This window comes from Saccoglossus kowalevskii, chromosome 15, assembly GCF_978046115.1.
Source record: "Saccoglossus kowalevskii chromosome 15, keSacKowa6.1, whole genome shotgun sequence".
Classification (NCBI taxonomy): Eukaryota; Metazoa; Hemichordata; class Enteropneusta; family Harrimaniidae; genus Saccoglossus; species Saccoglossus kowalevskii.
The window spans coordinates 32,383,948-32,672,305 of NC_140655.1; the positions used below are offsets into that span (position 1 = coordinate 32,383,948).

The following is a 288,358-nucleotide window of genomic DNA, read 5'->3' on the forward strand; positions in this document are numbered from 1 at the left end:
ACACACAAGAAATCCATCCAAACTGTACCACCAGAGGCAAGTACACACAAGAAATCCATCAAAACTGTACCACCAGAGGCACCTTTACACACAAGAAATCCATCCAAACTGTACTACCAGAGGCATGTACACACAAGAAATCTATCCAAACTGTATCACCAGAGGCACCTTTACACACAAGAAATCCATCAAAACTGTACCACCAGAGGCACCTGCACACACAAGAAATCCATCCAAACTGTACCACCAGAGGCACCTTTACACACAAGAAATCCATCAAAACTGTACCACCAGAGGCACCTTTACACACAAGAAATCCATCAAAACTGTACTACCAGAGGCATGTACACACAAGAAGTCCATCCAAACTGTATCACCAGAGGCACCTTTACACACAAGAAATCCATCCAAACTGTACCACCAGAGGCACCTGCACACACAAGATCCATCCAAACTGTACCACCAGAGGCACCTGCACTCACAAGAAATCCATCCAAACTGTACCACCAGAGTCACCTTTACACACAAGAAATCCATCAAAATTGTACCACCAGAGGCACCTTTACACACAAGAAATCCATCAAAACTGTACTACCAGAGGCATGTACACACAAGAAATCCATCCAAACTGTATCACCAGAGGCACCTTTACACACAAGAAATCCATCCAAACTGTACCACCAGAGGCATGTACACACAATAAATCCAACCAAACTGTACCACCAGAGGCACCTGCACACACAAGAAATCCATCAAAACTGTACCACCAGAGGCACCTTTACACACAAGAAATCCATCAAAACTGTACTACCAGAGGCATGTACACACAAGAAATTCATCCAAACTGTATCACCAGAGGCACCTTTACACACAAGAAATCCATCCAAACTGTACCACCAGAGGCACCTGCACACACAAGAAATCCATCCAAACTGTACCACCAGAGGCACCTGCACTCACAAGAAATCCATCAAAACTGTTTCACCAGAAGCACCTTTACACACAAGAAATCCATCCAAACTGTACCACCAGAGGCAGCTGCACACACAAGAAATCCATTCAAACTGCACCACCAGAGGCACGTACACACAAGAAATCCATCAAAACTGTACCACCAGAGGCACCTGCACGCACAAGACATCCATCGAAACTGTACCACCAGAGGCAGCTGCACACACAAGAAATCCATTCAAACTGCACCACCAGAGGCACGTACACACAAGAAATCCATCAAAACTGTACCACCAGAGGCACCTGCACGCACAAGACATCCATCGAAACTGTACCACCAGAGGCTCCTTTACACACAAGAAATCCATCAAAACCGTACCACCAGAGGCATGTACACACAAGAAATCCATCCGAACTGTACCACCAGAGGCACCTTTACACACAAGAAATCCATCCAAACTGTACCACCAGAGGCACCTGCACACACAAGAAATCCATCCAAACTGTACCACCAGAGGCACGTACACACAAGAAATCCATCAAAACTGTACCACCAGAGTCACCTTTACACACAAGAAATCCATCAAAATTGTACCACCAGAGGCACCTTTACACACAAGAAATCCATCAAAACTGTACTACCAGAGGCATGTACACACAAGAAATCCATCCAAACTGTATCACCAGAGGCACCTTTACACACAAGAAATCCATCCAAACTGTACCACCAGAGGCATGTACACACAATAAATCCAACCAAACTGTAATCCATCAAAACTGTACCACCAGAGGCACCTTTACACACAAGAAATCCATCAAAACTGTACTACCAGAGGCATGTACACACAAGAAATTCATCCAAACTGTATCACCAGAGGCACCTTTACGCACAAGAAATCCATCCAAACTGTACCACCAGAGGCACCTGCACACACAAGAAATCCATCCAAACTGTACCACCAGAGGCACCTGCACTCACAAGAAATCCATCAAAACTGTTTCACCAGAAGCACCTTTACACACAAGAAATCCATCCAAACTGTACCACCAGAGGCACCTGCACACACAAGAAATCCATTCAAACTGCACCACCAGAGGCACGTACACACAATAAATCCATCAAAACTGTACCACCAGAGGCACCTGCACGCACAAGACATCCATCGAAACTGTACCACCAGAGGCTCCTTTACACACAAGAAATCCATCAAAACCGTACCACCAGAGGCATGTACACACAAGAAATCCATCCGAACTGTACCACCAGAGGCACCTTTACACACAAGAAATCCATCCAAACTGTACCACCAGAGGCACCTGCACACACAAGAAATCCATCCAAACTGTACCACCAGAGGCACGTACACACAAGAAATCCATCAAAACTGTACCACCAGAGGCAACTTTACACACAAGAAATCCATCCAAACTGTACCACCAGAGGCATTACACACAAGAAATCCATCCAAACTGTACCACCAGAGGCACATACAAACAAGAAATCCATCCAAACTGTACCACCAGAGGCATGTACACACAAGAAATCCATCAAAACTGTACCACCAGAGGCACCCGCACACACAATAAATCCATCCAAACTGTACCACCAGAGGCACCTGCCCACACAAGAAATCCATCAAAACTGTACCACCAGAGGCACCTGTACACACATGAAATCCATCAAAACTGTACCACCAGAGGCACCTGTACACACAATAAATCCATCCAAACTGTACCACCAGAGGCATGTACACACAAGAAATCCATCATAACTGTACCACCAGAGGCACCTGTACACACAAGAAATCCGTCCAAACTGTACCACCAAAACGTACACACAAGAAATCCATCCAAACTTTACCACCAGAGGCACCTGCACACACAAGAAATCCATCCAAACTTTACCACCAGAGGCACGTACACACAAGAAATCGGGAATATTCATTAATGGTTTTGCTCTTGATCAGTGCATTGATGAAGTCCAGACATGAAGTGGATCATCAACTTTAAGAATTATGAAGATTGTAAACCCATATGTTGTGGGGTGCATCATAATTGCTCGCTATGACATAGTTCATTCACTAAAGCAGAGGACAAGGCCTAAGCAAGCACAGGTAAAGGAGATGGCATTTGTAGTTCATGATGATATGGTCATTGTCAAAGTTACTATCAAAGAGCTACTCTCTGCTTCCAAGCAAGATGCAACCTTTTCTAACAGCATTCGTGATGCTGTACTTGAGGCTTACAGAGGGTCAAAGAAGAAGATGGTGGTTGTACTATAGCTGATGTAAATCGGCCATTTATAAGTCTAAGTCTACACACAATCATAAGGAGGCGGATACTATGATTCCTCTGTATGTGATCCATGCTATTGCTCTGCTCCAAGAAAAATAGATATATTGTCTTATATCACTTATGTAATTATTTTGATTATGTACCTTGTGGCTCGTGGATGACATGGTACTTTAACAAAAGTCAAATTACTGACCTGAAACACCACAAAGTATTGTTCAATCAATATCTGTCAATGTGTCAGCACCAACAAAGTGTCAAGGAAGATTGGGTGAAAAATTTGTTGGCATCTTAAGAATTGGATCAATGCATACCTGTCCTTTCAGCTCCTGGCTGGGTTGCTCACAAGCAATTGATTGATGAATGCATGGTGAGCTGCCTGGAGAAGAACAATCAATAAAGATGTCCATGTGTGCAGTATACAGCTCTAGGTGCCCAACCAGCGAACCATCTTTTTGCTGGGAAATGTTCAGATCAAGAAATGTGGAAGTTGAAAAGCTTCCTTCTACCAGAGCAACATTCCCGTTATGAGAGACAGAAGTTACACAACTACCCATCCATCAACATACCTTTCATTGAAAAAGACTTTGAGCTTAGAGGGGAAAATTATATCCCAATATACCGGTATGTAAAATCCAGTACCAGTGGCTGGTCTGGGAATAATTAAATATGGTTGCAAGACAGCTTACAAAAGTCACTACTCTACACAGGAAACAAGATCCCATGCATTACATAATAGTGCCTGCAGCAACCATCCTAATTACGAAATGATGGACGAAGAAGTTAGTATGTGTTTGCTGTAGAATATTGAAAGTGATTATTGTACTACTGAACTATGATATTCAATAATAGATGGTTGATATCTAAGAAAATCAGAGTAAATGTAAGTACTATGATAACCAGACATTCCTTTGTAAATACTGTCTTAACCAGACAGTTCTTTTGCATCATGTTGTCTTTTTGAATGTGTGGATAATAGAGTGGATGTCTGATTCACCTCTAGCTGGCGCTCTTCCAACTCCCCTCAATCGATCATACTGACTTTCAATTTGTGCTCATTGTGAGAACGAATACTGCTACATGACCAACGTCATGATGAATCTCAATTCAACGTATTCATCAACATCCAGTATCAAACAACATTACGAATTACATATTCTCATTCATATCTATAGGTGGATGTGAACGTGTCGTAGTAGTAGAGATCCGGGGAGGCACTGGCTTTTTAGTTAGGTAGGGGTGTGCGGCCGGGAAGTAAAACCCCACAGCCCACCATAGACTATTTTCACCTCAAAAACCATACCCTTTTATAGACCAAATAGTGATTTTGTATATCCCATCAGAGACCAAATTGTCAATAAATTTATTCTGTCCCTGAAATTAATTCATCTCTTCAACACGATATAATTCCAGTTTCACATTGGGTAAGCAGCAATTCCATGGTCCTTAATGTTAATAAAACAAAGGCTTTGCTCGTTTGCACTCGTCAAAAAAAATTACAGGACTGCCACCAATAATGAAGTACTTAGCATTATTATGAATGGAAGGGAAATTTGTAATGTTAATTCTCAAAAAATGTTGGGTGTCTTCTTAGACAATTATCTTTCTTGGGGTGCACACAATTTGATGAACTTTGTGTCATCTTAAGTAAAAGGATTGGTCTTTTGTGTCGTATTTGTAAATATATCCCTCTTCAGTCACGTAAAGTATTGTACTTTGGATTAATACAGTCAGCTATGGATTATTGCTGTGTTGTATGGGGAAATACCACATCTCATGATGTAAGTAGAGTTTTTACATTACAAGAAAGAGCAATGCTCCTTTTGATACACTAACTAAATATCTGTTTAGCTCAATGAATGTGCTCACAGTTAGACAGCGTATTTATTATTTTATTGCTATCCTTGTTTTCAAATGTCTCAATAGTACTGCTCCACTGTATCTATGCAACAAATTTACTCAGATGAATCAAGTACTCGTGGTGCAGCACATCAGGATCTGCTTGTACCCAAATTTCGTTCAAGGAGTGGGCACAGAACCTTTAGTATGCGTGGTGTAAGGATGTGGAACACTCTGACAATATTAAGCAACATATCTGACAATATTAAGCAATTTACCAATTTTTAAGCGTCTTTTAGTTATTTTCATTAAGGAGAATGTTGATAGACAGTTTGTCTTATAATACCTGTGTGTGTACGTGTGACCCCATGGTAGATTACTTTCAGAGTTTTATGTAATCATTCATATTTCTTTGATGTAAATGAGTTATCATTAAATGTGTAAATAAAATAATAATACAGGTTGAATCTACTCGTCACCCGGACTCATCAATCTGAATGAATGATCAATCCAAGGGAAATAAAAACAAAACTAGAGTACTTACTTTTCAACAGCATTTATTTATTTATTTATTTATTTATTTATTTATTTATTTATTTATTTATTTATTTATTTATTTATTTATTTATTTATTTATTTATTTATTTATTTATTTATTTATTTATTTATTTAGTTAGTTATTTAGTTAGTTATTTATTTAGTTATTTAGTTAGTTATTTATTTAGTTATTTAGTTATTTAGTTATTTATTTATTTATTTATTTATTTATTTATTTATTTATTTATTTATTTATTTATTTATTTATTTATTTATTTATTTATTTATTTATTTATTGCTTCCCTTTTGTAACAGGGGCTCACTATGTAAATTAGAAGCTGCACCAAATAAAAAATACATTTCACTCAAAGACTAATGAAAAAACTTTTGATAGACAAAAAGAAACTAAGTTACATAAACTAAGATAACAAAATATAACAACAACAAAAACATCTAAAAGTAGCAACAACAAAAATATGAACTAACTAAAATATAAGAAGTACACTGGAAAAATATTAAATATTATCTGTATACTTCTTTCTACTCTCCATGGCATCAACTAAGAATTTTTTGTAACAGTATCGATTTTGTCACACAGGACTGAATTATACTGCCTTGTACTGTCACCCAGGATTAAACATAGCACTTCTTTGTTTGTCTTTATGTAAATTTATTTCGTTTTTGTTACATAGGAGCATTTCAATCCCTTCCATTAGGGTTTTTCTCAGTGCTGAGAAACATTCACAATGTAATATGAAATGCTCAAGTGTTTCAGGTTCCTTTTTGCAGCATGGACAGATGCAATCATTATTATCCAAGTTTGCCCATTTCCTTTTCTCAAATGCCAAACCAAGAGTGCCTTGAATTTTAATTGGGTGCCCTTGAAGTTGGATAAAGAATTTAAATATTTCTCACAATATTTTTAATTTGTTTTAAATTTTCTATAATGAACGAGACTTGATTTCTCTGCTATTTTTTGTTTCCATTGAATCTCGTCACTGTTTACAATCATATTTTTAATATTCTTTCAGACAGATTAGTGAATTGACTTTTGTTTATCTTTATATTTCTTGCTATATCTTCAATGCTATTTAGCCATGGCCAGGTCTTATTCAGATTATTCTCTTTAACTGCTGTTAGTTTATTAAAAATAACTTTTGACCGTTGATTCCATTAAACACAACCTCTTGTAATAATTCAGTTTTAATAAACTGACTCTACTTTTCATAGTTATCCACCCCAGGTCCCCTAGAACGGCTTCATTTGCTGTGTATCGACATGCTCCTAGAATAGACTTTCCCACTGTACGTTGCATTCTTTTTAATTTTTCCAGTGACACCCGCTTTTAAGAAAGAATTGCGTCCTCATTTTGCCCATTTGCCGTCGAATGTGAGGGCACAACTCGTAATTATCTTCATGATTGACTTCTCCATCCTCCAAGAAAATCTCTGACATGTGTGTTTAGTTTGGCGCTTTAAATTTGAATTCTATAATATCCCGTTTTATAAAAATTATAAGAGTAGTAAAATCTGTTTCAATAAAGACTGATTGCTTTTCAAGTCACATGGTCATTCTCGCCATAGAAAGAAAAACGTGTATGTGCACTAGAGGGCGCCCTTCTTTATCACCGTTCATTTACACGAAGCGATGCTGGGAAGAACATGGAGGTTACCTCCATGGGAAGGTAGAATGGATGTTTTGTTTTGCCGTTAGTGCATTGGTGCCAAATGCGTACACACAGTTTTCTTTTCCGCAATCATTGAACATGTTTAACATTTCCTACTCAAAATGAAGCATTCCACTCTAACATTTATTTTAACAAACTTGTATTATAAAATACAATGCATTTGTATAGCGTTAGGTTCAACTGCTGGCAAGAAAATTCTTTTGTGCAAAATATTTACCAGCTTGTTATCGGGACAGTGCCAATAAAGTTATTGTATATGATTGTATCAGACGTGTCCATTGTCCGGTCGTATCCGTTCAAAAATCCCTCTCGCCATGGAAGAAATGGGTCTAATTAATGATACAATTTATTCCGATTTTTTTAATTTAAGTTTTTGTTTTTAAATTGAGGGAAATTATGCTTTCACCTGCTCTAATTATCGGTATTATGTATGGTTCACAGGATATACCTGAATATAAAACATACCACGATTGGATGATTTCACATCTTGTACTTGGAATGAAGTAATATCGTTGCTTTCTTTTGGATTGTATACGTATATCACTTGTATCATTCCTTAATCTTGACAAACAAGTGGAAAATCCGGAACAAATCTTATAAATGAAACTCACGTGACATGCGTGGGTGAGAGTAATTTACTTGAAACATGGGTCCTCTATACGGATGGAGGATCATGTGACGTCATATATTCTCTATGGACCTTAGAATAAATCGACACTGAATGATCACGTGATTGGAAGATCACCTGTGAAATATAAAGAAACATCGTTGTGGGTTTGTTGTAGCACGTGCATGTAGCGAAAAATGCCATGTAATCGCGTCATTGGTATGCATACAACTACAGATAAAATCTGACGTGTGTCTTATTTATTAGTTCTCTACTTATCGGTTACAGCGGACTGTAAAAGTCTCGCTAGCGGGTTCTCAAGTCCCTCAAATTAGAATTAAATCACGTATCGCCTAAATTCTTTCCTGGCATCAAATCTTAAAAGTTGATTAATAATCTGGTTGCACACTATAAACCGTCAACGATGCAATGCGGACCAAAAATATATTTTACTATTCCTGTTGCACACGGCTTGTTGGGGACCAAATTCACTTTTTGATTTATCATAAACTACAAATTTTGCTTTTACATCACATTATATAATATTTAGTAGATTAACAAAATAATAATTAATACGTGTATTGTTATTGTATTTACAAAGAGAACTAATATACATGTGTATTGGAGAATGCTCTGCTATAGTTCATGATAAATCATAATGAAATGTACTTAAAATACAGTATTGAAAACAATACAGAATTACATATTTTCATCCATGTTGCATCATTTCATTGATACAGGATTTCAAGAAAACGACATTTTGTGGCTCATTGAGAAAATAAGAACGACAAGGTCATTTAGGTAATGGTCATTTAGGTAATGGTCATTTGGACGGAGTGATCAAGCTGAAAACAATTACGGATTAAATAGACCATTATTGTCGTAGGCAATAACAACCCGTCCCGTGATTGAATTCGTGCGATATTTAACGACGAAAACAGTGGGAAGTATAGTGATGGATTCAGCAGGTATATCACGAAAGAAAGTCACGTGGGCTTTTTCACCGTCTGGTTCTCATCTACATTTATTGGTTTACTATATTGTGTAGTGCATGGTGGATAACTTATATGTAAATTGACAAAAGTCCCACTTCTGATACGCTGTACAAAATATTCAACTGGTGAAATTATCAACATATTTTATGTTGCTGATGCTAAATGTATTGGTATGTGAACGATTAACTCTGTTTATTCACAGTCACTCTACTAGGAGAGTGACTGTGGTACAGGTTTGTATATTAAATAGTTTTCAATTGACCACTTTTAGCTATCAGCGAAAACAAATAGTATTGCCTTCCAGTTTATTTGTTTGGGACACACCCGGGCCTTATGTCCGGACACAAATAAATGGTTCGCTAACCGTGATTGAACTTAATTTCGTGTTTCACGTTTCTGTCGCGCCTGTTGTATTGAGATGTGTACAACATAATGGCCGTCGTGCGAGTTTTCCAAATAACCGTTAATTTCCCGAAAGCGTTGTTTCCGAGTTTAAATTTGTTAGCGAATTTTTTATTGTCGACTTTACCCTGTCGACACCATTTTGGAAAGAGTTAAACGCAAAGAAAGATTGGGCAAGTGCAATTATACATCAGGTGTTGTTTTGTTTACCCAATTATAATGATAAATCATAAACATATTTACGCTAAATGGAAGTTGAATATATTATATTTGTAATTGTCTATTTTAATATGATAAATGTATTAATCTAGGAGATTAGAAAGGATAGTGTTGTATCGATTAACGTCTGTGTTGTTGTTCTGAGTTGGCGATCATACGCCACAATCACAAATCGTGTAGAATCGTTTACTGACTGTTGTGCTTTTGGGATGACGCCGATATAGAAAGATGGCCGCCATACAGCCATGTTATGTAGCCCAAAACTGTGTCAAAACGAAACATCAATACCGCCAGCACTCAGTAGCCTACGAATGTGATTCTATCATGACAACTTTTTCAGAAAATAATTTTGCGAAATATTTACACCTGTACTTCTTTTAATGTTTACTGCTGAATTTAACGTTTCAATGGCTCGCACGATGCTTTAGCGATTTTTTTAGCTTTATATTTATATTTTCGGTAATGCTGAAATTGTACTCAAAACTGTTCTCAAAAGCACAGTTCCTCTATAATAAAAGGACTTTGCTCACATGATCCAAACACTTCGCCTCAAAAAAGGACCCCACAGTTTTACAATGGAAGTATTCCCGGTATAAAATGGTTCGTTTAATAGTGCGGTTATATAACAGCATTTGGAATCCAGTTCTTATTCGTCCGTCCTTCCTTCCACTTATGTGGCGCCCTCTGTCGGTGAACGGATGAATGATTCAAGATGTACACGCAGGGGAACTTGCTACTAAATGTGTTAAAATAGTGTGTATACTACCTAACCATGTGACGCCCTGTTTTTACCCAAAAACGTCGAACTTGGCGAAGATTTAACATGAGGCTAGCAGTGCGTAACAAATTTTCAGGATAGTTATGTATTGCATTTTATGAAACCGAAAAAAAAATCGGAAAATGACAGTTTAAGAGATTATGAAAATAGAGTAAAATAAATGTTATCATTATCAAGTTCCGTGTTGACCCTGTGATAACCCCAGTATACCGGCAAATAAAGACGACGACCACATGGATGATATGAGCTTCGAATTCTGTCAGTTGTCAGGGGAAATTCATCGCCCTCTTGTACGGTTTCGTATCTGTCACCTTGCTCTCCATGAATTGTGTGGTAGTAGTAAGCTGGAACATTTTTTCCTTGATAATTCAAAGTCATATTCTCAGAACTGTCGGGTTTATTTACAGGGCTCATCAACTTGCTTGGCTCGTTTTTTTTTCGTATGATGGGGGTGAACGCACTTCTGTACTTCGCCCTTCAGGACGGCGTTTGCTCCACATTAGTTGGCGTGTCCCTGTAGGTTTATTGACACGAAAGATTCAGTATGTCCTGGGCATAGGCAGCGGAAAACCATATTTTGAAAACGTGATCCGACGACTAAACATATGACGATTTTTCAAAACTGAAGTTGTTGACTCGATATTCCGAGCCGATAGCCGAAGGTGAACACGTGTTGGCTGAATGTTATCAGCTGATCTAAATTACGCTATGGAAATCAGACAATCATATCATATTTATTAAATATTACAACATACGTCGGTAAAACTCGCATTTTTTTTAAATATGTGCGAATATTCATGGACCGTGTTCTAATCCGCTATCTGACAATTTCTCCGGATCTAATTTAATCCTTGTTTCGTCTACTATGGCTTTCTGGAGCGGTATTTACCAAAGCCAATCCAATACCGCATAACTTGAAAATATTATGTCGGGTGTTACCATACTTGGACTGAATTACTGTAAAACATGTCATTTTAGCTAACCTGTAATTTCGCTAATTCAAGATGTCGCTAATTCAGAATAAAGTATATTCTCACAATGAGATTATTGGCATTTTAGCTAAATTAAAATTTTGTTCATTCATGTATTGAGTCAAATTCGCTAAAATGGCATGTAGCTATTTCAGTGTGTTTTACAGTATCTTACTTTCTGATATACAATATACAAATGTACGGATAAATAGAAACATTGGATGGACTGAAAAGACGTACACCTTCCCTGAACCCAAGGCTGTGATCACGGCTATGATATTTCTCGTGAAGGAATGTGTTTGTTATGATATCTGATTTCAATTTAATTCAAACCAATAACGGATATCGGATATGATTCAAGAAAGAAGTGTGCGCCCTGTAACGTTATACGCGTGTTTAAAAATATGTTATCGGTCTTTAACACAATTTTGACACAATCCGTCGAATTCCGAACCGTACAGCACCCTTTAAGGTCACGGGTGCCGACCTGCAGTTATCAGCTGTCGTTGTAGATATTATTAGTGATATGTCGGCAACAGATAGTATTCTCATCTGCCGCGACTGTTACAAATGTGTCGGTTAGAGGTTCCCAATTAAAAAAAATGGTCGAGGGGAGGGGTTGTCGTGAATGTTTAAAAAAAAATTGCCACGACGATTGGATAATGTGAATGATTTGAGAAAAAACGTTGTGTATATGTAAATGAAATATTTGAAAAAAAACTACTCGAGAAAAATAAGCATACAAAAGGCTTTCCGTCATGAAAAATACGCGCTATGACGAATTTCTGAAACTAACATAATTATCAGAATAGTTTTTGTCGGTCCCAATTTGGTTAAAGCGCGGTAGTCGTCGCGCTGCGCATGTGCGAGATATATGGGTCTCATATAAACAAAGATGGCGACCCTGACTGTTGCGCAGATCAACGAGGACGAACTGAGACGTTTCCAAGCTTTAATTAAGTAATTTTCATGTTATTGGAAGGTATCGAAGGAGTCACCGGCGGCAATCAGTGCAAGTCGCGCCCAGGTCAAACCTCATACTTGTGATTTTCATTTGAAGAGCGCATTCGATTTTGGGAAAGTCAATGTTTATCAACACAAATGTCGCACATGCGCAGCGCTACGACTACCGCGTTTTAAATTCCTTTGCCGCTGTGACGTGATAGCTTCTGCGGGACAGATTGTATGGATAATAGCGCCATCTAGTGACAATGATGTGACTTTATCTCGCATCACTACATAAGTAAATACATAAATTCATAAATACGAAATTCATAAAGGCATGATTTTTTGTGTGCAAATATATAAGATATTTATCAAACATTTATCCGGAATACCCTCGCGCTTCATTTAATTCAAATTCGTTTTACTACCGTTCGAGTGAAAGATAGTAAATACCAGCTATAACTCTGGTCAGCTTCATTCCAACCGTTATTTACTATTTATGTTTTTTGATATGCATTATTAAAATAAATATTAATGCCTTCGTGAAATTCACTGTACAATCTGATTAATTTATATACACTGTAACCTCAGTATAATGAATACCGTTATAATGAACTTCCTGATATAATGAACACATAGCGTGTCTACCTCTCACAACAAACCCAATGTATTATGTACTTCATTATAGTGAACATTTCACTATAACAAACTAATTGTATGTCTCCCAAAGAGTTCGTTATAGTGAGGCTACAGTGTACAAACTATTTTGCATCCAAACAAACAAGCAACACAGTCACATATATTTATTTCGCAAGAATACTCACTAAGTTTTAAACTGAGCGGTTTGTTAAGAAAACAATACATTATGTTGTTAATCACTTTGGTTTAATCACTTTGGAAATAAGCTAAAATAAAACTCAGTGAATAATTAAGCACTGTACATGTATTGTAATTCACAATAAATAGAGTGATTTTATTTAGTTACTACAAAGCGCCACGAGCTGTGTTTTTATGTCATTCATACCAAACCCACGTCTTAATTGAAATGCTCCAAATGCTGCTACAAAACACATTTTATTGAACCCTTGTCAAATTTCTGTAAGAATTACGTACATATTTTAATAAATTGACCACGTTTACATTATGTAGTCGTCGTCGTGATCAAAAAAACAACGCGTGCATCTGAAAGGAGTATAAAATAATCCGGACGTGCGTGTCGTACTAGCATGGTCGGGTAGACAGTTTGTTTTATTGAAAAAAATACACAATTTCACAGAGAGCGAGTTTCAGATATGTTCGCAATATATTTTTTCTATATTTGACACGTGATTAAAATAGACCAATTATATGCTGAAATGCGATATGAAATCAATGTTCTCCACTCTCGACATGGCCACATATTCAGTTGAAGTGTATGGGCAGTAAATATGGCGCCACCATATTACGCGGAATAGACACGTTACACAATGTACAGCATTCGCGTATTTTTCTTGAGGAAAAAAAACACGTCTAGCAAGGACAAAACATTTCAATTTAGTTGGGAGTAGACATAACATACATACATACATACGTATGTATGTAAGTATTATCTTAAAATATATGAATTCCCGTCCAAATTTAACCCGGATCGTTTTGTGATCAAATTAAAATGACTAGACGTCGCGACGAATCGTCGGCCAATCATGTCACGTCTAATAAGCAGAGTCAATATTAGAATAACGAACAACAATAATATTTGAGCAAATATGATCGGAGAGTTGTTCACCTGAAATGAACACGTTTGGCGCTGTGGGTATGAGTAGGAATGCGATAAAACATAGACTCTATAGTATATTGTAGCGTGGTATAAACACACAGTACACGGGGTGTATGCGAGGAATACCATAGCCATGTACGCTACAATGGCTTACACATATCTGGAGAGAAAATTAATACAGCACATACTTCGAAAAGGACGTTTTTAAAGAAAATGAAAGCATTTAGCGAAGAACGTTAATAAATAAAAAAAAAAAAAAAAACCGACGTAAAGACGACAGTTATTTTCTTCCTGGTGTTATTGACTGGTATGAAATTGCGTAGGCTCTCGATATAACTATGCATTTGGCAACAGGTGGGGGGTTTGTTTAATTTTTATTGAAAAAACAATCTAGCTCGAATTTCGAATTACACTTGGCAAGTTTCATGGGAACTTACAGTCATGTATTGTGGGTCTGCGTTGAGTGGCCCATTGTTCATCCCGCTAAATTGTAGAACGTGTCCCGATTTGAGTGTATTTCCCCACTCTCTGTCTGCGCCGGCTTGACAAGCAATGTAAAACATCTGCTGACATGACACAGGAATCACTCCAAGCGGCACAAGAGTATAAACAAACAACAAAGACGTTAATACAACGTAACAGAAAATAATAACGCAACCACTAATATGGCAACAAAGCGCTGAATAGGTTGGGAGCTTTCACTTAAAGGCATATTCCGACAACAAACTATCAACAAATGAATCGTAAAGCTTTCTAAAAGCACTTTTAAAAACGAGACACAAAAGACGGGATTGTAGTATCGTTATTTCAATCTGCTGTCAACGATGTTGTTTTCCACTGTTCTCCGGGTATCTGGCGATTTCCCGGTGGTCTGGTAGACTTTTTAGGGTTAAAGTTAATTTACAATGTATGCCCTCTATAGACAAGATAAGGAAAACGATTCCCTTGGGTATTCCCGAAAGCTGATACCGTCCATCGATACTGGAGCGACCATCCCTGTCATTGAATAGTTTCGCCCAGTGTGTGGAGTTTCAATCATTTTCATGAGAGTACGCGACATGGCGACCACGGGGTTTACACTTTCTCCAACTTCAACGTTGTTTTTAACAGTCTTTCTTGCCGTTTTAACTCTCACAGTCTGTCTACAAGGTAAGTGCATTGAGTTGCAATGCATTAGATTATACAGTTCCATGACCAGTGAAGTTTATGGAGTTCTTTGCCGCATGAAAACATACTTTCTATCCCGGCATTTTAAAATTGATTCGATCGCGTCGTCAGCTGTGTTGACCTCTCCTTCAGTACTATCAACTTCGTTGAATCGTTCGTCAGACTGTTTTTCCTGTCTTTCATTTGATTTCCATGCACACACTAACACAATTTCTCTGTACTCGTTACACTGTAATCATTTACTGTGGATATGTGCGTAGGTTAGCAAAACAAGTGAATGTTCCCGGCATTTGAATTTGAGTGCAGCGGTGTTTAATGTTTCACGTTTGATCAGTCGACTTCCGTTGTGAATTTTGGGAATAACCTCGAAATTACTAAAACTTACGTCATTTTGAATCAGAACAACCTCACAGAGTATGACCAGCTTAGAAACTTTGTGCGCAATTAAACTTGTATTTTGTTATTAGGACGATCTTGGTTTGTGTCTCATGACGACTTTACTCACATGAAATTTTAGGAAACATTATCTGCAGAAGAAAGACGAGACAAGCATGACGATTTTGCGGTCGTTCGCCTTGTTTTTCCCCGTTATCAGCGGTCCTGTCGTCTGCAATTAACCTTACCGTTGCTTTGCGGTAACTACATAAAGACACAGGCCCATAAAACTGACTCTTTCACATTAACAGTAAGCACGTAAAAACTAGTTACAGTACGCTAGGTCAATTGTAGTAGCGGAGACTTTATAATTGTCTCAAATCAGTAAAAAGTTTTTGACACATTCCGCCTGAACAATAGTCTGCGAAAGTCTCCTTTCACAACTCTTGTTGTTTCAGACAACATTTTAAGAGTGGCCGCTTCGGGGTGCTAATGATATACACCAGGAATCAATACCCAGCATAATAATTCTATCTATCGAAACTGTTATTTTCAGTGGAATCGACAATTGACCAAAGAGGTAAACAAAAAGTAAACAGTTGCAAACGTGCGCGTATGTAAATAAATAAACCGTCTTATTTTAATTTCCCTTTACGTTCACAGTTCCCCTGTATAATTCACAAGACCAGCGAAGTTTAGGATGGACGACCTACCATGAAACATCGTCAGTACAACCAGAGGTGAGTAAAGTCGACACAGTTAGTTTGATTATATTTCCACTATCGTACTTTAATTAAAGGCGTACACAAACGTATTATTTTCAGTGGTCCAGGTACTTGATGGTTTTAGGAAGCCAGACATATTTACACTTCACTTAAGCTTCCTGGTAACAACATTAACTGTTTGCTTGACACCCCACAACTGATAACCTAATCACATTTACTGGGGGTAGTTTATTTTTCAAAGAGTTGACAATGAGGCCATCTGTGTTCTGCCAATAAACATTTACAGCTTTCAATAGAAAATATTCTCATTTGTACAAGAAATCTGGTTGTAAAATTCTTTGCAGGTCAAAACATGAACATGAAAGTGATAATTTTGTTTCTGTCTTAACTTGATTTTAGTTAGTGTGTATTACATAATTTGAACCCCCATCACTTAGAGCTTTGAGTGGGATAAACAATAGACAACTAATAGTTTGTAGCAATTTTAATATTTTGTCTATTTATTCCTTAATTTAAAACAGTGGACAGAGACTGGTCCAAGTGGAGGAAGGCGTTATCAAATTTGCCGTTTTGCCAATGGTGGGAGGCAAAATAACTGGCTTCGGACTACGTGGATTGATGCGAAACAAGCCAACCGAGTGGCTGTTGAGATTGACTTTTCGATGCGAGAATGTGTTGATATTCCAGGTGCTGTGTCTTGCAAGGAAACATTTGACTTGTACTATTATGAGACTGATAGTGATAACGCTGACCAGAACTGGCCTCCATGGTCATCGCCCCCTTACAACAAAGTTGATCGTATTGCAGCTGATGGACGTTTTACACATGACACAGAAGTGATCAATACGAAAACCCGACATTTTGGACCAATAACACGCAATGGATTTTATTTAGCATTTCAAGACCAAGGATCATGTCTGGCTATTCTCAAGCTGAAAGTATATTATCTAGCCTGTCAAGAAATCACCATGAACTTTGCCTATTTCCCGAAGACTCCAGCTGGACCAAAATCCACAGCACTTGTGCAAGTTACAGGTGATTGCATTGACTTCTCACAACCGATTGGACCAGAGAATCCTGTGTACCAATGTCAAAGTGATGGCACATGGACTTTGATAGATGGGAGTTGTGCCTGCTCTCCTGGCTATGAAGCAACTAGTGACCGAGCTTGCCAAGGTAAATTTCTTTTTCTCTTTTTGTTAAACAAGTATAATTAACTTCCCAGTAAAAGATAAAACATTGCAAAGCAACAATAACCATGCATCACTGATTGAATATCCCCTTACAGTATTACTAAGCTTAGCAAGATTAGAGTTGGAGTCAGTTTTCAAACTAAGGGTGGTGTGTTTTTTTCATTTTTGGAGATTAGTCCTTTTGCAGTAGAGGCTGTTGGTTCAGCTTATCCCCCCTACAACCATGATTCCTGTCTTTGTTTATTCACTAAATAATCATTACATATTTAGTTGCTAAATGCATGTTATAAACACATACACTGAGCAGCTGTCATTCCTTGAAACTTTTTTAATAATAATATTTGCCAAAAAATGTCTTTGTGATTAAATTTCAAAAGTTGTATAATTTAAAATTGAATAAACAAATTGAAATACAGAGTGACGGAAAGGTCAACACTTCTCACTGGACACTAATATGCTAACAATTTATAAATCAGAGACGAGTGTCATGAGTAAGATAAGTATGTTGGTGGTATGCTGTGCACTGGATCAGCTAGTGTGGGTGTATTCTGATAAGATTGTGTGGGTTGCATGGTGAATGGCACATTGCAAATGACCATCAACAATTTTTTTTGTTTAATTCTCCAAAAGGACATCCTGTTGGTTAACTCAACGCAATTATTGCATCATATCATAACAGTAACTTCTGAAAAAAATAATAAATGTGATTTTGTGTGATAAAATGATAACATGCTGTTTATAAAATAATCATGTACCAAATTACTGTGCTGGCAGTGAGATTTAAATTGGCAGTGTGTATGTCTGATTGGTTGAGAAAGCACAGTGCCCATCAGGAATTTAATAAGCTTGTAATCAAGAGGGGGGGAGGGGGTGGTTCACATTCCAAGCCACCCTGCATGAACCAATGTTTTCTCTCAAGTTTGTCCTCGGGTTTCTGGTATCTTGTAAAATAATCACAGATGGAAGTCCCTAGTAACAATTTCGAAAGTGCTTCGGAATCTAAATATTTGTAAAAATTGGTCATAATTTGAAAGTTCTCATTATCACCATGGAGATTTCAAATCAGTCATAGAATGAATATTTTAGATCAACAACCCCAATTATGATAGGGTAGTTGTCAACCCTTTTGTACTTGGCCTCTACTCAGTTGAACACACAAAAGCACTTCAGTGATGAAATGTGTGAAATTCTCAAAAACCATGTTCACGAGTCTGTGTATATTCCAATCAGCGTGGATTGTATGCATGTGCATGTTCTCCATGTTTGAGCGGTATTCGCATGTAATTGGCTTCGAGTCCTACGCTTGTTTTTTATTGAATTCATTGAAATTCAGTATACATATATTCCATGAATGGAACTGACCCCGATATTTCACATTGAAACTGATCACGACAGAAAGCAGATTTCTTTGAAATAACGTAGTATTGAATACTATTCCTATTTTTTGTTCAGAATTTTTTTTTACTAAGTGGGCGGGGCAGTGCTGACAGAGGATTGGTATCTATAAATATTTACTAATGCATTTTTGTTACATATTTTAATGTGCTGGAATGCTTATTTTGAGTTTGTATAGACTGAAATATAATAAAAATTCCACACCCAGAACATGGAGTTCAATGGAGAGTATTTTTATACTGCGCAGTGTATCTAAAAATATAAAAGTGTCTTAGGATTAATAACATAAAATATTGGGTGAGATGCATTTGCTTGCTAGGGGAACATTTTCAAATTTTAAGAAGTAAAAACAGCTAATTCAATGTTGAGAAATTTGTTCTAGTGTAGTCTCGTTTGTATGGGTAAGCCATACTGGATAGAGTAAGATCTCTTGTCAGAATAAATTGATGAGCTGGAACTCAATGACTCATTCATAGCATTCAAAATGGAGGGATCTAAAATCGAAATAAAGACAAATTTTACATTGATTTTTGCCAATTTCAGCTGTGTAAAAAATATTACACATTTCTTAGCAATATTTATGGCATGTTATCATTTGAAATATTTTGTTTTGCTAAGAGTTGAAATGTGCAGAATTCAATTCACAGAATAAGTGAGATTAAAAAAGATATTCCTTGGCAATGTCTGTATAGAGCTATTACCGTGTAGGGGTTGTCTAATATATCACTTTTGAAAAGTAAAGCAGAGATGAAGGAATTCCGAGCTTATCATTCCGCTTTGTAAGAATCAGTCAAGGGAGTAGTAATGCAATGATGAATGCCATTGAGCTTGAGATATCTCTGTTCTCAATTTGACCCACCAAACCAGTGTCTCAAAATCTTACATTTCTGACGGGATACATATTTGAATTTTTAAGCAAGTCAACAAATGAAAATATAACTCTAGTTTGGCGGGAATTATTCCTTATTGAAAACTGAGTGAGTGCAGTGATGTGTATGCCAGTAAATGCAATTTAGCTTGTATGCTGTGTACAAGGAAACAACTAATGTGTTCTTGAGTGTATAAACATAGAATTCACTATTCACAACGTCAAAAGCTAATAAATGGCTAGCTACATTGTTGTCATAACATTCTCTCTCTTCAATGTTTAAAATCTTTGTAAATTGACCTTAATTAAAATATATCTCCATTTCACCCCAGAACAATTAATGTTTTTTTTTTTAACATGGTGTCAGTACTTAAAGTGAGAATAAAAAACAGCATGTGTTTTTTGTGTTGTCTAATTGGCCTTGTTGTTTAACTATAATTGGAGGTCTGAAATGCAAATTAAATAAAGCTTCAAATTCAGTTATGTGTGAATAACATTGATGTCACTTCAGGAGTGTGGCTCATCAGTATGGTATTGTTCAATTGTAATTGTGATACTGTTACAATGAAAAGACTAATTATATTGGCTGTTAGTCATACAAAACAAAATGTGGGTCATCTTCTTGGAGTTGAGATCAAGGTTTGTCTCAAAGAATGCAAATTAATAAAGAAAAAAAAACATATTGCTTGGGAGAAATTGAAATCAATCATTTGTTGAACACATGATGCCGTTAATACACTTGTGTATAACACCTGTGTATGTTTCTGATTAGGGTAGATACGTCAAAACGTACTAATTGTGACTACGATTTTGTTTCGCCGCTGGCAGAAGACAAAAATTCCTTCAAAGTTATACAAACCTAACAGCTCTATCAGCTGTGCACTGAAAGTTGGATAATTGCATTTTCTTTCTTTAAAACAATCGTAGGAACAGGCTAGGTCATGAGAAATGTTGACTGCCAAGAGAGGAGTAACAGACTGTTTTAACATTTTTTTTTTTTGCCAGACTATTTGATAGGGGAAATCATTGATTTAAGTTCACAGGATTTTCTTGTCACTAACCAAATCATGAAGTAACGTTATTATAGACTAAAAAATAACGGACCAATTCACTGATCAATTTTTTGTGTGAAGATTGAGTTACAAGTGGGATTTATTTTAGCATGAGAAGGAATCAAATTAGGAGTGCTAGAAATTTTACTGGCATTATCAGCAATGAGTTCTCTAAGTCTTTGATAGGTAGTGTTAGAGTGAAATGGGCATCTCTCTGTGTACTTTATAAATGGAACACATGGTAATCTAAACAGCATTGGGTTTCCCCTGAGTGCCAGATAGCGTTGATTTGCTGATTCTATAATTATGTTTGCGTTCTCTACATGCACTGTAGACAGTAATAAAAATAAAAATAAAACTATAGTTCTTTAATATATACAATGAGCGAAGAAATCTTAACATGATATGGCCGAGTGAGCCGCTCTCTGTGGATTGGCATTCAACTGTCCTTTGTGTTGACGTCCATTCAGTGCATTGTTTACAGACTCTACAGTTGTGCTATTGCTTTAGTGCAGTTCTAAACAACGCAAATGAATAGAGGCTGTCTCTTTTACTACTGTGCCTTATTCAAGGGCAGTTTTCCATGAGCCCATTTCATGCAGATGTAAACAAAATCCAACCCATGGGGCCGATGTCTATTCTGGGCATTTTGTGAGTAACGAAAATAGAAACGTTTGCTTGATTCCGGACATAAGTTTAGTTGAATATTTACTCACCCATCCTAGACGGAGACTATATAAGCTCACTGAATTGGAAACTTTTATAGTTCATATGTGTTTTGACATGATAGACATGTGCACACGTTTTCAACCGAATAGCGAGCAAAACTGAGAACTATGTCACATGGTGTTTACTTGTGTTGTTGTTGACCATATTTCAAGTTTCCGTGCATATATTTACAGAGTAAAAATTATAAACAATTATGCAAACACAGACTGTTACTGAACGCTGAGTCATCGCTGGTTGAGATCCGAATAATTATTATATTACAAATTCCGTTCCCCTTCCAGTTCATTTGATATTGTACAAGCTACAGTTGCATTGTTTGTTACATGCTTGTCTTGCACTGAATTGACGGCCGTAATCGAGTGTGTTTTCAGCATTGGAAGGGGAAGTCAGAAATGAGACCCTTCTGAGAAGCATTCCATAGAATTCCTCATCAAGTGTTTGATGCACGGAGGTAAAGATGCATGTTTAACCAGCGAGCTGAGTCGGTCACTAGTAGTAGACTGTGTACATTCATTGAGAATCTGTGATTGATCGACCGTTCCTTGTTAGTTCGCACTGTATGCTACATTGTGCCAAGTCTATAAATATAATTATAGGCAAGACCTGCTTGGAATCAATCAGTATGTTTGATATTATTTATATTCAGTTTTTTCAAGTGAAATAAATTATAGATCCCTTGGATACTTGCATATTTTTGACCGTTGAATTGATTCCAGCAGTTTATTTAGTTTTAATAGAAGTTTCTATGGATTCCAGCATTACTTTTATAATTTCTGAAATCAATAACTTGTACGTGCTGGGTGAAATAGTCTACCCTCCTATAATAATACAGTACAGACATATATTTGGTGGTTATATGCAATAATAGCAATGCCTGGTTTGAACTCTGACCCTACATGAGGTCAATATTTGCCTGGAATGTGCATGTTACCATTTGTTCAGTAGGTTTTGTGTGATTTTAATTGAAAGTTTCTAAAAAATTATGACCCTGTTTCTAGTAATAAAAAAAAAAACATTATGAAGATCTGTATGCTTATAATCGTCTTTTTTTTGTCTATGATTTTAAAGAGGGAACGTAAAATGGCACAGATGTGTTTATTACATTTTGAGCAAAAATAAAATATTGCAACATTTCTGACTCAAAATAATGTTTCTAATTGTTCTAGTTAATCGTTGAAGTGAACTTTGAAAACCGGATATAACAGTCATATAAATAGATGCGTGTTACATTGTACATGCAATTAATACATCGTCTCATAAATCACGACTTGTGTGTGTGTGTCTCGCTACCTGCACTCTTTGAAACAATTGCTTTTTTCAGAATTATTTGACCTTGGAATATCCAGGTTCTTGGTGGTAGAAAATAAAAACAAAGTTCATTTCATTAAAAAGTAAGGTTTTATAGTATTCCTGAACTTCAAGGCATTTTGTGATGTCTAAAGCGGTATTTTGTAATCCTCTTATACCCACATAGGAAGTTGCTGCAAGTTCTTTGAAATTATCAATCCACATAAAAGGAAGTTACGTCATTATTAATGATGTATTAAAGAGAATTTAACCTGGTAGAACCCACTGTGTATGCATGGCAGGTTTTGAAGTAGCTAAAAATAAAGAATCATCATTCAAGGACAAATTTGAATATAGGACATTATGTAGTTATGAAGATTAGTTTATTATTCAGTGAACTAGAAAATAGAGTAAACAATCTCAACACACCGTGCATTTCATGTTAAAATACTCATCAAACATTATTTGAAAACACATTATATTACCCTTTAAATATCATGACAGCAGCCTACATGTGACCCTTCCACCCCTATTTGCCTATTAATGGTATAACCTTATCTATTGAATAATTGGGTCATTCCAATACAATATATATTGTAAAATATGTTATTTTACGTTTTGGGTGTTTTGTATAAAATTTATTTTCGCTGTTTTTTGATGAGTTGATTGTAAAATAAGGTATTTTCACAGGATTTTATTTTCACTGATTTAGCCCTTTAGAAAAAACAGCGTAAACAAATTCTAGTGAAAATAAAGTAATTTACTGTAACACTAACAAACGGAAGAAAATATTTGCATATAATAATTTTAGAATATTTATGAAATGGGGGTACCATTTTGTTTCTTGTTTGGAATGGTAGACAAATATAAAAAAAAGCAAATACAAAAAATAGCTTCAGTGTAATGTATTTTTGTTCTTTGAATGGCTTTTCTGGTAATTCTACCCTGCATTATTGCTATTGGGGGAGATAAGTAAATATACTGATAAAGCATCAAATTCAATTTTTCAAAACACGCAAATGAGGGGACATTATCAGTCGCATCATGTAAACTATGGTTCGTATTTGCCAATGAGACAAGAGTAGGCATGACATTTGTACTATCTGGTTAGCAATCGGCTGAACAATTGTACTGGAGATGTATTGCATATATAATAAAAGTCGCCATACAGGTATATGTACAACAGTATGGTAGATGAACAAATGCATTACTTGTCTTAATTTTGATAATCATACAAAGTGTCATGACTTTTGTTGCTTTTCAGTGTGTATTAAGCCACACCCAGTGCTCTCATGACATCCAGATCAATTCTATTCTATGAATAATTGAACAACAGTGTCTTAAGAGAGCTTCTTGATGGCTTTGTTTGCTCATTAGAAAACGGAGCATTTTCTTACATCTAGGGGCCCTACATCATAACACATTGCAACCCATTCTGTAATAACTTCCCGCCCAAGCACATTACACTTTAAATACAGCATGCGGAAATGTTTGAATGAAATCAAATCGCACTTAAAAATAATCCTCTTCCCTGCAGGGTATGGCTTAGTTTGTTATAAGCCGTGTAGACCTTGCCTGCAATAGCCTTTCCTCATGCGTCCAACACTGTACATTCAATTTGGAATGCAGTGTGAGAGCAGTATACATTATGATATGCATACCAAATTGCATTATTTAGTAAGGCTTCAATTACCACACTTCAAATGCAGAAAACACTTCAAACTTTGTGTGTTTTTGATTTTCCCCATCTAGTGGGTTTCCTTCCCTCAGGCTATTATACATTGCATAGCGATTGACGGGATCTTTAAATCACATTTACTCCAATATTTGTGTTTCAAGGGGATTGCCACCCTACCCAGTGAGGTGGTTGAAGTGCAATCTCTGGTGGCTCTTGGCTGTATTCTCCGTGACTGTCTATGTATTTTTCCCTTTGGCACTTTGCTGTATTTGGTGACTGTCTTAAGATTGACAGGGGAGCAGAGGGAGGTTTTTCACTGGTTCATTTCACTGTCATTGCAACACAAGTGACAAGTCTATGCATCAAAAATTGAGTTTAGGTTGAAAAGTCTGGCAAATTATGAACCACAGAGTCGTTGCGTTCCTAGGAGAGATCTCTGAAGTCATCCATCGTACTTCATTCATCATCTACTGTAACTGATTTAATTTTAAACGCTCCATACTAAATCTAATATTTGTTTAAAATAGAATTGACAAAAAAATTAATCTACTGTGGATCTCTCAAAATACTACGTAGATAACATTTTGCTTTGAGTTGCCAAACAGTGTTTGATTAAATGTCGTCATCATAGAAACAAAGCCCTCATTACATTTTGTAATGCTATTTGACCTCACAATTTCAATCAAAATGAAGTTGTCAATTTTTTATTTTCTCTGTATTATGATGGCTGTTCTAGCCCATGTACCAGTACCCTTAAATGACTTGTATGTTACGTTTTACGCCATTTTAAAGGCTAATAAAATTATTATTATTATTATTATTATTATTATTGTTATTATTATTATTATTATTATTATTATTATTATTATTATTATTATTATTATTATTATTATTATATTAAATCATCAAGAATTTGTTTTACTCTTTAAATCCTTCAATATTTCAGAGATTGATAAAATATTACTCCAAAGACATAAGAAAAGTCATTTATATTTACTCTATAGTTTATCATTTGTTTTATATGTGTACTATGGTTTTATACGTAGACCAGTATGTACCTGCAATTCGTGGTGATATCTGTTGAAATCCAACAAACCATCACCCAGGGTTAGCTGTGTGAAACTATATTCAATTATCTATATATTATAGATGTTTGTGTGAAAAATGTGTTTATTCTAGTCTAAAAGTTTTATTAATAAACATATTTTTACATATTATCATGAAATTTTGTCTGGGGGGGATCTGCGATATCATATCTTGTCTGTTTGTCAAAATACTGAAAAATACTTTATTTTTGCTTGAAATTAATTTTCACTATTTTTGCTGAAGGAATATACCTTTTTTCCTATATTTTACATTCAACTTTTACATTCAAATCAGTGAAAATATATTCCATACACAATACCCAAAAAGTCTTTTCAGTGAAAATTTATTCCAGCTAAAATAAATTATTTTACAGTATTATACCAAATTTCTAGCATGTAGTATCATTATTTAGAGAATTTTATATTATTTGAAAATAATACAAATTTTTCTCATGAGCTCAGCTGATGTGTTTAATTATTTGGCTGGTTATATTATGCCAGTGATAATGATTTCCAAAACGGTTGAATTACTAGTTTAGGAAATACCACAAGCAGTTCACTTTGAAATTCAAAAGCAGTTGAACAGTCCTTGTAGGTGAAGTTTGGAAATTAGCGATGTCATAGTTCAATTATACCAATAGAAATTATCAGAATGTGTGACCTTTTTGAAATTGGTATTATAGTATATAGTACGTCTATACCGATAGAAAATACCAGGACCTGGTGGTTACCGTGAATACCATGGTAAATTATGCATACATTGCAACAGCTTTTAAATGCACCGAGCAGTATGCCTTCATTACAGAGAACCAATCAAATTGCCTGTACTTGTGGAAGCAAATGATCAGTGCCCTAAAACTAAAAGAAGCACTGATTGGTCATATGCTTTCATGACATTTACTCATGAATATTAAAATCATAGTTTTTAAATACAGGCTTTGTCATTTTAGTTTGCCAGAGTACAGTATGTTTGGATTGAAGCGAAAAAATACTGTGGCGGGTGAGAATATAGAGAAAAAAGTACATGCATTTAAGCAATTGTAATAGAAAATTGTATGGTATTTCACACTAAAATGAGTGTTAGTCAAACAGTATTTTTACTTCACTTGTACGGCCACTTGTAGACATGTTACTAACAGACCAGGTACTGATCTTTCTTAAGTATATTGAAAAAAGACGTGTTCATTGAAGATTCAGCAGAAGACAGGATTGACTGATGGCTGTGTTGTCTTGACATATGGAAATTCGGCAATGTGTTATCGTACACCGTACAGCGATTGAAATGTGGCTAATCAGGAAAAGTATGACCAAGTTGTGGAAAACTGGAGGTGACGTCTTAAACACGGTATCCATCTTTGGACTGTCAAATGCACAAAAAGCGGGACACAACTGAAAAGCATTTTAGCGTGTCTTAATTACATGCAATGACTATGTTCAGTCAAGTGAAGTCTTTGAGACCTGCCCTCTTCTATTGTACACCACACAGGCAAACGTTTCTATAAGATGCCTGTTGTATGAAATAAAAAAAAGTGCTCAATTCGCTAAATAACCAGTGTCCAATTTAGAAAAAAACTTGGCAAGATTGCAAGTTTGGTCACTGTGAGTGAAAACATAACACAATCTCCTATTGTGTCACATGATCACTGCAGCACTGGAAAACTTCTGGTCAGACGTTTGCGTCACATGATCACCACGGCACTAGACTTCTAGTCAGATGTTTGCGTCTTACCTGTACAACCTCTGTGTGAATAAAATCCTGTAAACAATAAAACCATCATAAGTACTGCACCTCGGGAGCTAACTGTTGTATTGAGGTGGTATCATTATGAAAGCAAAGTCTGAAATTGAGGTGATTCAGGTCATACCAATTAATAATGAACAATAATCACAAAACTTTCTAAATCTTTGCAACGTAACAAAACATGGCGGTTTACTTTTGTTTACTCTTGTTTACTCGTCTCAGACGCTATTAATTCCCTCCAAAAAATTGGGTTATTGCAATCCCATGTGGTTATGATGTGAAGGATGTAACCATGTAAATCACTGTGCGGGCAGGATGAGGATTCCTCGCTTTTATTTTAGGGTCACTTCACGTGCAATGATGGGTATCAGACAGTTTCATCTGTATGTCCACGGGGCAGATGTCACTTTTCAGCAGTCACACACTAGTGCAGGGCTCTTTATTCACTAGTGAATATTAAACATACGAAGACAGTACAGGCACGTTTTGCTGTCACAGTCGTAAGACAAACTGTCCGATCTGGTAAGAAATGCTCAGTCATGCGGATAGACACGCAGCTTAAGTCTAATCAAGACCTAATTTCTAATTTCAGCAAGACGAACTTATTTACACATGGATTGTATGCGATCAACATTTTTTTCCATCACAGAATACATAGTTGATTTTTTTGTCGTTTTCTTCAGCTTCAGCTTTGGCTGGACTACGCTGGACTGGACTATGCGGTTTCCTGCGCTTACATACCTATATCCCCTCTAAATTTCAAATGGTATGTCTGTAATGAGGTGAATCACTCTTTGAATGTTTGGACATTTTTAAGGACATGTGACCTGTGCATGGTCTAAGGCAAAGTGGTGGTAATTAGTTCGTATTAAACTTATAAATTCCACCAATAACAGTTAAACAAGGGGAACAATAATGTTTGTTTTTTCTCTCCTCCTCTAATGAAGATCTATAGCATTCTCTGCTAGTCTTGCTGTCTGTTGTCCTGGCAACCATGAAATATGGCTTTTCATTTCCACTTGCTGATCGATTACTCAATGGGAGAACAGAGGACGATATTTCAAGCCCAGCATTGTATGGTTCCTATCCTATAAATCAGTCCCCTTCAGTAGAAGTCAGCTCCAAAAATCTGCCTGTTGTTATGGCAACATTTATATTAATGCTTATCATGTTTCCCTATATCAGAATAGTTTTATAGAGAGAATTTACTACCATGGAGATGTTTTGAGTATTTTTTCGGAGTGTACGTGGAGTAATTGGTGCCCATTGCAGTGTTACTGATTACTGAATATCTTGCCAATTTTTCACTTGGACAAAGAATGAGCTAATCTAACCAGAACTTTTCAAATCTCTTAGTAACTGTTGCTTGGCAGAAAAAAACCTGAAAGCATGATAAAAAAAAATGAGAAAGAAAGGTATAGATTACAATGTGTGTTAAATAAATTTATTCTTTATGAAACAACATTTTTGGGGTGTGGGTGTAAATGTTTATGTTAGTATCAGTTCGCCACAGCTTATCTATAAAAGTATGCTGTTTGTAAATAAAGATTTTGGCAATAAATTAACACAATAATTACAGATTATTATTAACCTGCCAGCCCCATGTGCTTTTTACATTTACTTGATCAGATAAGGGTTAACTTGCAATGCTTACATCTTGGTATGTGTTATGTTGGCAGTTTTATCCTGCTGTGACAGGACTGCTGTGTTACAAGACAATTTGGGGAAATTGTTTTATTTACAATAATGATGGTTGAAGTCTGAATCACAAACACCCTGTGGAATTGTCTTTACTATAGAGACGCAGCGAAGCAAAAATAGAGGAAATCAAACCATTCTCACATTTCTACTTCAAAAAAAGGCAAATTATGAAATTGCATCTTGAGTGAAAAGTGGATAAAGCGTGAATGCTGGTGAGAATTAGTGCTGCGTTTTACTGTTTCAGATGCCTGTACATAGAGGGAGATCTCTTCATCTTTTATACCTTTTTGTAGCCTCGTAATGAGGTTGCAGCAGGAGAAAATACGTTTGGTACTTAATAAGTCTGGCATACAAACACTATTTCGTTAGTGTCTGCTTTCAGGCATTGTAGACTACTTTAATTTCACAAATTTGCTTTCATTTTGGCGAGTCACAGGAAACTGGAAACATTTATAGCAGTGAAAATTTTCTTAGAGTCCATTATAGGCAGGGAATCATAGTAACTTTGACAAACATGCCGAACATGCTCAAATCATCACATGCTCAAATCATCACATTAAATCTCGCAGTGCTGGTAAAATAACTTGCTGAACATGCTCAAATCATCGCATTAAATCTCACAGTGCTTGCAGAATAACATACCGAACATGTTCAAATCATAGCATTAAATCTCACAGTGCTTACAAAATAACATGTATAATGATTTAGGTTTTAACGACTCTTTATGAATATAATGATTGTCTCTTCACATGTTGCTGTGCTGGGCTGTCCCACTGCTTCCAACTTGTAGGCATGGTTTTTACACGTTTGCTCTTTTGAAAACAACATTCCAAGGTGTGAATGTCATAGTACTTTGACCTATCATTGACAAAGTGGCACTTTTGATAACACATAAGTTTTGTATTAAAAATAATAATTAAAGCATTATGTTCGATATGAGATACATACGATGTATACAATGCGTAAAAATATGTAGCAGCACCCCCCCCCCCCCCAAAGTGTTATTTTGACTTAACCATTATGAGTTTTACTGAAATATCTTATTCTTGATGTTAGGTATGGTATGTTGATGCCAGTGTTGCACTTTATTCTTTGAACTGTATTTTAGCAAATTATATTTTCAGACCACTATTAAAATGGAATTCTCAATTATCCACTCTGAGATGTGAAATCAGCAATGTGACAATTGTTCGAGTCGTTGTGCTTTTAGTGACTCTTTACTGATTGCTTGATCTAAAAGCAGAAGCGATGTGAATAGGAAAAAGTTGTGAGAGATCAAATATGTATTGTGCAACAGAGTCGTAGCTTGAATGACATTTTGTTAGAAAGGACTTACTTTATTTTGACAACTTGATGAGAGAAATGCATTAGATATAATAAGCAAAAAGATGAAAGAATCAAAATATTCGGTTCCTCACAAGACGTATTTTATTTCTGTTAATGTCATAATATGATTGCATGAAAGATTTTCAATACATGTAGCTTGCTTTTGGGGTAATGTAAGATTTGATAGTTCCAAAGATAAAGTATGAAAACATTGTACAGGTTTCTGATTAGGAGTGACAGCAAGTGGGTTTAATTTCAACGTTTCTTTATATTGTAAAATACAACTTTATTGCAGTCTAGTGTACACATATATTTTTTCTTATATGTTTTTTTTATTGCTTTGTGGATTGAACAAGACTCGTTAAACTTTGTGCATGTATTGCGTCAATTTTAGTAACAGCTATAAATTGATGAATGTCGCTTAATCACGGTTGTAATAGTTGTTGCCGTGTGAATGTAAAAAACTGTCAGTTTACTTCCTTCAAACTCTTGTGATATTTATGTGTTCATTGATCAAAATAATCTAGTTGTTGTCCACATTCTAATGTTTGAAACATTTTAATTATGAAAGTTTTCTTCAATATTGTTGTATCCAGGATATCAGTTTGAAATGTTGGAATTGTGTAGTGTAGTAGAAAATTAGTTGGAATGTCCTTTCTGACCCAGAACAATTTACTTGACCAAAACCGTAAATGTTGTTGGTTGTTCTGTGACAGATACAAGTATATGCTAAGGAAGCAATAGATTTATGTCGTAATAATGTTTTTATCACGCCTGTCTTTCAAAATCGTGCAATTCAAATCTACATGATCGGACTTCACTTGGTAATTTTTAGTATTTATTTTTAGCTGCAAATTCTGATTACATTCGTGCATAGACCCTCTAGCGGGTCTATGATTCGTGCTTGCTTTATGGGTCTTTACTTTATTTGACCACTGAAATTGGTGAAAACTTTTGTTTGTATGGTAAGAATGAAATGTAACACGTTGCTATCTACCATTTTACTGCATGTTGTTTTTTGACACCATTCACTAGTTTATTCGACTGGTTTTACATACATTGAAATGGACTGCTTCTAACCCGCTGACCTTGTTACTGATGAAGACATATAGCCAGTCAGCTGGAAGTAAAGGTATTTCAAAATGCCCAGGCAGCTGTGATGGTCCAGATTGTTGTGCTTGGCAAAAACTACTGAAATAACCATACTTTTAGTAAGCAACCCATTAAGTGGAATCGCTGAGGTGTCAGTTTCAAATTTTGTTTTGGATCACAATGTGCACTGCAAGTACAGAATACATCCGATGACATCCCTTACTAATTGGTTGAAAATGTACAAACACCTAAAATCTGACTGATTTGTCTCAAGATATTCTTACTATTCAATACTGCAGTATTTATAACATGAGTTTTTATGCATGGTTAGGCAAGAACAGACAACATGTTAAATTGTAATTGCGTAAGATGAAATTAATTAGCTCACAAGAATTTCAAACCTGCGTCTTTGTAGCTGATTACTGATTCCCCTTGGTAATTAACGAAGTCAAGGATTATCTGCAAAATTTGATAATTATCAAATTGTATTTAAAAGTTGTTTTAATCGTGCAATATGCAGATTTTATTGCAAGCAGCACATCTGATTGGTTCATCAATAGAAACCAGTTCAAACTGGATTATTACATAATGATTTATGTCTTATTTGGCACATTTTATAATTTAACCGCTGTTTGCGTTGTTGAGCCACATGATAGTATTAATTCAGCTTATTGAGAACAAAACCTCTGCATTCAGGCCGATATTTTCCCACGCACAAAGACTTGAATGTTTTTATCAACCGTTTATCTTGTTGTCCAATGATATAGACCGATTAGAGCAGTGATTCCCCCTCAGCAACAAGCAATGACAATCTGGTTTTATGCTGGTGCCGGAATCATGGTGTATTACCTCAAGCCATGATAATAACATACCCAATGTCTGTATGGTTGTGATAATTGCACTTCACTGCATCTTGATAGGGAGCAAAAACCCCCCTCCCTTTTTACCATGGCGATGAAATACAGCTTAGCACACTCTGTCTACTGAAGTGCAAGACAGAAAAATAGATTAAACCAAAAGACAAAAGATTTTGGTTGATAGGCGAAGTGTTCCTGATTTCCTGTGATCTCCCCGCTATTTTCCTACATACAGTATACACACATATCTATGTTTATGTTCATTGATTTTTGTAGGTGACAAGGGTGTTGGTAGGCTATACTTCGCAAAACATTATACTTGATTTGGCCGTTGGCTTCATTTTACCACCTGGTAATTCTCAGAGACAAAATGAAGTCTTGTTTTTATGCACATTGTACTGATACATCTTTAGGTTCTAAACAAAAAAGAAGTATTGTGTATTAGGAAAAAATAGGATATATCTGATAAAATCTTACAAATATTCAAAAAACTGTCTTTGGTTGCATAACATAAATGTCACATGGTATATCCAAGATATTCCATAACTCGTAAGCAAGTGTAAAAACCACCTACTTACTGATAATGGAATATTCCATGGCTTAGCAGACTGTGAGATCTTATCACTTCCACAAATTAATAGGGGGCAGCTGTTTTTTTTTTTAGAATCTCTGTACTTATTCAGGGATACAATTGCCATGGCAACCATCATTCATCTCATCAAGTTGGTCCGATTCTGTTTTTTTCTCCAGCCAGTTCATAGAAACAGCATCTGATGTGTTCTAAAAGCATTGCACACAATACGTAGTAATAAACTTACTCCATATAGTGACAGCCATAAAAGATATGAAATTTGGTGCATGCAATAAACCAGATAGTAGTAAATTAGTGGAAAATTTGTAGATGCTTCGTGGATACATGCAGTGATTGTTAGTTTTTTTTCTAAACAATATGTGGTCGGCTATAACAGTATATATATTTAATAAACTATTCACGTTTGGATGCAAGATTCTGACTGAATTTATTATGGAAATTCTGAGGAATATTCAATATTCTTGGAGAACAATGATATCGAGTATATTTATCATTATTAATTTGAACAAAAAACATGACATTTTATTCATATGTTCTTTAGGTATTGTTGTTTGAGGCATTTTGTTCAGAAGACGAAGATAACGACAAGATTTTCTTTTGAAACAACGCCCCAAGACAAAAATACATAAGATATATTGATGTATGAAATGCACATTTTTCTCGGTTTTGCATAATACCAAAATTAAAGGAAATTACAAATATAAATGAAATATGAATTGAGTAATCATCCTAATCAGTGTTTTAGGAAGATTCAGAAATCTAAAAATTCTAAAATTGATGAGATATTAATTGTATTATTTCAGTACCACATGTTACTTGATGATTTGCATTTATAGTGGTGAATTTAACTCTTTCAATTTTATCGGTAAATATAAACTATCCATATATTAAGTTTTTTTGTTTCGATCAAGAAATGTCCGCAAAGTTGAATACTATCAGTTTATATAAAGTCAACATAAAATTAAAATAAAATAAAACATAAAAAAACAAATTTATTTATTTGCAATTTTAGTTGAATGTTTGTGTTCAAAATGATTGTAAAGCTTATCTGCTCTTGTGTCAAGTGTTCATACATACTCAAAACTAGAGAAACATTAGACATTTAGCAACAAAACCCACCAATTTAATGCACATACTGATTTCTTTAAGTTGTGTCAGTAGACCAAGTGTTTGGTATGCAGCCGATAAGTGGACCCAGACACACCAGTCTATGTAAACACACCTCTAGATAACCCATTGGGCTGCTGTAAGGCAAGAAAATGTTAAGAAAAAAGCAACAATTTTAACCTCAGTGTTATTTTTAGGTTCTGTTTTTCCTTAGAGTACATTTACTGAAAATAAAAGAATGATTGGCCATGAGTAAACTAAGTTTTCACTTCGCGTAACTTGCATTTTATCGCTGTTTGCCTTCACTCTGGTTGTTTAATCGTCAAGGCAGTGCTGTGTTTCACCTATTGTGAAGGCTCGGCCGGGGGGACTACTGGGGAAAAAGGACTTTGCAAAGTGGGTAGTTAGGCCAAATAAAAGAAGGGAAAAGTTGTGTTTGTTTATTCTGAACTGTTTCAACAATTGACCACCTGTGTGAGCTGAAAGGTTCTTTTTAACACTGTCAAAAGTTTGTAGTGCTCACCAAGTCATCTACAAATTAGCTCTCTAGCTGTGTATGAGGAAATTGACTTATTGGGGTTGGAAAGTCATTTTGGGGTTGTATTTGAAGAACAACTTGTCGAACAACAGAACGGCAATAGCTGGCTGGTACCTTCGTACATCAGACCACCTGAGTTTTAATGAGACTAAACAAATGGTGGCAATCCCTGAAATAGGCTTAGCCTCTGGCAATGAGCTTGCATGTTCAGTATAGGGGTTGAAACAACAACACGAAGGTGAATTGTCACTCCTTCATAGTCACTCTTTTTATTAAATTAGCTTATTGTATCAAATTATTGTAGAGTGACTCTGAGGATTTCTGTTGGTTGGTAAAGTTGCCACTGGGGAGGACATCAGAGATATGAATGTGTGTGTATTCATTTGATGTTAACAGGTTGTATGTAGGCAACACAAGGGAAAAACAACAACTTGAATGCTGACTTGATGTTTATGGCATGGGTTTTTTTAATTAAAAATATGCACAATCCATCATAGCTGCTCATTACATGTTTACATATAAAATACAAAATACTGAAGGAATTATATACTTTGTATTTTGTGCTGTTGTATGTACATGTGTCGTACTTTATATAATTGAAACAGGTTTTGTAATTGTATTTTACACAGACATGCCTTGATTTGTTGTTGAAGAATCGATACAAGTATTAAAACATTTTAATATACATACCGAAAGTGGAAAAGTTAATTATTAAATGAAATCTGGAATATTGAGTGTACTCTACATGTTGTACCTATAACCTAATGAATGTTTTTGAAGTGGCAATAGAAATAAAAAATCACAAGTATATGTTGATTGTAACCCAGCTGCATAAGCAGCATACGTTAATGATAAAAACATGTACGTGGATTCAGACACTTAGTTCGTGCAAACACTGAATATACCAGTAACAATAGTGAAATATGCACCCTAGTATTAAACCATTTAAAACACCACCTCTTAAAAACACTTTGTTTATTTTCTCTTTATTCTTTGCTATTTTGAATCACTATTTTGATCTCCTCTATGTTGTCAAAACCTGGAGCATACCAGTGATTTTATGGTCACTGCTGAGGACACATTTTCTTGGCTTTTGTGTTTTTTCCAAAGCGTTTCCATCAAACAAAGACATCCTTGTAAATTTTTCTATTTAGAAAAGTGATCCCTTTCAACCAGTGTGTCAGTGTTGACAGGTTTGCAGGCTATGTGTTCAAGTTTTTCTGTGCATGGTTTTCCTTATTATTAGCAGCCTGGTTTGTTTTAACTCTATTTAAAAGATTGTAAGAAAAATTATCTTAGTTTTAGGTCATAGCTGACTTTTCAATTCATTTCATTCAACACATCAGGGTCATAGGAAAACCGAAGTCTTTTCAGCTCTTTGTTCCTATAGTCCACTGGGAGACCAGTCAGACTTAATTAAGCCCTAACAAGTTGAAAGAGTTGGACTCAAGGAAAAATGTCTTTGTGAACTTTACTGTACACATAAAATACGATTATGCACGGTGTTTTTCGTGTTTCAGTTTCCGCAGAAATCAACCAATGCATATGTTCATAATGATTCAAACGAATAAATCCTTATCCTAGGTTGCTGGGTGATAATTTCCAAGATTAAACTCAAATTTATGTCTAGCATCTATTTTTTCATTCTTTCTTATGACAGGAAATGAAACATTCTTTTATAGTGTTACAGGCTAGCAAATTAGATTCTTGTGAAACATATTGAGCTGCTATTGCCATCAAACTCTCTATTGAACTCAGTCTACTGATCCCATACTTCTTTAGAATATTATTTTTTTCATCAAAAAATAGTCTTCCCGCAGGCACTTTGTAATGCTATACTGTATCAACTTACTCATACTAGTAATTCATTTGAGGCTGGAATACAATTTTCACATGTATTACGTTATGTATGCATTTGCTGGCTACTCTGTTGGAGAGTATTTTTATATTTATGTGACAAAACAAAATTATATAAGCATGTCCAACATCTGTGGGATAATTATTTTTAAATACAAATTATTTTTGTGAAAAGAAAATTATTTGTGTTTCAAAAAAAAAAAAAAATGTTTGGTTGAAAAGTGTATTCAACAGGCTGCTTGTAATGTTAAACTACATGGTAACAAAATGTTTTTGAGTATCAGCTGAGTGTTTCCATTAATATGTGACATGCGTGACTAACTATCAAACTTATCAACAAAACTCAGCTAAAAGTTTCTTTCTTTGTATTATTGCAAGAGAATTGTCAGGCTTTTGCTGTCTTGTGCTATTAAGGTGATGAGTGTTAATTTAACGATAATATGTGTTACTTAATTACCATGGCAACACCAGTTTCTCTTGTGAAGTATGGCGAGTTGGTATGCATGTTTTTTTTTTTGAAGATGAATCCAGGCATGACGTGATTGGAGCACAGGAAAACATGCCGTAAAATGCACCTTTTTAAAATAAGAATGTTTTGATTTACAATTCCTGTGTAGGAAGGTGTTCTCCACTTTGTATTGCAAAGCAAAGCTATGACTAATTCACAGAGGAAAGGAATGACCGAGCGTGAGAACAATACACCCAACATTGAGGCTTCCAGTCAGTGTTGGGAAATGGTGTGCTATTGAAAATCATCCACCGTGCACAAGGGGGTGTGTTGGTATAGACAGGAACATCATTGTTTTCATTCCATACTAATAAACACAGGTACAATCACCTGTGAGGTATATACCACAAAATGCCAAAATTTATAAAGAAATTACAGAAATTACAAGAAGAATTCTGTTCAGAGGTTTTTAGCAAGTCATAGCTTTTTTTGCAGTAAAAAACTAAAATGTGTATGCGACTGAGAAAACCCTGTTTCAAACTTGTTTTCACAAATCGAGAATTTGTTTCTTTTTAATGTGAATGATTTACTGGCAAACTGAATTTGGGTTAAAAAAACAACAATTAGTAATTAAAATGATTTATAATGCTCATTAGAGGTGAGCTAGGTGGTCCGGAAGATGTTGTGTGTGTTGTAGGAAGATACCCAGCCCAGTAGAGAACCAGACTGTCATTTTCTTTGTCTCCCAGTTTTAATTAATTCTTTTCGTGGGAAATGATGTCTTCATCAACAATAAAGGGTGTTCTAGTTCTATTGTAAAATGAGTTTTATTGCAGACATTATTTCATCGTTGAGGTATTTTTATAAGAAAAAACCCAGATAATTATCTTTTTTTGTCTAGTCAGTAACCTTAGCATATATGGAACTGGTGTTTCAGGGTTACTTGAGTATTTTTAAAAGGGGGTCTAAAGAATTTTTTCTTTTTTTTTTTATAAAAATTTATATTTGGGGTAGAATTATTTAGACCCTCTCACATTGTTTTGGTCAGTCCCTCGTTTGGTGTAATGTTTCATAGCTTTTAATATGATGACTTGTTGTATGGAAATCTGCTGTCTTTGTGATCAAATGTCTAACTTTTTCATGTTCAGTGTGATGAGGCAGGATGGTGGTACAATAAAACTGCTCAGACAGGGTGAAAGGTTGTATTACCTATTGAAAATTTACCAAAGTGATCTGGACAACAGTAAATAAGAGGCTAAACAAAAAACTATTATCTCTCCAGGTATACTCAGTATGTTCAGACTCAACGAAACGGAAAACGACAGCTATTTGGGTTTTAAGATAATGGCAGCACTCCCCCTGCCGATCCGATCAGGTCATGGTTCTTGATGGTAAACATCATAGACAGCATTCTAGTCAGAAACCCACTTAGAGACTGCACACCTGTCATCTGATATAAAAGACTAGCAAAAGCCATTGGTATTGTCCGATCTCTGTGGTGATTGATCAACTTACATTATGGCATTACAGCAGACCTGGTTATGTGTATGACATTTGAAAAGCACCATGAGCAGATGTCTTAGCTACTGCCTATATGAACTGAACTATCGTTGCCAGTGTGCTTAAACAAGCGTTTTCACATTCTGTTCACAAACCCCATTCATTGAAACCTTATACAATGTTTCCTCCAATGTTTCCTGTCGTGCTATATTAAACATTTTCCCTGACAATGTTTATTATCTTAAACTGTCCTCACTAAATTATGTTTCCTCAAAAATAATTAATTTTTTTACGCTTTCTGATATATGCTATGCCCAATTAAAAGTGTACGTGACCACCCCCATAACATAATGGGCTCATCTAAGACAAAGGATTTGAATTTGACTAGTAAAGTGCGTTTGAGGTGCCTGCTCTGCTCGACATGCAAAATTTACAACTTTTATACTTGACCTATGACCTCACATTTGATACAAAGCTATTTAGTGGTAACCAGGGGTAACATCTGTTTAAGTACCAGCTCCAAAAAACAGTTAAATATGAAGGAGGGGTCTAGATTACTTGACCCCAATGAGGTCACACAACTCATAAATTGCGCTAACATTCATTATCAAGATCCATGGTAACCAATCCTGATATAAGAAAAAACCACCCATGTTGCAGTCTCTGCAGCTACCTATATTAATATATTGAATACACTCCCTCCTCCAGCCATTGTACTGATTTCAGAAAAAAACATGTATCAATATTAAACTTTCTGTAATCTATTTTAACGCTTAGCTTAAAGACAGCTCCTATGAAAGCTTTGGGGATGGTGTGGGGGTACTACCTAGCTTTCTAAGTACTTAATTACTAAGGTACCTCAATTTCTAGATATTTTCTCTGGAAAACGGTGGGTCTTCCACCCATCTGTTTTTGTCAGTAGAATAGAGCCTGTTTTTCTTACACTTATTTCTTACTGGAGAGTCTAGAAAGCTGTGAGTATTTTGAGAGCTATCATGTAATCAATAAATGGCCTAGAACAGTGTGAGAAATGAAACAAATTGAGATTGGCAGCCGGAAAATACAATGGTGAGGTAATCAAGTATTTCATTCCTCGCTTCATATCGTATGTGACTAGGACAATCATGGGTATTGACAGTGAATCATAGTCTACAGTGCATACTCACACAAATATAAAAGATATCCTGCTCTACGTGCAATTTATTATAATCTTAACGTATCACACAAATTTGTGAGCAATTTTGACTGCTGGGTACGACTGGTTAATGACTGTGGATATTGTGATGGAATACAGCAATTAGGCCATCTCTGTGCAAGATGTCATGTGAAGTGGTGTAAAATGACATCTAGTACCTTGTTTATTCCTCCATACTGCAATTATCTAATGAAATCTTATTACCTCTCTTTGCAACTTGATTAATTTGATGCCTGTCTCATGATTTCATTCAGCCAATCACAGACATGTTGATAGGCATGTAGCATTACGTATCATGTAATTGGATGCTTCTTGTCACATGATCTGAATCGGCCAATAGCACTCATTTTCAATGATGTAGGAAGCAGACATATTGAATTGCTCTGCCAGCTTTGTGTTTGGGTGTTTCTCATCAATGAATTTAAAATGAACTACTTTCTAAAAATAATTTGAGCACTACCCGGTACACTGTACAGCTTGTTGGTCGATTAATAATTGAAAAAAAAATGTCTTACAAGACATAAAAATGCAACACACGTTTTATATGTTATTATAACAAGAGAGTAACTTTGTTTGTAAGGCATTGTTGGTTAATTAATTACTCAAGGGATTTCTAAACCAACTGATATAATTACATGCTTTCAGCACCTGGCGTCTTGCTTTCAGCAGTTATTAAAAGATTCTTGTACTAATTACACATAATATCCTCTTCCATTTGCTCTGCTTGTGTGGTTTGTGAATTTGATACGATCTAGTATGGACACAACAAATCTATAGTCACTCATGCAGTCCCTGTCATATAGACAATATGTACAATTTACTCAACCAGCAGTTTGTAATTTAAAAAAAAAAAAAATTAATTATTTTTATTTAAACTTTTTTTTCATCCCATGCAAGATATGTCTAGCGTCTTTGTGGAAAAGAATGCAGTTTTAACTTTCTTAAACAACTTCTTAAATTTGTGACCAATCTTCAGGAACTACTGTTAAAATGTTTTCCAGACCAACTTTCAAAGTTGTATTTATTTAAGTAACATAAACTGTTCCCTGTATTATTAAGGAAACATTATCTGCCCACAAAACTTAAAAAGTTTTTTGTTCTTTCAACTAACCATATATGGACAGAGTAGTTGACCAACACTGTTGATTAGCAATGTAAACTAATTTCTTGTCAAGTTTACAAATATCTCCCCCTCCCTCCCAAAATGTGCAATATACCTTCCTGTTGCAGTTACTACAGGTGTTATCTTCCCAGTATGTTGTTCACTCTAATCATACATGTTTATACCATTGACACACCCAACAAAGACTGCTAGGGTTTTTGTTTCCTCCACTGTGGATACATTACCAAAAGTTTGTTTTTATTAGTAGCCGCAGCTGCCGCCAAGCTGCTTAAACTGCCCTAAAGGTGTTTCAAGTTTTCAGCTCAGTTTTCGGCTGTGATCCCCAGTTTACCCTGACTTATCTTTTCATTTTGCCGTAACAAAAACAACAACTTTGTCGCGATTGACAGGCGACATTCCTACCTTTTACAGGTGTAACTTCCATATAATTGGGTTTCATGTGTACAGGATGGTAAAAGGAAACCCGAACATAACTAGATGGAATTTTTCTAGTACAACAAAGATAATGATGATGATTTTACCTAATAAGACCCTAATAATATTTACACTGTAAATTCTAATGGCCAGTAAAAAATACTGTTACATAAAATATGTGTATGATTTATGAATATTTCTGTTTCCTCATTGTAAAAGTATTATAGAAATCACAATTTTATTTTCCCTAATTATATTTAATATTCCGTCTAACCTGGTACATGGTGAACAAAAATTGTTATTTGAATGATGCTCAACTAAGTACCTGCCCCCTGAAAAACATAATTTTTGGAGCCGACTACAATGGCCATTAAGTTGAACGAGTACAGTAATCATCAAATTGCACATAGCATGTATGTAACCCATGGTGTAAATCAAAATACTGTAAGTATTTTAACATAGGTGTCACATTTTGGAACTTTTAAAATTTTTCCTGGTACCTGAATTATTCAAATCCATGTTTTTTGTAGTCACTGATGCAAATTAAGAATACAGTTTTATTCTGAATGGGATTTAAAAATGAGCTGGTATCACAGGAGAAGTTATTTTTATCTTGTGGAAATCATGGTCATTTTGTTTTTGTTGACTATAAAATTTGACCTGTTTGTGAAGCTTATTCTAGAACCAAAACACCTATTAAAATTAGTATACATACGGTGGTAAAAATGTGTTGCAGACAGCGATATCGATAAGAACATGGCAGTGGAGACTGTTGGCAGTAAAATGATCACGTATGCATATCCAGTTGGTGCCGGACACTAAACAGCACCGGCGGCTTATAATAGTATTATAGAAAGTTCTTTTTTGCTTTCGCTTTAAGATGGTTGTTTTCACAAACAAACACCCTCTATGCTTTGCAGGCTTTCTTTAATTGTTCTGCGGAACTTTGTGTATATTACGCTCATGAAGTGGTTGGTGTGACTTTCCAGGGTTCTCTTCGTTAGAGTAAACACTCGCTTTGTGTAAAGTCGGTTTATTCAGTTGTTTACTGTTTGGTTTAGTGATACCAATAGTCATTCTCCCCAATTTTTTCTCAACTATTTATATTTTTATAACTATTTATTTTTTGGAATTCTTCTTGTGTATTGTTCCTCTTTGAGCATGGCGGTTTTACTATGCTCGAATTTTTAAGAAAACAATAGAAGTTATTATTATGCTAATGAAGGATATTGTTCTGAAATATATCTACTTAGTATCACATCAATTAGGTTTTATTGTTATGCAAATGAGCCACACTGTTCAAAATTCCCAGGGAGAACTAATTTAACAAAAAGATATAAGTACTTTATATGAGTTGAAACTAACTTCATGTGGTTAAAATGCAACAAACTGTTTTTGGAAACCAACATGATGCAGACATATTGTGTCGTTGCACATATTGATGACTGAATCAGGCTTTATGATATCAATGTTGCTATGGTGATGGAGAAGAAGTTAAATGTGACTAGATGTGACAATGTTGCATTGGCTAGTGATTTGTTCATTTCGTATTCCAGTCAGGTACATATGACATCTCATTTATAGCTTTATGTGCTCATTATACCCCCCATAACCATACATCTTGGTGCATCTCATGCTTTTTAATGCATAACGTACATTTGTACATCTCGCTAAACATCTACTTCCATTTGTAGCCCTGATTGGCACATTCAAAATTGGAAAATTCCATTATTTTGTAGGTTATAGCAGTTTTGGTATGAATATAGTTTGTTATTACTGGTATTTGAAAAATCGATGCTACATTTGTACCTAGTACCTAAGTTTGTGATTATAATAATTTTAGCTTAATTTTTGAAAACAATCAAGACAGTCTAGGGAAATTTATTTTGTTGTGTGCTTGTTGATTCTTGTTTACAATGCACGCTGGGATTTGCTGGTTGTATGTATTTGTGTATGTTTGTCTAGTCCACTGATATCTCAAGAACCATGCCTCAAATTACAATGAAATTTGGTATACAGGTGTTCTGGGATCATGTGTAGACCAGATTAGATTTTCATTGTTATCTCAAAAACCAGGTAACAGACTAGTACATAGGTTGTCTGGGACCACAAATGAAATCAAATTTATTTCTTTTGTTTTCTAGTTAAATTTCTGTTAGTATTATCAACTTCCATTTTGTGTATCAGATTCCTTTCATAGTGTATCTCAAAGGCAAAAGCTAATAGACTAGTTTTAATTTTGAATATTTGCTATATCTATTCCATGCCTGCAATATAACAGCCATTCTTTATAGGATTTCTTTGATTTATATTGTCAGGGACGTGAGCTTTTACGCAACGCATCTGTGTTTTCAATTCCGAAATTGCATATTCATTATCATCCCCAAATTATTGCTTCAGTGAGTGAATTGGACAGTGATTTATCACAACATGAGCTTATTCTGAGTCTTATAGTTATGCCAAACATATACACGCATGTACTTAATAGTTTATTCTTATGAAGTTCTGGACAAATTAAAGATTATCTTGTTCATGCTTTTATTACTAATACAGTTATGCCATAAGATACTGAAATGAGAAAAAAAATTAGGGTCACCCGATAATTTCCCAAGAAACTAGGGTTAGAAATGTCATGAAAAATGGTCAAAATTGGTTTCTATGGTGAAATTGTTTTATAATATGACTAATTTAGATTGGTGACGTGAAATGAAAAAGACGTATATTATCATTGATATGAATCCTAGTAATATTATAACATTTTAACAAATTTACATTTAATCTATTGAGTTTCCAATGTTTGCAATTTTATGGGGAGTTCTCTCCCATAATGCATTGCATATATGTGCAGTAACATGCTCAGTAGTGCAAAATTTTAATCTGCCTTAATTGGTATTAAAGGACACAAACATTTGCTTTTCATACTGTTTTAAAGACGTTAATTAATGCCCACAGTTGTGATCCCTAAAAGTTTATAAATTTTTGGCTAAATCTCATTCCAAGTAAACCTATCTGATAATGAACATTTTAATTTCTAAATGTGTCCATTTGCTATGACTTTATGAATATCCAGTATTAGCCTCGCATTTCACCTCCAACATTTTGAAATTGCAAAATTAAATCCCCGTAATTAATTGTAACCAGTGGTTTGACCTGTGCATGTGTACTGTACCTGACTTGTCATATTAATCTGTTCTCATACGCATGTTTACCAATCCTTTCAGTATAGGCATAAAAATCAATAACGACATGAACTTACGTGTGTTTCAATCTATTAATTCATTTTGAACCAGGTTCTATGTTTTTGGATAAAAAATATGAAGTACGGTATGATTAGATGAAAGGATTATTTATTGTAAATCTCATTACTTTTTATTTATGAAATTTATATTAATTTCCCATCTTACCTATGTAGCACGAGATCAACTCCTGTTAACTCTAAAATTAAATTGTTAAACCGGTTTTGATGAAAACGTTGGTAATGACTGATTAATTGAAATAATTTCTGTAGAAAAAACGATACCATGAATATCTACATCGGTAGGTCACATGATCTAACGTTTCAACACGCACAAAGGCGAGGTGAATATTTGATGAATCTGCTTTCTTTGTCAGTTCATTTGCGCATCTTGAATCAAAATTTCAGTGAATAATCAAAGCCAAAAAAAAAGTTGCTAAATGTTTCATCAATTTGCAAGCAGAGAAAGGGCATAGTAATGTTCTGTAGTAGACCTACTTCGTTTCCACGATCTGTGAGACTAAATTTGCCACTTTTAATGATTTCCTGTGTGAATGTTACTTGCATTAATGGTTTATGCCAGCATCATAAAAAAAGGCAGATGATGCAGAAACTGTTGACAAGGTACTAGCGAAATATGGTTCAGGGTACTCAGAGTGAATTAAGTGAATGAGTATAAAATCGTCAATTCAAAAATACAGGAGCGACGTTATTAGTAACTACTAATGTCAAAAAGTATTAAAATACATTCATCATATTCCCAACATTACTGTCATGTCTGCATCATTTAGTGGAGGAAATACATTTTGAACAAACCCCATGAAAATGTTCAAGAGGATATGAAAAAAAAAAACGGAAATAAAAGCTGGTATCATGTGGATATGGTGATTCACTATATTACTGGCAGTGATAGATGAGGAGGGATGAACAGGAAAATAGAAGCGCAATGAGAAATTTAGACATTAAGCTCAGTGAATATGGATATTCAGATTAAAATAGCCGTTAAAATGAAAGGGATTAGACACTGTCGAAGAGAAGGATGGATTTTACATCGCCGGGACATTGTAAACAATCTGTATAATATCCAAGAGCTTGCCGGAAAATAATCAATAAAAGTGGTTGAGTTGAATTACGGAAAATACAGAAAATTGGTGACTTGAAAAGACAGCCGCTTTAAAACGACATTAAGTTCACAGATAATGCAAAATGCATTGTGTTCAGATTAGCGTAATTACTGAAAAAAACAAAACTAGAAATCTATAAAATACCTGAATGATGATACTAATCAGAAGTTTCCGATCATAATGATGATTATTCTTGTCGTGCAATTGTTTCTCAAGTACATGAAGCTTATTTGGTTGTCAGTCAGATAAGGGGTGTTCTCAAATTGTTGAAGTTCACCAAAAAAAGGAATGGTATTTTCTAGGGGAGGGCGGGGGGCTGTTGGTGAAAAGGCTATTTCTTCTTGGTGATGAACATTGATTTTAAATTTCCATCGTTTGTTTTTTGTTGTGTTTCCAGAGTTTGTATGGTCAACTATATTGTAAACTTTGAGAACACCCCTAAATAAATAACTAGAATTGATTTATTTTGTTCTTATCACAGTTTCTCTTTACCTTGTCTTGCATTATAGCATAAATATATACTGTATAAATTTTTTTAAATTGTTCACATATTTATTTTTGCAGTGGTGAAGTTTTTTGCATCTTTAGTCATGGTGTCAAAATATTTTCACAAAAAAATATATTCGTGCAAAGTTTCCCTTTGCTTGAATGTAAGCGACAGCTTTGTCTTTGATTTGAAGAAAACTGCTCTTGGCTATAATAAAAATTTTGTAGTAGTTGGTTATTGTAGTGTTTAGTAGACCACACAATACTCCACTTTATTTTTGTTAAGTGACTTTTTACTGCCACCACTATGTTGGACACCAAGACTGCTTTGCCATGTGTGTCTGTGTCTTGAGATTGTTACAGGATTGCAACAAGCTGGATCAAACCAACATTAAATGGAAATATGAAACTACAAATGAATATAATAATACAAGATAAAGTTACTTTTCAATCTATTACATCCAATCATATAAATGTTTGACAAAGTTATACAGATAAATTAATACTGGCAAAGTCTTGCATGTTAGCAGACTGGTACACTCTTGTGATGGAAAGTTTGTTCTTAATACCAGCAACTTATTGAGAAATGTTGCCATTTGGATGTCTGAAACAATACAGTGGTGCAGTCAGTAACAAACCTATCAACAACTTACCTGCCAATCTTGCTGTTTTAGTGTCTGAAACAATATGGCGGTGACAGTGATCCGAAAATGTTTTCACATTTAATGTTTTCACACTGGACCACATCATAAATTTTTGGTCAAAATTTGTTTTTTTGGGGAAATTTAAAGCTGCCAATAGATATTTCAAGATTACTTTAAATCGTAATTTTCAATACAAATAATAGTCTCGCTACCTTAAGTGGCAGTCTGATATATTGTCCATCCTCTCTGAGTTAAGAAACATCTGAGCATATGAGAATGAGAAAACAATTTACTTTGATTATCCATTGAATTGTCCACGTTTCCCACTGCTTGACCTGAGAACCAGAAAATTAATTCTTGTAACATAAATAATGCTGTTGACACCCATCGGTAAGCGCTGCTGTTAACAATACTTCAATTGTTTTCCCGGTTTTTCTATAGTGTTTGTTTTTTCACTAATAGTTCTGGAAATAAGTGCCGGTAAACACTTGGTTGGTAGCGGCAGTTTTGGATCAGTCACTGAGTGATAGCTATGGTGTGCGTCTCCACGTTCTGATTCTCAAGTGCGCATACAACTGGACGTAGATCACGGATTGTTGACTTAGCGAGTTTTCTTTTTTAAATGTACAATAGAATGATTGATATTATTCCATCAGTCATGTGCAGTGTAATTTTTTTATTTCAGTTGAAAAACAACAACACCCAGCCGTTATCAAGTGCTTTGGAAAGTATGTTTTTTGTGTCAATAGCATTGGAGATAAAAGCAAAAAAAAAAATTGAGAGTAATTTCCGTTAATGGATGTGTCAATTTCGCCAAGAAATTGTTTGTCCAAGTGGCATATGCTGTCTGAAAAGTGTCTTATCATAGCTGTAGTCGTATAATTGTTGTCTGAAATCGGAACAAGTGATCAGACAGGATAGTGGTTTAAACTATATACCTTTATTTATCAAATATACTGACTAATTTTGTCATGCCTTCTTGGTCTCAGCACCTCATCAGACATCTTTTTGCAATTATTGTATGTAGAATATTCCAGGGTCACAAATGGTTATTTTCAAATCCTTGTGATCAACAGTTCAATTACCACTGTCAGTAATAATGGGGTTTCTTAAAAACATCCATTTACTACATCTACATTTGATCACATTCAAAGCATAGTGCTTCAGATGTAATTTGGAAATTAGTGCCACTGACTCTTCTAACGGTTATGTAAGTGCTACTAGTGGAGCAAATATGAAAACTTGTTTAAGGTATTTGTCTAAGAGACGTGGTTGGAGATAGTGAGATGTTTCATTGGATGGGGGGGGGGGGGGGGAGGGAGATGGGTGTGGTTTGTGATGATAGGGTCTTTCATTTTTTCCCCCATTTCATTACCTTCATTACTCAGTCCTAATCTGTGTAATTATTCCGATGTTTTAACAAATATTTGTATGCGGATGCTGCTTCTGTGTTGAACAAACGCAATATAGCTAATAACATTCTCCAGGGTTTTAAAATCTTCTATGAAATTATAAGAATATCCGGCTGCAAACATTTGATGTTTCAACAATATATGCTGTTAACGTTCTATAGGGTTTTAAAATCTTCTATGAAATTATAAGAATATCTAGTTGCAAACATTTGATGTACCAACAATATATGTTTCACAAGATGGTTGTTATTCATTTGTGGATAGTGAAATAGTGTAAACATGATTAATAATCATGTTTTACGAGAGTTTGATAGTTTTATTACTTGTTTATTAAAAATGCTTAATAAATTAAACCACTTTTAATTTGATACTGTTTTGGCAATAAAATTGAAATATTTTGTGCAATGATAACAGAAGTATTTATTACTTTACAGGAATTAATGCTTTTTAATTGAGTCTACGATGTTATGGCAGAGTAAATTAGTCAAATAAGAAAGGAAAATGTTGTAACAAACAAGATCTGTCTCAGCTTTGTGCAAAAATAATCAAACTCTAAACGTATAGCATTAATCCTTAATGTTAGCATAATCTTGGCAGTGTAACATGCAAAGCATAGCCCAGATTAGGATATCAGGATTAGATCCTGGTGTTACCATGTATCAGCTGTTATTAATGCCCACTACTACATGCCTAATTTGTAAGAGAGAACAATTTTAAATTCAGTTCCTGTGAAATTTTAACTTTTACCAGAATTAAAATGTACCCACAATCAAAGTGTACCAGTATATTGTACGTTGTCACATGAAACATTTTTTATGCTGGAGTCACTGGAGTGAATTAAGTTTTGTTTTATATTATGCAAACCTATACCCCCAGATTTAAATTGGTACGTTCCTTATTGGAACCTGTTCTTGTAAGTCTTAAAATTAAAACACGAATTTTAAAAATGCTGTTGTGGCATTGAACTACATCCATATCAATTTATATTATCTAAATCATATATTAATTTCAGAAGCATACAGTATGCCTAATTAGAATAAATTCAGCGCTTTTTTTTCCCTGACAATATTATCATCCAGTTAATGTCACAGAAAACTATATCCTGGGGTGCTGTGTTTTTAATGTGTCTTTATTACCAATGGAATAAAGAAAACGTGACCAGGTGGTCTTTTATAGCTCCAGAACTAATCACTATACCAAACATTACTTGTTGTTGTTATTGCCATAATTATGTAAGTTTGCATACCATACAATGTTTAATTGTTACTTTTTCTTGCTGTCTGGGTCTTTATTGCCTCTCGCTTTGTAACATTGAGTGTAGCATCTGTGTTTGGAAACCATGATGTGTCAGCACAAATAAAAACTTTTGCCACCATCACAAATTTTAAACCCACATAATTTTTTCATAATTTTTCAAAAAATTTGATAAAGACTTGTAACTATTAAAAATTCATGGCTATTAGGTTCAAAATGATGAAAAAAAAATGTAGAAAAATACATAAAAAACAGGTAAAATTTTCACCAAAAATTATAGCACTCAAGGGGTTAAAAAAGCCATAAAAATAATAAAGACTTATTATTCTGACATTTGCATAACAATTTGTTATTAACATAATCTTGCCTTGCTCAATCATCATAAGATGAATGGGAACATATATGAGGGGAGAAATGTCTGTATTCGTTGTTGTTGTGTTGGTGTGGTTCAATCTAGATTCTCATTACACATGATTGTAGTAGTTATAAAATGTTTTTTGTGTATGTGGTGTGCAGTTGGCTGCTTATGGGAAAAATGTAGAGTGAAACTAATGCTAGGTCATCGCTAAGGTTATTAGGTCATCACCAAGGACCGCCTGTGTTGTATAAGCTGTAGCTGTATGTGGGATATATTATAACTTCCTGCGAGTTTGTAGCAAAAGGATACATTAAAAAAAATGCACCCGAAACCTGCTACCGCCTGTGTCTTACATGACAGAAATGCACTCGAAACCTTCTGCCATCTGTGTCTGTTTAAAAAAGTATTAAATCTTATTTTATTTATCAAAGTTAAAATTTTGTTCATCTTAAAAAAAAGAAAGACAAACAATTCAATTTTGTTTTTACTACGGGACACTGTTAGGTAAAAGTTTTTGAAGCTAGAACAATTTCTTTTGGATTATTTGTAAATTTGAGTAAGGAATTTGTATTCAATATATGGATGTATGTATGTCTTATAACAAATCTGGTACATTGTTTGTTTGGTGAGAGAGAATTGACGATGTTGAAACCGGGTGTGTGCTGTTCATGTAATTGTGTTGACACATGGAAACTTTTGAATTTCACAAGGGACACATTTACCATATATTTTTAGGTTTTGGTGAGTAGGCGTAGTAATAGTAAAAGCTGGAAAGAGCCACAGCTGAATTAGATTTGATCTAATTGAACATCCCCTGAGCTAATGTACAGTAGCTATATGTTTCACTGCTCTGTTTTCTATACAACAATTTTAGTATTAGGAGCACTTTTTATTACAATATTTTATTTTCAACATCTTCTCGTGTTTATGGTGGACTCAGTGGAGCTATCTAACAAAAAAAAAAATCAATTGACAATAATGCATATAGCAGTTATCGCTGTCTTCTTAACACAATGCACTGCATAAATTAAACATTGCAGTGCATTTTGGGTAAAACTAACAGTTGAATTATGGGTGAAAAGACTCTTGCATCTATAGTTGGTAGTGGTTTGTATCTGTTCATGCTTTGATTAGACTGTTGGTTCCAACATCATTTCACCTATAAAGAAGTGTAAGTCTGTTTTGATGAGTAATATTTTTCTCTCTCTCATATTTGCAGCTTGTTTTGCCGGAGAGTACAAAGTAAACATTGGTAATTCAGCATGTAAAGCTTGTCCTGCACAGAGTTATTCTCTAAGCCAGGCCTCTGCACAATGTCTATGCACAGAAGGCTACTACAGAGCAAACAAAGACCCTGTTTCTGATCCATGTACAGGTAAGTCACTTTTGTTGGTATACATATTTATTTCTATCTACACTCATTCTCCATACAAAAAAAAAAAGTGTAAGTAAACATATCTCATTGGTGGATGCTCATCATGTGATCCAAATTATGGCTTGTTATTGGTTAAGGTATACTACCATATCCCTGCAAATGAAATTCTGCTTTCATCTTTTTATCCAACTTTCATACCTCATTTTCTGTAACATTTCAATAGCAACCACTAAACATGAAACAATTGGAAGGCATTGATCAACTATCTGCATTCAAGCCTGATCTTTGACCTTACCAGTCACATGATCAAATCACCCTGTTAGTGATTTGATATTGCTGGCCTTGCCAACTTTAGTAGAGACTGTAATCCCATCTTGAAGGACAAACCAGTAAATAGTAACAAACAGAAAATTGTGTTGAAACTCAGCAACTCAGCATATATACTCAGATTTGGCAGTTTTCATTATATTATTGATACAAGACAATATATAAAATAAGCATTCATTGCATTATTCTTTAAGTTTTAAATATCATCAACTTTGGCAGTTACTGAAGTTTGTTGATTTGAAATAACTTGAAATAAAAAAAAAATCCAATACTAATGGTGAATTAAATTAAAAACTGGTGAATTTTAAAACCTTTCATTTTAAAATCATACCAAGGCAGATAACAAATGGAATTTCACTGACCATCAAAAATTATATTCTTGGTTCTGCTGTTATATTTGACAGAACCAAGAATAATGACCCAAAGTGTTACTATTTAATGTGTTGGAGTTATTCGGTCAATATGTCTGTTCGGTCCTGGGAAAAGGAGGCGGGTTTATTGAACTGGTCTGCTAACCCATAATCAGGCTTCATCACATAACAAGAGAAACTGGTCTTTAAATTAAAGTATGGTATCCCAGCAACAATTTTATGACTAGAGTGGATTTAAAATGTTCCACTTTTATTACCTGTTCACTAAAATTGGTAATTGTTCTTTGTTTAGGACAAACACCTTGCACTTCCTAAAACATTTTATTTCTAATGTATACCCCCCACCCCCGAGTCCTGTTCATATTCCGATTTATTACTCCCCTGTCATCATTCTCATTGTTGATTTCCATTCTGATTATTATTCTTCCATAATGCTGCTATCTTTTTGCATCATTTCATATCAAAATTACCAAATAGAATAAATCATGTCTACATGTCATATATTGTTCTCATATATTAATTTTCATAAATTGTACAAAGAAAGTATTTCTACGTGTTTGCGAAGTAGTTAAGGGAATAGCTTGATTATTCAAAACTTGCAAAATAACACTTGCCTTTTAATAATAATCATTATAAGTCAAGTTTTTTGTTTGTTTGTGATCTTGCCCGATTTATTACTATGAATTGTTCTAACTAATGCATTTATTTCTTTTCTCAGCACCTCCATCTGAGCCAACTGGTGTACGAGCAACTGTCAGTGAGTCCTCGGTGGTTACGTTGTTTTGGAATCGACCACATAACACTGGTGGACGTATAGACATTTTCTATAGAATAGAATGTGAACTGTGTCATGGGGATCAATGTCAACCATGTTCTTACACAGTACAGTATTCACCAACACAGTACGGACTGACATCTTCGTCTGTTAACATCAGCAGACTCGACTCTTACACTGAGTACAGATTTAAAGTGTATGCAGAAAATGGCGTGTCCAGATTGAGTGGTATTGAAAGTTATGCAACAGTGAATGCTACTACCTCCTCAGCTGGTAAGTCACACCCCTATTTATAATGAATTGTTCCATTACGCATATATCTAAAATATTAACACCAACTTTCATAGTTATACCAATTATAAAATCTTGTCTTTAATATTTGTTGTTTGTATTTATATTTGTAATATATAAAAAAAGTGAATGGAATTGAGAAATTGGTTGCACATTTTGACACTGTAATTTTGCTTTTAAAGAACGATGGTTGTTGTGCAGTGAGGATTTGAATTCCATGTATTTTACATGTTTTGTGTTTCTTTAAGTCTCAAATTGAACACAACGCGGCATGACAACCACCGCCCTTTAATAAATTTTACATGGAACTGTTAGTTGCTGCTGAAGCTGTTTTAGGTCTGAATTAATAGACTTTAAAGATTTAATAGCGTTGAATTAATTCAAGCTTTAGGCGATCACATAAATTATGTTTAAATGATTTCCCATCTGTGATTTTAATAAATTTATGTTGTTTCTGCTTTTTGGTATGTTTTTTTGCTGACAGTCTTTACCCAAATTAAAGTAATTATGTGGCCATTTTATGTTGAAATTGCTGTGGTTATGGAATTGAATTTTGGGAGTTTGTTTAAAAAAAATTATTGAATGGATCCAGTAAGTGTAAAGTTGGAAAATTGTGAATTCTTAACAGCAAGGGATTGAAGAAGGATTTAGTTCTATGATGGATGTTGTTTCTACTAGTTGTCTTTAGGAGATTTAGTTGTATAATACTGAACCTGGTAAGTGGAGATCTGGATTTTTTGAGATTATAAAGAGCTGTATTGTATTACAATAGCACATGCAGTGTCTGCCCTATGGGTTTAAGAATACAATCTCTAGATAATCTACATTAGTTGGAGTTGATAAATAACAAACATATGTTTTATTCTGATGGAAGATTTGTCATTGTCATCTTCTGTCGCTTCCAATATTAGAATTTAAGAATTTTTTTTATTGATAATTACACACTGATGGTAAATAGTTTATGGAATTTGTAAAAAGCTCACGTTATGAATGAACATCAGCTATCATGCTTTCCTGAAAATATGCAGCAGTTTATTTTGTACAACCCCAATGCAGATTTATGAACCTAGTGGCCATACTATTATTGATTGGCTTAATGATTAGGATAGAGTGTTGGATACCCAATGAATTTCACTTTGAATGGATCATTGTAGATTGCCTAATGTCGCCATTAGCTCAAATATTATGACAGAGGTTCCATCAATTCAATACTTTCTTTGTTTCCTAATTGTTCACTGTTGAATAGTAACTTGTTGCCAGTTTTTTTCAAATCATTTGTGTAAGGTTTTTTGGACCACTGTAATGCAGCTGACACATTTTACTGGTGTGAGTCATTGGGGGTAAATCTGTGAAATAGTAATGTTTGGTTTTCCAATGTTTGTTGACCTTAAACTTTCCAACTCATTTACTGCTTTGTCTGGATAAAACAGCTGGTGCCACCAACCCTCTGTCCCCCCTCCAACTACCAGTTGATAAGATTTCCATGACAACTCCATCAGATGTATCAAGACACAGTGTCATCAAAACTGATTAAATAAATGAAAACTAACATCTTGTCAACAATTTATTTTGTGTCACAGATCAAAATAATTGTTGATTGTAATTTTTCCATAATTGTTGTTTTCTTCTAGTTAACAATTTTATTTATTTGATGCGAACTGAGGAGAATTGACCTCTTATTCATTCATGTTTAGAGTGTGAGAAATGTCTAGATTACTTTTTTAAGTGAACTATGGAGTATTCACCCCCTAGTCATGAATAAAATATCAATAATATCCAGAGAACATTTTTTAATGAACTATGTTCTATTTGCATTAGATGTTTTGGCTGAATGCAGTTCAAATTTTCACAGCAATTTGGTTTTCACATTAGTCATGCAACATTACCATTTTGACAAATTGAGAAATAAAATAAAATATATTTACTCATTATGAAAAGAACTTTTATGAGGGGTATTTGAAAAACGAAGGAAGCATATTAATTTAAAATATGTACTGTATAGAAGTTATTATTCGGAACTAAATAGAATTAGTTTGAAATGATTTATTACCTCCATATTTGACTTAAATATGTTTTTATTTCCAGAGAACTTTATATTTAATATATAAGTTAAACACATGTTTTCAGAAACCAGTTTTGCGTTCTTTCAATTTGAAAAAATATCAAATTTTTCCAATATTGTCTAGGTGATGCTCAATTAATAAACTTGAAGTATAAAATGTATATGTGCATTAGCCAAAAACCTTAATTGTTGTGAATAGTCACCAATATGCCATCTGGGATTGAATATTGCAATATGATATCCTAAAATAGTATTTAGTACCCGGTTCTCTACCATCTGCTGCTCTCTACCAATTCATCCGTCATTGTCACCAGAAATGAAATATGAAAATTCCATTATCATGAATAAAATTATAAGATTTCCCTAATGTCAGTATGATATCGCATGACTTCTGGTTTTTTTACAAAGCAAGTGTCAGTATGATATCACAAGTCCTTGTCATATGAAAATGGCTCTACTTAAAAGGTAACGGTCTTAAAATTTCTATGAATTGGGACAATTCAGTTCAGAATCCAATATGGCGGCCATATGAATTCACGCATGCTGCAACTTTTCCCAAAAAATTTAAACTGTTATTTTTCAAATTCTATACCAAAATGCCTAGAAATGTCCTTTTCCAGATCGTTATAAACAAACCTATATACCTCTCACTCCATCTATGTGAATGGTATAGTCCACTATGTGAAATGTGAATTTCTAAAGATGAATCATGTAAAAATGCCCTGAATAAATGGTTGTGCTTGCAAATTAATCAACATGCAACATGTGCAGGTGTTGGCTGGCACACTAAATATGTTTGAAAAAATGAAAATAAGTAAACCTGTCAGTACTTTTCTGATGTTTTAACTGAAGATATACTTGTATTGGTTTTGACAATTGGGAATATTTTTATTGCTTTCAAATACTTGTCAAATGTGTTAACAACTTCACACACTGTTACAAATAATAACACTACCAGATTCTCCACCATCAGGCCAGTTAACTGCAAGAAATAACAGTTTCACGGCTGTTGATTCTATTGTTCACCAAAACAAAGAGATTTACTGTTAAAAAGTCTTTGACATTGAGCATGATGGCTTCATGTAGACCAACAACTGGTTGTCCCACTACATGGCTTTCATGTATGGCTCCAACTCATTTAGCGGCTCTGGACTGATCTCATCTTTTGTACCAAGTATCCTAGCAACTGTATATATCACAAGAGAATATTGCTATTTTGTCTCAAGAATCTTTGCATCTTCATCACCAAACCACAGATTTACCATCATGCCATTGTAGGCGTGAAATATACCCCTCCCCAATTATCAAATGTTTCTTTTGATTTATTTGATATCGCTTTTTAAAAAATACAATTTATGACTTTATTGTTGTGAATACTAGTACTGTATGTTGTAAAACTAACACAGCATAAAAATGCAAGGGAGTAATACAGTATTGTTTATTGTGTGTGTGTAAAAAAACTGTATAGCTGCTGTTACAGTGTTATCACAAAGGGTATTACCTATAGTCTGCTGGTCTGTATTTTGAAATAAAAATTGTATGCACGAATAGAGAACCATAACACAAATGTGACACAGTTATTGCAAAGAGAGGTTAATCTTGTGAAATCTGTCTGCATTTTAGAAATGTAATTGCAAATGCTTGTATTTTTATTTCTGGTTTTGCCCATTGAAATGAATATACTGTAAAATCTGTATTAGAAACCGCGGCTTCTATTAAAATGGTACAATCCAATAGAGGGGGTGCGGCTTCTATTAGAGCATCTACACATATGAGAAATGATGATTTTTTGGTTCTCAATTGTTTAAAAAGAATGGGTGCGACTTCTATTAGGGATGCGGCTTCTAATACAGATTTTACGGTATATCCAAAAAATAAAGGCTTATTAAATGCAGATTATAAATTTTGAATGAGGCTTCATAGATTCATATTATTCGTATTCAACAGGTGCAATATGACATTAATAAAATAAATTAACAAAATGGTTTCATTTTAACTATTATAGTTCCGTCGACGGTTAGAGCTGTTAGAGTCACCGCTGAGACTGAAAACACAATTGAGCTACAATGGCTTGTACCAGAGTTTCCGAACGGTGAGATTCTAGAGTATGAAATACGTTATCATCCTCAAGCTGCCAGCGTCGAAGGAAGTAAATACCAAGTATCCAAGCCATCTAATACTGGTACCCAGAATGCAATTGTCAGCCAATTGGAGCCTGGTACGGACTATTCATTTGAGGTAAGTTGTGTTAAACAAAATTTTTAAAGTAAATAAATAAGCTGTATTTATGAAATTAGTGTGTCAGTGAGTTAGTAGTTGTTAGGCTGTTTTGGTTTATAAATATGGATGTCTGGATGCATACTTGGTGATGAATGTTATTTTACGTACATGTCCCATCAACTTATCAGATCGTGGGAGACTTTGGTGAAAATATTGTGAGTTACAGTGAATCAATACAAATAGTTGTGAGAAGAGAGTGGTATGTGTTCTTTAGGGTAATTGATTACATAGCGGTTCACATTGTTTGCTCATAAGACCCAGGTATACCATAAATTAGATAGATAATGTTGTGTTCTTGTTAGAGAAAATTATCTGAAGAAAACCGTAATTGATGAGCAGATGGGTACAGTAAGTAGCAGAGCTTGACCTATGTGTATGAATGATGTGGATGCAGTGGAACAGTCCGCCAAGAGCTAACAAAATAAGTGCCATAAAATAATAGCACTTTTACTTTTTGAAAAATTTCATTTTTATGAGCCATCTGTGTACTCTAGAAAAGTGCATGATTTTGATGCGTGTAAGTAGTAATTTATTTCTTTAGTTTTTAGACAATATATTCGACACTATGGTAATGTGGTGCTGTAAATCATTGTGATGTTTACGTGCACCCATGCCTGAAACGAACACTCTTCCAAAGTTTTTCATTCTCAAGGCTTTCTCTGTGACTGTAAAGTACCAGCATCATTTGTATCTTAACTATAATCTAATAGTACTTGGATTATTAAGATGACAGGCTTTCCGTTAATAATAGTCAAAACAATGAGCCTTATAGGAGTTAAAGTTAGAGAAAGGTTGAGAAGGCATGAAAAAAAAGAATACTTTTATTCATTCAAGATTTGTCATGACAGTGTGGGTAAGCCGAATTGAAAAGCAGCCATAATGAATGCTGAAAACACCCAGTCAAAAGTCAGCTATGTCTTTGTGTCGGTATGATACAAAGCCAGAACAGTTGGAGTGATCCAAATTACGAAGGACAGACCAAATTAGAAGTGATACTATTCAGACCACAGTTGTATAAGTCCATTTTCTATGTCCCTCTACTCCCAAAAGAGCACAATTTGATAAACAATACGTGATGGTCAAGTATCGGCACCAGTGAACTCCATCTTTAGGTTAGGTGTCAGGTTTTAATGTTGGATGGGTTCTTGTTTTTGCTACTCCATGCTTGGCTGCACTCCATGTAAAACTCAATGAGAAGTCTGACTTTTTAGTGTACACATTGCAGTCATTAGACCAGTGTGCCTTGTTGCATGTTTGTTGAAGGATTGCACAGTCAGGCCATGTCACTTTGCTAATATCTACTTTACTTGTAATGTTTGGTCACTGATGTATGACACCAAAGTTTTCGCTTTACAGTAAATGTTCAGCAAAAAAAAAAAATGTTTGTCACAATATGTTTATTGATTTTTAATAATACCTCAGTCTGTATTCAGATTCATAAACTGGAGATATTTTTGAAACTCCAGAATTATAAAAAAAAGTTCTTAACTCAAAAAAAAAAAAATAACATGTACAACTTTGTTTCCCTGCAGAAGTGTAATCTTGTTTTTAACCTTTTCACCACCAGTTCCCTTTTTTCATCACAAATTCACAAAATAGTACCGTTTATAGTCTGCACTTTCCTTCAGAAGATTGGGACACAAATTTTTTGAGTAAGAACCAAAAATTTACTCAAATTTTGTCTGTTGGCTCTAAAATTAGAGTTCATTTCCAGAAATACTGAAAAATACAAAAAAAAAGTGCAGACAAATTTGGACAAGAAAGTCTGGTGGTAAAAAGTGTAAATATAACTTGTGTTCAGAAAAGTTAGTACATTTGCACCACTTTGGGTCACAGTGACTAAAATATGTCTAAACACAGAGTTTTTGACGTTTCATCTGTCAGTGCATAAAATCTCACTGACCTTGATGGCTCCTTGTGAAGAAATACTGTGATATGTTGGCATCTATTGTACCAACTCTGTGTTCATCAATTAACACCTCTATTCAAATGGTCCTATACACTGATAAAATTTGGTGAACTACTTGCTAATTATTTGCATAGCTGTAAAAGCGGCCAATGCTTTTGTCTCTCCATTATAACATGCAATATAACAGAGACTTTTGAAAGACTCGATTAAAACAAGCTAATCTGTCCACAAAAACCTCTCAAACAATTTATCAAATACTTTACAAAGGTCACCTCTATATATTCATTCATCTATTGAAAATGAAGCCTTAAGTCAATCTCATCTTCTATTAAAGAAATGGTCTGGCACATAAAACTGTCAAAATACCCCATTAGGAGCAATCAGCAGTAAAAGTTTTAAAACATAAAAAATAAAATGCAAAATAAAAAAGTCAAGACTGGTCATTTTCCAAATTCTATCAAAAAGTAATATTTATTGAATACATTATTCGCAAAAGACATTTATGTCTATGATACAACTTTAAATAAAGCTATATTATGACAAGTCTATTATGCTGGATTGCTGTTTTCCCTCGTATATTGCTTTATTACGACTGTGTCCCTTTGTATGCAGGTATGCAAGTCTTTCACAGACGGACTAATGCATTTCTGTGTTTGTACTATCTCTATTGATGTGTAGTGTCACAATGCTTGTCCATTGGCACGAAAATATTGACCCTGTCCAACAATTCACTGTGTCACAGTGTTAAGTACATCTGACAAGACTAAAGTTGTGAGAGAAATATTGCCATGACAACCATAGGTCAGGGTACATGCATCTCTATACAGCCACACTGTGTATGGTGGCAGTGCAATGAAATTTTAGAATTAATGGATCATTCCATTTTGGTCTATATAAGGGGAGAGACTAACAACCTGAGGGGGTGATATTTACCCTTTAGGTCTTGTATGCTTGTGTTTGGTCTAGAGGTCATATTTGGGTAGTCCAAAGTGCCTATACAGAATATGAAATATTACTTTCTGAATTTATTACTATATAATGTGAAAAATATATCAGTTTTACCTTAAAATGAAATTAAGTTCCTAATTTCTTTTCTTATGAGAGATTACATATGACGCGCAAGAAAACTGCCCAAACACCATTAGACAACACAATTGAAATTCTTCAATAGGACAGGTTTAATTAGTTCCTTGTCTGTTGGACAAGAAAGACAAATCACAAACTTGTTTGTTCTGAGATTAACTTCTGCAGTAATAATTATCTTTTCACAGTTAGATACACCTGTAGAAATAAGACATTTCAATATAATGTCCTTGGGGTGTCTTTAGACTAGTTGCCGATTTCCATACATTTGATAGTCCCAGTGAGCATTCACACTGATGTACTATTATTACTGCACTTAGAGCCATTGAATTCAAGCCCTTGAATTCAACTTTCAAACGTCGCCTAACCATTGGGAAATTATGTCACTTTGGTTAAAAAAAATGGCAATGTTTTTTTTGAAGATACCAAAAATATCACATCAACATTATTAGGAGAAATGAAATGTTATTCAAGAGGTTACTGAAAGTATGTTGATTACTTCAATGTATCTGAAAGTGGTTGAAAATTGTAGTTCAGTTTTGATGCCTTAGATCCATACAAACCAACAAGTTTTTAGCATTACGGTGGAAAGTTTATAGTGGACCAAGATTATCTCAGAATTCATTTGGATAAACATTTTGCAATTTGCCAATATAAAATTATTTTCTGCCCAGAAACCTATAGAAATCTATTCCTTAGTAATCATGCGAATGTGAAAAAGCAATTTTTATTACTTTGATTATATGCGTATGTTTACAGTTATTGTTATAATTCTACATTTTATTTTCCCCTTACTTTCAATTCTTTATAAAGTTTAATGTTTTTACCATTACCGATTACCGTTCTCTGATGTCTAGCTATATGTAATCATAGTGCTTGATAATATTCAATATAACTAGAAGTTTCAGACAAAGAATTCCTTTTCAGTGATAAATAAGAATTATCTATCATTGAGAAAGGTTACTTACTTTGCCCAAACGGCTGCTTATATTGAATAATCCCCAAGGAATAGGATTACCAACTACATGTACAACTATTTTCTATAATGTATTTATCAGTCTTGCCAGCATTCACCAATTCTAGCTAATGGTTTAAACCAGACAAGTAATTCATGTGGATGTTCCACAGATGTGCACTTAGTTAAATTCAGAACATGCAAATGAGTTCTAGTTTTCAAAAGTTTTCAGATTCAACTGAAAGAAAAGAGAAATGTTTTAGTTGTGAACCTTGAGGAGATTCTGCTGAGGTATGAAAATTGGGGTTAAACTATTCAAATTGCAACAGGAAGACATGCTTGACAGCATTCAAGGGGTGGTTCAGAGGAAGTGGTGGGGGGTTAATTTTTATTTGGATAAAGAAACGAATCAGGTGATTAAAACTATAGATCTGCCCCTTCATTGTCTGTATTAAAGCTGTCTGTTAGTAGCCTGTGTTCATTCCTGCATTCAAGAGTTTAACCCACTGATACATGTATCAATGGTTTCTGGAGAATTTTAAAAAGAGGAACATTAGCTTTGGATGCTGCATTTACTACTTCTGAACAGAAGAGGAACATTAGCTTTGGATGCTGCATTTACTACTTCTGAACAGAAGAGGAACATTAGCTTTGGATGCTGCATTCACTACTTCTGAACAGAAGAGGAACATTAGCTTTGGATGCTGCATTTACTACTTCTGAACAGAAGAGGAATCTACAAAGTTTAGTGCTTTGCTTTTAATTCATCAATATGAGAAATCGTCAAGTGGACCATATGTGGGTTCCATGAAATAAGTAATGAGATGGATCAGACATAGATTCGTGCATTGAAGTGGCCGTGAAATCACAAGTAGTTGCCACTTTAATCACCATTTCAGTTTGCTCTCTGCATTAGACTTATTCTTGTATAGATTGTGAAATTGGAATAACCTGTCAGTAATTTTATATGACTCAAGCTGTATTTTGAAAGTAACTTTGATAAAATCTTTAACTTAGGGCAATTTAAATGTGGAAATTATTTTCAGAATTGATTGAAAGGGAAAAGATGGATTGCAGGGAAATTGATCAAGTATGTGGAACTAAAAGCTGTTCCATTGCTATATATGTCTGGATGTGTCAGGTGTTACAAAGCTTAGAGGATCTAGATTGCCGTAGTTACATCGGTATCCAAGATTGAAAATTACTTGTGATGTCAAGTATCAGCTATTAATTTAAGAGCCACTGCCGACTCAACATTTATTAGGGTTATTTCTCTTGATTTAAGATGGCGGTAACTACGAGTGACATCGCTCGCACATAGTTACGCTCAGAATAGAATATAATAATAGCTACTGATCGCAGTGATTCATTTAAAGCATAAAATACGGATTCACTGCGACTTTAGTTTTACCTAAACAGCTTCGTTTCCAAACTAATTGCAAAGTCAGCCGGATCTCTGGGATTTTCTGTAAACTGCAAGTAACTACAGTGGAAGTCTAGTTTGATCTGTGTGTTCTTAGTGTCTGAATTAGTTAACTTTTTTTTTGACAGAAATATTAGTGCTATAAAGAATGAATTATGGGTTTCATCAGAGGGAATTTGGCTTGATAACTGTATTGATGTGGGGGATGAATGCTTAATGGAAGAGCACACCCCAGAGGGGGTATAACAGAACAGTACTAATTGAGAATGATAAACTTGACAGATAGATTCAACAAATTCAGAATTTTTAGAACTCTGAAATGAGATGTTCTTCTCTGTGGACTGAAGTAGGTAAACAAATGTGTATTTGATCAAAGACATCTTTGTTGAGTCTCTTGTTTGATTGACAGCTAGGTTAGGACTTGTGGAAAAGATTCTTCATTGAAAAGATTATTGAGTTTACGGGAAAGGTTTCAACAAATTGGGATTTCTGGAAATGAGATCATTGAATTAAACAAAAAAAGACATTCAGCATTAAAGGTTTGTTTATATAAAAAGGAATCTCTGTTTCTATATGTGTGCATCTGTTGTTAATCCCTGCGTATGGAAATATGTATAATAGTAATACCGCTGTGCATTGAAGCTGACGTGTGTCCAAAATGTGTGCTGTCCATGCTGCAATAGAAATATGATGCGAGATATGAGTGTATGTGGTGTAAGAATATTTTAGGATGTCATTTTTGCTGATTTGCTTAAATACAAGATAATTTTAACTCTGATTTTATACCTGAATATCCAGCATTGACGGACTTCAGACATCTCAACTTATCTACAGAATAATATACCTACTATACGATTGACTTATTTACAATATAAGATGAAATTAAATGTACACTCTTTATCTAAATCCTATCACCCCTGTAGTATAATGGAACGGTCCATTTCCATTTTTTCATGTCACCAGTTTCATCTGCTCGTATTGATTCTATAAGATAGATAAATAAAAAAATAATTTGATTAAATAAGCATGTTTTCAACTTTCTGTCTATCTGACCTACGTTAGGGAATTCTCGCCTCAATTTTGATGTCAATCTTATCTTTGCTTGGATTACTTATTGGAAAATGTGCAAGTCTGGCTGCTTTACATTACCATGCTCTGATTCATAACGACAACATTTTATGAAAGTTGCTCTGACTTTAAGACCAAAGTGAAATTTTTCTGATTTTCGTTTGTGAAATTTGTCTTACGCAAAATGAATGCAGTATCTTGAGAATGTTAAATCTGTTTCACAAGAATCTTAAATTCTTTATTAAAATAGTAAAAAAAAAAAACTTTATTCATGGGTTAAACACATCTGCATGTTAAAAAAGAGAAAGTATACCTTAGTAGTTTGTGATCTTCTTGACTTTTCATTAGTGTATTTCCCTACCTGTGATATATAAGAATGAATTTGCTGGGTCTGAGTGCAGGAATGTGTTTTTTAACATTTGCACAATGTTTTGTTTCCACAAAATGTGGGGGACAATTATTGTCTTCTAATTTTAGCGATAATAATGGCTACAATTACCTTTTTGAAGGATGTTAAATTTTGAACATATCATAAAAAATTTATGTGGTATTTATGACAATGAACACAGAAGCATGTGATTAATTATGTGACTTGATGATTTAGATGATTAGAACCACTTGTTACTATTAATAGTTCTCACTAAATTAAGAAACTATAGATTGAATTTGACCTTAGAGACCTTGAAAATTAGAGATTTATTTTTTGGAGATGGGAGGTGAGGGTTCAATGTATCTTCTAATAGAACTAATCTTTTCACTATAATCCAGTCCAGTCAATTGTGAGTAGATATATGCATAATTAGGAAGATGCTTTTTCTTATCACATTACCATGAATACAGATGATGTCCCAAATACGCAACCAATCATGTGTCATTGCTGTAAGTACATTTCATATGTAGACAGTTGTGTAATCACCTCTGTGCAGACTGACTTGAATTCCCCTCGCAGCAAATGGTAACAATCATTATTAAAGCATAATAAATATTAATCAGACTGTTCCTTTAAACCATTATGCAACAAATGGTAGCAATCATCATTAAAGCATAATAAATATTAATCAGACTGTTCCTTTAAACCATTTTGAAACAAATGGTAACAATCATCATTAAAGCATAATAAATATTAATCAGACTGTTCCTTTAAACCATTTTGAAACAAATGGTAACAATCATCATTAAAGCATAATAAATATTAATCAGACTGTTCCTTTAAACCATTTTGAAACAAATGGTAACAATCATCATTAAAGCATAATAAATATTAATCAGACTGTTCCTTTAAACCATTATGCAACAAATGGTAACAATCATCATTAAATCATTAAACTGACAGCTTCTTCAAATTCTCTGCCAGACAGCTGGGCTTTTTAGGACAAGTCCACAACAATCAGAAAAACTATACATTTTATAGACATCTGTTTTTCATTTCACAATGTCTAGTGAACTTTTATTAAATTAAACTTCATGGCCTACACAAGAATCACCTTTGCCCAGAAATGTGAGATTTCATTTGTATCTGTCTGTGTGGCCAGAATTCAACGTAAATTATAATCTGTGAATCATTGGTTGAAAAGAATTTTACCCTAAACAGAATATGTAGAATATTGCGCCCTTTAGTGTTGTGCAAGCGCCCTCTAGAAAAGTAGTGAATGCTGGGTAATTTTAACAGCTGTTAAAATATATTTGTTACAAATTTATAGTTTTATAGTTTCATATCTAAATCACTTTATAACTGTATTAATTGCCTAAATCATAAATAAAGCTAGATTAAAAAATTTGTTTTGATTTAAATATATATAAGAAAATATATATGAAAATATTGATAGTAGAGAGGCATTTATGTTGCCCTGCTCGTTTTGTACATGTATAGAGAAATTGAATTTAACTGAAAACCATATAAATCTCCATATCTTAAATACTTTAAGTGGCATTTCATGGGATTTCCTTTTATTAATTTACGTTGACATGTTGTGGTCTTGGCAATTGACGAATGACGGATAGATATCTAAGATCCTGCATAGCAATACCTATCAATACGGTTTATCTCATAGATTTTAGGTTTACGCTGATTTTATTTAATTTCTGCTGTTTCGCAGATGGATTTGGTTCATTCTTGTGGTCACATTTATTGTCATAGAAAATGTAAATCCCAAAAAAATTTCAGAAATTGGAATGAATTTAAAAGTTTGTGGTCATAATAACAGTACATATGATCATGTTGTTTTGGTTTTCAGATTGGTGTTTGTAAGAGAAACAATGAATTGTAAATCAAAGACATACATTGGCAATTATTAGTGGTCAACAGTTATCTTATAGTTTTGATAGTATAATCACTAATCATTTGCAATTAGACAGCCAATAAACGAGACCAGTATCCATCAAGCTGAAATAATCTGCTCAATGATACACACAGTATTTAATAGTTAATTGCCTCAGCCATATCACCACCATTGTCAACTTGTCAGCTTCCACAAAATAGTCCCATTCTAAATCCACTATTTTTTTGTACAAGATGTTGATTAAAGTTCAAAATATTTTAAAAATGTTTACAAACATCATAAATCTTTCTGTTTAGTTCAAATTTAACAAGTTTTGAGAATTGTATCTCGTATCATATTGTACACAACTGCTGAGTTGAAAGGAAATTAAAGTGTCACAATTTTTTCCAACCATTTGCCCATGTTTGTCCAAAATAAAAACATCATCTCAGTCAAACCGCAATGATTATCACCCAGCATTGCACGAGTTACTCTGAAAAGATCGATCACTAGTTTCCCTGGATTGGGAAATCTATCCACAAGATGTTCCTTAGAATAAATGAAAACCAAATGTTTGCAAGTAATTGTCAGGCATTGGACCAACACTGATTACAGTGTGGGAAATTTGAGGATTGAAAAAAATTTTGCAAGCTTAGCTCTTACCCCAGGTATCACACTGCAGTGCACACACTCCAGTGATGTCACGTTTGGCAATTAAAATAAGGAATGGTCTTGTACCTTGAGATCACCCACCGAACCTGTTTTGTATGCATAAGCTGAAACGACCAATGAAACGGAAAGATTGCTGGTCGGTAGCAGGAATAAACTAATATTAAATTCGGTGAATCTTAAAATATTTGCTGCTGTTACATGCAGGAAATGAATGAAATCACAGGGCTGGAAAAATTGGGATCAATTGCAAAGGCTTGGCCTCTCCAGTGAACCAAGTAGATCCATGCAATGTGTACAGCACCAACTACATGTCAAATTAATGAAGAAAGCAACAGAGTGAGTCAAACTTGACCACAGTGATGTGTATGGAATTTTAAAATCACCTTGCATCCTAATAAGGAGTGACGCATGTAGGTGGCCATCTTGTTTATGAATTCATCTACCGCTCATGCTTATCGTAATATCTATAAGTTCATGCCATGGTGGCCATTTTGTTTATGAATGCGTCTACCACAAATGCTGATCGTGACATTTATAAGTTTATGCCATGGTGGCCATCTTGTTTATGAATGCGTCTACCACAAATGCTGATCGTGACATTTATAAGTTCATGCCATGGTGGCCATTTTGTTTATGAATGCGTCTACCACAAATGCTGATCGTGACATTTATAAGTTCATGCCATGGTGGCCATCTTGTTTATGAATGCGTCTACCACAAATGCTGATCGTGACATTTATAAGTTCATGCCATGGTGGCCATTTTGTTTATGAATGCGTCTACCACAAATGCTGATCGTGACATTTATAAGTTCATGCCATGGTGGCCATTTTGTTTATGAATGCGTCTACCACAAATGCTGATCGTGACATTTATAAGTTCATGCCATGGTGGCCATTTTGTTTATGAATGCGTCTACCACAAATGCTGATCGTGACATTTATAAGTTCATGCCATGGTGGCCATTTTGTTTATGAATGCGTCTACCACAAATGCTGATCGTGACATTTATAAGTTCATGCCATGGTGGCCATTTTGTTTATGAATGCGTCTACCACAAATGCTGATCATGACATCTATATTTAAATGTAATACTGGACAGTTAAAAAATGTACACAGTACAACGTTTTTTCATTCCATAGGATACCAGAATTTTCTGGGAGCTATTTAAACATGATGCATATTGGCCATCTCATGTGTATATTTCCAGATTTACTATATTAATGGCAGAGTTTTGTATCAATCCCATCTGAGCCAAGCCATGTTGGGCTGTAGGCTAGGATTAATGCTTCTTTGGTAGTAACCATAGGTGATTATTTATTCATGTCAATATTTAACTTGCACATATTATGGACATATTTAAAAAAAAATATCTTGCAATGGAAACTTTGTTCTATGGTGTTTTATGCACTTATTTCAAAAAATTGACATTAATGTCTTCTCTTGCCTTGAGCATACTATGTTATTAAGCAGTTTCAAACTGAGAAAGGAGTTTCAAAAACAAACCATGACAGCAAGACAAACACCTGAGAATATTGCCTTGAGCAATATCGTAGAAACACACTATTGACATTAAACAGATGGTAGTATCATCCTTGGGTCAAATATATGAACTTTATATATTGTATGAGATAGAGAAATAGGCATTATTCTTTGCTTATAATCTGGTGACATTTACCTGATAAATACAATAAATTTGTCTCTACCATGATAAGCAGTTGTCAGACTTGTGTTATTTGAGACTAAAGATGATGACGCCATTCTCTAGTGTGTACTATCAGTGTCTCGTCTTGCAAGAAATTGTCTCCCATCTCACCCCAGGCAGGTAACAAGATACAATGTGATTTTATAATGATCGCGTATATCAAGGCTTCTCTTCATTTATTATAATCAAGCAAGAAACTTTTAATTTATTTGTAAATTAATGAACCATTCAAGTAGAATGCATGTTTTCAAAATAACTTGCACTGTGTGTATATTTTTCTATAATGATATTGCTGCAATGATTTTAATGACTTCGCTATCATACTGAGCTGAATCATGAACACATACAAACATTGAAAACATAAAGTGTCATACAGCCACAGGCATGTGTGTGATGTTTGTTATTGGTTGAAATTATTCGCATGATCAGAGCCGTTAATTATTCAATTCTAGAGCAATTAGATGTACACATAGTCAGTGTTGTTGTCAGTGTTTTAAAACTGTATGTGTCAGCTGGCTTGGATTAGGTTTGAAAAATCCTGAAACAAAGAATAGTACAAATTGAAGCCAAGTTTAAATTACATGTAACAAGAGTACTCGCAAAGTACGTACATTTGTGTTTCTTCCAAAATATTTTCTTTTTGTGGACTGTAGTTAGAAATTCACTGTGTATGATGTGGGATTTTATTTTCTAAAAACACATTATTTGATCTCTGCGTTTCTTAAAGTTTTCTGTCCTTTCAAGTGTTTTTGATACTTTCTTACACAACTAGAAGTGTCTCTTTCCAGTTTTCATGGCTTATGTAAAACCATGCATGGCCGTCCTACTCATGTATAGGATAAAAGTACATCCTGAAACAATGTCATCTCCAGCAGAGAGGCTCAGGGATAACAACTTAATAGTTTGGTGATGCAGAAAGTATCCTAGCAACCTGCCTCCTTCATTTGCATTTGGTTGCCTAGCAACAATTCCTTACCCGTATGAGTGGAACCAGTGCTTTTATTTGTTGTGTACAGCCAGTTTAGGTAACGATTCACCCTGTCCCTGGTTTCCCAGGATGCTCCATTGAAGTGTAAACTGGCAAAGAAAGTAAGCAGAGGAACACATGTCCTCATTAAAACACTATACCAGTCTTGATTTACTGTAAAATGCAATTATATGTAACTTTATTTGTCAGATCTTGGTAATTTTTAACTACAAATTGATGACACTTAAAGACCATAATGAGATCCACTTTCTGGCGCCGATAACCCGCCCACTGAAAAAAACAAACATTTTAAAGATAACTGTATATTACAGATTAAGTTAGCTACCCGTCTTTCTAAAATATTGCCAGCTTGTTGAAAAAATATAAATACCTAGCTAGTATTTTAGTTGACTTTAATGGATCTGCCGTGACTAGAAATTCTTTTCAACTTACTCCAGTTGCAATAATCAATTAATGTATTTGCTCTTGATCAACATTAAAACAAAAAGCCTTGAGATACCTATTGGATAGTAAGCAACTCTATGAAGCTCTTTTTATGTGGATTGGAAGTGAAATTAAAAGCCTTCAGGTTAATCAAACTCTATCGGTTTTACATGTCGAGGTGACGAGATGAATTGAGTGGAAAATGATGTCAGTGAAAATAGTACAAACAAGTAACAGCGGTCCAAACATTGACAGTGATGTCAGTGAAAATAGCAGAAACAGTAACAGTGGTCCAAGCATTGACAGTGATGTCAGTGAAAATAGCAGAAACAGTAACAGTGGTCCAAGCATTGACAGTGATGTCAGTGAAAATAGCAGTAACAGTGGTCCAAGCATTGACAGTGATGTCAGTGAAAATAGTGGCAGTTTATGCATGGTTATATTTCTTATGGGAAATCTAGTGTTGGAAATAGGGAGAAAATCTTTGCAGCTAAAAGTGAGGTTAAAGCAAGAAGACATATAAGAGTTCTCGGCTAAATCATTCAGTATTCCATTGCTCTACGACTTGCATTGCCTCTAGTCATCGCTGCTATACAAGCCTTTCATTTGTAAATGTTTTAACCTCATTTCCAAGTTTTCAAGTTTTCTGTAATTTTCGGCAAATTCATATCTGAAGTTATTTCTATATTATTGTCTAAAATTTTCAAAAAAGTTTTTCAAAATTTTGGATGGAAAGGAGCAGACAAGCCTGAAGGACAGAATGATTTGATAAGATTGAAAGTACCGGTAGTTGATTTGTGGTCTAGAATTCTGCCTTGTCTTGATCTGATTTGAAATACAACAATGTGTCTGCAATCCATATTGTCAACAATTCACACAATATTATTTATTTTTTTCATTGGCTTGTACAAGTTGGTATATACAGGTTACATCTAATGCCTATTTTCAACTGACTCACTGTGCACCAGTCATTGGGTAAATGTCATACATTATTAAAATCTAAACATTCATAGTCAAGCCTTTAAGGAATGAGTTTGAATGTTAATTTTTTTTTTTAAATCAAGACCCATATATTAATCCTGCTTATTCAACCCAAGGTGTTTTCATCCACTGAAATATTGCTTTACTGTAATTTTCAAGGTGCACTGTAATTTTCAAGTCATTATTCTTAAAATATTCTAGAAAATTTCAATAATTGACATCAATGTGGATCTACCAAAAAAACATTGTGTGTCTTGCCTAAAGAACCTCAATGAAATTTTTTGGTCCACCAAAAATTTATGAAATTAACAAAAAATGTCTATTGTAAAATGTGAGCGCTTTACAAAAAAAGACACCAAACAAAAAACAAAGAGTTTATTTACCCTATATTTGTAATTCATGTAATACTAAGCCAAAATTACATGCTAATATTTTCTAAAACATAGCCATATATTGGAGATTATAGCTGGAGAATGCATGTTTGGTCAACAATGAATTTTTTCTCGTACAAAAAATAAAAAAAAATTAAACACAGAACTCAAGCACCTTTAAGGGAGAGACTATTTTCTAGTTTATAATCAATAATATACTACAATTATATGTAATGTCTGAAAATGTAATGTGTTTCATATTTTTGAGAAATTCAAACCAGTGAATAACTGTAAAAATCAGGTGATGGAGATTGTTGAGTCAGTGATGCAAAAGAGTTGCTAAGCAACCATCTCCCTTAAGAAGTGTACAAATGAATTAAACAAGGAGTTTAACATTCCACTTGAATTAATTATTTTGAATTTAGGTGATGAAAGTTTGGAATCCATCCTGTAAATGAGATGTATTCTTGTAGAAATGTGCTTGAGGGATTGGAATGAGAAAAAATGTTAACTAAGTCTCGGGTGGAAACAGTGGCTGACCCTTGAATGATGTGAGTGGAATTCCAAGACATTGCTGAGAACCAGAAACATGAATTTTGAAATCTCAAACATTCATCCTAATTTATATAACATTTTCTATGATCCAAGATAAGGTCATATTTTTAAAGCGCGTTGGTCGTCGCGCAGCGTGTGTTCAAATTTAATGTAAATAAACAATGTATTTTACACGCGTTGTATACGTCACTATGAATCCCATATCGAACACCAATTTTTTGATAAATATACGTAAAGATAAATACCGGTATATAGACAAATGTTGAAGAATTTTGGGAGTCACTGGAAAAGCAAATTAACATAAAAAACAGTAAACATTTCTCGTAGGTCTATTCGACATTAGAACGCTATTCTTGAAGCATGCTTCAGAGTATTTGTTTGACAAAACAAAGAAATTATCTAATACGTATGTTTGCTTGTTCTTTTGGTTTGTAGAGGCATATGGCTTCACATGTGTATCAGTGATTTTGATTTTTCATTCTATGAATGTCCTGCAAATGAAACAATTTTACTTAATGATAAATCATATTCTGATTTAGTGCACAGTTTGTGTATCAAACAATAATATGACAATAATATTTTTTTCATCCTTATTGCTTGTTTAAATAAATTAATATTTTGAGATAACATATTTTCTCAGAGTATGTGCTGTGCTTGTTATTGCTTGCCTATTTGTCATTTTCGCGTGGTATTGCTCAATTATCATCCAGAATCTTGTAACCTTCCATCCTATGATGAAACTACAAGTACTGATAACACTTTGATCAGTACCGACAAGCTAGCTGTAGTTGCAAGAGCGATTGAAATATCTTCATTCAAGACGACCTCTTTATAAAACGCTCTAACTCATTAGATGTGTAGAAAAGTGGTAAATCCGACATCGATGGTTTTTCGGTGTCCTAATAGCATAAATTGAAATTGTGACTAAGTTGCTTCTTGAGAGAGTACGTAGCTAATCTCATTGGTTGTTTGTAGGGTACGAGTGACTGGATTTTATGATTACGGCAAAAAAAGAAGGGTATTGAGGGCAGTTATGGAGATATTTCTAAGTATGTTTATTTATTAAGAAGTGTAGCATGAACCATTCCATGACAGCACCAGTCACATAATGTTTACAATAATTTACCCTAATTATATGTTCTATGCTACAAAAAATGTGGGGTCGGCATGCAAATTAGTGTGGCCCCGAACGTTTGTGGTGATGGTATGCAAATTAGTGTGGTCCAGAACGTTTGTGGTGATGGTATGTAAATTAGTGTGGTATGCAAATTAGTGTGGTATGCAAATTAGCGTGGTCCAGATCGTTTGTGGTGATGGTATGCAAATTAGCATGCTCCAGAAGTTAGTTTAGCTCCCATTCCACCAGTTTAGTCTTTACTATACCGCACCTATTATGTATCAGTGTAATCTCTCCAGACGGTATTCATTGCATCAGTTTCTTTAGGTGGCACCCATCATACCAGAAACTCAAATTATGAATTATGACACAAACTGAGAAGTAGGCTGGGAGTAACATTTTGTGTTTTATTGAAAAAATAATCTTTTATTATATAGTGTGTATTATAAAAGCATACAGGCGAAGCATATAGCTACAAGGATTTATTAATTTTATAAAACATTCATCCTATAGGTTGATATTTAAGTGACTAATCCTAATATTAGAACATTGTTTTTAAATAATTAAGTACATGTGTTTACATGTATTAAATGTTAAATTGTGGAAATCTCTAGTGTTGCTGCAATGCAATTTGAGTTGAAACACGCACACACTAATAATTTTCATTTACATAGTCTGTACTGGAATACCTAATGGCTAATTATCGGCTGAGGAAATTGGAACTCTTCCTGAACGACAAGAGTTGGTCGGTGTTTTTTCACTAATTAAATGGTTTGAAGGATGTTTGTAGTCAGATGAAATTTCAGCTTCTTTATTAAACTCAGGGAGTTGGTACAATATAATGTAATTAAAATGTGTGTTAAGTGACTTAAGCCTCAGCTGCTGACTGGCTACACTCAATACTATATCCGTGCTGCTTGTTGATTTCCTAGACTGCCTGAGTAGCTGGCTTGCATTGTTTCCTGGTTTCCTATGTTCGCTTGTTTTCCTGTCTTAAAGAGCGACTATTATACCATTAACAAATTGTGAGAATATTAACAATTTATGTTGGGATAAATCTTTGCTGTTGTATGCTTTGCTGAGAATTTCCTTCTTGGAGTGTCAGAATGTTTAAATGAGTCTTTTCATATGTACTTTAACAAATTTATAAAAGTATTGATATGAGGAAACGAGAAATTTAAGATGCAATAGGTGCAAATACTCATTAAGCTGAAACAAAACATGTTTTGGGTTCGTGTGTCCGTTTAAAATGGGCCTCTCACACATTTTTGTTTTTGCATATTTGAAGAAAAACAAAACTGAGGAATTGAGAAACAAAAAAACATTAAAAAAAACACACTTTTTTAAGAAACCTTGGACCAGTAATAGATCTACACTTTAAACAACATAATTTTCCCCACTTAATTAAATTCAGATGCAATATTTTGAAAGGCTACGATTTCTTTATTCATTTTGGATTGTATGTACCTTCGTAACTGAGCTGAGAGATATTTGTGCATTTTTTTTAAATACACCTGAGAAATAAATGCCACTTATTTATAGCAGTAGTATATTCATGATGATCATGACACCACCGTCTATGATCAAGACGCACCATGACAAATGGGAATTGCATTCAAGATCAATATGCATGGTTTTAAAACTAGCAATGCATTGTGGGTATACATGCTAATTAATGCAAATTAAATTGGTAGATTTTTAGCTGTACAAGGATTTGCTAATAAGAGTAATTGATCTATAATTACCATTGAACTTCCTTTTTTGTTGCCATGACATTTAATGTGGAATGTAAACATGACCTGAGTCAATTATCATTTTTCCATATGCAAGCAATTTTTTTTGCCTCCAGGCATAAAACCAATACAATCACATGTTCTGATGCTGTTATATTGCCTACATTAATTCATTTCACATCTGCCACATTTTGGTAAATTGTGTGTATTCTGGCAAAGATCTGATTCAAGTAAAACATTTGTAAATGTATTTTACCCGCCAGTGGATAGAAAATAAAATAATCTGTTTGTTTCTTACACAAAATCTTTTGAAAGAGAAAAACCATCCTATGAATGTGAATTTTATTAAATATCATAAATCTTGGAAAAACTATCTATTTTAGATTAAATTGACAAATTTTACCGGTGCTAATGAACTCAATCCTAGGCTTACTGCTGTAATGTGTAAATCATCTCAAAAACAAGCCATATTAATATTTTTTTTAATAAAAGCACCTTCTCAAAATTTTTGCCATGAGAACATTAATTATATTTTGCTTTATTTGTTTTATTACAGATCCGTGCCCGCACAGAAGCTGGATTTGGAGTTTATAGTTACCCAACAACAGCCAAAACATCAGGTATGTGCATTAATTTACATAATGAATTTTTTTGCATTTTATTATCAATTAAGTTTTAGTAAAGTCAGTGTGTTCAAAAGTTTTGCCAAAATTGACAGTTCGTGAATAAGAATATGGAAAGAATAATTTTTGTTTTTTTCCCACTGCAATTATTTTCTCAAATCAACTTTCTTCAAATCCCCATTTTTTAGTGATGTTTATTTCCAAAATAAATGTACCCATTCTGTATTCTGTACTTTTCACATTTAATTTTTCAAATTCAGAATTTTGGCAAATATTAAATCTGACATCGCCATGTGATCTCTCCCTGGTTGCCATGGATACCATTTCCTCCTATGGCTCCCTGGTATCGCCTGTCAAAGCAAAATATGTGTAATATGCCTCTCTCTTGAGAAGCTTATTTTATCTTAGCGATGAAGCCAAATGTCATGATGTAGTAATGTGATTTCTAATAATGTTTTCAGTCGTGTCAGGTCGTCTCTTTGTGATCATTGGGGTGGGTAATGCCGATCTTGATGCCCTGTGACTCTGTTGCTTAATACTCTAATAGCATTCTTCTGAGGGGAACCAGAAATCCGCTTGATAAATGCATTTCAATTGAAATGTTAAAATATTGCTTAAACTTTTCTGACCCAGCAGCGTGAAAAATGTTCGGGAATATCAAAGGATTCCACAAAGCTATTTGTTCTTTGTTCCCAATCACATTTATGAGAATTATCCATTAAATCTACATTTTTCCTATATTGGCAAATGGAATTCATGGAAGTAAAAATGTCCACAATAAAAGTCGGCAAATGCATATATTCTAATGGTATTGGAATGTCAAACAGTTTTATCTGACAGGAAGGATATGTTGCCTATAGTGTATTAATAGTTTACTTTAGTTTCACGCTAAAATCATTACTACTTTAAAAAAACCACACAGGTAGTGCATATTGACTTGCTTCTGCACTATAATGAATACAGCGTATTCCCATGAATGCTTGCCAAACATTATCAATCAGTATGCATTCTGTACACTCAATTCTCGGCTCTTATATTATCTGTGAGAAATACAAAATATCCGGTAAATTTTCTCTTTTGATTAATGTCTTATTTTAAATTATGTAGGCTTTTAATGAAAATCACTTAAGTATGTTTATATTTAAGACATCAATTTTGATTTGCGAGGGTTTCTATGTGAGATAAAGACAGATTTAATGACAGTACCAATTTTACAGAAATTTATATCATGCACATTTTGTAATGCACCAACCAAATATTTAAATCGCTTGAAGGACACTTTTAATACGTCTCATTATCTGAAATCCCCTCATTATTTACCTTCAAGTTAATATAAATAGGAAATCAGTATCTGCTGGTAAAACTCTGGTGAAATCAGATAAACATTTAGTCATCTTTTCATATTTGTACCCTCAAAAATGCATGTTTGGCATTTGACAATTTATACCCGCAGGTGGTCGTGGGATGGTGTTTTTTTAACATTGTTGCATTTTTTGTTGGCAAATAAAATTCGTCACGTGAGCCTTTTTTGTGTCTCTTGGGAAAACCTTGTTGATACCAGTTTGTAGGCCTAGTAAGGTGTTAGATTAACTATGTTAGTAAGATTCTAATTTAAATAACTAAGTACGTTCTGTTATGCAAATGAGTGTAAGTGGAAAGTCTTTGTTATGCAAATACGTATGAGTAGAATGTCTTTGTTATGTAGATGTAGAGAAGTATCAATTATATCTGCCTGACTGGTTATCACATGTTTTATGTGAAATAACAGAAACAATCCATCTTTCATGTCATGGCGTCACGGGTGATACGCAAAAATCATTGTCAGAATTAAAATGTCCATTATCATGCTTTTCAAAGTGTATGATTGATTACATAAAAATCCTTGATTTTTGGTTCTTGTGAATTTTCCATTTGTTAAATAGCTTGACCGATTGTTGTACTCTGTTAAACAATTGATCTATACTGGGGTCAGTGCTATTCTATTGATAGTAATTTGATACTGCCACCCAAGTCTGAAGATAGGCTCATCAGCAGGAGACTTGATTTACATGACAATACCTCATCCATCACTACAGCTCTTAGTCTTCTATTCTATGCATCAATATCTTCAATGATCTTTCTCAGCCCTCCCTATGTTGTCTTTATTTTTTTTTACTCACAATCAGACTAAAACAACAATTTATTTGATGTTTTTTTGGTTATTGTTATTTTGGTCTAGATCTAAGAACGCCAGATACAAAAATACACAAGTGAAAAATAATAATAATTATAATAATATTTATATAAAAAATAATGAAAATATTAATAATAAGGTGGATCGTTATAAAATATTTAACAGGTGAACTCAAGTTTTATCTCGTATAAATATTAAATATTATACAAATTGCTATCACAAACAATAATACAGTCGGCATTACCGTAAGACATAAAAATGTGTTTTCAAATTCATTTGGTCTTGCCTTCTCTCAGATGTCAAATTGATCTATCAATATCTTCTCACAATAGCTTTTGAAATTTCTAGCTGTTGTTATCTGTATCCATAGTATGTAACGTCATTTCATATCATAAAATCAGCACGGTGAAGTCATCAGTGTGTGGAATATGATCTTCTTTTGTCTTCTTCTGTTAAATATTACGAATCAGTCTCTGTATTATCTCATCTTGTATGAATTATTCTGTGAATATTTGTATTAAAATGTTCATTTGCCCTGAGACATTGTTTGTTTTTTAAATAATAGATATATCAATTTGATAAAAAAGCTGATTTGCAAACACATTTTATCAGTGAAAAAAAACATGAAATTAGGAATCTCAATTGAAATGTTTCAGATGCGCTGATAGCATTTAAGAATGTCAAAATTATTTTGGAGCCAGATTACTTGCTCTGGTCTTTAATCTACTTCCAATTTATGTATTAAAAAACATGTTTTTGCAAATTCAAGGTTCAGAATTCGTATTTAGCCATATAATTTGTCTTCTAAATTCCAAATGTTCTTTAAGCTAAGAAATTTATTACAGTGTAGTTATGAATAAAAAACTATCTTTACTTCTTCATTATTGATACCGGTATGTGTAATTGGTTTGTTTTCTCATGATTTTTTGTTGAAAAAGTTTGCAATTATAGAAGCGATACAGACATTTTGTAGTGAGATGCTTTTATTGCTTTAGTATTGATTTTCATATTTTGCATGATTTTGTTACAAAGAACAAATTGTTATTTTTCCATAATTTGCAATACAATGGTAGGCATTATTTATGTAATTTAATAATGGTCAGTCAATAATTTTCCGATCCAAATCATTAAATAATTTTACGTTTTATATATGTGAGGAATACCAGTAAGAACTCTCATTTTAAAATAGGTGAAGAACTGTTAGTAAGTTGTGACCATTGATGTATTTGGGTTACTGTACCAATGGGAACATTTTTGTTGCCATAGTAATGAGTTTCTAGATCATGGCTACAAGTATTGTTTGATATCATGTACCAGGAAAAATTGTATGATTGTCAGCTTTGGCAAGAGATGAGCCCAGCTGTACTGGGGTTTTGATTAGGTGTGATCTGTGAGTAATTTATCTGTGTATTTTGTAGGTGGTACTAGTGTTCCAATCGAAGCCATTGCTGGATCCATTGCTGCTGTCGTGATCATTCTTATTCTGGCAATTCTTATCATTTTTATCATCATGTCCCGCAGGTAAGAAAATAATCTTAATAAGAATAAAATTATAATCATTGTGAATAGTATATTTACACAACCTCTGACCTGTATAATTGATACATTTACATGACATGTGACCTGTGGAAAAAAGTATATTTGTATGACCTATGACCTATGACCTTAAAAGCTGTATATGCTGGTACAGGGTAGTTTTTTTCTTTTCCACAAATATACTTTTTGTATGTATGACCTAAGGGTTGATGATGTCTTTTAACAAATTGGAAAGAATATTTTGTAGCTTAACAACTGTAGCAAGTATAATGCAGACAATGATATCTAGGTAATAATGTTTTAGTGGATACAATTTTCAATCATATTGAATTATGTCGAGAGAGACATTATGTTACCAATAATCTGAAAAAAATACTGCTTCTAAGATATCATGTTGTCTTAGATATAGCAGCATATCAACCCTTAGGCTCTGTTAAATTAATGACATTGGAAAAGAAGATTTTTAAATGTCAAAATATGATCAGAAATTATATAAGAGATGTTTTAATGGGTTCATAGAGACCATAAATTGTTGAGGATCTGATTTCCCTGCAGAAAATGAACATGTTCCCTCCAGCATCTGATACATATCATGTCATTACCTTAATTATTATTACAAAGAACAAATAGAGTATCTTTCTTCTTCTGATAATTGATGTCTACAAATATTACTGTGTTGTGAGTAAAAAAACTGCAGTGACCGTAATACTGTATGTTATCATGTAGTGAGGTTTCAAACTGCTGTATTTCAATTGAATTACTTGATGTGTCCTGACAAACGTAATGATATAACATTTTGTAATTGAAGGATATTGAAAATTGGTTTTTGCTGACTGACACATCCACAAAAGAAATTTCTGCTTACAAGTTTTCTAGAACAATTCTAGGTTTGTTTGATCAAATTTGTTCAGGAGTATGTTTTGTAATGTGATAAAAGTTTGCAATAGCTATCATTAATGGCACTATTTAATATTAAATTCTTTTAATTCTATAAAAACCAATTGAATTTCCTCATCCTCAGTTCAAATTTGTCCATTTTAATGCTAGATTGGCTGTAGTTTCAATTGCATTCCTTGACTGTATCCAAAGTTTATGAAAACAGCAATAAATTTGGCAGGTTTTGCAACTTTATTCGTAGTGATATATGAATGTCTTACAAGTGATAGTACCTGCTCCCATGGAAACCATACAATGTAACCAGACTAAAAACAGTAAACAAAAACATTTTGAACTTTGGCATTTCATAATGACTACACGATAAAAAATGCATACGCAAAATTTTTTATTAAACAATTACAATTTAAATGATAACAGTGATGTTAGCTTGAAGACATATGCTCTAGCAGTCATCTTTCATGATGTATTTCTTGAAGCTGGCGACGGGCAGTAATAGAATGCTATCATTTGTATCGAGAAAAAAAATAGTTTTAATATTATCAGCAAACATATAGTTGGTTTAAAATTTCTGAACTGTAGACAAATTTTTCTTATTAGTTCTATTACTTTTAATTTCCACGGAATTTTAATATTTATACACATAAAACAGAGATTTTTTTTTATTCACTATAAAATTATTCACATATTTCCCATTAAAATTTGAAACCCAGCCATTAAGTAATGAAGGTTTACCTATTGCCTAATGACTGCATGCACAATTTTAATTGCCCCTTCTGTTTTAAGACTGAGAATGCTAAGGTGTCAATTAGTATCATCTTTACATCTCTACTTGTTTTTTCAATGAAACCAATTATTCTGATCATGGCTGACTGAACAAACGGAATGCTGTAAATGTCATGTGTTTGGTGTATCTTTCCTCCAGATATTTCTAGGAATCCACAGGGGACTTGTTAATCTCTTTTGAAATTATTTCTTTCCTCCAGTTATTTCCAATCAAGTATCACCCAAATGTTTTATTCCGCCAATTATTTTTAATGAAAGTATATTGTGTTTGTAAGTTATTTCTTTCCTCTAGTTATTTTCAGTCAAGTATCATCCAAATATTGGCTTTGCTTAGTGTTTGTTTGTATGTAGATGTTTTCTCCAACTTGGTTGTGTGGCTGGTTTGATTTGAAAATTGTATGTTTCCCAAGATCAATGCATATAATTGATTCAACTCACATCTTACAAAATATGTTGAATTGTCCCTTTTTTGATTGGTCCATATACTACTTACTGTATGCAAAAATACATTGTTGTTAAAATGCGGCATCTGTGGCATCTAAATTGATAGAATAACACTACAATAATTATGATTCAATTGAGATAAATCTTTCTGATTTCAACAACATTCCTACTTTAGAATTATTTTGATTCAATCTGACATCTAAGCAATGTTCATTGAGGTAATTTCTTCTATTCCTATATTTATATTGGTTTCTGTTTGCAGACGCAAAGGATACGAATTGCGTGATACAAGCACGGTATATACAAATGGTGAAGGTAAGTTTTTTAACTTAAGTTGGTTTTTCACTATCAACATTTTTAGGAATATTGTTTTGTTTTTTGTGGCTGAATTACTAAAAAGGAATAACTATGCTTATCGAAATGTCTTGCTTTCCCTCATTAAGTAAAATAAACGATTCATGTTTTGCGCTAAAATTGAAAGCCTTATCGAATGTATACAATGTTCAATGCAATTTGGAATTGTAGAAGTGGAATTGGAATTGGAAATAAAAAAATACTAATATCGTGAATGTCGTTTTTTGTCATTCGTCAGTGGTGAAATTGGATCAATGTCTCTTTCAGACCAATTGAGTGCTATATTCCAACAATTCATGATTGTGTTATCGTACGAATTGAATGACCCCAAGGTTTGATGGGATAACTTAATCAGAACCATTGCAATGATACTGTCAACCAATCAAAAGACTGTATACTATATTTGTCCATTTTATCACAGGGATGGCAGGTTTCATTTTGAGGGGCATCAATATGCTGCTTTTCCAACCTTTAGTTTTCAATCCCAGCTTCTTCCTTTTGTTCACTGAAGAAGTTTAGATAGGACAGTTTTTATCTCACAAAAACTCATAGATGAGAACGTCATCAACTGCAGCTCTAAATCCCCCTTGTGTTTTGTGTTATATCTGTGGTTGCGATGACTTAGTATAAGGATAAAAAATTCATGATTGGTGTAGAGTTTGTTTTTCTCCCAGTTGTAAGGATGTCAGTGTATATTTGATGGAATTCACCTGAGAGACAGCAGGAGGAGTAATTCCCTGTGTGTGGAATTATAAAAACATTGGTGATCTGTCCATTGTTAATGTAATACATCTTGACAGTTACACTCCACTGGGGAAGTACTTCAAAGTGGCACATAAATTAGTGGTATTTCTAGACAACATAGCTTCAACTTTACAGCCACTATTTAATACATTTACCAGCATTTACGTTGTATGTTTGCTGTATGTGAGATACACTGATTCCAATAAAAGTACCAAACAAAATGCAGTTTTCAATATTTCTAGACAGAGGATATTTGCCTTTCAATTTAAAATTAATGTTGGTCAATGTGAATTAAACTTTAATATTAAAAAAAATTATTTTAGTATGCAAATATAGAGTGGAATAAATGATTATTCTTCATTCCTGTCTTAAATTGTTGTTCAAATATTGGATTGGATCATGTCTGACATTCATTAAAAATTTGAATTATTTGCTTCAATATTAGCCTCCAATTTTATTGTGATTTGTTTGAGGTTTGTATTAAAACAGGACTATATTCAGATAGTTTGCCTCATTAAGATACAATAGTTGATACATGGATCAATGTGATATTTGGTAAGACATTCTGGTGATTTACTATTTTGAGAAAGATTTCATAGGACTATAGTTCTACTGCTGACCTATCACCCAACAGGAAATCCCATTTTGTGAAGATTATATTAACAGTTGATGTGCCTGTTAATTCATACCCGTTAACACAGTGGCTATACCAGTGTAGGATTTCAACTTTCATGCTCCCTCACCTCTTTAATCACCTCCTGTCTAATGTTGATTGATAGGAAGTGTTTTTTCCCAACTTTCTGTGATTTATGCTTTGGAATTTCAAGAGTATGTTCATCTGGTTTTTTGATGTTCAAGAGGACCTTGGGCTGATAATTCACTCAGCATCTGTGCCATACCTTTATCCCAATCACAACTTTATTCTCTCCATATTGAACACTAGAGGGCAGTAAACAATTCTCTCTGCCTATTAGAATGTTGGAAATTTTTTTGCTATATTGACATAAGAGTTTTTCATTTTATCACAGTTTTGTTGCCACCATCTAATAAAGGCAAGACTTACATTGATCCTCATACATATGAAGATCTCAACTTGGCTGTTAAGGAATTTGCTAAAGAAATATCAGCTACCTATGTCAAGATAGAGGAAGTTATTGGAGGTGGTGAGTACACAAAGATAATTCTGATTGTTTAGAGGATATGTGTTGTAGGTTTGGTTGTTTAATTTTGGTGAAAAGTTGAAAAGCAGTGCTTGTGTTATCATATTTCAGCTACATAAACAGAGATATAAAAGTAATCTGTGAAAATTAAAAAAAATAGCTCACATGAGAGAAATGTTTGTTTGTTTGTCTGTTGAGACTTTTCTTCAATTACACGAATGGTCAGAGTTCAGCTACAATCTCTAGTAGCATTTCATTACATCTGGGAGATATGTCTTGAGTAGGTGCTTAATCAAACGAAAAGATGACATTCTAGTTATCTTGTCTTTTTTTAGTCGAGGGAATTGTCAAAATGAAGACATTTTATGTACAGTGATGGAGTAGATGATTTGGATGTGAAATGTGCTTATTTTCACATTTAATGATTATCAAAAGCCCAAGCCAGTGGATAATAAATAACATGCTGCCACTTTGTGCGAGTCGAGTGGCTGATCTAGAGACTGATATTCAGTCATGTGTTATGAATAAAGAAAGAGTAAAATTGAGACAACACAAACCTTCAAGTACTAACTTGAGAAAAAAGTCTGTCTTCTGTGGACATGTTTAGCACAATAATTCTGTATAAACTGCACACCCCAGTCAACCAAATACCTTCACACCAAACCTCTATTTTACAGACAGGTACCCATTGTACATTACTTGTGGGTTCTCGTACATGTCACATTCTGTGCGATCTGTAAATTGCTGGCTTGTATGTTTGTGGTTTATGATGTGAACAAATTACTGACTAGAATAAACCAAAATTGACATTTGGCTGATATTCAAACATTTACATCTCAAGTGGCTGTGTGTTAGAAGACTGTTATAGTGTTTCTAATATGAACTAAGATAAATAAAATAGTGGAATGTTACATGATAAAGAAACCCTCAAAAGAAAATTTTAGGTTCTGCATGATCCTAGCTTAAAAAAGTTAATGTAAATTTGTGACCTAATGAGTTCAGTGAAAGTTTAATTTGTATGCTATTGATAGGTCTGTGACATCCTAGGTTAATAAAGTTAATGAAAAATTGTGACCTAATATGTTTCGAGGAAGTTAAGTATATGCACTACTGTTAGGTCTGTGTCATTCTAGATTAATAAAGTTAATGTAAAAATGTGACCTAATATGTTTCGTGGAAGTTGAGTATATGCACTACTGTTAGGTCTGTGTCATTCTAGATTAATAAAGTTAATGTAAAAATGTCAAGAATGATATTGTGATTTTATACGGTTAATGATAAAATTACTAAAAGATGACAAGTTAATATGGCTTTTTGTGAGTCACCTTGTCCATGTTTTGTAGATTACTATTACAACCATAGAAGTCAGTTTTCTCTATGGGCACAAAATAAATTGTATATGGAGTTGAAGTTTTAAAAGATGGGTGTATTTGCATAAAGGAAGACCGCAGAATCAGATATATACTATAAATTACTTTATTTTCCCCTGGAATTAAGCGAATATACCTTTCTCCCTATATTTTACATTCAACTCATCAAGAATCAGTGAAAATATACTACATACCAAACACCCAAGAAGTCATTAATAAAATCTTGTAAAATTGAACATAAATCTACTTAAATCTGCCAAGACTATGAATAGACAATGAGACATGGTGAAAATAACCACATTTTGTGAGACGTGGCAAAATGATTACTCTTCTCAGCAATGTTTTACATTCCTGTGCGTGTGTTAGATTGACCTTAATATATAATGTGAGTGAACCTCCACCATCCTGTCATGTCTTCATTAACTAAACTACCATATAACATTTTAATGCAAATGACCAAGGGACATCTAATAACAATCAAAATGCTGAGGATATCAGATACAATTATCAACTTTGTTCTTTTTGAAGATCTTCCCTTCGTCAGTAGTCTCAGGAATGTCAAGTTATGACTAATTTGATGTTCTGCTGGTGACAAGTTTTTGATATCATTAAACGATCAAAAAGTGGTGATATCAAAATGCTCCTGTATTCATAGAATGATCAAATTACATGTCTTAGGTCAATCAGTGACTTTTAAACTGGTAATATGTCCTGAAGGGACAAAAAAAACATAACATTGCGAGATCATTCCACTATTACTGTTGACCACAGGTGTGAGAAGAGACGCACTGGCTGATATCTTCATCTTTAAAGCATTAAGAAACTCTTAAAACATCAATGGGTCAACTGAGTTCATTAAAAGAATCATTAAGGCTGTTACAGTCATTAATCACACCCCTGATATAGTAATTGACTTTAGTGTTTACGTCATTAAGGCTGTTCCATTCATTATTGATACCCATGATATAAAGTGTCTAAGTAATTATTGCTGTCTGCATGGGATAATGTATAAGAGTAGTGATTTAACTGTTATCATACATACATATAGCCTGCTAGTTATGTATATAGTGTATACGTGACTTTTAAATCTCTCCAATACTTACAAAGTAGAATACTCTCTATGAAAGTTAGGGCTAAACTTTTAGGCAAATCACTAGTATGTTGTGTGTCCTCGCTGTCCTTCTTCTATGTTTTCGACAATCTGTGCACACTTTACATTGACATACCTCAGTTGTCCATCTGTTTTAATTATGCTTGTAATCTTTCTGGAATTCTAGACTGTTTATTAATGTTCAATGTACATTCTTTGGATACTCTATCTGTGTTAATTAAAACAAAGCATTCATGCTGAAGTAATAGTAAAAAACAACATCCCATGTTAGACTAAGTTGGTAATTAATGTGTTAAAGTAATACAATTGACGTCTTTCAATCATTTTAGTCATAAGTACCACACTATGTAGGGTTCAATTAATATGAGATTACTAAAATATAATAACATAGCATCTCTGTAGTGTGACAATGAGCTTGAAACTGTATGTTGATACATGAGCAATCATTTGATTGGCCAAGTTGCGCCCTCACAGTTAATTTTGAGAAAGATGTCAACCAATGATTTGTGTTGCACATTATAGTGACAAAACTCTGAATGTCAAGATCACACCTAGGTTAACTCCTAAAAATATGACAGTCAAACAATTCATCTTCTTCAAAAAAAAAGTGTCTTCAAAGATTTTCTTTAAATTTTGGTAGAATAAAATAAAATGCCACAAATAAAGTAAAAAAAAAAAGTGGACTATGAAACTGTTCATCTGTGTTGATTAAACAAAATCAAATTGTTAAAATCATTATTGATTAATTTTGCATTTTTACCTAGAAATGGAACAATATACTTGTAAATTGTGAGGCGTTTGGTAACAGTGATTCTAATATTGATTACAGGTGAATTTGGTGATGTCTGTCGAGGTATGCTAAAGATGCCAAGAAGAGAGCCAAAAATTGTTGCCGTCAAAACGTTGAAACCAGGAGCTAGTTTGAAAGATAGAAATGATTTCCTGACAGAAGCTTCTATTATGGGACAGTTTGATGATCCAAATGTGATCAGATTAGAAGGTGTCATCACAAAATGTGAGTATTTCAAAAATGTATAGTTCTCCGTTGTACTTTAATTCTTTTATCTGTATCATAAATGACATCAAAAAATTTTTATGCATATCAGTGGAGAATAAAATCCTCTGTCTTGTGCTGCATGCTCAAGATGTTGGAACTAGCTAAAATGTTTTACTCTAGCATAATTTGTTACACCTGTCACAATTGGTTACCATCAACCACTATTCCATGTTCACCACACTTTTAGCCAATCAGCAAGCAGGTACCAACAGATGCAAACAACCTTGTGTTAGCCTCAGATTAAGGTCTTCAAGATTCTAAGTGGACATTAAACTGAATAATTAATGAGAGTACTTTTATATTCTTTCGCTAATTTTTTCTCTCTTGCATAATGGATGGAAACATTAGTCTTTGTATGTTTTGACTGGGCAATGCATTGACCTTACAGACTGCCAATAGGCTGAGTTTGCCATCTAGGATTACCAACTTCTCACCTTTTGCACAGATCACAAATATCTTTAACTGATGATTTTTTTTAAAAACTTCAACTACCCCGGTACCATATTTCTTCTATCGGAAGTGCATGTCTGATAGGAATCACACATATACTAACAATTGCTTTTATTGTATAATCATTAAAATTACTAATCATTGAAATCATTGTTTTACCACAAATTCTAATACAGCAAATATAGTATACAACAACTTGAATTTGGAAAATTGTTGTTGTAGTTGCACAAGTTTTTCATAAGCCTGTTGTCAAAATTTGACCACACATGATGTAGCGGTTCTTCTTTCACTTAGCTTGTTTTTACCTACCTGGTAGCAATCACTGATTTACTCTGTTTGGTTAAAAATGTAGCTTCAATCATGAACAAATATTTAGTACACCAATATTTTGTTTAAAATACTCTACATAGATTTGCTGAGTTGACGCCACTGTTTTCCAAGCCATTTGTCAAAACATTATTTCCTTGCCATACATCAGTGTATTTGTACTTGTGTCGCTCTCAGTCGCTATCTGTTGTGAGTGGCTACTCAATGATTCCAATAAGCATCTGCATTGCAAACAAAACTTTCAAATTGAATGTAAACGTTTCTTAAAAGTCCTTTTACCATAATGCATCTTAATTGCTACGATCAATCTTTGAACAAGAGGTATTTTTTAAAGCATGATGTCTTCTATTATTCAGGCAAGGTCACCACTTAAAAGGGAAAACCTTACAGGGACCCTTTCTTTAATTAATCCTGTTTAAAAATGTTTTCACCTTTGACCTGGCTACCTTTAACAGTGTTGTTTCTTTGCATTCTAGCAAGACCTGTTTTGATTGTTATTGAGTACATGGAGAATGGTTCTTTGGACAGATTTCTGAGGGTAAGTAAGCTTTTAATTAGATGGTATTTATTAAATTGACCATCCATAAACAATGTGATCAGTTACCGGAACTTTGCCCTGGGCATGAAGCTTCCTTATGGTCACCGTGCTAGTAGTTCTGGCCTATTCGCACAGAGTGATCAGTTACTGAAAGTTTGCCATTGGCATAAAATATCCTTAAGGTTATAGTGCCAGAAGTTCTGACCCATCTGCACAAAGTGTGATCAGTTACTGGAACTTTGCCGTAGGCACAAAATCTTTTTAAGGTTATAGTGTCAGTAACTTCTAATGAACAGTAATCGACCTCAAATTACTGCAAACAGAATGAGAACATGATTTATGTTTTCAGTGAACTGAAGTTTTTTTTTCTGGTGTCGTTTTTACATTTAGTGCTTCCTTTCTAATTGCAGTAGTCCTCAACAGAGCGAACATTGAAACTCTATCAGTGCCATAATAATGCATGTTTTGATGAATTGAACTAAGATTAGTCATTTATTCGGTTAAAAAGATCTAAAATATTTCACATTTAAAAAGACTAATGAAATTACTTAGTTTTAAACAACATTTCAAGCTGTGCCAACAGCATGTTACATTTGGGTTTTTTAATTAGCTTGTAAACCATAAATTAGCCGAGACAATAGTTTGGATTTCAGGATGTTGATTTTTGTATGTGGTGTTCAAAACATTGTAATAGAATCAGCTGACCTGAAATAAGTTACATTTGTTTGTGATTTGTGTGAACAGCTGCCATATGAACCTCAAGGTATATTATAGTAATCCATGTCACCAACCTGTGAGTTTCTCCTCTATCACAAAATGAAAGGGTGCTGTGTATACACTCATTACAATGGAGATTCCCCTGCGTGTCTTTGCCTACAGGGCAGAGTATGACAGTATGGATTCTACTATTGTATTCACAGGATATAGCTCATGAAAAATGGAACATGTGTTTCCAACCTTGGTGGGCTGCATGCCATAAAATGTGTTTCGGATTGCACAAGAATGGGATTTTGCTTCTGGCCATGTTGTGGGGTTGTGATTTACTGACACTATATACTGTTTTTAGAAATAGTGATGGAAATACATAAATCACCATTTTACTAGAAAAAATGTGTTCTGGCCCCCAAAAGAGGAGAAAAAAAATACCACTCAAAAAATAAAAAAATCATTTCTGCTCGAACAAAAACTGGAGTACAATGTAACTGTTACATATAAGAATCATCAAATGTGGCAATAATGAAGTCTGAAATAAAATGGATCTTACCAATTGCATTATTCCTACCAAATATGTACTGAATACTTTTATTCAATTTTATTATTTTGTTGAGGCAGTGACCAGTAACACCCATCAACTCAATTATTATTCGTGATAGGTATCGTGAGTATTGAATTGCAACTCCCCATGGTGAGGAGAATGTCCACTTTACAATTCATGTTCTATTCATTCTTGTCAGCATAAACCAATACTCTCCTTTTAAGCCATAACTGAATTCTACATCTCAAAGGAAAAGCTGAAACTGACTTTTACCACTGTCAATATTTTCTATGTGATTTAACAGGTTTGGCAAATATTTTTCTTTTCTTGTAAAAGTAAAACTCTCTCTCAGTCGCCCAAAGGAAGCAGAAAAGAATGTTAAAATGTTGTTTTTGAAATACTTGAGTATATCTCCAATGTATTTATTTCAAATGTAATTATGCTACGATTTATTTTTTGGATATTTTTTTCTCTACTGCTATGTAAATTTTTGTATTTTACTTTTTTTTGCTAAAAATATCTGTTTTAATTGTTAATAAAATCCACTGGCATTAATGCTCTTTCACTTAGAAAGTTCAAACTTTATTACACACATAGTCACTGAATAGAAATAAATAATGAAATTTCAAATAATTTGCGCAATTTGTTGATGTATCATTAAAATCGTTTCCTTTCCTTTTCAACAGAACAATTAATTTTAAATATAATTTTCTGCTTTGAAATTATTAATACCATTTGTATTATTAATACATAATTATTTAAACCAGATAAGTATCGTTTTTTTCATAATGTGTGGTCGTAATCTGAAACCATACTGCATTCCTCACTCAGCATACAATGTCAATATTTTTATATACTTTAACTGAAACAATTCATATTTGTGTCAGATCATTTACATCCCATCTGACCTTTGCTCTTCAAATTCCATTGTCCAAGTGACATTCCCTGTTAAGATCTAATTGAATACTGATGTTACAAATTCCATTGTTTTCCCGTGACATTCCCTGTTAAAATCTAATTAAATACTGGTGTTACAAATTCCATGGTTTTCCGTGTCATTCCTTGTTAAAATTTAGTTGAATACTGATGCTACAAATTCTATTGTTTTCTATGACATTTTCTGTAAAAATTTAGTTGAATACTGATGTTACAAATTCCATTGGTTTTCCTTGACATTCCCTGTAAAAATCTAATTGAATACTAGTGCTACAAACTCCAAGATTTTCAGATTCTTTCAGAACTTTTAAATGCAGGCACTTTCTGTCTTCAAAATGGAAACATGTAATACTTCAACCAGTTCATAAATTTGTTAGGTTTTGAGTCTGTATATGTCAGAATTCTTTTAGAAATTTCAGCCATTTTTGAAAATATTTAGATAATTTGTTCTAATTATCAAGTGCATTATGGGAAATTTATGCAAATTGTTCCATATATATTTGACTAACAATTCTCCCATAACCATAAAATAGCCATTTATAGCCTCATACATTAATAGCCTCATACCGACCGACCTGTTAGCCTCTCGTTAATAGAGTAATAGAGACATTTTCAAACCAGATAAACTCAGCCTCTATCATTAATTGCTCTCTCATCAGGCGTTTGCATAAATTTAACGATGGCTCTATCATTCTGGGTATTTGATATCTCACTGTCACATTTATTTTCCAGTCTCAGCATAACCTTTGCATTCCAAGTACCAAACTATTGGTAATGTTGTCTGCAGGAGGTTTACTCATGCAAAAATAATGATGTCTGCTTGGCAAAGAGCAGAATTTGAATTTCTCTCTTTGCACTGGCGTTTGTAAGAAGATTAGTCTACCCCCTTGAAGATTGATGAAATCTATACTTAATCAATTTCTCTGTACATAATTTACATTATCTTTGCTAGCCTCTGTCTATACATTTACGACACAATTCCTCTATGACAACGCATATACAGCTTGTTTCCTCTAGAATATACACATTTACGACACAATTCCTCTATGACAACACATATACAGCTTGTTTCCTCTAGAATATACACATTTACGACACAATTCCTCTATGACAACACATATACAGCTTGTTTCCTCTAGAATATATACATTTACGACACAATTCCTCTATGACAACACATATACAGCTTGTTTCCTCTAGAATATACACATTTACGACACAATTCCTCTATGACAACACATATACAGCTTGTTTCCTCTAGAATATACACATTTACGACACAATTCCTCTATGACAACACATATACAGCTTGTTTCCTCTAGAATATACACATTTACGACACAATTCCTCTATGACAACACATATACAGCTTGTTTCCTCTAGAATATACACATTTACGACACAATTCCTCTATGACAACACATATACAGCTTGTTTCCTCTAGAATATATACATTTACGACACAATTCCTCTATGACAACACATATACAGCTTGTTTCCTCTAGAATATACACATTTACGACACAATTCCTCTATGACAACACATATACAGCTTGTTTCCTCTAGAATATACACATTTACGACACAATTCCTCTATGACAACACATATACAGCTTGTTTCCTCTAGAATATACACATTTACGACACAATTCCTCTATGACAACACATATACAGCTTGTTTCCTCTAGAATATATACATTTACGACACAATTCCTCTATGACAACACATATACAGCTTGTTTCCTCTAGAATATACACATTTACGACACAATTCCTCTATGACAACACATATACAGCTTGTTTCCTCTAGAATATACCGTAAAATCTGTATTAGAAGCCGCATCCCTAATAGAAGTCGCACCCATTCTTTTTGAATAATTGAGAACTAAAAATTCATCACTTCTCATATGTGTAGGTGCTCTAATAGAAGCCGCATCCCCTCTATTGCATTGTACCATTTTAATAGAAGCCGCGGCTTCTAATACAGATTTTACAGTACACATTTACAACACAATTCCTCTATGACAACACATATACAGCTTGTTTCCTCTAGAATATACACATTTACGACACAATTCCTCTATGACAACACATATACAGCTTGTTTCCTCTAGAATATATACATTTACGACACAATTCCTCTATGACAACACATATACAGCTTGTTTCCTCTAGAATATACACATTTACGACACAATTCCTCTATGACAACACATATACAGCTTGTTTCCTCTAGAATATACACATTTACGACACAATTCCTCTATGACAACACATATACAGCTTGTTTCCTCTAGAATATATACATTTACGACACAATTCCTCTATGACAACACATATACAGCTTGTTTCCTCTAGAATATACACATTTACGACACAATTCCTCTATGACAACACATATACAGCTTGTTTCCTCTAGAATATACACATTTACGACACAATTCCTCTATGACAACACATATACAGCTTGTTTCCTCTAGAATATACACATTTACGACACAATTCCTCTATGACAACACATATACAGCTTGTTTCCTCTAGAATATACACATTTACGACACAATTCCTCTATGACAACACATATACAGCTTGTTTCCTCTAGAATATATACATTTACGACACAATTCCTCTATGACAACACATATACAGCTTGTTTCCTCTAGAATATATACATTTACGACACAATTCCTCTATGACAACACATATACAGCTTGTTTCCTCTAGAATATACACATTTACGACACAATTCCTCTATGACAACACATATACAGCTTGTTTCCTCTAGAATATACACATTTACGACACAATTCCTCTATGACAACACATATACAGCTTGTTTCCTCTAGAATATACACATTTACGACACAATTCCTCTATGACAACACATATACAGCTTGTTTCCTCTAGAATATACACATTTACGACACAATTCCTCTATGACAACACATATACAGCTTGTTTCCTCTAGAATATATACATTTACGACACAATTCCTCTATGACAACACATATACAGCTTGTTTCCTCTAGAATATATACATTTACGACACAATTCCTCTATGACAACACATATACAGCTTGTTTCCTCTAGAATATACACATTTACGACACAATTCCTCTATGACAACACATATACAGCTTGTTTCCTCTAGAATATACACATTTACGACACAATTCCTCTATGACAACACATATACAGCTTGTTTCCTCTAGAATATACACATTTACGACACAATTCCTCTATGACAACACATATACAGCTTGTTTCCTCTAGAATATACACATTTACGACACAATTCCTCTATGACAACACATATACAGCTTGTTTCCTCTAGAATATACACATTTACGACACAATTCCTCTATGACAACACATATACAGCTTGTTTCCTCTAGAATATATACATTTACGACACAATTCCTCTATGACAACACATATACAGCTTGTTTCCTCTAGAATATACACATTTACGACACAATTCCTCTATGACAACACATATACAGCTTGTTTCCTCTAGAATATACACATTTACGACACAATTCCTCTATGACAACACATATACAGCTTGTTTCCTCTAGAATATATACATTTACGACACAATTCCTCTATGACAACACATATACAGCTTGTTTCCTCTAGAATATACACATTTACGACACAATTCCTCTATGACAACACATATACAGCTTGTTTCCTCTAGAATATACACATTTACGACACAATTCCTCTATGACAACACATATACAGCTTGTTTCCTCTAGAATATACACATTTACGACACAATTCCTCTATGACAACACATATACAGCTTGTTTCCTCTAGAATATATACATTTACGACACAATTCCTCTATGACAACACATATACAGCTTGTTTCCTCTAGAATATACACATTTACGACACAATTCCTCTATGACAACACATATACAGCTTGTTTCCTCTAGAATATACACATTTACGACACAATTCCTCTATGACAACACATATACAGCTTGTTTCCTCTAGAATATACACATTTACGACACAATTCCTCTATGACAACACATATACAGCTTGTTTCCTCTAGAATATACACATTTACGACACAATTCCTCTATGACAACACATATACAGCTTGTTTCCTCTAGAATATATACATTTACGACACAATTCCTCTATGACAACACATATACAGCTTGTTTCCTCTAGAATATACACATTTACGACACAATTCCTCTATGACAACACATATACAGCTTGTTTCCTCTAGAATATATACATTTACGACACAATTCCTCTATGACAACACATATACAGCTTGTTTCCTCTAGAATATACACATTTACGACACAATTCCTCTATGACAACACATATACAGCTTGTTTCCTCTAGAATATACACATTTACGACACAATTCCTCTATGACAACACATATACAGCTTGTTTCCTCTAGAATATATACATTTACGACACAATTCCTCTATGACAACACATATACAGCTTGTTTCCTCTAGAATATACACATTTACGACACAATTCCTCTATGACAACACATATACAGCTTGTTTCCTTTAGAATATACACATTTACGACACAATTCCTCTATGACAACACATATACAGCTTGTTTCCTCTAGAATATACACATTTACGACACAATTCCTCTATGACAACACATATACAGCTTGTTTCCTCTAGAATATACACATTTACGACACAATTCCTCTATGACAACACATATACAGCTTGTTTCCTCTAGAATATACACATTTACGACACAATTCCTCTATGACAACACATATACAGCTTGTTTCCTCTAGAATATACACATTTACGACACAATTCCTCTATGACAACACATATACAGCTTGTTTCCTCTAGAATATACACATTTACGACACAATTCCTCTATGACAACACATATACAGCTTGTTTCCTCTAGAATATACACATTTACGACACAATTCCTCTATGACAACACATATACAGCTTGTTTCCTCTAGAATATACACATTTACGACACAATTCCTCTATGACAACACATATACAGCTTGTTTCTTCTAGAATATACACATTTACGACACAATTCCTCTATGACAACACATATACAGCTTGTTTCCTCTAGAATATACACATTTACGACACAATTCCTCTATGACAACACATATACAGCTTGTTTCCTCTAGAATGTACACATTTACGACACAATTCCTTGTGATGTTTTATTGCTAAGTAACACTTTAGTGCAAATTTCCCCAAATCTTACCTAACAAGAAGTGGAATGCAACATTGCTTATAGAAAAGCTTTGATCAACAATTTTTAAAATGTTATGTTTTTTTTTCAATTAATAAATTGTTATCAAAACTAACTCGCAACAAAAAATACAAAATTTGTGTTATCTGTAAGGCCAAAGAATTACATTAACAGTCTGCTGTAAACTTGCTGTACTTTGGATAATAATAAAATTACATATAAGATATGAAAATTGAACATCCTTTCCTAATAATATTAAGGATAATTCCTTAAATGTACTTCTCAAATTACTCAATTTTAGTGAAACTTCATCTCATTATTTAATATTACAATTAAGTTTTAAATAATTCAGAATTGGACAAAATTCAGTGAGTTCAGTTTAGAATGAAATAAAACTGATATGCAAATGAGCGCTCTTGTATGTAAATTTTGTTATGCTAATTTGCACAGGTATGCAAATTAAGCAAGTAAAAGCGCTTAATGTTAGATTGATGTTAAGTTTAACTTAATTTTATCTTTATTACAAGTGCTTGGCATATCAATCACATGAGTGAACTTGATATCAGACTGTTTCATTGCAATGGGGGAGGGTTTTTCTATCAAATTTTGCAGGGGAAAAAGAAGCAAAAAAAGTAGATTTATATTATTATCTAATTATTACATATTAAAAGCAGTTACCTACATGCACAATCACAACACATCACTACCACACTCTCCTTCTCTATCCCTGACTTTCTTGCTACTCTCTCTCACCTCCCAAATTTGTCAATCTCTCTTCGATAAACTAAAGCAAGAACTACCTCAATGGTTGAATTTCATTTCCACTAATGAGATTATTCATTACACATTAAAGCTTATAAATAGTTTATATCATTTTCTAGGCTCTGTAATTTGTGTTGGATTAAATTGCACATTGTCTTTAAGCATTCTATACAAAGTTCATTCAGATTTGTGATTACTATTAGTAAGATGAGGGGTATTATTTCCCAATAGACAAAACTGATTTGGATGGTCAGTGAGTTAGAATGTCATTAAAAACAAAAATGTAATGCTCTCAAATAAAACTTTTTGTAAGATAGGTCTTTTGAAATAATATTCAGTATCTCAGGAGATAAGTAAGATAGGTGTTCTCCAGAGATAATCTTAAGTGAATTAGGCGTTTTCTTGATATAATTTTGAGTAAGATAGGTGTTTTCTAGAGATACTCTTGAGTAAGATAGGTGTTCTCTAGAGATAATCTTAAGTAAGATGGGTGTTCTCTAGAGATAATCTTGAGTAAGATAGGTGTTCTCTAGAGATAATCTTAAGTGGGTTAGATGTTTTCTTGATATAATTTTGAATAAGATAGGTGTTTTCTAGAGATACTCTTGAGTAAGATAGGTGTTCTCTAGAGATAATCTTAAGTGGGTTAGATGTTTTCTGGATATAATTTTGAGTAAGATAGGTGATTTCTAGAGATACTCTTAAGTGAATTAGGTGTTTTCTGGATATAGTTTTGAGTAAGATAGGTGTTCTCTAGAGATAGTATTGAGTAAGATAGGTGTTTTCTTGAGATAATTTTGAGTAAGATAGGTGATTTCTAGAGATAATCTTAGGTAAGTTATGTTTACACTATTCAGCCAATGGAAATGAGTCTTAATTTTGAATTATTCATTTCCCAACAGAACAATGATGGAAAATTTACTGTTATACAATTAGTTGGAATGTTACGTGGTATAGCGTGTGGTATGCGATATCTCTCTGAGATGAACTACGTGCATCGTGACCTAGCAGCCAGGAATATATTAATCAATCATCGCTTGGTTTGTAAAGTTGCAGATTTTGGACTTTCCAGAATCAAAGAGGAAGGTGCTTATGAAACAAAGGTATGTAAGAAATCGCTGAGAATTTCTTGTTAAGAATTAGTGTGTATTCTGATGTTACCAGACCCTCTAGCTCATTACAATTTGATTTAGGTGACATCAAGTAAAGACTATTGACTCCTTAGTGCAATAATTAGTCCCCGTTCGGACGAAGTCCGAAAACGGGGACTTATAATTCGGTCTCCGTCCGTCCGTTCGTGCATGTGTCCGTGCGTCCGTCCGGAGTCATATCTCAGAGTCCCTTGGACCGATTCCGTTCATTCTTTGCATGTGCCTAGTATTTTATGTGGGACATATGCACATGCAGTGGTTTAGCGATTCGATTCAAAATGGCCGACTGGCAGCCATCTTGTTTTTTGAAAATGTCGTATTTTGGACATGCTTTGTCAGTTTTCATTCAAATTTACTACATAGATCATACATGTTAGGATACATGTCCCCGACCGTCCATGAGTTCCTGAGTCTGTCCGTCCGACCGTGTGTCCGTCTGTCCCTGCGTCAGTCTATCCAACTTCATATTTCAGAATCCTGTGGACCGATTCCGTTCATTCTTTGCATGTGCCTAGTACCTTATGTGGGACATATGCACATGCAGTGGTTTAGCGATTCGATTCAAAATGGCCGACTGGCAGCCATCTTGTTTTTTGAAAATGTTGTATTTTGGACATGCTTTGTCAGTTGTCATTCAAACTTGGTACATAGATTATACATGTTAGGATACATGTCCATGATGGATCAAAGATGGTCGACTGGCAGGCATCTTGTTTTTGTTTTTTTATGCGGTATCTTGGACGTGCTCTGTCAGTTTTCATTCAAATTTGGCACATACATGTACTTTATACATGTTAGGATGCATATCCATGACAATTTGTTTCAAAATCTGGTCAAGGATGGCCGATTGACAGCCATCTGACATTTTGGCCTTACTACTATATTTCCACAATTTATGTACCATTTTCATTCGTATTTGGCACATACATCATACATATCAGTGTGTTTCATAATCAGATCAAAGATGGCTGAATAACGGCTGTTTTTATTTTGGCCATATTACTATGACACGAAACACGTGTTTTGATGTAAATAAACAATCTGTTGTATACGCCACTTGGAACTCAAGTTTCAAGGACACGCTCGCGACAACCCCTCCGCTTTAATATGACGAGCACAAAGAGAACTTAACGGGGACTGTGTCATTTTCAATGACTTGTTTTTATTTAGATTGGATCGAATAGAACCACTCAGCTTTCCATGCCTTTTTATTAAAAAATGCTTTAAAAAATTAATTTTTATGAATTGTCTGGTCTGGTTTTACTACTTTATGATACTGTAGAATACTTCATTGGCGCTTGGAATTTATTTTCGCTATTTGTGCCGGAGGGATGATTCTGTGAAAATAAAATCCAGCAAATATACTTTTTTCCTATCTTTCACATTAAACTCATCAATAATCAGTGAAAATAAATTCCATACAAAACATCCAAAATACCTTTTCAGCGAAAATTAATTACAGCAAAAATAAAGTATTCCACAGTAACTACAAGCACTGGATTCATTTTGTCAGTGACGAGTGGTTAAGCCAAGTGTTGTGATTTTTTGTTGCAGCATTGTTGCAACCAGTATTATGCTTTGTTGTGTAGTATTGACACGTTGTTTTCTATTTCCTTTGGATATCTGCACAGGCTTTCAACAGGGGATGTGTTAACACATACTCAACAATTTGTCTTCTTTATTTTGCTTTTAAGCAGGGAGGAAAGATTCCTATAAGGTGGACGGCACCAGAAGCAATAGCTTACAAGAAATTTACATCAGCAAGTGACGTTTGGAGTTACGGTATAGTCATGTGGGAAGTAATGTCATATGGTGAACGGCCATATTGGAATTGGTCAAATCGAGATGTAAGTAATTTGTATTTGTTTTTGTCTTGAAATCATATTTTAAAATGTTTGTTCAAACACTGTCATAGCATTTTGGTGCTATTTATAGCCTTCTCCTGTTGCATTATCACATTAATAATTTGATCACTGCTTGTATTTCATGGATTTTTCAACATGTGTACATAATAGAATGAAAACAAATAGTATTCCGTGAATCAGAAATGAAGTCGTTACTCACTAGATTCATTATATATACTTGTTATAGTATTATGACCATGTATGGTTTGTCATCATCTCACTGTATAGTCTATTTGAATCAGAATGAGAACAAGGACAATAATTCTCTATATAATAATTTTAATTCTATTTTAAGTCTGAATTATGTTGCATTGAATCTATGAGACATTTTCTCATCAATAAATGATTAAGCAGCATTATAATGACAAAATACTGTAATTATGGACAAATCCATGAAGGCATAAATCTGGATCATGCACGTTTTATCTTTATTAAGCCGAGAAAATTCATCATTTTAGAAATAGCTGAATACTCATGCTGTATTAATTCATAAAAAGCATTAAGTCTGATTAGAATAAAATAATCAGTCATTCAAAAAAAGAAAATAATACTAACATGAATTATAGTGTACAACTAATGAAAAAGTATACTTGGTGTTGATTTTAACTTTGACCTGATAACCCAAACTCTCTTAGATCGTTCTGTTCTTGCACTGCGTTGATTATTTCGTTAGCAGCTGTCTAATAGTATTTAGGTATAAATTGTAGCATTGTCACTTTCTTTATTACTGTTTGTAAGTCTACTGACACTTACTTCATTAGTACTGTCCATATTAATCTAGAATAGGGTATCTTTTAATATCCTTAGTAGGTACTCTGCTAATCTTTAGATTCATTACTCCTGACCCAATTAAGAATTAAACATCATTGATGATGTCGATGTGATTGCATTGTTACAAATTTGCTTATTTCAGCTCAGTTTACTGTAAAAAACTTTATTTTACCAGGAATTAATTTTCAATGAAAAGACTTTTTGGATGTTGTGTATGGATTTTTTCCCCTGAGTTCTGACTAGATGGATGTAAAACACAGAAAAATTATATTTGCTGGATTTTATTTTGACTGAATCATTTCTTCAGCGAAAAAAAGTATTTTACAGTATATCTTGAGCTGCCGTTGCCTGTATTCCTGGAAAACTGTTAAACATAAATTTTAAATTGATTGCACTCCAAATTATGGTGCAAGCGTGTGTTTAACAATAGGTGAGTTGCATGAAAGATGCGCGTTGAACGTCTGCCTCAAAAATCAAGCGATTTGATTTTGAACTCAAATTTCTTTATTTCGTAGCTCACATCAACCAGCCGATCTTCAACAGAGGAATCTTGCATTCGAATACCAACGAAATTGTCTATCATCAAATGTTTACAGCACATTATTAAGCATTGATATATTCCCCAAAATACTTTCACGTTTGTTGAATCCCACGTGATGTTTGACGCCACTACGATGCTATGACCTTTGTTTGTCCTATTTTTTCCGTTCAGGCATTACGAGTGATTCTCGCAGTGAAAGGAAAATGGTCAATTGGACTTATTTCTCTATATCATTTGCCTGTACTCATTGAGTACTAATCTCAGTAAACTAATAAGAGGAAAAAAGAAAGATATTTTACACTCGGAATAGTGTGTTGTTGTTTTTCAAACTGAATCCCGATATCATGTTGACAGTACAAATACAGGGTCCATAGCGATGGGAAAATTCTTTGGAAGTCGCTGGATTTTTTGAAGTCTGGAAAGTCTTTAAATTACAGGAAAAATAAAAAAATCTTTGAAAAGTCTTTAAAATTCTTCATAGTTATTAATTCAGTTGTCTCCAGGGAACTACCATATCCTCAGAACTTTGATGAGCTTTGGTGATGATGTTGGCCTGAATTAAAGGTCAAAAAGTCTTGGAAAAATGCAAAAAAAGTTTTGAAAATGGTCTGGAAAAGTCTTGAAAATCATTTGGCTGTTGGTGCTATGGACCCTGAAATAACTTATTGGATGAGTAGGCCTTGTTAAACTTAAAGTAATAATTATAATTGGTTTGTGACTATCCTGGAGGAATACGTTCGTCGCGTACTCATCAATTAGGTCTTATCTTGAGATGAAAACTCAAGTAATTAGTATTAATGAACAAAGTCTAATTAACAATTTGTAATTACTGAATTTGGATGACAGATAAGACATTCTTAATTATATATGATGAGTCATTTGTCAAAGGCTTGTTACAGAGTGGAGTGCATTAATCTTGAGAGAGCCTTGCATACCAACACCCTAGTCCCAGCTGCAGTGCAGACATCTTCTTTAACCATCAGTTAGGGAGCCTTGCATTCCAACTTTTATGCATCCCAGTCCCAGTCCCAGCTGCAGTGCAGACTTTATCCTTCAGTTAGGGAGCCTTGCATTCCAACTTTTATGCACACCAGTCCCAGCTGTATTGCAGACGTCCTCTTTGTCTACCAGTTAAGGAGCCTTGCATTCCAACTTTAATATAACTTGGTTGTAGTGCAGATATCCTATAGTACTCTAGCCCCAGCAGTAGTCCAGAAATTTTTTATTCATCAGTTAGGGAGCCTTGTATTCCAACTTTAATACTCTTTAGTCTCATTAGTAGTGCAGAAATCCATTTTATTCATCAGTTAGGGAGCCTTGACAGTACATGTTCTGAACAGACTTAGAACAAGTCTACTAACTGCTGACATAACACCAAAACGAAGAAGCCTTCTCTGAAATTTCATCAGTGTAAAATGAATCCACTTCTGACACCATGTTAATATAATGTCATTAAAACCAAAATAATTGATATTAAGATGATAAAATTGAAGTCATTAAAACCAGCTTTCATTGATCACGAAAGCAAAAAAAAAAAGAACTTGTATTATCCAAAGCTTGAAAGCAATTTGTCAAATCTTTAACGTCTTTGTAGGTGTTATCTTCCCACCTTGCTGTCTCCACTCTGCTTTTAAGTCAGTAGATGCTATGAAAACACCATCACATTCAATGTGAAGAGCTTACATGATCAAAAAATCCATAAAAAACAGAGTTCACATGTTCAAAATAATTCTTACCTGCTCTACGTGTTTCTTTTCATACCCTTCTGTATTACGATAGCACTGATTTTTGTTCTAGAATTTTAATATATTCAGTCATTATTTTTGTTTTGAGAATTCAGAATCAAGTGAAGACGAGAGCTGACACAATTTCCCATACTCCTTTTCACTGTTGATGTTTACCCCCATTGTCTTGTCTATTGTCACCTTCTGAACATCAGACTTGTGGTATTCCATATTCTTTTGGCCTTATCATCTGAATTGTTCTATTACTCAGTGTTTTTATATCAGGATTCCTAGGTTTTGAAATGGATGTTTCCAATCAAGATATCTTATCTGTCTTTGATTGAGGGCAGAAGTTAACCAAATTTGACCAAAAACATAATAATCACCAGAGTTGATCTTATCAGCTTTTTCCTGCAAATAACCGTAGTGTATTTAACAAGATGTGCCATAATGATTTTATTTTTTAGTTGTTTAGTTTTTTGATGTTAACCGTCAAACTATCGATCTTTGCAATGAGTAATGATTGTTGTAGGAAAAAAGTTATCACGTAATCTTTCTAATGAGATTTTATGTATTACTGATTTTACCATGTATACAATTTTCTACCTTGTTAAGTGTTTTAGATGTTCAGTTAAGAAAATAGTTCACATTAAAACTGACTGTGGATTCCTTGTTTTTTCAGGACTTGTATCATAAAATCTAACACGTATTTGTTATTCAGTAGATGTTTCGCAGACAGTTTTTTCAAAAAATTTGACAAATAACCCATCAGTAGTGACATTAAAATGTAAATTAATTAAACAGATGAGGTATTAGAATACAGAATAGAACAAATGGGTCACCTCATCTGGAACGGTGATGTGGGCTGGAAAATGGAATCATCTCATCTGAATATGAACTGAAAAAGTTGTATATTGATAATAATATTGATCCAAGTTTTGTGAATATATTTCATGAAATAACATTTAATTTTGTCAGTTTTCAGTGTGATATTTGTTTATTCAATAGAATGTCACCATTTCCATAGAGTAAAACTCAGTATATTTATTTAGTACAAAAAAGTATTTAAATTCCTCACAGGAAATTTGCACTTTCAGGGTTTTTCTATGTTTTCTAAATACCTGTATTACTATACATATTGTTGTTATATGTAATTGTGATGTCACTACAATTTAAAATAATGTTTAATTTCCTATATTTATCAGCAGTATATTTTCACACAAAGACTTAATTTTCCATTTTTTTCACGCTTGAAAGATTTATTTAATGACTTGTGTGTTTTATGGCTGGGATTTTGCTTTGAAACATTAATACTTTATTTTTCTATGTCTTCACTATTTAAGGTTAATGGCTACACAAAAATACAAATATTGTCATTTATTTTCACTGGCATTTAATCTAACGTTTATTTAATTTAGTAAATTTTAATTAAGGTGAAAATAGCAAAATTAATTACCAGTGAGTAATTAATATGTTTGCAATAAATTATGTTACAAGGTTGAATGAAATGAAACAAAATTATTAGGTCACTATACTCAATAAATAAATAAATAAATAAATAAATAAATAAATAAATAAATAAATAAATAAATAAATAAATAAATAAATAAATAAATAAATAAATAAATAAATAAATAAATAAATAAATAAATAAATAAATAAATAAATAAATAAATAAATAAATAAATAAATAAATAAATAAATAAATAAATAAATAAATAAATAAATAAATAAATAAATAAATAAATAAATAAATAAATAAATAAATAAATAAATAAATAAATAAATAAATAAATAAATAAATAAATAAATAAATAAATAAATAAATAAATAAATAAATAAATAAATAAATAAATAAATAAATAAATAAATAAATAAATAAATAAATAAATAAATAAATAAATAAATAAATAAATAAATAAATAAATAAATAAATAAATAAATAAATAAATAAATAAATAAACAAACAAACAAACAAACAATGTCATTTTTTATATTTTACCATTGTTTCCTATGGTAGGGATGTTGATATCTATGAGATATCTAACAGAAAATTTAACTAAATACAGCATGGCAGCTGATAACACATTTGTATATTTAAGAATTTTATAAAATATAAGATTACTTTTTGTGTTACAGGTCATCAAGTCAGTTGAGAAAGGTTACAGACTGCCACCACCGATGGACTGCCCACAAGCATTACACCAACTTATGCTCGATACATGGCAAAAGGACCGTATCAATCGACCTACATTTTTAAATATTGTGAATACGCTTGACAGGCTTATTAGGAATCCATCAACTCTTAAAAATATCATTAAAGCTAGGTAAGTAAATAAAAATACTAAATATATGAACAAACCTTTCCTCTATGTTAAACATGAAAATATTGAATTAGGTTCTAGATTTACCACCATAGCTATGATATTTGTTATTTAAAATTGTGTAAAGTAAGATTTTTAGAGTCAGCAATTTTTTCACGCCCAAAATTCAGTGCAATTTTTGTTCACAATTTGTTAAATTTGTTCTACATTTCATCATCATTTTGGACCCATACAGACAGTTCCAGATATTATCAACATTTCTTGTGGAGGAGTAAAACTGGACAAAATCACTTTGGTGCCAAAAAATTACAATTGTCTGCAATTAATTTGGATGTTGTAAAAATTACTGGAAATGTTGTAAAAATTACTGGAAATGTTGTAAAAATTGGTTTCTGCTGATTGTAGATGAAAGCTGATAGTGTTTTTTGTTGATAACATACCAAGGTGTGTCAGTGGAATTTGTACACATTGCCGTATGATGTCATAGTTAACTGTTTCTGGCAGAAAGTGTTAATCACAAAATGGAGAAATCAATAAGTCTAGAACATTCATGTCTTTGCAATCAAGTTTTTACTACGTTAATCAGTTGGTTTTATTGTCAGCAGAATGTAAGAATATTAACATGTGTCCCCTTTGGTGTTATTCTTAGTGTGTATAAAGGTGATTGACCACAGGGGAGATACTACGTTGCTTCAGATAGCGTTTTTCGCTGCAGGAAATTCCGATCTTTTAATAGTGTTTTATAGCTTTTTGTTAAAACTAACAAACTTTACTCTTGCTGACATCAATCAAGTCTTCGTAGAGAGTGCAGTTTTTGTATTCCATTCAGTTTGATCACCCGCTCCTCTATCGTCCAATGCCCCCCTCAGTGATTTTTTGGTTATAATGGCTTTTAGTGCATACGGTAGATTATATAATTTATTGCTCGGTTCAGTACTGAGTAGTTGGAACCCAGTGGTGAGTTAATGTGTTTCTTGTCATCATTGATGATACATAATTAGAGTTGAATAAGTTCATATTGTCGGATAGTGTTTAGTCTCTGCAACTTGCATCTTTAACCATATGTCTTCATCTTTCAAGTCAGTTTCTAGAAACAAATAACTTTGATCAAAATATCTTATTTGGTTGCAATTCTTTTAGAAAAGATATGCAAATGACCATGCATAACATTTCAAATCATTTGCCTAGTTCCACAGAAGACTCTTGTAATTGGCTGTTTCAGAAAGTATATGCAAATGAGTTTGTCATGTGGTACATTTGACCTCATTTGCATAGTTCCACAGAAGATAGTCTCTTGTAATTGGCTGTTTCAGAAAGTATATGCAAATGAGTTTGCCATGTGGTACATCTCAACTCATTTGCATAGTTCTACTGAAGATAGACTCTCGTAATTGGCTTGTTTCAGAAAGTATATGCAAATGAGCATGCCATGTGGTACATATCACCTCATTTGCATAGTTCCACTGAAGATAGACTTTTGTAATTGGCTTGTTTGAGGAAGTATATGCAAATGAGCATGCCATGTGGTACATCTCAACTCATTTGCATAGTTCCACTGAAGATAGACTCTTGTAATTGGCTTGTTTCAGAAAGTATATTCAAATGAGCATGCCATGTGGTACATTTCACCTCATTTGCATAGTTCTACTGAAGATAGACTCTTGTAATTGGCTTGTTTCAGAAAGTATATGCAAATGAGCATAATATAGTCTCACAAGAAAAATTCCAATTGTAATGATTTTAATGTAAAGGATTTTAGACAATCATCCCAATAATTATATAATTTGCATGTTAATGTATAAGAAATTCAAAACATTTTAAAGTTTTAATGTTCTTGATGACAATGAGGCTAGTATAGATATAATAATGATTTTGGAGAAGAAAATGTCTGGTGACCAGGTTGAAAGAACTTTTGTACCATCTTCTGTACCTACTGCTGAGACATGTAGACTGTCAAATATTACAATTAATGTACCTGATGTTGGATCAAAAGCTTAATGAAGTGTCAAATTTAATACTTTTAATAGATATTTATACTTACAAAGGTAAAAATGTCATCGATATAACTTAAGATATCAAGTCTGGGAGATAGACAACCATAGTGTGTCACATAAATCAATAAATAGCATTAGAAGATGCTCTCCAGTGGTTACATCATCTGTACAAGCAACTGACTCTTGTATTTGTAGCAATTTTCTCATTTTTCACAAAGTTTTCTTCACATCTACTGTCATACAAAATCTTTCTCTATTTTCTGACACCTTTGATTTATTTTTTAATGACTGAATTCAAATCCTTCTTTGGTAAATTTAGCAACAATTGTAACCCTGTGATCTTTGTGAGATATCTCTAAATGTTTTTTCAGTTGTCATTTTGTGTAAGTTTCCAGCCCTATGATTGCATATGAATAACATGATTACTAAAATAATAGGTCTCAATGAAAACCTATTAGTTTTAGTTCTTCACAAACATTCTTAAAATGAATAATTTAATAAATTTATATGATTTTGATTGATTGTAAGATAATTTTTATTTTAAAGTTTAATACATGTTATGTTACACACAGCAGACAATCAAAATGTTTTACTTTGAATATTTTACATTCCTGATGTAAATCTCAGTTCAATGTGCAATAAAAAAAATCGAGAAGACAATCTATGCTTTGCATCCTGATTGAAGCGCCACTAAGGAGAATTGCATCTCTGACTGATTATAGAAATAAAAGATGGCATGGATGATTTATCTCCTCAATCTCTAGATCAATCTAAGCCTCTAATCCAAAAAGTCTAATCTTCTTCCCAATTGCATATTTTGCCTAATTTTTCATGCTGTTTGGTTTTTACATCCCAATCAACAATTTTTAGATCTAGTTGGATATGATTACATTCGTGTCATGTCTTGTATTAAACAGCAAACAAATGTGTGCATTCAGAAGGGTTGTCATGGAAACATCATGCTCACTTCGAATTTAAGATGTCTACATTAACTCAAATACAAAACATTTCTTTTTTCAACTACGAATTCATATAGATATTTATAACTTTGATAACTTTCTCTATATTCCTACTAATGTTTGATTACTTTCATCTTTCAGGCCGTACAATCCTCTTGACCCGAGCACACCTGATATGACACAGTTTAGAAGCGTTGCTGAATGGCTGGAAAGTATAAAGATGGGGCGATACATTAACGCATTTGCTGAAGCAGGGTACCTGAAATTAGACGATGTTGTGCGATTGATGCTGCATGACTTGCCAAGGATAGGAATAACATTAGTGGGACACCAAAAGAAAATAATGAACAGTATTCAGGCACTTCGAACGCAAATGGGCAAAGATAACGTGATACCTGTGCTTGTATAGCTGCACATACAAGGGTACCCACCGTGCCTTGATAGCGATGACAGTGACACGTGATTATAAATGGCATGTACATGGGTACCTATGTTTGTATGTATAGCTACACCATCAGGGGTACCCGCAGTGTACTTGCAAAGTACTGTATATGTATATGCAAATTATATGCAAATGTGACATTTGTTGCGTCACTGGGCATGCTCAGATGATAAATTCAATGGATTTCTTCCCATGATTCTTTGCTGAGACAGAGGTCATTGAGCATGTTCAGTTCAGAAAAAACTATAGTTGCACAGTGTATGTGGTGTTTTATAATAAAGATATGGTAGTGATTTAAAAAATACGTAAAAGTAAACTAGTGCTTCTTGTTTTTCATATATATGTTACCTTGACAAGCTGCCTGCAGATTGTGTATATTACACAAAACTACTCTTCCAAAAACATACAAAAGCAATATGGTGGCTTAAATCCAAAAAAGTGGATTGAAAAAAAAATGTCAACAACATTTCCTGTATGTCTGGTAAACATTAGCATTAATTATTTATTTCATCTATTCTAGGTGAATGAATGGCCTTCCGCCACTTTGTTTTTGGGGACATTAAAGCGGGGGAGTCGTCACCTGCGCATGCGTCAGATGGTCATAGCGTGTCATTATTTACAAACAAGCGTCTGCCAATGAGCCCTTGCTATTTTAGCGTGTGCTGTTATTGTCGCTTGTGACTCAATTTCCGAGTGTGTGCAGGTGACGATCCTGACGCTTTAAAAATGATTGAAATGTCTTGTGTAATCTGACATTATTCTATTTTCTTCGTAAAAAGAAGCTGTTATGTAAATACTTAAACATGACAAAAAGTGTCTTTGGTCAATATCTTTTCAATTATTTTTAATTTTTATTTATACATTGCAGTTTCTAGTTCTGTTCCTTTTATTTTGTTCAAAAATGTCCACTGCCAGAACTAGAGATATTTTATATTTAAAATAATCGCTTTGTGTTCGTTAAATGTTGCATTGTTTCATGGATAATGCCTTTTAAATGAAATCCCAGCTATTTCTTTTATAATACCTCTGTTTGTTTGCGTTCCTCCTTGTGTACTGAACATGGTGTTTCCTAATCATGAAAAAGTTGGGTTAAACCATTATGTAAATAAGGGTATGAAGGGACTAGTTTGGAGGTGCTGATCTGCTTATTTGTGTAAAATTAATTAGGTTGAAAATAACACGCATTTTAATTAACATATCAAAATTGTTATAAACAAGAAAAATATAAAAATAAGTCATATGTTAATATATTTAAAAAAAACTTGTGTATTTTAGGGAAAAGGCTAAAATAAAAGAGTAGTGCAAAAACTTTTTATTCTGTATAGCTATTTTTAAATTATTAATTTGTTGTTATCCTGGGAAGAGGTGGTGGAATTCATAACACTAAGTGTTCTATCATTATCTGTAATTTGATACATGATACAACGCTCTGCTGTATTAATATTTTTAATTGTATTTTTGTAACTGTTTTTTTTTTGGTTGTCATGACATTTTTCTTTATAAAAAAAAATGTATATGAGATTTTAGAAAGTTGACAATTTCATTTACCGTTGACATTGAACAGCAGCTCTCATCTGTGTTTTGTTTTTTGAAATGTACTTAACTTTTTATGCTTCTCCCCCTGAATGGTTTTGCACAACATTATTTGCAGTTTGCTAATTTGTATTTTTCAATCTATGAGCTAAAATTAGTTTTGTTGCACTAAATTAATAAACACATGGTGATATGTCATGTGATGCGATGTGTCATGTGATATGTCACGTCACAGGGCACATATTTATGATAAGGGTATGCAAATAGCTGGAAAAGCCAGCTTAAAAAATAATTTTTCATGTACCTAGGTGCTGTTTGCATATGCTTAGCTAAATACAGTAACATTTTGCTCCATGTATATTGATATCGCATACTTAATTTTGGTTCAGTAGTTACATGGATTGAAAAATGACAAAAAATGCAGATTATAGCCCTTTTATCCAATTTCTCTTATCTTCCAACAAAATGACATTTTTAATGACTTTTTCTTTTATATGATCATGTCTTGTATATAGTGTACATAATGGAGCATCAGGAGGGAGGGGGTTGTTAGTAAGTAGAACTGTATATAAAGAGCAAAAGGGAGGGGGGAGGGGGAGGGGGGTACTTTTATGTCAGAATACACAGTGTATTTTGGGAAGCCTAGAACAGATTTTTTTCACTTTAATTTGTCCCACCTATGGAAGTAAATTTACTGGTGCTATTGACTCATTTTTTATGAAAGCATGGTTTCCCATCACAAGATAAGCTGATCACCCTTGTAATAATAGTTTAGTCTGGCCTTATGAATATTGTAATGTTCCTGTGGGACATCCCATTGCTGTATAGGGATGAACAGCCCTGTTTTCAACCCACCTGCACAGAGACTCAATGAATTTAGTGTTGATATCCAGTGTTGTAAATTCCTTTTTAAAACCTTTGGAACTCACAATGTGAATGATGGCATGTAATATTCTTTTACAATTGAAAATGTTAAATTTCCTGATTTTGACATGTTTAATCATGTGATGTATATACAGCGTCATTCTACCTAATTAATAGATTTTACTCAAATTGAAGTTTAATTCTCAACCAGATTAAAATATACGAGAGCAGACTAGGACTAATTAATTACTGCCTTTGTGCTGCACTTAATTTTAACTGAAAAACTACAATTTTGTTTATAGTTCATTCTCTCTGATTTATCAATCAGTATAATTTCTCACTAAATTATCCTTCATTTGAGTACCATATTTGTTTTATTAGAAGTAGACATAAACCAAAACATGCCTATACATATGCAGAGTCAATAAATTAGAACTTCATATAACTATAGACACATTTCTGTCATGTACTACTAATAGAGCAAATATGGTATAATGAAAACCAAAATTAAAGTGAATACATAATTTGCAATCCAACTATTTTTTTGACACCAGCAACTTCATTTTTGGTTGCATGATAGTACCTGCAACCGTTTATTTAAAATTCCTTGAAAGGAACCAAGTTTATACATATTAGACCCTGTAGATATCAAATCCTGTAGAAATCAAAATAAACATAATTAAGCAGGAATTTATTGGTAAGAAGTAACACTGGAGTTCAATGAAATGAAAATGAACATCATTGCATGATTTTACAGACTTTTTTGGCAAGATTATGGCAACCATTTTCTTGTTTTATTTTATTGTAAACACAGCTATAATGTATTGTTCAATGTGTTGGACAGATAGCACTGAACCTTGCAAGTTGCAAATGTTTTCAATTTGTCAACACACTAGTTTTTGTCCCACCCAAAGTTCGTATTTTTGTTAATATTTTGAAGTGTGTCTGTACAGGACATGCCTTCCAGCTTGTAAATGGAAATATATACAGAAATAAATTTGTATTTGCTTGAAAAATAAACCCCTTGTTAGACTTGTGTGGTGCATGAGAAGTATATCTGTGTTGTATGGGAACAGTTGTATTGTGAAAGACTACTATTGTATATGGTGATCATTGATTTGCACGATACTGCCATTTTGAACGAGGATCATTGCTTTTCACAATACTGCTATTCAGCAAATCGGGTCAAATTACGCCATTATGATTGGCCTCTAAGGGGTCAAGATACCTACACCATGATCGGCCAATCTTGCCATAGCACACCACCATAATTGGCCAATATGATCAAAGTACCTCGCCATGATTGATCAATAGAGTAAAAGCACTTTAGCATGTTTGGCCAATCGAGTCAAGGTACCCCACCATGATTGGCCAATCTGGTCATAGTACCCAACTGTGATTGGCCAATGTTGTCAAAGTACCTTGCCATGATTGACCAATCACGTAAAAGCACTTCAGCATGATTGGCCAATCGAGTCAAAGTACTGCACCATGATCGGCCATGATTGACCAATGGGGGGAAAAATACCCCCATCATGATTAGCTATTAAGGGATTAAAGTACCCTGCCGTGATTGGCCAATGGTGTTAAAGTACTGGTGTTATCATTCATCATTTAGAATGTAATAGAATTACTCATAATTATAATTGCCCCATTTACATGTACGTACCAAGAGCACTTATCAATTTATTTATTCCACCATTTCAAGTTATTGGAATATATGATACAAAAAAAAAGAAAAAATGAAGCACATTACATTTTGAATGGTGGGAACCAAGGAAATAGTTTGAATCTTATGTAAAAAAAAATAATTGATAAATAAATATCTTCATGAATAAGAGAAATTAGAAACAAAAAAATTTAGCAAAATAACAGAAAAAATGTATACTGTAAAATGACTAATTTTCACTGGGTTTAAATTTCACTGATTTACCATTTCAGGCATCTTCAGTGGGTTTTAAATTCACGGTTTTATCATTTAGATAATGTGTTCTATGCTAAATTTTACATATTCACTGGGTTTTAATTTAGCGCATTTTTCTAGTCAGCGAAATAAGCCAAATTAAAACCCAGTGAATAATTAACCCCTTTACAGTATTTATACTCCATTGTAAGTAGATTACAGATATTTTAAGCAAATATGATCATTATGTAAACAAAAATACTAATAATAAGTGGATAAATAAATATCACAAATAGTATGTGAGGTAACTATAATAACAGAGAATAATATCAGGCTGTGTTAAGTAATTTTTAAATTTTTAAGAGAAAGCTTGAACTTTGAATGTGACTTAAGGTTTTGATAGCAAATGGAAGGAGTTCCACAGATGCACTGTTGAGTACTGCAATGAATTCTGGGTAATTATGAGGTTGACAGCTGGTACAAAGAAGTCATCATTGCATTTTGACCGTGTATTGTATGTATCATGGGGTAACACTCTAGAATGTGTAGTTTTTGAAAAATGTGATTAAGTGGACTAACTTTTTTTGTAATTTAAGCACAGGGTTAATAAAAGATTTAAAGGTATTACCCCATATTTCAATACAGTATGTCAAATGAGGCAAAATTAAGCAATTATACAATATTAATAAAATGTGTTGAGGGAGTAAGAATCTTATTTGTCTGAAGACTCTGATTTTAGAACTTATTTTACTTGACACCAAGGTAGATAGCATGAGATGCACATTCAATCAGTTTATTGTTAATTGTGAGCCACCCTTCAATATTTGCATGCATGGTTAGTTTTTAAAATCATGTAATTTGTTTTGTCAATGTTGATCATGAGTTTATTTGACTTGACCAAGTTTCTCATCCAAGTTTTACAAATTAATTTTGGAACTGTTGGATGAAAAAAAAAAAAATTGTGTCATCGATGAAGAGTCTGAACTTAAAATATTAGATGAATTACACCTAACATTGATGTAAATTAGAAAAAGCAGAGAGCCTTGAGAACCCTGTGGGACCTGCATAAAATATGCTGGTTATCCAACAGACTTCCATTTACATGAAGATACTGTTTACGTAATTGTAAATAAGATTGTAATCATCTCAAAGTAACACCACAAGACTGTAGTGCTCCAATTTCTTCATGAAAACTGGCTTTCCACAAATTGATAAAGATACCCAAAGTCATACACCTAGTATCCATATGTTCAACACTATCTGTCGTTAAGTCTTATAATGATAGTTTTGATACTGTTATTGGCTCGGAAAATTGAGCTTTGGAAAGAATGTCTATCCAGGTAAGAATACAGCTGCTTATTAAAAAGAGATTCAAATATTTTACAAAAGACAGGTGAAATAGAACGATAGTAATTTTTTATTTATACAGTAAAATAATTTTGTAATTTTCAAGCTGTCAAACATGTATATGGCAATGAAGATAAAGATTAGCCAAGTTAAGCCAGCCATCTTGTGCAGCTCATTTAAAAAAAAAAAAATTGTAGTAGCCAAGAGATCCTAGTCAGATTATCTAATTTGGCAAAATATTCTTGGTTTATAAGTCCTCATTGGGACAAAGTCAGAATATGGGGACTAATTTCACCTCTCTGCATCTGTATTCTGGACATGTCTAGGCTGATGACATTCAAACTTCAAACATACATGTTAGAAGAGATATGACAGCCATTTTATTACCAATAAAATCAAGCATTTCTGTCATTCTGGAACCACATGTCGTGTGTGGATGGATTTTGTTTGAATTTGGTGCATTGGTTTTAATTTAATCTTGATGCACATCACTTTGTTATTCAAAATGATCATCTGGCATTCATTTTGTTTGTAAGGCCTATCCTCAAACATACCTGGACGGATCACATTCAAACTTCATACACAACATCCTACATCATATGCATGTATGTTTAGCTAACTGATCCAAAACAAGATGGCCAAATGGCGGCCATTCTAGTGCTGAAAATTCATCTGAATAAATACTATTCTGTATGTCATTCATGTAAAGAGAAATTTCATTCAAACTTGGTATATAGATTGTATTTTAGATTGTGTGTTGGCCATAATCATTGACATCCCTTCACCAATCATGTTACACATATGCACATGCAACTATTTCATAATCCAATTACAGATTGCCAAATGACGTCAATTTTATAAGTGCATTATTAGATCTGGACTATACACAAACCCTGAGGTTACCAGTTACAAAATACAGAGTCCTGGATTCATTAATATCTCATTTTAATATATACATATAAATTGTACAATCATTACACAGAAAGGAAATTAAATCACAACAACAGTGAAGTCAAGTAATTGAGAATATTATTAATAACAGTCTTGATTTACATGACTGCACTGAAAACTTAGTTCACATCTAGGGAAGAATTATTCCTAGAAATTTAAATATATTATTAAATATTAATAATTGGCCACATATTGTAAAATAGAATCTTGTTTAGTTCCATGCAAAATACAATTGGAGGAGAGTATCAGGAGGGGATAGATTGTAGAAGAGTTTTGGAGAGAGGGGATAGATTGTACGAGAGTATCAGAAGAAGGGGGAGGGGATAGATTGGAGCAGAGTATCAGAAGGAGGGGATAGATTGTAGAAGAGTGTCGGAGAGAGGGGATAGATTGTAGGAGAGTATCAGAAGGAGGGGGAGAGGATAGATTGGAGGAGAGTATCAGAAGAAGGGGAGGGAATAGACTGCATAGATACTTGGTTCTTGAAAACACCATCTGTCTAGATGACAAACATACATCAAAAACATTTTCTAAAACATAAACTTAAAATTAAAAGAAATGACCTCACAAAAAAAATCATATACATTCTGAATATTGCTATGATTTATTCAGGTTTGGTCCATCAGAAGACCAAGAAGAAATTGTTATAGCGCCCTCATTGACATTAACCAAAAAATCCACAGATTTTGAAAGGAGGTGTTTAAATTCATTTTGACATTTCTGTTTTGATTATTTTAGTTTTAATACTGTCATATGCATATGTAATAAACCAATGTAATAAGCAATAATTGAATAATCATGCATCAATCAAATTTGTATCCCACATTGGAAACATTAAAATATCTTTTGTTTTTTCAACACAATTTAGCTGTTATATGCTGCCCTCACAGTCACAGATGCACAACTTCTTATAGGACATGTCAGATCACAGTAAAGGGTAATTTGTTGATTTTGGGGGCGGTAACTTCTCAAACGGTCTTTCTTTCTCGATCTGCTGCATACTGTACCGTAGTGAGTGTGACGTATTCAAAAGACTTGATGTCCTCTTCGATGAAGACAATGAAACTGGAACTTTGTTCGCCCATTTGCCGATGGTCTATTAAAATCAGAGAACATACATACATGAGTGACACGCAATAGTATCCATGACAACCTGGCATTGAAACATCTAACATTTACAGTTTACATCTATACATGACATAAGTATGGACAAACAAACAAATTCTGATCACCTATTAGAGCAGTAATTGTTATGGTAGATCTATCTCTCCAATTCCTACCTTGATTTGAATCAAAAACAAAGCTACTGGGGGAGTTTCATTCAGTTACAGACATGACTATAAAAGTGCTCGTTTTCATCCAGACTTGTTAACACCAGGATAGACCATTAAATTGCAGTTATGATAGAGAGTTGAACATGTAGCCGTGTTGTCTAAAACATGGATACGGTATGGAAGTACATGACAGTAAAATCACTCACCGACATAGCAGCTGCTTTACTGGGAACATCCAATGAGTCCTTCAAATCCATACTGTGTGCAGAAGGCATCATAGATGGTTTAGACGACTCCCATCCTGCAAGGCAATGCTGGGTACAAATAAAGTATAGAAAGAATAATTAGAGTGGTGAGATTAGGGTACACATGTGGTTACACTACCATGATTGGTCAATTGGTTAGACTAGCATACCATGATTGGTCAATTGGTTAGACTAGTATACTATGATTGGTCATTTGGTTAGACTAGCATAGTATGATTGGTCAATTGGTTAGACTAGCATACCATGATTGGTCAATTGATTAGACTAGCATACCATGATTGGTCAATTGGTTAGACTAGCATACTATGATTTGTCAATTTGGTTATAGACTAGCATACCATGATTGGCCAATTTGTTAGACTAGCATACCATGATTGGTCAATTGGTTAGACTAGCATACCATGATTGGTCAATAGCCTGGACTAGCATACCATGATTGGTTAATTATCATACACACTGAATATTGACTGTAGTGTACATCCATAAAATGATAAACTTACCTGTGAAAGAGCATAAGAATCAGAAGGATCAAAACTTTTTCTTCTGTGCGGCCTGAGACGATAGGGCGACACAAGGGTGCTTCTTGGAATGCTGACTCTGAAGTAAAGAAATATTATAATGTTAAACCATCTGATTGTCAGACTTCAATAATGTGATGCATATTTCTACCTAACTTATAATCAGACTGTTTTTTAACATGTTTGGGTTAATAATTGAAGATACAGAACTATTTTGCTATAACAAATTCCCATCATGCAATATGATGAAAATGTGACGAAAGTACAGGCTTTGATTTCAAGTTTATGGTCACTGGTTTACACACCTCATACTACATCTGTAACTACAGGATAACAACCAAATACAGCACGTCTCAGTAAAATGTTGTTCTCTTATACAAGTTCTGATTGGATGCAAATCCTTTAAAACTTGAACATAATTTGCATATGAAGTTGATCATACTGTTAGCAGCAGATGAAACACAATCAGAGCGCCTCCCATCAGAATGGCAATCATGTTGATTACTCTGGATAATGATATAATGGTCTTCTCACCTGATATATGATGGTGAACCCCTTCTATTATCTTGCCGCCGTCCTGTTTTACAGATTGGGCATTCACTGTCGCCGTCAGTGGTTTTATGAATTGGTACAGCATACAGGCGATTATTCAGTGCATAGCTATGTATACCTACAAATAACATGATAATATGATTGCTTAAATTAACTTTGCATATTAAAGCGACATTAACTATCTCAAAATAAATTGTTTAAATAAAAAAAAAATCATGATTAAAACTAATATATTTCCCTGATCATAAGCCCCTCCCTGAGTATAAGCACAAGCGTCCACTTTTAAACGGTAAACGAGTTGATGGCATCCCTGATTATAAGCCCAGGATGTCGATGACATATTAAAATATGCGTGTAAAAAGAGTGTTTCGTTGCATAAAAATCATGCTTAGTACGGTAGTTTGATTCGTGAAACCTGGTCACTGGACATTGTTTTACTTTCCCTGAATAATCCTGTCCATTGAAACTATGATGAATGGGGTGTGAACAAGTAAACTATTCTTCGACGTGATCTGTTGGTGGCTCAGTTTTTAAGGGATAAATCACTATTTTTTTGTTGAAATCAGTGCTAACAGATCACATTTTAACAACAAAATTACAGTGTCAATAATCAGAAAACTTCTTCAGTATTACACAGCATTTTGATTGGTTCAAATCGTGCTGAAAAACATCATGGCGGAAAGTGCTTTGCATGGAGAGTTTGTGTATGATTAAAAAACATCCCAAAACAAAGATAATGATAGAGATCTTGTCTTCAACTGTTTTCCCACAGACCGTACCCATTTTTACACTGTGAAGTCAGAAGATATGTAAATTGTATTGTAATAAAATCATTTAATGTGTGTATTTTTATGAACATGTTTGTTTCTTCATTGTGGACTCATTTCACTTTTTTTTCTTCAAAAAGACCTATTATCACCCCGAGTCTGGTATGGTGAACCTAAGATGTTATTGGATAATTTTACATTGGTGGTAAAATGGTTACAATGGTAAACCAAAAAAAAAACATCTTTTCTGAGGTAGTTCTAGAGTAAAAGCCCATCCATTATTTTCCTTGATTTTACACGTTGAGGCACATGCCATTGAGAGTGTCACAGTCCTCTCTGTTCTAGTAGTTTAATACACGACAAATGAAATGTCAGCATATTGTGCAAAAAAGAGCGAAAATGTTTGTCAATCAAAATGGCGACCAGGCAATCATCTTGAATTGGATTGTGACATAATCAACTTTTATTGATGTGCTAGAACACAATCATCTGTGAATCTGTGAATGTAATTGCACAGTGAGAATTCAAGATATATTGCATAGAATCTTGACAAAAATCAACTTGCATCTTTGTGAAATAATACACTGCCTTTGTACTGCATAAACTTAGGAATTGTATTCTCAAGTTATAGGCAAAAAATAAGTATTTTTGACGAAAAAATAGGCACCAGTTGGCCAATTTTGAAAAAAAAAAAATATTGACTCAGTATGCCAGCAGGTATCATCCATATTTTAAGTTTGAACAGACTAGGCCTACACAACTATTTTGGGGTAAATATGGCTGCCAATCAGCCGTTTTGTATCTGAACAGAAAGAAAATATGGGGTATATGTATATCATCATGTATCAACCATGTTCTAAGTTGGGAGGAAATCAGTTCATATACACTTCAGAGATACTGCGCCTGCTGGACAGATGGAACACAATCCATAAGCCCCCAGACTGTCAGGGTTAATGATGCATAGAAGCGTTACACATTGCATTTGATTTGTCGAGCATGGGGGATAGAGGGGTGTCAGGGTGGGGTCGTCCCTTTTGTTGGTTGTCAATTTTTAGAGGACTCTAGGTAAATAAATTTTCTAATTTTCACAATTATGACACACTTTGAGGGTTATCAAACCCAATTTTGGAGAAGATACAAAAATGTATATATCGCATTTTTTATTGCATCAATGATGTGTCAAAAATAACTATTTCTGGAATCCCTTTGTGTCAGTGATGTGTTAAAATGACTTAGAGGGCACACTGAATAGAACTCTACTCCAAACTATGAGCACTATTGGGTTATGTATGCCAGAGAAATCAAGACAGACACATTGTAATTAACAAAAATAAACACATTAACCTGAAAGCAGATATGTATTGTCATTATATTGCGTCGTCTGAGGACATGTTCAAGCATTATGACTAAGTCAAATGTTACGTCCGGATCAGATCACAAATCATACAATGCATGATAAAAATTGTTGATTCCTATCTCAAAAATGGCATATTTATTTTGAATATATTGAGTTCTTGTACAAATAGCAATGAAAAATACTTACATTTGTGTTCATCCTTTTCTTCAACACTAGAAGATGTCATCTTAGGTTTACTTGTCTTTGGTGATTTTGTAGATTTTGGAGTTACAGGCCTAGAAAATAGAAATAAATATCAAAAACGAAACTGCTCATTCAAAATTGAACTGTGGAAATGGCAACATAGATATAAAGACAAAACATTGTGTACACTTTTATTAGATAGTAACACTACCGGTATGTCCTCCTTCAGAGTAAAGAAACAAGAGATAAACTCACTCTTCAGTGAATGATCTATGTTGACATTCATTGTTGTTGACTCGTCGAAACTCACGAATCTCATCAAAAAACGTCTGCGACTTTTCTGCAATCGATTCATCATTTTCAAGAAGACCAGCTATCCAATCATAACCAAGTAGTGGTTGTGCATTTCTTTCATCAAAGTCTGCAGGCAGTCTTGGATCAGGTGAAATGAAACTGACTTTAGCTTGAGACTAAACACAAATGAAAACAAAAATATTATTATTAAGCAAGCTGGCATTCACTTTTTATTATTTTATATTTTTATTTATTTATTTCACCAGTATAAAAACAAAATTTGTACATGTTCATGTACAGGACAAAATTGTATTATACTGTGAGGTCCATGGAAATAATCCATTTGGACTAGTCTAGTCCATGGCCCTTAATATTAAAGGGCGGCAGTCGTCACGCCGCGTCCTGTTCGATATGGGACTCATAGCGACGTATACAACGCGTGTAAAATATAATGTTTGTTTACATGAAATTCAACGCGACGATCACCGTGCTTTAAATAATAAATTAAGTCGTCATATAAGTCACAGTAAACAAACAAAAGTAATGAATTAAATAAATGAGATCAACTAGTAAATAATATAATCAATCATCACAATGAATGAATGAATGAATGAATGAATGGATATTCAAATTATTTAATAAGAGTATTCAAAATTGCATACTTTAAGATGCAAACACTGATTTAAGCATTCTTTCTGACATTTAATTTACAAAACTAAAATGTTACTCAGTGGGATTAAAGGAATTTTAATTTTATTCAGGTTAAATTTTATGGACATGTCTATAATCTTGTGAATATTAATTAAAATCAGTCTATGAAATGTAATTTTTAAGCCCAGTTCATGCTGAATGTGTAATTTACACATAGTTACAAAAAATGTTGAAGGATGACATTTTCAATATTCAAGATAGCTGAACATTAGTTTTCATAAGAACACTATAAAATCTGTCTTCTCTAGTGGCTGTGGAGAAACAAGTTATTATCAAATTTATTCTTTTCTAGTAATTATCAAATTTATTCATTTCTGGTTTTCATCTCTCGCTATTTTTAACATAGGAGCAACACATATATTGCATCCTACAATGATAAAGTTTCCAAACAGTTATAAATTGGAATATATTCAACTTGACCCACACAAAACAGACATATTTATTATTATTATTTTTTTTTATCACTACTTTAGTCTTAGTGTTTTGTATTATTAGTCTAGTTTTGTTTAGTGTAAGTGTAAATATTTTAATTCCCCCTGGGGAATTTGATGTGTTTAATAAAAGTAAAGTAAGTCAGAGTGGGTGTTGTTTACATTTCATCATTTACGCACTTAAGCACCAATATTGTTGCATATTGCTTTGGATCAAACAGAGGAACGGAACACACACTCATAACTGCACTTCATATTTGGTGCAATTTGCTTCAAGTATCCTGTAAAGGTTATCAAAGTAAGGTTACTGCTGGTGTATGCATTCTGTGTATTATCTCTAACATATCTACCCCATTTTGCTATAGCAGGACCCATGATGTTTGAGGGGGCAGCCAACAACCAAATGTAAATAATGCATATTCTGACAATGCTGTGAAACAAGGGGTAAACAGACACCTTAAAGCAGGAGAGTCGTCACCTACGCATGTGGCAGATGACAATAACATGTTGTTGCATCTACCCATGTACTGTTATCGTCACTTAGGCCTCAATTCCTGTGTGCACAGCACACCTCCGCTTTCATTTATCCAATATGTTATTTGTAGAATTCCAACACTTGCAGTCACCTGTATCTTATTTCTTTCATTCACAACAAATTCATGGTGTTGGTTTACCCTTGGATCCATCGCATTAGTGGGCGTTATTTATATTTGTTTGTATTCTGCCCACTCAAACACCACCATGGATACTGCTATAGCAAAATTAGATGCATGCGCAAGACAATACACTGAATGTGCATGCGAACACTAGCAATAACCTAAGGTTAATTCCCGTCGCATGATATTTTAATGAAATTATGCCAAATTCAAAGTGTAAATAAGATTGTTACGGATAAAATCTGGAGGTTCTAGAAATTTTTAGATTGTGTTTAGTTCATCTGTTTCATTGCGCATCAATTTGCTGTGCATCCACCTATAGCAGGATCCATGGCTGTGTTGGGTGAACAGCCAGCGACTGAATGTAAATAACGCCCACTCTGACAACGCAGTTGATCCAGGGCTAGTGTTGGTCACAATGGCTTACCTTGTTGTTTTTTCCTCCTGGAGTCATGAGAATAGATTTTGGAGGTTTACTCATATCCCTGACTAGCTTGGCATGTCTACGATCATTTCCATGAGCCAGCAACTCTTCTTCATATTTTGGGACATATTTCCTTGGTCTCAAACCTTCTCGTTTGCTCCTTTCAGTAAATGAGTTCAAGAATTCTGAATAACGACATGTATTATCCTCTTCCTGGGCTTGGCAATAATTTTTCTTAGGGAGAGGAACACTGGATGACTTTGTTGGTATCTTCTTTGAGTTCTTGCCATCTGTTGCTGTAAGAAAACTACCCATCAACTCCTGAGATTTGTTTGGAGTTTCTGTCCATTGTCGCTGAATTGGTGACTTATTTCTTGAAGGAGTAACAGAGCGTGGTTTGCGAGGTCGTTTGGGTGTGCTACTTGTAACAGTCCTTGTTCTTTCCACTATAACGTGCTTGTTGCGAGTTTTTTTTCCAACTGGACTACGATCTCGGTAGTCTGGATGAATGCTACTTACATTAGAAACTTCAAATTCATTTTGTTGCTGCAAAGGAGTCTTCAGTCGAGGACTTCTCGATTTTCTAATCGGTCGATTGGAGGATGAAACTGAGCTTTTCACATTTTCTTGGTTGCGCCTTAACTGGTCCAAAAGGATTTGGTTGTCATTTCTCAGCTTAGCAAGACGTTTGATATCTGACATTGCAAGTTCGATCTTGAAGCATCAGAATAAAATAAACGTTAAAGAAATGGCACACGCAAACGCATAAATAGAATTCAACTGTGGATCGATATGACGAGACGAACAGGCAACGAAATTCCTGCAATCTCGTTGAACAAGTTCTAGCTTGTTTTGACACATTCCAAATTTCAAAGTGACGAGTTTCAGTTATCGCGTTTTGTCCATATGATTTTTTCTCACAATTCATTGCATATCGAGTTTACTTACCTTAACGTCTCTTTTTTATTAAAATGTAAATCTAAGACATGGGTTAGAAATTATACAAAAGAGAATACAACTGGTAAACATTTACACAGATAATTTCAGGTTCAGATTGACCGCCATGTTCTCGACGACTTTTGAACTCAGTCAGGTGACCACTCTGTCGGGATTTGATTGGCTGAGCTAGCCCCTTGCTTCTTAGGGCGTTCGTCCTTCACGTTCAGTAAGTTGAAATACGACAATAATGTTAATAATTTGAGCGATTCGAAACTGACAGACATGAATGGGAAATATAGTGTATGTACTTATAGAGCTTTCGCGCGGTACATGACCCAAGTTGACCCAGAGATATACAAAAGTAAACATTACTGGGGCGACCTATCTAACTCTTTAAAAACGAAATGTTGAGGTCCGTTTTGAAAAAAGGGTCAACATAGCCGGTAAACGCGTGTGTATTTCTACCGACATTTAACGATTTTTTTACTCAAAATATAGCAGGGAAATACTAAGCAACCCGAAATCGTTAATGTGAATTAACCAAAATAAATATTATCATTTTTTCAAAAGGCTGGGGTGTTTTTATAGTGCACGCCCTCAGTCGTTCACCCAAGAAAGGTGTGACACGCAGACGTTGGTTTTAGAAACTTGCTACGTGTTATCGTCGTTGATACAGTTATTATCGCTGTTTACTTTTGTCAACTCAGTTTGTTTGGTTTGTCATCGTGAATGCGTCGATCAACGACCAGTAGTGATAACGATCACAGTAAATCTGATAAAGAGTCTGAAGACACTATGCAGTACGTGAATTATTCGCGTGCCCGATCCCGGGATAAGCTGGGTCACCAAGGGCTCACTCGACAGTGTAAAATGGCAGCCAGTAGCTGCTTAAGAAATCTTTTCCGTTTACGTATTGTCAAGGTTCTTGTTTTAGTCGTTTTCCTGGGTAGTGTAGTGTATATGTTTCATGAGCTTACATCAACTCTTTCCAATTCGAGTCGTCAGAATATTGTGAACACTCGCGACGATAATGTTGACGCCGCTGTTAAAAATTACAAAGGTAAAATCGGAGAAAGTTTGAAGGACGATTTGAAACAAAATATACCAGTTGTTGATAAAGGACAACAACAACTTTCTAAGCAAATTGTTGAACCACCACAACACAATGCTGCTCAAAATGACGGTGGTTCTCGACAGCAGCCAGCTATGCCTCAAGCACCGGATGCTCAAAATCTGCAATTTCAACGTGCAGCAGACCCACCAGTGCAGCAACAACAGAAGCAGCCACAGCTGCAACAACATCAGAAAATTCAGAATCAGGTGAAGCAAAATATAGCAGAAGCACGTGATCACCAGAAGCAGCTTGATGCTATCAAGCAGCAACATAAACTGCAGAAAAATGCTGCTGTTGAACAGCAGGCTCAACTTAATGTCATTAAGCAAGAACCAAACGTGGTGCAGCAAAACATACAACAGGTTCAACCTAATGTGATGAAGCAGGATCCTTTGCTGCAGTCCCACAATGCTGCTGTTCCTCTTCATGCAGGCCAGAACCAGCAACAAGCCCAAGCTGGTTACAAGCAGGAGCCTTTACTGTTGAAGGATGTACAGCAACAACAGGTTGTACAAGAGCAAGCAGTACAACAGCAGCCAAAACCACCTGTTCCAGTGCTGCAACAACAGCAGCCAAAACCACCTGTTCCAGTGCAACAACAACAACAACAGCAAAAACAACCACCTGTTCCAGTGCAGCAACAGCAACAACCCCAAGTTCCAGTGCAGCAACAGCAACAACCCCAAGTTCCAGTGCAGCAACAGCAACAACCACCCGTTCCAGTGCAGCAACAGCAACAACCCCAAGTTCCAGTGCAGCAACAACAACCACCCGTTCCAGTGCAGCAACAACAACCACCCGTTCCAGTGCAGCAACAGCCTGTTGTGGATCAACAACAAGTAATGCAGTCGTATGATAAAAAATCAAAACCAGAGTTTGACCACACTGTCATAATGACACTCACCAATGCTGCAACACAACCTGTACTGCGTGAAAAATTCCGAGTGACTCTGAGTTCACTATTGCAGCACTCCTCCATCAACATTAATTTCTACATAACAACAGATAAAGCTAGTGAGCAGTTCATCACTACTATTGTTCAGGAAATTGTCAAAAAAGTACAGCCCAAAGTCAAATTTCAGGTAAGTTGTGTATTTTTATATTCTTTTTCTGTTTACCCTATCCCTCTAAACAGTGTATGCTCTAATTAACAGTGTTTTGTGATTTTTGGGAGTTGAAATAGAAATTAAGTGAGTCAATTTGAACATAGTAACATTCCTCATTTGATTCATCAAGCATAAGGAAAAAAAACCTGATAATCGGGTGATCTCACCTTTTGTCAGCGATTTTTGGAGGACTATAGGTGGCATGTGGTGCCATTTATGTATAATTAAATCATTAAATTCATGTCTTATTTCATAATTGTGATACGTTTTGATGTTAGCATGCCTTTGTTTTTTATTCTGCTATTGTTGCATAAAAAATCACTTTTTCTGGTTGTGTCATTTGGGAATACCTTTGTGTCAATGACATGTGAAAATGGCTTAAAGCAAGCATACTGCTTGTAAATTATTTTTTGTTTTTTAATGTTGGTGTCTCATCATGTGACCTGTGCTGATGACAATACATTACATATATGTATATGCCATAGTGTGAAAGTACGGAAATTCATTTTCTGTTCTTGCCCGTTTGGAAATTGAAAACTAAGTAGGAAGAAGTAAATGGCTTCGTCGATCCTGCACACCTTTTATCTGACATCTTGTAAAACTGATCAATTTTCACTGCTTGGAACTTTCACTATTTGATGATTGGGACTCACTGTCTTTAAGACCTTAGTGACATGTTTACTGTTAACAATTCTTTAAAGAAGAGCATTTTCACTTGAGGTAGAGATGCAGTTTACCTGACAGGTATTTTAATTAGTTAATTAGGAAACCAAGATGACCTCCCTTGTTCACAAAACTATATATTTTCGGAAAGCTTATTGTATGAATTTTAAAGTTTTGTTAGTATTATATTTTTATGGACACTGTAGTTTGAAATATGCACAAAAATGTGCTTTTTTGGTCAAAAGTGATTTAAAAAAAATTAGCTTCTAAACCATGCTTCTGTTTCCTGTCAAAATTGGTTTATGGGTACATCTGTTTACTATGAAGAAAGCGCCGGCTTGAAAAATGTCTACCAGTTGTCAATTTGTAGGGCAGCAGCTCCAATTTCACTACTTCAAGTTTATGCATAAATTAACACCCAGGCTAGTTGTCTGTACGATTGTTGTAGTACTATTCAACTAAAAACAATGCCCCGCCGGCGTTTTGATGATAAACACATTGCTAATCAGTTGTGAAAATTTCAAAACAAAAGGTCAAAGCGTCTACAAGCTATTTTTTTTTAAAGTTCTGGAATGTGCACTAAAAAGAAGCTGAGATAATTGCTAATTTGCATAACAATTCACTCAGTAAGAAGTTTGCTAATGCTCATAATTAAAATGGCTGTAACAGTTCCAAATTGAAATGTATTATCGTTTTGTTAAAAGTTAAACATAGTGCATAATATGGAGATCCCGTCATTTCTTTTTTTTCACCATGTTTCTTTTTTATTATTTATGTACAGCCTTGCTAAATCTTGCTAAGCATTCAAAAGAGAGAATGTTTGCACCTGTTATTAGTCCCCGTTCGGACGCAGTCCGAAAACGGGGACTTATGTTTTGCCCTGTGTGCGTCCGTCCGTCCGTCCGTGCGTCCGTGCTTCCGTGCGTCCGTGCGTCCGTGATCACCTGTATCTCGAACATGCATGGACCGATTGAGTTCAAACTTCACTCATACATCACACATTATATGGGACATATGCACATGCATTTTTTTCATGATCCGATTAACGATAGCCGAATAGCGGCCATTTTAAGGCCGAAAATGCATCAAAATCGCACATTTTCACCATTCCGGACCCGGATCTCAGTTATGCATGGACGGATTTTGTTCAAATTTGGTACATACATCAAACATAATAGGACCTTGATGCACGTCATTTTTTTTTTTGGATCGGGTTCGAAATGGCCGACTGGCGGCCATTTTGTTTTAAAGAATTCAGTTCTGGATCCGTATCTGAGACATGCTTGGATTGATCGAGTTCAAACTTCACACACACAAGGTACATCATGTCACAAATATGTATGTGCATTTGTTTCATGATCTCATTAACGATAGCCAAATGGCGGCCGCTTTAAGGCCGAAAATGCATTGAAATCGCACATTTTCACCATTCCGGACCCGGATCTCAGTTATGCATGGACGGATTTCATTCAAATTTGGTACATACATTAAACATAATAGGACCTTGATGCACGTCATTTTTTTTTTCGGATCAAGTTCGAAATAGCCGACTGGCGGCCATTTTGTTTTAAAGAATTCAGTTCTGGATCCGTATCCGAGACATGTCTGGATTGATCAAGTTCAAACTTCACACACACAAGGTACATCATGTCACAAATATGTATGTGTATTTGTTTCATGATCTCATTAACGATAGCCAAATGGCGGCCGCTTTAAGGCCGAAACTGCATTGAAATCGCACATTTTCACCATTCCGGACCCGGATCTCAGTTATGCATGGACGGATTTCATTCAAACTTGGTACATACATTAAACATAATAGGACCTTGATGCACGTCATTTTTTTTTTCGGATCAAGTTCGAAATAGCCGACTGGCGGCCATTTTGTTTTAAAGAATTCAGTTCTGGATCCGTATCCGAGACATGCTTGGATTGATCGAGTTCAAACTTCACACACACAAGATACATCATGTCACAAATATGTATGTGCATTTGTATCATGATCTCATTAACGATAGCCAAATGGCGGCCGCTTTAAGGCCGAAAATGCATCAAAATCACGTATTTTCACAATTCCAGAACCGGATCTCAGTCATGCATGGATGGATTTTGTTCAGATTTAGCACAATGTGTTGTACATATGCAGGTGCATTTCGGTCATGATCTGCTTTGAATGTATATGTCACTCAAATATGAACGGAACGGGGACGTGTCATTGACAATGACTTGTCTATATTTTAAAATCGTTTTTTGAGTATGTTCCACTATTTGCAATTCTACAAAATTTCAACAGTCTATAGCCAAGACTTTTTGGATAATAAAAAAAATAAAAAAAAGAAAAAAAAAAAAATTTCACTCTCAAGTGCCCACGAACCTGCATCTCTACCTTAAGCTGAATATAATAGTTAATTTATTACACACCATTTTGTGGTGACACCAATTGTTACCATGTGCAGTAGAATCTCATTCAGACTAATTTACAACAAAATTGGTTGAATTGTGATTTTTGCATTTGTTCCCCTTTGCCTGCCCATAATATGATTTATAAATTTACATCAAGGTTTTTGTTTTTGCTGCAATTATATTTTTAGAAACAAATGTTAGTTCAAATTGTAATGGTGTCCATGTCTCCTGCTGTACGTTTCACCCCAGGAGGCTTTTACACATGTACAATGACTAAAAAAAATAGGTGTGTACCTTCTTTGTGAATATAGGATGAGTTATTGTCACCCAAAGTTTATTGACCTGTTTTCTACCACTTTACAGACACTATAAGTTCACATTTGAATATTAAACATTCAACCCTAGTCTGATGAATTTAGTTGTCACATTTCATAAGATGACAATATTTCAATTATTCATGTTGTTGAAAAGTATTTGTATGTGAGATGAGCTAGATTCTATAGCCACATCACAACATGTCATTGGTGATTGTGTGTCGTCTCTCATCCACCAACAATTGCATTTTGGACTTCTTTTCGAAAACTACTAGTTTTATTGCTTTGATATGTAGGTATCTTAGGTGGACCTCAGTCAGATTTGTTTGTTTCGTGATGATATTTTCTAATTATAATTCTAATTATTAATAATATTTTAAGCAAATATTTTGATCATTTTTGTTATCAATTTCTTGAAAACTTGCTTAATTTCTTGATACTTGGTATGTAAGTACTATAGGTCAATGTCCTTGTACCAAATCACTGTGAATTAATTTGTATCATCATGAATGAATTCAGATGTGTCAGAATAATATTCAAAATAGATATCACATGAAATTCAAAGAAAACACAAAAATGTGAAACGATTGCCAATATTCAGATGCACTGAAGGTAAAATATGTGCCACAATTCATGCAAAATCAACCAATCAAATCTTTCACTTAATGAAAGTCCCAACACCCTAATACAGCTTTATAAATGATCTCACATTGCAACCATGAGTAGAAGCATACATGTATTACTCGTAGAAAATTGTGTCCTCTTCTATTGAAAATTTGATTTATTACATATCTGAAATAAATGTTGTCTGTATTCATAATGCAGCGTAGTAGAGATATTCCTATCGGATCATTATTCTAATTATTACTCTATAGACTCTGTTCAACAGGTATTACAAATGATATTGCTGTAACAGATGTTTCTAATGTCATACTTTATTTGCTAACAAAATAAAAAGTGTAATCCAAAAATTTATTCACTTGTCAAATTGTTCAAAATCATTCTGTTGATCTTTATAGTACAATATGTTATATTAAAATAATTTTGCTGCGATCACAACTTTCAATAATTCTGTATCCAAAAATATCATCAGATAAATTCAACACAGCATTTTTTGGGAAAATTTTTTTTTTTAATTTTTATGAAAAATCAAAATAAAAGCACAAATTTAAGGCATCTCCATTGATTTTAAAATAAAAAATTGAGCAGAAACTTTTCATTCAATTTATGGGCTTTATTTCGCAAAGCGTATTTGAAACATATCAAAATACCAATGCCATAATGCACCAGTACAATCCCAGAGATTGTGTAGCCACCATTAACCTTGTCACTACCAGTTCCCTCTTTTCATCACAAATTCACAAAATAGTCCTGTTTCATAGTGTGCACTTTCATTTAGACGTTTGGGACAATTTCCAAAAAATATTACACTGCAGAAAAATTTGGTCAAAAAAGTCTAGTGGTGAAAAGGTTAAAGATTTGGTAAAAAGTGAAAAAATGTACAAATTTGTGAACACCAATTTTTGATTGTGGGAATTTTAGATAAACAGTAGACACAGCTACCAAGTAAAAATGATGAAAAATCAATACATTACAAATTTTTAATATTTTGCTTAAAGCGAAAGGTTTCATCAAATCATTGACAATAAGCAAAATCTATTTCCATGGAGATGACTTTACGATCTTCTCATAGCATTAATTAAACTCTGATCTGGTTGCCATTTTGAATCAACAATTGGCCAAAATATATACAAATGAGGTTTATAATTCAAAAGCTATTTTGTGTTTTCTAAATTTGTTCTTTTGTTTGTCAAATGAACAGTAATGCAGCCAAATTCCAGAAAATACTGGTGTGAAAAGTATGAGCTCCACCATCCATTTTTAGCTCCGCTGTCGACTTTGTCGAGCGGAGCTTATCATATGAGTGATTGTCCGCCGTCGTCCGTGTCAATGTTTTACTTTTTTGACTTCTTCTTGAAAACTACAAGCCTGAATGCTTTGATACTTGGTGTATATGTACCTTGGGTAGACCTCTCTTAGGTTTGTTCATTTCATGTTGATATCTTCAATTCTCTAATTTTGGTGAATATTTTTGTCATTTTTGGTAAAAAGTGATATTTTCGACTTCTTGTTAAAAACCGCAAGTGCAATTGCTTTGATATTACATATATAGGTACTACATGTGAACCTCTCTCAGATTTGTTCATTTTGTAATGATATCTTTAATTCTCTAATTTTGGTGAATATTTTTATCATTTTTAGTAAAAAGTGATATTTTCGACTTCTTGTTAAAAACCGCAAGTCCAATTGCTTTGATACTACATATATAGGTACTACATGTGGACCTTTTTCAGATTTGTTCATTTCGTGATGATATCTTCAATTCTCTAATTTTGGTGAATATTTTTGTAATTTTTGGTAAAAAGTGATATTTTCGACTTCTTGTTAAAAACCAATAGTCTGATTGCTTTGATATTACATATATAGGTACTACATGTGGACCTCTCTCAGATTTGTTCATTTTGTGATGGTATCTTCAATTCTCTAATTTTGGTGAATATTTTTGTAATTTTTGGTAAAAAGTGATATTTTCGACTTCTTGTTAAAAACCAAAAGTTCAATTGCTTTGATATTACATATTTAGATACTACATGATGTAGACCTTTCTCAGATTTGTTCATTTCGTGATGATATCTTCGATTCTATAATTTTGGTGAATATTTTTGTCATTTTTGGTAAAAAATGATATTTTCGACTTCTTGTAAAAAAACAATAGTCTGATTGCTTTGATATTACATATATAGGTACTACATGTGGACCTCTCTCAGATTTGTTCATTTTGTGATGATATCTTCAATTCTCTAATTTTGGTGAATATTTTTGTCATTTTTGGTAATAAGTGATATTTTCGACTTCTTGTTAAAAACTGTAAGTCTGATTGCTTTGATACTATACATATTGTTCATTTTCTAATGATGTCTTCAGTTCTTTAATTGAAATGTGCATTGCTAACAGCGGAGCTATCTCAGCCGATAGACTGCTTGTTTTTAATCAAAATTGTATTTTTGTTACTTTGTTTTTGTACAGATATTCAAAGGTGATTCTGTTCTTTTATGGTCATGTACAGAGGTTTTGTTACCTTTTTTCTGGTTGTGAAATACAGTAGCATATGTTTAAAAAAAACACAATCTTTTGACTTGAAAATTGTTATTTATAAACATACATTTACGGGTATGTCAGGACGTTTATGATTAATAAAGTTTCTATTAAATAAGTCTTTTCTTTTTAATGTCACTGTTGTCTCTCCTGACTTTCCTTTTGTATATGCAGGTTTTAAGTGCTGACATATAGTGCATTTTTGCCACAGAAGCCATATTCATGTTTTTGGACTACACACATGACGGGGCTGTGCGGCCATCTCTTTATCAAATGGCAATTTAATGTGCTATCCTGGCATCAACCAGGCTCCTGCGGACCTTAACCAAGGTTCCCCTAAAGTCGCATTCATTAGTGAATCTCGGCCAGTGAAATTGGCCTTCCCATTGAGTCTGTGACACACCCAGGGTAGGGGTGTTCAGCCTGAAGTAGGATTTGAACTTGGGTCTACCGATCATGAGTCTGATGTGACAACCACTAAGCTACCAGTGATCATTATGTCGGGACTTTTATGATTAATAAAGTTTCTAGTGTTATTAATTAAGTCTTTGTATGTTATAATATTTAATATATAATAGGGATTTTTTTAAACAAGGGAACAGGGGTGCAGCGCCCTCATGCCATGGCCATGCGCCCCCTTACCCTGGGTAGCAGATCCTCTGACAACCATAAAAGTCTGAATGACCAGGGATCACATGTGGCCACAGTCTTCAACTGTGACCTGTCTGATAGTAATTTTTTGCACAAAGGAAGCCATAGAATGCTCCACACCATGGTAGGGAGAACCCTATCTCCCCCACTTGGTGGCGCCACTGAATTGCAGTGCTCTCTTTTGCATTTTTTTTTCTAAAAAAAAACCCTGGTATTTTTATTTTATTTGGGAAATAATTGTTTTTATTTGAATCCTCTTGTATGCGTCAGAAGTACCATACCAACAAGAACAGAGACACTTGGAATTTTGTAGGCATATTCTCAATGTCGACAACAAAACAAGTACTATTGGGTACAGGTGCAAAACTGGACAATTTTGATTAATTGCCGAGTTCAGTACCAGGTGATAAAAATGGATACAAAACAACAGACCAATGAGTTTCACATACCATGCCATATAAAGGATATAGAACAATATTGCTACAAAAACACCTGGTTGGACAATCTTTACAGATCAAAGCAAAAGACAAAATTTACACCAAATCAATATCCAAAAATAAGTTCCAAGATAAAACTAAAGAATATTGTCATGACTTGTGAATCAATGACATTAACAGATCAGATTCCAAACTCAGAATATATCATTTACTATAAGGGTCAAAATCAATATTTCACTGTATTTGCATTTACATGATGAAAGAAATGATATTAAATTATTATCTTAAATCCAACTTACAAGTCACAAACTTGAAATAGAACTTGGTAGACACAGAAGACCAAAAACTCTGCAAAAAATGCAACTTTCTGGAGGATATTATTATTGTTATTTACAAAGAAGAAAGAAAGAAACTATATTTTGAAGTCTGTAATACAAACATTGACAATGACTTTTTTTAAACTGATATTACTGTCATTATTAATTGATAAACATTATTACTCAGTCAAGGTCTTGTATTTATTCATAATGCCATATGTTCCTAGGTAATAGACAAATACATGTAATTCTTTGATCTATTGTGGCTAAACAGAAATAAATGTTTATATATAAATATGTACATATTTGAAACTTATGCTTGTGTCATACATGTGTTGGTCGGGTAAAATTTTGATACAATTGGATATACATGTAATGGTTATGTAGATTAGTCTTATTTTTATTTTGTATACCTTCATATAACTTTATATACAATATTAACCAGTGTTAAAGTTGTATTATGGGATGTATTTCATTGTGGTAATTGCGTAGAATGGATGTGGTGTGTTCCATTGATGGAGGTCCCAAACTTTGTATATACCAGTAGCGTAACCAATCTAAACCAAACAAATGGAACTGAGAAGTTTACAGAGATATTCAGATTAACACATCAGCTGAAAGCCTCTAAGGATAGTCAAAATTAAAAATTAAAACTGGCGTTAGTAGACAATGTACTTTTATACAATTTTAATAGTCCCTGTCATTGTTTTTATTTACATTACATACTACTAAGTAATGTGCGTTTATTAACATTTTCTTTCATGCTTACCCTGAAAGGGTTGAAAAAAAAATACAAAAAAAAAGAAAACAAGTCATAAACTACCAAGACAAGTCATAATTGACAGTATTGGATGGGTTTTACATACTAATGAAGTACATGTACATACTTTGATTGGTTTTTTCAATGTAAAATATACAAACTTTTCTAAATATCTGCATATGAAAAAGGTATGGAACAAAATAAATTTTGTCAGCTCTTGAAATTCACTTTAGCTTCTTATTTCTGCTTTGAGGAAATTATCTTGACCTTTTTGAGGAATGTCAGTCTTGTTGAATTTCAATTCTGTCACTATATACTACTGAAGGTTTGCCAATGTATTCCCACACTCAAACAATTAGTACACTACACAGTTGTCCTACCAGTAGTTCACATATTGTAAGGTTATTTTGAGAATACTACAAAGTATGCTCAAAGGCAGCATAGGATTGGATCAAATGATGTGTAGGTTGGAAGATCAGTCAGTGTTAACCCATACTGCCTGAATGCATACTTTGCGGTATCCTTGTGATAACATCATTATCTTCAGCACATAGTTCTGCAGGGATATAGTGGTACCAGCTTCTGTCCATATGAAGTCATATCTGGAGCATTCAGATAGACATTTATACAGTGCTTAATTGAAGACACTGCACTAGATCTGATCAATATAATTAATAACTGTATATGGTCATGTGACCTCATTAAAAATGTGAAATTATCATCAGGTGGACTATTCCTGATGGACATTCAACATAGGAACATAGAACGGTAATCCTCCTTCACAACTATTTGAGCTTGTTGTGGGTATGTCTACCATGATTAATCAATCAAGCAGTACTTACACAGTGTACCATGAGTAAACAAAAACTTGTGCATACATACATGTGAGAAAAGAAAAGCATTTTTTGACAATATAATATATATGATAGTATATAAAAGGCCCCAAAAGACTATTTTACCATATTTATTCATGTGTTCAACCACAGTCCCTCTATCACCGGTCTGGAAACGCCTATTGTTTTACGTGTGAATCGGCGGGATTAGTGGGCTAACGCTTGTAACGGCTCTCCGTGAAGCGCGGTACTATACTGTTGATAGCTTCGAGATACATCGCGTCCAGTGCTGTGATCTATTTTTTAATGTTTCCAGAACAAATATTTTTTACCATAGTTGATTCGTAACGTCTTTGTTTTTAAGGAGAGTAAGTTTCGTTGTATACAATATGTTGATGCTTAACGTTTTCTTGTGTGAAATTATGTCTTTTTCACCTTTTGTAATAGAGGGACTGTGCTGTGACTTGTAAACTGACTCGTTTTTTCTGTTCCTCTCATTAACGGTACATTCTTGACAACATGACAACATTTGTGTTTTTGGTAGATTTGAAATACGTTTAGCACAATGGTCATGTTGAATATACGATTTTGATGATTGTTCGTTCAAAAAATGACACTTATTTTTAAGAAGTAAACGGCGTCGTTAAAAACAAAATGGCCGGTCCCAGTTATGATGTTGTACACATTTTACTTTAGTAATTCTTTTTTTCTGCTTATTTTGTTTTTCAGGCATATTAATTGCAACAACTATGTATATCGGCAACACAATCAATTGAAATACTGTTTAATGTCACAAGATGTATGATTTTTGGGTCTTGGTTTTGCACGTCATTGTATTCATGACGGCGCCATTTTGGATCACATCATTCTCTCAGTCGTATAATTGTAACGCTACTTTCTGTTCCGATTACAAGGGAATGGGGTGATTCTCCAATTCCATTTTTATTTGGTGATTAAAGAAACTACTTCTGAAACTAATGGGATGGTTTAATTCTGTTTGGGATGTAATAAAGAGTTTAATTTCATAGACAAATTTTGTTTACGTTCAGACAGCAGTTGTGGAGTTTTGACAGGCGTGTGGGCATGGCAATCATGCCTTGTAAAAGGTTTCTCCGGTATGTTTTCGGCACTGGTTGAACTACATGGTTTATCTTTATACACTTCATGGATTTCTTCCTCAATGACGTCTTTTAAAACAAAATTCCAATCAATGTTGTCATCGTCGAATTCGACAAAATCGCCATAAGCCTTCCACATGGTAATGTTGTGGTCCGTGTGCTGGTAATGACGCATGCACAAGGACCCAAATCGCTAAGTATCATGGTAACTTCCAGTGGGTTAATGATATGCACGACTACATCAATGGGAGTTTATTTTCAGGATAACTTGGCGTAAGGTGTCAACGATTTATTTGCCCGTTACGAGGGTTAGTACAATAGAATACTAAGCGTTTCCAGACCGGTGATAGAGGGACTGTGGTTCAACCAGTGCTTAACTTTATTTAGTATCCTTTGTTGTGATATAGTGGCTACTACTGTTCATAGTCACAACTAAAGGAACTTGAAAATGGTCATACAGTATTGGCTGACTGTTTACCTACACTTCCCTTTCTAGCAACGTATTTTACAACCTGCTTGCAGGCAAACTACAACTTCATTAACCAGTGACCTATTCTCAATTCTGAATTATATAATTATAAGCCGACTATACCCACCTTCAATAAATGTACACCCTTCCCTCAAATCTGCTTAAACTGTAATAAAGATGACCAAGGCATCCCCTCGTCTCTGATGGCTTTTTTGTTATACATCTTTTTCTGTGTGTAGTTTTAATTTGATAATATAGAACAGCTGAAAAGTATTCATGCTTGCGTCATTATTTGCATTGAGTGACGTGATTCTATTTCAGTCCTGTGATACATTTTTGCTATATACGATGTGAACTAAGAAGTGTTTGAGTGTGACATAAATGTGATGCACAATTTCCAAAAAAGGATGACTCTTGAATGTGTCTGTAACACTTTGTATTTAACACTACAAATGTATATTGTGCAGACATTCCAGTATTTTTGATTGGTCCAAATCTGCTTTAATACTTTGAATGTCAAGGTCAACTGTTGTCACCATTTACAAAATAAACCTGCTTAATTTTTTCAATTAATTTAAACAAGACCGGTATTATTCAGAGTAATAATTAATGTTTATTTGGTGCAAAATGTTACAGTAAACATCGACAGAACAACTATTGTGAATGAAATCTTTTCTAAATGGTCACTAGTGCTGTCTGTCTGTTTATTTATTTATATATATATATATATATATTATTGTATTGTATCAGAACTTTGATTGAAACTTTTGTCTTGCAAGAAAAAAAAATGTCCCAGACAACAAATACATAGTTAGTTAGTACCCATTTTGAATTCTTATTTGTTATTTAATATCTAGATTCTCAATGGGCAAGGTTGTAATAGTTGTGCTATGTTTTTTTTCTCCAGGTGACTTACCTTAATGCAGAAGAGTTGACTCAGACGTTGATAGATCATGTCAAAATGCTTCAAGAGCATATCAGTACTGGCAAGCACAAATATTACATGGAAGCTATCTTCTTTCTGTCAGTTGCATTGCATAAAAATATTCTACCTAGTGAAGTCAAGAAGCTCATTATGATAGATTCTGATCTTAAATTCCGTACAGATATCAAAAAACTTTTCCAGCATTTTGACAACTTTGAGACAGGTAATGTTATAGGTATTGCGCATGAACAACAACCTGTATACAGGCATACATTTTCACTCTATAGATCACAGAATCCAGGAACATTGGTTGGTGATCCACCTCCAAATGGATTGTCTGGATTCAATAGTGGTGTAATGTTATTAGATTTAGAACGTATGCAAAGTAGCATATCGTATAATGCTTTTTTGGACGTGGATGTTGTGCGTGCATTATCTGACAAATATTCCTTCAAGGGTCATCTAGGTGACCAGGACTTTTTCACTCTTATTAGTTTAGAAAATAAGAATCTTTTTTATGTTCTGCCATGTACATGGAATCGTCAGCTGTGCACATGGTGGAAAGATAAGGGATATGAAGGTGTCTTTGATTTGTACTTTAGCTGTCCTGGTGAAATTAACATTTACCATGGTAACTGTAACACGCCCATTCCTGATTCCTAAAACTGCTGCCAATTCCCATGTTTCTCTTTCCCTTCAGTCTCGAATACCCTGTATTTCTCTGCATCATAGTATATTTAGTCACCTAATTTTGAACCATTTAGTGGAAACTTCATTGGTAAAAATTACCTTCTAGTGGCTCATAATATGAGTGAACTTTAGCTGTCCTGGTGAAATTAACATTTACCATGGTAACTGTAACACGCCCATTCCTGATTCCTAAAACTGCTGCCAATTCCCATGTTTCTCTTTCCCGTCAGTCTCGAATACCCTGTATTTCTCTGCATCATAGTATATTTAGTCACCTAATTTTGAACCATTTAGTGGAAACTTCATTGGTAAAAATTACCTTCTAGTGGCATTACACTTTGTAAACATCACCATCTAGTGGCAATACACATGGTAAAATTGCCCTCTAGTGGCAATACACATGGTAAACATTGCCTTCTAGAAACAATACCCATGGTAAACATTGCCTTCTAGAAACAATACCCATGGTAAACATTGCCCTCTAGTGGCAATACACCTGGTAAACATTGCCCTCTAGTGGCAATACACCTAATTTTTATATTTCTTCATTTCTGATTTCTGGCTGATTGTGTGTACAATTGAAACTGTTGGATTGAATGTGATTGGCTGATTGTGTGTACAATTTGAACTGTTAGATTGAATGTGATTGGCTGATTGTGTGTACAATTTGAACTGCTAGATAGAATGTAATTGGCTGATTGTGTGTACAATTTGAACTGTTGGATAGAATGTGATTGGCTGATTGTGTGTACAATTGGAACTGTTGGATTGAATGTGATTGGCTGATTGTGTGTACAATTGAAACTGTTGGATTGAATGTGATTGGCTGATTGTGTGTACAATTTGAACTGTTAGATTGAATGTGATTGGCTGATTGTGTGTACAATTTGAACTGCTAGATAGAATGTAATTGGCTGATTGTGTGTACAATTTGAACTGCTAAATTGAATATGATTGGCTGATCTTAAATATGAGCTATTTTGATTTGCTGACGAAGCACCAGATTGTGTTAGTCTTTGTAAATATTTACACTTAACACTGCTTTTAAAAAGATAATTGTGATTCCTTTACTACTCTTTTCCTTATCTGTATTATCTCTCATAATATGAGTGAACTTTAGCTGTCCTGGTGAAATTAACATTTACCATGGTAACTGTAACACGCCCATTCCTGATTCCTAAAACTGCTGCCAATTCCCATGTTTCTCTTTCCCTTCAGTCTCGAATACCCTGTATTTCTCTGCATCATAGTATATTTAGTCACCTAATTTTGAACCATTTAGTGGAAACTTCATTGGTAAAAATTACCTTCTAGTGGCATTACACTTTGTAAACATCACCATCTAGTGGCAATACACATGGTAAAATTGCCCTCTAGTGGCAATACACATGGTAAACATTGCCTTCTAGAAACAATACCCATGGTAAACATTGCCTTCTAGAAACAATACCCATGGTAAACATTGCCCTCTAGTGGCAATACACCTGGTAAACATTGCCCTCTAGTGGCAATACATCTAATTTTTATATTTCTTCATTTCTTGCCTTGGGATAAATTAATAACGATTCTTAATTAAAAACTGTAAGATTCAAAAAAAAACTTTATTTAATTATTTGAATTTTCAACCCTCAAGTGACAAATTCTCCAATATAATAAATCATTCACTCATTGGGATGAAGTGTTGTTAAATACACCAACTTCCTCCTTACTAGAAAGACAAAAGGTCCACGTGATATATGCTGTAGAAAACTAGCTAGTATCTCCAATTAGAACAGTCACAATACATATTACATATCAAAATACTTATTTTATTTTATTGTAAACATGGTTTATTTTTCTAACATTTCTGAAAGTATCATTCATTATTGAAGCATTATTAATGAAATGTATCACGATTTGAAAATGGTGGTAATATTAATTGTTGTATTTTGTTGTGATATAACAGGTCATCATGTTGTATATTGAGTTTGAAGAACATTTCATATTAAATAATTAGATAAGTTAATCTACAATTTGTTTTTTTGTCAGAGAACAGGTCATACCACACATGTGAATGCCTTAGTGGCACTGTGTATAATATGAACTTTGAATGAACTTTTAATTTTGAATGTGATTAGCTGATTTTTACATATATTTTAGATTGTTAGATTGATTTTAGAATTGAACTTATTGTGTGTACAATTGGAACTGTTGGATTGAATGTGATTGGCTGATTGTGTGTACAATTTGAACTGTTGGATTGAATGTGATTGGCTGATTGTGTGTACAATTTGAACTGTTGGATAGAATGTGTTTGGCTGATTGTGTGTACAATTTGAACTGTTGGATTGAATGTGATTGGCTGATTGTGTGTACAATTTGAACTGTTGGATTGAATGTGATTGGCTGATTGTGTGTACAATTGGAACTGTTGGATTGAATGTGATTGGCTGATTGTGTGTACAATTTGAACTGTTGGATTGAATGTGATTGGCTGATTGTGTGTACAATTGGAACTGTTGGATTGAATGTGATTGGCTGATTGTGTGTACAATTTGAACTGTTGGATTGAATGTGATTGGCTGATTGTGTGTACAATTTGAACTGTTGGATTGAATGTGATTGGCTGATTGTGTGTACAATTGGAACTGTTGGATTGAATGTGATTGGCTGATTGTGTGTACAATTTGAACTGTAAGATTGGATGTGATTGGCTGTTTGTGTGTGTGTACAATTTGAACTGTTGGATAGAATGTGTTTGGCTGATTGTGTGTACAATTTGAACTGTTGGATAGAATGTGTTTGGCTGATTGTGTGTACAATTTGAACTGTTGGATTGAATGTGATTGGCTGATTGTGTGTACAATTGGAACTGTTGGATTGAATGTGATTGGCTGATTGTGTGTACAATTTGAACTGTTGGATAGAATGTGATTGGCTGATTGTGTGTACAATTGGAACTGTTGGATTGAATGTGATTGGCTGATTGTGTGTACAATTTGAACTGTAAGATTGGATGTGATTGGCTGTTTGTGTGTGTGTACAATTTGAACTGTTGGATAGAATGTGTTTGGCTGATTGTGTGTACAATTTGAACTGTTAGATTGAATGTGATTGGCTGATTGTGTGTACAATTGGAACTGAACTGTTGGATTGAATGTGATTGGCTGATTGTGTGTACAATTGGAACTGTTAGATTGAATGTGATTGGCTGATTGTGTGTACAATTGGAACTGAACTGTTAGATTGAATGTGATTGGCTGATTGTGTGTACAATTTGAACTGCTAGATAGAATGTAATTGGCTGATTGTGTGTACAATTGGAACTGTTGGATTGAATGTGATTGGCTGATTGTGTGTACAATTTGAACTGTTAGATTGAATGTGATTGGCTGATTGTGTGTACAATTTGAACTGCTAGATAGAATGTAATTGGCTGATTGTGTGTACAATTTGAACTGCTAAATTGAATATGATTGGCTGATCTTAAATATGAGCTATTTTGATTTGCTGACGAAGCACCAGATTGTGTTAGTCTTTGTAAATATTTACACTTAACACTGCTTTTAAAAAGATAATTGTGATTCCTTTACTACTCTTTTCCTTATCTGTATTATCTCTCATAATATGAGTGAACTTTAGCTGTCCTGGTGAAATTAACATTTACCATGGTAACTGTAACACGCCCATTCCTGATTTCTAAAACTGCTGCCAATTCCCATGTTTCTCTTTCCCTTCAGTCTCGAATACCCTGTATTTCTCTGCATCATAGTATATTTAGTCACCTAATTTTGAACCATTTAGTGGAAACTTCATTGGTAAAAATTACCTTCTAGTGGCATTACACTTTGTAAACATCACCATCTAGTGGCAATACACATGGTAAAATTGCCCTCTAGTGGCAATACACATGGTAAACATTGCCTTCTAGAAACAATACCCATGGTAAACATTGCCTTCTAGAAACAATACCCATGGTAAACATTGCCCTCTAGTGGCAATACACCTGGTAAACATTGCCCTCTAGTGGCAATACACCTAATTTTTATATTTCTTCATTTCTTGCCTTGGGATAAATTAATAACCATTCTTAATTAAAAACTGTAAGATTCAAAAAAAAACTTTATTTAATTATTTGAATTTTCAACCCTCAAGTGACAAATTCTCCAATATAATAAATCATTCACTCATTGGGATGAAGTGTTGTTAAATACACCAACTTCCTCCTTACTAGAAAGTCAAAAGGTCCACGTGATATATGCTGTAGAAAACTAGCTAGTATCTCCAATTAGTAAGAACAGTCACAATACATATTACATATCAAAATACTTATTTTATTTTATTGTAAACATGGTTTATTTTTCTAACATTTCTGAAAGTATCATTCATTATTGAAGCATTATTAATGAAATGTATCACGATTTGAAAATGGTGGTAATATTAATTGTTGTATTTTGTTGTGATATAACAGGTCATCATGTTGTATATTGAGTTTGAAGAACATTTCATATTAAATAATTAGATAAGTTAATCTACAATTTGTTTTTTTGTCAGAGAACAGGTCATACCACACATGTGAATGCCTTAGTGGCACTGTGTATAATATGAACTTTGAATGAACTTTTAATTTTGAATGTGATTAGCTGATTTTTACATATATTTTAGATTGTTAGATTGATTTTAGAATTGAACTTATTGTGTGTACAATTGGAACTGTTGGATTGAATGTGATTGGCTGATTGTGTGTACAATTGGAACTGTTGGATTGAATGTGATTGGCTGATTGTGTGTACAATTTGAACTGTTAGATTGAATGTGATTGGCTGATTGTGTGTACAATTGGAACTGTTGGATTGAATGTGATTGGCTGATTGTGTGTACAATTTGAACTGTTGGATTGAATGTGATTGGCTGATTGTGTGTACAATTGGAACTGTTGGATTGAATGTGATTGGCTGATTGTGTGTACAATTGGAACTGTTGGATTGAATGTGATTGGCTGATTGTGTGTACAATTGGAACTGTTGGATAGAATGTGATTGGCTGATTGTGTGTACAATTTGAACTGTTAGATTGAATGTGATTGGCTGATTGTGTGTACAATTTGAACTGTTGGATTGAATGTGATTGGCTGATTGTGTGTACAATTGGAACTGTTAGATTGAATGTGATTGGCTGATTGTGTGTACAATTGGAACTGTTGGATTGAATGTGATTGGCTGATTGTGTGTACAATTGGAACTGTTGGATTGAATGTGATTGGCTGATTGTGTGTACAATTGGAACTGTTGGATTGAATGTGATTGGCTGATTGTGTGTACAATTTGAACTGTTGGATTGAATGTGATTGGCTGATTGTGTGTACAATTTGAACTGTTAGATTGAATGTGATTGGCTGATTGTGTGTACAATTTGAACTGTTGGATTGAATGTGATTGGCTGATTGTGTGTACAATTTGAACTGTTAGATTGAATGTGATTGGCTGATTGTGTGTACAATTGGAACTGTTGGATTGAATGTGATTGGCTGATTGTGTGTACAATTGGAACTGTTGGATTGAATGTGATTGGCTGATTGTGTGTACAATTGGAACTGTTGGATTGAATGTGATTGGCTGATTGTGTGTACAATTTGAACTGTTAGATTGAATGTGATTGGCTGATTGTGTGTACAATTTGAACTGTTAGATTGAATGTGATTGGCTGATTGTGTGTACAATTTGAACTGTTGGATTGAATGTGATTGGCTGATTGTGTGTACAATTTGAACTGTTAGATTGAATGTGATTGGCTGATTGTGTGTACAATTTGAACTGTTGGATTGAATGTGATTGGCTGATTGTGTGTACAATTTGAACTGTTAGATTGAATGTGATTGGCTGATTGTGTGTACAATTGGAACTGTTGGATTGAATGTGATTGGCTGATTGTGTGTACAATTGGAACTGTTGGATTGAATGTGATTGGCTGATTGTGTGTACAATTGGAACTGTTGGATAGAATGTGATTGGCTGATTGTGTGTACAATTTGAACTGTTAGATTGAATGTGATTGGCTGATTGTGTGTACAATTTGAACTGTTGGATTGAATGTGATTGGCTGATTGTGTGTACAATTGGAACTGTTGGATTGAATGTGATTGGCTGATTGTGTGTACAATTTGAACTGTTGGATAGAATGTGATTGGCTGATTGTGTGTACAATTGGAATTGTTGGATTGAATGTGATTGGCTGATTGTGTGTACAATTGGAACTGTTGGATTGAATGTGATTGGCTGATTGTGTGTACAATTTGAACTGTAAGATTGGATGTGATTGGCTGATTGTGTGTACAATTTGAACTGTAAGATTGGATGTGATTGGCTGTTTGTGTGTGTGTACAATTTGAACTGTTGGATAGAATGTGTTTGGCTGATTGTGTGTACAATTTGAACTGTTGGATAGAATGTGTTTGGCTGATTGTGTGTACAATTTGAACTGTTGGATTGAATGTGATTGGCTGATTGTGTGTACAATTGGAACTGTTGGATTGAATGTGATTGGCTGATTGTGTGTACAATTTGAACTGTTGGATAGAATGTGATTGGCTGATTGTGTGTACAATTGGAACTGTTGGATTGAATGTGATTGGCTGATTGTGTGTACAATTTGAACTGTAAGATTGGATGTGATTGGCTGTTTGTGTGTGTGTACAATTTGAACTGTTGGATAGAATGTGTTTGGCTGATTGTGTGTACAATTTGAACTGTTAGATTGAATGTGATTGGCTGATTGTGTGTACAATTGGAACTGAACTGTTGGATTGAATGTGATTGGCTGATTGTGTGTACAATTGGAACTGTTGGATTGAATGTGATTGGCTGATTGTGTGTACAATTGGAACTGAACTGTTGGATTGAATGTGATTGGCTGATTGTGTGTACAATTGGAACTGAACTGTTGGATAGAATGTGATTGGCTGATTGTGTGTACAATTGGAACTGTTGGATTGAATGTGATTGGCTGATTGTGTGTACAATTGGAACTGTTGGATTGAATGTGATTGGCTGATTGTGTGTACAATTGGAACTGAACTGTTGGATAGAATGTGATTGGCTGATTGTGTGTACAATTGGAACTGTTGGATTGAATGTGATTGGCTGATTGTGTGTACAATTTGAACTGTTGGATTGAATGTGATTGGCTGATTGTGTGTACAATTTGAACTGTTGGATAGAATGTGATTGGCTGATTGTGTGTACAATTGGAACTGTTGGATAGAATGTGATTGGCTGATTGTGTGTACAATTGAAACTGTTGGATTGAATGTGATTGGCTGATTGTGTGTACAATTTGAACTGTTAGATTGAATGTGATTGGCTGATTGTGTGTACAATTTGAACTGCTAGATAGAATGTAATTGGCTGATTGTGTGTACAATTTGAACTGTTGGATAGAATGTGATTGGCTGATTGTGTGTACAATTTGAACTGTTGGATTGAATGTGATTGGCTGATTGTGTGTACAATTGAAACTGTTGGATTGAATGTGATTGGCTGATTGTGTGTACAATTTGAACTGTTAGATTGAATGTGATTGGCTGATTGTGTGTACAATTTGAACTGCTAGATAGAATGTAATTGGCTGATTGTGTGTACAATTTGAACTGCTAAATTGAATATGATTGGCTGATCTTAAATATGAGCTATTTTGATTTGCTGACGAAGCACCAGATTGTGTTAGTCTTTGTAAATATTTACACTTAACACTGCTTTTAAAAAGATAATTGTGATTCCTTTACTACTCTTTTCCTTATCTGTATTATCTCTCATAATATGAGTGAACTTGTGATATTGAATTTATTGAATGAGTAGTAAATTTCATATAGAAACTACTACATGAGTTTAATAAATCCGCTATCACACATTCCCATATTTAAGATCTTATTTATCCCATGTATCTGTTTCACAGCTTTTTGTTGTCATAGATACATTGAAATCATAAACTATACATGCACACATCTTAGAGTGCTCTGCATTCATTTGCATATAAGGAACGATGTTCCTTGAATAGTTTTATAAAATCGATAATTTATTGCCATCACTAGACATTTTTAAAGAGATGATGTTTTTCAGAATATTCAAGATTTGGTAATATTTTTAAAGTAATTCTGTCAGCAACTTTTTCACATGTTTTATGAGAATTTGCAACCGATACATCAGGGTAACAAACTCCTTGCGTCGTTATTTTAAAATACTAATGGCAATTCTTCAACTGATCCATGTTTTAGCATCATTAAAGATGATGTCACAATTTTGAATTTTGTGTATCACCCAATCAGATAAGTAGCCCGTTGGATATCTGGGATGGGATATCAAAAATATTGAATGGGCTATAACACAACAGCATGATATAGTTTGACTAAAATCAGATTTAGGAAATGTTGAAATGTTGTGAAGAAAGATGAAATTTAAGAAATTCTCTAATGAAAACATTAAATGATGTTGAGTACCGGTATATGTTAACTAATTCAATGAAGACGTTGAGTAAATGTTCTCTGGTCTAATGAAGACATGGAATGCTCATCCACACATTATGCACAAATAAAACCATTGCATTTATTAAAGCAGGAGTTGTCACCTACGCATGCGTCAGATGGCCATAGGGTGTCATTGTTTACAAACAAGCGTCTACCCATGAGCCTTTGCATTTTTAACACATGTTATCGTACCTTGGGACTCTATTCCCGCGCATGCACAGGTGATGACCCTCTCGCTTTAACTATTTGAACACCAAAATCAACCTTTTTCACCAGATTTCCTCCCCACAAAATGATTTAAAAATTATTAGGACCTGTAATCAATATGGAATTGTGTTCATTTGGTCCAAAAATTAAAAATAAATTATAGAAAAATATTGAAAACTTGGTCACATGTTGCGCTGTAATTTTAGTGAGAATAATTATAGCATTCAAGGAGTATGCACTTGGTACATTATAGAGGCTGAAGTTAGCGAAGAACTATTTTTAACTTTCTATAAATATATTTATCAAATGAGTATACTTTTCATCAATTTTCGGTGACAGTTTGAAACTTTTTAATGTACTTGTTACCTTGGTTATTGTACAATCAACCCACACTTGTTGTGGTCTTTATTGTATTAATGCACAGACAGTGTGATAGATATAACTTTTATTGACTTCTATGTATGAAGCACACAATGGAAGTCTTTGTCGTACCCCAGTCTGTTTGTCTGTCTGTATTTGTATTTGTGATTTCATTTAAAGCTAATCACTTGCTTTGACAGTTGCAATTAGCCAAAGCCTTTATGATGCTTACATGGGTCATAAATAGATATTTTTCTGGTGTCCCACAGTTTCCATGCTGAATATGTTTAAATTTCACATAAACAAGCAATGTAATGTAATTTTATTAGTGTTAGAGAAAGATTTACAATGATTATGATGATGCAGTAGTAATCTATTGATATTCTAAGATGATTGACTGATACATTGTCTACTTGTTCTCTAGTAACTAATACAACCTGAAAGTTACTATTTTTGTCTGTCCAAGCAGACTAATACTGAATGAAAATATAATCTATTTTGATTATGAAGTTCAAAAGTCAATATGTGTATAATTATGTACTTTTACTTTCAAAATAATTGTAAACAACTATGCAAAATAAATCCTAAGAAAAAGTAGAATGTATTTGTGTATGTTCACTGTTTATTTTCTCCTGCCATTTATGCTGTATGTGCCATGTTTTGTTTCATATTATTGACTTTGTCATATTTTATGTCACCACTCCAATTACCAACACTATTAGATTAAGTTAGATATTAGTTATTTAGACAAAGTAGGTTTTTACTTCTGCCAAAAACTTATTACTAACAAATTTTGATCAAAATTCTTTATTAAAGGGCGGCAGTTGTTGTGCCAAGTTCTGTTTGATATGGGACTCATAGCGACGTATACAACGCGTGTAAAATACATTGTTTATTTACATGAAATTCGAACACGCACTGCGCGACGACCACCGCGCTTTAAATAACTTGATGAAATATGATGGTCTGTGAATAAAATTGTCAATGACCCAAACGAGAGTTGGTATGATATGTATAAAAAGGTGTTTGATAAACAACCCCCTGCCTGGGTAGAACGTTTTAAGAGAACAGTGCAACCAGAGTGGTTTTCAGAACATGGAAGGCTGCCATATTTTAAAGCACACTATCTGCAGAAATGTATTAATCTGCCAAGATTCATGACAAAGTGGAAAGCAATAAACACCAGCCATCTCTTGCTTGATATTGCAATCCAGTCAACTCTCACATTATACAGCAAACTAATACCTTCTGATGCACTTGGACATTTTCAAAGGGGAAACTGAATAGCCAGACTCGTGTATTTCTTATAATTCATAGGCATGACCGCACAATGAAAACGAAAGTGTACAGAATGGTCACTGATAAACATAGAGGGCAGCATGCAACCAAATTGCGCATCTTTAATAGAAAAAAATGTCTGACATGTATATTGTCTGGTTCTTTCTAGCAGGTTCGACTATGAATGCAGTAAATTAATTGTTAATTTGATAGTGTCAGAGATTAGAATATCCCTGCTATGTGCATTTCTGAATTTTTATTGCTGGTTATCTTTGAATCGAGATGTTATCTTTGAGATGAAATTGTACGTGTTATTAAAAACAAAGCTGAAAATGGCACAATACATAATAGCAGGTCATAGCATCATAGTTATTTGCGAGTGTGTCACCGCTGAATGAAACACTGCATCAAATCCTCTGAGCTCGTTGTGATGACACATACAGATACACTGTCAGCCGAGGGAAGCTGTGCTAATTTCTCACTATACTGTTTTGCTACATAGCTTCCCATAATTCAGTAAATTACTAGAAAAATATCACGACGATGTGACCTTGTGTTTTGTTGTTGCAGATACTAACAACGTCACAGAACCCACATTGCTGCATGCCGCTATATTAGTATATTGATTGATATTTTATTATTAGTTATTATAATATGTCGCTTTATATTTAATTAATAATGGCTCGTTTGGGGACAGCGCTTGTCAAGATCAACAAGTACAAACTTACAAACCTTTAATGAGGGTATTTTTAGGTGGTTGGAAGGTATCAAAGGAGTCACCGGTGGTAATAAGTGCAAGTCGGACTCAGGTAAAACCTCATACTTGGTATTTCCATTAGAAGAGTGCATTTGATTGTGGGAAAATCAATGTTTATCAACACAAATGTCGAACATGCGCAGCATGAAGCCCACCTCCCTTTAAAAACTATGTTGGTAGGGCTCTCATCTACGTTGGGAATTACCAGGTTTGAGAAGATATATTGATTATACATGGATGGAAATTAACCTAATTTATGTGTACATTTTGATATAATGCCTCATCAGTGTCTGATGAAATTTACAACTAATTTAAATAAATAGCGAGGTTCAATAAACTGATGAACACATAAATTCCAACCTTTTAAACAAATTTCAGTCATGTCTCAATTTTCAGATTGTTATTGTAAGCACGAATTGCGAATTTGAGTGATCAACAAAATACGGTAAAATTAGGTTATCATCAAAATGTCATAACTGGATTCTGTAGTATATAAAAATCATTATAAGTTGTTGTGGCCTTGTCACCAACCCATATCTCCACGGGAAGCAGAAGAGCTTTAACATATTGTGTTGGTAGGGCTCGCATCTACGTTGGGAATTACTAGGTTTGAGAAGATATATTGATTATACATGGATGGAAATTAACCTAATTTATGTGTACATTTTGATATAATACGTCATCAGTGTCCCATGATTAGCTAGGGTCAATAAATGAATTCCAACTTCTTAAACAAAGGTCATATCTCAATCGATTGTGGTTGTATGCCTGAATTACAAACATTAGGTGTAAGGTTATGTAGAATGGAAATACTAAAAATCGGCTTGCAGCTGACAGGATTTTGTACCATGTTGCAATGGTATGTTAAAGTGAAAGTCAAGACTAACAACATAATACTCCTTGATGGAAGAGCTCGGCAAATGTAAGAACATGCAATTTACAGTTTTTTATATCACTTCTCATTCTCTAGATATTCAATTTTTCATCAATTTATATAGACCGCCATCTTGATTCTTCAGCAAAGGATTATGGGTAAAGTATGACATCATAGAGTCTGTTGTCAGAAATTGAGAAAATGATTTCATCTATAACTTCAAAAGTTGAACTTCATATTGGCTGAAAGTTTAGAATAGGATAGCATACATGTACTGGTGCCAAATGTACTTGTGAAATAGTTGTCATGGAAACAGAACTAAAAATATTTATTTTTATGTTTTTCTACCAAATGCTCAAATTTCCTTATATTGTATACAATTTACCGATGTGAGTAGGTTATATAGGTGATATATTACTTGTTGACCATAAAAAGTGGACAAAAAAGTGTCATTCTATATTTCACAACGAAAATAACGATTTTTATTTTTTAACGTTTTTGGCAATATCTTCAGTTTATGTGTATTTGTAACATTCTAATTTACATTACTAAAATCATATACAAGAGTAATGTGCATAACGAAAATTTGAACTAATTCACATCAGTATTTCCCATGTTATAGATGAAATCATTTTCTCAATTTCTGACAACAGACTCTATGATGTCATACTTTACCCATAATCCTTTGCTTGAGAATCAAGATGGCTGACTGCATAATACTGATGAAATGTTGAATATCTAGAGAATGAAAAGTGATTTAAAAAAACTGTAAATTGTATTCTCCTACATTTGTGGAGCTTTTTCTTGAGGGTCATTTTGTTGTTTGGCTTGACTTCCCCTTTAACACTAGGAATATACCAATTCATGTAAAAATAATTGTAAAGACATATCTACAATACATCTCTTGCATATATGGATATTTGATGACTTTCACATGAACAGCTTATACTTTATTCACATCTACTTATGTATGCCATGTCACTTATCTACCTATGTTTCATCCTGTTTTGCTTTTTATTTTGTTTTTTACGATTTATGTTCTTCCATTGGTATCACTCTAATCTGAGTTTATGTAATACGTCCAATACTTAGTTGACCGTAGTCCATTACTCACACGCATTGCAGCCAAATATAGTTTTGATAAAATGAAACAAAATTGTCACGAGTGCAAAGAACCTGAAAATAAAAGCCAGATTTTAAAAACTTGTATATGAATATATATGTAACATATGCTAAATATTGTGTACGCTGAAACCATTTGCATGCGTACAATTAAATACGGTATATTGTCAAAATTCAGAAAGGGATACTGGGGAAGACATGAAGAGTGCTAAAGATGCAATATTTATTTTAGCCACCACCTCTGAAATTTGTTTTAGTACTTACTTTATCGTGCCTATATATTTACTATGCAAAAGAACAATGAATGATACTAGGACTCCATTTGAACCTGAATATGAAGGGGATTATTCAAAAGACCAGATGCTAACTGGTACATCAACAAGTTTCAGAATCGGATATTGTACCAGAGTTTATCAAACAATTGCAGAAAGAAAAAAAAAGTCATGCATGGCACAGTCCCCATTAGTTATCAAATTTCGGATATGTATATTTTTGTTTATAGTAATATAGTTTGAACATATAAAACATGTCAGAGTTATGGATCAAGAAGCTGTAGTTTGATTATGATAATTTTTTAATGGCATCTATATCCTCAAATACATATACATGTATCGTCAAACGAGAGAAATTGTCCATGTTGAAAAATATTGCTCTAGAACATAATTAATTAAAACAAAATGGCCATCGGTCGGCCATTTTGAATCAGATAGTCAAACCAATGAATCTATGACATGATGTATAATGAATATATACAATTTGAAGATAATCAGTCAAAGCATGTTGGATATGTGGCTCTAGAACCACATTAATTAAAACAAAATGGCCGCCAATCGACCATTTTGATTGCGAAAACAAAAATTGAAAATTGAAAAACAAAATCACGTGCCTCAGGGACCCATAATTTCTAATATATGTACCAAGTTTGAATAAAATCCATCTGCAATCGGCCATCTTGAATCAGTGTAAATAAAGTTAAAACTCTTCTTTCAACACTTGACTCACTTTTTAAAAATTGTTTCGAAAACCATCATACTGCTTTCAACTGAAAATGTTTCCAACAGACCGTGCTACAACTTCGTTATACTTCCGCAGTGCATTCTTCATGATCTCTGCCATTCGAGATTCCGGATTCTACCGCGATTACCATGCAGCATTGATTGGTTGATTGGCAACATTTGTCGGTCAACTATTGCTTCACAAACACCACGGCGGATAAATGTTTTTGTTGAAGCAATAGAATTATCAATTTTTTCTCATATTTCATATCAAATCAAAGAAGTATTCTAAGTAAGAAGTATGTATGGCATCATGACTGAATGTCACGTGGTAACTTTGATGTTCGTTTACAGGTGAAATCGATTCATTAAATGTAAAATGGTGATGGTACGAATAATAAATTGATTTTTAAGGGGGTTGTTTTTCGCTGTAAAAAATATTGTGAAACTAAGCATATTCATGACTGCAACATTTCAGAGGTTTTATTTATTTTTCACACGCCTGTGAACAGCATTGCCGTTTACTTGGTGTGAATGACGTCATATCAGCTTTTACGCGTGCGCCGACGTTACCATTGGTCTAAAACTTTCTGCTCACCAAAGTATCCTACATTATTTAGGCCATTGTTTGTTTTAAATAAATGCGTTTAGCGCTTCTATTAACTAAACAATTTTGCAGTGGATCCTTTTACAAAATGTTTGTTTCATTCATTATATATTTATAAAAATTGACCGCGGCAAGGTCAAGGTCGATCTACGGATTTATAAACCTGAAAATAGCATTGTTATCTGATGTGAAGCATAAGATAATAGGTTTATCCAGTTTTTTCCATCATCTTGGCTCGCAGCTTTCAGACAAAAACAGCTAACACAAGAAATGTTACTTGTGCTCACCGTTCCTCATCACAATTCGAAAAGAGTCCCGGAGGAGCTCTTCTGGCTGCATACCAATATTATCGATGGTCATAACATTATTTTAAGGGGGCTTGAGAATAAACTGTCATAAGCCCATAATTAGCTTTATTTTCTTCTTGAGAACTTTCCTGTTACAATGGTTTACTTTCTGGAAATGCAGGAAGTGTAGCTGTACCACGCACCTTTGCATACATCTGTAACTGTTGAACTACTTTTGCTTAGATTTCCAGAATTACACAAACTCCTGTTACAGAGCGTCCTGCCCCATTTGCATAAATGATCGCTCCTTTTTGTCAATTTTAATACCCGCATATTATTATGGAAAGTGTTTTTGAGTCATAGTTAACTATGTTTTGTGTCTAACGGTAACAGAATTACTGACTTTCGAGTCAATTCAATCCGTGGCCTTTACACAATTTATAGTAGACATGCACATTATATATTAAAGCCGGTTTACTGATTTCGCCATTAATATTCTATTTTATTGAAAACATATCTAAAAACAATCAAGAGACTGTATGAAAGTCTAAAATCGTAGGAAATATTCAGGCATTAGTAGAAAACACTAACGGTACGAACAAGTTGAGGTTTGGAGATTTTGAATTGATGCGTCCCATATATGCGTTTTTAAAAGGCACTTATTTTATCCGTCATCTGACACCACAAAACATATTAGAAATCATATCATTTTAACAATCAAAATAAGCGTGACTTCACACCGTATGACCTAACAAACCACAATCGGCATATGTACTGCTAGAATTTACATTTACTTGGACACCAATGAATACAACGCTTTAAATATTATATTATTATATTATATGATTGAACACCATTACCGTTTTCCCTATTACAATTCCAATGAACGAATTAATTTACATACGTGGGCAATGCTCTCTTCTCTCATGTGAAATAACATGTTATCTGTTCAAGTCGTATATGTGAATTCAAACAGCGGGTCGCTTTAGTTCAAACGATAAGACTACTAGCACCACAACAGCTGTTGCATTATTATTCGCGATTTATACAGAAAACTAGCCCCTCTTGCAAGATTGGTTAAAATAACCTATTCCTCATCAAGAAAGTTTGAGGAAAATGACTATTCAAGACATGTCGTATTCGTAACCAAGTAACCGAATGAGTCAAAGTATTCAAACTGAGGTGACACCAATGTCTAAACATACCAGTCACACATATTATGTGTTATATTGTATATTAATTTCGATATGATCAGTATATACCTACACCTTAGGCCATTTCACTATTTGGAGGTGAATATCTATCTTAATTAACATGTATCGATAGTTATATACCGGGTAAAAATGTTAGAATGGAAATTGTTTGCCTTGCATACCATTCAGGTAATTGTACGTGATATTCCGAACTGAAGTCACCCGCGGCAAATGGATTGGTCCATTTTCTAACTATAAAATGGGTTCATATCAGACAACGTCATTATTTGTCTTGGAACAAGACAGGTACGTATCATTTTAACTATGTCCGCTATTCAGCTATTCCACACGTTTCCTTTTAAAACAACATAAAGTTTTGAGAGTCAATCCATCTTGTAGAGAGATTACCAACAATCGTATTCTCAGATTTCAATAATATATACCATGTTAACCAAAAATATTCTGAGCACATGCATCATATCAAGTGACCAAAGTTTCAAATTGATTTTAGCAGTATATAGACATTTACCTTTTTCTTGAAAACTACCTGTTAGCGGACCTCTATCAGATGTGTTTATTCCGTGACGATCTCATTTTTGGTGAAATAATGTCATATTCAAGTTAGATTAATAAGTTAAAATAGATTCCATATTGACACCACTTCTAATTTTCACATATACCGCGTCTTGTATACGTAGAATATCACGATGAAGTTTGTCATCCTAGCGACTATTGTAGCCATTGCAGCTGCTTACCATGGACCGGAAGTTCCCATTCATCTAGACAGGATAGATAAACAGGCCGAAAACTGTCCATGGAACCCCCAACTAGCTTCATATAATCCAAAAGGTAAGGAGGTTTCAAAATTATTAATCAATGAATAGAACTGAAACGTAACATTTCTGGGTAATTTTCATTGCGCGACAGGATAATAATTTTGTTTTCAAGACTAATACCGTATTTTAAAAAGACGTCTAGTTATGTGGTATTCGGTATAATACGTATGAATCATTTGTATATACATTTGATTATAACTCTCACCAACCTCTCCATATTCAGCCATGGCCGTCATAATCACACGAGATCTCGTCATCTCGAGATTGGCCGCGATGAGGAGCGATGTGACAACTTGCGCGCTTGTTGCTAAACAAAGTGTGTATTTATTTATATTCATATCCTTTGATATGAAGAAAACATTACAAATTAAATTGTTTGTGCTTTCATACTTTTATTATAGTGTATGTAAATAACGATGCAGTCGTCTACATAGTAGGCCACGGTCTTGATGAATACCATGACAACTTCGCAAAACCAGGCGGTGGGTCTAATGCAGACATACTATTTGATTTCTTTTCACCAAATTTGGTAAATATTCTACAATATTTTGACCCGGTCTCACATGTCATTATCTGCATCACCCAAATATTTCTCACAAACCCTATACATGTATTCAGCTATCCTGTCCACATAATAACTGAATATCTCTGCCCGTCGCCATCCAATCAACACCCATGTAATGTATTGTCATCCAATCAACACCCATGCAATGTATTGTCATCCAATCAACACCCATGCAATGTATTGTCATCCAATCAACACCCATGCAATGTATCGTCATCCAATCAACACCCATGTAATGAATTATTTTGAACATACAATGACACGTCATTAACTGAATATCCTATCTCCGTCTATAGTAATTTATTATTATGACCATATATGGACGTATCAAGAGTGAATTTCTCTGTCTTCGTCACAGCAGTACTGATTTATTTGTATATAATAATCGATAGACTAATTCTTTTTTGTTAATGACTGTGCTGAAAAACATTTGTATCCTGGTTGCAAGTTTCACGATGATCAAGATTGTCCTTGCATCTTCAATGATACATCACAAGTGTGTGTGTGTGTGCTATATTCCGATTAATACAATAAATTAATCATTATTTTATGTACTTGATATAGGGCGTGGATACTAATGGTTTAGGAACCGCAATTGCTGGAGCAGTCGGTGGCTACTACACTGGTGTTGGAAGAAATATTTCACTTGAAGGTGTTAGGGTAATTGATGAACCAAGTTACAAGAATATTGATATGAAAAACTATGAAGATGGTATGTTTCTTGTAATAATATCTTGTTATCCTGTTCTTTTCGTTTGCACAATTTCCTGCATGAGGTTTTAATGGGATCTTCCATAGAAAAAAATAGCCAATGCTATTTTTTGGACACAAACATTATGATTTTAGGAAACATTTTGTTGTTGGACATGTGAAACATACCAACCTTTTGTATACAGGTCTTCGTGCAGTCGTCACTGATTACAAAGGCAGGAAGGCAGAAAATCCCGTGAATTATACCCGTGGCGTTGTACTGTTGTGTCCCTACATTAATGTAACATCAGCTGATACAACAGATGTTGAAATGTACATTATTGATATGCTGAATGAAGATCTAGTTGTTGTTGGCCCTACTGGGGACAGTGAAGATGCTCCATTTAAAAACTGTACCGATTATTTTCCTGGAAATATGGATCAACAAGGGGTAAAAACAATTATTATCAGTAATTATAGTTTCCAGAATCTTGCACTTTCATTGTTTGTCTGTAGTTCATTTTGAATTTGATTATATGTGTAACAAATATTAGAACGTTTTTTAAAAATATGGTAAGATATGATATATGACATAACGTAAATATAAAAATAATTAAAATATATTTAATAAGATTTTATGTTACAGCATTGCCATAAATGAAATATTTTACAATATTACATGTTCCGTTCTACAGTTAATTACAGTGGGCAATTGTCTGAACAGTAACATATTACACCTGAACTCAATACCTGGCGCTTGTAACGAGATTTACGCACCTGGATCATATGTATATACATCGTATTACGACATTGATGACCCAAATAACCATGACAATTACGTGCAAGCGAAGCCGGGCTCTCCGTTGGCTGCAGCTTTAGTTGCAGGTTAGAAATTGTGTATTGTTAGGGCAAAATATAAAAAATATCCATCATGTGTTTTAATTTGATCAATTTATTGTTTGTTCTATATAATGAAATAGCCAGAATAGGCAATATGGATCTATTCTGAATTATAGATTTAATTCATTGTTTTTAATATCAAACTGTTTAGTTCCATTACTTGATAGACAGTAGTTAATCTTCAGAACCAACGATGCCTGGGTTACTGGACATCTTTCTATCAGTCTTTATGATAAAAGGGATGATTCCCACACATCGACAATAGTATACATATCTCTGCAGCCCGTGGTGTGTACATAGTTGATCCGTTACATTCATCGCATATTCTACACTAAATTATAACACCGTATTTCCATCTCTAAACGTCTGGTACAGTCATTCAAAAGAATTTATGGCATATATGCAAATGATTGCCGAAACACAATTTTTTAGTAGAATGTAATACTATAAATTGCAGATTCCAATGTTTGCCCATTGAAGTATTTTATTTTATGTACAACTCGTGGATCCCTGTATTTCTTATTTGGTGACATTACTTTGTATTTTTTAGTTTTAATGATTATTTGGATTATTTTTGCTATAGTTTATTGATACTAAACTCCCCGTTATAGGAGCTGCTGCTATGGTGAGGTCAAGTTGCCCTGGTCTTGATAATACTGAGGTAGAACAAAAGATTATAGAATTTTCAACAACTAAAAATGACGAAGTCCGTCACCCAGTCACCAACGAGGTTGTGGGATACATGCTACGTTATCCGTAAGTGCAGTTAAACTTACATACAAAAGCATGGGTGATGAGATAATCATATATACATACACGCAAAACGAAGCATATGTATTGATGCTGTACTGGAAATACATTATAATGCTGACATGTCACGTGATTTGTATTGGACTACACGTACTGTTTTTATTGGACTACAACGTGTTGTTGTAAAAGTCAGTATGATGCACATATGCAAGCACACGGTGTGCAAGTACTACTACATCACGATCTGTGGCAATGTGTGTCAACAAATATAACTTAAAATAAATATTTCTTAAAAAAAGTTGGTCTTTGTATTCAGTTCAATTTTGTTTTTCGTTTTATTTTTATTATAAGTAATTCATTATAACAAATATTATTTTTATTGTCTTACAGTAATGAAAATGACGCCTACGAGTTCTGCACACCACCTATCACTGCGCAATATACATAATAAACCTGTGTTGCTGAAATCATTATGATCTAAAATAAATAAACATATCAATGTTAAAGATTGCGAGTATGTATTTATGCAAATATAGACTTTTAGTGCTGCACATAACCGTCAACAAAAATCATGACACATGTGTATTACACTTGTGTCACTTAAACAATTATGATTTAGAATAAATAAATCATTATTAAACATCATGAGTATGTAATGTGTATGACTGAGAGGTGCTGGGAAGAATATTTCATATTTGATATGAGAGGGTACTTAATATTTGATGATGTGAATATATAACAATAATAACAATGATCGTACCCGTGGTAGTTGGAGCACTTGGTCTTGTCAACAAAAACACCCTAAAACATGTTGATAAAATTCCTGAAAACCCAAGTCTGCAAGAGATACAGAAAATTGTTCTTAATAGCACTGCACACCTGCTGATAAAAACGTTATCAATTTGCGTGTTTTTGGTAATGAATTGATACGTTTTTGTGTGTATGGTTATCGTTTTGTGTCATCCTTCCTTTTAGCCTCAGGTCTTTGGGTAAGACCTGGGATTAGGACTGTAAAACAGCAGATCAAAAGGACATAGTAGAAAACATAATAATAATAATAATGATAATAATAATACGTACGTAATAATGTACGTTTCTGTGTCACGTGGTATTTTTTGTCAGAATACGTATTTTGTCGTCTTTGTTTTTTGTTGATTTTTATAAATCAACTAATGTAATCCTCCGAACATCTATTTAATATACCACAAAGTGCTTGCAGGTAAACTTTCGACTTATAGTTCCGTATGATTTACGACGTAATCGAACAACAGATTATGCGCACTTGAACCACGATCTTGATTATATTCGATATTGGTACTTGGTGTAAAGACAATGAAATAGTGAAAAGCACAGAGAGTAATGCTATTACAACAAGACAAACATTTTCCATCAACAACGGACCTGAACGTTACCATTTATGGCTCGAAATTGTAAAATAAAAAAGTTGGTATGAATATTGACACCAATGTTTTATAACAAAATCATGTTGACTGATTGAGAAAAATCAGTACAAATCTGGTATTTCTCTGGAAATTTGAAAAATTAAAACAAGTTTATCATTCAAAACACGATTGTTGTTTAATAATTGTTATATACTACCACATCTTGATTATTGTTCTGTAGTGTGAGTGTGGGCCACTCATCATGGTATATTGTTAAAATTAAAAAAGATAACTGCCAAGATAATATTAGATTTTCCATTCATGTCACCAAGCCTGGATATATTAACCACCTTGAAATGGGTCCCAATAAAATTGGGTTTGAATGCAAAAGTGGCGTTATCGTACACACAGTATGACCATTAACGTTCGGCATCTTGAATCTGATCATAAAAAGAAATACATCTGTATACGTGTGATATATGATGTATTTATAAATTTAGAACAGGATTGGTCATGGCATGCTAGAGTTATGGCTCCGGAACAGCATAGTACAAAATGACCAACACGTCGGCCATTTTGTATCTAACAGCAAAAACTAACGTGCATCAATATCATGTGATACAAGACTAAGAACCAGTTCCGGAGTGGAGGAAACACTTTATTTTTGAGAATATTTAAGCACGAAAATGACCACCAGTCGATCATCTTCAATCGGATCATGTAAACGAATGTGTGTCATTTATCTGTAAGGTTTGAATGCCATTGAACTTCGACGTGTGAGATACAGTTTGAGACTCACGGACGCATGGAGGTCGATCGATATGTCCCCGCTTCTTCATTCGTTCACTGTTTTTGCTGTACAATTGTGATGGCCTTCTCGACACTTGGTTTATTATTATTTCCTTCAAATAATAGAGAAATTAATAACACAAATACGACAATTGAAGACATTTATAATATTGGTTTCACTTAGGTGATATTTTAGTTGATATTAATGAATGTCACAGTCTCTGTATTACTTGCCATGAGAAACACGATAAAATACGTAAATGTGGGTAGCAACCACCAGGGTGTGTTATAAAGGGAAGTTTTCTTGATTCCATCCCATTATTAAGAAAACATATAACCATAACGGTAATTGTTCGTTGCATTGTTCACTGACACGACGTTTGAATCAAATTGAATGTTATCATCGGGAACAGTATGACGTTCTCAACACTACACATATAGTCCAGTCAATTTATGGTTTTGACCCATCACAAATTGCAACAGAAATAATTCCAGGGAGGTGTCTATATTGACATACTAAAAGTCTAGAAAAATCAAGGCTTCCGAAATACCTAATTTGCATATATTCAAAATGACCGTTTGATGCATTTTTACAACATGGAAAATATAACTATTAGAACATATCCTATATGATATTTTTTAAATATTCAAGTTGCTGCGATATGGTTTGGTGTGTGCGAATGTATATGACTGAAACATTTTATTGAATAATAATCCTATTTTGCATAAAACCAATATGGCCGTCAAAATAGTATTATTTAAATGTGCAACCTTGGGCAGCCCCTCGGAGTCTGTTTCTCATAATGACTTTGTGAGCCACGCCGTGGGCTGAGGAGGGAACATCGATCCTAGTGACCCGATGTTCACCCCCTCCCCTCTCTCGATCCTGAAACAGTCACTCTCCAGGATCCAGAGTCCTACATTCGGAATTGCTTTGGATCCTACGGAGTGCTGGACGTAGGGGGAAACGCACAGACGGTGTTGATGGGCGGACCTTGGTCCCCCGCTGGATAGAGGCCTAAGTCCTTAGGACAGGTCAATTTTTTTCCGCTGGACCAAGCGCTACCCATTTGAACGGTGTTTGAGACTGGCGCCAGCAGAATCTGGAGTCAAATCTCGCGTCCGATTGGATCCTTCGATTCCTCCCCGACCCCGGTACCACAAATTGGGACGGGTAAAGGGGGTGGACACGTTCATGGAATATTTCAACTAGTTAGTCAGAAACAATCCACGCACCGAGAGCCGTGTGGCGACCCTCAACTTTCGAGTTGTGGCCAGCCCACTGGAACGAATTGTTTTGCGCTGCCAGCACTCTGAAGTCTCAATGACGGAATGCACCAGCCTCCTAGACCAGCAGACACAGCCATTGGTGGGACACCACATGGCTATGTAGGATATCCTGCAGTGTCATCTGGCTCTCGTGGCAGGGGCTGCCTCTGTACAGTGGAATGTGGTTTTGGCTGTTTTCACTGGGCGCATCACCCCCTCAGTTATGCAGGCTGGACCTCCCCCACCCTCTTCTTTTTTGAGGATAGAAGGAGCAGTCTCAGTGCTTTGGGATCCCACTGACTAATTGGTAGAGGTGAGACCCACGAGCCAGTTTGGCTTCTGCCAAGGGCAAGCGGTAAGGACTCCAAGCTGAGAAAATGTAATGACCAAAGTCGGCACCCACTGGCCAGAGGTAGCCAGGAGGCAAGCATCCCAGCTCTTCTGGGGGATGGAAGAGTGGCGAAATGCCCCCCTGGAAGAAGGGACCAGGCCTACCCAGCTTGCAGGGGAAGTAGGTTTGATGCTTCCGCTTGCGACAAGGGAGATGGGCATATGTTTGACAGGAGGCAGAGTCACAACCTATCAACTTCTACAGGCCTCACAGGGTCTCACCTCGGCGGAGGAGAGATCACCCCGATGTGGAACCGCTGAACCTATACATCTTCGTCGCACTGATTGCATTGGTATATTCTGGTTCAGAAGCAGCGAGTAACCGATCTCTGGACTCTCCAGGTGGCGATATACGGTTACAAGATTCCACTGCAATCTCCACCCCCTGGCACCAGCCCCCATTTGGGGCACTACCAGGGGACCCCCGCAAAGCAGGAGCAATCCAACAGAAGGTAGATAGTTTGCTTACAAAGGGCGTTATGCACAGGATAGGGGACTCCGGTGTTAAGTCGTGGCTTCTACTCGCAAGTATTAGTGGTTCCAAAGACTACAACTGAGACTACAGGTGGCTGTGCCCCGTTCTGGACTTAAGCAGACTAAATCAGTATCAGCTTCCTGGAAATGCCGAGCACCATATTATTCTCCATGCTCTGTCTCAACAAGTTAGCTTCACTTGATTTAAGCAATACTTACCCGCACATACCGATACACCCAGTGAGTCAGCGACTCCCTCGATTCGTCCAGTTGGGCCAAGTAGTCAAGCACGGGGTGCTCCTCTTCTGGTTTTGCATGGCTCCATACGTATTCACCAGAGTGTGGAAACAGGTGGTGCTACTTCCACGCCGGTACACTTCACATCGGTAAACATCAACATGTACCTAGATGGCTGGTTGCTACCCAACCAACAAGTGGTGGTTAGTCAAACATTAAGGCTAACACCAGATTTTCTAGGCCAGTTGTGCTTCCTAGTAAATCGAGCAAGTCCCACTCTCAGCCAACACATCAGTTGGTGTTCCTGGCCAGGGAATTCGACACAGAGGTGGTTTTGGTACAGTCACTGTAGGTCCATTGCTTAAACGACCTAGCCAAATGCCTAGTCAGCGTTCCCTCTGTGTCCCTCCGAGAACTAAGTCGGATCATCAGAATGATGTCAGTGTTTCGCAGGGTAGTTCCGCCAGGCTGTGTTACGCAGCTGCCCATTACAGCGCACTTTTGTTGCAACACTGGGCTCTCTTACGGGAGGTGAGAGGTGAGTAACACTCTCGGACCAAGCAAGGGATGCCTTGCCCTGGTGGTCGGCAATTGCCAACCTCAGACAGGGGGTCCCCTTGCCACGGCTATAACTCTGGAAACGGATGCCTCCCTCACATGGCAAGTGCACCTATTGGACGAACAAGCCCAACAGAAAATATGGCCCCTGCGTTAGATTCAAGACTGCCATATCAACTGGCTCGAACTGAAAGAAGTGTGCTTAGCACTACTTCACTTTCCACCCATGGTTGAAGACCACAGCGTCTTATTTCACACAGACAACACAGTGGTGGTATCCTATAGCTACAATGAGGGGGGATCAGATACCCATAGTTGTCAGTCCTAGCGGGGCAAATTCTTCTTTGGTACCTGGAATACACTGGTGTACCACTTACACGCATCGAGGCTTTCAGTTGACTCACTCAGATTTTTTTCTGACTCGGCTGCCAACGTCCTGGTCAGGGCGAACAGGGATCCCACCAACACAGCCTACACCTCGAAATGACGTGTGTACACTGATTTGTGTAGTGGAAGGGACATCCATGCCATTCCTTTGTTGGCCAGACAGCTGACTTTCCGTCCACCGTTTGAACGAAATGAACTTGTCCTTTAGCTATTGTTGGTTTTAGGTCAGCCTTGTCACCCACCATTGGGATTCTCTGGGGACGAGGCTAGCTGGTTGTCCTACCATTAGGAGACGGTTTACTGTTTAATCAGAGGCCTGACCCCGAGCGAGAGAGCCAACCAATTCAAACTTATCGGTTGTGTTGGCCGCTCTAAGCAGACAGCCCTTTGAGCCTCTCCGATCAAGTCAGGATAAAGACACGAACCGGGTTTCTGCCAGGAAGCAAATCCCAGGACGCGATCCACAACCGATCGCGGCAGCACCTGAATTTCTCTTGAGGAGAGTGAGATGCAACTACTCCACAGATTGTCGCAGTCTCAGATGTACCAAGCAAAACCTTGAATGACGACGATCTGGATGCACAAATTTAGTTCAGATATCTGATGAAGATAGCAATTACATTAATCAAACAACAAACTTTTGGGCAGAATTTAATCAAAAATATAGTTTATAGAGTTGAAAATTTACGTTTAAATGGTCTATTGTGTATATAGTATAGCAGATTTGTAGATCCAACCAAGGTGTTTCATTCCTCTAGTTTTTCTTTTAGATGTGACGGCCATGTTGGATTTATGCAGATGAAGCCTCCGTCCACCCAGGAAACCATTTATTTACATCTTGTCTGTACTGTACGATTCTGTTTAAAATTGTATTCTAGCATCTTAAACTTATTACTTATGCCACATAGAAGAAAAGCCGGAAAGGGAGTTACATTAAATAATTATATTATCGCGGCCATATTGGATTTATGCTAATTTTCATCTACCAAATCTCCGACTCAAAACAGTACCATAGCATCATGAATTTTTAAAATACCTCATCTAGAATTAAAGATATGTCCAAATAGTTATATTTCCATGTTGTAAAAATGTGCAAAACGGCCATTTTGAATATATGCAAATTAGGTATATTTCGGAAGCCTAGTTTTTCCTAGACTTTTAGTATGTTAATCTAGATACCTTTACGAAAAGCACCGTGAGGAAATTATTTCTGTTGCAATTTGTGATGGGTTGGCCCCCCTTTTTTGCTAGAATGACTGGACTAAAATGCGCCTCTCACTGTAAGAGTCGACGAGCTTCTCCGTTATGTTACAACGTATCGCTACACTGTGCCAACAAGAAAACACGAAATAGCCTGTGGTGATTCGTTCTCACAGTGACTAGGTGGGCACGCGCAATTCAAATATCTGACAAACTTGCATAAAAGGAATGTCACTAGAAATCTGTGAAGTGATAGCACGTAGCATTAACCTATAATTTGGAATAAATGATTTTTGGTATGTGGAATAATTTAAATATGAATGTCAAACTATACACAATATACTGTAGAACTAAAGACACGTTTAGCAGAAGCTTGTTATTAAACACTGGAATCTAAATTAAGTAATTATCCTAAACATGGACGCTCGAATTGTTCTAGCTCATTAATGTGCACATCCCGTTCCCTGCACTGTTATGACATAATAACTTGCAGTGCATTCCCTGCATTTTCTAATTAACACACAAACTATAAAGATTCATAACAGGTGCGCTATGAGATATAAAATCTAGCGTACATGTTTTAAGAAAATAAATAAAACCATATGCTGAATTAACAAGACGTATTGGCCAATTAACACATATATGATAACAGTGTCAAGTCCCTTACTGATACTGTATATCAGAACGAAATCGCAGCAGGTGTAGTAAAAAGATATAATTTATCATGGATGTTTTAAACAAACATTTATTCAAGGTAAGCACGTAATTACGTGCCAATTACCGCATAGAAGATAACAGTGTTACAACACCTGTCTCGTATTACACGGTGATACATTCTTAGCACACTTTTAAAGAAGAACTAACGAGATGGGATGGGGGAGGGGTAAATGTGTTCACAGCATTTAATTTAATTATATTATATGAGACAATATATAATATATATCAATCGTGGAACCTTTCATTCTGTTCTTGTTATGTGAGTGCGACTAATTAAATTTAGATATCTGAAATATCTTGTCTACGTCACTGTAGATATCATGGTTGCAACTATTTTGACTTAAGTAATAGAGAAGGGTAACTATTTCACAAGTGTTCTTATATCACTGTTAATACTTCTTTTAACTGTTATACTGTTCACGATGTTTCAATTGTCTTTACATTTATATGGCGTTGAAGATAGTACACGAATAGCTACAAATATAAAGTGTAATACCCCACGCAAAGTGGTTTGTCCCAATACGTTTATGTCCCCCATGCAATATGGTTTGGCCCAAGACGACCAGTGTGGTATATTTGAGCCGTACATGAAGACAAGCTATATATTTCCAATCAGACAGACGTCAACAATTCTATGTGATACATCTTATTCAAGGTAGGCTCACTGACATTACTAAACTATTCAGACACACAGTGCTTTTACATTCGAGTATTATATATATATATAGCCATAAAGCCCATAATCATGTATGCACATAATTTTATCAATGTGAATACGGGCTTATATTACTACTCATTGTAGCAATGTTACAGGTATAGTAGAAATGTGTCATTATAGCAAGGCTAAATGTCTTTTATATTATTATATGCAAACATACTATACACCTACAAAATCGACAACAAGTATCCTGAAGATTTTCTATTTACTAAAAATGCGCCTGAATTTTGAAATGTTGTGACTTTGCCAATCAGTGTACAGAGTCAAGAAATTTGGTTTGGTGGTGGGGAATCTATAAAATTACTTTTGCCTACATACTTATTGTTAGACTGGTGGTATAATGGAGGGGGGGGGTATTGCTCGGTGGAAGCAGGCAATAATAATTTTATTGATAGTTATTAAATCATAATGGTTACAAAAAGTTCTGTTGTCATGGCCATTGTCCATATAACTGGGTTATAACAAATAATGTTACCATCCCTGAAACAATAATATGTGTGTATAATTTTGCATACAATAACAATATTTGGGAAACTATTTATAGTTACATGTATATTTATGTAGATGACATCGATATAAATAAGGGAATATGATCTTTAAGAAGTATTCATTGTCATTGATCACAAAAGACGCCCATCAAAAAATGATAAGATGTTTAATGTTATAAATTGATATCAGTGTTTTCACTGTATGTGTGGTTACACGTAATTGTACAGATATTGTGTATTATTAATGATTGTCCTTATTTAGTCTATTTAAAAATAAACGTTTTTAGGAACTAATGCAAGAAATCAACACTTAAAGTTATTAAAAAACATTTAATTAACGCAGCTATACATAGAACCTATTATATGACTAGAACAAACCCACCATACATACCATATACTAGTATGTTTTCTTCTTGTTTCAGATTACGTAATGAAGTTATTATTCCTAGCGGCTATTATAGCCACTGTAGCTGCTTACCATGGACCACCGGTTCCAAACCATCTTGACGTATTGGATAAAATCTCTGTTGTATGTCCATGGGATCCCACTCTCGCCTCTTATGACCCACTAAGTATGAACATAAATATTTAATAATAAAATAACTTTTTATTTTTCCAATTAAACTACAATAATATCCAAAATGGGCGGACTCTACTGTGTTACTCAATGAGTTCAGGTCGGAGTGAGTGTTCTTTGGTTACTGGGTGGTTTATTAAATATATAAAGGCGGGACTGAGGTTACATGATGTTGCCTGCCTTCAGATAGTTCCGCACATTTTAGTGACTCATGTTTTCTGATGGTTCTACGTGGGGGATTGGTAGTTCAAGTACAAAGGCCAGAGAGAAGGAGGTAGAAGTCTTCGTGGGGGATTGGTAGTTCAATTACAAAGGCCAGAGAGAAGGAGGTAGAAGTCTACGTGGGGGATTGGTAGTTCAAGTACAAAGGCCAGAGAGAAGGAGGTAGAAGTCTACGTGGGGGATTGGTAGTTCAAGTACAAAGGCCAGAGAGAAGGAGGTAGAAGTCTACGTGGGGGATTGGTAGTTCAAGTACAAAGGCCTGAGAGAAGGAGGTAGAAGTTCTCAGCAGGAGTTTTAACACCTAGACGACCTGACATAGGTCTGTCATGTACTGTCTGTATCAGTTCTTCCGAAGCGCTGGGACAGTAAAAACAAAGGGCTCATATTAAATTGTCTTCCCACTTTGTCCTTGGTAACACCTTCGTTCAACCACCTTATGAATCTGGCCATTATTGAGTGCATTCTGATAACAGTTAATGACAGCTGTGATCTCAAACAACCGTGCAAAAATGCAAACCTTAAAATTCTTCTGGACTTGAGATTTAGAGCAGGTGTGTGAAAGACAATGTTCCAATGTTATTCACCTAATTGACCTGTAATATTCAACATAAATTTAATAATATGTGGACACCTGTTGTTATTTACTGAGTTAATAAACAATTTCGACAGGTGTGGCAGACTGAACACAGTCAGTGTGTCAACAATATTGTGTTTCCTAAATTGTTTAAAGTAATGGTATTTTAAAACATTAGAAGTATATTCTTTTATCTTTCTTTCTTTTTAAATTGATCACCAATCTGTGTTTTAAACATTCTTTTTCTCATTTACAGTATATATGGCACAATACACAGCAATCTATATAGTGGGACATGGTCTTGATTACTTTCATGAAAACCATGAAGCACCAGGAGGATTATATAATACAGATTATCTATGGGATTTTGATCTTCCTAATGAGGTACTTATTCAGTTTTCATGAATTGTGCACAATAACCATATATCGTATCTAAAAATATCCGTGTACAAGTTTTGTACCACCTTGGACACTACTACAACAGTATACAGGTGTTTGTCGAATGCTAAGTTATCGCTTAAAAATGGACGTGTAATCAAACAATTGGACCAATGAGAAACCGTTGGTACGATGATGCGATATGCAAACGAATACACATTTGGTACCCTGTAACACTTGATCTTTCATTGCATCATGTGTAAAAACAAAATGGCTGTCTTACAGTAAATTGGCTTATTGTCCGGAGCCATATTCCAGAGAAGTATTGTCCTTTAATAATGGCAAAATATAATTAGTATACAGTATATAATGTGTATACACTGTGATATAATGCGGATATCGTGATATAATACGGATACACCGTGATATACCGCGGATATCGTGATATAATACGGATACACCGTGATATAATGCGAATATCGTGATATAATACGGTTACACCGTGATATAATGCGAATATCATGATATAATACGGATGCGCCGTGATATAATGCGGATATCGTGATATAATGCGGATATCGGGATATAATACGGATATCGTGATGTAATACGGATACGCCGTGATAAAATGCGGATATCGTGATATAATACAGATATCGTGATATAATACAGATACACCGTGATATAATACGGATATCGTTATATAATGCGGGTATCGTGATATAATACGGATACGCCGTGATATAATACGGATATCGTGATATAATGCGGATACGCCGTGATATAATGCGGATATCGTGATAGAAAACGGAAACGCCGTGATATAAAACGGAAACGCCGTGATATAATACGGATATCGTGATATAATGCGGATGTCGTGATATAATACGGATATTGTGATATAATACGGATATCGTGATATAAAACGGATACGTCGTGATATAATGCGGATATCGTGATATACCGCGGATCCACATAAATATAATTTTAATACGCTGTCATAATATACATATACATTTTGATCTAATGTGAATATATCATGATTTAATGCTGATACACCGTCATATAATATAAATTATGTAATGCTGACACACCGCAGATTATATTCGGCAGATGCGGACATATGGATATAATCTAGATACACCGTGACATAATGCTAATCAACATGTATATTGTCATATAATATACTACAGATTCATCAATATATATTGTAAATTCGCTGTATTTGGGTCTTCCCAGTCAGCGATAGTTGTTTTAGGTGTGTTGGAAATGGACCATTGTTTCATTGTCCTCCTGTTTTTACGTTAAATGTTCTCAGCGAGGGCCCGTTTGTTGTAGCATCTATCAAGCCTGTTCATTCATTCGTATTTTTCATCTGTGTTTTTAATGACAAATACAATATTACCCTTTATATAGGTTCCCCGTCATAGGCCTTGGTTGATCGTCGCGTGCATTGAATCTCTTAGGGTACAATAAACATTAAGCCTGTATATCACTTTATTGCCACTTGAGAAACTAAAACGCCTGAATTTGCTTTTGTAGGATATATGTATTTTGTATTAGTGCGCCCTCACAGTTTGTGTGCAAAAGCGCCCTCATAAGTCAATAGTGTGTTTTACTGTGTACAAGATGGCTGCCTCCTATGCTGGTTGCTACGTTGGTGCCGTGAAGCTTTCGGGATCGTGTTAGCATTGTCTGAAGGGTGTGTGTATGACTCTATCGTACAGATTGTGAACTCTTAGTGCCAGCAGCAGTATCTGAGCCATTATTGACAGTTCTGTTGACAAATAGCCGTGATATGACAATATCGTTTTAGAGGTTGGTCTACACATGTGCATTATGCAAATGAGTAAATTTGCATGGTGAGGGAAATTCGTGACATTTCTTGTTGTTATCTGAGTTCTGCGTTGAAGTGTTTATTCTTGTACCTGATGTTCTGACATTTTTTTATATTGAACCGTTTTGCTGAATTTGATTGTTCGTCTCACTTCCTGTATCTGGCTGCTGCCTTATCTCCGAGGAATTCTCCGAATGTGTCAATCTACCGTCTACTAGCTTCCTGTGGTCATCTACATTGCCCGGGCCGACGTGGGACAATCCAGTAAATAGGACATTATAGTTGAATCGTGTGTATATTGAACTGCATCTATCACTATAGTACCCCTATAGTGTAAATTGTATTTCTGACCCCGTGTGTTATGTATCTTTTATTCTTATCCACCAATGTGTACTACATGTATATACCATGATAGTGCATTCCAATAATACATCTATGAGACGTATGTTTTGCATAGTAGTGTCTTTATTAATTTAACTATTTATATATTGTGTTGAGCAACACCAACGCGTATTAGTCCCCACGATCATTCAGTCCGATCAGCACACAGTCGTTATCTTAGTGGATATAGTGTTATAATTGCACTGGGGTTGGTATTGTTGCTAAATACCTGAGTACCCTACCCTTACATTTGGCGCCCAACGTGGGGCTGTGTTGCTGTATTTTTAAGTTGTGTATCTACTGTTTGAAAACTTGAATTGTAGGCTGTGCTTGTACAGCACCCTTAGTGTACAGTAGTAGTATAGTGAGTTGAATTGGACTAGTTTGGTCAGGACTCCCACTACCCTTTTTGTTGTGCATTGATATTTTATTTTACATCATTCTACTTGTATTTTTGTATTTCTACAGTGTATTTTACAAATTTTAAGAATCTTAGTATTTTTAACACTTAGGTGTTAGGTCACAACAGTCTACTTTGAACTTGAAGCAAGTGGCTACAGTGTGACCATCCATGTGCTACAGTGTATCCTTTACTTAATATTATTCATTCAGTGTACCTAATACTGTTACAGTGCAAACTTTTATATACTACAAGTGTCATCCACCTTGTGCAGTTACCAGTGTATGCCATTTGTTACATTGTTACAATTATCCCCTGTTGGTAGACATAGTGTATGCTACATGGTCACTAGAATATAGATTCTTTTTTTTTTTCCGTTTGTAAACATAAATTGCATCATTAACATCTTGTATTTTCACAGTTCTTAGGTCATTTTTACATACTGCTTAATAATGGCTTCTGAAGGTGTTCCTGAGAATGACATGCAGTGTTCTGTACTTGTTGATGATATTCCCCCTGAGTTCAGTAAAGAACAAATTGTAGAACGTTTTCAGGAGTTTGGTGAGATCGTTAAGGTTGTGTTACCGATTGATGCTGAAACACAACAACATGAGGGATATGGTCTGTTTCGATATGCTGATAAAACACATGCACTTCAGGCCATTAACACACTCAATAAGGTTGAACTTGGCTCTTCAGTACTAACAGTTGCTCTAGTTCCTTCTTTCATGAGAAAACAGCTTAGAAGAAATGAAAATAAAGCAAGACATGTCGATGGTAATAATACAACGCCACCACCTATACCTGACCAGTCGTCAGATGGCTCCAAGGTGAGAACAACTACTAATAACCTTTCTGGTAATTACAGTAGTAATATTCCTGTAATGTTGCCGCCAGCCATGTTTCAACCACCACGTCTGTCCACGTTTTCTGGTATTGCAAGTAACAAGGCTGATGTTAGTTTTGTCGCCTGGAAGTATGAGATTGAGTGTTTACGTGCCACTCATAGTTCTGACGTGTTGGTCCCTATCATCAGAAGGTCACTAAGAGGTCAGGCCTATGAAATCATTATGCGCTTAGGGTCAGGTGCCACCTTGGATGACATTGTTGCTAAGTTGGAAGGAAGGTATGGTGTTGTGGAAAGTGGTGCAACATTGCTACAGCAATTCTACAATAGTGTACAGAAAGAAGGTGAAAGTTGTGCTGATTATGGATGTCGCTTAGAATTAGCCATTCATAAGGCAAGAGACCGTGGCGGCATAACAGACACAGCTGTGGATGAAACGCTGAGGACTGTGTTCTGGAGAGGTCTACGAGAGGAACAGGTGAAGAACATAGCAAGGCATGAGTACAGAGGTTGTGAATCATTTGATCGCTTACTACAAGTTGTAAGACTGGCAGAAGAAGAAGTGAGGGAAAGCAAGAGTGAGGTGACTACAAAACAACCTCATTCTGGCCAGGCTCGACAGTCAGTGGTTGCAGAGAAAGAATCAACTGAATCTGTTTCTGAAATGCGTGAGCTTCGGAAGACAATCCAACAACTGACAGAACGGTTAGCTCGATTAGAGAATAAAGAGTCTACACAAACAGAAAGAGGAAGGCCACAAGAAAGAAGACCAGCTAAGGGGCCGTGCTTCGGTTGTGGTGAGGAAGGACATTACGTGAAAAACTGTCCAAACCATAAAACTCCAGGTACGTGGACAAAGAATTTAAACGTCAAGCTGCCTCTGCCACAGGGCGAGCAGTAGGTAGATTGATGGTGAGCCCTAAACATGTCCTCCTTGGTTCAGCAAGTGTGATGAATAGGATCGTTGGTAAAGCTAATGAGGAAATGGCAACTGTCAATGGTGTAAATTGTAAGTGTTTGATTGACACTGGTTCTCAGGTAACCACCATTAGTGAGTCTTTCTACAAGCAAAACTTGTCGGAACTGTCCATTAAACCGGTAACTGATTTCTTGTCCATCGAGGGTGCAGGAGGTCATCATGTACCGTTTTTGGGGTACCTTGAGTTGCAGTTGACATTTCCCTTGGAGGCTTTTGGTAACGATGGTGTGTTTGATGTATTGACTCTTGTTGTTCCAGATAATTGTTATAATAGTACCGTGCCTCTCACTGTTGGTACTAATGTGTTGTTGGAGTGTAGAGAGTACTGCAGAGAGACGTGTGGTTCTCGCTACATGAGAAACATAGATATGTCACCAGTATGGAAAGCTGCCTACCACCGATTGAACGCAAGAGACCGTTTCTGTGGGAAAGCTGGCTATCTGGGTGAAGTAAGGGCTAGTTCAAAACAACCTGTTAACATACTACCAGGCCAATCAACTGTCATTCATGGAGCCATAAAAGCTGGACCGAAGGGTGACGAGTATGTTGTTGTCGTTGAACCTGTTGAGAACAATGGACTATCTAGTAGTCTGATGGTTAGTCCAACAGCTGTGACAATGAAATGTGCTGGCAACAAATGTTTTGTCCCAGTGCATGTCTACAATATTTCGACAAAGTCTGTTACTGTTAGACCAAGAGATGTGATAGGTGAAGTGCAAGCTGTTACGTGGGCAGGTGAACCATCAAGTTATGAAGCATTGTGCCACCGACAATCTGTATGTGTTGGCACAACTAACAAGGATACTTTTGATATGGCAAGTAGACAGAGTGCCAAATCAATGTATTGTGAGACATCAAAGAGAAGAAATATAGAATTTGACCTTAGTGAGTCACCGATAGACAGATCACAGCGAGAACAGGCACTTGAGTTGTTGGATCGCATGTCCCCAGTCTTTGCATCAGACGAGAATGACTTGGGCTACACAACGGCAGTAGAACACAAAATACACCTTACAGATAATATACCTACCCGAGAACGTCATAGAAGAATACCACCCTCACAGTATGATGAATTGAGACTACTCTTGCAGAGCATGTTAGATGCAGGTGTCATTCGAGAATCTCATAGTCAATATGCATCCCCCATTGTCTTGGTAGCCAAGAAGGATGGCTCAACTCGTCTATGCATTGACTACCGCAAATTGAACGCCAAAACCGTTCGTGACTCGTATGCTTTACCAAGAATCGAAGAATCGCTTGACACATTGAGTGGTTCTCACTGGTTTTCATCGATAGATCTTAAGAGTGGATACTGGCAGATTGGTGTGGCGGAGGAAGACAAACATAAGACCGCTTTCACTACGCCGTTAGGATTCTACGAGGCGAATCGCATGCCTTTTGGGTTGACTAATGCCCCTAGTACATTTCAAAGGCTCATGGAGAAATGCATGGGCGATTACAATTTAAAGCAGTGTCTTGTGTACCTTGATGACATTATCGTGTTTTCGAAAACATTTGAAGAACATGTAGAGAGACTGGAAGCTGTCCTTAACAGATTACACAAGTACGGTCTAAAGGTCAAATTGTCTAAGTGCCAAGTGTTTCGTAAAGAGGTCAAGTACCTTGGTCATGTGATCTCGTCTGAAGGTGTTCAAACTGATCCAGAAAAGTTGAAAGCTTTGAAGACTTGGCCAGTCCCAAAGAGTGCCAAAGAAGTTAAGTCCTTTGTGGGGTTCGCTGGTTATTATAGGCGTTTTGTTGATGGGTTTTCAAAGATTTGTAAACCGCTGCACAGACTCACTGCAGGACTTCCTTCAAAGAAGCGGAAGGGTGAGAAAAGATATAAATCTCAGCAACCTCAACCTGAATTCAAGTGGACTAGTGAATGTCAAAATGCATTTGATACTCTGATAGAGAAGCTCACATCACCACCGATTCTTGGCTTTGCTGATTACAATCTGAAGTTTGAACTTCACACTGATGCAAGTTACTCAGGTTTAGGAGCTGCACTCTATCAGGAGCAGAATGGTAGAAAGCGAGTCATAGCCTATGCTAGTAGAGGCCTTTCAAGGAGTGAGATGAACTACCCGGCTCACAAACTAGAATTTCTTGCCTTAAAATGGTCGGTGACTGAGAAATTCCATGAGTTCTTGTATGGTAATAACTTCAAGGTCGTAACAGACAATAACCCTTTAACATATGTCACTACCACTGCCAAGTTAGATGCTACAGGTCATCGATGGCTGGCAGCACTATCTACATATAACTTCACTCTTGAATACCGTCCTGGTCGCAGAAATGGAGATGCAGATGGGTTATCTCGTATACCACGTGACACAGATCCTCCAGAAGTTAGAGGACAGATAAATAATGACTTGATTAAGGCTGTTTGTCAATACCACATGACTAACCTTAACTATAGACAGGCAGTGAATGCTATGCCACCCTTAGTGGAATCCTTGAGTACTAATCCAGAGGCAATTCCTAAGAGTCTTCATGAACCAATGCCATGGCCTGGTAGGGAAACATTACCGACCATTACCATGCCACAGTGGAAAGAACTGCAACTACAGGACGAGGTCATCAAACATGTGTATAACTACAAGATAGAGAATATACGTCCTAGTGTGCAGGAGAGGAAAACAGAATCGCCTGATGTACAACTGATGTTGAAAGAATGGGAGCATCTTTGTTTTCGAAGTGGAGTACTACACCGTTGGCATACTGGTGTTGATGGCCAGAAGTCTTATCAACTGGTTTTACCAAAAGATTATCGTAAGAGGGCACTGGAAGGACTACATGATCATGTTGGACATTTAGGGAAGGAGAGAACATTAGATCTGGTGAGAAGTAGGTTTTACTGGCCAAGAATGGCACAGGATGTTGACCATAAGATAGTAAACTGTGAGCAGTGTATATTACGTAAGACATCAGGGCGACAGGTTACTGCACCGTTGGTTAACATTAGAACATCTTACCCTATGGAACTTGTCTGCATGGACTTTCTTTCCTTAGAGGAATCAAAAGGTGGTGTTGCCGATATCCTCATGATTACTGATCATTTCTCGCGCTATGCAGTTGCCATACCCACACGAAACCAAACCGCAAAAACTACAGCAAAACATCTATGGGAGAACTTCTTCTTTCATTATGGATTTCCCGCAAGGTTACATTCAGATAGAGGTCGTAATTTCGAGTCTGAGGTGATATGTGAACTGTGCAAATTACTAGGGATAGAGAAATCAAGGACGACACCTTACCACCCACAAGGGAATGGTCAGGTTGAGAGACTGAACAGAACATTGCTAGGCATGCTGGGTACACTGAGTGATGAAAAGAAACAAGATTGGAAATCTTATGTAGCCCCCCTAGCACATGCATATAATTGTACCAAACATGATTCGACAGGCTTTGCACCGTACTACTTAATGTTTGGACGACATCCACGCTTACCCATTGATGTATATCTGGGTATAGAACTGGAAGATAATGTGAACAGAACTCACCATGAGTATGCTAAATCGTTAAGAGACAGACTGAGTTTTGCTTACAAACTTGCATCTAGAGAGGCTGAGAAGGCAGCAGATAGTAACAAGAAGAGATATGACATGAAATCACGAGAATCTATACTTCATCCAGGTGATAGAGTGTTAGTCAGGAACGTGCGGATCAGAGGTAAACATAAACTTGCTAATCGTTGGGAACGTCATCCTTACAGAGTAGTCAAGCAACTTGACTCAGAGCTTCCTGTTTATGTGGTTCGTTCAGAACACAAGAAAGGCCGTGATCGTACATTGCATCGCAACCTGTTACTTACCTGTTCTTCTTTGCCCTTTCCTCAATCCTCTCAGCATAACCGAGATGCTACACGAAGGAAAAGAGTTCTTCAAAGTCGTGACCCAGAGAGTGATGATAGAAATAGTGAAGATTCTACAAGTGAAAGTGAGACTGGAATCGAATATATTCCAGCCGCCGTACCTGTACATGTAACTGATACTCTTAATCAGTCTGATAATCCAGTCAGTGGCGAAGAAGAATCTGAAGTGCTGCTACCAGTAACCCCAGATGACACAGATGACAGTGTTCGACCCATTGCTCAAATGGATACTAATGAACATTTGTTAAGTTCTGAGCCTGTGGTGGAAGAGGACATGGTGGTTGAAGCTCAAGATGATGATGATGATACTGTCCCTGTTGATGATCAACCGGAAGAAGATGATCCGCCGTTGAGAAGGTCAACTAGAGCAATTAACCCCCCCAATCGTCTTACATATGCACACATAAGTACAAAACCTGATTGGATAGTGAAAGCGGAGTTTCTTGCTAAAATGAAGGAACAGTTCATTGATGAGTCTAGCAGTATTTGTAATACAATACTTGACATTGTGTCAAAAGCTTAGGTTAGGTTAGGTTAGGAGTGACCATGTTAGCTTTTTAAGTTAATGTCGGGACGTCATTTCTAAAACCAGGGGAGAGTGTAGGATATATGTATTTTGTATTAGTGCGCCCTCACAGTTTGTGTGCAAAAGCGCCCTCATAAGTCAATAGTGTGTTTTACTGTGTACAAGATGGCTGCCTCCTATGCTGGTTGCTACGTTGGTGCCGTGAAGCTTTCGGGATCGTGTTAGCATTGTCTGAAGGGTGTGTGTATGACTCTATCGTACAGATTGTGAACTCTTAGTGCCAGCAGCAGTATCTGAGCCATTATTGACAGTTCTGTTGACAAATAGCCGTGATATGACAATATCGTTTTAGAGGTTGGTCTACACATGTGCATTATGCAAATGAGTAAATTTGCATGGTGAGGGAAATTCGTGACATTTCTTGTTGTTATCTGAGTTCTGCGTTGAAGTGTTTATTCTTGTACCTGATGTTCTGACATTTTTTTATATTGAACCGTTTTGCTGAATTTGATTGTTCGTCTCACTTCCTGTATCTGGCTGCTGCCTTATCTCCGAGGAATTCTCCGAATGTGTCAATCTACCGTCTACTAGCTTCCTGTGGTCATCTACATTGCCCGGGCCGACGTGGGACAATCCAGTAAATAGGACATTATAGTTGAATCGTGTGTATATTGAACTGCATCTATCACTATAGTACCCCTATAGTGTAAATTGTATTTCTGACCCCGTGTGTTATGTATCTTTTATTCTTATCCACCAATGTGTACTACATGTATATACCATGATAGTGCATTCCAATAATACATCTATGAGACGTATGTTTTGCATAGTAGTGTCTTTATTAATTTAACTATTTATATATTGTGTTGAGCAACACCAACGCGTATTAGTCCCCACGATCATTCAGTCCGATCAGCACACAGTCGTTATCTTAGTGGATATAGTGTTATAATTGCACTGGGGTTGGTATTGTTGCTAAATACCTGAGTACCCTACCCTTACACTTTCTTTACTGTTCCGACGGGAAAATTATGGTACACCTATTAAAAAATTCTGTTTATTATGAATTCTACCCGCACCTAACATCTTGATAGTTTGTTGAGTCAAAGTGTGCAATATTAACAACATAAACATAGTAAGTGCGTCTTCCAGTAATTCGCTTTTATTGCCCTGGATTCGCTGAACTGTCCATGCCCTCCCAGTTTTCAAGGCAAACTAGTTTCTGTGCATCATTGGATGTCCAAAACTGATTTCAAAGGGTTCTGACACTTTGAATGTGTCCTCTGTTGAGCACGGCCCCATATTCAACAGTACGGCTACCTATACTGGTGTTCACATCTGCCACGGGTTAGTAGTACCAGTAATGATGGCCTCCCAAATTATTATGGTGTCCATAGCTTGTCATAAACTTATTATCGACATCAATATCTGACAGGTTTTATCAAATCAAATATGACCTCCCTGTTGTAGTACCTTGTTGTAGTAGAGGCTCCCTTATTTCGAATTCTGTACAGCAAACATGTGACACACATACATATTTAGTTACTTACTGAGTATGATGAGTGATTCGGGTTTCCATGTCGTGATAAGCATCCCGTACCGTCATTGGTATCACTTGGCTTGGGTCCCATATATGGTCGTATGGTCAGTAATTGGGGTTCACGATTCGGAATGAATCCTATATGGCCAGTGGCACAGTTTTTCATGTTTTGGTATGGTTCAGGTGTGGGCATAGAACGAATCCCTCAATCTGTTCCTGGTATTGTTTGACCACTTGTAAGGTTTCAAATTCCATAATTGTTTTCACCAGCTGTTCGACAGTTTTTTATCGCCCATAGCTAAAACGTTTGATACGCAAATGCAGACATACTACAAGAGTTATATTCGCAAGGATACATGCTTATATCGGGCTCTGGGCATCTCTGACATCCCATGACGAGCCACCATACACCATATACTGGGTCTGACCGTGGTGGGGTAGAGTGGACAAACTCACACAAATAGCGATGTCTTGAAGTAGTTAAACCTACTTTATAATGTTAGGGCTGGCTTATGATAATCACAGTCACATCGGTGCCATAGCTGACTGTCTACATAGTGTAAATGATTGGCAGTCCTCTCCCTTACAGTCACATCGGGGCCATAGCTGACTGTCTACATAGTGTAAATGATTGGCAGCCCTCTCCCTCACAGTTACATCGGTGCCATAGCTGACTGTCTACACAGTGTAAATGATTGGCAGTCCTCTCCCTCACAGTCACATCGGTGCCATAGCTGACTGTCTACACAGTGTAAATGATTGGCAGTCCTCTCCGTCACAGTCACATCGGTGCCATAGCTGACTGTCTACATAGTGTAAATGATTGGCAGTCCTCTCCCTCACAGTCACATCGGTGCCATAGCTGACTGTCTACATAGTGTAAATGATTGGCAGCCCTCTCCGTCACAGTCACATCGGTGCCATAGCTGACTGTCTACATAGTGTAAATAATTGGCAGCCCTCTCCATCACAGTCACATCGGTGCCATAGCTGACTGTCTACATAGTGTAAATGATTGGCAGCCCTCTCCATCACAGTCACATCGGTGCCATAGCTGACTGTCTACATAGTGTAAATGATTAGCAGCCCTCTCCATCACAGTCACATCGGTGCCATAGCTGACTGTCTACATAGTGTAAATGATTGGCAGCCCTCTCCATCACAGTCACATCGGTGCCATAGCTGACTGTCTACATAGTGTAAATGATTGGCAGCCCTCTCCATCACAGTCACATCGGTGCCATAGCTGACTGTCTACACAGTGTAAATGATTGGCAGCCCTCTCCGTCACAGTCACATCGGTGCCATAGCTGACTGTCTACATAGTGTAAATAATTGGCAGCCCTCTCCGTCACAGTCACATCGGTGCCATAGCTGACTGTCTACATAGTGTAAATGATTGGCAGCCCTCTCCATCACAGTCACATCGGTGCCATAGCTGACTGTCTACATAGTGTAAATGATTGGCAGCCCTCTCCATCACAGTCACATCGGTGCCATAGCTGACTGTCTACATAGTGTAAATGATTGGCAGCCCTCTCCGTCACAGTCACATCGGTGCCATAGCTGACTGTCTACATAGTGTAAATGATTGGCAGTGAATAATAAACGGAACTGGCTAAAACAATTCCTTCTACTATTCAAGTTTTAAAGCGAATATGACAACGTCTACGAATGTGAAATATGTTTTAATTCACCAGATAATAATATGCTCTTATAATATTTTCAGGGTTGGGATACTGATGGCATGGGTGCTGCAATAGCAGGGGCAGCCGCTGGTTTCTACACTGGTGTTGGGAGAAACATTACTGTTGTTTCTGTGAGAGTAGCTGATGACCCAGACTACAAAAATATTGACATCATGAGATATGAAGATGGTGCGTTTTCCCTCCTTTTTTTATAACTCAGTGTCTGTGTGTATTTTCCAAAATTCTCTGAATGTTAGCAACTACATTTTGTTTTAATATTTACTCTAATATTATTTCTAGAGTTTTCTCAAAATATTTAGACTATTGGGTGAAATAAATATGAAATTAGAACAAACAAACAAAAAATCAAATCCGAAACCGATCACCATTTTTTGAACATATTGGGAATCATTTATCATTTAAGGTAAAATTGTACGAAATTTGCGCAAATACTGATCATCAAATTCATCACGTGATAGTTCCAAACCTCTAATAAAAGTGAACAGCGCATGTGTGTGATTAACTATTTATTTCACTTACACAGGAGTTAATGCGGTTCTCACTGATTACAGAAACCGTAAAATTTCAAATCCAACTGATTACCGTAGAGCTGTTGTATTACTGACTCCATACATTGACACCTCCCTTGCCGATACTACCACCCTTGAATCGCTCGTCTTAGCAATGGTTAACGAATCCCTCACTGTTATTGCTCCAGCCGGCGACAGTTACGATGCTCTTTCTAAAAACTGCATCAATTATTTCCCTGGCAACATGCATGCTGTCGACGGGGTAAGTACTTAGTTCTATACAATTATACATTGCAGGTACTTAAGTTACATTCATTGAAGATACGTAAGTTACAGTCATTGCAGTTACTTAAATTACGGTCATTACAGATACGTAAGTTAAAGTCATTGCAGGTACTTAAGTTACATTCATTAAAGATAAGTAAGTTACAGTCATTGCAGTTACTTAAATTACGGTCATCGCAGATACGTAAGTTACAGTCATTGGAGGTACTTAAGCTACATTCATTAGAGATACGTAAGTTACAGTCATTGCAGGTACTTAAGTTACATTCATTAAAGATACGTAAGTTACAGTCATTGCAGTTACTTAAATTACGGTCATTACAGATACGTAAGTTAAAGTCATTGCAGGTACTTAAGTTACATTCATTAAAGATACGTAAGTTACAGTCATTGCAGTTACTTAAATTACGGTCATCGCAGATACGGAAGTTACAGTCATTGGAGGTACTTAAGCTACATTCATTAGAGATACGTAAGTTACAGTCATTGCAGGTACTTAAGTTACATTCATTAAAGATACGTAAGTTACAGTCATTGCAGTTACTTAAATTATGGTCATTACAGATACGTAAGTTACAGTCATTGGAGGTACTTAAGTTACATTCATTAAAGATACGTAAGTTACAGTCATTGCAGTTACTCAAATTACGGTCATCGCAGATACGGAAGTTACAGTCATTGGAGGTACTTAAGCTACATTCATTAGAGATACGTAAGTTACAGTCATTGCAGGTACTTAAGTTACATTCATTAAAGATACGTAAGTTACAGTCATTGCAGTTACTTAAATTATGGTCATTACAGATACGTAAGTTACAGTCATTGGAGGTACTTAAGTTACATTCATTAAAGATACGTAAGTTACAGTCATTGCAGTTACTCAAATTATGGTCATTACAGATACGTAAGTTACAGTCATTGCAGGTACTTAAAATATGGTCATTACAGTTACGTAAGTTACAGTCATTGCAGGTACTTAAGTTACATTCATTAAAGATACGTAAGTTACAGTCATTGCAGTTACTTAAATTACGGTCACTGCAGATACGTAAGTTACAGTCATTGGAGGTACTTAAGTTATATTCATTAAAGATACATAAGTTACAATCATTGCAGGTACTTAAGTTACATTTATTAAATATACGTAAGTTACAGTCATTGCAGTTACTTAAATTACGGTCATTGTAGATACGTAAGTTACAGTCATTGGAGGTACTTAAGTTACATTCATTAAATATACGTAAGTTACAGTCATTGCAGGTACTTAAGTTACATTCATTAAAGATACGTAAGTTACAGTCATTGCAGTTACTCAAATTATGATCATTACAGATACGTAAGTTACAGTCATTGCAAGGACTTAAGTTACATTCATTAAAGATACGTACGTTACAGTCATTGCAGTTACTTAAATTACGGTCATTACAGATACGTAAGTTACAGTCATTGGAGATACTTAAGTTACATTCATTAAAGATACGTAAGTTACAGTCATTGCAGTTACCCAAATTATGGTCATTACAGATACGTAAGTTACATTCATTAAAGATACGTAAGTTACAGTCATTGCAGTTACTTGAATTACGTCATTGCAGATACGTAAGCTACAGTCATTGCAGTTACTCAAATTATGGTCATTACATATACGTAAGTTACAGTCATTGCAGTTACCCAAATTATGGTCATTACAGATACGTAAGTTACATTCATTAAAGATACGTAAGTTACAGTCATTGCAGTTACTTAAATTACGTCATTGCAGATACGTAAGCTACAGTCATTGCAGTTACTCAAATTATGGTCATTACATATACGTAAGTTACATTCATTGCAGGTACTTAAATTATGGTCATTACAGATACGTGAGTTACAGTCATTGCTGGTACTTAAGTTACATTCATTAAAGATACGTAAGTTACAGTCATTGCAGGTACTTAAGTTACATTCATTAAATATACGTAAGTTACAGTCATTGAAGGTACTTGAGTTATATTCATTAAAGATACGTAAGTTACAGTCATTGCAGTTACTTGAGTTACATTCATTAAAGATACGTAAGTTACAGTCATTGCAGATACGTAAGTTACAGTCATTGTAGGTACTAATGTTACATTCATTAAAAATACGTAAGTTACAGTCATTGCAGTTACCCAAATTATGGTCATTACAGATACGTAAGTTACATTCATTAAAGATACGTAAGTTACAGTCATTGCAGTTACTTAAACTACGGCCATTGCAGACACGTAAGTTACAGTCATTGCAGGTACTTAAGTTACATTTATTAAAGATACGTAAGTTACAGTCATTGAAGGTACTTGAGTTATATTCATTAAAGATACGTAAGTTACAGTCATTGCAGTTACTTGAGTTACATTCATTAAAGATACGTAAGTTACAGTCATTGAAGGTACGTAAGTTACAGTCATTGTAGGTACTAATGTTACATTCATTAAAAATACGTAAGTTACAGTCATTGCAGTTACTTAAATTATGGTCATTACAGATACGTAAGTTACAGTCATTGCAGTTACTTAAATTATGGTCATTACAGATACGTAAGTTACAGTCATTGCAGTTACTTAAGTTACATTCATTAAAGATACGTAAGTTACAGTCATTGCAGTTACTTAAGTTACATTCATTAAGAATACGCAAGACACGACTGCATGTTTCAACGTCTCTGGGGATGGTTACATCTCGTGTTTTCCCGAAGTAATGGTCCTATGACCACACCTACTGTCCCTTTTTTTCTTCCTAAAAACATCTCGTATCACTGTTATTAACACATTACTGACAACCACTTTTCAATTTTCATTTATCTTGTGAAGTCGTCTTATTTTAGATATTTTTTATTTAATTGCTTTGCAAGACCAATCATACTTCTGTTGTGCTTTCCTAACTTTTTCTGACCGTCCAAGTTTAGTTGATTTGCTTTCGACTTGTTTTTTGCAGTGTTTCTGTTTCTACCTCATCAGGTAATCAGTTACAGTAACCCTATTGTTGGACGATAGTTTAGTCAATATCGATATTTCGTCATTAGAACCATTCAACGTAAAACTTGAACTCTCGTTCACGTAGTAATATCTCATACCTAATCTTTATGTGTAAACACCGAACAATCTGTGTTCCAAATCGTGGTATAAAACGTACATCAATGGTAATCAAATAACCATTGCGCAATACTAGTATCTCACAGTTCCCCCAAATCATTCGTTGGTGCCTCTGCCTTTGTTGGATCTGCTTTGAAACTTCTCTGAGAAACTATATGAATAATTGGTACTTCGTATGTTTAATCTTAAAGCGCGGTGGTCGTCGCGCAGCGCGTGTTCGTGTAAATAAACAATGTATTTTACACGCGTTTATACGTCGATATGAGTCCCATATCGGACAGGACGCGGCACGATGACTGCCGCCCTTTAAGATTAGCTTCTCTCAAAACACTTGCGCATGTTTTTCGGGAATACACATCATCATAGTATTCTTTGCAAATGATTATGTTATATTTCTAAAGGTTGTGTCTGTCGCTCTTTGACAAGTAGCTCTGAATTTAAGTCTAAATGGGGGTGGTAGTTTATTCAAAGATGCCGTTTGGGTCACTAAATGCAGTCTTTTCAATAAACATATAGAAAATAGTTAATTAAAATGCAATTTAGCTAATTAAAATGAGCAGTTTTCTAAACAAATTAAATAAATAAATAAATGTTTACATGAATCAGATTTTAACCCATTTGCGCAAATCGTTAAGAATACAACGAAACATTTTGAAAGTACAACAACTGTTGTATGTACCTGATCTGATAAGATCTAGTCGTTCTTGAGATAATATTTGAACAAAATTTGACATATCAATCCATAAAAAAAGATATTAGTGTGATATTGTCTTCCTTTGTGCTCTGCACACGGGAACAAAAAACGTGATTTAATCTGAATATCTTAAAAACACGGCTTCGCATTCCTATGACAACTAGTCCTAGGTTTGATTTTTAACACTAATTGTAACCATTTTCACGACATCACGTTGCCAAGTCACAAAATTTAATCAACACCTGTAAATGAGGTTTTTTTTTTTAAACAAAGCTGACCAACCTCATGTATGTTATATTTATTGCGATCATGAACACTAAATGTTCTATGTTTAAATGTCATGTCCTTACAAGAGTATGACAAGTTTATCATTTTTCTTAGTAGTGGTTCACAAATAGTGTAAATGGGCCACTTTCATATATTGGAATTGAATGAAAACTAAGCGGAGAGAAGCATCTTGAACCCTCGTCGAATATAAAACACAAAATTCATTGACAATGTCAGAATAACTTTGTTCTTGTCTGTGAACTTTCTGTTAAGAGTTTGATTCAACAGAGAGTGGGATATATTAAGAGTGTATTTTTAAAAATGTGGTCATTCCATACCAAATCACAACACAACATGGGAAACGAAATGTTAGTGACGCAATAATATTATTATTAAATATCATTTAATATCAAATAAATTATTCTTCTTGTTTAATGAAGGTAATCACAGTGGGAAACGCCATGTTTACCAACTTGGGACACCTGAACTCCGTACCTGGCACTTGTAATGAGATATACGCACCCGGTTCAGATGTCTATACATCTTACTATGAAGGTAGTACAGAGCCAAACAACCATAGCAAATACGTACAAGTCGCACCAAGTTCACAATTTGCTGCTGCTTTAGTAGCAGGTGAGTGTAAGCGCATATCACGTAAGGGACATGCGTCAGGGAGTTAAAGGGCGGTAGTGTTCGCACAACGCGTACGCGAAATATGTAGGTCTCATATAAACCAAAATGGCAACGTCGACAGTTCAACGAACACAAACCGAGACGTTACCAAGCTTTAATTACGTATTTTTTAGGTGATTGGAAGTCGCGCCCAGGTCAAACCTCGTACTTATGATTTCCATTAGAAGAGCGCATTGGATTGTGAAAAAAATCTATGTATATCAACACAATTGTCGCACATGCGCAGCGCGACGACCACCTCCCTTTAAGTTGAACCATTTTTATTGACTTATTAACTATCCTGTTATAGGAACTGCTGCCATGATCACATCGTCGTGTCCCAATTTGTCACCCGCTGAGATCGAGCAAGGAATTATAGATTTTGCATCCAACCAGGCTTCAATCGTTAAAGATCCTGTCCACAATAGCTTCATTGGATACATGTTGAGATTTCCGTGAGTAGATTTACATATATTTCGTTTACAATAGGACATTGTTTCTATTCAGAGTTTCTCGTGCACCTAATACGTAAATAATTTCTAAGAGCGTGCAGGGTTATTTCCTGTCTTTTCAAAGTTCCACAGCAGTGTGACCAATATAATTAAGTTCAAGTCTACTGATGGCATCACTTCTAGCAATGTCTAGAGTCCGGCTTAGTCTTTTCCACGAAACGAAACGAAATGAAACGAAACGAAATAAAACTATATCAAGATTTAGTTTGCAGCTCAATAAATACGAGTAACTATTAAACATGACAGCTCAATAAATAAATACCTTCCATGATACGAGTAACTATAACATGGCATGACCGCCATTTCGATTGACAAAACATGGAACGACCCAAAACGAGCCAAACGACCCAAAACGAGCCAAATAACTTAAAACTAGCCAAAAACGAGCCAAACGGACCAAAAATTAGCCAAATGAGTCACAAACGAACCAAAATTGGGCACAAAATCAAAAAGGTGAGCGGTCAGCCATTTTTGAAAGGATACTTTGAATTGGCAGTTGGAGGCGCTGTTCCCATCTCGCTAATTAGTCGATGTCCCAGAAGAAGTCAACACAAGTAAATAAATCAAAAATCGTAATGAATATATGCACGTATGCAAATAATAAAATGATAAAGACACTAATACACAATTATAATACATCAGCAAATAATAAATTGGTCCATGGCTAAACTAAGTTTTCCAAAAACTATTAATATTTGGTTTGTGGCGTTATTTCAATGAATTACTTAGCAGTAAGCAATTTAGATTTAGAGTTTAGCTGTAATTTTCAAAGCTTTGCCTGTAGTAGTGACAATTGTTTTTTTAAAAAAGGATTTTGAAATGGGAGGCTAAAAAAAACTACTTTTATGTTTAGAAAGAACTCCCTGCGTACGGGAGCCAACGCAGCCAAAAACCGTTCTCGCATGAATGATACGTCACAATTCAACAAGCAACGCTCATAATATCGCCCATTCTTCCAAAAACTGTAATTTATATCATGAAATCTAAGATACCCCGCCACGTGTAAAAGATGTTTAATGTCATTCCCTCTAATTTCAATAAACACTATCTGTAAACGTTATGCGAAGAAGCATAGTGAGCCCTCTTCTGGGCATATCCAATGCCACATAATTACAGCATTTTACTGAGGCACAAAGTATATGTATGGTGTAACCTTTCCTACATTACATTGTCCCAAATATATTATATAACTGGACACATATGTTGGTTGACGTTGACTGTATCTGTTCAGTATGTGGATAAAGTTACGTATATATGTTATCAACAGACACATTTAAGGTGCCTTACATTAACAATAATGGGTGTTATTGTATTATTTGTGACGTCACACCTACCACGGTAACTATGTCACTACCCCATTGGAAAAACGTTAGGTTAAAGTTTGTAGCTGCTGCATTGCATAGAAAAAATCATAATATTTGTAAAGTGATTTAATTCAAGCACGCACTGAATACGTCATACAATTTACTTTCAGGGAAACGCGATATAGGGTATAAAAATAATTTTCAAGGTACGGTTACCCATTTGCTTTCCCCCAGATCTTAGGAATCAAAACGGAGTACACATCAGATACGAAATTCACGTCATGCCACACGTCAGTCAGTCGCACCCTCAAGTAATATTGTTATGTTAAATACCAGAATACCTTGTGATCCGAATTGATTGTGTTGATACTAAAGGCTACAATCGTTGTTTTATCTTTATTTTCTTTACTTAGACGAATGACGGATCGATAATATTTAAACACATGTTATCCTTTCAGTATTCTGGATTATATCAATGTAAATCCGAGTACGCTCTATTTGTTCATGTGACATATAAAAATAGTGTTAAAATAATTTTGTTGCATGGACGCATTTAACTAACCAGTAGAAAGCGCGACAAGTGGTGGCCACCAGGTATGAGACAGAAACAATCGACATAACGTTTCACGTGACACCCTTTACCCATTTGAGCTTTTAGATGTTTAACAATCTTGGGCCATGCGCGCAATGATATATATTCTATCGGGGATTTTCATAAAAAACTCGTGAGTAGATTTTGTCCAAAAATATACAGAGAAAATTTCATAAAACAAACGTTTAAAAAAAATAAGTCCGTTTTTCGATCTAAGTACATAAATCCCCACACATTTCGTTGCTTATAAAATCACCCCAGCCAAATTTACTGGTCACCCTTATCACAAGCCACAACGCAATTTTACAACGCGTGACGCGTGAGACTGTCTTTTGTGAAAAACGCGTTGTAATACCCCCCCCCATCTTTAAGATACAGGCCGGGCGATACCGAGCAACAAAGTAAATAACGCCTTTTAATTTTAATATAATTTTACAGTATTTTTATTCTTATTAGACAGTTTTTTTATGCCCTTTGTTTGTTTTTCCATTTCCAGTACAGCTTGGAAATAGTAGGTTCAGACTTTATTTATGTATTTAATTAATTATTGCGATGCCTTATTTAATTAGTTAATTTACTGGTTACTTTTTAATAATTATCTAGTATAGTGTTTATTTTGTTAATATTTATTTATTACTTAAAATCATTATGCATTAGTTTGTTTATTGTGTTATAATTATTTAGTATTTACTTGCTCATATTATCAAGAGATTTTTATTAATTTATTGTGTCGTTTGGGGATAGCGCCCCAACTGTCAGTTCCAAGTATCCTTTCAAAAATGGCTGATCGCTCACCCTTTTTATTTTGTTCCTAATTTTGGTTCGTTTGTGACTCATTTGGTTAGTTTTTGGTCCGTTTGGTTCGTTTTTGACTCGTCTTGGAGTAGTATGGCTCGTTTTGGTTCGTTTGTCTCGTTTTGGGTCGTTCCGTGTTTTGTGAATCGAAATGGCGGTCATGCCATGTTATAGTTACTCGTATTTATTTATTGAGCTGTCATTTTAGTTACTGGTATTTATTGAGCTGCAAACTAAATATTTTCGAGAATTTTATTTTTATGACGTGGTGATTTTCGATATCGTTAACAAATTTGATATAAATTTATTTCGTTTCGTTTCGTGGAAAAGACTAAGCCCTAGAGTGCTCACAAGTTGGTGTAGCTGCGGTTCCGTAGCTCTTTGGTGCGACCTATAATCGAATTTCGTCCTAACAATTTCATTTGGACGTCAGTCACGTAAATAATGCGGTCGGCAACATAGGGCTATGATTCCACAGCTAAAGTTGGTGCAGATAAACTAGCGACGATCACATTGACATTTATTTGTATTTTTAATACTATGTTAAAAAGGAAAATATATTTCCCATATTTGATTCAGCTGGGCAGTAATCTTCAAACAAACGAAAATACACACACACACACACACACAAAAACAGAAAATTCGTCCGGACTGTATACATGTACTACATGTTGTATATATATTCAATTATTATGAAAATACAATATGAACTGTATAATTTCATTGTAATTTGAAACCCACAGTGAAGCATATGGTGATTGCTTATCTATTAATTTAGTTACCCCAACAGTAAAACCTCAGACTAGTAATACAATATATATATGTAATATTACTAGTCTGAAGTAAAACAAAGAAAAACGTGTGAGACACATTAACTGTGAAGGCAATCTTATGAAATGTAAGAAGCACTGACATAACCATTCATTAATCTGAACACAGTAGTCGCATATACTACATATAAATACATACTACATATACATATAAATTCTAAAAATAAACTAAGAACCTACAAACTTTTTAAAACCAAAATAGAACAAGAAAACTACTTAACAATTATGAAAAACAGTGAACTTCGCAAATCCTTAACAAAATTTAGACTTGGCAACCACTGTCTGAAAATTGAAACAGGCCGGCATACAGGATTGGATTTTAAAGACAGAGTCTGCAATATGTGCGACAATGACCATGTTGAAGATGAACAACATTTTGTCACAAATTGTCCTCATTACAATGAAATAAGATTAAAACTTTACATTGTAGCTAATAAACGTATACCAAATTTTGACAAATTTAGTAATGAAAATAAATTCATATCATTACTAAGTGACGAGAAAATGTCTATTCCTTTAGCGCAATATTTAAAAAACTGTTTTAATACAAGACAGCAGCACCTACATAAACTAAGCCAGTAATACATTCCTTGTATTCAAATTATTATCTTTTTTTTTTTTTTATGCCTTTTTGTTCCCTTACTCTTTATGTGGTTATTTTTCTTTTACTAATATCTGATTTGTAACCCTTTTCATCCCCTCCGGGGGATGTTGTGTGTTAATAAATAAATATAAATATAACTAGTAGTCGAAGTAAAATGGACATATAACAATATATATAAGATAAACTACATTTGCACACATACATTTCCATCTCTGATAGAAAATGCCCTGTCTGTGATCTTGGAGAAATTGAAGATGAGAAACATTTCCTTTTCACGTGCCAGCTATATGATAAAGAAAGAACCAGTCTTTTTACTAAACATAAAATGTATGGAGAGACATTAATAAACATATTAAATAATAAAAACGATCACATAATTAAAGACGTTTCAAAACACATTTATACTTGCTTTATGCTTAGGGAGGAAAAAACCAAACAATAACTTCAGTACCAGCTGCCTCAAAAAAACCCACAGATTTACATTATATTACAATTATTCAGTTATCTCTTATTGTGAGATATGTATTTATTTCATTCATTTACAGTATTTCCTTTCCTTTTCATTTTTTTTTATTATTACATGTTTTTGACTTTATTGTATTTTATGTCAAGATCTCAAATGGGATACGATAGCAATAAAGAATTACTTACTTACATAGGACAATGTGTACAGAAGTAAAGAAATTAATGTGCTACACGAGATAAAATGGTCAATCGCGGAGCATTTACAACAATTAAATAAATAAGAATGATATATGGACCCCAAGGTTAAGACCAAGAAGTGAAATCAGGTGTTTGAAAAAGAGTGAGCATATCTTGCTCCTACTACCGCCATATGGCAATCTAAATAGTCATTCATGAAGGAACTTTCTACATAGGACAAATGATGTTAAAACAATCGTAGATCTTCTGCCTAGGTGATTTGTTCTATTATGTCACCAGTGCATTACATCTGTAAGAGTGATTGAAGTTTTTGAATGTGACAGCACACTACACTTCTGACAGCTTTGACCCATTCTAACAGTGTGTCAGCTTCAACCTTCTTCCTTTTAGCCCATTTATTAGCATACTCAGAGTCTATGATTTTCAAATTCTACCGCCAATTGATTTTTTCGAGGTTCTCTAAAGTTTGGCCTATTAGTCCGTGACTAATTTATTTATACGTTTCAATATGATAATTTACTATGAAGAGGTCGAAAATAGTTTATCAAAAATAACAAAAAGGTACAAATACAGAATTGAAATTATTTTCACCACCATGTCGAATATAAAAGACAATTCCAAAAGGAAATAAATGATGGGTGGCATTTGGACAAACATCAATAGCAAATCACTTCAATCGATTTACTAGTTGAATTGACAATGTGTCCGTTAATGTCCTTTGTCATATTGGTGTAACGCACAATTTGTACACACGGTATAAAGATATCCATGTAGATACATAGATATATTTGATATTACATAGTGCATCATACAGGATCAGATCCTGTTCAATACGTGTGCTTTGGTAAACATAACATTAAACATACATTAATTAAATAATTATTGAACATTGTTCTTTTCTTATTTCCTTGCAGAGCCGTAGGTGATGAATATCCATTCTGTCAAATCCCTTGAACATTCACTACTACAGTATCCACAGTTAAATTTGAAACCATGTTATTTCATCACGTGATTTTATAATTATTAGTCAATAAAACTGAGCATGTAATATCTTAATATGCCTGCACTATATTATGTTATTGCTATTAGTGGAACAGTATAACTTGCATAATTATATAAGGCATGCATTCAGTGACGAAGAATTATTTGTGTAGATATCCCACACAAATCTATCATGAAGTATAGGAAATGTATAATAACAATTACTAAAGTCATCTTGAAGAAGAGCTCCCTTCTTCTCTAAAATCACTAAAATTTGAGCCACTCCAGTATCTTAAAGCGCGGTGGTCGTCGTTCATGTAAACAAACAATGTGTTTTACACGCGTTGTATACGTCGCTATGAGTCCCATGACGCGGCACGACGACTGCCCTTTAAATATATATGAAGGCCGGATTATTTCTCAAAGACTGTACACTGAATCAGTAAATGGTGTAGATTGGGAGGGAGTATAGGCCATGGTTTGACAGTTTCCTTTCTGTCCAAGCTAGCAAAATGAGATGACCATTATACCGGTAACACTATTTTAGATCAATTCTTGTACCACTGACACTACCACATCATCTGATTTTTGACTTCTCCTTTATCATAAATTATGATATTGTCAAGTAGGAAGAGTCAACATTGAAAGATCAAATGCAAAATGCCACAAGTCATGTTACGAAACATATATATTTTGTAGAAATATTGATATCAGCCTTCATACATCAATGGTGTCGATAACTGACAAAATAACCAGAACAATTTTCAATTTAAAACCAGACGAGTCATAGAGACTGTGGATCATTTTATAGCCAGACAAGATTGGCAGATATTGTATGTTCGAGTAACATCAGTGTGAGGCAGACAAACGACATGGGAAAATAACTGCTGGTAATTATATTGATAGCATACCTAAAGACCAGGTACTTCACAAGGCTTTTCACAAGCATACTGCAAAGACATAGAACAAATTGAAATGACAATAGAGCCTAGTATAAGTTCATTTGTTCTACTCTCCCTTCAGAAACAAGGATGCTTTCGATTCAGCTCAGGTTATAAGTCAACAGATGATTACAGAAAAAAGTAACACCCGTCGAATGCATTATTTATTTTTGTAAACATGTTATATCATCATTTCACATTGATGTAATGGAACAATTTGATGATAAATGTGATAGTAGGTACCCCGTGAACAGTTTTCTTCATTGCTGGTGCAGAAAATCAGATATCACAAACACCAGGTGATATTGTTCCACCAGGTTTTATTCAGAAAATGGAAGGAGGTGGTCTCATTCTAGAGGGATCAGATAATATTATAAAAATACATAACACTTTCCAAAACTATGTTTTATGGCTTAGATGGGGTTCATATCAGGTATCCTTTCATTGCCTGTACTGGAAAGAGATGTGCTGATGGTGGTTTTAAAATTTTAAGGATCAGGTACATATGTGTCTGACACAGTAGAGAATATGGTGACTGGAAGACATTTCTATCAAGCCACAAAAGAATTGACGCTTGCACATAGGGCTCATATTCAGGTCTCAAACAAACTTTCTGCACTGGCAGCAAGAACATCACATAAATGCTAGCGTGAAAAAAAATCATTATTTAGTTATGTGACATTCAGAAGCTATATAAGAGAACGAAAACACAGCTGATAATATTAACGTACATGCACAAGGCATTGAAGAATCCATCATTTCCCTATTCATTGTATTTCATCTCAGGTCAGAAGTGAGAATCACATTCAGCTATCGGAACAAATGCCTCATTGAGAATCATAATGTGCAATATACTGGTTGAAGAGAAAAAAAATTCAGTTTCATTTTTTGCACTCATGTCACCAAGCTTCCATATTTTTTGCATAACTAATTTTCATGGGCACCACTTCATTCAATTGAGTTTCTTACATCAATCTTGTTGGCAATTTAAGAAGCACTTCAAGACGGCCACTTTTCAGTGAAGACCTTTGGAAGATTTCACGGAATCTGGAGCAGATATGGAAGTTGAAACATATATCATCAGAGACAGCAAGAATGAAAGTGGTGTAATTGGTTTGACAAGAAGGGGTTTGGCTGTGCTTAGATAAATAACCGCAGTGGCACAGCACAGAAAACACATGAATATCATGAACAAGAGATGTGAGCAATGATGGAAGAAGATGAAGTACATACTCAACAAATTGTAAAATACATACAAGACAACATGCTTGACTTATATGCTGTTAAATTACAGCCACAACTTACACAACTTATACATGTAGACAGTGGTTTAGTATCTCAAACACAGATCAGCAGTTCTCAAGGACATGTATTAGTAAGAGGGACAGCCATGATTTGACGTTGTGACATCCTGTTTTACAGTTGTTGAGAGTCCTAAGCCATTTTCTGATTCAAATTCATAGTCTGGATTGAAGCCTTCAAGGACAACATCCCAAATTGAATATCTCTGTACGTCTAGAGATAAACTTGGCTATTATACTGCCCAGTTCTATTCTCTGTTTAAAGAGGATGGAATTAAGCACATCTTCTTCATAGTCTGGATTCAGTCATCTTGCCACATTGTGATGCGTCTTATGATGAATTGCAAAAAAATGAAACGTAAGAATATGATATTGGCGAAGCCTGCTAAAAATACAACTAAGTTATTTGAGAAATCACAGTAATAACCTTGTTTTTTGATGCTCATGATATTGCACATTTTCTGATGAATAACCTACTGCATTTTCATCGGTCTACCTTGAAGAAAATGCACCTAGATATATGCAGATGATAGGCCATCCACGTAACAAGCTTTTCTTGCTGGAGTATACAAGCAATATAATGGGTCATTTAGTTGTACAATCGCTGGACATATCCTTATTTTTGCTATACTATTAATAAGGTGGAGAAGTGATATCTGCCTCAGTGAAACAAAGCTTAAGCATATTCTAACTTGTTAGACTACTAGTATATAAAAAGCCTGAGTGAGTGACTGAGTGATCTGGTGAGTTGCTAAATATTCAAGAACATCATGGTGTTCTACGACTGGCAGTGTAGTTACAGTCAACCGGGATCTTGGATATCATCTTTTCAAGAGGAAAACAGATTGAAGATTACACCCCGAGATCAATGCATCGGTCACCAAGCATCAACACACATACACTACTGGGGCTACGTCACAAGTTGCTAAGATGCACCATGTATTTCTAAGGGCTCTGCGTGAGCTGCTGTGGAATGCTGGTAGAGGAGCCGGTGAAAATAGCTACCGGTAAATTTGAGGAAACGGTACAAACTCAAGTAATCCCGAACAAACAAATTGATATATGTTGCACACATATAGGGGTAATCATGTTACACTGTTCAGGGGAGTCAACAACCATCCCGAACTAGTTTTCATACTTTGTTTTTACCGTGAAAATGCCCAGATGTAGATGTTTGCCCCCAAGAATAGTAAATCTTGTAGTAAATTTTGTGTACACAAGAATATCATGATTTGTGTTCTAAAGACCCATTGACAACACATGATAACTACTAAGCAGAGCAGAGCAAAGATTTCTGGTGTACAATTGATCAAACATGTAATTCACCTGGCTAAGAAGTGACATAACATTGTACATGATCACTGTGAATCGTGTATCATGACGCAAGTGACTGGTCATTATAGTTCCAAAAGAATTATTGTCTACTAGTATGTTGTGGATGTATTCATGTACGTTCACAAAGCTTTAGTGAAGTGTTTTTCAGGTAACGATATTGAATATATCCAGTTGAACCTAGCATCGAAGATTAGATTTTACCAACGTGTTGGGTTTGCGAGACAAAACAGCAATGAGCTTGAAATCTCATCCCATACCAAACACATCACACCAATTTATGTTGCTAAACAGAGTAAACTAATTTGGTGTTCAAGAGTACATGCAAGCCAGCTCAAATTAGTGAATGTATTAATCTACTTCACATACTCCCGACCATTTGCCAAATGTACGAGTCATTCAGTTAGAACATTCAGAAACTCACAGCATACGAACTAGTACAAATACATCTCCTGCATTCAACACATGCATTTTCTCAAAGAAAAATAGGTTCTGCCACAGTCTTTCTATCCCAGGACTGTGGTTCTGCGTTTGGTAATGATACAATATGAATTGTTTTTTTCTGTCTAGTCTATCATTGTGGGCATTCCCATGTATTTATTAACACTGTGTTAACACCTGCTCAATTTGTCGTTCTCTGGCTCTGTCACTCTTATATTATTAAAGGCATATGTCAACCTACAGTAACCTGCTGACTGGAAAATGCGCTAAATTAAAACCCAGTGAAAATTAATCATTTTACAGTAGTTCTGAAAAACTATCCTCCCTAGTAAACCGGCATTGTTGAGACTACACTAGTAAACTGGTATTGTTTGGAACTTTCCCAGTAAATGCTCAACAAAAAAACATCTTTATCAAAGGTTACCAGACTGAACAACACAGACAAGCCAAATACTATTACAATCATACATATAAATTCTCCACACCTTTATAGCAATATCAACACTCCCTGATAGGGTACACATTTCCCAGCTCATTTTGCTATGCCTATGTATTGTATATATATACAAATATATAAAAAAACAAATATACAATCTACAAAAATACACAATGATAACAAGTATTTATTTTGCAAAGCAATAATCAGCAGTGAAAGTACAAACTAATATTCATATTAAACACAAGGAAATACGATAAGCCAACTACAGTTGAGGTTAAATAGAAATAAACTACACCATGACCAACATTAGCCTTCATAGAACCTTGGTAATTCATTGCCCAATATAACATGCCTCTCAACTCCTTCCTTTGTAATGGCAGCTAGACGTACAACGCCACCACTGGAACCATCACGATTCATGGCCAATGCCAAGGCTGAAACACAAAATTTAATACTTAAAATATAATTTTTATATTCATGTGATATTCAAAGAGCATATCATGTGTTATATTGACACATAGATCATACATCAAATTGAACAGAAGTAACAGAAAGCAAATGATGGAATTTCTTCATGGAACAACTTTTTTTGAACATTATTGTACTAGTGAGCGTTAAGCAGTGTGAAGTCGACAATATGATTGCATACATACATGTACTTATAAATGTTCCTAAGGAACATTCTTACCATAATTTTAGCTTTATTTATGTTTATCTTCCTTAAGCAATATTGATATACATGTAGTTCTCACAATACCAGTGTTCTCCCCAGAAAATTGTCTTGGGGTTGTGTCTAATTTACATATTAATTTGCATACTAATTAACATATGTACAGTTATATCTTTTAAATAAACAAGATCAACCCCTCAGCGTTGTCGGCAAGCTCTCAAGAGTAGCGCTCCGTACGCTAAAACGCTTTGGGGAGAACACTGAATACCACATGTTATTTTCAGCCAAATGCACTGTAACCTCAATATAATGAACACCATTATAATGAATACATAGCGTGTCTCCCGCTCACAACAAACCCAATGTATGTGCTTCATTATAGAGAACATTTCACTATAACAAACTAATTGTATGTCCTCCAAATAGTTCGTTATAACGAGACTACAGTGTACAACTAAACTTTAAATATCATATTATGCATTAGGTAATCAAACAACAATACTACTTACAGTGGGCACAGAACTTCAAACATTCTTCTTTTGTCATATCTTTTTTAAAAGAAGAATCTACATAGCCATAGATATAGGTACTTCCTGAACCACCAATTGAGAAGGGTTGCCGTAGTAACATGCCACCCAATGGAATGGTATATACCTATATTAAACAAAATACATTGATATACTCATGAGTTGTCGTAGTAATATGCCACTCAATGGTATGCAGGGATCTCGCCAGCGCAATGAGAGTGCCGGTCTCTCATGAATATTAATGAGCTATATGGATTACTTAGTCAATGAATATTAATGAGATCAGTCACAGTGCAAATATTTTTTTTATTGGAGTCAAACATTGTGTTTCACAATCTATGACTAGATCCTTTTAACTGAGACAGACCCCTGTTATAACTGATGGGGCTTCCGGATATGTAACGGGATTCTGCCTTTTGATTGATAAAATTACAAACAAATGAATAACAAGCAGCCAGTCGGCTGAGATAGCTCCGCTGTTAGCAATGCACATTTCAATTAAAGAACAGACTTGCAGTTTTCAACAAGAAGTAGAAAATATCTTTTACCAAAAATTACAAAAATATTCATCAAAATTAGAGAAATGAACATTAGAAATGAAAATTAGAGAAATCATCATGAAATGAACAAATCTGAGTTAGAACCACATGTAGTATCTATATATGTAATATCAAAGCAATTGGACTTTCGGTTTTCAACAAGTCAAAAATATCACTTTTTACCAAAAATGACAAAAATATTCACCAAAATTAGAGAATTAAAGATATCATTACAAAATGAACAAATCTGAGAGAGGTCCACATGTAGTACTTATATATGTAATATCAAAGCAATTGGACTTGTGGTTTTCAACAAGAAGTCGAAAATATCACTTTTTATCAAAAATGACAAAAATATTCACCAAAATTAGAGAATTAAAGATATCATCACGAAATGAACAAATCTGAGAGAGGTCCACATGTAGTACCTATATATGTAATAACAAAGCAATTGGACTCGCGGTTTTCAACAAGAAGTCGAAAATATCACTTTTTACCAAAAATATTCACCAAAATTAGAGAATTGAAGATATCATCATGAAATGAACAAATCTGAGAGAGGTCTACCCAAGGTACATATACACTAAGTATCAAAGCATTCAGGCTTGTAGTTTTCAAGAAGAAGTCGAAAAACTAAAACATTGACACGAACGACGGACAATCACTCGTATGATAAGCTCCGCTCGACAAAGTCGATAGCGGAGCTAAAAAACAGTAGTTACCTGACCACCTTCTCGTTCATCCCACCCTGCACAAATAATACCAGCAGTTAATTCATCTCTATAATTGTAACACATTTCTTTGAATAAATTTGCAGCTGTCTTAACTAATGGAGGTTCATTCATTTCAATACTACAAAGAAACAATAACAGAAATGTTGTTGTTAAACAAAATACACATTTCAGGCTTTGTCAATTAACTCTAATGGGTTTTGAGTGAATGAGTTATACGTGTATGAGAGGGAAAAGACCACTACTTGAATGTTGTAAAATCAAAATGTTGTTTATTTCCCAAGTGGTGGAGTACAAGATTGGTCACAAGAGGGCACTGTAACTATTAGCCAGTTTTTGGGCCAGGGAAAAAATATTTATGTTTCTGGTCATCACGCCCAACAAATACAGTATTTGCTCTATTAGAAGCACAGTGCTTATCTATTAGAAGCGTGTGTGCTTATGTAAATTACAGATGGGTGTCAACAGATGGTCAAAATAAGTCACAGTATAATATCTTTTCTGGCACTAACAGTGTAATTACCTGTGAAAATTAAGATGATATGACACAATATCTGCAACAGCCTGGGTAGCAGCAGCAGAACCAGATCTACAGCAGTAGATTCTTTCATGTACAGGTGTCAATTTATCTGTTACTCTATTTGCTATGTATGCACTAGTATAAAAACAGAAAACAAATATTTGAAAATTCACAACAATGAGCAAGAAGTTTGGGTAAATTACTACTGTAATCAGTTTCAAATTCTTTATTTTAGTATAAATGACAGCAGATAACAGTTTTCTTTTTTAGTATTTCTGGTTTTTGCCATTTTAGTAAAAAAAAAATGAAAACTGATTTGAAAATCAAATTTGAAAGAAATGCAAGCCATATTCATGTTCATGCTCACAGTAGTGAAATATGATGCTTTTTTACAATGTTAAAACAAGTGTAGTATTCATGCATTAACAATTTGATGTATTGTTTTTGCAAACTGCATTTCATGAAATTTATACAAAAAACAGTGATTTCAATCCCTTGAACCTGAATCTAGGGGCTGGCTAACTTCAGCATTGTACAGTCAAATTGCTATTGCAAATAGTACTGGTATTCAAAATTTTCCTCTAAGCAATGCAACCACCTGGCACAAAATTGTCATATTCAAATGCCACAAATCCATCTACATACAGTAGATGTTTTATTCTTGTTGGTGAGTAATGAAACTAGCATCCTTTTTTCCCTCAAGTCTGTTTTGTTTTAAATTACCTCCACTGACATGTTCAACACTACAATAATGTTACTACTGACTATAATATACTAATAATTCAACCACTAAAAAAATATATTAGTTTTTCATCCAACAATTCAGTCAAAATAATCATTTATTTGGGATGGTTTACAGTATTTTCACTGTAATCGTGTTTACAGGAGATAATTTCCTCTCCAACCAATAAAAACAATGAAGCCATTGATAAGCTAATCATGTTCATTGTATATTTAATCATAGGCAAATAAATATATTGCAGTGATCATTATGCCAAACATTTTTTTTAAATTGATATATGATATAACTGTGATATAATTAGTGTTTTTCCCAGACTTCTTGTTGAGCATCACGGCTAATGTGTATAACAATGCATCTAATTTACATAATTGTATTTGCATATAGATCAGTTGTGATACAAGTCAAAGTAACTGTTATTTTCATTATAAATTGAATATTAATAAACCTATTCGTAATTAATTAAAGGAAACATCAATCTAAGCAACATAATGACCCCTGAAGAAAAAGGTCCACAAATGTAGGAGAATGCAATTTAAAAATTTTTTATATCACTTTTCATTCTCTAGATATTCAACTTTATATCATTATTATGTAGTCAGCCATCTTGATTCTCAAGCAAAGGATTATGGGTAAAGTATGACATAGAATCTGTTGTCAAAAATTGAGAAAATTATTTCATCTATAACATGAGAAATACTGATGCAAATTAGTTCAAATTTTTGTTGTGCATATTACTCATGTATATAATTATAGTAGTGGAAATTAGAATATTACAAATACACATGAAGTGAAGATATTGCTAAAAACGTTAAAAAAATAAAAATCAATATTTTAGTCGTGAAATATAAAATGACACTTTTGTGTCCCCTTTTTGTGGTCAACATGTGATATATCACTTATATAACTCACATTGGTAAATTGTATACAATATAAGGAAATTTGAGAATTTGGTAGAAAAACATAAAAATCAATATTCTCAGTTCTGTTTTCATGACAACTATTTTATAAACATGGATGGCACCAGTACATGTATGCTACCAATCTATAAACTTTCAGCCAATTTTAAGTTAAACTTTTGAAGTCATAATTATTATCTGACAACAGTCTATGATGTCATACTTTACCCATAATCCTTTGCGTGAAAATCAAATGGCTGACTAAATAATACTGATGAAAAGTTGAATATCTAGAGAATGAAAAGTGATATAAAAAAACTGTAAATTGCATTCTCCTACATTTGTAGAGCTTTTTCAGGGGTCATTATGTTGTTTGGGTTGATGTTTCCTTTAAAGACAAAACAGTCTGATACATTTTATATCATTTATGTATTTTTTAGTATGTATCAAGTAAAATCAAAGGGTAAGCATCATGGGTGAGAGTCCAAGCACCACGGTACCGTGATACAATTGTACTTCAGAGGTTTGGGGCAGAACACTGATGAGAGATATTGAATGCATACGATATCCATGATAACGACCTCAAAGATACAGCTCAAATTATACTTACAGGTTTGCAATAAACAAATAACATGCATGTTAACTGGGTTTTGCAAAAGGCCACCATTGCTTGCACAATACTATTACATGTGACCTCTAAGTTTCTTAGAACAATGTTCAAAATAGCAGGAATTTTTTTTAAATATGCATCTAAACATACCCAGTTGTTGTTCTGGAATCTGCTCCTATAACCACACCATCTTTGAATTCAACTGCCATAATGGAGGTCTGAAGAAAAGAAGAGAAATATACCATCTACATTGTAGTAACCTTGAACTGACAGTGAGAATAAGAATCACATAACGCGTATAAAAAGGGCAAAAAAGTACACACATGATACTAAACCTTATTTTGCAACTGCAATTATTGATTCACTATCATGGTTTTCAATTGTAATGCCGTTGGCTAGGATTATAACATCTTAGAATTACAATTATTTGCAATGATCAACAAAATTCATACAACTATAGTAAGTAATACACCTGGTGCAATACAGTACAAATTCTTATCTCTTTGCATGAATTATAATTTTGAGCTGTGAATGACATGATTATTCTTAGACAGTAAATACATGTATGACTCAGGTAGTATCATCTGTACGATATAATTTTTCCGACCCAGACAGTGGCTGGAAATTCCTCCTGGGGGCCTCCAACAGAAATAAGAAACTGTTAACTATCAATCAAGCCATGATGAAGAAATATTGTAGATTTTCCAGTTAATGCATTTTAACACAGTTGGTTTATTTCAAAACTGTAGATGTCCAGCCTTGTATATTACTTGTAAAGCTTTCTGTGAGATAATCGGCATGTTTTGGGGCATCCTTCTCAGATACGTGACAAATCAGTTTTTTGGTCCATTGACTGTAGAAAGGTTGGAAATTGTGGGCAAAATGACAAGAAAAAGTCAATTGTTCGAAAGAACGAGTTTCGATTTGCCCCGGTATGGCAACTTGAAAAAACTTGTACATGTACTACTTATACATAGTTATCTGGATCATAGACCCTCCTAGCTGTGGAATCATAGCCCTTTGTTGCCGAACGCATTATTTACGTGACTGACTCTGGCCGGCCCATAGGGCTATGGGGCCTTGTGCGACTGAATACCGGTTAAAATCCACATGCCAAATTTGGTCGTCGCGAAAATCACATTTTAAGACCTTCGAAAGTACTCACTATGTTTATTTACTTCCAAACAATGACCAGAACCTATTTGCGCTGTGAAATGATGACTGTTTCTATTATTAAACAAAAATCATACAATTATAAATACTGTATGTGATTGCTTTCTTGGAACAATTAGAATAACGGGAAGAGTGAGTTTTATTCTTCCACCACTGCATCACATGACCGCCAAACGAGATTACATTTATTCTGCGCTAGGGAGTGTGGGATGTCAATGGCTGCCGTTTTCTCGAAATTTGCTTGGTTTCCGCGGTAATTGTTTGAAAATATCACAAATTATTGCTTATTTATAAACACAAATTGCAAACAAAAGTTTGTATGTTATTCATCCAGCGATCAATTCACAATAAAGGTACGTCACACCATCGTAATCAAAAGCAAAAGCGATTTAATTTACGTTTGCCAGATTTCTGGTTTTTTTTAACGGTGATAGATCCCGTAGCTCTATGTTCGACGTAAAACAACAAAATTAAAAAAAGACGTCCAAATGAAATTGTGAGGGCGAAATTCGATTGTAGGTCGCACCAAAGAGCTACGGAACCGCAGCTAAGACCCTCCAGTAGAGGGTCTATGCCTGGATATAAAAACAAAACAAACTACAGCAAAACCAACTGCCAAGTACTGCATATGAATTCATACTAATACTGTGCTCGCTAACTAGGTTTTCTCCGTTATATATTTTACCTTTTTCCAACAAATATAGAAATGTGATATCGTAAAAACTAGAGTTAGATTAACCCAAATTGATGATGATAATAAAAATGCAATGTCATAATACATGTGTGAATGACTACTTCGTTTGTCAATATTATGGCAGAATGAATTATTTTGGGGCATAAGATACATTTAAGTAGCATATTAGTAAAGCACGTAGTTGTTGCACTTACTCCTGTCATGTGCTCGCCAGCAACCCAATCTGGCACGCTAGAATTTGTCATATTTGCTTGATTCAAGACTCCACCGTCAAGCACCATGGTCGCCGCCATCTTGATTATTCCGATCTTTGTCGATGATACCCGAAGCGTTTTTGTGCCGCCGAAGAGACGAGTTGAATGTTTGATTCTATATGAAAACAAATTAAATTGTAGCTTTTAGGAGTAAGTGAGAATTCACATAATGTTAGAAAACAAATGATTTAATAAGATTTGTAACGTAGTTTATTCTGGATTCAAAACGATTGATGTTTCGATTTTGTGAACGCAATGCATCCTGGGAAATCCCATACCAGAAAACATGGCGTCCTCAAACGGTAAGTCGTTTTTTGTCAAAACGGAATCTTTAAAAATCCTGATAATTACAATTTTTTGTTGATAGGAGCTTCATAAAACCGGATATTAGCCTGTTCGTTAGATTTTGTAACTTTACTTTGTCAATTTAGTGTTCGAAATGTGACATTCACAGAGTAATCCTCGCCCATGTCTGTTGTCCAGGCTCGTTCGGCGGGTAAATTTTCCCTGCGTTTTGTGGATACATCCTCGTCTGCATATGGTCAGAGTTCAACGACTTCACTTGTCAAGAGAAGACACTGTTTTTAATCAATCCATGTCAGTTCCAGTGTATTTTCGGGAATAGTGCTTGAATTAATTGTAAATGCGCACAGTCGAACTTTGTTTTGAATTTGTTAGTATGATGTTTTTCATGTTTATACAAGTTGACTCTGTTTTGCTTTAGTCACAGACGTCGAATCACGTCAATGCACAGTCCCTGTTGAGGGACTGTGGTCAATGTACCCGCAGTTCTGTAGCTGCTGCTGCTTTCGCTTTAGTTCGTCTGTGAGCGTTTTATTATAATCGGTAAGTTTTTTTTTCCAGTTCTTCGTCATGAACGAGGTTTCGCGTTCATGACGAAGAACTGAAAAAAAACCTTACCGATTATAATAAAACGCTCACAGACGAACTAAAGCAAAAGCAGCAACTACAAAACTGCAGCTAACGTTAATGGCATGTAGCAAAAACAAATACCCTGTAAAATGCATCTTAGCTTCATTTGGGCGTAGTTTTGTATGTTCGATGTTAAATGCATATCTAAGCTCTGTAAGCAGTTATTTTATTTTTATTCTGCTTGATCTTCATCGGCCATATCATGGAGCTAGAAAAATGGGATTTTATGATATTGTTACAAATGTTCAATGCTTCGGGTTTGTCGGTGGATTACCTAACGTGAATACTCACATTTGCATTCATTACAACAAAAGTCCAAACAACAGCATTTCCATGACAACAGGAAGACAAGAATGGCATTCTGTCATAAACTTCAACCATGGACGTACATAGGCAAAATTAAAACCCAGTGAATAATTAGCCCTTTACAGTGAGTTCATAGACTATATCAACTACATCAAATTGCTATATGAAATAGGAATTTTTATTTTCATGTTATACTTCAAAAACAAAGTAAAGTAGCTGTCATAAAATATATAATTACTGTTAAATGAAATATTCAATTGTGAAGTACACTCCATGTAAAAACGAAATCTTTTAACCAAGTTTGACATCGTTTAGACAAACAATGAAAACGTAAAAAATGGTAACGCTATCATGGTTTCAAACATGATTTTCACGAACACACATCGGCGCACAATAAAAGAAATATCTCACTATAACTGCCAGTTTTCAAGCAACCCATACAAACTTTAAAATCGTTTAGAGGAATCGTAAGGTGAAAAATATTTAGCTTTGAGTACTCGTATTGAGTTCTTTTTCGCATACACAACAAGTACACGGTCATGACTTCGCTGAGAATGTATCCAGGACTGTGTTGTTTCCGGTGCCAAAGGTCACTGAATGACCTCTAACCTCACTTCGAAGAAAACTCGTGCACGTACATGTATTGTTTGTTATTTCTTCTGCATATTCGTTTTTATGGACAATTCTGCTTAAAACAAAGCTATGTCAACAGCTTAAAACAGGCTTAAACAGTGTTCTCTCTCCTTCCCTTTCTAGCTCCATGCTCTAACTAACTTGCTCTTTAAATAAGTAAATGATAATTAATACAATCAACAAGAAAACACTACACACTTGTTAAAAGCCAAAGATGAAACAGTACATAAGGAACTAAGCAAATACATTCATAACTGTTTTATTATGAGGGAAAACATCATAAAACAGAAATAACCAGCAGCCTCTCAACACTGGTAGACACTACCAGTAGATTATGTAATTTCTTTGATTTGTTTCAAAAATCAGCTGCCCTATGCCCAAAACCAACTGCGTAATTTATCTTATTCAAATGTATTTAATTGCATTTATTTATTTTACTTAATTTAGATTGTATTTTCTTTATTTATTTTATGTCTTATTTTTGTACTTGATGAAAATCCCAATTGGGATACCATGTCAATAAAGTTATTATTATTACAAAAACAATGTGTTTTATAAGTGACAATTGAATTCAATTTGGTAACTCGCAAAAATCGTACTGACTACTAGTAACACCTGTGTTTTTAAACCTGCTCCAATTATGGTTTTTGGCGGCTACTAAATAGAAAATAAAATACTCCCAGCTCATTTAGTCACCTGTTTTGAAGCTAGTAGTATTTCTAGGCAAAAATAATAATAATAATGAAGTAAGCTTGTGAAAATATTGTTTTCGCCTTTTTTCGAAAGCCGCAATGCATACTGGTACGTTGATTTGGCAGTAGACTTGATTTAGTCTTGTGTCGCTGCACTAGTGTGCTTGGATGCCCAGTAAGCTGCATGCAACAACAAATAGAAATTGTAAAAAACTTGGTTTTAGTGTTGTGTCTGTCAATAATTCCAAGGTGTGGGGAAAATAATGTTATCAAAATAATATCAATGGACTTGGTCATGGATGAGTTGTTTACTTTGCACTTAATTATATGTGTAGTGCACAGCAAGTGTGTGCACGAATTTACAACGATATGTATGACTAGAGGCAGGACAGAACCTCAGTTTGCACTAAAACAAATGCAGGTCTATACATTCACAGTTCAATGTCGTAGCAATTTAAAAAAGTATATAATGTGGTATGCAGTCGCAAAATATTTAGTAGTTGTGTTGTTTGCAATAATAGTGTCTATCGATACAAGGTTTGTGTATTTACCAATAGTGTAATTTGTAGATTATGTAACTGCATGAGTTGTGTTTGGCGTTATGCAACGCAAAAGCATGTTTGGTTTATTATAGCAATCGAAAGCAAAAAACTCTTAAATTGAGCCATATTCACTCCATATGTACATGTAATAAGATCTATATTTCTGAAATGAATATTCAACTGAAAGAAATGTGCTACACTGTATTATGACTGTTGCATTTATAATTTGCATATGATTATGAATACAAATGAAGTCATTAACAATTTATGAATTATAGGTGTGGCCATTTAAAATTGCATACACTGCTAGTAGCATTATCCTAACTAATGCAATATTATTTGTTATTATATCTAGATAATGCATACATAATTGTATGTGCTAAACAGAATATTGCATGCGGCTTCCGCTATGGCCCATACACAGGTAGATTGAGAGGACTATCAGCCGAAGAGCCTGTAACACATGGGCTATGGAAGGTAACACATCTACACTCTTTGTAACATATGGGCCCAGAAAAGAAATGCCTAATTTTACTTCACTGAGAGTTCAATATGATTTTTTGAAGGGAGAGCATAACAGCAAGATTACCTACAATATCCCCTTCTATTGCTTAGCACCCTCTAGTGTCAGAATATCTCTGTTTTGTCAAAATGATGTAAATGGGTGTATAAAATGTCATTGACATAGACAACTGTTTTTGGTTATACATGTGTGTATTGTCAGTAGAATATGGCAAATTATTACATTCAAATGTAATAAAGTTAATAATGAATAACTGCAAACGTAATTGCAAAGTAAAATAAGTGTGATTGACATATGAGTGCATTATTAAGGTACATGTAGTTGGATAAATGAAAACAAAACACAGAAAGACTCAAAGTGTATCTAGTTTTGTATATTTCCCATCAATTGAAAGAAATGATTTGAATGTGTCTATTTTCTGTCTGGTGGTTTAATACAAGTTTAAAATTGACTTTAGAATGAGAGTGATGGGCAACTGCAGTGTTCAGATTTTGTTTTAACTTACATTTGTTTGTAACGCAGCTGTCAACTGGTTTTGGTGAACCAGGCTATGCCATTGAATGTATAGATCCAAGTTTACCAGCATGGATGAGATTCATCAAACCTATATATACTGATGAAGAACAGAACATGAGACTGCTAGATGCAGGTGATCATTTTTTCTTAGAGGTGAGTTGCCATACAGTCATGTTCCACATTCATACAGTATACACAAATTTAGGGGCTAAAAGTAATAAAAGGAAAGGTAAGTAAAAAAGAGAATGTTAATAGGCAGTAAAAATTAATGCAGTTTGTGTTTTTTTACATGTACCTCTGTACTTGTAATAGAGCAAATATAGTAAGAGTATACCATAGTTACTTGTATATCATATCCATGTTAATTTTTCACTTTGTTGTTGACATCAGGTTACTCTCCAAACAGCACATTTAGTGGAGCTTAGGCCCCAAAAAAGGTTTTCCTTCTTGTTATTGCACACATCAGTATGAAAGCTGTGCTTCACACATAATTGTTTTGTAATTTTGTGTACTGGTGAAGTGCTGATCAACCATTAATTCACATATTTGAAAGTACTATTTAATAAATGGTAAACATATATCCTGTTGTACATATACTATTGAATAATACAAAAAAAAAACAACAAAACAAAAATTTCTAAAAACTGTTTATCCTATTAAATTCATTAAACTGCAGGTTACCAAAGATATACCAACTGGTATGGAGTATGCCCTAATGGGGAGGGTACTTATCACTGAGAATATCGGTGATAATAAAACTCTTGCACCAGAAACGATATCTAACAACAATACAGCAGATATTGGAGGGGGTGACATTGGTGGTGATGAAGTTTCAGCTCCCCCAGCAAAAAGACGCAAATACAAACCAAGAGCAAAGTTGGATACATCTAGTTTACAGATATCTGGAAAGAGATCGCATCGCTGTACACTGTGTGGAAAAGTGTTTGTTTCATCTCAGGCCTTTATGAGACATAGGCATGAATGTGATTGTGGCCGTGGCAAACTTAAAGAGAATATTGAGGGCGTAGAACCAGATGATGGTGAAAAAGAAGATGCTGACGCTGTGGATGAGGAAGCATCTGAAGAGGAAGAATCTGACTCGCCACCTCCACGAAGAGCACCAAGAAGGGGTAGGCGTAAGAGAAGATTGAGACGAAGTATGCGAAATGATTATGATTTTGAATGTGATGAATGTGATAGAAGGTTTCTTAAGAAACAAGGCTTAGTTGAGCATATGAAAAGACATATTGCAGATAAAGAATTTGGATGTGGTTCAGCTGATTGTGATAGTAAATTCTGTACTCTTGGTGAACTCAACTTACATGTGAAAAGCAAACACAAAGAACATGTATATATGTGTGTGCCATGTGAAATAAACTTTTTTACATTAGAAGAATTGAAAGATCACAACAGTACACATGAGAAACCCAAGAAATTCCTAGACGACTGTATCCCACCTGTGATTGATGAGACACTGAAGTATATATGTGAATACTGTGAGAGACCATTCCCTACTATCTCTTGGTTGGAAGCACATAGAGATAAACATACTTCTACTAACATTGCAATTTTTGTATGCAAGTACTGTATGGAGGCATTTCGCTACATAACTCACTATGAAGAACATATCAAGACTCATCAGGATATTAGAAGGCTAGATCAACTACAGGCTGAAAAGTTTCGCTGTGATAATTGCCTCAAAGAGTTTCGATCCATGCAACAGCTGGAAAAACATGAAAGAATGTTTGGAGAAGGTACTGTATTTATTTGTTTCCATTCTAAATTAGTCTATCAATTGTACAATATATTTAGTCACAAGACAATTCTGGATTTATTTCACCAATACTCATTCAAATACTTGCATGAATGGTATATAGGGAAGGCTCAAAATTCACAGAGACCATGATGGATGCCCACCTTAATACCTACAAAATGGTCACATATTTTCTTCACTATTTCAATCTGTCAAATGCAAATTTAGAAGTTTTTGCTTTGAACTCTTGTGTTTGTCTGATCACTGAAGTTCAAGTAATGCCCACTACTTTCATTGACAGCTTCCCAGCAGGCTAATAGTTTGCCAGGGTGCATATGGCGATTCATTCTAATACAATTTTCTAACCATAAACTCGTAACCTTTCCACCACCAGTTCTCTTTTTAGCTCCGCTGTCGACTTTGTCGAGCGGAGCTTATCATATGAGTGATTGTCCGTCGGCGTTCGGCGTCCGTCGGCGTCCGTGTCAATGTTTTATTTTTTCGACTTCTTCTTGAAAACTACAAGCCTGAATGCTTTGATACTTAGTGTATATGTACCTTGGGTAGACCTCTCTCAGATTTGTTCATTTCGTGATGATATCTTCAATTCTTTAATTTTGGTGAATATTTTGGTAAAAAGTGATATTTTTGACTTCTTGTTAAAAACCACAAGTCCAATTGCTTTGATATTACATATATATATATACTACATGTGGACCTTTCTCAGATTTGTTCATTTCGTGATGATATCTTAAATTCTCTAATTTTGGTGAATATTTTTGTAATTTTTGGTACAAAGTGATATTTTTGACTTCTTGTTAAAAACCTCACGTCCAATTGCTTTGATATTACATATATAGGTACTACATGTGGACCTTTCTCAGATTTGTTTATTTCGTGATGATATCTTAAATTCTCTAATTTTAGTGAATATTTTTGTAATTTTTGGTAAAAAGTGATATTTTTGAATTCTTGTTGAAAACAGCAAGTCCGATTGCTATACATACTATATATATTGTTCATTTTCTAATGATATCTTCAGTTCTTTAATTGAAATGTGACTTGCTAACCGCGGAGCCATCTCAGCCGAGAGGCTGCTTGTTTCATCCATCACAAATTCACAAAATAATTTCATTTATACTCTGCAATTTCCCTCAGAAGACTGGGATAAAAATAGTCAATTTGTTTTAGTAAAAACTGAAAATTGACTCAAATTTCTTCTGTTTGCTCCAAAATTAGGGTTTATTTTCAGAAATATTGAAGGATATTAGAAAAAATGCAGACAAATTTGGGCGAGATAAATGATGGTAAAAAGGCTAGAGACAAAAAAATTTTAAATAAATTGCTCATATACAGTGGCTCCTTGCTAAGTTGCGGGTGTCAGGATCCAAACAAAATCTGTGACTTATCGAGGGTCGCGACTTACCGAGGGTCGCGACTTACCGAGGGGTCTCTTGTAAAGTGGGTTTATGCAGTGAAAATAGATAAAAATCACATGGGTTATTTATATTACGTTTTCTTTATGGTACAACATCACAGCGTTCTATTACAGCGAGTTTTTTAGAGCTTTATCAAAGGGGAACGGCCGAGAAGTAAATAAAGTCGCGACTTCATACCCATGACCACACTTCAAGTCAGGCCACTGTAACCCTTTGTATCTCAGTAATTGATGACCAGTAGATGTTAAGTTTTCTCCTCCAGCCCTTTAACGGTCAATTAAATACCCGATGCGACGAAACATTAGTTTTTCTACTTCAAAACTGCTGTCAAAACACAAAATAATTTTTTGGAGCCATCCAACTACCCACGACTTAGCTGAAACCGCAACTTACTGAGGCACGACTTAGCAAGGGGTCACTGTATATTTGTTCATTTATGGAAATAGACAATTACCAGGTATATATCTTGAAATGTAGCCCAGCATTGTGTATAAATTCAAATGTATTGATACATTATATCCACCTGATGTGCAAAAATAAATGAAATATTGAATCAATCATTTAATATCTTTACATGTACAGTACCATTTAGCTCCTATCAATTGCAACCCTATCTCCCTAGAAAATGTTGTCTGGCATAGAACAATACAGTTTTGTACACACATACATGACACAGCTAGAAAGCTTGTTTGAGGTGCATTATTTAATGGAATAGTTTATTAATCTAGAAACAATATTAAAAACAGTCTCATTTGAGGGTGTTGTGACACTTGAATCCAATAAAAACAAAGGTATCACAACAATGCTACTTTAGAGGGTGCTGTGACAAGTTGAATTGAATGGTCTGTCTCTTGTGAAAATTCATACATAATAATTGAATTGATACATTACAGGTCTTCAAAAGAAACCTACATACAAGTGTGATCACTGTGGCAAGAGACTGACTCAAGCAGGATTAGAAAACCATATACAGAAGTACCATCCAAAGGAGAATGCATTCAAGTGTTTAGAAAAAGAATGTAGCATGACATTTAAAACAAAAGGTAAATTTTCTGAGCAATTAACTTTCTAACTTACATACACAAAATATGTGAAAATGGATGAGTTAAATTATTTGGTTAAATTAGATTTGAGGTGAACACACTAACCAGTGTACCATGTCATGTGAGGTGAACACACTAACCAGTGAACCATGCTATAACGTGAGGTGAACACACTAACCAGTGTACCATGCCATGTGAGGTGAACACACTAACCAGTGTACCATGCCATGATGTGAGGTGAACACACTAACCAGTGTCCCATACCCTCACTGATGTGAGGTGAACACACTAACCAGTGTCCCATACCCTCACTGATGTGAGGTGAACACACTAACCAGTGTCCCATACCCTCACTGATGTGAGGTGAACACACTAACCAGTGTCCCATACCCTCACTGATGTGAGGTGAACACACTAACCAGTGAACCATGCTATAACGTGAGGTGAACACACTAACCAGTGTACTATGCCATGCGAGGTGAACACACTAACCAGTGTACCATGTCATGTGAGGTGAACACACTAACCAGTGAACCATGTCATAATGTGAGGTGAACAAACTAACCAGTGAACCATGCTATAATGTGAGGTGAACACACTAACCAGTGTACCATGTCATAATGTGAGGTGAACACACTAACCAGTGTACCATGTCATAATGTGAGGTGAACACACTAACCAGTGTACCATGCCATAATGTTAGGTGAACACACTAACCAGTGTACCATGTCATAATGTGAGGTGAACACACTAACCAGTGTACCATGCCATAATGTTAGGTGAACACACTATCCAGTGTATCATGTCCTAATGTGAGGTGAACACACTAACCAGTGTACCATGCCATAATGTTAGGTGAACACACTAACCAGTGTACCATGTCATAATGTGAGGTGAACACACTAACCAGTGTACCATGCTATAATGTGAGGTGAACACACTAACCAGTGCATCATGTCATAATGTGAGGTGAACACACTAACCAGTGTACCATGCCATAATGTGAGGTGAACACACTAACCAGTGTACCATGCCATAATGTGAGGTGAACACACTAACCAGTGTACCATGCCATAATGTGAGGTGAACACACTAACCAGTGTACCATGCCATAATGTGAGGTGAACACACTAACCAGTGTACCATGCCATAATGTGAGGTGAACACACTAACCAGTGAACCATGCCATAATGTTAGGTGAACACACTAACCAATGTACCATGCCATAATGTTAGGTGAACACACTAACCAATGTACCATGTCATAATGTGAGGTGAACACACTAACCAATGTACCATGTCATAATGTGAGGTGAACACACTAACCAGTGTACCATGCCATAATGTGAGGTGAACACACTAACCAGTGTACCATGCCATAATGTGAGGTGAACACACTAACCAATGTACCATGTCATAATGTGAGGTGAACACACTAACCAGTGTACCATGCCATAATGTAAGGTGAACACACTAACCAGTGTACCATGCCATAATGTGAGGTGAACACACTAACCAGTGTACCATGTCATAATGTGAGGTGAACACACTAACCAGTGTACCATGCCATAATGTGAGGTGAACACACTAACCAGTGCATCATGTCATAATGTGAGGTGAACACACTAACCAGTGTACCATGCCATAATGTGAGGTGAACACACTAACCAGTGCATCATGTCATAATGTGAGGTGAACACACTAACCAGTGTACCATGCCATAATGTGAGGTGAACACACTAACCAATGTACCATGTCATAATGTGAGGTGAACACACTAACCAGTGTACCATGCCATAATGTGAGGTGAACACACTAACCAGTGTACCATGCCATAATGTGAGGTGAACACACTAACCAGTGTACCATGTCATAATGTGAGGTGAACACACTAACCAGTGTACCATGCCATAATGTGAGGTGAACACACTAACCAGTGCATCATACCATAATGTGAGGTGAACACACTAACCAGTGCATCATACCATAATGTGAGGTGAACACACTAACCAGTGTACCATGCCATAATGTGAGGTGAACACACTAACCAGTGCATCATACCATAATGTGAGGTGAACACACTAACCAGTGTACCATGCCATAATGTGAGGTGAACACACTAACCAGTGCATCATACCATAACGTGAGGTGAACACACTAACCAGTGTACCATGCCATAATGTGAGGTGAACACACTAACCAGTGCATCATACCATAATGTGAGGTGAACACACTAACCAGTGCATCATACCATAATGTGAGGTGAACACACTAACCAGTGTACCATGCCATAATGTGAGGTGAACACACTAACCAGTGCATCATGCCATAACGTGAGGTGAACACACTAACCAGTGTACCATGCCATAATGTGAGGTGAACACACTAACCAGTGCATCATGCCATAACGTGAGGTGAACACACTAACCAGTGTACCATGCCATAATGTGAGGTGAATACACTAACCAGTGCATCATACCATAATGTGAGGTGAACACACTAACCAGTGCATCATACCATAATGTGAGGTGAACATACTAACCAGTGTACCATGCCATAATGTGAGGTGAACACACTAACCAGTGCATCATGTCATAATGTGAGGTGAACACACTAACCAGTGCATCATGCCATAACGTGAGGTGAACACACTAACCAGTGTACCATGCCATAATGTGAGGTGAACACACTAACCAGTGTACCATGTCATAATGTGAGGTGAACACACTAACCAGTGTACCATGTCATAATGTGAGGTGAACACACTAACCAGTGTACCATGTCATAATGTGAGGTGAACACACTAACCAGTGCATCATGTCATAATCACGGTGAACACACTAACCAGTGCATCATACCATAATGTGAGGTGAACACACTAACCAGTGTACCATGCCATAATGTGAGGTGAACACACTAACCAGTGCATCATACCATAATGTGAGGTGAACACACTAACCAGTGTACCATGCCATAATGTGAGGTGAACATACTAACCAGTGCATCATACCATAATGTGAGGTGAACACACTAACCAGTGCATCATGCCATAACGTGAGGTGAACACACTAACCAGTGTACCATGCCATAATGTGAGGTGAACACACTATCCAGTGTACCATGTCATAATGTGAGGTGAACACACTAACCAGTGTACCATGTCATAATGTGAGGTGAACACACTAACCAGTGTACCATGTCATAATGTGAGGTGAACACACTAACCAGTGTACCATGTCATAATGTGAGGTGAACACACTAACCAGTGTACCATGCCATAATGTGAGGTGAACACACTAACCAGTGTACCATGTCATAATGTGAGGTGAACACACTAACCAGTGTACCATGCCATAATGTGAGGTGAACACACTAACCAGTGTACCATGTCATAATGTGAGGTAAACACACTAACCAGTGTACCATGCCATAACGTGAGGTGAACACACTAACCAGTGTACCATGCCATAATGTGAGGTGAACACACTAACCTGTGCATCATACCATAATGTGAGGTGAACACACTAACCAGTGTACCATGCCATAATATATTTTCACTCATGAGTAATTTATTGATCCTATTTTTGTTTTTCCAGAGGAACGTGGTGAACATTTAAAGGAGGTTCATAGCATAAATCCAAATCGTGCCTTTGTCTGTCCTATAGAAAACTGTAATAAAGCATTTGCATCAGAAACTACAATGAATTACCATTATCAAAGAGTACATACAAATCAAAGGTAAGAATGATTACTATAAACCATTTGCTGCAAGGAATTTTCGTGATTTAATGGCATTCGTGAAGACAAAACAACACAAAATCTGCTCTCTTTAGAACACTCATATGCCTTGCTCAATATATTGTACAAATGTAGATTTATCATCAATTAGTCAAATGATATACCAGTTTGGTTGTGTAAATTGCGCATCGTCAGGATACCTAACTTGAAGCCCTGTTAAATCAAGCATATTACTAATGTAGCATATTCCCTTGTTAAGAGAATGTCTTGTGTAAGTGTCAAACTTATCAGCTTTTTGAGGACTTCTGACAGCAGAGCACTACCAAATAAGTAGAATACTTTTTTAAAATACTATACCAGGTACTATTTGCTGTCGGGATACATCATGGGCAGTAACTAACCAACTCTTTTCCCAGTGAAAATACAATAGTTAAAGTTAAATGTGTGAACCCAATTTTTTTTTTTTAGTACTAACATGTAGAACTGTTATTTAAATGTGTATTTTTCAGACCATTTACATGTGAGATGTGTGGTAAAGGTTGGGTAAAGCTTGGTAAGCTAAAAGAACATCTATTAACACATACAACAGAGAAAAATGAACTATGTGATGTATGCGGCAGAGCTTTTAAGACAAGACCTGAACTTAGAGACCACAAAATAGAAATGCACACATCAGGTATGATTTGAATTCTTTCATTCATTTGACACTGGGCAATTAAGATTGTTTAGGTTGGACAATGATTTCTTTATGAGTGGTTTTACAAGAGCCGATATAAATATTGAAGAGATTGTCCAGTAGGATAGTGAGTCATTATTGTTACATTTTGCAATAATGTGTCAATTTGCAAGGTGGTTGGCATATCTAGATCACAAGATTTGATTGAAAAGTTTGTCTGTAAGTGGTTTGAAATGGTGATCAGTAATAAAAAATATTGTCTTTACAATCCAACCTTTCTCTGATCAATTTTGATTTGATTGTCAAGTTATTCAAGAAAAGATTGTGGCATGTCAAGGTGTAAAAATGTAGTTTATGGAATACATGTAGGTGATAACTTACTACTAAGTACACAGTCATGCATGTAAATGTTTTTGTAACATTTTGAAAAGTTGTTTACAAGTAGTTTACAAGTAGTGTCACTGTAGTGAGTTGTTTTGGCTTCATGAATAAGGTTTGCAACAAGTTTTATTGATTGGTTATAGATGGATCACAATGAGTAGTTTAGACCTATTAACTTGGTTTTAATTGGTAGATTAGGTCGGTACTGAGACAAACACTATTCAGATTGGGATAGGGGTAGGTATGGGAGAATTCAATCAGTGTGCTACAAGTACATCTGTAATACAAGCGTACATGAACCAAAAATTGTATTTTGCACCAATTAAAGTGGATATAGATACACATCTGTCATTTAAGTAAGCAAATCTTGTTTTAAATGGTCACATGGATATGTTGTGTTTAACCGGGGTACCATCCAACACAGTTGGACAGAATACAGGCGTTGTACATAGTAATGATAATCAATTGTGTTTTCCCTTTTTCTAGCTGGAAAGATCAAATTACAGTGTCGTTATTGTCCAGCCACATTCAGTCGTCGTAGTTCAAGATCCTATCATGAGCGCCGACATAAAGGAGAAGCTCCATACATATGCCCTAAACCTGGCTGTAACAAAAGATTCATCGCTGTCATAGATTATAAAAGACATCTGATTTATCATACAGGTATGGAAAATATTATTAAAGAATTCAAGTTGCATTTTCACAAATATGTAATACATCACTCCTAGAAGCACTGGTGCATCATTGACGCAACGGAAAATCATACCTTGATATAGTAATCTTGAAAAACATCTTACTGTAGTCACATACTATTTTCTTTGTTTTTTGAAGACCTCTCTCAACAGCAGTTAACAAACTACCTCAAATTATTATTCAGTTTGACTCAGGATTTCTGCAAAATCAGTTTTATTAAAGGGGTACATAAACTGACTCTTAGAGACTAAGCTAAAAACATAAAATGTTTTAGCTAAATTGTGGTAAACTTTCTTTGTCATTGAATGTAAAATGTACTCAGAAGAAAAAATTATTTATAATTCATTTTAGAATCTCCTTACTTTCATCATCTATTAATAGGTGCTAAACTGTATCGATGTAAATTCTGTGGGAATTCCTTCACAAGGAGTGACTATCTGAGAGGACATGAAAAGAAACATCATAGCAAAGGTGAAGAATATGACGTGGGGCCTCCCATTGAAGAAACTGTCAATATTAAGGTACAATTTGCCCATATAAGTTTGTGCGTGTGTGTTTGTGTTGGTGTAGACGTAGAAGTAGAGCCAGTAGTCCAGAGACACAGTGGAGCCTTTTGTACAAGTTTGGGGCTCCACAATGTTTCATAATTTATATTAATATTTAATCAAATTTAAGTCAGGTTTGCGAAGCTTACGGATAGTATCGGGGAAGGTATGGTTCAGTTTATATTAATATTAATATAATTATACCATACCTTCCCCCGAAGGTATGCTGGGCAACCCTATATAGGAACGCGTTTTAATAGAGTTCATATCGCAACTATATCAAAAGTTAATTCAACTATATTAAAAGTTAATTCAACTATATTAAAAGTTAATCCAATGGTGGCTCCACAACTCATGGGACAGCTGTATGTGTGTGTGTGTGTGTGAAAAGCAATGCGGCTTCTATTAGAACATTTACACATATGAGAAATGATGAATTTTTTTGTTCTCAATTATTCAAAAAGAATGGGTGCGACTTCTATTAGGGATGCGGCTTCTAATACAGATTTTACGGTAGTCATGATTTCACTGACTCATGTATAAAGTTTATAAAGTGAGTTGGCATTATGGCACAGAAGTCACTACCTTAAATACAAATACTATTAAATACTATTATTAGGATTCATATAAATAATGATACGAAAAAACTAATACAAAAAAAATAAATTATACATTTTACCATTTATTTACCCCACGATAGTTTATGCTTTTGTTTTTCTTGAAAATTGTTTGGTAATTCCATTTTTCTGTATCCTTAATAATAAAAGCATGAAAAATTACCTTTAAATAAAAAAAAAATTGGCAGAACCTCCTTAATCTGGTATTTCTATACTAAACAGCATTTTCATGTGTGACAACTGTTTTTGTATTGACAGGTGCCATGGCCTATGGATAAAGCTGTTAGAATTCAAGGACAGAATGTAAAAGTCATCATAGAACCAGATCCAAGCCTCAATAACCCTCAAGCTTCTCTTTGTGCAGAAGCCGTTGCAGCTCTAGGAGCAATGGCAGATGCCAATCCCTCGCATGTCCTAGAAGGCACAACCCACATCCCAATTTCTAGTGAAGTTGCAGCTGGTATAATACAACAAGTTGGTACCGATGCTGCTGGCAATGTGGTGCAAGTTGTTACAAGTGTTGGACAGCCACTAGCTACAGTTATGCAACATCTGCCACCAGAAGCAGTGCAGTCAGTTGTTGGTTCTGTAATGCAGCCAAATGTGAATACTGGAGAAGTAGTTACTCATTATGTAGAACAGCAACAGGAAGATGGAACTACACAATACATACAGGTGCAGGGAACACAGGTTCAAGTTTTACAGCCACAGCAAGCTGAACAACAGTATGTGGAGCAACAAAACGGAGAGCAGCAGTTTGTAGTGCAGCCAACTGAAGGGCAGCAGTTTGTAGAGCAGCCAACAGCAGAGCAGCAGTTTGTAGAGCAGCCAACAGCAGAGCAGCAGTTTGTAGAGCAGCCAACAGCAGAGCAGCAGTTTGTAGAGCAACCAAATGATGAACAGCAGTTTGTAGAGCAACAAAATCCAGAGCAGCAGTTTGTAGAGCAGCCAACAGCAGGGCAGCAATTTGTGGAGCAGCAAAGCGCAGAGCAGCAGTTTGTGGAACAAGCGAATGCAGGACAGCAGTTTGTGGAACAACAAAACCCAGAGCAGCAGTTTGTAGAGCAGCCAACAGCAGAACAACAGTTTGTAGAGCAGCCAACAGCAGAGCAGCAGTTTGTAGAGCAGCCAACAGCAGAGCAGCAGTTTGTAGAGCAGCCAACAGCAGAGCAGCAGTTTGTAGAGCAGCCAAATGCAGAGCAACAGTTTGTGGAACAAGCAAATGCAGGACAGCAGTTTGTGGAGCAACATTACGTACAGCAGACACAAACCAATCAACAACAGCAGTATGTTGAGCATGCAGTCATGCAGGCACAAAATGAGACTCATCAATTCACAGATGAGGAGCAGCAACAAGCTGAAGCTAATGCTGCAGAACAGTTATTAGCTCAAGCTGAAGCTGCAGCAGTTGCTGCAACTCGGGAGGATCATCATGAAACAGGAAATACTCCACAAAATGAAGCGACACAGGAACACGAACCACTACAAACTGTAGATTTAGAAGAAATTGCACAGAATTATATGCAAGTTTAGTAAGGCAGTGACTGCTGAAGAAATTGCACAGAATTTTAAGCAAGTTTCGTAAAGCAGAGCCTGCTCAACAAACTGCACAGAATTATATGCAAGTTTAGAATTATATTTCGAGTTGATTATTGTATATGTATTTTTTTTCAAACTATTTTGCTAGGTTTATTAGCAATGTCAAAGATGCTATGTACCATAATCAAAATTAAGAAATTAGTGAACCCTGAATTGTTGAATGTAAATTTCCTGTCAGTTTCAGTTTGTATTTGATCTGTTTTCTATCACCAAAGTTTGAGATTTGTAATAGAAGCTTCATTGAATGGTCTAAATTTTCACAAATTGCAGAAAATTCAATTTGCAATGAATTTAATTTTGTTAAAATAATGATTATTTTGATTTCTAATGAGATTGTTTGTTCGAATTTAATTTGCTAATGCTGTTCAGTAGTGTTCTGCACATATGGATTAGGAAAGATCAAATGTTTTGAATCATCAAATATTTCCTAAAATTCATACATATCTGTACCATCAACTATTCCATATAAAACTTTTAGACCGTCTACTGATTGCTGAAAATACACTTAGAAACAGTAATAGTCAGCTTAGACAATTTCACTATATGATGCAACATGAAGGTTGCTAGTACAGTTAACCCAAACTGCTGCAGATAAACTAAGTTGTGTATATATTTTTTGAGACACCTTAGAATACAAGAACAGATACATTGTTACTTGTATGTCACATGTGGTTAATGACAATAAAACAGACTTTTGGAATGAATTATCATGGGAATTTTGAATTTCAATCTGCAGTCCAGTACATGTAATATAAATTGTGAATTCACTATGACTCCCTGTCATAAGAACCCGATTCAAATATTCACTGTGACTGCAAGGTCTTGAGATCTCAGTAAAATATTCACTATGACTCCCTGTCATAAGAACCCGATTCAAATGTTCACTGTGACCGCAAGGTCTTGAGATCTCAGTAAAATGTTCACTATGACTCCCTGTCATAAGGACCCCATTCAAATGTTCACTAGGACTCCCTGTCATAAGAACCCGATTCAAATGTTCACTGTGACTGCAATGTCTTGAGATCTCAGTAAAATGTTCACTATGACTCCCTGTCATAAGAACCCCTTGAGATCGCAGTAAAATGTTCACTAGGACTCCCTGTCATAAGGACCCCATTCAAATGTTCACTATGACTCCCTGTCATAAGAACCCAATTCAAAGGTTCACTATATGACTCCCCGTCATAAGAACCCCATTCAAATGTTCACTATGACTCCCTGTCATGAGGACCCCATTCAAAGGTTCACTATGACTCCCCGTCATAAGGACCCTATTCAAATGTTCACTCGGACTCTGTCATAAGGAACTCATTCAAATGTTCACTATGACTCCCAGTCATAAGTACCCCATTCAAATGTCCACTGTGACTGCAAGGTCTTGAGATTGCAGTAAAATGTTCACTATGATTCCCCGTCATAAGGACCCTATTCAAATGTTCACTCGGACTCTGTCATAAGGACCCCATTCAAAGGTTCACTATGACTCCCTGTCATAAGAACCCCATTCAAATGTTGACTACGACTCCTTGTCATAAGAACCCCATTCAAATGTTCACTGGGACTCCCTGTCATAAGAACCCCATTCGAATGTTCACTATGACTCCTCGTCATAAGAACCCCATTCAAAGGTTCACCATGACCCCGTCATAAGAACCCCATTCAAATGTTCACTATGACTCCCTGTCATAAGGACCCTATTCAAATGTTCACTCGGACTCTGTCATAAGGACCCCATTCAAATGTGCACTATGACTCCCCGTCATAAGGACCCTATTCAAATGTTCACTCGGACTCTGTCATAAGGACCCCATTCAAATGTTCACTGACTCCCCGTCATAAGAACCCCATTCAAATGTTCACTGTGACTGCAAGGTCTTGAGATTGCAGTAAAATGTTCAGTATGATTCCCTGTCATAAGAACCCCATTCAAATGTTGACTACGACTCCTTGTCATAAGAACCCCATTCAAATGTTCACTGGGACTCCCTGTCATAAGAACCCCATTCGAATGTTCACTATGACTCCTCGTCATAAGGACCCTATTCAAAGGTTCACCATGACCCCGTCATAAGAACCCCATTCAAATGTTCACTATGACTCCCTGTCATAAGGACCCCATTCAAATGTTCACTATGACTCCCCGTCTTAAGAACCCCATTCAAATGTTCACTGTGACTGCAAGGTCTTGAGATTGCAGTAAATTGTTCACTATGATTCCCTGTCATAAGAACCCCATTCAAATGTTGACTACGACTCCTTGTCATAAGAACCCCATTCAAATGTTCACTGGTACTCCCTGTCATAAGAACCCCATTCGAATGTTCACTATGACTCCCTGTCATAAGAACCCCATTCAAATGTTCACCATGACTCCCCGTCATAAGAACCCCATTCGAATGTTCACTATGACTCCTCGTCATAAGGACCCTATTCAAAGGTTCACCATGACCCCGTCATAAGAACCCCATTCAAATGTTCACTATGACTCCCCGTCATAAGAACCCCATTCAAATTTTCACTATGACTCCCTGTCATAAGGACCCCATTCAAATGTTCACTAGGACTCCCTGTCATAAAAACCCCATTCAAATGTTCACTGTGACTCCCTGTCATAAAAACCCCATTCAAATGTTCACTGTGACTCGCTGTCATAAAAACCCCATTCAAATGTTCACTGTGACTCCCTGTCATAAAAACCCCATTCAAATGTTCACTATGACTCCCTGTCATAAGAACCCCATTCAAATGTTCACTATGACTCCCCGTCATAAGAACCCCATTCGAATGTTCACTATGACTCCTCGTCATAAGGACCCTATTCAAAGGTTCACCATGACCCCGTCATAAGAACCCCATTCAAATGTTCACTATGACTCCCCGTCATAAGAACCCCATTCAAATTTTCACTATGACTCCCTGTCATAAGGACCCCATTCAAATGTTCACTAGGACTCCCTGTCATAAAAACCCCATTCAAATGTTCACTGTGACTCCCTGTCATAAAAACCCCATTCAAATGTTCACTGTGACCCGCTGTCATAAAAACCCCATTCAAATGTTCACTGTGACTCCCAGTCATAAAAACCCCATTCAAATGTTCACTGTGACTCGCTGTCATAAAAACCCCAGCCAAATGTTCACTATGACTCCGTCATAAGAACCCCATTCAAATGTTCACTAGGACTCCCTGTCATAAGACCCCCATTCAAATGTTCACTATGACTCCCTCTCATAAGAACCCATTCAAATGTTGACTACAACTCCTTGTCATAAGAACCCCATTCAAATGTTCACTGGGACTCCCTGTCATAAAAGCCCCAGCCAAATGTTCACTATGACTCCGTCAAAAGAACCCCATTCAAATGTTCACTAGGACTCCCTGTCATAAGAACCCCATTCAAATGTTCACTATGACTCCCCGTCATAAGAACCCCATTCGAATGTTCACTATGACTCCTCGTCATAAGGACCCTATTCAAAGGTTCACCATGACCCCGTCATAAGAACCCCATTCAAATGTTCACTATGACTCCCCGTCATAAGAACCCCATTCAAATTTTCACTATGACTCCCTGTCATAAGGACCCCATTCAAATGTTCACTAGGACTCCCTGTCATAAAAACCCCATTCAAATGTTCACTGTGATTCCCTGTCATAAAAACCCCATTCAAATGTTCACTGTGAGTCCCTGTCATAAAAACCCCATTCAAATGTTCACTGTGACTCGCTGTCATAAAAACCCCAGCCAAATGTTCACTATAACTCCCCGTCTTAAGAACCCCATTCAAATGTTCACTGTGACTGCAAGGTCTTGAGATTGCAGTAAATTGTTCACTATGATTCCCTGTCATAAGAACCCCATTCAAATGTTGACTACGACTCCTTGTCATAAGAACCCCATTCAAATGTTCACTGGGACTCCCTGTCATAAGAACCCCATTCGAATGTTCACTATGACTCCCTGTCATAAGAACCCCATTCAAATATTCACTGTGACTGCAAGGTCTTGAGATCTCAGTAAAATATTCACTATGACTCCCTGTCATAAGAACCCGATTCAAATGTTCACTGTGACCGCAAGGTCTTGAGATCTCAGTAAAATGTTCACTATGACTCCCTGTCATAAGGACCCCATTCAAATGTTCACTATGACTCCCTGTCATAAGAACCCGATTCAAATGTTCACTGTGACTGCAAGGTCTTGAGATCTCAGTAAAATGTTCACTATGACTCCCTGTCATAAGGACCCCTTGAGATCGCAGTAAAATGTTCACTAGGACTCCCTGTCATAAGGACCCCATTCAAATGTTCACTATGACTCCCTGTCATAAGAACCCAATTCAAAGGTTCACTATATGACTCCCCGTCATAAGAACCCCATTCAAATGTTCACTATAACTCCCTGTCATGAGGACCCCATTCAAAGTTTCACTATGACTTCCTGTCACAAGGACCCCATTCAAATGTTCACTATAACTCCCCGTCATAAGGACCCTATTCAAATGTTCACTCGGACTCTGTCATAAGTACCCCATTCAAATGTTCACTGTGACTGCAAGGTCTTGAGATTGCAGTAAAATGTTCACTATGATTCCCTGTCATAAGGACCCCATTCAAAGGTTCACTATGACTCCCTTTCATAAGAACCCCATTCAAATGTTGACTACGACTGCTTGTCATAAGAACCCCATTCAAATGTTCACTGGGACTCCCTGTCATAAGAACCCCATTCGAATGTTCACTATGACTCCTCGTCATAAGAACCCCATTCAAAGGTTCACCATGACCCCGTCATAAGAACCCCATTCAAATGTTCACTATGACTCCCTGTCATAAGGACCCTATTCAAATGTTCACTCTGACTCTGTCATAAGGACCCCATTCAAATGTTCACTATGACTCCCCGTCATAAGAACCCCATTCAAATGTTCACTGTGACTGCAAGGTCTTGAGATTGCAGTAAAATGTTCACTATGATTCCCTGTCATAAGAACCCCATTCAAATGTTGACTACGACTCCTTGTCATAAGAACCCCATTCAAATGTTCACTGGGACTCCCTGTCATAAGAACCCCATTCGAATGTTCACTATGACTCCCTGTCATAAGAACCCCATTCAAATGTTCACCATGACTCCCTGTCATAAGAACCCCATTCGAATGTTCACTATGACTCCTCGTCATAAGGACCCTATTCAAAGGTTCACCATGACCCCGTCATAAGAACCCCATTCAAATGTTCACTATGACTCCCCGTCATAAGAACCCCATTCAAATTTTCACTATGACTCCCTGTCATAAGAACCCCATTGAAATGTTCACTATGACTCCCCGTCATAAGAACCCCATTCAAATTTTCACTATGACTCCCTGTCATAAGGACCCCATTCAAATGTTCACTAGGACTCCCTGTCATAAAAACCCCATTCAAATGTTCACTGTGACTCCTTGTCATAAAAACCCCATTCAAATGTTCACTGTGACTCGCTGTCATAAAAACCCCATTCAAATGTTCACTGTGACTCCCAGTCATAAAAACCCCATTCAAATGTTCACTGTGACTCGCTGTCATAAAAATCCCAGCCAAATGTTCACTATGACTCCGTCATAAGAACCCCATTCAAATGTTCACTAGGACTCCCTGTCATAAGACCCCCATTCAAATGTTCACTATGACTCCCTCTCATAAGAACCCCATTCAAATGTTGACTACAACTCCTTGTCATAAGAACCCCATTCAAATGTTCACTGGGACTCCCTGTCATAAAAGCCCCAGCCAAATGTTCACTATGACTCCGTCAAAAGAACCCCATTCAAATGTTCACTAGGACTCCCTGTCATAAGAACCCCATTCAAATGTTCACTATGACTCCCCGTCATAAGAACCCCATTCGAATGTTCACTATGACTCCTCGTCATAAGGACCCTATTCAAAGGTTCACCATGACCCCGTCATAAGAACCCCATTCAAATGTTCACTATGACTCCCCGTCATAAGAACCCCATTCAAATTTTCACTATGACTCCCTGTCATAAGGACCCCATTCAAATGTTCACTAGGACTCCCTGTCATAAAAACCCCATTCAAATGTTCACTGTGACTCCCTGTCATAAAAACCCCATTCAAATGTTCACTGTGACTCCCTGTCATAAAAACCCCATTCAAATGTTCACTGTGACTCGCCGTCATAAAAACCCCAGCCAAATGTTCACTATGACTCCCCGTCTTAAGAACCCCATTCAAATGTTCACTGTGACTGCAAGGTCTTGAGATTGCAGTAAATTGTTCACTATGATTCCCTGTCATAAGAACCCCATTCAAATGTTGACTATGACTCCTTGTCATAAGAACCCCATTCAAATGTTCACTGGGACTCCCTGTCATAAGAACCCCATTCGAATGTTCACTATGACTCCCTGTCATAAGAACCCCATTCAAATATTCACTGTGACTGCAAGGTCTTGAGATCTCAGTAAAATATTCACTATGACTCCCTGTCATAAGAACCCGATTCAAATGTTCACTGTGACCGCAAGGTCTTGAGATCTCAGTAAAATGTTCACTATGACTCCCTGTCATAAGGACCCCATTCAAATGTTCACTAGGACTCCCTGTCATAAGAACCCGATTCAAATGTTCACTGTGACTGCAAGGTCTTGAGATCTCAGTAAAATGTTCACTATGACTCCCTGTCATAAGGGCCCCTTGAGATCGCAGTAAAATGTTCACTAGGACTCCCTGTCATAAGGACCCCATTCAAATGTTCACTATGACTCCCTGTCATAAGAACCCAATTCAAAGGTTCACTATATGACTCCCCGTCATAAGAACCCCATTCAAATGTTCACTATGACTCCCTGTCATGAGGACCCCATTCAAAGGTTCACTATGACTTCCTGTCACAAGGACCCCATTCAAATGTTCACTATAACTCCCCGTCATAAGGACCCTATTCAAATGTTCACTCGGACTCTGTCATAAGTACCCTATTCAAATGTTCACTGTGACTGCAAGGTCTTGAGATTGCAGTAAAATGTTCACTATGATTCCCTGTCATAAGGACCCCATTCAAAGGTTCACTATGACTCCCTTTCATAAGAACCCCATTCAAATGTTGACTACGACTGCTTGTCATAAGAACCCCATTCAAATGTTCACTGGGACTCCCTGTCATAAGAACCCCATTCGAATGTTCACTATGACTCCTCGTCATAAGAACCCCATTCAAAGGTTCACCATGACCCCGTCATAAGAACCCCATTCAAATGTTCACTATGACTCCCTGTCATAAGGACCCTATTCAAATGTTCACTCTGACTCTGTCATAAGGACCCCATTCAAATGTTGACTACGACTCCGTGTCATAAGAACCCCATTCAAATGTTCACTGGGACTCCCTGTCATAAGAACCCCATTCGAATGTTCACTATGACTCCTCGTCATAAGGACCCTATTCAAAGGTTCACCACGACCCCGTCATAAGAACCCCATTCAAATGTTCACTATGACTCCCCGTCATAAGAACCCAATTCAAATTTTCACTATGACTCCCTGTCATAAGAACGCCATTCAAATGTTTACTGTGACTGCAAGGTCTTGAGATTGCAGTAAAATGTTCACTAGGACTCCCTGTCATAAGGACCCCATTCAAAGGTTCACTATGACTCCCTGTCATAAGAACCCCATTCAAATGTTCACTAGGACTCCCTGTCATAAAAACCCCATTCAAATGTTCACTGTGACTCTCTGTCATAAAAACCCCATTCAAATGTTCACTGTGACTCGCTGTCATAAAAACCCCATTCAAATGTTCACTAGGACTCCCTGTCATAAAAACCCCAGCCAAATGTTCACTATGACTCCGTCATAAGAACCCCATTCAAATGTTCACTATGACTCCCTGTCATAAGAACCCCATTCAAATGTTGACTACAACTCCTTGTCATAAGAACCCCATTCAAATGTTCACTGGGACTCCCTGTCATAAAAACCCAGCCAAATGTTCACTATGACTCCGTCAAAAGAACCCCATTCAAATGTTCACTAGGACTCCCTGTCATAAGACCCCCATTCAAATGTTCACTATGACTCCCTGTCATAAGAACCCCATTCAAATGTTCACTATGACTCCCTGTCATAAAAACCCCAGCCAAATGTTCACTATGACTCCCTGTCATAAGAACTCCAAATGTTCACTGCGACTCCCTGTAATAAGAACCCCATTCAAATGTTCTCTATGATTTCCTGTCATCAGAACCTCATCCAAATGTTTACTAGGACTCCCTGTCATAAGGACCCCATTCAAATGTTGACTACGATTCCCTGTCATACGAACCCCATTCAAATGTTGACTACGACTCAGTCATAAGAACCCCATTTAAATGTTCACTATGATCTTAGTAAAATGTTCACTATGATTGCCTGTCATAAGAACCCCATTCAAATGTTGACTACGACTCCTTGTCATAAGAACCCCATTCAAATGTTCACTGGGACTCCCTGTCATAAGAACCCCATTCGAATGTTCACTATGACTCCTCGTCATAAGGACCCTATTCAAAGGTTCACCATGACCCAGTCATAAGAACCCGATTCAAATATTCACTGTGACTGCAAGGTCTTGAGATCTCAGTAAAATATTCACTATGACTCCCTGTCATAAGAACCCCATTCAAATGTTCACTGTGACCGCAAGGTCTTGAGATCTCAGTAAAATGTTCACTATGACTCCCTGTCATAAGGACCCCTTGAGATCGCAGTAAAATGTTCACTAGGACTCCCTGTCATAAGGACTCCATTCAAATGTTCACTATGACTCCCTGTCATAAGAACCCAATTCAAAGGTTCACTATATGACTCCCCGTCATAAGAACCCCATTCAAATGTTCACTATGACTCCCTGTCATGAGGACCCCATTCAAAGGTTCACTATGACTTCCTGTCACAAGGACCCCATTCAAATGTTCACTATAACTCCCCGTCATAAGGACCCTATTCAAATGTTCACTCGGACTCTGTCATAAGTACCCCATTCAAATGTTCACTGTGACTGCAAGGTCTTGAGATTGCAGTAAAATGTTCACTATGATTCCCTGTCATAAGGACCCCATTCAAAGGTTCACTATGACTCCCTGTCATAAGAACCCCATTCAAATGTTCACTGGGACTCCCTGTCATAAGAACCCCATTCGAATGCTCACTATGACTCCTCGTCATAAGGACCCTATTCAAATGTTCACTCGGACTCTGTCATAAGGACCCCATTCAAAGGTTCACTATGACTCCCTGTCATAAGAACCCCATTCAAATGTTGACTACGACTCCTTGTCATAAGAACCCCATTCAAATGTTCACTGGGACTCCCTGTCATAAGAACCCCATTCGAATGTTCACTATGACTCCTCGTCATAAGAACCCCATTCAAAGGTTCACCATGACCCCGTCATAAGAACCCCATTCAAATGTTCACTATGACTCCCTGTCATAAGGACCCTATTCAAATGTTCACTCGGACTCTGTCATAAGGACCCCATTCAAATGTTCACTATGACTCCCCATCATAAGGACCCTATTCAAATGTTCACTCGGACTCTGTCATAAGGACCCCATTCAAATGTTCACTATGACCCCCCGTCATAAGAACCCCATTCAAATGTTCACTATGACTCCCTGTCATAAGAACCCCATTCAAATGTTTACTAGGACTCCCTGTCATAAAAACCCCAGCCAAATGTTCACTAGGACTCCCTGTCATAAGACCCCCATTAAAATGTTTACTATGACTCCCTGTCATAAAAAACCCATTCAAATGTTCACTGTTACTCCCTGTCATAAGAACCCCATTCAAATTTTCAGTGACTGCAAGGTCTTAGGATCTCAGTAAAATGTTCACTATGACTCCCTGTCACAAGAACCCTATTCAAATGTTCACTATGACTCCCTGTCATAAGAACCCCATTTAAATGTTCACTATGATCTTAGTAAAATGTTCACTATGATTGCCTGTCATAAGAACCCCATTCAAATGTTGACTACGACTCCTTGACATAAGAACCCCATTCAAATGTTCACTGGGACTCCCTGTCATAAGAACCCCATTCGAATGTTCACTATGACTCCTCGTCATAAGGACCCTATTCAAAGGTTCACCATGACCCAGTCATAAGAACCCGATTCAAATATTCACTGTGACTGCAAGGTCTTGAGATCTCAGTAAAATATTCACTATGACTCCCTGTCATAAGAACCCCATTCAAATGTTCACTGTGACCGCAAGGTCTTGAGATCTCAGTAAAATGTTCACTATGACTCCCTGTCATAAGGACCCCTTGAGATCGCAGTAAAATGTTCACTAGGACTCCCTGTCATAAGGACTCCATTCAAATGTTCACTATGACTCCCTGTCATAAGAACCCAATTCAAAGGTTCACTATATGACTCCCCGTCATAAGAACCCCATTCAAATGTTCACTATGACTCCCTGTCATGAGGACCCCATTCAAAGGTTCACTATGACTTCCTGTCACAAGGACCCCATTCAAATGTTCACTATAACTCCCCGTCATAAGGACCCTATTCAAATGTTCACTCGGACTCTGTCATAAGTACCCCATTCAAATGTTCACTGTGACTGCAAGGTCTTGAGATTGCAGTAAAATGTTCACTATGATTCCCTGTCATAAGGACCCCATTCAAAGGTTCACTATGACTCCCTGTCATAAGAACCCCATTCAAATGTTCACTGGGACTCCCTGTCATAAGAACCCCATTCGAATGCTCACTATGACTCCTCGTCATAAGAACCCCATTCAAAGGTTCACCATGACCCCGTCATAAGAACCCCATTCAAATGTTCACTATGACTCCCTGTCATAAGGACCCTATTCAAATGTTCACTCGGACTCTGTCATAAGGACCCCATTCAAATGTTCACTATGACTCCCCATCATAAGGACCCTATTCAAATGTTCACTCGGACTCTGTCATAAGGACCCCATTTAAATGTTCACTATGACTCCCCGTCATAAGAACCTCATTCAAATGTTCACTATGACTCCCTGTCATAAGAACCCCATTCAAATGTTTACTAGGACTCCCTGTCATAAAAACCCCAGCCAAATGTTCACTAGGACTCCCTGTCATAAGACCCCCATTCAAATGTTTACTATGACTCCCTGTCATAAAAAACCCATTCAAATGTTCACTGTGACTCCCTGTCATAAGAACCCCATTCAAATTTTCAGTGACTGCAAGGTCTTAGGATCTCAGTAAAATGTTCACTATGACTCCCTGTCACAAGAACCCTATTCAAATGTTCACTATGACTCCCTGTCATAAGAACCCCATTCAAATGTTCACTATGACTCCCTGTCATAAGAACCCCATTCAAATGTTCACTAGGACTTCCTGTCATAAGGACCCTATTCAAATGTTCACTATGACTCCCTGTCATAAGAACCCCATTCAAATGTTCACTATGACTCCCTGTCACAAGAACCCTATTCAAATGTTCACTATGACTCCCTGTCATAAGAACCCCATTCAAATGTTCACTAGGACTTCCTGTCATAAGGACCCTATTCAAATGTTCACTATGACTCCCGGTCATAAGAACCCCATTCAAATGTTCACTATGACTCCCTGTCATAAGAACCCCATTCAAATGTTTACTAGGACTCCCCGTCATAAAAACCCCAGCCAAATGTTCACTATGACTCCGTCATAAGAACCCCATTCAAATGTTCACTATGACTCCCTGTCATAAGAACCCCATTCAAATGTTCAGTGACTGCAAGGTCTTAGGATCTCAGTAAAATGTTCACTATGACTCCCTGTCACAAGAACCCCATTCAAATGTTCACTATGGCTCCCTGTCATAAGAACCCCATTCAAATGTTCACTATGACTCCCTGTCATAAGAACCCCATTCAAATGTTCACTATGACTCCCTGTCATAACAACCCCATTCAAATGTTTACTAGGACTCCCTGTCATAAGAACCCCATTCGAATGTTCACTATGACTCCCTGTCATAAGAACCCCATTCAAATATTCACTGTGACTGCAAGGTCTTGAGATCTCAGTAAAATATTCACTATGACTCCCTATCATAAGAACCCGATTCAAATGTTCACTGTGACCGCAAGGTCTTGAGATCGCAGTAAAATGTTCACTAGGACTCCCTGTCACTATGACTCCCTGTCATAAGAACCCAATTCAAAGGTTCACTATATGACTCCCCGTCATAAGAACCCCATTCAAATGTTCACTATGACTCCCTGTCATGAGGACCCCATTCAAAGGTTCACTATGACTTCCTGTCACAAGGACCCCATTCAAATGTTCACTATAACTCCCCGTCATAAGGACCCTATTCAAATGTTCACTCGGACTCTGTCATAAGTACCCCATTCAAATGTTCACTGTGACTGCAAGGTCTTGAGATTGCAGTAAAATGTTCACTATGATTCCCTGTCATAAGGACCCCATTCAAAGGTTCACTGGGACTCCCTGTCATAAGAACCCCATTCAAATGTTCACTGGGACTCCCTGTCATAAGAACCCCATTCGAATGCTCACTATGACTCCTCGTCATAAGAACCCCATTCAAAGGTTCACCATGACCCCGTCATAAGAACCCCATTCAAATGTTCACTATGACTCCCTGTCATAAGGACCCTATTCAAATGTTCACTCGGACTCTGTCATAAGGACCCCATTCAAATGTTCACTATGACTCCCCATCATAAGGACCCTATTCAAATGTTCACTCGGACTCTGTCATAAGGACCCCATTCAAATGTTCACTATGACTCCCCGTCATAAGAACCCCATTCAAATGTTCACTATGACTCCTTGTCATAAGAACCCCATTCAAATGTTTACTAGGACTCCCTGTCATAAAAACCCCAGCCAAATGTTCACTAGGACTCCCTGTCATAAGACCCCCATTCAAATGTTTACTATGACTCCCTGTCATAAAAAACCCATTCAAATGTTCACTGTGACTCCCTGTCATAAGAACCCCATTCAAATTTTCAGTGACTGCAAGGTCTTAGGATCTCAGTAAAATGTTCACTATGACTCCCTGTCACAAGAACCCTATTCAAATGTTCACTATGACTCCCTGTCATAAGAACCCCATTCAAATGTTCACTATGACTCCCTGTCATAAGAACCCCATTCAAATGTTCACTAGGACTTCCTGTCATAAGGACCCTATTCAAATGTTCACTATGACTCCCTGTCATAAGAACCCCATTCAAATGTTCACTATGACTCCCTGTCACAAGAACCCTATTCAAATGTTCACTATGACTCCCTGTCATAAGAACCCCATTCAAATGTTCACTAGGACTTCCTGTCATAAGGACCCTATTCAAATGTTCACTATGACTCCCTGTCATAAGAACCCCATTCAAATGTTCACTATGACTCCCTGTCATAAGAACCCCATTCAAATGTTTACTAGGACTCCCCGTCATCAAAACCCCAGCCAAATGTTCACTATGACTCCGTCATAAGAACCCCATTCAAATGTTCACTATGACTCCCTGTCATAAGAACCCCATTCAAATGTTCAGTGACTGCAAGGTCTTAGGATCTCAGTAAAATGTTCACTATGACTCCCTGTCACAAGAACCCCATTCAAATGTTCACTATGGCTCCCTGTCATAAGAACCCCATTCAAATGTTCACTATGACTCCCTGTCATAAGAACCCCATTCAAATGTTCACTATGACTCCCTGTCATAAGAACCCCATTCAAATGTTTACTAGGACTCCCTGTCATAAAAACCCCAGCCAAATGTTCACTAGGACTCCCTGTCATAAGACCCCCATTCAAATGTTTACTATGACTCCCTGTCATAAAAAACCCATTCAAATGTTCACTGTGACTCCCTGTCATAAGAACCCCATTCAAATTTTCAGTGACTGCAAGGTCTTAGGATCTCAGTAAAATGTTCACTATGACTCCCTGTCACAAGAACCCTATTCAAATGTTCACTATAACTCCCTGTCATAAGAACCCCATTCAAATGTTCACTATGACTCCCTGTCATAAGAACCCCATTCAAATGTTCACTAGGACTTCCTGTCATAAGGACCCTATTCAAATGTTCACTATGACTCCCTGTCATAAGAACCCCATTCAAATGTTCACTATGACTCCATGTCATAAGAACCCCATTCAAATGTTTACTAGGACTCCCCGTCATAAAAACCCCAGCCAAATGTTCACTATGACTCCGTCATAAGAACCCCATTCAAATGTTCACTAGGACTGTCATAAGAACCCCATTCAAATGTTCACTAGGACTCCGTCATAAGGACCCCATTCAAATGTTCACTATGACTCTCTGTCATAAGAACCCCATTCAAATGTTTACTAGGACTCCCTGTCATAAAAAACCCATTCAAATGTTCACTGTGACTCTCTGTCATAAGAACCCCATTCAAATGTTCAGTGACTGCAAGGTCTTAGGATCTCAGTAAAATGTTCACTATGACTCCCTGTCACAAGAACCCCATTCAAATGTTCACTATGGCTCCCTGTCATAAGAACCCCATTCACATGTTCACTATGACTCCCTGTCATAAGAACCCCATTCAAATGTTCACTATGACTCCCTGTCATAAGAACCCCATTCAAATGTTTACTAGGACTCCCTGTCATAAAAACCCCAGCCAAATGTTCACTATGACTCCGTCATAAGAACCCCATTCAAATGTTCACTATGACTCCCTGTCATAGGAACCCCATTCAAATGTTCACTAGGACTTCCTGTCATAAGGACCCTATTCAAATGTTCACTATGACTCCCTATCATAAGAACCCCATTCAAATGTTTACTAGGACTCCCTGTCATAAGAACCCCATTCAAATGTTCACTATGACTCGCTGTCATAAGAACCCCATTCAAATGTTTACTAGAACTCCCTGTCATAAAAACCCCATTCAAATGTTCACTAGGACTCCCTGTCATAAAAAACCCATTCAAATGTTCACTGTGACTCCCTGTCATAAAACCCCATTCAAATGTTCAGTGACTGCAAGGTCTTAGGATCTCAGTAAAATGTTCACTATGACTCCCTGTCACAAGAACCCCATTCAAATGTTCACTATGGCTCCCTGTCATAAAAACCCCATTCAAATGTTCACAAGGACTCCCTGTCATAAAAAACCCATTCAAATGTTCAGTGACTCCCTGTCATAAGAACCCCATTCAAATGTTCAGTGACTGCAAGGTCTTAGGATCTCAGTAAAATGTTCACTATGACTCCCTGTCACAAGAACCCCATTCAAATGTTCACTATGGCTCCGTGTCATAAGAACCCCATTCAAATGTTCACTATGACTCCATGTCATAAAAACCCCAACCAAATGTTCACCATGACTCCGTCATAAGAACCCCATTCAAATGTTCACTATGACTTCCTGTCATAAGAACCTCATTCAAATGTTCACCGAGACTCCCTGTCATAAGACCCCCATTCAAATGTTCACTATGACTCCCTGTCATAAGAACCCCATTCAAATGTTCACTATGACTTCCTGTCATAAGAACCCTATTCAAATGTTCACTATGACTGTCATAAGACCCCCATTCAAATGTTCACTATGACTCCCAGTCATAAGAACCCCATTCAAATGTTCACCGAGACTCCCTGTAATAAGAACCCTATTCAAATGTTCACTACGACTCCGTCATAAGGACCCTATTCAAATGTTCACTATGACTCCCCGTCATAAGAACTCCATTCAAATGTTCACCGAGACTCCCTGTAACAAGAACCCCATTCAAATGTTCACTATGACTCGCTGTTATAAGAACCCCATTCAAATGTTTACTAGAACTCCCTGTCATAAAAACCCCATTCAAATGTTCACTAGGACTCCCTGTCATAAAAAACCCATTCAAATGTTCACTGTGACTCCCTGTCATAAAACCCCATTCAAATGTTCAGTGACTGCAAGGTCTTAGGATCTCAGTAAAATGTTCACTATGACTCCCTGTCACAAGAACCCCATTCAAATGTTCACTATGGCTCCCTGTCATAAAAACCCCATTCAAATGTTCACTAGGACTCCCTGTCATAAAAAACCCATTCAAATGTTCAGTGACTCCCTGTCATAAGAACCCCATTCAAATGTTCAGTGACTGCAAGGTCTTAGGATCTCAGTAAAATGTTCACTATGACTCCCTGTCACAAGAACCCTATTCAAATGTTCACTATGACTCCCTGTCATAAGAACCCCATTCAAATGTTCACTATGACTCCCTGTCATAAGAACCCCATTCAAATGTTCACTATGACTCCCTGTCACAAGAACCCTATTCAAATGTTCACTATGACTCCCTGTCATAAGAACCCCATTCAAATGTTCACTAGGACTTCCTGTCATAAGGACCCTATTCAAATGTTCACTATGACTCCCTGTCATAAGAACCCCATTCAAATGTTCACTATGACTCCCTGTCATAAGAACCCCATTCAAATGTTTACTAGGACTCCCCGTCATAAAAACCCCATTCAAATGTTCACTATGACTCCGTCATAAGAACCCCATTCAAATGTTCACTATGACTCCCTGTCATAAGAACCCCATTCAAATGTTCAGTGACTGCAAGGTCTTAGGATCTCAGTAAAATGTTCACTATGACTCCCTGTCACAAGAACCCCATTCAAATGTTCACTATGGCTCCCTGTCATAAGAACCCCATTCAAATGTTCACTATGACTCCCTGTCATAAGAACCCCATTCAAATGTTCACTATGACTCCCTGTCATAAGAACCCCATTCAAATGTTTACTAGGACTCCCTGTCATAAAAACCCCAGCCAAATGTTCACTAGGACTCCCTGTCATAATACCCCCATTCAAATGTTTACTATGACTCCCTGTCATAAAAAACCCATTCAAATGTTCACTGTGACTCCCTGTCATAAGAACCCCATTCAAATTTTCAGTGACTGCAAGGTCTTAGGATCTCAGTAAAATGTTCACTATGACTCCCTGTCACAAGAACCCTATTCAAATGTTCACTATAACTCCCTGTCATAAGAACCCCATTCAAATGTTCACTATGACTCCCTGTCATAAGAACCCCATTCAAATGTTCACTAGGACTTCCTGTCATAAGGACCCTATTCAAATGTTCACTATGACTCCCTGTCATAAGAACCCCATTCAAATGTTCACTATGACTCCCTGTCATAAGAACCCCATTCAAATGTTTACTAGGACTCCCCGTCATAAAAACCCCAGCCAAATGTTCACTATGACTCCGTCATAAGAACCCCATTCAAATGTTCACTAGGACTGTCATAAGAACCCCATTCAAATGTTCACTAGGACTCCGTCATAAGGACCCCATTCAAATGTTCACTATGACTCTCTGTCATAAGAACCCCATTCAAATGTTTACTAGGACTCCCTGTCATAAAAAACCCATTCAAATGTTCACTGTGACTCTCTGTCATAAGAACCCCATTCAAATGTTCAGTGACTGCAAGGTCTTAGGATCTCAGTAAAATGTTCACTATGACTCCCTGTCACAAGAACCCCATTCAAATGTTCACTATGGCTCCCTGTCATAAGAACCCCATTCAAATGTTCACTATGACTCCCTGTCATAAGAACCCCATTCAAATGTTCACTATGACTCCCTGTCATAAGAACCCCATTCAAATGTTTACTAGGACTCCCTGTCATAAAAACCCCAGCCAAATGTTCACTATGACTCCGTCATAAGAACCCCATTCAAATGTTCACTATGACTCCCTGTCATAGGAACCCCATTCAAATGTTCACTAGGACTTCCTGTCATAAGGACCCTATTCAAATGTTCACTATGACTCCCTATCATAAGAACCCCATTCAAATGTTTACTAGGACTCCCCGTCATAAGAACCCCATTCAAATGTTCACTATGACTCGCTGTCATAAGAACCCCATTCAAATGTTTACTAGAACTCCCTGTCATAAAAACCCCATTCAAATGTTCACTAGGACTTCCTGTCATAAGGACCCTATTCAAATGTTCACTATGACTCCCTATCATAAGAACCCCATTCAAATGTTTACTAGGACTCCCCGTCATAAGAACCCCATTCAAATGTTCACTATGACTCGCTGTCACAAGAACCCCATTCAAATGTTCACTATGGCTCCCTGTCATAAAAACCCCATTCAAATGTTCACTAGGACTCCCTGTCATAAAAAAAAACCCATTCAAATGTTCAGTGACTCCCTGTCATAAGAACCCCATTCAAATGTTCAGTGACTGCAAGGTCTTAGGATCTCAGTAAAATGTTCACTATGACTCCCTGTCACAAGAACCCCATTCAAATGTTCACTATGGCTCCGTGTCATAAGAACCCCATTCAAATGTTCACTATGACTCCCTGTCATAAAAACCCCAACCAAATGTTCACCATGACTCCGTCATAAGAACCCCATTCAAATGTTCACTATGACTTCCTGTCATTAAGAACCTCATTCAAATGTTCACCGAGACTCCCTGTCATAAGACCCCCATTCAAATGTTCACTATGACTCCCTGTCATAAGAACCCCATTCAAATGTTCACTATGACTTCCTGTCATAAGAACCCTATTCAAATGTTCACTATGACTGTCATAAGACCCCCATTCAAATGTTCACTATGACTCCCTGTCATAAGAACCCCATTCAAATGTTCACCGAGACTCCCTGTAATAAGAACCCTATTCAAATGTTCACTATGACTCCGTCATAAGGACCCTATTCAAATGTTCACTATGACTCCCCGTCATAAGAACTCCATTCAAATGTTCACCGAGACTCCCTGTAACAAGAACCCCATTCAAATGTTCACTATGACTTCCTGTCATAAGAACCCCATTCAAATGTTCACTGGGACTGCAAGGTCTTGAGATCTCAGTAAAATATTCCCTACGACTCCGTCATAAGAACCCCATTCAAATGTTCACTATGACTCCCTGTCATAAGAACCCCATTCAAATGTTCACTATGACTTCCTGTCATAAGAACCCCATTCAAATGTTCACTATGACTCCCTGTCACAAGAACCCCATTCAAATGTTCACCGAGACTCCCTGTTATAAGGACCCCATTCAAATGTTCACTGGGACTGCAAGGTCTTGAAATCTTGGTAAAATGTTCACTATGACTCCCTGTCACTAGGACCCATCAGGTCTGTGTCCGTTAGATATTTGTATTCATTATACATTCCACTCATGCACTTAAATTGACATGATCTATAAATCTTTGTGATAGCTCGATAGTCATACTGCGAGTAGTTTCACTTGTACCAGGAAGGTTATAGGTTGTTCTAGCTAATACCACAACACATATTACAAGCAGAGCCAAGATTGCTCCAGTTGAATACTATTACCTTTACATGGAAATTCTGAAGTTTGTTCCTTTGCCCCAAATATGGTTCCATGCCAGTTTGATCACAACCTCACAAGACTTCTCACTGCACTGCTCACTGCTGCTTCTCTCCAGGAAATTGATTTTTACATTTTCTATTCAGACATTGAACATGTCACTATTCTTGAAAGCATACCTTGTATATCTACAATTAAACTCCCCATACTTGACAGTTTTATATAGCTCAAGTACCGAAAATTTAAGAAAAATTCAGCTACAAGTCGCATTTGCTGAAGGTTATGTTACGGTTTTGAATCCTGCCTGGACAAGGATACTGGCAAATTTTTCACTTGTCATTTACATGTATAATTTCCCATTGCTTGTGCTGTATTACTCGTGAATCCTGTCGTCTCTTGTACCATTCAGTAGCTGTCACAATCAGGCTGATATCAACTTCCAATGCTTTCCAGGATAGTGTACAAGAATCTCATGGCTAGTATTTAGTTGTATCCAGTTTGCTCCACTCCATGAATTAAATGTGGCAGGCAGAGCAATATTGGCATTGACGAAAACATCACTTTTTTTTTTAAAGCACCACCACCAAGACATTTTGGAGAACCATTAATATTGTCATATTTTCCCAGTATGTTGGCAGTCTCAGAAATAACTCGGCAGACAACTTTTATTTATAAAATATTTTTAATTAAAAATTCTAAGCAAATGTGCATACAAGTTATAACCACAAATAAGTGAATTATCAAATTTAATGCAAATGTACGGTAGCAGCAATTGTGTCCACAAAGATTTTGCTACTCCTCTTTGGGAGGGGGGGGGGTACAAGCTTGTTTTTGAATAAAGCCACCAGTGTAAATTTCTTTCAAATTTTGTGGAATCAACATACAATCAGTATCAATGCAGGCCACATTTTAGAAAGACACACTAATTGGTTCGCGAAACCAAAAGAGCTGCCGAAAGATGATTTACATAATTAGACAAGACAATAGTCTTTCAGTTTTTAGTGACAACCAATTATAAACACTGAAAGATATAGGTCCATTATAATTAAATGTTAGGGGTGAGGTATTGAGCATGGACTTTAGTGAGAAACTAGAAACGAGTTCTTATTCTTGTCATACAAAATTGTTTAATGCACAAATAACTAATTGGACATTTTGAACGCAAAATAAACAATGATGCGTGTTGCTCATACCAAAAGAGTAGAGAAATGGTTAGACTGGCAAAGTCGGGACTTCTTTTTTGTTTTACAAAAAGAAAGGTAATTGTTTTTTAGACCTTTGAGTGTGATTGGGAAAACTGACCCGACCGCTAAAGAAATCTCGACTGAATGCATCTGCATATTAATTATTCATGATGTCATCGATTATTCATGAGTGGGTGTGTGAAAGTAAACATGACCTTTTAATGGTTGATTCGATTCAATCGCAGAGATAGATACTTTAACTTGTTTAAGTGCAAAGGCGATACTTTCATCCATGTTTACTGAACACAAGTCGTTTCAAATGTATATGAAGTAGTCTTTCAAAAAGTCACGTACATTAACATAGATAAGAGATGATGTTTACAACTGAACTTTGATTAGTTTTCAATGCTAGTCAACATCTTACAATTAGCATAATCACCCGAGTGATTCCGCTTCAGTTTTCACTCCAACGGAGGGGGTCGCCTGCAGATGCGTCCAGTCGGGATTTCTTTCGCAGACGAGCTAGTTTTCGCAATCACGTTAAAAAGGCTAAATTGACAATTATATTTTTTTGTAAAACAAACAAGACTTTGCCAGTCTAAGAAATGGTCGACAGCTGAAAATAAAATTAACATGACCGCTAGTAGAATCAAATTATAATCAAAGAAAGCTTAGAAAGAACTCCTGTGCGCTGAGAGTATTGAAGACACATTAAAAATGAATTCAAAATTACTTGTACACGAGATATTGATGGAAAAGCTGAAAACTAATTATGTAAATCAGGTAACTAATATGAACAGAACAAAAATATTATGAATTATTATGTTAATTAGAGAATTAATATTAATCAAAATTAATCAGGCCTGTCTATTGTCCTAGAGCATTTATGTACCAAATTTTATTCAAATGTGATGATCAGTAATTGAGATATCAGTGTTAATTATGTTAATTAGGTGATTAATAAGCATACATATTTACCAAAAACTAATTGGGTTTCTGCATAGTTCTCTTTAAAAGTTTCATTAAAATCCAATTTGTGGTTCTTTATATATCAGTGGAACATTATGCAAATTAGGTAATTAATATCCAATTAAAACTAATCAGGTGTCTGCATAATCCTAGAAGATCTATGTAGCAAGTCTCATTGAAATATGATTACTACTCGATACATCAAAAGCTGAAAATTAATTATGCAAATTAGGTAATTAATATGTACTCGTATTACCCTAAAAACTATCAGGTCTGTGCAGTGTCCTATGACATTTATGTACCAAGTTTTATTGAAATGTGATGATTAGTACTTGAGATATCAGTGGAAAAGCCGAAAATTGATTAATCATTATGCAAATTAGGTAATTAATATTGCACAGATTTTTACCCAAAACTAATCAAATCTGCACATTAGTTTGGAGCATCTGTGTGCCAAGTTTCATCAAAATCTAATGAGTGGTTCTTTAGATATCAGTGAAACAGCTAATTATCACGCAAATTAGGTAATTAATATGCATGGATTTTTACCAAAACCTAATAAAATCTGCGCATTGGCCCAGAGCATCTATGCACCAAGTTTCATCAAAAAGTGATGTATGGTTCTTGAGATATCAGTGGAACAGACTGACACACATACAGACACACTAACTGCAAAGACTCTTTTTGTGCTTCGCACACGGGAGTCAAAAACTTGTGTGCATAATAACCCATCACGTGTGACGTTCTTACCAAGTTCGAAATAAATTGGTCTGCGGTATTCCTGAAAAACAAAGCAATAAACACAAATACTTACCTATTTCACAAAGAAAACCATAGCACAGGATGGCTTTACAAGGGAGTCTGGAACAAGTTTTCAACTATTGATTCCCCGCCAAATTTGTTGAAGGACAATAAAACCAATTTTTTGTAGCTATGTTAAAGGAAAGAAGCCGAGCCCTAACGAGCCTTGTATAAAATGTGCAACAAATAAATTTCTAACTGACACCACTCATTAGCGGTGGATATCGTATTTGCTCTAATAGAAACTCAACATGTGCACTATATACTAAACAATTAAAATATGACTGTCTGCACACCTGTCATACACAAGCGTACACACAATGGAGCAAATAAGACACCACACATTAGTTTTGTACTAAACACGTTTGGATATAAAGAAATCTAAGGGATTGTGACACATTAGTACATTTCTGGTACTACAAATGCAGTCTTATGGGGAGAGAAGAATAAATAACGAGTCAGGTGTCTGGAATCAAACGCACATTTTAATCAAACAAACCTTTCATCCCTCCTCAAATACAAAATAACCAATCAACATTTTAGCAATCATACAGATTCAGTTTTCTCGATCAATCTTAAATTCTGAACAGCAAAATTTATCAACAGCTTACGAGTGCTACATGTATCAACTCAACAGTGGAGTTAAGATATAACATACCATCAAATTCACATCTATAGCTGAGTACTTCCTGTATTAAGTGATAAATGTTTCTATTCTATATATTCTCATGAGATTTTAGATCAATCGTACATTAAGCCAAATTTGCTTCTGAAAATGTTGAATATATGCAAGCAAAACAGGAAAATATAAATCAGGATTGATTAAAAGTGAGCCTAATAATCACATTTCACTCACACAGTGACAGATATATTTAAATCTTCCCAACACTCTTACCATCCTGAACTTTAGCTTAATGTAACAAACCACAATATAAATTGTAAGAACACAGAAATACATTCTCTCAGATTCTGGAAATAAACACAAGACACAATAACTCAATTTAGTTTGAAGACTGGAATATTTGAATTCAAAACTCAATCATGCAAGCGTTTCTCCAAGATCAGCTCTGTAGGCATACTTGATCACATCTTCAGTCATACTTGTGGTGTTAGTTGTTTAAATCGCTCCGCTCTGACCGCCAGTCAAGGTAATAGCTTTCATTGAAGTGTGCTCATTCATGAACAGCTTTCATCCACAAGGCAAACAGTTTTATTCCTTCAGTATTGAGTTGCAACAATCTTGCTCACAAGCACAGGAATACACAGTTACATATTACTCAGTTCATTAAGTTCATGTACAGGGGCATTCTTCACTTGGTCAAAATCTTATTATAACCCAATCACCAAAACAAAGTATTCTCCATAATCAGATGTAAATACAGATGTCTCAAATAGCATCAGACGTAGCACATCTTGCCACCTATGCCTGTATTAAAGGAACTGTCACTGTATTTCATATCCAATAAATGAAAACATGGCTGAATACTAATTGAAAGGTACTGGCTTTTATTTAAAGTGTTGTCACCAGCGAATGCGCAGAATTCAAGTCCTGATTGACGATAACGCATGCTAAAAACGCATTGCTTATGGGTAGACGCTTGTTTGTAAATTTGCTTTAAAATTGGATTCAACTCTACAAAAAGTGCATTTATAATTTGATGCCAAATAAAAACAGATAATGATTTCCGAAGGATATTAACAGTGACAGTTTCTTCAAATCATACAATTGACTCTGAAATCACAAAATACTCTATAACTGTTTAAAACTATTGTTATCAACAAAGGCAATTCTCAAACCTCTCACATTTCCTTTCAAAGCTGCCAGCCTTTCAACAACCTTCTGTTTAGCCACAGTGAGAGCACATCATGCTACTTGCCAATGCTTAATACACTGATGATAATAGGGTTAACATATTTCATAATTTGAGAACACATCAAATATGCAAGCAAGTAATATTTTCCTTACTTCACAAACACTTTGTCTCTCATAAGTACAGTTCATCACTAACATTTTCATAAATCAATTACATAAAAGCAGGCAACCATGGGCTGATCTTCAATATTCAACAAAATTCACATTATTAATCTGTTTTGGGGATCAAGGCACTACAGCAGATGTCACAGCTTTGTTAGTCAATCATTCTGGGTGAAACTTTTAATTAAAACACCAAGATGCAAGAAATAATTTCCATTTAAAACTAAAGAATTTTGTAGTTTCCTAATGAGATTTTTGTAATTTAGGATCCGCAGAATAGTTATCTTACTAGACAGTGCTGTTCTAAACTTCTGCACATTTAGTTACACATTTATCACTGGGATATATACACAGTAATACAAAAAAAACTTCAAATCACAAATGTACTTCATTCATGAAGCAGTTACAAGCATCACATATACATGTGCAAGTGTACAAAACATTTGTGTATATAAACTGAAATCGTCTACATTGCAAGTACATACATAATGCAACAATTACACTCAAATACACTGTATGGGATGAGGACAAAGAAAATCTCAAGTTCTCTAGTTTTAAATCAGGAGTCTCACTTCGAATAAAAAAATAGTGAACAGGGGTTGTAGTTCAAAAATATGGTAAGGTATGACTAAACAAATTACTCATTAAAATGGCAGTTGCGCAAGCTCTTTGAAAATTATAATTAGACATTTTTTGAACTGTTTTGTAGGTGCATAAAACCTTTACGGAATTATGGTGGTCTTAATTTTGCAAGAAAAATCTACTATTGCGAAATAAAGTCAGTGACAAGCCAGTTATTTTGATTATCTACTTTACCAACACTGGTACATTCTAATCCTGGCTTCAAATGCAGAAAAAATAATTATTTTCTCAATTAGTTCGATAAAATAGGTCATAAATGTTGTATCGGATTCCAAACTAATGTAATTATAGAAAGACAGTGAAGACTATATACAATAGTTGATGAGAAAAACCATAACAGATTTGAATTACTATGACAAGCTACCAAGTACCACTTTTGTTGGCACCACCTTGCCCATAAAACCCATCACCCATACCTACCTGACTGCCACTTTGTCCCATTCCAGCATCACCCATACCACCTTGCGCGTTACCCCAGCCAAGAGATTGCTGCCCCGTACCAAACCCAGTATTTGAACCACCTCCCTGGCCTTGACCTTGGTTCTGTGACTGTCCTGAAGATCCAGTACCTTGCCCTTGCATTCCCATCATACCTTGCATGCCCATCATTCCCCACCCAGACTGACTGAGAGCAGCCTGAGCTGCAGCCACCATAGCAGGATTGATCTGAAACCCACCCATATTGATTGTTCCTGGCATGCCACCCATACCACCAGTGTTGCCACCCCCCATTCCTTGGTTGCTAGCTGTCATACCTTGGTTAAATCCTCCACCACCTCCTCCACCGCCACCTCCTCCAATACCCTTCCCAAACCCACCCTGGTTACCTTGATTCATCATTGAACCTGTAAAGTAAAACAAAAAGTTAATCATTACAAAAGTAAACTACTTTGACATGTAACACCAAAGTTTTTTTTCCCCTTCTAATAGCACGTTAATCCAATGTTTGTGGTTTCCACCAAGATAATGACAAAGACAGCACCTGCTTATTTTATCAAGTAAAAAAATATAATTAAAATTTATCCTAATTTCTAACATCAAATGAAACCAAACCTCAGATCAACCTCAAAATAGATGCCATTGGCAGCATTCAAAATACCTAGTACACTAGTGTTCCTTCACAATTTCAATTAATCTGAGGCATTTTAGTTTCATGCAGAATACCGTTAAAGTCCTAATATAAACCGCATACGTAATAGTAACCGCACCCCCAATTCCGGCTTCGGGGTTAAAGAGTTCTTAACAAAAATTGAAAACTTGAAAAGTACCTATTACTAACCGCACCCCCAATTCAACAAGACCGTGACTGACTTCATTGTTTCAACCAGCTGTTCCAAAACGGCATTGTTCCTAATCATATTCTTTGTTTCGACAACATGCCTAAAAATATTCACACCTATTTATTGTTCAGCGGTGATAAGATGTCAGACAGGCAATGAAATTGCTTTTTGTTCTGGCGGCGACCTCTGTCAATACTCTTTCTGAATACGTCTGTGTTTCGTAAGTTTTAGACAATGAGCTTTTATCACCGTAAAAGTGTTAAACTGAGCATTGAAGAATAATTTATCTTTCGAAAACAAATAATTTCTTGATTTAAAAAAAAAAATCATGCCGTTTTCCCATGGAAATCAAAGGCAAAAGATCGCACTACATTATCGGTAAATCTCTTCCGTGTTGCGTTCACCATGAGGTCGCTGAACTGTCATTAACATATTTAAATGAGCTATGTAATTTAGACACGTGGGCACCATCCAGCATTTTGATTGGTTAATTAGCGACTTGACCTATCCGGTCAATAATAATACGTCACGTGAGCATTCAAAAGCATGGCGGATATCGTATCGGCTGTTTACATGTGACTGAAATCATTCGCTTACGGGGAAACTAAGTTGAATTTTACTTGCATTTTATAACAATTCAACGAATTTATTTTTCGTGCGTTATTGTAATTCACTACCAGGGTTCTGCCCAGGTTGACAAGAGTGCCGGGCGCTCATTAATATTCATGAGCTAATTAACATACTTGATGTTTGTTTTGAGGTGTCAAGTCAGTGAACCCCACCAAAATCATGGTATGGCACACAAATACGCCATGAACAAAAAATAGACAACAATTGTAATGCTACTATTAACTACTTCTTATTTATTTCAGAGAAATACTTTTTTGTTACAAATATATATTAGTAGTCAGATGCTGTTATTGATTATGTATATATACTGTTGTTAGATGTAAAATAACAAACCCAAAATAAATACTGAAATGTGTTGTGTTGTCCATTTAATTATATTTTATTATTATTACTGTGTTTTTCTCTTACACAACAGGGTGGAATGAATAAATAAAATAAAACAAAATACACAAACTATTTACCTACTGTTATGTAAAATAATTAAGTTAGATAAATAAATAAATAAATACAGAAATAAATGTGTCCATAATATTATTTCATTTATAGTAAAGTTCATTTATTTCTTCAGGGAAATTCGTCGATTTTTTTTCTCTGCCCCAGCTCGAATTTTTACTTCAATCACAGTGAAGTTTTAAATTCACGTGATCAGTCAGTCTCGACTTGGTGTGATCAAAAACTCAACGACCGGCAATCAACGTTTCACACTTCCATTGTTTGAATGACAGCCCACAAGTAGCGGCGAGCTCTGATCACTTGTCCTGGTAAAGGCGTGATATTTTTGCCGTCAGAACAATCACCGATCGCTAAAGAGGTGTCGAAACACCATAATAGAGAGTATAGCAACCCTATTCATTGATTTGGTCTTAACCAAAATCTAAACACCGGACGTCTGCAACGTGATCGCGTACCACCCAACCCAACATAAATGGGTACATTTCCAGTAAACAATAGTGCCGGTCGGCAACTTTTTGTGCCGGCTTTTTTATTCGAGTGCCGGACGACACCGTCCGGCGTGGGCAGAACCCTGCACTACTAAATAATAATCACCAATATCAACACTTCGAAAACAAGTAAGTTATTCACTTGTGACCAGCAGCATGGCCGGATCGAGCTACCGTTATGTGATCATTTGCTACTAAGCAGTGCATTCGTGTTTTTATTTGAAACTTCTGTTAGAATATACTTTTCGTTACCAAGAAAATTAAAAAAAATAAATGCATATTACATTAAAAATACTGAGTATTTTTTGTATCATGTAGAATTTTTTTTTGATTGACTGTAATTTTTCAACATTTCGTAACGCCTATTTTAGAACCAAAATAAGGCCTTTCACTCTTCCCCGACGCCTATTCAAGAGATTGTACGGTGTATTGTTTGTTTTGTGCATGTGTTGTGGACAGAAAATGACCACGCCCATTTAGTGATTGCAATATGTACGTAATAGAAACCGCACCCCGAACTTGAGCTTTTGATCCCAATTTTTAAATTGATACATTGTAATATAAACCGCGGTTTATAATAGGACTTTAACGGTACTTCAAGTTGAGATACAAGGTACATAAATAAATCAATGCATCACATTCTGAGAGTGAAGTATAGGAGAATACAATAATTCTGTACCTTGATTGTCTTGTACTTTCATTTGGCCATATCCCATATTACCTCCGCCACCACCACCGCCACCTTTACCTTGCTGGTAATTCTTTGGTTCAGCATTGCTCACATGTACACTGTTACCCTTCACAATCAAATCTTCACCGCATAAACTCTGAGCCACCTCGGCATCAGCGAATGTGACAAAAGCAAAGAACCGGAATGGTTTTGGAATGAAAACATCAACAACTTCACCAAACTGTGTAAAGTAACTGTAAAGATCTTCTTTTGTGATGTCTTCAGTGACTCTGCCAACAAACACTTTCCTACCAGCATTTGGTAAACTCATATCTCCCTGTAAAGAGATAAGTAAATCATTTCTTGTGGTCATGAAGTTGAGATTTTCTTACAAGGAAACAAGTAAACAAGGAGAACTCTTATACTGACAACGTGACCATGACTACCACATGAACTGCATTAAATTTGTACCTTGACGATGATCACTAACACAGCAGTGAATATTCAACTAAGATTTTTTGAGAAAGTTTTGCAAATTTAGTTTCTCTAACAAATGCTTGGTGTTAAAAATGGTTTGCAGTAATTAAGTTCAATGTCAGCAATACATATTGTTGTACACGTTTTTATTTCCAGAAAAACTATGTTGATTTTAAGTTGAATTTGAAAAGTGGTGTTTGTTTCATCAAGATTTACTGTGGAATACTTTATTTTCTCTGGAATTAATTTTCGTTGAAAAGACTTTTTGGGTGTTTTGTATGGAATTTATTTTCACTGACTTTTGATGAGTTGAATGTAAAATATAGGAAAAAAAGTATATTCGCTAGATTTCATTTTCACTGAATCATCCCTTCAGCGAAAATAGCGAAAATAAAGTATTCTAATATATTAATCTTTCTACTCTGTTATTGTTTGTTAAAACCTACAAGGACAATAGAATGATGGTCTCAACAATACAACACTGACCTTTGAAAATGGTATTTTCACATCACACCATCGACCATCTATGTTATGCCTCTGTGACATCACTTTCAGTTGCGTTTCATAATCTTTAAAACGCACAAAACCAAATCCTTTTGAGTTTCCTGTCTTGGGGTCCTTTTTAACCTAGGGAGGAAAACAAAAAAATGAAGTGTAAAGAAATATATAAACCAGTACATTCAAAAGCCATTTTTGTGACATTTTGTCAAACTTGTTTAGAGGGAACAATGTATACTGTATAGAAATACAAGGAAAGATGGCGACCAAATTTCAGTAATACAGTTCAAGATGTCAGCACACAGAAGTATCAACTGTGGTGAACGATGGGCCGGCCCATTACCGTATTCGTTCAACTCAATGCCTACCCTCACTTTTGGGGCATTTCTATTTTTCTACAGACCCTAATAATTTTACACCGGATGATATGTAAATAATATTGCAATAAAATGAGTGTATTTATTTTCATCAACATTTCGTGGAAATCAATGACAATGCAACTCTTTTCGCAATTTTAATTCATGGTGAACACAAATTGTCTTTTTGCCATTTTCTTTGAGTGGAGTGTTCGACTAAGTGCCTACCCTCACTAAAAATATGATTTTGTGAGATGAGTACTTTGGGTGCTAAGGCATACTGAACCACACAACACTTGTATGTGGAACCACACTTGTATGTTGAAAGTTGTAGAAAAAAGCCAAGGTATTACATACTTGTGACATTAGCAATTCTCCAAAATCACTGAAGTATTCTTTAAGTTCTTCTTCTGTAGTTTTCCATGGTAATCCTAAAACGATCAAATCTGTGCATTTCTGTTTTTCAACTCGGCGTGTCTTTCCAACTGGTGTCTCTAGTGTTTCTTCAGGTTTTCTTTTGTTGTCTAAAAAATAAAGAAGATAAATTAATGATACATGTACATGTGTATGTATATTCAGTGTTCTCCCCAGCATTCAATTTGTGCCCACCACGCTGCTTTCACTGCCCGCCATTGTGGTCTTGAGCCGCCACGGTGATTAGTAAGACCGCCACAGTGCTTTTTTCATTGTTCATCCTGTGAACTGTATTGCGAAAATAAAGTAAGAAATACGTAGCTATCAGAGATCTTGCCACGCTAGTCGGCCTGACCAGCACTCAAAATTAGCGACCACCACGGAAACGCTTCCGATCGACATGCATCCTGCCAGTCATGGATTATAATTTGCAAACAACAGACATAGTCGCACGATGTGGTAGCGGCTTATAAACAATACCAGTCACTTTTGTAAAATTAGCATCTCTTTGTTCGTAAGTAAATACTTTGACGATCGGCACAGTCTTTCGATTGAAATCTAAAATTTCTTTCGAAATCAATTCCACCTCGATATACCGTATTTGTCTTCAGTTAAGCGCCACCTTCAATTAGGCGCCAGTGCCACAAAAACTTTGTATTTTACACCTCAATTAAGCGCCAGACAAAGTTGAAATTTTGGCACGTAATGATCGTGAATTGGGCGCCGGCGGATCGACTACCGGTTACCGGTTTGTAGCGATGGACGCGATCGCGGAAGTCCCTCGCTGTTACTGTACGAATGGCTTTTATGTAAAAAAAAATTGGTTTTGTTTCTAACAATTTTTAAGAAATCGGTCTATAATCTCTTGAAACATGTCTTTTTAGTCTACTGTAGAAAATATCAGCGTGGTTTTTAATTTCGCAGTAAGTCCATAAAAACGAAATTAAAACAACGCGAAAATGTTCTGTTTCAAATGCGCTGTTGTCACAGTAAACAGTGTTAAATTATTCTTTAAATGCTCAGTTTACTTTCCAAAAATAACTAATTTCTTGATTTGAAAAAAAAATCATGCCGTTTTTCCCACCAAAATCAAAGCCAAAATATCGCAAACATCGGCAAATCACTTCCGCATTGCGTTCATACATTATTTAAATGAGCTATGGTAATTTGATCACGTTGGCATCATCCAGCATTTTGATTGGTTAATTAACGACTTGACCTATCAGGTCAAAAAACGCGTTCCAGGTCAAGTCCTAGACAGGAAGCATGGCAGACATCGAATCACGCCGAGCGTTTACATGCGACCAGAATCATTCGCTTACGATGAAATTAAGTTGAATTTTACTTGCATTTTATTCTTTGTACGTTATTATAACTACTACTGAGTAATACATGTAATCGTAACCGTGGAATGCAACATGACCGGATTTTGCTACCGTGATCATTGACTACTAAGCGTTGAATTTGTGTTTGTTTTATTTTTCTGTTGATTGTACGGCAAACTGTGAATGTTTTCTAAAGAATGATATTTTTTGTATAACTTTCTAAACTGTCTGAAAACGGGTCATTTACTCAGTATTTAAAATAAAGGCTACAGTGACTAAGCGTCAGACTGTAATGTAAAATATTGTCAATAATCTATCACCAGAATGGAGCAAAAACAATGGCTTGTAACACAGTTACCGGTACTAGAACTTGAAGTGCTTGAAATAAGCGCCATTTGAAACAAGGTTGCTCAAATTTAACCACAAATAAGCGCCACCATGACATGAAAGTGTAACAAAGTGGCGCCTAATTGAAGACAAATACGGTAACATGGGTCACAGTCAGGAACTGTGCATAGGCAAAGCGGAGTTCACGATCAGTTTACGCTACTCAAGAAAAAATAGGCCAATTGCCTGTTGCTCAACGACTATTGTACAAAAGATTAGTGCTGTATATGCCACAACTTTTCGTTAAAATTTGTACTTTTAAATGAAATATCGCCAAAAAACCACACAAAGTTGTCAATGGAATAATAAACACGTGTATGCCTAACACCAAAGCATTGGAAATAGTGGTTAGTTGAAATTCCATTTTTAACCAAAAATGACAAAAATATTTGCCAAAATTAGAGAATTAAAGATATGGGATGAACAAATTTAGATGTCAATACAAGGTACATACACACCAAGTATCAAAAAGCATTCAGGCTCCCGATTTTGAAGAAGAAGTCAAAAATAGAATTTTTGACCAAAACTGACTATTTTAAAATAGTCTGAACTGAAATCAGGTTGAGTCGTAACAGCCGTTTTTTCCCCATTATTTTCGCCTTAAGTTTCTACCTTTCTACTGTCGATGGGTCCCGAAACTATTTCATCAATTATTTTGAGGGCGATGGTCTGAAATTGGTCGATTTCATGGGCTGGTTAATGGCGTTGGGCTAGCGAGATCCCTGCATATTAATGTACTGTAAAATGCTTTATTTCAGCTGGAATTCATATTCACTGAAAAGACTTTTTTGGAGATTTGCATGGAATTTATTCTTACTGATTTTTGACGAGTTAAATGTAAAACATAGAAAAAAAGGTATATTTGCTGGATTTTATTTTCACTGAATCAGTGAAAATTAATTCCGAGAGAAAAAGTATTTGACAGTTAGAAAGTGAGATATGCTGCCGTAAGTTCCGGTACACGCTTTATATCAACCAATACGTTTGTATGATTTAATTCACATTTCAATGGGTGATGACGTGTATTAAAACGATTACATGCTTTAAATCACGGTCTTTCATTGATGGTAAAAGTGACCATTTTGTAACCAAAGTCATTGGTGGCAAAAGATAAGCAAAGTCCAAATTGTTTATACCATAAAGTTCAAATTGTTTGTGGCCAACTGACAAATTTTACGCCAAAATTGATTATGCTTTACAAATAAATAATAAACTATACAGAAGCTGCAATTATGTTAAATTTGGATGTGATGACCACTCTACCACTACCTGTTGACGATATTTCACTGCTGTGGTTTATCACAAGACTTACAAAACATGCAGCTATTTGTTGTAGTCAACTCATGTGTGCAAAATGTTGTATTGTGGGTAAAAGTGCATCACCAAGAGTTGACAAGCTGTATAATTTGTTTACGTTGAAGAGAATTTGCTGCCAGACAGGATTTTTTTTAATCCCCAGATATCACTATTGATTAAATCTAATCACCATGGCATCCAAAATGATCACATGGTCGAATCTAGAGGCCTATAGTATTAGGTTGGCCATTGAATTACACTTTAGCAAATGCCACATTGCAAGTGAATTTTAATTTAGCCATATTTGCTGACAAGTGAAATGAGCTAAATTACAATAGAATTAACTGTTTCTCTAGCAAACCCAGTGAACATGCTTAAAATACTCAAATCAAATTCAAAAGATTAATGCTTTCACAGCAAGTGACAGTAGTGTTGGGGCATCAAGTTTAAAAATTGATCATTATTTCACTGACAAATTATTTCACAAACAATTTGGTGAAATTAGTGCAGCTTTTTTCTAGAAAAAAACTGCAAGAGGAAGCACTGCAATTCAGCTGTGCCACCAAGTGGGGAGATAGGGCTCTCCCTACCAGGGTGTGGAGTTAAAATGGACAATTCTATGGCTTCCTTGGGGCCAAAATTACTATCCACATGTGATCCCTGATCAATCAGAATTTTATGGTTGCCAGAGGATCTGCTCCCCAGGGTAAGGGGGCGCATGGCCATGGCATGAGGGTGCTGCGCCCTGTTCCCTTGTTTAAAATATCCCTGTCGTGAGATTGCGCTGGTAATTTTCCTGTCAACAGTAAAACATGGCCAATGGACCTATCCATTTCAGTTAGTCTTATTTATTTTCCTGCTCAAAATGAAGGTTAATTGTGCTAGCTAAACAATTAAACTGTACACCTGACCTAATCAGTAAAGAAATAAATAGCCGATTATGAAAATGTTTCTCTGGTGACAGAGGTTTGATTTACCAATAAACTTCATTGTATCTAGTCTTCCATGGTCAATGATTGAGTTTGGTCATGGATGTAGTCATTTCTCCAGAACCAATATTACTTCAAAGCTAATTTAAAAGTGATGATAGATTAATTGATAGTGAATTAATTTCATCATTACCTTCAAGCAGTCTAGTGCGCTTGAACACAACAGAAAGCAAGCTTCACAATCCTTTTCAGTCAGCTAGCAAGTGCCAATTCTATTTTTTTGTTTTGTTTAACGTAATACTTAACGAACACCGGAAATAGTAAATGTGTATAGTATAACAGGTTGACAATAAAACTTAAAAGATAAGATTACTTGAGGTGGGATTTCTTCAGCATGGCAGTCAACCCATCAGAGTTGCTGGCAAACTATATGAGCAGCAATGTAAATCTCAGAGTAGCAGCCCGCTAACCTAAGTAACTTTGTGGAGAACACTGGTAGTACAAGTACATACTTCTGATTATAACGTGATGTGTGTTATATTTCAATATTAAATTACTTACTACTACAGGGTTCTCCCCAGAAAAAATGCATAGCGCCGGGGCTAATTTGCATAATAATTTGCATATCATTTACATATCTTTCCTTCATTGATTAACAGAACTTATTTACAATTATGAATATTAGTGAGCTCAGTCACAGGGCAAATATTTTTTTTAATGGAATCAACACATTATGTTTCACAATTTAGAAGAGTTTGAAACATTCTCGAAATACAAATGCTGCAGACTAAAAACACAAATAAATTATTGTTGCAATTTAATTGTTTTGTAAAACGTTGAAGGAAACGCATTCAAAACGTTAAGCCAGATTTATGTTCACGAATCTCATAATTTTATTCACTCCAAAAACATTCTCCTTCAAAAAATCGATCACGTAATTAATTGACGTATTGTTGTAATTTATTATTCGTACCATCAACTTCTAAAACGTTTACAATTACAGTAATGAGCGAACAAATAAAGCTTCAAAACGATCATCAAAGTTACGACGTGACATAACTTACTTGGCCATGTTATACACCAGTTATAGCAATAATTCCTCAACAAATTTTACTTTTTTTTTTTTTGATATGAAATGTAAGTAAAATCCGACTTATTTTTATCGAGAGCGATTATTTTTGATCACTTGATCGCTTCGGTAAAAAAAACCAGACCCGCCATGATGTTTGTGAAACATTAGCATGTGTCCTTTGACCCGATGGGTCAAGAATGCCATTAACCAATCAAAATGCCGCATGGTAATGCCGGTAGAACCCGAAGTTTTCCGAATGGTAGTGATCATAAAGATTACATTGCGGAAGTAAAGCGATGCCGAGCACGATGTGTTGGCATCGATTTCAATTGACAACTGCATGATAGCTTTCGAAATAGGCGAGTTGCAATTTTTAAAAGGTAAATTAGGTCTTGAAAGAAGAGTTTTTACATGATTCGCAATGATAACAGTTCAAATGTATTTTACCAAATCACGCAATAAACACGTTGTTTTTTTCTTGAGTAGCGTGAACTGATCGTGAACTCCGATTTGACCATGTTATATCGAGGTGGAATTGATTTTGAAATAATTTTAGCTTTCAATCTAAAGACTGTGTCTATCGCAGAAAGTATTTACTTACAAACAAAGAGGTGCTAATTCCACAAATTTGACTAGCCGCTACGTATCGTGCGACTAGGTCTACTGTTTATAAATTATAATCCACGACTGACAGGATGCGTGTCGGTCGGTACGTAATTATACTAACAATCAGACGATAGTCCTCGTCGGAAGCATTTCCGTGGTGGTCACTAATTTTGAGTGACGGTCGGGGCCGACCGACGTGGCGAACAAAGATTTTTCACATCTGATATTGGCATGTCAAATATGAAATCAAGCGCCGAGGTGGGAACACTCGGCGCTAAAAAGCCCTGGGGAGAACCCTGCTACTAGTTCATTTTTTTTTAAGGTTGCCTTATTTTGTCTACATTAGTTGCTTGACACACATGACAATAAATCATCTCTGTGATGTACAATTACAGTGTTAGATTGTTTAATGTTTTATTTATTATTGTGATCATCTTAAAATATTATTAAAATTAGCCTAAAATTTATGAAGTGAGAACTTCTAACTAGATGCAGACTTCAGATGCATTAAAACACATGTAAATTGTGACAACCATACAACCCCAAGGAGTCCCTGGTCACCATTTTAACCAAACAAGTTTTAACAATCATGTATTCTCTTTCACACATTGTTAATTAATTCATCGATAATCAAAAGCCTTCAATGTACTTTTATTAAAAAAAATACAGATTTTCTCTATCTGCTATTCCGATATTTTGTTCAAATTTTATCTTTAAAATGGATGCTGACTCAAGTCTTAAGTTCAAGCTGTGGACATTGCCCCAAATTAAACACTCAAAAATAGTAAATTTTGTTAGATGACAAAGTTAAATCATGAATTTTTCATGTAAAACAAAAGAATGAAGCGTCGCCGTTTAGAGCGTGGTCACGTGATTTGCCTCGTGTGACGCTGTAGTATTTTATCAAAGGCAATGATTGGATATGCAGTTTAAAATATAGATTATACACACCTTTAGGGAAAACACCCAAGTAACACACATCACTCCACATTCCGTCAGCTGGATGGATTGCACCATCGACAACTCGCAAACCTCTGATACCTCCTGTATCGGGATTTCTGTAGCGAAGCCCACAGCAACCTGGATATTGTGCTAAAATGGTGGACAACAAAATGCTGCCGTCTTCCTCAAGGGGCATCTCAATCGGTTCATCGCCTTCGTCTTCCGCAACTCGTATATACGCCGCCATCGTTGTCATTGCAGTTTGCTGAATTATGTCTATTGGGACACTGAGTTCGCTAAGAAATAGGAAATGAGTTTAAATTTAACACAAGAACATACACTGACCAAAACGTTATCAAAATGGCGGACACAATGAAATATGTGCACATAGCCAGTTGAGGGCGGACTTGGTTTCCCAGCGTACATTGCGCGTATGATACCAAGGCAGATGGTTAAAACCTCAGACCAGTGGTCTGAGTTAAAACACAGTCCCTCTATCCCAGACAAATAATGGTTAAAATAATAGTCACATAACACAGTGAAACAGGAGTTCTGTATTAAAAAAACAAACGAATCCAAGTCCAATAGATTCCCATACACGGCAATATTACAGGGAGTAGAAACAACATTATTTTTGTAAGACGGACTGTTCTACGCAGGATGGAATCATCTCCGGGAATGATCTGTAATAATAACTTGGTAAACATAAGTTTGAATGTGTGTCCCCTACAACTGCCCTACAGACGTGATTCATTGATGCGTGAACCGTCTCTTCTGTTGCCAAGACGGTTACAACAAGATGACATTGGAGTGTAATGTTCAACATTACAGTTTCTGCTTCCTGACTTCGAAGCTTTTACTTATAATTTGTGCTACAGGTAAAATAATGTTTTCATTATGTAACAATAACATGATTTTTTTCTCTGCAGGTTTATTTTCAAATGCTGGGATCATATCCTTAGCTTTATTGAACAGTTTGGCACGCAACTCATTATAATTGCTGCATTCCAGCAGAAAATGCATTTCATCCCCAATTAGACCTTTGTTTCACATGTCACATTTTTATGACGACCCATTTCAATTTTGAGACTACGGTAAACACACAACGCAGTTCAATTTTTTTAGCTTGACTAAATGTGGCTCAAAGTTTAAATCAGATTTGATTTCAGATTTCTATGTTTGTTTTTCTCATTTGCTTTGGTGCGGTTATCATTATGAACTTTACATTTCCATCTTGTTAGGATTAAATCGTCGATGTCCAAATCAATTTGTTTCATTTGCGCCGAGGTTAATTTATCACGGGTGTTAACTGAATGATATTGTTTAATAACGTTTCATGGCCCGACTGTAATATTTTTTGTGTATAAATACATCTAGGGGGTATATGCCTTGGTAGTAGTGATAATTAAACCACAATTGTGACGTCACTCTTTGTCATTAGCGGAGAACTGTCAGAAAGTTGTTAGATTTTTCTTGTTTGTGTTTTCGGGGAATGAAACATTCGGGACACACAATATAGTTGTATAGTAGTCGTAACACACGCCATTTATTGTGAAGGATTCTATCAGGTAGATACAGTACAATATGTTGACATAAGTTGGTTGCTACGTGACAGTCTCACGGCTATGCCAGGAGATATATGTGATTGGGCAACAACGACTAAATAAGATGGCCGACCGACGACGACGATGATGACGACCTGGACTGAAATCACTCCCGTCCTTTTATATGGAAGCGGTCAAGGGTTACGTGGTATTCGTAATTAATTTTGCCGTCCCACCGATATGTAAATATAATTGTAATTGGCGTACTGGGGGTATATTAGATGTATTGAGCGACCATTAATGGAGAACTCAAATCAATACCAAAGTAATAAAACATCAAACATTTGAATGTTAGGTAACGCTTGGTAACCTTTTCAAAATAAACGAGAACGACTGGGACTTTGACGGTGGCCTGATATATGGTTTGGTGTCATTTGAGTGTACCCAAAGCTGGTAACAAAACCTTCCCGAGACATCATTTTCGTTTCGAGTGGCGCTCTGGCAACGTAGAGCACTATCATTGTTCAACAGGTGATATCACGGTGATAGTTAGATTGCACTGTCCTCGTCTAGTCTAAAACAGACGGGCATTGCCGTGGGAGAATCTGAGCAAGGCGCCCCCAGGTGTTGTTGGTTATCTATAACAATTAGACTTGTATCAGTCAACGTAACACCCAAGTTATTAATTATGTTTTATTAAGTCCCAAAATAAACAGATTTGGCAATATCTAAATTTAATTAATTTTAAATTAGGTATATATACATTTATTTATACATTTTCAGTAATCTAAAAGATTACAGTGGTGAGAACTATAGCTTTATTGTGTATGTTGTGGAGTATCATGCCTGGTCATCGAAGAGGGCGTAACCATTAACTTCAGTATGACATGACTCATACACATCATTTACATTCACTACACTCAGGATTTTAGTACACACACACAAATATTAAGAATATGGAAATTATCTTTGTTTCTTGTTCGTTTGACAATCAATATGCCATTATGAAGATGACAGTTAATTCGAGATGAATTGAAACTATTTACATTATTAAAATATGTGCTTAAAGAACCAATCTGATTAAAATCTGATGTAGTGTACGGGCTTTAATTATTTTGGCTATAAACTTATTTTAATTTTATTTTTTATTACTTTTGTTATTAATGCCCTTTTATTTTATTATTTTACTTTGATTTTGATTTTGTGATTTTTTTTTAATTCTGCCCTACCTACATCTGATCCGACGCCTATGTAAGTCCCGTTCAAATCTCGCGTAAGTAACAGCCAATCACAGCCCCCCTTTTATACAGGCTGTCGGTTGCTTACTTTTCAGTGTAGCGATACTCTACGGGCAATCTTTCTGTACATTATATTTTGCCCACTTGAATAAACCATTAATAGAAAATTGCTAGTATATTTTTATTTGCAAAAGAAATTCCTCAGCATTTTACAATTTTTGTCATTACATTGAACATTTTTTTCACTTCCAACAAATGTGTACACTTCCAGATACATCTTCGCCAGCGAAGGTTCGTTCATTCAGTCATCGCTTCAATTTTACACCACTGAGCATAATTATCTAGAATGGAAGCAAAAAAATAAGTAAATCGTAATGATTAGAACACTGTAAACAGCTATAGTAAACAATGCAAACTGATTTTAAATTGTATAACAGTCACCGGCCCACGGCATCGAAGCAGAAAATTGGAGCAAACAAATATTTCCTGATCAATTGCGATGTGTTCCAAATAAAAAATATTTTATTCCAGTCCAAATCAGCTCAATTACTTTAATAAAGAGTTATTGTATAATGTACAAAATGTTGATACAATTTGATGAATATTTACAGCTACGGCTTCAATACCGTAGACGATGTTGGCCCGATCTTCAACAAAACATCACCCGTCTCCAGGGCAGGCGACTGGAAAAAGACACTGGTGTTCGGTCGAAACGGTGGAAACAAAATCGTCACTCCCAGAATAACTATGCAAAATAACGATCTAAAGTCGAACCATTCGAGCCACAATATTAACATAAAAATGACTTTCGTTGCATTTGACAATGATAAACTTACCGTAAAGCCGTGTTATTCTCGGTCGGTATAATCCGCCATTTTATTTGAGTGTTTGCCACCCGACTCCGCCCGGTGACGTCATCATGTGCGCTATAGAAGGAGGTCTGTGATTCGTTGACTAAAATCGTCGATAGTGGGTCTCGTTGAAATCTCGTTACATAGGCATCGGCTCAGATGTAGGTAGGGCGGAATTAAAAAAATCACAAAATCAAAGTAAAATAATAAAATAAAATAAAATAAAATAAAAGGGCATTAATAACAAAAGTAATAAAAAATAAAATTAAAATAAGTTTATAGCCAAAATAATTAAAGCCCGTACACTACATCAGATTTTAATCAGATTGTTAAAGAACGAAACAAACGAATGCTACTACAAAAAAATTGAAAATACAAATAAATGATTTCTATGAAACAAAATGGATTATATATAATAATAATGGATTTCGAATAATAATTGAGGACAATTGCAATATATTTTTGGCAATTCAGCCTGGTGTACTGCATCTTTTCAGTTTTATTATCTTCTTATGGCCCGTAGTTTGTAAGGTTTTGGGCGATAGACCGTTGACAGTACTCCTTCAAAGCGTGGTTTCGATGATTCGTCGGCGTAAACAAAGGTAAACTTTTGCAACAATCTCGTGAAGAAGATGAAAAGTTCTGGTTTTGCAAGCTGTGCTCCCACACATTCACGGCTTCCTGTTTGTAAAAAAAAACGTGATGTCAGTTTGTAACAAACAACAATGCGATAATAATAGATATTGTTGAATTGGAAGTTCAGGGTAGGATACGAGACTGACTCTAGTCGGCTGATTGTAACCGAACTATAAAATAATGAAGAAAAAAAACGTTTCGCGGAACTGGTGGAACGGTCACATGTCGATTTGAAATAGAAATAATAACTTGCCCAACTTCGGGAAACTTGCTCTCAAACAAATCAATAAACGAAGAACCAATCATTCAGACTAGACGGACAATTTAGTGTAACATGAGATTATTTTTGTCACCGGACAATCTACCTCATCGCGTAATTAAAACCATGGAACCTATGGACTATATGGAAAGTAGTGCATGAATGCAGAAACCAGTAAAACAAAAAATATATAGAAATATATATTGTATCCCTTTTATTGTCTTTAACCAAACTAACGATAAAGATCTATTTGCCTGATATCATACAAATATAACTCGAACAAGAAAAAAGATTACGACCATATACTAACATAAAAAAAGTTTATATTTTATTCATTTATCTTTTCCCCCTAATAATGTATTTTCGTCACCTGTTGATTATCACATTCACTTAAATCACATGCTGGACATGATTGTAGTTGATTCACTGGTTAAAAATACGTGAGACTAGCTATTGTTACATGGTTATATTAGAATGTAATATTACATTATGCAAATACTCACCTGCTGAAAAGGGAAGTGACGTATCTCCCTTGACAACCTCGCCTTCCTCGTTCAGGAAATGATTTGGATCAAACTTATCAGGGTTCTCCCAACATCTCTCGTCCCTGGAGACAGAAAACAAATTTACAAACACCATGGTTCCTTTTGGAATGTGGTATCCACGAAATTCGATGTCATTTGTAGTTGCATGTGGAACTGCCAATGGCAAAACTGGATTGATTCTTTGGAATTCCAAAATAGTAGCGTCAGTGAAAGGCATGTGTGGTTTATCCTCCCAACGTGGTTGGCGCTCTTTCCCAACAACGTTGTCAATTTCTTCTTGTACCTTTTTCTGAACATCGGGATTTTCCAGCATGAACATGAACGCCCATTGCAGTGACGTCAAAGTTGTGTCTGTTCCACCAAAAAATAACTCCATAACAATTTCAGAGAGGTGATAATCATCCTTAAACGTAGAAGATTCTTCCCCAGCATGTTTGTCCACATTTCGCAAGTATGCGTCAATGAGATTTGTAGGTTGTTCTTCATCATCGAGCGTGACTGATTTGCGTGATTGTTTACGGTCATTGATCTTCCCTTCAAGTGCTTTCACGACCGCACGGAACTTTGGAGTGGCGGGATCCAGATAGTCTGCAATATATACCAACCTGGGGAAAAGATCAATCGCCAAAGCCCCAAGGGTGTTCTCAAACATCTCATCCATATCCTTCAAAAGCTTACAAAAGAATTTATCGTCGAAATCGAAGCGTTCTCCAAATACAACTGTTGAGATAACGTTTGATATTGCTTTCTGTAAAGCCTGACTCGGGTCAAAACTCTCGCCTTCAGTTTCATTGAATGCTTCTACAACGTATTCCACTTCTTTTAGCATGACTTCCTCCAGAGCTTCCTTGCCCATTCCGAACCCATGGAGTGTCCTGACTGCAAACTTACGCTGCTCTTTCCACACTCTACCCGCTGTATTTACTATTCCTGAAAAATAAGCAACAGAACTGTGTGAATACATCGGAGACGTATCGTATCCTTGTTAAATCTATATTTGATATATGTTATACTTGTGAATGGCACTGTTTTCTCGTCATTGACAGCGTACGATGCATCGTATATGTAATTCTGAGTTTGGATCGTATATTAGTGTATCGCATCAAACAGTGAACATAATGCAATTTCGTTTATTTTTATAAACAACATATTTCTCGGAGTCAACTCTTTTTAAAACATTGTAATAAGTATGTGTCTTGCGCATGCTCAAAACGCGCTGGAGGGAACATCCAGACATGTGTTACTTGGCACAAAAGTAAAACAAGCTCTCCAAGGTCCCATAATGCACCACTTTCCCATTGTTTTATTTGTATTGAGAAGCCTTACAACATCATTTGATTCATGTGTGGCCAACAAGGTCAGGACACGTTATTGAATACGATGAAAAGACCGGAACCTCGCAGTGAAATGGTATGACACAAAAATGTGATAAAGTGTCTTCAAAGTTGGTTGATGAAGAGCGGAATGTAAACAAATGGTTCGAATTTAAGACATTTATCAGCAATGTATGATTAGTCGTCATCAGTTGAAATTTGATTTTTCATTTACGACGCGTTTAATGAGCTTATTGGATCGAAAAGGATCAGAGTAGTGTGTAATTAGAGCTTTACACCCGGAGTCACAAACTGTCGGCCCACGCCAATTATGACACGTTGTTAAAATTTTAACGACGGATACTGCGACGTATGTGAAATATTAGCGAATTAGTAACTTAAAGTAGATTTAATACTCCATTTAATCTCTATGGTTACTTGTCAATTGGCTATAAACAAATTGTTATTTTTCAGTTTCAAGTCGAAGCGGTTAACCACATTATATATTCATTCTCACCAGCGTTGCTGCCGTACGAACAGTCAATTTAAAATGTGACTTCAGTAAATGTTGGCATACCGGCGACTTCAAGAATTGAATCGAAAGTGGGTGTGGCATTAGGGAGTTGACAAGGTCATTTCGTGACGGGGAATTGACGTTGAATCGGAAACTAAATGTTTACTTTCTCGGTATATCGAAATATTATAAACTTAGTGACCAAATGCTATGAAATATATATCATTGGAATAATGAATCTGAATATTGTATATATATTATATAGAACGAACTTTGTATTTATCCATGAACCCACGCACCGACAATGGAGTTAACAAGATCTCAGGGCCACCAACACCGACAAATTCTTACATGTCAGTCCCGTTCATATCCGCTGGATACTGGTCACACTGATGAATGTCTGGACTTGCTGCAGTAGGTTGCAGACCAGTTTGGTTGTTTCTAAAACAAGAACGTACTGTGATATATGCGAGCGACATGACGTCATTAAATTACATTACTTACCTCTGTCTCCTAGCGATCGGCGATTCAGCCAGTCTGGGCGACCAGAAAACTGTGTCGCTTTCTTCATCAAAGCCTCTTTGACAACATCGTGTCCATTCAGCACAACGACCAAGTGACTCCCCATTCGTATGCTGAATACATCGCCGTATTGTTTTGCCCAGTGCATAAACTTAAGATGTGGTCTCTCGCCCATTTGGATTAAGTGTCCCAAGACGGGCAAGCCCCAAGGCCCTGGTGGATACCTTGCACTAGCATCGTTTTGTCGCCGCTGAATATACAACCACGTCAGAAAAATGAACAAAAATATTAAAACAGTGTGAACTTCCAGACTCCCAAACAACTCGACGAGCATCGTGTCTTGAAAACGTTGGTCCAGTGTGTAGATGGAAAAGAATGGCTACTCAATAAATACTGCTCATTCAACTCGATCTACTGCATCGAGTTCATTTGCATATGAATAGAAAAGGAAATCTAATAGGGTGTGACGTCATACTCTGACGTCAGTTCACACTGGGAACCAACCAGAGTTGCATTGCGACCTAATTTGGATGTTTGTATGTCTGAGACAGAGGTTCCTGGAAAGCGATAAATAATGTTTCTGACAAAGTAGTGAAAATAGTTGCGAAGGTCATGCATTCACATTTTTAAATAATCTATAAAACAGTAACTTGAATGAACAGGGGGATAGAGCGTAGAAAAAAAATGTTTTGAGGTGTAGTATTCTATCCTTTCAGAATTTGTTATGTATGGGCAAACCGCTGTTACTAGTAGATTTTAGAAACATACCCAATGAACGTTTTTTCAATTAAATAATAATTAATTAATTTATTTATTTAATTTATTTGCTTTCTCTGTGTGGCCGAGTTACTCTGTCAAAGTCATTTTCATTGAGGGAAAATGTAACACACGTGCTAACTTAAAAAAAAAGTATTTGACTTCAACATGGTTATCAGAGAATTTACACACAGACTCAGATAAAGATATTACTAACATTATCAAAATATTCAGGAATTTTGAATAAGAAATTTGCACAGGGAAACACCGTAGAATGAAGAATTACATAAATTTAAAATGTTGGCGATTGAAAATAAAGGGTCGGCAAGGGGTATTTTCGTAAGCTGTAATCAATTGTTTTTATTTTCGTAATAATGTAATTTAAATAAATAAAAAATGTAAATGTAGACCCAAGATGTAAAATGTTATCAGCTATTTCATTTTTATTTGTACTAAGATATTATTTTTTGTAAGCGTATATAAACATTTTTTTTAAATTAAATGTAATTCGTACGCAATTTCCAATTTTGATTCTTAAACACAAATTATCAAAAATATTATAAAATTGTAAACTGTAATTAAGAATTTGCTGTAAACTGTAAAAAACCCATTTGTTACTGTAAAGGGAACTTTTATTTTATTTCCTGTAGAAACGTAAAATGCCGTTTTTATTTACCGTAATCTGTACCAGCTACCCCCTTGCCCCCCTAAAATATGTTGACCATAAGCCAAACGTAACGATCGAGTTACTATAATTTAAAGTTTAAGTTAAACCATATATGTACTGTGATAACAGTCGTTAAAAGTGTTTCCTAAACAAGCAACCATGCTTATAATGTGATACACTTTCCATACATCTCATAAACATTCATTAAGCAAAATTTGGCGACGAGGATGGGATTCGAACCCACGCGTGCAGAGCACAATGGATTAGCAGTCCATCGCCTTAACCACTCGGCCACCTCGTCACGTGATATACTACATAGACAATAGGAGTACATTGTTTTCAGGTCACGATATCCAACCATCGCGTAAGTGTGTATTGGTGCATGCTGATATCATGGGTATCTTTTATTAGCTTCATAGTAGGTGAATTATATTTGCTTGCTTGTCCAAATAACCAATATTCATATGGTAATGCGTGTTTATATCTATAATTTCGCCGATGAGTCAATGCAATAGCGATATGATACGCCCTCTATGGTGGAGTCTCAATATTACATTAAATGGCGAATCTCCGAACTGTTGCACTGGTGTTTGCCGAGAATTGAGAGCGGGATGTCAAAAGACATCAAAAGAAGCGGTTGAATTTAAATATTTTCACGTGACATACAATGTTGTATTGCGTTGTAGCCTTGAAAATAATGGACGCTGGCGGACATTACTATTCTTTCTGTATAACATTGCGACCAGAATCAATAGAATATAGTCATTGTTTTGTGGCATATTTATACGCACTTTAAATTATTAAACATATAACCCACTTCATTATTCTACTAGCTGTATACGTAGTACTTCACAATTACAAATCAACGCATTGTCATACTTTTGATATCATGAGTTGTTTGTACATAAAGCATTAGTTAATGAGTTTAGTTTCCAAACGGCCGGAAGTTTAGAAGGACAGTTCTAAAAAGGTGTTTTGTGTTAAATGAAATCACTGAAAGTTACACCATGTTACTAATGTTGAAAATGGACGTGCAATTGTGTACAAAAATACAAATATGCTATCAACCACAGTTATAAATCATATGTGCATCAGACTGGGCTGAATCCCAGGGGGGTACTCCAAGTCAGACCTGATACCAATCCTGAGTATAGCTTTTCAAAAAAGCCTTCAAACACGTACTTATTTTTGTGAAATTATACCCCTTTTCAAGGCCATGCAAATACGTAAAATAAATACCTTATATACATACTAAAATCACACTGTCTCCAAGTTGAGGTATCATGAATTCATGGGACCCTTTTTTTCGCAGTTTATTTATATATTTAAAAATATTCGACCCTAAACACGGTACACGCGTCAAATAACTAAATAGCAATACTTTTGTATGGAAAGCCATGACTGTCTTAAGTTCACTTATATCATGTTATGGGGTCCATTTATTATGTTTTGGTGTACATTCTACATGACATCGTGTGCATTCATCATGTTATGGAGTGCATTCATCATGTTATGGTGTTCATTTATCATGTTATGGTGTGCATTCGTCATGTTATGGTGTTCATTTATCATGTTATTGTGTGCAACCATCATGTTATGGTGTGCATTCATCATGTTATTGTGTGCAAACATCATGTTGTGGTGTGCATTCATCATGTTATGGTGTGTATTCATCGTGTTATGGTGTTCATTTATCATGTTATTGTGTGTATTCATCGTGTTATGGTGTGCATTCATCATGTTATGGTGTGTATTCATCGTGTTATGGTGTGCATTCGTCATGTTATGGTGTGTATTCATCGTGTTATGGTGTGCATTCATCATGTTATTGTGTGTATTCATCGTGTTGTGGTGTGCATTCATCATGTTATGGTGTGTATTCATCGTGTTGTGGTGTGCATTCATCATGTTATGGTGTGTATTCATCGTGTTATGGTGTGCATTCGTCATTTTATGGTGTTCATTTATCATGTTATTGTGTGCAACCATCATGTTATGGTGTGCATTCATCATGTTATTGTGTGCAAACATCATGTGGTGGTGTGCATTCATCATGTTATGGTGTGTATTCATCGTGTTATGGTGTACATTCATCATGTTATGGTGTGCATTCATCATGTTATTGTGTGCAAACATCATGTTATGGTGTGTATTCATCGTGTTATGGTGTGCATTCATCATGTTATGGTGTTCATTTATCATGTTATTGTGTGCAACCATCATGTTATGGTGTTCATTTATCATGTTATGGTGTTCATTTATCATGTTATTGTGTGCAACCATCATGTTATTGTGTGCATTCGTCATGTTATGGTGTTCATTTATCATGTTATTGTGTGCAACCATCATGTTATGGTGTGCATTTATCATGTTATGGTGTGCATTCATCATGTCATGGTGTGCAATCGTCATGTCATTGTGTGCATTTATCATGTTATGTTGTGCATTCATCGTATATGTATTATGTTATCTTATGAATCAAATAAATGTATCCCAGTATGCACTTTGTCTGGGCATGCTCTGTGAGGTTACAGCTCAAATGCATCATGGCGTCTGAAATAAATAGGATCCTTGAAAGACTTAATCTTGGACATCTTTTGAACAACTTTGTGAGTGAGGAGATTTCTGCTGATCTGGTATGCAAACTGTCAATATTTGAGATGAAAAGGCTTGGAGTAGTGAATAGTAGTGACATGATGGCTTTGCGACTAGCATGTACTACCTTTGGAGGAAGAGCACCAGTCAAAATGCAAGGGGATTTCGGAGGTGCACCTAAATTCTTTGTTGCAAAATCAATATTGAAAAATCTGTTGGATGATAAATTTTACATTAAACATTATCTTCTTAGGTCCGAGTCCGGCCTTGAAGAGTATCCCTTTCTCAGCAATTGTTGGAATCATTTGGGCATGTCGGTCAGCCAAACAAACGACATTTACTGTCCAGGTCCGAACTCGCCCAGCATTTCTACCTGTGCCAGATCGCCTTCCTCTCCCAGTCCTCTGTCGACTAACTCTGGTTGGATTGAAAAGTATGTTTCTTTCATGGCGAACACTGGCTGCCAGAGATCCACTACCACGACCTGGTGATTCAACGTTATCAACATGATCGGTGTATTTCGCACATCGCTCCTTGAACCTTATTCGGACCCCAATGGTAGAAATTCCGAGGCGAATTAATTCATTATCCGTCATTGATGACACAATGTGTGGTTCTATTCGCTCCTCATTAAATCGTTCAATGAGTGTTGCCAAATCCAGGTATTTTAATATACTTTCCATTATACTAGTATGATGACAGATTGACGACTGCTACTAAAACGTTTTTCGCTCCCGCGCTCGCGAATATTTGATTCTGCGCATGAGCTATTTTACGATGTCGCAAAACAGTGCGCCCTGTGCTTTTGAATTTGCAACTAGTATACAACTTGATGAATGCACACCATAACATGATGAAAGTATACCATAACATGATGAATATATACCATAACATGATGAATGTATACCATAACATGACAAAAGCACATTATAACATGATGAAAACACACCATAACATGATAATTCCACACACTATCTTGTTGAAAGGCCGTCGTATTATGACCATAAGGGTGGGAACATTAGAAGCTCGGGGGGGGGGGGGGGTTAAGAAGGTAAATCTGACAAGAAGGCAAATCATAAGGGACAATTATACACAAAATCGTACACAAATTTGACGTAAGTAAGCGGGAACAATTACACCAACATCAACATAGTCTACAAATGTTAAACCTGTCAATCACAGGGATTGCACCAGGGAATTATGGGACACCATTGTTTATGTTGTTTACGTTAATCTGTCCTTTGTTTTCCATTGTATTTTGAATCACTAGTAAGTCAATTTGCTGTCAGGTTAGGCTTAACTGGAGGCGCCCAAAATTGGACACCATATAAGGGATGAGCCATACTAAGATGTGGGGAGGGGCACAGAGCTGAATAATAGCAATCTGTGTAGATTTAGCGCCATATTAATAAAATGTTGTTTTTTTCTTTTACAGCCATCTGTTGGCAACTCTCATTATGAAAATTGCTAGTGCATAACATAGCATCCAGAATTTGCGTTTCTCTTCAAAATAGCGTGGACATTTTCTAATTACAATTTATTTATACACACGCACCAAACTATAAACACAATACGGAAAAACTTGAATAAGTCCCGACTCAAAAAGGCAACATGGTCGATTTCAGTTGTCCCATTTTTCATCAAACTTACCTTAAATGTATACGTACTGAAATAATAAACACCATAACATAATGAAAGCACACCATAACATGATGGTTGCACACATAACATGATGGTTGCACACAATAACATGATGAATGCACACCATAACATGATGGTTGTACACGACATAGTGACGAATGCACACAATAACATGATGGTTCCACACAATAACATGATGGTTGCACACAGCATAATGACGAATGCACACAATAACATGACGAATGCACACCATAACATGATGTTTGCACACGATATCATGATGGTTGCACACAATAACATGATAAATGAACACCATAACATGATGAATGGACACCATAACATGATGGTTGCACACGATGTCATGAAGAATGTACACCAAAACATGATATAAGTGAACTTAAGACAGTTATGGATTTCCATACTTTTGACATGTGTCACAGGTTTGGTTGAATCGATAGATGTGGGAGATATGTGGGTCACAGGCTGGGTTGAATCAATGGGTGATATGTGTCACAGGTTTGGTTGAATCGATAGATGTGGGCGATATGTGGGTCACAGGCTGGGTTGAATCAATGGGTGATATGTGTCACAGGTTTGGTTGAATCGATAGATATGGGAGATATGTGGGTCACAGGCTGGGTTGAATCAATGGGTGATATGTGTCACAGGTTTGGTTGAATCGATAGATGTGGGCGATATGCGGGTCACAGGCTGGGTTCAATCAACGGGTTACATGTGTCACAGCCTCGGTGTAATCGATGGATGATATGTGTTACAGGCTGAGTTGAATCAATGGGTTAAATTAGTCACAGATTGGTTTGAAAGAATGGATGATATGTGTCACATGCTGGTTTGAATGAATGGATGATATTAGTCACAGGTTGGTTTGAAAGAATGGATGATATTAATTACAGGTTGGTTTGAATGAATGGATGATATGTGTCACATGCTGGTTTGAATGAATGGATGATATTAGTCACAGGTTGGTTTGAATGTATGGATGATATGTGTCCCATGCTGATTTGAATGAATAGATGGTATTAGTCACATGCTGGTTTGAATGAATGGATGATATTAGTCACAGGTTGGTTTGAATGAATGGATGATATGTGTCACATGCTGGTTTGAATGAATGGATGATATGTGTCACATGCTGGTTTGAATGAATGGATGATATTAGTCACAGGTTGGTTTGTATGTATGGATGATATTAGTCACAGATTGGTTTGAATGAATGGATGATATTTGTCACATGCTGGTTTGAATATATGAATGGATGATATTAATCACATGCTGGTTTGAATGAATGGATGATATTAGTCACATGCTGGTTTGAATGAATGAATAGATGATATTAGTCACAGATTGGTTTGAATGAATGGATGATATTAATCACATGCTGGTTTGAATGTATGGATGATATGTGTCCCATGCTGATTTGAATGAATGGATGGTATTAGTCACATGCTGGTTTGAATGAATGGATGATATTAATCACAGGTTGGTTTGAATGAATGAATGGATGATATGTGTCACATGCTGGTTGGAATGAATGGATGATATGTGTCACATGCTGGTTTGAATGAATGGATGATATTAGTCACAGGTTGGTTTGAATGAATGGATGATATTTGTCACATGCTGGTTTGAATATATGAATGGATGATATTAGTCACATGCTGGTTTGAATGAATGGATGATATTAGTCACATGCTGGTTTGAATGAATGGATGATATTAGTCACAGGTTGGTTTGAATGAATGGATGATATGTGTCACATGCTGGTTTGAATGAATGGGTGATATGTGTCACATTCATGTCAAAGACTGGACTGAAGACGAAAACAAAAATGAACGAATAAACAAATAAACAAATAAATAAATAAATAAATAAATAAATAAATAAATAAATAAATAAATAAATAAATAAATAAATAAATAAATAAATAAATAAATAAATAAATAAATAAATAAATAAATAAATAAATAAATAAATAAATAAATAAATAAATAAATAAATAAATAAATAAATAAATAAATAAATAAATGTAACATTTCTTCTAGTTCAATCAAGGCCAGATTGCGACCACTTTGACATAATGGTAGAGCTCTGAGGTCGAATTGTATACCATATTCTAAATGCTTTAATTCAATACAGCAGCCAACATATTAATGAAAGTACTTATTGTGTTAATGATTAACATGTACATTACATACCGATAGAATATTTAAAATATTCACAGAAAGATAGATGCGATTATAACAACAAAACTTGTAAACTGTAAAAAAACAAACAGACGCCATTTAGTGACCGTAGGCGGCGCTAGTGGAAATAGCTAATTCGGCGAGAAAGTTGCTTACATATTGCGGAAAATGATAGTCGGCGTACAAATTGCTTATTGGGTGAAAAAAACCACTCAGATCCCGAAAATTGCTAAGTCGACGAGAACGTGCTTACATATCGTGGAAAGTTGCTGAGTCGGCGCGGAAATTAGTTATATATCGATGATTGTCGCCATAGGCCATCCTATATCAGGTTATTTCATCAGATCTGTAATTGCAGAAATATTTGATTGTCCATCGGGAGTTGGTCATTGATGTAAGTCAAGTCCTCTGTTTTTTTAAATTTTGTTTTCAATAAATTCTATGTTGCCTGAGAATATAACTGACACCTCTTTGTCCTGTGCTATGCTGACGATGTACTAGTAGTTATTTTAGCCTACTTTGTTAAAAATCTCGTGTGTCACACGCAACGTAATATTACCGTAATTGGTATAGTACAAGTGTGATGGTTCAAATACCAAAATGGCAACAGTAACAGTTAGACTTCCCTGGCGGCGATGATAAAATACGAACACGGAGCCAACCGGTGAGGTTTCAACTGGTACTGGTATTATTATACTCTGCAAACATCAAGTACAATAACGCGGTAAAACTCCACTACTCCAATGACTAGATACTTAAGGTAGCGGGACTATTATTTGCATACTTATTTTCATCTTCTAATTGTGACTAAATGACTACAAATGGACCCAGGAAAGTATATATTTTTAGAATCGCCAGACTTCAAGCTTTTCACAAGTGTATTTTGCATGCCCGTATCTGCATTCTACGACGCGTTACTCAATCAAAGGTGAAAAATTACTTTTTCTGTAAAAAAAAAATACGCATTTATGCTGGCGATAAGAAGTATTTTTTTCACTTTTCCTAGTTGTTCAATAGTCTGGTAAATTGAATGTGTCTGGTTAGTTTTATTCAAGCAACGCGTTTGAAAAAATAGTGTCCTGAATTTCAATTACTGTTTTAGTCGCATTGCCCCCAACTCAAACCACAACTCGTTGGTAAATAATCGATGAAATAGTTTGTCTTGACACATTCAAGTTCCTCTCACTGTCACCTTAAAGCTGTGAAAATTTGGTGTTAATCCGACGACAATAAGTATACGTTATTTTTTGTTAAAGACCTTGTATTTTGAAAAACATAAACTCATAGAAAACGTCCATGAAGTAACAGCAAAGATTTTCAAGCTTGTTTATCGGCACAATCAATTTGTTTTCCCATCAAGGTCTGTTTTACCATGTGTAGGGACATCCAAATGTGTAAGGCTATTGGAAACCAAAACATAAAGGAATGGGATAGCTATAATTGGATAAATTCGGCATATGAAAACACCAAAATCAATGATTTTTTTCAGTGGCTATGTGACCTTGTGTCTGACACATTCATATGCAAATGAATAATCTGTGAAACAAACAGGGGCGGAGACAAACCACTCAAATGTTTGGAAACACTCATTGTGTGTCAGATAGCTACTGATAACACATCCTCATATTGCTTTGTCTTGAGTTTATCTTTGAAACTTATAGGCACACAGATTAAACCTGTGTTGTTGATTTTGGAAAACACTACTGAGGCTGCCTTGCTTCCCTTCAGAAAATCTACATTTTAACCAACTTACATGACATTCTATGTTATATTGACTTTATCATATGAAAGTTTATGATGCATTTCATCAATTAATAAATAAATGTGAAAATCGTAATTTTCAACACAAATAATAGTCTCGCTACCTTAAACTCCAATACAATTCAACGAGATCTCCGATCTGAACTCAGTGCTGAACAACTCCCCTATATATACCCCCACTGTCTATAAATAGACCATTACATCAGCATACATAATGAGTCTGTAACTTACTACAAATTTCTAGAATGTTCCATTACCTTCTATTGCCTCCTACAGTGTTCTATTACCTATTCAACCAGTTTCTAAAAAAAATCTAGAATATTCCACCCAGACACAGTACGGTTCTAGAACACTCTCAGTGACACGGAAGTGGTAAATAAGTCGTATGCGACATCGTGAAACTTATTAATGTACTTGATATATTCTGTTCTAAATGGTAAATGAAGGCTTAGATTTATCATATCTCGTCGAAAGCTGTGAAAAACTTAGCCAGCCAAGCAAACATGATGACAGACAATCTATTTCTACTATTATTTTTAAAGTTCATTTGAAGCTGTTTGACATCACGGCATATCTCCGAGGTTGCATTGCAGACCATATTCTATATAACAATTTAATAATTTAAATACAGCAGCCAACATATTAATGAAAATTCTCATCGTGTTAAAGATTAACATGTACTTTGGATCGAATATTGCGAACTATTTACAGAAAGATAGATGCGATTATAAAAACAAAGTTTATGAACTGTAAACACATTGTTTCAAATTACGAGTCACAGATATGCGGCTTTTAGTAATACGGTTCAATTAAAAGTGTTCATAGTGTAGACGGCCGTTTGGTGTATATAATCACACTGTGAACGAGGCTATGACAGGTGAATATGGGTGACTTCCCATCGCTATCTTCACTTTGAACACTGCGAACGAGGCTGTTACATGTGAATGTGGGCGACTTCCCATCGCTATCTTCACTTTGAATACAGTGAACGTGGATGTGATAGGTGAATGTGGGCGACTTCCCATCGCTATCTTCACTTTCAACACTGCAAACCGGCTGTGACATGTGAGTGTGTTCAACTTTCCATCGTTATCTTCAGTTGAACACTGTGAACGAGGCTGTTACAGGTGAATGTAGGCGACTTTCCATTGCTATCTTTATTTTGAACACTGCGACGAGGCTGTTACAGGTGAATGTAGTTTACTTCTCATCGCTATATTCACTTTGAATACTGCGAACATGGCTGTGATAGGTGAATGTGGTCGACTTCCCATCGCCATCTTCTCTTCGAACACTGTGAACAAGGCTGTGACATGTGAATGTGGTCAACTTCCCATCGTTATCTTCTCTTCGAACACTGTGAACGAGGTTGTGACAGGTGAATGTGGTTGACTTCCCATTGTCATCTTCACTTAGAAAACTGAAAACGAGGCTGTAACAGGTGAATGTTGTTGACTTCTCATCACTATCTTCATTTTGAACACTGCGAACGAGGCTGTTACAGGTAAATGTGGGCGACTTCCCATCGCTATTTTCACTTTGAACACTACGAACGAGCCTGTGATAGGTGAATGTGGTCGACTTCCCATCGCCATCTTCTCTTCGAACACTGTAAACAAGGCTGTGACAGGCGAATGTGGTCAACTTCCCATTGTTATCTTTGCTTTAAACACTGCGAACGAGCCTGTGATAGGTGAATGTGGTCGACTTCCCATCGCCATCTTCTCTTCGAACACTGTGAACAAGGCTGTGACAGGCGAATGTGGTCAACTTCCCATTGTTATCTTTGCTTTAAACACTGCGAACAAGGCTGTGACAGGTGAATGTGGGCGACTGCCCATCATTATTTTCACTTTGAAAATTGCGAACGAGGCTGTGACAGGTGAATGTGGTCAACTTCTCATTGTTATCTTCACTTTGAACACTGCGAATGAGGCTGTTACAGGTGAATGTGGGCGACTTCTCATTGTTATCTTCACTTTGAACACTGCAAACGAGGCAGTAACAGGTGAATGTGGTCGACTCCCCATCACTATCTTCATTTTGAACACTGAGAATGTGGCTGTGATAGGTGAACTTCCCATCCTATCTTCTCTTCGAACACTGCAAACGTGGTTGTTACAGGTGAATGTGGTTGACTTCTCATTGTTATCTTAACTTTCAACACTGCAAACGAAGCTGTTACAGGTGAATGTGGGCGACTTCATCATGTTATGGTGTGTATTCATCGTGTTATGGTGTGCATTCGTCATGTTATGGTGTGTATTCATCGTGTTATGGTGTGCATTCATCATGTTATGGTGTTCATTTATCATGTTATTGTGTGTATTCATCGTGTTGTGGTGTGCATTCATCATGTTATGGTGTGTATTCATCGTGTTGTGGTGTGCATTCATCATGTTATGGTGTGTATTCATCGTGTTATGGTGTGCATTCGTCATTTTATGGTGTTCATTTATCATGTTATTGTGTGCAACCATCATGTTATGGTGTGCATTAATCATGTTATTGTGTGCAAACATCATGTGGTGGTGTGCATTCATCATGTTATGGTGTGTATTCATCGTGTTATGGTGTGCATTCATCATGTTATGGTGTGCATTCATCATGTTATTGTGTGCAAACATCATGTTATGGTGTGTATTCATCGTGTTATGGTGTGCATTCATCATGTTATGGTGTTCATTTATCATGTTATTGTGTGCAACCATCATGTTATGGTGTTCATTTATCATGTTATTGTGTGCAACCATCATGTTATTGTGTGCATTCGTCATGTTATGGTGTTCATTTATCATGTTATTGTGTGCAACCATCATGTTATGGTGTGCATTTATCATGTTATGGTGTGCATTCATCATGTCATGGTGTGCAATCGTCATGTCATTGTGTGCATTTATCATGTTATGGTGTGCATTCATCATGTTATGTTGTGCATTCATCGTATATGTATTATGTTATCTTATGAATCAAATAAATGTATCCCAGTATGCACTTTGTCTGGGCATGCTCTGTGAGGTTACAGCTCAAATGCATCATGGCGTCTGAAATAAATAGGATCCTTGAAAGACTTAATCTTGGACATCTTTTGAACAACTTTGTGAGTGAGGAGATTTCTGCTGATCTGGTATGCAAACTGTCAATATTTGAGATGAAAAGGCTTGGAGTAGTGAATAGTAGTGACATGATGGCTTTGCGACTAGCATGTACTACCTTTGGAGGAAGAGCACCAGTCAAAGTGCAAGGGGATTTCGGAGGTGCACCTAAATTCTTTGTTGCAAAATCAATATTGGAAAATCTGTTGGATGATAAATTTTACATTAAACATTATCTTCTTAGGTCCGAGTCCGGCCTTGAAGAGTATCCCTTTCTCAGCAATTGTTGGAATCATTTGGGCATGTCGGTCAGCCAAACAAACGACATTTACTGTCCAGGTCCGAACTCGCCCAGCATTTCTACCTGTGCCAGATCGCCCTCCTCTCCCAGTCCTCTGTCGACTAACTCTGGTTGGATTGAAAAGTATGTTCCTTTCATGGCGAACACTGGCTGCCAGAGATCCACTACCACGACCTGGTGATTCAACGTTATCAACATGATCGGTGTATTTCGCACATCGCTCCTTGAACCTTATTCGGACCCCAATGGTAGAAATTCCGAGGCGAATTAATTCATTATCCGTCATTGATGGCACAATGTGTGGTTCTATTCGCTCCTCATTGAATCGTTCAATGAGTGTTGCCAAATATACTTTCCATGATACTAGTATGATGACAGATTGACGACTGCTACTAAAACGTGTTTCGCTCCCGCGCTCGCGAATATTTGATTCTGCGCATGAGCTATTTTACGATGTCGCAAAACAGTGCGCCCTGTGCTTTTGAATTTGCAACTAGTATACAACTTGATGAATGCACACCATAACATGATGAAAGTATACCATAACATGATGAATATATACCATAACATGATGAATGTATACCATAACATGACAAAAGCACATTATAACATGATGAAAACACACCATAACATGATAATTCCACACACTATCTTGTTGAAAGCCCGTCGTAATATGACCATAAGGGTGGGACCATTAGAAGCTCGGGGGGGGGGGGGTTGGGTTAAGAAGGTAAATCTGACAAGAAGGCAAATCATAAGGAACAATTATACACAAAATCGTACACAAATTTGACGTAAGTAAGCAGGAACAATTACACCAACATCAACATAGTCTACAAATGTTAAACACAGGGATTGCACCAGGGAATCATGGGACACCATTGTTTATGTTGTTTACGTTAATCTGTCTGTTGTTTTCCATTGTATTTTGAATCACTAGTAAGTCAATTTGCTGTCAGGTTAGGCTTAACTGGAGGCGCCCAAAATTGGACACCATATAAAGGATGAGCCATACTAAGATGTGGGGAGGGGTACAGAGCAGAATAATAGCAATTTGTGTAGAAATAGCGCCATATTAATAAAATGTTGTTTTTTTCTTTTACAGCCATCTGTTGGCAACTCTCATTATGAAAATTGCTAGTGCATAACATAGTATCCAGAATTTGCGTTTCTCTTCAAAATAGCGGAGGCATTTTCTAACTACAATTTATTTATACACACGCACCAAACTATAAACACAATACGGAAAAACTTGAATAAGTCCCGACTCAAAAAGGCAACATGATCGATTTCAGTTGTCCCATTTTTCATCAAACTTACCTTAAATGTATACGTACTGAAATAATAAACACCATAACATAATGAAAGCACACCATAACATGATGAATGCACACCATAACATGATGGTTGTACACGACATAATGACGAATGCACACAATAACATGACGAATGCACACCATAACATGATGTTTGCACACGATATCATGATGGTTGCACACAATAACATGATAAATGAACACCATAACATGATGAATGGACACCATAACATGATGGTTGCACACGATGTCATGAAGAATGTACACCAAAACATGATATAAGTGAACTTAAGACAGTCATGGCTTTCCATACTTTTGACATGTGTCACAGGTTTGGTTGAATCGATAGATATGGGAGATATGTGGGTCACAGGCTGGGTTGAATCAATGGGTGATATGTGTCACAGGTTTGGTAGAATCGATAGATGTGGGCGATATGTGGGTCACAGGCTGGGTTCAATCAACGGGTTACATGTGTCACAGCCTCGGTGTAATCGATGGATGATATGTGTTACAGGCTGAGTTGAATCAATGGGTTAAATTAGTCACAGATTGGTTTGAAAGAATGGTTGATATGTGTCACATGCTGGTTTGAATGAATGGATGATATTAGTCACAGGTTGGTTTGAAATAATGGATGATATTAATCACAGGCTGGTTTGAATGAATGGATGATATGTGTCACATGCTGGTTTGAATGAATGGATGATATGTGTCACACGCTGGTTTGAATGAATGGATGATATTAGTCACATGTTGGTTTGAATGTATGGATGATATGTGTCCCATGCTGATTTGAATGAATATATGGTATTAGTCGCATGCTGGTTTGAATGAATGGATGATATTAATCACAGGCTGGTTTGAATGAATGGATGATATGTGTCACATGCTGGTTTGAATGAATGGATGATATGTGTCACATGCTGGTTTGAATGAATGGATGATATTAGTCACAGGTTGGTTTGAATGTATGGATGATATGTGTCCCATGCTGGTTTGAATGAATGGATGGTATTAGTCACATGCTGGTTTGAATGAATGGATGATATTAGTCACATGCTGGTTTGAATGAATTGATGATATTAGTCACAGGTTGGTTTGAATGAATGGATGATATTAGTCACATGCTGGTTTGAATATATGAATGTATGATATTAGTCACAGGTTGGTTTGAATGAATGGATGATATTAGTCACAGGTTGGTTTGAATGAATGGATGATATTAGTCACAGGTTTGGTTGAATCGATAGATGTGGGCGATATGTGGGTCACAGGCTGGGTTCAATCAACGGGTTACATGTGTTACAGCCTCGGTGTAATCGATGGATGATATGTGTTACAGGCTGAGTTGAATCAATAGGTTAAATTAGTCACAGATTGGTTTGAATGAATGGATGATATTAGTCACAGGTTGGTTTGAAAGAATGGATGATATTAGTAACAGGTTGGTTTGAATGAATGGATGATATGTGTCACATGCTGGTTTGAATGAATGAATGGTATTAGTCACATGCTAGTTTGAATGAACGGATGATATTAGTCACAGATTGGTTTGAATGAATGGATGATATTAATCACATGCTGGTTTGAATATATGAATGGATGATATTAGTCACAGGTTGGTTTGAATGAATGGATGATATGTGTCACATGCTGGTTTGAATGAATGGATGATATGTGTCACATGCAGGTTTGAATGAATGGATTATATTAGTCACAGGTTGGTTTGAATGTATGGATGATATGTGTCCCATGCTGGTTTGAATGTATGGATGATATGTGTCCCATGCTGGTTTGAATGAATGGATGGTATTAGTCACATGCTGGTTTGAATGAATAGATGATATTAGTCACAGATTGGTTTGAATGAATGGATGATATTAATCACATGCTGGTTTGAATGTATGGATGATATGTGTCCCATGCTGATTTGAATGAATGGATGGTATTAGTCACATGCTGGTTTGAATGAATGTATGATATTAATCACAGGTTGGTTTGAATGAATGAATGAATGGATGATATGTGTCACATGCTGGTTTGAATGAATGGATGATATGTGTCACATGCTGGTTTGAATGAATGGATGATATTAGTCACAGGTTGGTTTGAATGAATGGATGATATTTGTCACATGCTGGTTTGAATATATGAATGGATGATATTAGTCACATGCTGGTTTGAATGAATGGATGATATTAGTCACATGCTGGTTTGAATGAATGGATAATATTAGTCACATGCTGGTTTGAATGAATGGATGATATTAGTCACAGGTTGGTTTGAATGAATGGATGATATGTGTCACATGCTGGTTTGAATGAATGGATGATATGTGTCACATTCTGTCACATTCACGTCAAAGACTGGACTGAAGACAAAAACAAAAATGAACGAATAAACAAATAAACAAATAAACAAATAAACAAATAAATAAATAAATAAATAAATAAATAAATAAATAAATAAATAAATAAATAAATAAATAAATAAATAAATAAATAAATAAATAAATAAATAAATAAATATTAGTCACAGGTTAGTTTGAATGAATGGATGATATTAGTCACATGCTGGTTTGAATATATGAATGTATGATATTAGTCACAGGTTGGTTTGAATGAATGGATGGTATTAGTCACATGTTGGTTTGAATGAACGAATGATATGTGTCACATGCTGGTTTGAATGAATGGATGATATTAGTCACAGGTTGGTTTGAATGAATGGATGATATGTGTCACATGCTGGTTTGAATGAATGGATGATATGTGTCACATGCAGGTTTGAATGAATGGATGATATTAGTCACAGGTTGGTTTGAATGTATGGATGATATGTGTCCCATGCTGGTTTGAATATATGGATGATATGTGCCCCATGCTGGTTTGAATGAATGGATGGTATTAGTCACATGCTGGTTTGAATGAATGAATAGATGATATTAGTCACAGATTGGTTTGAATGAATGGATGATATTAATCACATGCTGGTTTGAATGTATGGATGATATGTGTCCCATGCTGATTTGAATGAATGGATGGTATTAGTCACATGCTGGTTTGAATGAATGGATGATATTAATCACAGGTTGGTTTGAATGAATGAATGGATGATATGTGTCACATGCTGGTTTGAATGAATGGATGATATGTGTCACATGCTGGTTTGAATGAACGGATAATATTAGTCACAGGTTGGTTTGAATGAATGGATGATATTTGTCACATGCTGGTTTGAATATATGAATGGATGATATTAGTCACATGCTGGTTTGAATGAATGGATGATATTAGTCACATGCTGGTTTGAATGAATGGATGATATTAGTCACAGGTTGGTTTGAATGAATGGATGATATGTGTCACATGCTGGTTTGAATGAATGGGTGATATGTGTCACATTCATGTCAAAGACTGGACTGAAGACGAAAACAAAAATGAACGAATAACAAATAAACAATTAAACAAATAAATAAATAAATAAATAAATAAATAAATAAATAAATAAATAAATAAATAAATAAACAAACAAACAAACAAACAAACAAACAAACAAACAAACAAACAAACAAACAAACAAACAAACAAACAAACAAACAAACAAACAAACAAACAAACAAACAAACAAACAAACAAACAAACAAACAAACAAACAAACAAACAAACAAACAAACAAACAAACAAACAAACAAACAAACAAACAAACAAACAAACAAACAAACAAACAAACAAACAAACAAACACACACACAAACACACAAACAAACAAACAAACAAACAAACAAACAAACAAACAAACAAACAAACAAACAAACAAACAAACAAACAAACAAACAAACAAACAAACAAATAAATGTAACATTTCATCTAGTTCAATCAAGGCCAGATTGCGACCACTTTGACATAATGGTAGAGCTCTGAGGTCGAATTGTATACCATATTCTAAATGCTTTAATTCAATACAGCAGCCAACATATTAATGAAAGTACTTATTGTGTTAATGATTAACATGTACATTACATACCGATAGAATATTTAAAATATTCACAGAAAGATAGATGCGATTATAACAACAAAATTTGTAAACTGTAAAAAAACAAACAGACGCCATTTTGTGACCGTAGGCGGCGCTAGTGGAAATAGCTAATTCAGCGAGAAAGTTGCTTACATATTGCGGAAAATGATAGTCGGCGTACAAATTGCTTATTGGGCGAAAAAAAACACTCAGATACCGAAAATTGCTAAGTCGACGAGAACGTGCTTACATATCGTGGAAAGTTGCTGAGTTGGCGCGGAAATTAGTTGTATATCGATGATTGTCGCCATAGGCCATCCTATATCAGGTTATTTCATCAGATCTGTAATTGCAGAAATATTTGATTGTCCATCGGGAGTTGGTCATTGATGTAAGTCATCTGTTTTTTTAAATTTTGTTTTCAATAAATTCTATGTTGCCTGAGAATATAACTGACACCTCTTTGTCCTGTGCTATGCTGACGATGTACTAGTAGTTATTTTAGCCTACTTTGTTAAAAATCTCGTGTGTCACACGCAACGTAATATTACCGTAATTGGTATAGTACAAGTGTGATGGTTCAAATACCAAAATGGCAACAGTAACAGTTAGACTTCCCTGGCGGCGATGATAAAATACGAACACGGAGGCAACCGGTGAGGTTTCAACTGGTACTGGTATTATTATACTCTGCAAACATCAAGTACAATAACGCGGTAAAACTCCACTACTCCAATGACTAGATACTTAAACTCCAATACAATTCAACGAGATCTCCGATCTGAACTCAGTGCTGAACAACTCCCCTATATATACCCCCACTGTCTATAAATAGACCATTACATCAGCATACATAATGAGTCTGTAACTTATTACAAATTTCTAGAATGTTCCATTACCTTCTATTGCCTCCTACAGTGTTCTATTACCTATTCAACCAGTTTCTAAAAAAAATCTAGAATATTCCACCCAGACACAGTACGGTTCTAGAACACTCTCAGTGACACGGAAGTGGTAAATAAGTCGTATGCGACATCGTGAAACTTATTAATGTACTTGATATATTCTGTTCTAAATGGTAAATGAAGGCTTAGATTTATCATATCTCGTCGAAAGCTGTGAAAAACTTAGCCAGCCAAGCAAACATGATGACAGACAATCTATTTCTACTATTATTTTTAAAGTTCATTTGAAGCTGTTTGACATCACGGCATATCTCCGAGGTTGCATTGCAGACCATATTCTATATAACAATTTAATAATTTAAATACAGCAGCCAACATATTAATGAAAATTCTCATCGTGTTAAAGATTAACATGTACTTTGGATCGAATATTGCGAACTATTTACAGAAAGATAGATGCGATTATAAAAACAAAGTTTATGAACTGTAAACACATTGTTTCAAATTACGAGTCACAGATATGCGGCTTTTAGTAATACGGTTCAATTAAAAGTGTTCATAGTGTAGACGGCCGTTTGGTGTATATAATCACACTGTGAACGAGGCTATGACAGGTGAATATGGGTGACTTCCCATCGCTATCTTCACTTTGAACACTGCGAACGAGGCTGTTACATGTGAATGTGGGCGACTTCCCATCGCTATCTTCACTTTGAATACTGTGAACGTGGCTGTGATAGGTGAATGTGGGCGACTTCCCATCGCTATCTTCACTTTCAACACTGCAAACCAGGCTGTGACATGTGAGTGTGTTCGACTTCCCATCGTTATCTTCAGTTGAACACTGTGAACGAGGCTGTTACAGGTGAATGTAGGCGACTTTCCATTGCTATCTTCATTTTGAACACTGTGAACGAGGCTGTTACAGGTGAATGTAGTTTACTTCTCATCGCTATATTCACTTTAAATACTGCGAACATGGCTGTGACATGTGAGTGTGTTCGACTTCCCATCGTTATCTTCAGTTAAAAACTGTGAACGAGGCTGTTACAGGTGAATGTAGGCGACTTTCCATTGCTATCTTCATTTTGAACACTGCGAACGAGGCTGTTACAGGTGAATGTGGTCGACTTCCCATCGCCATCTTCTCTTCGAACACCGTGAACAAGGCTGTGACAGGCGAATGTGGTCAACTTCCCATTGTTATCTTTGCTTTAAACACTGCGAACGAGCCTGTGATAGGTGAATGTGGTCGACTTCCCATCGCCATCTTCTCTTCGAACACTGTGAACAAGGCTGTGACAGGCGAATGTGGTCAACTTCCCATTGTTATCTTTGCTTTAAACACTGCGAACAAGGCTGTGACAGGTGAATGTGGGCGACTGCCCATCATTATTTTCACTTTGAAAATTGCGAACGAGGCTGTGACAGGTGAATGTGGTCAACTTCTCATTGTTATCTTCACTTTGAACACTGCGAATGAGGCTGTTACAGGTGAATGTGGGCGACTTCTCATTGTTATCTTCACTTTGAACACTGCAAACAAGTATGTGACAGGTGAATGTGGTCTACTTCTCATTTTTATCTTCACTTTAATCACTGCGAACGAGGCTGTGACAGGTGAGTGTGGTTGACTTATCATTGTTATCTTCACTTTAAACACTGCAAACGAGGCTGTGACAGGTGAATGTGGTCGACTTTCCATTGTTATCTTCACTTTGAACACTGCAAACAAGTATGTGACAGGTGAATGTGGTCTACTTCTCATTTTTATCTTCACTTTAATCACTGCGAACGAGGCTGTGACAGGTGAATGTGGTCGACATGCCATCATTATCTTCACTTGAACACTGCGAACGAGGCTGTGACAGGTGAATGTGCTCGACTTCCCATCTCTATCTTCACTTTAAACACTGCGAACGAGACAGTGACAGGTGAATGAGGCTGACTTCCCATCAGTATCTTTACTTCAAACACTGTGAACGAGGATGGTACAGGTGAATATGGTCAACTTCCCATCGTTATCTTCACTTTGAACACTGCGAACGAGACTGTTATAGGTGAATGTGGTCGACTTCCCATCGTTATCTTAACTTTAAACACTGCAAACTAGGCTGTGACAGGTGAATGTGGGCGACTTCCCATCACTAACTTCACTTTGAACACTGCGAAGGTGGTTGTTACAGGTGAATGTGGTCGATTTCTCATCGTTATCTTAACTTTAAACACTGCAAACGAGGCTGTGACAGGTGAATGTGGGCGACTTCCCATCACTAACTTCACTTTGAACACTGCGAAGGTGGTTGTTACAGTTGAATGTGGTCGATTTCTCATCGTTATCGTCACTTTGAACACTGCAAACGAGGTTGTTACCGATGAATGTGGTCGACTCCCCATCGTTATCTTAACTTTAAAGACTGCAAATGAGGCTGTTACAGGTGAATGTTGTTGACTTCTCATCATTATCTTCACTTTGAACACAGTGAAAGAAGCTGTGATAGGGGAATGGTGAATGTGGTCAACTTCGCATCGTTAACTTTGCTTTAAACACTGTGAACGAGGCTATGATATGTGAATGTGGTTGACTTCTCATTGTTATCTTCACTTTGAACACTGCGAACGAGGCTGTGGCAGGTGAATGTGGTCGACTTCTCATCATTATCTTCACTTTGAACACTGTGAACGTGGCTGTGACAGGTGAATGTGGTCGACTTCTCATCATTATCTTCACTTTGAACACTGCGAACGAGGCTGTGACAGGTGAATGTGGTCGACTTCTCATCATTATCTTCACTTTGAACACTGCGAACGAGGCTGTGACAGGTGAATGTGGTTGACTTCCCATCGTTATCTTCACTTGAACACTGTGAACGAGGCTGTGATAGGTGAATGTATTCGACTTCTCATCATTATCTTCACTTTGAACACTGCAAACGTGGCTGTGACAGGTGAATGTGGGCGACTTTCCATCGTTATATACACTTTGAACACTGCGAACGAGGCTGTAACAGGTGAATGTGGGCGACTTTCCATCGTTATATACACTTTGAACACTGCGAACGAGGCTGTAACAGGTGAATGTGGTCGATTCTCCATCGTTATATTCACTTTGAACACTGCGAGCAAGGCTGTGTCAGTTGAATGTGGTCTACTTCTCATCGTTATCTTCACTTTGAATTCGTTTCTAGATGAGGCTGCTTGAGATGTCCACAGGAAAAATCCCTAAACAACTTTGAACAGACAAACGTAGGGAACAATAATTTTTTTTGTATGGGTTCGGACACGATTGGATTTCTCAGGAAATTGTCAATGAAGTTGCATATCAATTAAACACAAATAAAGAACGTATTTAAGTTTTCAAAGTTTGCTTGAGCCAGACAAAGACTACTAACATGTATTGTTTTTTACATAATTTTTATAATTTCTTTTGCTCTTCCCTTCCGCTTGGAATAAAACCGGCAAGACGAACTGGAATTGAATCTGTGGGGCAGTACCGCAAGGTTTGTCAAAATAGAGACGTGAAAGACAGATACCACTTATACAATTATTAGAAAATTAATTTGCCTATTTATGTACTTTGTAACCTAAACAATTTTGTACAAATCACATTTTATTGAATTTATTTCATTGTGTGTCTAATGCTTTCAAGCTGAGAGCACCAACAATTCTTTGTGATACGTTCGCTGTTACTATAATTTAATTAGTTTATATTGTATTTTTGCCTGATTTCACTTCATATATAGGCCAGGCCTAGTAATGCAATCAAGTGAATCATTTTACTAAACCACCTTAGTTTAGTATGTTTTAAGCATTTCTCAATTTCACAATAAAAACACGAACATATATCAATGCATAGGAAAACAACTAGACAGCATTTAACGAATGATGGCGTGCTTTATCTCACTTACTAGGCTAGTTGAATTCCCTGTGCATTGTGGTTGTGTTGTTTTACCTTAACGTTGTGTTGTATGATTCGCCTGATACTAAGTTCTTGACATATTCTAATATTCAGGCGACAGACAGGGATTTTGTTGTTGAAACATATTGTATTGTAACGTGTGACAGCTCGATTTCCCGTTATTCATAGCGTTCATTGTCACAAATATAAGTAAGAATATATCCGGCAGGGGTGAAATAATGATATCGTTATTCACGCGATGATGTGATTCAGTTAATTAAACGCCTGGAACCCGACTTTCAGTGAAAACAAAAGTCCTATTTCTGTAATTTATATCGAAATTTTTGTTTCGGGTCATACCGACTATGATCAGAATTGATTATAAAAAAAAATCGTGAGTGACATTTCTTGAATGGCTTCGTTTGCAGTGTCTTTTCTAGGTAAACATCAGCATAAATCTCAGTTTCATTGTCGCATTTATTGAACATGTCATTTTAATTCATGTAATACTGAGCCACAATTACCTGGTGATGTGTCACAAAACATGTCATTTTAATTCATGTAATACTGAACCACAATTACCTGGTGATGTGTCACGAAACGTGT

General features: G+C 35.7%; 9 protein-coding genes, 1 long non-coding RNA gene and 1 other non-coding gene across 13 annotated transcripts; 6 read left to right on the forward strand and 5 right to left on the reverse strand.

The window, feature by feature from the left end:
- Nucleotides 1-15,023: 15,023 nt before the first annotated feature.
- Nucleotides 15,024-111,238, forward strand: LOC100313591 (ephrin receptor type B-like protein). Of its 2 annotated transcripts, none has more exons than XM_085490735.1 (16): nt 15,024-15,128; nt 16,185-16,261; nt 16,768-17,422; nt 50,757-50,912; nt 52,329-52,658; nt 56,744-56,976; nt 74,816-74,879; nt 78,474-78,576; nt 80,978-81,030; nt 82,842-82,976; nt 86,284-86,469; nt 87,765-87,826; nt 96,914-97,114; nt 98,857-99,009; nt 104,242-104,429; nt 107,521-111,238. In XM_085490735.1, exons 1-16 carry the CDS (start codon nt 15,038-15,040, stop codon nt 107,786-107,788), a joined length of 2,955 nt encoding a protein of 984 aa, XP_085346861.1. In that variant the 5' UTR covers nt 15,024-15,037; the 3' UTR covers nt 107,789-111,238. The 2 variants fall into 2 exon arrangements, with proteins under 2 accessions (XP_085346861.1, XP_006821187.1); XM_006821124.3 differs by having other exon boundaries at nt 98,860-99,009.
- Nucleotides 111,239-114,396: 3,158 nt separating this feature from the next.
- On the reverse strand, nt 114,397-123,139 carry LOC100375487 (uncharacterized). Its single transcript, XM_002738502.4, has 8 exons — nt 122,801-123,139; nt 121,856-122,566; nt 119,592-119,806; nt 119,340-119,428; nt 117,012-117,147; nt 116,460-116,556; nt 115,900-116,007; nt 114,397-115,515 (listed from the first exon to the last, which is right to left on the reverse strand). Exons 2-8 carry the CDS (start codon nt 122,552-122,554, stop codon nt 115,345-115,347), a joined length of 1,515 nt encoding a protein of 504 aa, XP_002738548.1. The 5' UTR covers nt 122,555-122,566; nt 122,801-123,139; the 3' UTR covers nt 114,397-115,344.
- Nucleotides 123,140-123,390: 251 nt separating this feature from the next.
- Nucleotides 123,391-137,835, forward strand: LOC100375634 (uncharacterized). The gene is made up of 2 exons (XM_002738503.4): nt 123,391-124,987; nt 137,040-137,835. The coding sequence occupies exons 1-2, from the start codon at nt 123,521-123,523 to the stop codon at nt 137,718-137,720; spliced, it is 2,148 nt and encodes a 715-aa protein (XP_002738549.1). The 5' UTR covers nt 123,391-123,520; the 3' UTR covers nt 137,721-137,835.
- Nucleotides 137,836-155,217: 17,382 nt separating this feature from the next.
- LOC146734329 (uncharacterized) lies at nt 155,218-156,026 on the forward strand. The gene is made up of 2 exons (XR_014931732.1): nt 155,218-155,289; nt 155,890-156,026. It is a non-coding gene; the product is annotated as an uncharacterized LOC146734329 (long non-coding RNA).
- Nucleotides 156,027-156,136: 110 nt separating this feature from the next.
- LOC102808071 (uncharacterized) lies at nt 156,137-158,310 on the forward strand. The gene is made up of 4 exons (XM_006821122.3): nt 156,137-156,466; nt 156,711-156,900; nt 157,527-157,671; nt 158,056-158,310. Exons 1-4 carry the CDS (start codon nt 156,137-156,139, stop codon nt 158,111-158,113), a joined length of 723 nt encoding a protein of 240 aa, XP_006821185.2. The 3' UTR covers nt 158,114-158,310.
- A 4,274-nt stretch (nt 158,311-162,584) lies between these two features.
- Nucleotides 162,585-192,017, forward strand: LOC100375779 (uncharacterized). Its single transcript, XM_085508575.1, has 8 exons — nt 162,585-162,744; nt 166,697-166,846; nt 167,904-168,031; nt 180,142-180,289; nt 180,645-180,892; nt 185,430-185,622; nt 185,972-186,116; nt 191,876-192,017. The coding sequence occupies exons 1-8, from the start codon at nt 162,585-162,587 to the stop codon at nt 191,913-191,915; spliced, it is 1,212 nt and encodes a 403-aa protein (XP_085364701.1). The 3' UTR covers nt 191,916-192,017.
- A 4,545-nt stretch (nt 192,018-196,562) lies between these two features.
- LOC100375089 (proteasome subunit beta type-6-like) lies at nt 196,563-203,838 on the reverse strand. Its single transcript, XM_002738499.3, has 6 exons — nt 203,693-203,838; nt 201,782-201,849; nt 199,387-199,518; nt 198,855-198,984; nt 197,576-197,720; nt 196,563-196,830 (listed from the first exon to the last, which is right to left on the reverse strand). Exons 1-6 carry the CDS (start codon nt 203,789-203,791, stop codon nt 196,703-196,705), a joined length of 702 nt encoding a protein of 233 aa, XP_002738545.1. The 5' UTR covers nt 203,792-203,838; the 3' UTR covers nt 196,563-196,702.
- A 184-nt stretch (nt 203,839-204,022) lies between these two features.
- LOC102808539 (uncharacterized) lies at nt 204,023-221,084 on the forward strand. Its single transcript, XM_078012464.2, has 10 exons — nt 204,023-204,054; nt 207,214-207,335; nt 207,904-208,050; nt 208,574-209,651; nt 211,983-212,132; nt 215,728-215,869; nt 216,379-216,545; nt 217,413-217,589; nt 218,001-218,140; nt 219,040-221,084. The coding sequence occupies exons 1-10, from the start codon at nt 204,039-204,041 to the stop codon at nt 220,312-220,314; spliced, it is 3,414 nt and encodes a 1,137-aa protein (XP_077868590.1). The 5' UTR covers nt 204,023-204,038; the 3' UTR covers nt 220,315-221,084.
- A 22,113-nt stretch (nt 221,085-243,197) lies between these two features.
- LOC100375928 (TAR DNA-binding protein 43-like) lies at nt 243,198-257,573 on the reverse strand. Of its 2 annotated transcripts, none has more exons than XM_085490737.1 (5): nt 257,182-257,573; nt 250,559-250,725; nt 249,834-249,974; nt 248,949-249,207; nt 243,198-246,194 (listed from the first exon to the last, which is right to left on the reverse strand). In XM_085490737.1, exons 1-5 carry the CDS (start codon nt 257,426-257,428, stop codon nt 245,710-245,712), a joined length of 1,299 nt encoding a protein of 432 aa, XP_085346863.1. In that variant the 5' UTR covers nt 257,429-257,573; the 3' UTR covers nt 243,198-245,709. The 2 variants fall into 2 exon arrangements, with proteins under 2 accessions (XP_085346863.1, XP_085346862.1); XM_085490736.1 differs by having other exon boundaries at nt 248,880-249,207.
- A 2,091-nt stretch (nt 257,574-259,664) lies between these two features.
- On the reverse strand, nt 259,665-264,993 carry LOC100376075 (cytochrome P450 2D20-like). The gene is made up of 4 exons (XM_085490739.1): nt 264,577-264,993; nt 262,204-263,175; nt 260,791-261,486; nt 259,665-260,295 (listed from the first exon to the last, which is right to left on the reverse strand). Exons 1-3 carry the CDS (start codon nt 264,926-264,928, stop codon nt 261,308-261,310), a joined length of 1,503 nt encoding a protein of 500 aa, XP_085346865.1. The 5' UTR covers nt 264,929-264,993; the 3' UTR covers nt 259,665-260,295; nt 260,791-261,307.
- Nucleotides 264,994-266,236: 1,243 nt separating this feature from the next.
- On the reverse strand, nt 266,237-266,318 carry TRNAS-GCU (transfer RNA serine (anticodon GCU)). The gene has a single exon. It is a non-coding gene; the product is annotated as a tRNA-Ser (tRNA).
- Between the last annotated feature and the right edge of the window lie 22,040 nt (nt 266,319-288,358).

Bases quoted from the DNA above. Each gene is read 5' to 3' on its own strand.
- LOC100313591 (XM_085490735.1), top strand. From the start codon at position 15,038: ATGGCGACCACGGGGTTTACACTTTCTCCAACTTCAACGTTGTTTTTA. The intron at 17,423-50,756 runs GTAAATTTCTTT...TCATATTTGCAG, and splicing joins TAGTGACCGAGCTTGCCAAG to CTTGTTTTGCCGGAGAGTAC. The intron at 52,659-56,743 runs GTAAGTCACACC...TAACTATTATAG, and splicing joins TGCTACTACCTCCTCAGCTG to TTCCGTCGACGGTTAGAGCT.
- LOC100375487 (XM_002738502.4), bottom strand. From the start codon at position 122,554: ATGTCAGATATCAAACGTCTTGCTAAGCTGAGAAATGACAACCAAATC. The intron at 119,429-119,591 runs GTGAGTTTATCT...TCTATTTTCTAG, and splicing joins CATAGATCATTCACTGAAGA to GCCTGTAACTCCAAAATCTA. The intron at 116,557-117,011 runs GTGAGAAGACCA...TCTTTACTTCAG, and splicing joins GGTTCACCATCATATATCAG to AGTCAGCATTCCAAGAAGCA.
- LOC100375634 (XM_002738503.4), top strand. From the start codon at position 123,521: ATGCGTCGATCAACGACCAGTAGTGATAACGATCACAGTAAATCTGAT. The intron at 124,988-137,039 runs GTAAGTTGTGTA...TTTTTTCTCCAG, and splicing joins AGCCCAAAGTCAAATTTCAG to GTGACTTACCTTAATGCAGA.
- LOC102808071 (XM_006821122.3), top strand. From the start codon at position 156,137: ATGCTATTTTTTGGACACAAACATTATGATTTTAGGAAACATTTTGTT. The intron at 156,901-157,526 runs GTTAGAAATTGT...TCCCCGTTATAG, and splicing joins GGCTGCAGCTTTAGTTGCAG to GAGCTGCTGCTATGGTGAGG. The intron at 157,672-158,055 runs GTAAGTGCAGTT...ATTGTCTTACAG, and splicing joins GGATACATGCTACGTTATCC to TAATGAAAATGACGCCTACG.
- LOC100375779 (XM_085508575.1), top strand. From the start codon at position 162,585: ATGCCTAGTCAGCGTTCCCTCTGTGTCCCTCCGAGAACTAAGTCGGAT. The intron at 166,847-167,903 runs GTATGAACATAA...TCTCATTTACAG, and splicing joins CGCCTCTTATGACCCACTAA to TATATATGGCACAATACACA. The intron at 180,290-180,644 runs GTGCGTTTTCCC...TCACTTACACAG, and splicing joins CATCATGAGATATGAAGATG to GAGTTAATGCGGTTCTCACT.
- LOC100375089 (XM_002738499.3), bottom strand. From the start codon at position 203,791: ATGGCGGCGACCATGGTGCTTGACGGTGGAGTCTTGAATCAAGCAAAT. The intron at 198,985-199,386 runs GTAATTACACTG...GTTTCTTTGTAG, and splicing joins TATCATCTTAATTTTCACAG to TATTGAAATGAATGAACCTC. The intron at 196,831-197,575 runs GTAAGTAGTATT...TTTGTGTTTCAG, and splicing joins TTTGAAGTTCTGTGCCCACT to CCTTGGCATTGGCCATGAAT.
- LOC102808539 (XM_078012464.2), top strand. The intron at 208,051-208,573 runs GTGAGTTGCCAT...ATTAAACTGCAG, and splicing joins GTGATCATTTTTTCTTAGAG to GTTACCAAAGATATACCAAC. The intron at 212,133-215,727 runs GTAAATTTTCTG...TTGTTTTTCCAG, and splicing joins CATGACATTTAAAACAAAAG to AGGAACGTGGTGAACATTTA.
- LOC100375928 (XM_085490736.1), bottom strand. From the start codon at position 257,428: ATGACAACGATGGCGGCGTATATACGAGTTGCGGAAGACGAAGGCGAT. The intron at 249,975-250,558 runs GTATGTAATACC...TTTCCTCCCTAG, and splicing joins GAGAATTGCTAATGTCACAA to GTTAAAAAGGACCCCAAGAC. The intron at 249,208-249,833 runs GTCAGTGTTGTA...ATCTCTTTACAG, and splicing joins TGAAAATACCATTTTCAAAG to GGAGATATGAGTTTACCAAA.
- LOC100376075 (XM_085490739.1), bottom strand. From the start codon at position 264,928: ATGCTCGTCGAGTTGTTTGGGAGTCTGGAAGTTCACACTGTTTTAATA. The intron at 263,176-264,576 runs GTAAGTAATGTA...CTTATTTTTCAG, and splicing joins CCGATCGCTAGGAGACAGAG to GAATAGTAAATACAGCGGGT. The intron at 261,487-262,203 runs GTGAGTATTTGC...TTTTACAAACAG, and splicing joins GTCACTTCCCTTTTCAGCAG to GAAGCCGTGAATGTGTGGGA.